Source organism: Drosophila montana, unplaced genomic scaffold (assembly GCF_035044405.1).
Source record: "Drosophila montana isolate Dmon_TW-CO22-7 unplaced genomic scaffold, ASM3504440v1 contig_1455_1, whole genome shotgun sequence".
Taxonomy (NCBI): Eukaryota; Metazoa; Arthropoda; class Insecta; order Diptera; family Drosophilidae; genus Drosophila; species Drosophila montana.
Window position 1 is genome coordinate 783,986 of NW_026996406.1, and position 281,628 is coordinate 1,065,613.

General features: G+C 42.0%; 42 protein-coding genes, 1 long non-coding RNA gene and 1 other non-coding gene across 47 annotated transcripts in view; 26 read left to right on the top strand and 18 right to left on the bottom strand.

The window, feature by feature from the left end:
* Window positions 1-2,214: 2,214 nt before the first annotated feature.
* On the bottom strand, window positions 2,215-2,781 carry LOC135432017 (uncharacterized protein DDB_G0272718). The gene is made up of 2 exons (XM_064687462.1): window positions 2,733-2,781; window positions 2,215-2,676 (listed from the first exon to the last, which is right to left on the bottom strand). Exons 1-2 carry the CDS (start codon window positions 2,742-2,744, stop codon window positions 2,320-2,322), a joined length of 369 nt encoding a protein of 122 aa, XP_064543532.1. The 5' UTR covers window positions 2,745-2,781; the 3' UTR covers window positions 2,215-2,319.
* Window positions 2,782-10,654: 7,873 nt separating this feature from the next.
* LOC135431933 (neuropeptide-like 3) lies at window positions 10,655-11,315 on the top strand. The gene is made up of 2 exons (XM_064687361.1): window positions 10,655-10,747; window positions 10,820-11,315. The coding sequence occupies exons 1-2, from the start codon at window positions 10,736-10,738 to the stop codon at window positions 11,147-11,149; spliced, it is 342 nt and encodes a 113-aa protein (XP_064543431.1). The 5' UTR covers window positions 10,655-10,735; the 3' UTR covers window positions 11,150-11,315.
* A 1,945-nt stretch (window positions 11,316-13,260) lies between these two features.
* Window positions 13,261-13,923, top strand: LOC135431919 (pupal cuticle protein G1A). The gene has a single exon (XM_064687335.1). The coding sequence runs from the start codon at window positions 13,325-13,327 to the stop codon at window positions 13,772-13,774; it is 450 nt and encodes a 149-aa protein (XP_064543405.1). The 5' UTR covers window positions 13,261-13,324; the 3' UTR covers window positions 13,775-13,923.
* A 2,146-nt stretch (window positions 13,924-16,069) lies between these two features.
* Window positions 16,070-16,817, top strand: LOC135431926 (larval/pupal cuticle protein H1C). The gene is made up of 2 exons (XM_064687349.1): window positions 16,070-16,222; window positions 16,302-16,817. Exons 1-2 carry the CDS (start codon window positions 16,211-16,213, stop codon window positions 16,722-16,724), a joined length of 435 nt encoding a protein of 144 aa, XP_064543419.1. The 5' UTR covers window positions 16,070-16,210; the 3' UTR covers window positions 16,725-16,817.
* A 47-nt stretch (window positions 16,818-16,864) lies between these two features.
* Window positions 16,865-17,713, bottom strand: LOC135432343 (uncharacterized). The gene is made up of 2 exons (XM_064688005.1): window positions 17,606-17,713; window positions 16,865-17,189 (listed from the first exon to the last, which is right to left on the bottom strand). Exons 1-2 carry the CDS (start codon window positions 17,711-17,713, stop codon window positions 16,866-16,868), a joined length of 432 nt encoding a protein of 143 aa, XP_064544075.1. The 3' UTR covers window position 16,865.
* A 13,710-nt stretch (window positions 17,714-31,423) lies between these two features.
* LOC135431410 (cuticle protein 64) lies at window positions 31,424-32,322 on the top strand. The gene is made up of 2 exons (XM_064686549.1): window positions 31,424-31,490; window positions 31,550-32,322. The coding sequence occupies exons 1-2, from the start codon at window positions 31,479-31,481 to the stop codon at window positions 31,949-31,951; spliced, it is 414 nt and encodes a 137-aa protein (XP_064542619.1). The 5' UTR covers window positions 31,424-31,478; the 3' UTR covers window positions 31,952-32,322.
* On the top strand, window positions 31,974-37,526 carry LOC135432352 (uncharacterized). The gene is made up of 2 exons (XM_064688017.1): window positions 31,974-32,069; window positions 36,996-37,526. Exons 1-2 carry the CDS (start codon window positions 31,974-31,976, stop codon window positions 37,524-37,526), a joined length of 627 nt encoding a protein of 208 aa, XP_064544087.1.
* Window positions 37,527-39,959: 2,433 nt separating this feature from the next.
* LOC135431339 (uncharacterized) lies at window positions 39,960-41,169 on the top strand. Its single transcript, XM_064686434.1, has 2 exons — window positions 39,960-40,362; window positions 40,429-41,169. The coding sequence occupies exons 1-2, from the start codon at window positions 40,351-40,353 to the stop codon at window positions 40,918-40,920; spliced, it is 504 nt and encodes a 167-aa protein (XP_064542504.1). The 5' UTR covers window positions 39,960-40,350; the 3' UTR covers window positions 40,921-41,169.
* A 2,327-nt stretch (window positions 41,170-43,496) lies between these two features.
* LOC135431333 (cyclin-dependent kinase inhibitor 1C) lies at window positions 43,497-44,128 on the top strand. The gene is made up of 2 exons (XM_064686420.1): window positions 43,497-43,613; window positions 43,685-44,128. The coding sequence occupies exons 1-2, from the start codon at window positions 43,506-43,508 to the stop codon at window positions 44,126-44,128; spliced, it is 552 nt and encodes a 183-aa protein (XP_064542490.1). The 5' UTR covers window positions 43,497-43,505.
* Window positions 44,129-44,976: 848 nt separating this feature from the next.
* Window positions 44,977-45,818, top strand: LOC135432360 (uncharacterized). Its single transcript, XM_064688030.1, has 3 exons — window positions 44,977-44,994; window positions 45,060-45,503; window positions 45,603-45,818. The coding sequence occupies exons 1-3, from the start codon at window positions 44,977-44,979 to the stop codon at window positions 45,816-45,818; spliced, it is 678 nt and encodes a 225-aa protein (XP_064544100.1).
* Window positions 45,819-46,854: 1,036 nt separating this feature from the next.
* LOC135430681 (cyclin-dependent kinase inhibitor 1C) lies at window positions 46,855-47,398 on the top strand. Its single transcript, XM_064685449.1, has 2 exons — window positions 46,855-46,872; window positions 46,940-47,398. Exons 1-2 carry the CDS (start codon window positions 46,855-46,857, stop codon window positions 47,396-47,398), a joined length of 477 nt encoding a protein of 158 aa, XP_064541519.1.
* A 140-nt stretch (window positions 47,399-47,538) lies between these two features.
* On the bottom strand, window positions 47,539-48,033 carry LOC135432367 (uncharacterized). The gene has a single exon (XM_064688039.1). The coding sequence runs from the start codon at window positions 47,818-47,820 to the stop codon at window positions 47,539-47,541; it is 282 nt and encodes a 93-aa protein (XP_064544109.1). The 5' UTR covers window positions 47,821-48,033.
* Window positions 48,034-49,538: 1,505 nt separating this feature from the next.
* On the top strand, window positions 49,539-50,036 carry LOC135432378 (keratin-associated protein 19-2). The gene is made up of 2 exons (XM_064688049.1): window positions 49,539-49,550; window positions 49,608-50,036. The coding sequence occupies exons 1-2, from the start codon at window positions 49,539-49,541 to the stop codon at window positions 50,034-50,036; spliced, it is 441 nt and encodes a 146-aa protein (XP_064544119.1).
* Window positions 50,037-50,313: 277 nt separating this feature from the next.
* On the bottom strand, window positions 50,314-50,803 carry LOC135430304 (cuticle protein 16.5). The gene is made up of 2 exons (XM_064684917.1): window positions 50,792-50,803; window positions 50,314-50,724 (listed from the first exon to the last, which is right to left on the bottom strand). The coding sequence occupies exons 1-2, from the start codon at window positions 50,801-50,803 to the stop codon at window positions 50,314-50,316; spliced, it is 423 nt and encodes a 140-aa protein (XP_064540987.1).
* A 4,432-nt stretch (window positions 50,804-55,235) lies between these two features.
* Window positions 55,236-58,016, bottom strand: LOC135431846 (vitelline membrane protein Vm26Ab-like). Of its 2 annotated transcripts, XM_064687195.1 has the most exons (3): window positions 57,991-58,016; window positions 57,705-57,927; window positions 55,236-55,525 (listed from the first exon to the last, which is right to left on the bottom strand). In XM_064687195.1, exons 1-3 carry the CDS (start codon window positions 58,000-58,002, stop codon window positions 55,407-55,409), a joined length of 354 nt encoding a protein of 117 aa, XP_064543265.1. In that variant the 5' UTR covers window positions 58,003-58,016; the 3' UTR covers window positions 55,236-55,406. The 2 variants fall into 2 exon arrangements, with proteins under 2 accessions (XP_064543265.1, XP_064543258.1); XM_064687188.1 differs by lacking the exons at window positions 57,705-57,927; window positions 57,991-58,016 and adding an exon at window positions 55,680-55,755 and having other exon boundaries at window positions 55,243-55,619.
* Window positions 58,017-59,425: 1,409 nt separating this feature from the next.
* LOC135431820 (leucine-rich repeat-containing protein let-4) lies at window positions 59,426-61,259 on the top strand. The gene has a single exon (XM_064687152.1). It carries the CDS (start codon window positions 59,448-59,450, stop codon window positions 61,152-61,154), a length of 1,707 nt encoding a protein of 568 aa, XP_064543222.1. The 5' UTR covers window positions 59,426-59,447; the 3' UTR covers window positions 61,155-61,259.
* A 204-nt stretch (window positions 61,260-61,463) lies between these two features.
* LOC135431839 (uncharacterized) lies at window positions 61,464-62,273 on the bottom strand. Its single transcript, XM_064687177.1, has one exon. The coding sequence runs from the start codon at window positions 61,779-61,781 to the stop codon at window positions 61,533-61,535; it is 249 nt and encodes an 82-aa protein (XP_064543247.1). The 5' UTR covers window positions 61,782-62,273; the 3' UTR covers window positions 61,464-61,532.
* LOC135431830 (cuticle protein 16.5-like) lies at window positions 62,099-62,467 on the top strand. Its single transcript, XM_064687164.1, has one exon. It carries the CDS (start codon window positions 62,117-62,119, stop codon window positions 62,465-62,467), a length of 351 nt encoding a protein of 116 aa, XP_064543234.1. The 5' UTR covers window positions 62,099-62,116.
* A 795-nt stretch (window positions 62,468-63,262) lies between these two features.
* Window positions 63,263-63,551, bottom strand: LOC135431859 (uncharacterized). The gene is made up of 2 exons (XM_064687207.1): window positions 63,528-63,551; window positions 63,263-63,472 (listed from the first exon to the last, which is right to left on the bottom strand). The coding sequence occupies exons 1-2, from the start codon at window positions 63,537-63,539 to the stop codon at window positions 63,263-63,265; spliced, it is 222 nt and encodes a 73-aa protein (XP_064543277.1). The 5' UTR covers window positions 63,540-63,551.
* Window positions 63,552-65,932: 2,381 nt separating this feature from the next.
* LOC135432385 (uncharacterized) lies at window positions 65,933-66,266 on the top strand. The gene is made up of 2 exons (XM_064688064.1): window positions 65,933-65,941; window positions 66,012-66,266. Exons 1-2 carry the CDS (start codon window positions 65,933-65,935, stop codon window positions 66,264-66,266), a joined length of 264 nt encoding a protein of 87 aa, XP_064544134.1.
* A 1,704-nt stretch (window positions 66,267-67,970) lies between these two features.
* On the top strand, window positions 67,971-68,404 carry LOC135432388 (uncharacterized). Its single transcript, XM_064688080.1, has 2 exons — window positions 67,971-67,988; window positions 68,050-68,404. The coding sequence occupies exons 1-2, from the start codon at window positions 67,971-67,973 to the stop codon at window positions 68,341-68,343; spliced, it is 312 nt and encodes a 103-aa protein (XP_064544150.1). The 3' UTR covers window positions 68,344-68,404.
* Window positions 68,405-71,311: 2,907 nt separating this feature from the next.
* On the top strand, window positions 71,312-72,615 carry LOC135431910 (Krueppel-like factor luna). The gene is made up of 2 exons (XM_064687323.1): window positions 71,312-72,054; window positions 72,151-72,615. Exons 1-2 carry the CDS (start codon window positions 71,312-71,314, stop codon window positions 72,347-72,349), a joined length of 942 nt encoding a protein of 313 aa, XP_064543393.1. The 3' UTR covers window positions 72,350-72,615.
* A 3,386-nt stretch (window positions 72,616-76,001) lies between these two features.
* On the top strand, window positions 76,002-77,239 carry LOC135431882 (protein P54). The gene has a single exon (XM_064687247.1). It carries the CDS (start codon window positions 76,274-76,276, stop codon window positions 77,192-77,194), a length of 921 nt encoding a protein of 306 aa, XP_064543317.1. The 5' UTR covers window positions 76,002-76,273; the 3' UTR covers window positions 77,195-77,239.
* A 13,443-nt stretch (window positions 77,240-90,682) lies between these two features.
* l(3)72Dr (lethal (3) 72Dr) lies at window positions 90,683-93,786 on the bottom strand. 2 transcript variants are annotated; one of them, XM_064685908.1, is made up of 3 exons: window positions 93,644-93,786; window positions 93,517-93,579; window positions 90,683-91,721 (listed from the first exon to the last, which is right to left on the bottom strand). In XM_064685908.1, exons 1-3 carry the CDS (start codon window positions 93,769-93,771, stop codon window positions 90,890-90,892), a joined length of 1,023 nt encoding a protein of 340 aa, XP_064541978.1. In that variant the 5' UTR covers window positions 93,772-93,786; the 3' UTR covers window positions 90,683-90,889. The 2 variants fall into 2 exon arrangements, with proteins under 2 accessions (XP_064541978.1, XP_064541968.1); XM_064685898.1 differs by lacking the exons at window positions 93,517-93,579; window positions 93,644-93,786 and adding an exon at window positions 92,693-93,059.
* A 2,511-nt stretch (window positions 93,787-96,297) lies between these two features.
* On the bottom strand, window positions 96,298-98,254 carry l(3)72Dp (lethal (3) 72Dp). The gene is made up of 4 exons (XM_064686914.1): window positions 97,679-98,254; window positions 97,491-97,541; window positions 97,196-97,425; window positions 96,298-97,055 (listed from the first exon to the last, which is right to left on the bottom strand). The coding sequence occupies exons 1-4, from the start codon at window positions 97,906-97,908 to the stop codon at window positions 96,442-96,444; spliced, it is 1,125 nt and encodes a 374-aa protein (XP_064542984.1). The 5' UTR covers window positions 97,909-98,254; the 3' UTR covers window positions 96,298-96,441.
* Window positions 98,255-98,414: 160 nt separating this feature from the next.
* On the bottom strand, window positions 98,415-99,567 carry Hsc20 (iron-sulfur cluster co-chaperone protein HscB-like protein, mitochondrial). The gene is made up of 3 exons (XM_064686925.1): window positions 99,300-99,567; window positions 99,119-99,231; window positions 98,415-99,053 (listed from the first exon to the last, which is right to left on the bottom strand). The coding sequence occupies exons 1-3, from the start codon at window positions 99,495-99,497 to the stop codon at window positions 98,666-98,668; spliced, it is 699 nt and encodes a 232-aa protein (XP_064542995.1). The 5' UTR covers window positions 99,498-99,567; the 3' UTR covers window positions 98,415-98,665.
* A 196-nt stretch (window positions 99,568-99,763) lies between these two features.
* TRNAI-UAU (transfer RNA isoleucine (anticodon UAU)) lies at window positions 99,764-99,858 on the bottom strand. The gene is made up of 2 exons: window positions 99,821-99,858; window positions 99,764-99,799 (listed from the first exon to the last, which is right to left on the bottom strand). It is a non-coding gene; the product is annotated as a tRNA-Ile (tRNA).
* Window positions 99,859-100,040: 182 nt separating this feature from the next.
* MED10 (mediator complex subunit 10) lies at window positions 100,041-100,704 on the bottom strand. The gene is made up of 2 exons (XM_064685603.1): window positions 100,482-100,704; window positions 100,041-100,415 (listed from the first exon to the last, which is right to left on the bottom strand). Exons 1-2 carry the CDS (start codon window positions 100,601-100,603, stop codon window positions 100,136-100,138), a joined length of 402 nt encoding a protein of 133 aa, XP_064541673.1. The 5' UTR covers window positions 100,604-100,704; the 3' UTR covers window positions 100,041-100,135.
* A 112-nt stretch (window positions 100,705-100,816) lies between these two features.
* On the top strand, window positions 100,817-101,802 carry PDCD-5 (programmed cell death 5). Its single transcript, XM_064685615.1, has 3 exons — window positions 100,817-100,976; window positions 101,250-101,370; window positions 101,431-101,802. Exons 1-3 carry the CDS (start codon window positions 100,926-100,928, stop codon window positions 101,652-101,654), a joined length of 396 nt encoding a protein of 131 aa, XP_064541685.1. The 5' UTR covers window positions 100,817-100,925; the 3' UTR covers window positions 101,655-101,802.
* A 604-nt stretch (window positions 101,803-102,406) lies between these two features.
* Window positions 102,407-104,066, bottom strand: Tmx3 (Thioredoxin-related transmembrane protein 3). The gene is made up of 2 exons (XM_064685592.1): window positions 102,975-104,066; window positions 102,407-102,907 (listed from the first exon to the last, which is right to left on the bottom strand). The coding sequence occupies exons 1-2, from the start codon at window positions 103,872-103,874 to the stop codon at window positions 102,518-102,520; spliced, it is 1,290 nt and encodes a 429-aa protein (XP_064541662.1). The 5' UTR covers window positions 103,875-104,066; the 3' UTR covers window positions 102,407-102,517.
* A 155-nt stretch (window positions 104,067-104,221) lies between these two features.
* Window positions 104,222-106,764, top strand: l(3)72Dn (UTP4 small subunit processome component l(3)72Dn). Its single transcript, XM_064685579.1, has 3 exons — window positions 104,222-104,578; window positions 104,644-106,477; window positions 106,544-106,764. Exons 1-3 carry the CDS (start codon window positions 104,448-104,450, stop codon window positions 106,661-106,663), a joined length of 2,085 nt encoding a protein of 694 aa, XP_064541649.1. The 5' UTR covers window positions 104,222-104,447; the 3' UTR covers window positions 106,664-106,764.
* Window positions 106,765-114,455: 7,691 nt separating this feature from the next.
* Window positions 114,456-115,451, bottom strand: LOC135431039 (uncharacterized oxidoreductase TM_0325-like). The gene has a single exon (XM_064685947.1). It carries the CDS (start codon window positions 115,300-115,302, stop codon window positions 114,535-114,537), a length of 768 nt encoding a protein of 255 aa, XP_064542017.1. The 5' UTR covers window positions 115,303-115,451; the 3' UTR covers window positions 114,456-114,534.
* Window positions 115,452-121,974: 6,523 nt separating this feature from the next.
* On the top strand, window positions 121,975-198,974 carry LOC135432396 (AF4/FMR2 family member lilli-like). Its single transcript, XM_064688091.1, has 7 exons — window positions 121,975-122,009; window positions 124,775-125,128; window positions 125,214-125,884; window positions 191,076-191,506; window positions 196,685-196,773; window positions 196,957-197,509; window positions 197,587-198,974. Exons 1-7 carry the CDS (start codon window positions 121,975-121,977, stop codon window positions 198,199-198,201), a joined length of 2,748 nt encoding a protein of 915 aa, XP_064544161.1. The 3' UTR covers window positions 198,202-198,974.
* Window positions 130,834-134,248, bottom strand: Dic3 (Dicarboxylate carrier 3). The gene is made up of 4 exons (XM_064687394.1): window positions 133,937-134,248; window positions 133,632-133,869; window positions 131,735-132,326; window positions 130,834-131,085 (listed from the first exon to the last, which is right to left on the bottom strand). The coding sequence occupies exons 1-3, from the start codon at window positions 134,103-134,105 to the stop codon at window positions 131,873-131,875; spliced, it is 861 nt and encodes a 286-aa protein (XP_064543464.1). The 5' UTR covers window positions 134,106-134,248; the 3' UTR covers window positions 130,834-131,085; window positions 131,735-131,872.
* LOC135432312 (uncharacterized) lies at window positions 137,966-144,548 on the bottom strand. Its single transcript, XM_064687957.1, has 4 exons — window positions 144,446-144,548; window positions 138,419-138,630; window positions 138,189-138,353; window positions 137,966-138,124 (listed from the first exon to the last, which is right to left on the bottom strand). Exons 1-4 carry the CDS (start codon window positions 144,546-144,548, stop codon window positions 137,966-137,968), a joined length of 639 nt encoding a protein of 212 aa, XP_064544027.1.
* On the top strand, window positions 195,033-197,009 carry LOC135431495 (protein arginine N-methyltransferase 1). The gene is made up of 3 exons (XM_064686666.1): window positions 195,033-196,606; window positions 196,685-196,773; window positions 196,957-197,009. The coding sequence occupies exon 1, from the start codon at window positions 195,069-195,071 to the stop codon at window positions 196,578-196,580; it is 1,512 nt and encodes a 503-aa protein (XP_064542736.1). The 5' UTR covers window positions 195,033-195,068; the 3' UTR covers window positions 196,581-196,606; window positions 196,685-196,773; window positions 196,957-197,009.
* A 4,765-nt stretch (window positions 198,975-203,739) lies between the features above and the next one.
* LOC135430763 (cytochrome b5 type B) lies at window positions 203,740-204,816 on the top strand. Its single transcript, XM_064685556.1, has one exon. It carries the CDS (start codon window positions 204,213-204,215, stop codon window positions 204,558-204,560), a length of 348 nt encoding a protein of 115 aa, XP_064541626.1. The 5' UTR covers window positions 203,740-204,212; the 3' UTR covers window positions 204,561-204,816.
* A 57-nt stretch (window positions 204,817-204,873) lies between these two features.
* Window positions 204,874-209,548, bottom strand: elg1 (enhanced level of genomic instability 1). The gene is made up of 3 exons (XM_064685567.1): window positions 208,433-209,548; window positions 205,905-208,373; window positions 204,874-205,138 (listed from the first exon to the last, which is right to left on the bottom strand). Exons 1-3 carry the CDS (start codon window positions 209,113-209,115, stop codon window positions 204,883-204,885), a joined length of 3,408 nt encoding a protein of 1,135 aa, XP_064541637.1. The 5' UTR covers window positions 209,116-209,548; the 3' UTR covers window positions 204,874-204,882.
* A 372-nt stretch (window positions 209,549-209,920) lies between these two features.
* On the top strand, window positions 209,921-216,031 carry Dis3l2 (Dis3 like 3'-5' exoribonuclease 2). The gene is made up of 4 exons (XM_064687438.1): window positions 209,921-211,736; window positions 212,479-213,889; window positions 214,303-214,422; window positions 214,491-216,031. The coding sequence occupies exons 1-4, from the start codon at window positions 210,068-210,070 to the stop codon at window positions 215,179-215,181; spliced, it is 3,891 nt and encodes a 1,296-aa protein (XP_064543508.1). The 5' UTR covers window positions 209,921-210,067; the 3' UTR covers window positions 215,182-216,031.
* Window positions 216,032-216,080: 49 nt separating this feature from the next.
* dikar lies at window positions 216,081-232,987 on the top strand. The gene is made up of 11 exons (XM_064687427.1): window positions 216,081-216,175; window positions 217,216-217,370; window positions 217,430-217,518; window positions 217,579-218,270; window positions 218,674-218,865; window positions 218,971-219,018; window positions 219,992-221,299; window positions 223,065-223,202; window positions 223,856-223,980; window positions 224,052-228,500; window positions 228,690-232,987. The coding sequence occupies exons 2-11, from the start codon at window positions 217,343-217,345 to the stop codon at window positions 231,437-231,439; spliced, it is 9,819 nt and encodes a 3,272-aa protein (XP_064543497.1). The 5' UTR covers window positions 216,081-216,175; window positions 217,216-217,342; the 3' UTR covers window positions 231,440-232,987.
* A 1,981-nt stretch (window positions 232,988-234,968) lies between these two features.
* LOC135431427 (uncharacterized) lies at window positions 234,969-236,051 on the top strand. 2 transcript variants are annotated; one of them, XR_010436791.1, is made up of 4 exons: window positions 234,969-235,462; window positions 235,531-235,628; window positions 235,696-235,775; window positions 235,834-236,051. It is a non-coding gene; the product is annotated as an uncharacterized LOC135431427 (long non-coding RNA). The 2 variants fall into 2 exon arrangements; XR_010436790.1 differs by having other exon boundaries at window positions 235,696-235,771.
* Window positions 236,052-256,151: 20,100 nt separating this feature from the next.
* ple (tyrosine hydroxylase ple) lies at window positions 256,152-261,502 on the top strand. The gene is made up of 7 exons (XM_064686408.1): window positions 256,152-256,652; window positions 257,580-257,691; window positions 258,215-258,337; window positions 258,445-258,525; window positions 258,961-259,771; window positions 260,049-260,175; window positions 260,391-261,502. Exons 1-7 carry the CDS (start codon window positions 256,584-256,586, stop codon window positions 260,787-260,789), a joined length of 1,722 nt encoding a protein of 573 aa, XP_064542478.1. The 5' UTR covers window positions 256,152-256,583; the 3' UTR covers window positions 260,790-261,502.
* A 7,853-nt stretch (window positions 261,503-269,355) lies between these two features.
* On the bottom strand, window positions 269,356-273,695 carry LOC135431030 (ras-related and estrogen-regulated growth inhibitor). The gene is made up of 3 exons (XM_064685920.1): window positions 273,384-273,695; window positions 269,898-270,028; window positions 269,356-269,809 (listed from the first exon to the last, which is right to left on the bottom strand). Exons 1-3 carry the CDS (start codon window positions 273,469-273,471, stop codon window positions 269,405-269,407), a joined length of 624 nt encoding a protein of 207 aa, XP_064541990.1. The 5' UTR covers window positions 273,472-273,695; the 3' UTR covers window positions 269,356-269,404.
* Window positions 273,696-278,546: 4,851 nt separating this feature from the next.
* Window positions 278,547-281,628, top strand: part of SP1173 — a 20,580-nt gene continuing 17,498 nt past the window's right edge. Inside the window, exon 1 of the mRNA XM_064686766.1 lies at window positions 278,547-278,687. The gene's annotated coding sequence lies outside the window, so the exon portion shown is untranslated. The remainder of the gene's footprint in view (window positions 278,688-281,628) is intronic.

Consider the following 281,628-nt stretch of genomic DNA (forward strand, 5'->3'; position numbering starts at 1 on the left):
ACCCCGCCTTTCCACCTCTTGTTTTGTTCGCCCTGAAATATGCGTTGTGGTCAAAGCACAGTTCAGGGTTAAGGCCTGCGAAAAACAACCGCATTGCTTTGATTTGATTTTAATTGATTGAGCTGAGCTAGGAAATGATAAGCTCATCGGCGCTTAAGTCTTTAGCAGCCCCTTTTTAATTTACTTGAGCTGTCGTCACAGACTCGATTGAACTAATTAGCGCAAATTAACTAAACGCCGATGATTTGCTTAGACTTATGGGGCGGACAGGTTGCCATTTGAATGAATGCGGCATTTGATTCATGAGTGTTCTGTCCGCAATTGGTTTGATTTAATTGGCATGCGATTTGCATGTGCTTTGCAGCTTATGCAAACAGTTGTGTAAATTTCAAAGGAGACGAGCACATAAATATGAACTTGAAACTGTGCATAAGAGAGCTCAGCGTTTCATAAGAGCATAAGAGCTGTCAAGTATGCTCCTCTATAAACTACTCCTACCATATCTATATATGTATCTATCTTTAGCACCATTTGTGGCACTCTGCACTCGTTTTGCTAATGCACTCATTTGCATAACACAGAAACAGCATTTGTGTTGCCACACACACACTCGCGCACACTCGCACACACGTGCTGTTGGCCAAGTGTTTGTCATAAGCTTGGGAACCAGCCCAGCAACCAACCCAACAACCATTCACGTTGTCTGCCACTGGTGTCGTATGATAACTCCCTGATTACATGCTAATTATGTCACCAAGTCGCTTAGGTTAGCTTAGCCTATTATTCACAGCCCACCAAGGGCTGGAGATGAGCACGTGTCAAGTCAAGCTTGCACAATTGGTCTGCTTTGGTTTTCTTTTATATGAGAGACCAATTTCTTTCGATTTTCTCATGAGTGTGTAACTACAATGCGTTTCACACTTATTAGTTTCAAGTGGATCGTTGGGTAAACAAAAAAGTCGTTTTCCGCCAATTTTTCACAGCTTCGGGTGGAATTTTTAAATTCACACGCATTCGTTAAGTTATTGTGTGGAGACTTGATAAGGAGTTTTTAATTTATAGATGTATAATTATGTCCCTTGGAATACTCTCTTAAGGTTGAAAAATGAAAATATTTAATGGCATATTTCACATTTATTTGCATCGTTTAGCTCTAACTTTTAACAGAGCTTCGAGTGGAATATTTAAATTCACACGTATTCGTTAAGTTATTGTGTGTATAATTGATAAGGAGTTTTTATTTCTGGATGAATGATTATGTCTCTTGGAATGCTCTATTAAGGCTCAGAAATAAAAGTATTTAATGGCATATTTCACATATTCTTGTATCGCTTAGCTCTAATTTTTACCAGGCTGTGATTCGTGTTCGTATCGTGATGTAAAAATTTGATACTCTGCCATCTCTACTTCGCAAAAGTCACTTGCCCTGCATTGTGTGTTATGTGGTCGAGGCAGGCCAAGAGAGATGTGCTATAGGCTTACTTTCCGGCTAAAACAAAAACCAGTTCAATTGTTTATGCTGGCCAAGGCATTGTTTAAAGAGCTGAGGGTGGAAAGGGTATCGGGCTGTGCATAGGTAATCAGTTATTTGTTATGTTGTTTGCTTTCTCGACGTCAGCATCGCCAGTCTGGCATTTATGAGGGGGCTATCAATTACCCGCAATCAAATGCAAGACAAGCCACAAATATAGACCACATTTCTTTGTTAACAACAAATAACACGCAAAAATCAATATACATAAAAGCTGACAATATTAATATAAAGACTGACGAACTGATTTGCGATCAACGCGCAGCCCAAACTTCGTCTGAAACAGATAAAAATAACGATTCCATTTAAGTGTGCATTGCACCAATAAGCACCAATGAGCATCGGACCAATAAGCGAGAAGTTGCTGGCTCAAATCTTGCATTTATCAGAGCCAGGGCGACGTCTATTAAGTTTCCCTAGTAAACTGATAAAAATAATGTTAACTTCGTATGAAAACGATTAAAATAGCGATTCCATTTAAGTGTGCATTGCAAAGACGTCATTAGTCTGCGCGTCGGACCAATAAGCGAGAGGTTGCTGGCTCAAATCTTGCATTTATCAGAGCCAGGGCGACGTCTGCAAAGTTTCTCCAGTTCTTACTGATAAAAATGACTAACCACAGAACTTATTTAGTTTCAAATTTTTATTTAAATTTCTTAATACATTTATCGAGTTGCTGGACAACAATTTGCACACACATTCATACACATTCAGGCAGCAGGCAAGATCGAGTGGTAAAAGCGGCTGGGTGGGTGGTTTATAGAGTAAAAGAGCGCCCAGGTGGTTGCCTAGTGCAGGTGATAATCATGGAAATCGTGATGATGATGGAAGTGGAAGGGATCGTAGGGATAGGCCTTGATGATGGGCGCCGGATGGTAGGTCTTTATGATGGGTGGATGCACCAAAGTCTTCACCACAGTGGGCAGCACCACCGGCTTGATAATATGATGCGGTACGCTGTGCACCACCGTCGAGCTCTGATGCGATACGGCAGCGGGCACATGCACAATCTTGGCCACATGCAGCGGCTCGATGTGGTGATGATGGGCGGCCAGGAGCGGATACTCCGGATAGTGGTGGTGGTGGCCATGCAGATATCCAGGGCGTGCCTGGGCCAAGGCGCACAGCAAGAGCAGCGACAGCAACTGAAAAAGATGGCATTATTTGAGGCAACTCCTTCGGTGGTTATCCTTTTGCTTACCAATTTCAGCATGTTGTGTGTGTGTGTGTAATCCTTGTGTGTGGGTGTGTGTGTGGGGTGCTCGATGACTTGCAGCGTGCAACTGATGCCACCATGACACCACGCGGTGGCTTTTATACACTTGCCGTCTTGCATCAGTTGCCATTGGCTGCAGCAGCAGCAGCAGCAGCTGCCAACGCTCGACAGTTCCAACAGCTGCAGATGCTCTCATTGTTTGTCGCGATTTCAATGCAACGTTTTGTGTTTACAACACCCCCCTCCATCCCCCCACCCACTCATCGACTTTGCCGCTTTGCCATATCCGCGCTGCCGGCATTAACAACGTTGCCACTTGCATCCGCAGTGGCTGTTGCAGTTGCAGTTGCCGTTGCCGTTGCCGAGGTTGCCGCCGTTGCAGCAGACGCTGTAATTGCCTCGATTTTGATTATCGCTTCGCTTACACTGGCCTACAAGCAGCATGATTTGAGCTGGGAATGGAAGGCAGCTGATAGTAATAACGATATTTGTGATATATTATCAACAATGAAATTTTTTTTATTTTTATAAATATCAATATATTTTGATACCCTGTTTACAATTTAAAGTCGAGCTTGTCCGTTTAGTATCTTTTAAATAATTTAACATTCGACTTCAGGAACTTGCAATAGATAAATAATTGCTATAAATATGCATACGAAGCTTAAGAGCTAGAGTAAACAATTTTTTTAGTTAAATTCCGGATGATCTCATCTTATTTCCCGTCTACCACAAATGAAAGAAGTCTATGTATTCTCCAGCTAAATGAGTTACACTCTCTAAGTAACAGCTTTGTAAGCCATAGATCTCCATTAATTTACATGAAAATTTATTAACCACCTTTAAGTTAAGTATGATTATTTTTGGTGGGTTTCCTCCGTTGGTTCGGAGTTCTTTCATTATAGGGAATTTGCGCATTACGCCCATTGTAACAAAGTTTAGCCCTTTGTACTTAAGCAATAGAATGGCATGATCTGTTATTCTATGAATAAAAGTATTAGTCAACTATCGGAAGACTCTTCATATGCTCCCGTTCTGACCTACTGACAGGAGCTTGAAGAGCGTCTTCCCAGATCATCTTCTGGTTCGTAATTCGTTAGAAATTCAATTATGTGCAGATATCAATTGACAACAGTTTTTATAATTTCTCTATTAAAGCTCTTTTATCTTTGAACTTGAATATATTTTTATGTTGATACCCACAAAGATTACCATAATTTGTTTTATTAGCCAATTTTTTCCGTATATTGACATATTTTCAAATTTATAGTTTATTGTAATATCTGTAATTTTTGATCGAAAAACCTTTTATAGGAATTTTCAAATATTGCTTAAATTAATTTATAATGATATTAGATTTCATATCTCTTATTTATTAATTTTGTTTTTGCTGCTCAGTGTTCTTTTCGCTTTTGTATTTCTTATTTGGCTTTGAGCCAATAATTCTGCCATTCAATTCTCAGAGTTCAACTTTCTGATCAAAGACCCTGTGGTCGGATCTATCCCAACTCACGTTTATCCTTAGCTATTTATTTGGTATCTTCAATCAGTGTTAACCATGCCCAACACTACGGGAATTTCTCAATCAAGCGTGTCGAAGATTTTGGCAGCGATTGTTTTTGTTGTTGTTGTCGTCTGGGCTGAAATGTTGCCATTGGTAATTGCCAAAGCGTTTGCCTTTGCCTTTGCCTCTGCTTATGTCGCCGCAATTTGTGCCTTTAGTTCATCGTATACCGTTACTAATGGCAGCAACTGTTTGCCGTTGTAATTGTTGTTGTTGTTGTTGTTGTCGAATTGGCTTGCAACACATGGTGGCAACTGCTGCTGCCGCGGCAAGCATAATTTATGCCAGTGTTACATTTGCCTGCAACGACCTTGACCAGCTAGCCAAATTGTTGTTGTTGTCTTTTTTAAATTGTTTTTTTTTTTAATTTTCATTTATTTTTTTTTGGCTTTTAGCGGTTGCAGCGGAAATTCACACTCGCCAATTGAATTGTGCATTATTTTCCATCCGATTTGCTGGCGTGGAAATTAGTTGCAATTCTTGTTATCTTTATATTTAGGCTGAGAATATTTCAATAAGCTGCAAAAACTAGCTGAACTTTGTCTAACAAGAAGCAGTTCTTAACGGGTAGTCGAAGATTAGATACCCTGGCAGACATATAACATGTGTGAGAACCTATAAGAAGTAATATAGAGTATATAAGATCGTGGTCTGATAAGAATTGAAATTGAGAAGAATATTCTTATTTGTTAAGATAATAATTTCAGAATATCTTGCAAGTAAAAGAGTTTATCCCTGGGAAACTAATTGATTATGATATAGTAGACGGATGTTGATAAAACTTGGTTCATATATTAGGAAAAGTAGTAGTTTGTTTAAAATATATATGTATATGATATAAGAATTCAATCCAGTTGATTTATGCTAGAAGAACTTTGAAGCACATAACTGCTTAGTTTGGTTAAGATAGATGATATAAGTTCTCAATCCAGCTAAAATTGAGACACTCGAAACTCACATACTAATCAAAAATATATATATAATTTATGGAGTTGAAGATGTCTTCTTCAATGCATTGCCCATATTTCGTCACAATTATAAAACTCGCTTCTGGAGTATAAAAATGTGGAAGCAAGTGGCACTCGCAGCCTGTAGCCTCAACGTCATGTGTCGTGGTTAGGATTGAAGATCTATGCCTGCATTTGGCTATGATATTTAAGTCTAGAAACTGGAGCTACACAAGCACAAACAAAAAGTTCACGAACGCGACATTCAAGGTGCTCAACTGGCGCGGGGGTGGAGGGGGAGGGGAAGCTCATTAGAATGTCGCGCTGCAATTGACAGGCGACAAGTGCAGTTGGAGTGCGGCAACTCGACGCCAAATGTCAAATGGAGGCACTCGGTTGTCGGCTGTCTTTTGGCTTAGATTAATCAGGCGGCGAGCAATTGAATATGAAAATATTTGCTTAACAATTTGCTGTGGCTTGGCCAGCTCAAGTCTGGTCTGGTCAATTGTCTTGACCCACAGAGCGAACACGCCCGAAACTTAACAAATGCAACGAATTCGTCTTATCTGCACCAGGAAATGTTGCACACTCTCTAAAACGAAAACTGGCTTTATTGCAGGCCACTTGCGGCTTTATGTGGCAAGACATTCGCTTTAGTTTAGTGGGTTAGTCTCGGCACCTGCTCTAACGTTGCGCATACGCCGTGTTGGCCCAAAAGTAATTTCAATGTTATTGCTATGGAAATAACTTTGCACACACATCCGCTGGCCAGCTAAAAATGTCATTGTTGATGGACACTCAACTGACCTTAGCAGAAATAACAGCAACAACACGATTTGCCACATTTTGGCCACCTGCTGCTGCTGCTGCTTTTTTATTAAGCATACGCCGCGTTGTCCCACTAAGCGCTGCGTGTTAATGCAATTACGTATCGAAATGCTTGAACGAGCCACTCGAATCGCATACGTTTTCCAATGCGCTTTTCATATTATCTCTAAGCGAACAACCCACTAAAAATGCGCAGCTGCAGGCCCAAAAATTATATCTATTTAACTGAAAACATTTCTCACTGATTTTTTTTTTCTTTGCTTTTTTGTTTTGCGCAATCTGCCAAACTCTTTGCTAGACTTTGGCCAACTCGTGCCTGGCGCCGGCTGCCTGAGTGCCCAAATAACTAACTAACCGACTTTGCGACCGACTGACTGACTGACCGACCGACTGACTGACTGACACCTGAGTGAACTGTGGCAGGACAGGCTCCCATTTGTATTGTTGCTGTGGGGCGGCGGCGGTTTTCATGTTCGGACAAAGCATGAATAAAGCTAAAAATTTAGTCAATTTACATGCACCCAAAATCTGGACCAACATTTGTACATACACATGTAGTATATGACACTAAGATTGATAGATAGTTAAGTAGATATGTGTATTCATTATTTTCTGCCTGCAAATGCAATAAGTGTCTTTTTTTTAAGATTGTGCTTTTAGCAGTTATGCCAAAGCTTATTGCAGTACCTCAAACTGAATACCCTTTACAACATGAGTAATGGTTGTCATCAAGTTACACGAATGGGAGACGCCCTACCCACATACCCTAGAAAGTCAGATTTTGAACATTGAATCTATCGTGAATAACATAAAAAATGTTGTAATAATATATGAAAAAGTGGTTTTGAACCAAACTAATTTTTTTTTTTGGATAAATGCCCAACAACAAAACGATTTAAAGTTCGATTCATGTTGAGTAAAAAATGGGATTCCGAATTGTAAAGTCGGCTGCAGCTTTGAACCGAGAACCTGTTCGTCCATGCATTCTTATGTTTATAAATATTAGATAGATTTATAAAAAAGGTTTAATAATACCTTGTACAATTCAAATGGTAAAAAGCGTGTATATTGTTGTTATGTTTATGTTATTAAAAAGCAGAAGGAGACTTCTATGATTACAATAACTATATAAGTATATTTTTCAGCTTTAACAGATCAAATCGATGTAGACCATGTCCACCCGTCTGTATATATATATTACTTCGATTTAAAAGGGGCCCCATTGTATTTTTCTTAAGCATCTCACATTTCATACACAGTTCATGAGTGTTTCACTTATGGAATACCTTACCTCCATTATAACTATCTTAATTATTTTATTATAATTCCCAAGAAAAAGTTTCTATATGCGACACACAACTGTATTTAGCGCAATATCTAACTATTCTGAAAGTTATATAAGGATCGATACTATGACTAAAGTTATAAAAATAGATTTCTTTAGAACTGGCTACACAGTATGCCCAAGTCGAGCATACTTAGATAAGGCCTTCTCTTTCATTTCGTAATCATTTCTATAAAACTCCAATTAAATACCAGTTAGATGCTCTAAGATAATGTTTACAAACAGGATGGCTTCCACGTGTATCGATTAATTTGTTATCTTTAACCGATTTCCGTATTTTGTCGGTCTTGAACGAAAAGTTGATTCTCGCAGAAACTTAGCGACCTTCGAGCCAATTGACTCTAAAGAAATGACAAACAAAAAACTGAGTAAAAAGTTGACCATGCCGAGCTCGAGTTAATTTGAAAATGATCAAAGCTGACGTCGACCCAGCACTGAGCGCTGGTTAAGTACTGTAATTGCTCCACTTGGCTTTAATTAAAAGCAAAATTAAGTTGGTTAACACGGGGGGGGATGGGAGTTGGCTAAAAAGCAGCTAAACAACCAACCAGGTTGCACAGAGCACAGATTAAACGATCTATAGATATTGTCATTGTTATGCAAGCCAGGTGAGCCGCGCTAACCAGAACTGTCACAAGACCCTGTCCCGTCCAGCCCGAGCCCGGTCCCCAGAGAGTCGCAAGTGGAGTGTGTGTGTGTGTGTGTGGGTTGGCCATAAGGCGTACATTACCCTCTGGTGCGGGCATAGCCCGGATATCGGGCCAAAGGAATTTCGTTGAGAAACCAGACAACAATTGTCGTGAGTCTGGCTCCAAAATAGAAATCGAAAATCTATTAAAAAGCACTTTGGCAGGCCAAAAGAATATTTTTTGTAAACAAATATGAGAGAGAGAGACTTGAGACCTGAGCAAAAGGGGGGCGGGGCAGCTGCCTGAATTATGTGTCGCCAGTTTGCAGTATTCATTAATCACGCTAAACAGAAGAAAAAAAAAATAGCTGACAAATGGTCATAACGGCGCAAGCTCGCAGTTTGTAGAATGGCAACTGAGGCAACAACTATTACAAAAGCGGAACTCGCTCGAGAGAGAGAAAGAGAGGGATAACTAGAGACAGAGAGAGAGAGAGAGAGAGAAGCAAGAGCGGATTCTATGTGGGCAGAGGCATTGTCTTGTTGTGGCGCTGATTAGCATAACAGGAAATTACAATATGCTTACAGTAATGTTCACTTTTTTAATGCAAAAAGGAATGTAATCAGTTTTTTTCTTTCTTAAATACCCTAGGGCATATTGTATGCCCAGCGGGTGTTATGGTGTCTTACTTGACCACAATGCATAAAATGCTTGATAAGTTTAACATGCCGAGTCGCTGTAGGCATATTCTAACTGATTGTTCTATGTGAACTTATCGACTTTGTATGGTATCTTTATAAAATTAATCACATATGCTGCTTTTTGCTTTAGCTAATATATATACTAGTATTGGCTAAACTAAATCAACTACTTATTGAAAAGTCGGCTAAAATATATTGTATAGTTTTTTTAATCCTTATTACTAATTAGTTCCGGGTATATCATATGTATTTAAGCAACATCTTAAAACTTATCATACTTAAAGCTTATCTCTTGACCAAGATCATATTTTATGTCTGATATATCTTAGACCTAAAGGGCATCAGATATTCGTTGCGCCCAAGACAACTTTGCCTACTTGCTTTTTCACTCCCTCAGCCTGAAGAGTTCTGCGCGTTCTACGTGACCCGCAAGTTGAACCAGCAAATTGTCCAGCACACGCCTTTCTTTATGGTTAATAAACTTTATTTACAATTCTGCTGCCACTTCTTCGCCTGGGATAAACAACAAACCAAAAAAAAAGAAAACTAGTCATAACAACAAGCACAACAACTTTGCCAGCTTTGGCAATTTGACAGTGACCATCGCCACGCACTGAACTTGAGCCACTTTTTGCCACTTCTTGTGGCTGGTTGCGTGGCTGCGACAATTGCGTAGTGGTTGCCGGCGGTGCGTGCCGCCAGAGACTGACAAACACAAACACGGACAACTCAACGTGTTGCAGTCGGCTGTGAACGACTGCGCAATACTCGTTCACAGGCCCAAGAAGAGCTTGAAATAGGCGAGGAGGCAAATTGAGTTATAAAATTTTTGGGCTTGATCTAAAGAGAAGGTAATTAGTGGGCCACCTGGTAACTCCGGCTATAACTGGGCGTGGCAATTACATTTTATCGGTGTATATCTCTATATATAAAACTGTAGACGAGGGTTTCGGGAAATTCCACCCGCGAGCGTGGAAAAAGCGCGAAAAACGTTTACATGAAACTTTTTTGTTTACCATCCGATCGGCCTCAAACTCATTTCCAAACATCTTTGTTCAAATTCCTTTAAGATTTTCCTTACCTTTCGAAAAATGCATTCCTCCTTGGTGGAAATGGGGGTCCGAGATTTGGTGGGTGACTTTTCGTGTTCAAATTCGCTTCCAAAGATCTATACGAAAAATCATTTGTATCCAAGCTTCCTCTGTGGCACAAAACGGGCAAGGCCGGGCAATACCCGCTAGCACGAGTATATACACCCAGCTAATATGCTCTCACTGTGAACCAATACGCTTCATCTTCACGTTTTGGGCGAGTATATAACAATTTTCACGGTCAACTTTGGGCTGTGGAAAAATGACAGCAAAGCAGACACGAAAATGTTGCGCCTCTTTTTGTTGTTGTTGCTGCTGTTGTTGCTGTTGTTGCTGTTGTTGCTGGGTGTGTTGCAAGTGGCAGACGCTGGCCAACTGGCGACCAAGTGGCCAAGTGCCCAACTGGCCGACTGCGCGCTCTGATGGGGGCAATCCGATGTCTGGCAGCTTTTGACTGGTTTTTTTTCTTCTCGTAGTTAGTGGGCTGGGCGGAAAAACTGTAAACGAAAGCATTGTTAATGTTGTTGTTGCTGTTGTTGTTGTTGCTGTTGAATCAGCTGCAGCAGCCGATCGCCCGTCCGCCCGGACATTCGGGTGGGTCGCCTTCGTCGTTTTTTTTTTCAGGCTTTTCTTAACGATGTCTGTGCAAAAATTATTATTATTGTATTTACTGCACTTTTGGCGCAGTTTTTGGATTTTGAATTTGGATCGCTCGTGTGTGTGTGTGTGTGTGTGCGTGTGTGTGTGTGTCTGGGCAGCTTTTGTGTATAAAAGCTGTCGCGGATTTGCAGCTAGCAACAGTCAACGGCGACGCGTCAACACAGACCTACAGTTCATTTCTATAGCAAATAGCTAGCGCCAACTAACGCAAGGATTAGCAAAAATGTTCAAATTGGTAAGTCCAAGCAACTACCCTGGCCACGCCACGCCTCCTCCATTAACAATTCTCCAATTCTTCCGCCCACAGGTGGTGTTGTCTGCTCTGCTCGCTGTGGTTGCTGCCCGTCCCGGCTATCTGGAGGCAGGTCCTCTGCTGCATACCAGCTATGCCGCACCAGCGATTATCCATGAGCCCGCGCTGGCCAGTGTGGGACACATTGTGAAGAGCATACCGACGTCGGTGTCGCATCAGAGCATCAGCCAGGTGCATAGCTCGGCGCACATTGTCCAGCCGATTTTGGCGCCCGTTGTGAAGACCTATGCAGCGCCCATCTACAAGACCTATGCCGCTCCAGCTCTGCACACCAGCATCCTGTCGCCTTCGTGGGCCTCTCACGGCTGGGCGTCCTCCTGGTAGGAGCACTTTCAACTCTGAACGGAAGCGGAAGCGGAAGCGTTGCTTCGGTGTATTCGCTTCTGGACTGGAACTGCTCGAGATTTTTCCATACCCTTTCTGCATTTTGTTCTCTTTTCTTGACCCTTTTGACTGATGTAAATAAATGTCCATAATTTCATAAACATAATTCTGCGTAATACTTGCATTGAAGTGGGCGTCGATTAGGTGGGAGGGAGGCTAGAGATTACTTTTAATCCAAGTACTCAGAACCTAACGATAAGAAGTAGATGGAATCATTATTATATTTTAAGTATTATCCTAACCTAACGATAAGGAGTAGATGGAATAATAATAATTATCTTTTAGTTAATATTTATTTTATTTAATATTTAGTCGACAACACGAGTTTCGACCTAAGTATTTGATATATAGGAATAGAAAAATTGAAAACTATGCCCTACTCAAAGCTGGGCGTATAAAAAATGGACTTAGCTTTACCCAAACAACTCTGTATTTAGTTCAAAATTTGGATGTCAAAGGAAAACGTTTATTATTCCATATCTTCCACACTAAGTGGGAAACTCAGATAACTTGCTTTGAAATCATATGCGATTTTAATGCAGAAGCTTTCAAAGTCAAATCAGCCAGATAAAAATTAAATCTAGGCGTATCAAATTTGTTATATATCATTCTAAAATAATCTTTATAAAATGTTTATATTCCATAGAATATGCGTCCTTTAATAAATTCAAATATGTTTTAAAATGTAATTTTTAAGGACTCTTTGGTATAATCAACATTTGTACAAATGAGTAATTCTCCCCTTTATTCCAGGAATGGAATGGGATCCATTTGATCCCATTTTAAAAATGACGGAACTCTGCTGTATATACACCATTCCCATTGCTAGAACGAAATGTGAAAAATGATTATTTAACTAATCGTAAGCTGTATTTAAATTAAGCTAAACTTTACCAGCTGTAACAATCTTTGAAGCACCAACCTGACGACCATGAACCAGCATAAGAGAGAGACAGATAATTCTCGACTCACAGTGAGAGTATAAGGATATACTATAAGGATTTAATCACAGCGAGCGAAGCGCGTTATCAGAACTCTGCGATATATGTATAAAGTTCGTGTGATTGGGATTCGGGAAGCAGTTGCAGCTTTTCGAGTCCCAAAAAGAACTCTCCATCCAAATTGCCAAATCCTTGGTTAGAGGTCTGACATCCTAACCCCTCGGGACAACCATAGCAATGATTAGTCGAAAGGTAAGTTCTTCAATAAACAACTTTTTTTTCTACCAAAATATCTTGACCAAACTTGGCATTTACTAGTTAAACTTTGCTGGCTATCTTTGATCCAAATCTTCTGTAGATCGCACAGTCATATTTTTCTATGTATACGAAGTCTATCTTGACTACTCTCTAAACCTCTAAAAAACGTAAGGGTATTAAATCTGTGGCGTGCCGAAAATAGCTAGTCCTACTTTCTAGTTATACAGTAGAATCCACATACAGAATTTAATGTCTAGGTGTAGAAAAATTCATCTGGCAACGTATTCCGGAGTAGGAAATCGTTATTCTCAGCTGAAGGTCGAAGCAATTTGATTGTAACTAGACTGTAACTGGACTTGTAACTTATTGTAATAATACAAATTATGGCATACCCTTCTTTTCACATTCTCGAAGCCTACAGAGTGAAGCTGCTTGAACTGAACGTCTTGTGGCGCACGTAGCTGAGGTTCAAATGGGAAACTGAAATGGAAATTGAAATTCCAAACGTGCTGACCCTGAAAGAACTAAGCTCGAGACGCACTTAAAGTGCAAGTAATGCAGCTGAGGGCAGCGGCTAATAAAGGGCCAGAGCCAAATTAAACTGGTTGCCAGCAACTCTTGGTTTTGGTTTTGTTTGTCAACCAACAATTGCCGGAGCTGAGCTCAGTTGAGTTGAGTGGAGCTGAGCTGCCCACCGACGCTAATTGCTTATTGAATGTGTGTGAGAATTGAATCTGATATGGTTTTTATTTCGTTGTTGTGCGTAGTGAAGGTCGCTGGCATTATGCCAGCTGCTATATAAACACCGCCTGCAGTTGGCATACCACAAGCAGTTCTCGCTAGAAACTCAAGCCCACAACAACACGCATTCAGTCAATACAGACCAAACTTTTAACTCAAAAAAAAAACTCGCAACATGTTCAAGTTGGTGGTATTGTCTGCTCTGCTCGCCGTAGCTGCTGCCCGTCCCGGTCATCTGTACGAATCGCCTGTGGTATATGCCGCCTCCGCTCCGGCCGCCACAATTGTCCAGGAGCACGCTCTGGCCAAGGTTGGCGCCATCGTGAAGAGTGTGCCCACATCTGTCTCCCATCAGAGCCATTCGGTGGTGCACAGCTCCGCTCATGTTGTCGAGGATGTGGTTGCGCCCGTGGTCAAATCGACGCCCGTCGTTAGCTATTCGGCTGCTGCGCCAGTGTTGCACAGCACCTATGCTGCTGCCGCGCCAGTGTTGCACAGCACCTATGCTGCTGCCGCGCCAGTGTTGCACAGCACCTATGCTGCTGCTGCGCCAGTGTTGCACAGCAGCTATGCTCAAATTGCCGCTGCCTCGCCGCTGACCTACACCGCGACAGGAGTGTGGTAAAGGAAACCATCCGCAGGACTCAACCGATGCGCAGTGGGACGTGCATTTCGTTGGACGGCTTTGTGATACGAATTTGAATAAATAAATACATTTTGCTTCGAATATCGATCGAGTATTAACTCATTTTTTTCGCTTGCCCGTGTCCTTGTTTGTTTTAGCTGCAGTTCCTCGACCTTAAGGTCTTTACACTGTCAGGCTCTTCCCCCCCGCCAGCTATGCATGGCCTCTAACTGCGCTGTAAACAAGTGGGGGCTATGTTTTGGATTATCCAACTATAGCAACATACCCGTTCCAGGCTTCCTCCGAAAAGGTTACTTAGTTTCATGGAATGTGCTTGGATTTAAATTCTTAAAAGTTGGCATTGATTTGAAACCAATTTTATATTATTCGACAACAGTTCAGGATATTCCATTGTCTAGAAATTAAGTTGAATAGTTGCTTTTCCTATTCGTAGCGCTTAAAATTGAACTCAACAAAGTCTGGGCCTGCTTTAGATATAATCTCTTCACATATATTTCACAACAATCCGCTGTTAAATTTCATCAGGCAATCTTTAAACTAAAAGCATGGATCTCCAAAAATATGGTGTAATCCAAGTATATACCTATATATAATCCAGCGAATATCTGGAATCGATTCCCAAGCTAGTCTATGGATGTGGTTCTTTGCCGAAGGCTTGAGCCAGTGATATTTAAATATAGTTTGATTGTTTTGTTTTCATACTCATTTTTTTATTTTATTTTATTAATTTATTAAAATAATAAGAAGAAGCTGGTACTCCTCAAAACGTGATTTCTTAAATTACTTACACTCCAATATTCTTAAGAGTATTTTACAATCTCCAGCTGTTAAGCGTCATTCAGGTGGAAAATCTAGATTTCCAGTTGTGTTATTATTAGCCATAATAAGAGACTATGCCGGGTATATATGAATAGTGATAGTTGTGCCTTGGTCCCAGCAAAGGTTCAAGGCCAATGGCGCCACGCGTTGTTGACGGTGGCCAATGAACCTGCAACGCGAGCAGGAAAAAAATAAAACAAAAACAGAAAGTTCATCGAATGTTGCAGCTGCAAGGGCTTTATTTAACGTCCAAAGTGACAAGCGGCTATATAAAAAATACACTGTAAAAACTATTGACTATGTTTACATATTCTTCAAAACAAGCTTCTTGTTTTCAACACAAAGTACTTATTTAACATTTTGATTAATTTTAACTATTAGTTATAACCAAAAAGGACTTAAAATAAAAAGTCCGCTCTCTCAATTTTTAAGCTCTATCCATTTATTTGACAAACAAAGTTTCCGGCAAGTAAGAATGCCAGTTCGAATCCGGATTGAAAGTATTTTTTTTTTAACTAAATCAAATTAAATTTAATGTAGAATATTTAAAGGCTACAAAAGCTTAATTAGGGCTACATTTTTGGTTCAATATTCGTTAAGTTCAAAAAGAGTTTCTTGTTAAACAAAATTTTTTGTTTGTTTTACACCAAAATGTGTTTACACGCAAAAAGAGTTACTTTTGTGTTGGTAATATTTTCAATTGGATTTATTCTTGTCATCGCCCAGTTTGATTTTGCCAAAGCTCAAGAACTCGACGGGTTTTCTGATATATTCGGCATTTGTATCGAAAACCGACCTGAGCGTATCGGGTATGCCCTGTATCATTTGCGCGAGGTCGCGCCGAAGGATTGCATGTCCGACCGTGGAATCCTCCTGCTGGGCACCGCTGGGTGGCAACAGCAGCACCATCTGCACGAGCTGAATAATGTGGAGAATTCCTCATTAATTGGTGGTGCGGGGTAGTTTTCAAATCCTTACCAGACTGGCAATGACAATCTTCATGCTTGTGGTGCTTGGACTCGGGGCTGAAATTAAACTGTAGTCGAACGAAAGCTTTTCACTTGCTTTTATAGAAGCACATGCCGCATATGGATGTCCAGTCGAGTTAGCGAAAATTTCTATTGCAATGCGAATTTTCCGGAAGTCTTGAGTTCTGTTTACAAAGTAATCAAATGCTGTCAATGTACGCACATTCCAAAACTCGTGCCGGGGCCAAATAGTTAAGCCCGGGCCTGGGTTGACGTGCGACTAATGAGCCGCGCTTTGTAAATGAAAATAAGAGTGGGTTGGGTCGCGGTTTGTGGCTTGTGGTTTAAGCTACGAAAATAGCCAACAAAGTGGTGCGGTGCGGTGCGGTGCGTAACAGAAATTGGCCGCGAATAATAATCTGGTTTGTGCGAGACAAGAATCCGTTCAGGCACGTACGAATGCGAGTGCGAGTGCGAGTGTGAGTACTCATTGTATTCACTGTGAGTATGTGAGTGTGTGCGTGCGCCTTGAAAGTGAAGTTCAAGTATAAAAGCCAGCGACAATTTAACAACTGGCACAGTCTACCCTTCGACACAAGTCAAAGATCCCACACAACAGCTCTACAAAATGTTCAAATTGGTAAGAGCAACAGCTGGCGCCTCTTCCAGCGGTTCCAGTGATTCAAGTGGTTCCCTAACCCTTTGTCCACTCCCAACAGTTCGTTCTCGCCGCTCTGGTCGCCGTGGCCGCCGCTCGTCCCGGCCATTTGGCTGCCGCACCGCTGGTCTATAGCGCCGCACCCACAACCTATGTGCAGGAGCACGCTCTGGCCAAGATTGGCGCCGTCGTGAAGAGTGTGCCCACCGCTGTCTCACACCAGAGCGTCACCCAGGTGCATAGCACGCCCTACGTTGAGGATGTGGTTGCGCCCGTTGTGAAGACCACGGTGCATGCCGCGCCCGCCGTTGCCACATACTCGGCGGTTGCTCCGGTGGCCACCTACTCGGCCCTGCCGGCCACATATGCCGCCCATGTGCCCTATGTGAGGAGCGTGTCGCCACTGGCCTACTCCGCACCGCTGGCCTACTCCGCACCCCTGCTGCACCACGCACCGCTGACATACGCAGCCAGCGCCTGGTAAGAGCGAGAGAACGAAAGAGTTTGATATATCCAACACTACGATGTTGACTTGTGTCCCACGAAAATAAAATCCAAAAAACCAATCGAATTTGAATCCGCCAAACCAGCTTATTTATTGAGGAACGTCGTATCGCCAGAGACTTCACTTGAGGTAGATGCTGGGATAGCTGAACGCAGCTGAATTCCAGCCGGGCTCGTACCAGTCGCTGCCGTAGCTCAGAGACGGGCTGCTGGCATAGGTGTATGTCGTCGGATGATGGTACGTCTTGAGCGGATGCTCGTAGATGGGACGCAAATAGGGACGCTTCTCGTGCACCACCGTCGAGCTCTGATGGGAGACGGCGGCGGGCAGAGCCAAGTGCTCGTAGCCCAGCACAGTGGGCGCATACTCAATTGTCTCGTAGCTGGGCAAGTAGCTGGGCCGAGCCTGGCTGAGGGCCAAGCACGCCGCGCACAACACGAATAGCTGCAAGAGAATACACTGGTTAGTTATCCAAACAACGGGCGTATATTCATAGTTTTTGAGCTTCTCACAATTTTGAACATCTTCTTTCTTGGTGAACACTGAAGAGCGATAATTTTGGTACTGTGCCTCCAACTAAAGAAGCGCCACAATTTTATAGTCCAAGCTGCGCTGGTTTCTTTACGTTAGAATTGGCACAGACAATCGAGCCATCAAGTCTTTTTCCCAAGCTCGACGCCTCATTAGTGACCCATTTGGGCGGAACTGAGCGACTAAGTGGTTTAGTCAAGGCAGCTCTTGACTCGAATTCGCCAGTCAAAACATGGCCAAGATCTTTAGTCTCTTTTTCTTGCTGCTGCTGCTGCCTGAAGTTGTGCTGGTTCCTGTCTCCAGCCAGACCCACCCACACCCACACCCACCTGGCCTAAGCTATGGCCCAATTCCAGCCATAAGTCTTGGCTTGGCCCGTCGCGACTCGACTTGCCAATTGTGCTGCCCGCCTCTTGACTCGGCCTCCCAATTACCATGGCCCGGTGCCATACAAGGAGCCGCAGTTGCACCACGCTCCAGTTGCCAGTTAACCAGAAGCTGAACGTTCCACAATGAAGTCAGACGAAAATATCGCATTAGCATATAATGCCGACAAAATGTGTAGTCGTATTTCCCGCTTCTAATATTCCACGGCACAATGACTTTTTCCTGGCTGCTATTTTTGGCTACCACCAACGCAATTCTACGCAGCTCTGTGCTTTACTTTATGCTAGAGCTGCGCTCGTGTCGTGCAAAACGATATTGCACGAAAATTAATATTTAATAAAACGCACGATTACAAATTTTAGAGATAGTGTCAAAAATAGTAGCTGGTTCGAATTTTGGAAACAGGCTCATGGGCTTTGCTTTGAACCTTCATTCATTGCAGTTCACCCAATCATAAATAAAACGGTCTCAGATTTCGGTTCGAGCTTAATAACATTTTTTAGCTTTAATTGTATATTTATTAATTTATTAATCAATCATATTAATATATATATATGTATATACTAATATATTTTAGCATCTTGTCAAGTATTGTGAACTAATGTTAGCACAAATGAATTTCTATTTGTTAGCACCTCGTGTCACGCTGGAAAACAAGTAACACGCTGCCAGCTCTAGTTGTTACCACATATGTCGCCTAAAGTAGCCGGTTTATTTTTCTTTTTTTCGGGCAGCTCAACTCCCAGCCCATTTGGCCTGACCTTTGGGTCTAATTCAATTAGATACACGCAAATGCTGAAATCAAGACATAGCCACAACTCGCTGACAGCCACTCAACTTTTTAATTAGTGCAGCAGTTGTGGCCAGTTCTTGTTGTATTCGTATTCGTATTCGTATTCGTATTCGTATTCGTTTCGTTGGCCCACTTAGTCACTTGGCCAACGAGCCAAACAATGCCAAGAAAACATCTTTAATTGCCCTAAGCGGACTGGGCAGCATATCTTTTGACTTGGCCGAAGCTGTGTGGGTGCACTTATTAGGGTGTCATTTAATTGGGCATTACAGGTATATTTCTACTTGACCCACTTGCATTTTGTGGTGCTTTTTTACGCATTCGATTTTGACGGTTTTACTTATGCACCTTTTTCAACTGCAGCATAAGATGTGGCCTACTTTGGGGCATGTTCGTATATTAAGCTTGCTTTAAAGCTTTGTGAATCTTAGCTTACGTTTTGTTTTGGGCTTTAACCCTTCAGAGACCATGTGGCTAAAATGTGCGCTTTGCTCTTGCTCGCTTCTTTTAATTAAATTTAACAGATAAACAAGGGGTCGCCGACATCAAAACTTTTAACATAAACCAATTCGTTTGTAATGTCAAATAATGTCCGATTTGGGAATATTTTACCATATTGGACTCGTAAGGATCAGTACTATCGATTGGCATCAAAATAATGAAAATCTAAATTTTGACCAAAATCAACAAAATGGCAAGGGGTTACATCACGTTTTTTCTCAAATTCGGGATCGGTTCGAAAATCGAAACTTTTTTGATGATTTTTATTGAATATCTCGGTTAAATACTGTCACATTTTGAAATGTTATGCCTTTTTGAATTCGTAGGGATCCCTACTGTAAATTGGCATTCAAACATTTTAAAAATCGATGGGATAAAAAAAGGGGTCGACCAAAAACCGATTCGTTTGGAAAGTCAACCTTTTTTGATGATTTTTGGGAATATCTCGGCCAAATAATGTTCGATTTTTGAATTATATACCATTTTGCACTCGTAAGGATCAGTACTATCGATTGGCATTAAACAATTAAAAATCGAAATTTTGACCCTGATAAGTCCTGTGTCAGACACCTCGTATGGCCAAGGACTATAATCTGCCCAAAGGACATCAAAATCGTCCTTACGGTTTCAGAGATATTGCTATTGTCTTTTTAAAGGACATTAAATTGGCCACCTTAAGGACCTTTCTGATGTCCTTTGGACAACATGTAGTCCTTGTCCTGCCAATTCAGAATATGTAATAAAAAAGACGAAAATCCTTCAAGCAGCTGAGCAAAGGATATTTATGTCTGTAGAGTTAAAAGGCTGTAGATCGGCCGTATCTTTGCTGACCATGATGTCCATTTGCCAACCGTTAGTCCTTATTTTACCAATTCAGAATATATAATAAAAAGGACGAAAGTCCTTCAGACAGCCTAGACATGAGTAAAATTCTTTCGTAAATGAACATAGCCACAACTCGGCCGTATCCTTGCGGATCCTGACAAGTCCGGTGTCAAACAAATCGTATGAACAAGGACCATAAACTGTCCAAAGGACAATAAAATCGTCATTGCCGTTTCCTTAATATGGCCAATTTTCTAAAAAGGACATTTTTTAATTAGCCATAGCTCGGCCAAATCCTGAAGGATATCCGAAGGATATGCCTTTTTGAACTCGTGGGAAGCAGGACTATCGATTGGCATTCAAAAATTTCCAGAATTCGACAACAAATTTCATCGAAATTTATCCCAGGGGGTTAGTCGCAAAATTGGCCAAAATCGAAAATATCCGGGCTAACTCGGCCATTTGAAGGACTATCGGGATGTCCTTTGGCCAGTATATAGTCCTCGCCCCCTCATTGAAGAATTTACAACCCAAAGGACGAAAGTCCTTCAGACAAAAATGTTTTTAGGACGATTTTGTTTGAAGAAAATAGGCTATAACTCGGCTGTATCCTTGCGTATCCTTGCGAGTCATGTGTCAAAAAAATTGTATTAACCAGGACTACCAACTGGCCAAATTTCATTAAGATCGTCCCTGTGGTTTAGGAGCTATTTAAGGATTTGTGTTTTCGGGGCATTTCCGTACGCGTCGCGACTGAAATTTTACAAGTCAAAATACAAGTCCTGGGATTCTTAGATGACCCCATATTTTTATGATGCATATCGATGCAGAAGGTATATACGATCCTAACGCACCATGTCCTTTGAAAATCTGCAAGGACATGCCCGAGTTATAGCCTTTTTTCCATACATAAAATGCTTTTATATATTTATTTACTTGTTTAATTTAAATGTGTTTTTATCTTTTCAGACTAACAAATTAAGGACTACAATGATCTCTAAGGACCTCCACGACTGATAAAGCAAATTTTTCCAGGATCGGACTTTAATTAAGCCGAATATAGCTATTTTAAGCAAAAATTATGATTTATGCTCGTTTTGTATAATTTTAAGAGAAATAATTAAGAAAATTAGCTTAAAAAACAACAATTTTGTAAGTTGAAACATAAATAAATCAATTATTTAAAATAAAACAAAGAAATTCCTGTTTTTTTATTTAAAAATTCAAAAATCAACGGTCTTTAGATACCTATTGCATATTCGTGACGTCAGTTTGTTGCCAACCGGTGGCTGCCGAGATTTTTCTTAAAATCTGCAAAAATACCAGGCTAACAGAAACGCCCAGAAGGTCGACAAAAAATATTTTTTAGCTGCCGAAAAAATTTCGTTGCATACCCAAAAGGGGCGCCCTCGTCGCCGGCTGGGTCCCAAATTTTAGCTAAAATTTCCCAAAAGTACCAGGCGAACAGAAATGCCGAGGAGGTCGACAAATAATATTTTTGCGGCCGAAAAGTGACGTAGTAAAAAGGGGCACTCTCACCGCCGGTCCCAAATTTGCCTAAAATTCCGCTCAAGTACCAGGCGAACATAAATGCCCAGAAGGTCGACGAGTGGTTTTAATAAAAATTTCATTGCATAGCATTACGGGGCAAAAATGTAACTCAATTAAAATGAGTACTGTTAAGTAGCAGTTTATGTAAAATGAGCGCTGTAAGCCGGCTGTTAAACAACAGCTGCAGCTGCAGCTAATGTAAAAGGGCTCCTGAAAGAAAAAGCATACATGTTTTTGGACCATTTCAATGCACATTTTGCAGGGATCTGATCCTTTAGGTTTGCAAGGACTATATCGATGGTATGGTATAACCAAGGATATGTTAGTCAACTAGAAACCATCGAGGGGGCGGGACTGTTGCTGGGGACGGCTGTTAAATAAAAGCATACATATTTTTGAACCATGTTCTTGCGCATTTTGCAAGAACTTGGTCCTTTAGGTTCGCTAGGACTATATCCATGATATGTAATAACCAAGGATATATCGGTCAACTAGGTACCATGAATAGCGATCATTTGCTGATTAAATATTGTCCATGTTCATCCGCAGGTGGAGTTATGTTGCCTTAAATGCTCCTTGCCCTTAAACCACAGCACCGCGTAGCTGTTCGGCCGAGTATCATTAGCCAGAAGGTGTCGATAATGGCGCCGCTGGCAAAGATTAGCTAACCCACCAGCAATATGAGCATATGGATAATCGTGTCCAGACGTATGCCGAACAGGCAATCGATCAGAAAGCCGCCAAGACACTACAGTAGATGAGCGTAGGCTGATTCCGCCGATCTAAAAGCGACATCATTATTTGCTGATTAGATGTTGTCCATGGACGTTGGCAGATTAGGCTGAAAAATACACAATAAAAAATATATTAGTTTTTGTAAACGTCCGACTTTGGAAAGACATACCTTTAACGTTCGTGAGTCGACAGATTTCCACAAAATGTTGATTTGAGAATCGACGCAGATTGGTAACAAATTTGATATAACCATTGCCTTTTTGGTCAAAATTTGAAAACGATTTTGTTTAAGGTATATCCGTGGCATGGAATAACCAAGGTCATTCGGGTAGCAACGTTATTGAATGTTTTCCTGTCAATGGCAAATAAAGCTGCAAAATTAAAAAAAAAAAACAATCAATTATTATTTTGTAAGCTTTAAATATCGATTAAATTAGGTCTGACTTCGGAAGGTTCTACCTTTTGGGCTTCGTGAAAGACTTCAAAATTCAGAGCCGACAAGAATTTAGTAACAACATTTATGTTACCAAACCTCAGAAAGCGATTTTTGTAAATGTCAATTGATATTCACGATACGTTAGAGTCGGATTCGGACGATATTAACACGAGAATGTTCCCTTATAATATTTTTAAAGAGCTTTACTTGACTACACGCTAAAGTCGGCGCACAGCAAACTTAGCAAGCAATCCACAAACTGGAGTAATCACCGTTCGAAGGTAGATAACGCACAAGCAAGTATAAATATATATCAATTGCGAGAACACACACCCAAACATATGTATGCAGAGAGAATCGTTAAATATGTACATGCATATGTATGTATGTGTATATGATTGCTTGTGCATTATCTTCTTATTCATCGCGCTTTCACGAAGTTTTTGCGAAGTGAGGAGAAAACCACAATAAAAAAAAACGCTTTAACATTCGTGAAAGTCTATAAAATCCATTTCGATTCCAGCTTTGTCAAACTTTAGAATATGATTTTTTTCATGGCTATTAATACTTCCGACCCGTACAAGTCCGAACACGTATACCATTAGAGTATATGGATGGCATTTACTTGAGAATTTTTGTTAATTTTAAATTTTTAAAACAACTTTACACGACTGCTGTCGTTTAACTAAAACGACTTTATGTTGCGCGGACGCAAGGTGGACAAAAGTCGGCGAAGATAAAGCAGAAGCATAGACAAGCATAAGTAGATATGAATTGCGAAAACACACAACCAAACATATGTAGGCAGAGAGAATCGCTAAATATGTACATACATATGTATGCGTATATTTGCATTATCTTCTTATCTTCTTGTTCATCGCGCTCTCACGAATTTTTTGAAGAAGAAGAAAATTATTTTTTGGTAAACTTTGACTGACATTTTATCGCTTTCGGATAAACACTTTAAAATTGGGGAAAGTCTATAAAATCGATGGACTTCTTCAAATTTTGATTACATTTTTGTCAAACTTTAGAACACGATTTTTTTTATGGCTATTAATACTTCCGACCCGTACAATTTCGAAAACGTATACCATTAGAGATACGGATGGCAATTATTTGAGAATATTCACTTGTAATTTCTTGAAATCAGCTTTACTCGACTGCTGCCTTTTAACTAAAACAAAATCATGTTGCGCGAGTGGAAAGAAGCTGGCGCATAAAGGTAGATAACGCATAGGCAAGCATACACAAGCATAAGTGTATATCAAAGTGCGAAAACACACACCCAAACATTTGTGTGCAGAGAGAATCGCCAAATACATACATACATATGCATGTGTATATGATTGCTTGTGCATTATCTTCTTATTCATCGCGCTCACACGAATTTTTTGCAAGCAATGAGGCATGTCAATGAAATAACTTCTTTAAAATTTTGATTTCATTTTTGTCACACTTTAGAATATGATATTTTGTATGGCTATTATTACTTTCGACCCGTACAAGTCCGAAAACGTATACCAATAGAGATACTGATGGCATTTACTTGAGAGTGTTCACATATGACTTTTTTAAAACAACTTTACTCGACTGCTGCCGACAAAGGTCGGCACACTGCAACTCGAGTAACAAGCATAAGTATATATCAATTGCAAAAAACACTTACCTAACATATGCATGTATGCGGAAAGAATTGCCAAATATGCACGGACGTGTGTGTGTGTTTGTGTGCTAGGGCCTTATCTACTTATGCATCTCATCCACAAAATAATAACAGGCTTAATAGACCTGCGCTCGCAGAACAACATGCCCTGTTGACTAATAGGGCCACACTGACTCAGAACAAAGTTGAGCAGATCCATAAAAGCGGCGCTCAAAAAGAAGAGCACTCAGAGAACATCGCTGCCAGCAGTTATTAATTGGACCAATCAGCGATCAGCACCAAGAAGAATCGTGAGCGCGTGAGCGTAAGTCGAAAAATGACAGCGAACACACACACGAACAGCTGACTGCTTATCTCTGGCTTTGGCTCATCTCTGCGCATCCACGAGTTTGTGTGGGTGTGCATGCTTGGCAATGCGACGCATCTGGTTCTCACTCGAATTTTGATCGCTTGCTTATTTTCTGTGCGCCGGTCCGCTTAAGTCACTCACAATTTAACACTCTGTTAGTTTAACCTCCGCATTCTATATGAACATGCTTTTATTAGGAGCTGCTGACCCGGGGGAGCCTGAAAGGGCGTTAAGCATATTTTATTAAGCTTATTTAATAGCTGCTTTCTAAATAATTGCATTAAACAAAAAAAGCGAAGTTAACTCCCAATTATCAGATGCTAAATTCCAGCAACTATTAATGGCTTTTTATTTTCATAACTAATGTATGTATGAATGCTCAATGGAACCAAATAATGTCCGATTTGGGAATTTTATACCATTTTGGACTCGTAAGGATCAGTACTATCGATTGGCAATAATGAAAATCTAAATTTTGACCAAAATCAACAAAATGGCAAGGGGTTACATCACGTTTTTTCTCAAATTCGGGGTCGGTGCGAAAATCGAAACTTTTCTGATGATTTTTACTGAATATCTCGGGTAAATACTGTCAGATTTTGAAATGTTATACCTTTTTGAACTCGTAGGGATCCCTACTATAAATTGGCACTTAAACATTTTAAAAATCGATGGGTTCAAAAAAGTGTTCGACCAAAAACCGATTCGTTTGTAAAGTCAACCTTTTTTGATGATCTTTGGGAATATTTCGGCCAAATAATGTCCGATTTTGGAATTTTATACCATTTTGGACTCGTAAGGATCAGCACTATCGATTGGCATCAAAATAATGAAAATCTAAAATTTTCACCAAAATCAACAAAATGGCAAGGGGTTACGTCACGTTTTTTCTCAAATTCGGGGTCGGTTCGAAAATCGAAACTTTTTTATTGATTCTTATTGAATATCTTGGGTATATACTGTCAGATTTTGAAATGTTATACCTTTTTGAATTCGTAGGGATCCCTACTATCAATTTGCAATTGTGGATTCTGAAATCAAAAATTATTCACCTGAAAATTACTTATTAAACTCGAGGAAGTAATATATTAGATTTCATTTAGCCTTGGCATAAAAACAATATATTCGTGTACTACTATCTAAGAGATCTTTTTGAGGCATAGCCGTACATAGTGACATTCATAGCTAAGACACAGATATTCTCTGTAATTAAATTACCTGCTAAACTCAGCTGCGCTGACATAATCAAAATACTGATGGATGGACAGGTGAAGTGCTCGGATACTAAATGGTTTAATTAATAGAAATTGACAACAAACAGCTGCCCGCTGGGAATTGCAAGCAGCAGCAGCAGCAGCAGCAGCAGCAGCTAGGTAGGGATGGATGGATGGAGGGGCAGTTGTGGGCAATGCAACATGCGGCTTAATTAGCGTTGGAAATAGCCAAGTTTTGGGCCGCGGCCAATTGCGTTGTTGGCTGTGTCGTGCTGAGCCGTTGTTGGCAGTTAGATACGCTGGAAAATGCGATTACATTTGGCGGACATGTCTATCTATTAGCCGGTCTTAGCCATATCAGCTGGCATTAAAAATCACTCATACGCCGCGTAATAAGGTCTAGGCGTTTATTTAATAACCACCTGCGATTTTAATGGAATTGGTCTTCTGGTCAATTCTGGAACTGCGCGCTTCGATGGGCGTCACGTCGATTGTCTTATTAATTTTAATGGCCAAATTACACAAAACGCGACGCAAACGTCGACTTTTTGCCGTCGCTTGCCAAACAAACTGTTGCCGGCCAGCTTTTTTACTTGGCAACTTCCTTGATTACAGAAGTTTTAAGTCCCCAAGTCCGCGCTTGCAAACCGGATCCGGCGATTTCTGTGGCTTGACTCAATCAGCGTACTACACGAATTTAATGTGTAGTTTAGCCGCAGCTATCATTAAGTCTAATTGACTTTTTATAGCCGTTTGTGTTCTTATTTCATTTTTTTTGTCTGTGTCTGTCTTTGCATTTGTTTGCTCTGCTGCTATTACAAATGCTACACTGAGCGAAACAAATGGCTGCTTTAAATTGAGGCAAATATCTTATTTATTGTTATTCTATTGTTATTGGTTTATCATGGATACGGAATATCTATAAAATGTTTTTTTAATTGAAATTGTGTTTCGTTTAAAGCCATGTAGCCCGCTTTTTCGCTCAGTGTGTGCACACACTATTCGTAGAAGTAATTGTCGGGGCTGGAGCAGAGGAAATCAACTTTGCCACATCATATTATGGTCTGCTTCGGGCACCTTCCACAGGTGTGCGCTTTATATTATAATGAGCATGTTTCAGCGCAACAAAACGTAACTTCAAGTTCAGGGTGAGTAATCCCGAGTCAATGATTCGCTCGATATTCACACGTATCACTCAATCGCAATTAGAAGACAGCAACAACAACAACAACAAAAGTGAAAGTCGCGCTAGTTGAATGGGACACAAAGGGATGGAGGGGGGAGGGGGGGGGGGGGCGTAGGGCGGTGTGGCAGCCACTCGTCAAGCAAATTCAATTAAAAGGCAAATAATCGGCGACTAGACTAAGGACGTGTGCGACTTGTAGAGCACATAAATCACATGACGATGTGTGCATGAAAAATGCGTTCAAAACAATTTGCATACATTTCGGTGACAGACAACAACAACAACAACAATAACAACAACAACAATCAGCGAAATGCCGCTGGGGTGTTTGCGAATTTAATTTACGAGCATAAACAAGGGGCGTGGCAGCTGTTGTTGTTGCTGTTGCTGCACAAATTGGTCTTGTGCGTGTGTTGAGATTTTCAGGCGGCCGGCAAAACTACTTAATTATGAAGCCAATTCTGCAATTTGCATTGAAACGGCAAACGGAGCTCACTGAAGCTGTCAAATAATCGCAGACTTTAAATTTAGCATGCATGGCCAACAACAACAACAAGCACAGTAGCAGCAACAACAACAGCAACAACTACTTTATTTACGTGCTTTGTTTTTGCGTCAATTGCGCAACAAGTTGGCCAAAAAGAACTTCAATTGGTCAACAAGGCAAAAGGCGTTGTATCAGGCCAATTGCCACAGCTTGGGCTAAACGATGCGGCACTTAACTCGTGGCCAAGTCGAAGGTGACTCCAAAGCGGACAGCGGACAGCTGGTAACAGCAGCCAAACGGGGGTCGCTCTTAAATTCATTAATGAAAAGACAAAGTTTGGTATGCATGCCCTAGCAGAGAGGGTATACGGATATTGCCGATACATTTGCGACCATACAGACTTATGGGAGATAGTTATAAACAGTATGGCGTTTGGCCAAGAAATTATTCCCATCATATACTTGCCTGGGCTTTGAGTCCAGTTGATGACTGAGTAACTCATCTAGGCCTGGCGGGCTTAATTGAACTGAATCGGCTCGAGTCCGGAAGTACATTGTTTTATTTAAACATGAACCGCATCTGCAACCAAATCAGTTGCTCAATAAACTTCAGAGCTTAAACTTTTGTTATAGCTTGCTTTTGCTGTTTCTCGATGTTTTGACGCGTTGAAATTCGCAACAAGCTTAAGCTGCGAACGAGTGACAAGGTTTCGGCAAATCTGAAGTTAATAAAAAATGCTGCTAATGAGAGAAACGAAAGGTTCTTAAAAAATATCTATACAGTCAATCTGATACGATATTTGTATTTATTCTAGAGGTTACTTAAACATATATAGCACAGTCTGCTCAACAGAAGGAATATGTCAAAAGACAAATAATATTGAAGTACTCTGCCAGTTAGAGTATTCAATTACTTGGGATAGAAGAAAGCATCTGAGCATAGAGTTTACCTCTTCAGCTCAGATCAGATCAGATCTCGGTCACAGTCTCAGTCTCTCTCATCTCCCTTCACTTTTGTGAGACTCACTTTATATTTTTATTAGAGTATTCAAGTTTCGTCATAGTTAACACACATGTTTTTGTTTTCTTGTTTTATAATGGCCATAATATGTGCTCGTCGCAATTGCTGCTGCTGCTGTTGCTGCCGCCGTTTCGGGCTTTGCCAGGGCTGTGAATTGAAGGTATTCTAGCAAAAATTTTGTTACTAGCTTTTTCAATTGTCTTGCCATTGTTACACTTTTCAGTTGCTGTTATTATTATTAGTTTTTGTTGTAGTTGTCGCTGTAACGTGCACGACATTGCGGCAGCTGTAGCAGCGCGACCTTGACCGCGTCCACCGTGTGGTATACTTAATTGGTGGACACGTTGGCCGCGTCACCGTTGCGCACCATATAATTATGCAAAATACGTAGCTAATTAAATAATAACTAAAGTCAATTGCATGCTAATTAAACAGTGCACATCCAGTTCCAGTTGCTGACTTGTGAAATTTTCGGATTTCGCTGATTTCTTGTCCCTGTTGCATTTCCATCGAAAAGACATCAATCATAGGCCAGATATTAGAGAAAAAAATTGACGGCTTTTAATTTGAAGTCTGATTTCGTGATTTGTGTTGCAGTCAGAGCTTGCAGCTTGGCAGCTTGGCAGCTTGTGGCATGCCACCGCAACTCGATGTGGTTGCCCAATGCGAACAATGCGAACAACCGCAAAAGCCATTAAAATGCAATTACAGGCGCAACCACAAGAGGGCCACACTCAAGTGGGTGGTTGGGTGGTTGGGTGGTTCGATACGACACACGCAACTCGTATCCTGTTTTATGCCAATCCAGTTGATCGTTCGATTTGCTGGACATTTGCATATCGATAAAGCTGCGACACATGCAAATCGCTGCCTCGAGGTGTCCGGTGAAGGGTTGAGCTGCCGTCAATATGCAGATTTTGGGCACCGCCAAACCAAAAGAATTGTCCACCGCTTTTTGTTTCTTTTTTTTGTCGATTGATTTATGCGCCATAAACTTTAAGCGCGCTTTGTGCGCAGAATCAAGACTCTCAGCAGCTGCCACTCAAGGCCCCGCCGGGGCCTCAAGCCAAGAGGCCTACGCCCGATTGTATAATCGCTTTTTATCGCAACAACCAAAACAACTAACAAATCGAGAAACATACAAAGTCTCTGCATTTGCATTGATTATGCTGCGCAGTCGGCTACCCGACTTTGCAGATTGTTGCCAGATAAAATGATGAGGCGTGCCCCGGAAAGAGTATGGCAGCGGGGTGGGAGGGGGAGGGAGGGGAGGGGGAGGGGGGTCAGTGTTGGCAGGATTGCAAGATATTAAGAATGGCTATTAAGAAATCTGGCAGGCCATTAAAAAGCGAGTGCTCAAATATGATTCGAGCATGGAGTGCATTTTATTTATCATATACCCTGTAACATAGAAATGCACGCACAGGGTATACTAAAGTTGAGGTAGTTTAGGTAACAAGCATTAAGAGATGCTAGTCACATTTCTATGTTAATAACACAATAACCTGAAGGAACTCAGAGATTTCGAGAGCTAGATATGTGAGTTATGTGTATGCAATCAATGAAAATAAATACAATTATTTTGTTTTTCAATTGAATTGGTTCAAGATAAAGAAAAATACTTTGCTTGGCAAAGGCGGGTAATACATGCTACTGAGCAGTAAAGTGTAGCTAGAGAGAATATTAAGTATACGCAGTTTTTTTTCATTTAGAAACTTCCCTTAATATTAAGCAGAGTGGAAAGCTTACATACAGGGCATTTCCTAGCTGGGAACTCTCTCCCCAAAAAAAAAACTTAGTTTATTTTTGTAATTTATTTGCATTTGCGATGCGAATTGATTTGGCGGCTAGTCGCGAGTTACGCATACGCAGCGTACGCCGTGCCGACGATAAGAAATCAGTTAAAGAAAAAATTAATGCACAAATGTCCAGCAACAAAGTGGCAGGCCAGGCTCTGTTGGCCATTCGCAATTTGTTGCCAGCTATTAAGCAGTGCGATTTTTCAAGCCGTATTTGTGCGTATTTGGACGGGAATATCGCTGTGTAAATGGAGCTGAATCTGAAGCTGCAGCTGAACGGGGCCACATTTAGTCAATGCGCTGTCTGTCTGTCTGTCCATTTGCATGGGGGACAGCTGTGAATGGTTTTGCCTACACCTACGGCGAGATCGTCGACTGTCAATCAGTTAACACAAAAAAGAAAAAAGAAAAAACATGCTGATTGATAATCATGTGCGTGCGCAGATTTAGAAAGGAATCTTAACTGTGGGAGCTGAGCTGGAAGTACGCACCATTGCACAATGAACATTTGTCAGATATGTGGCCGCTCGTTAATTGCTTGTTAAGTAAACCGCAAATTACAATAAAATAACAAAAAAAAAAAACCAAACAATTACGAGAAACAAAGCACGCCAAGAAAAGCCACAAGAAAAACCACAACAAGAACAACAATGGCTGGAAAACGCGCTTTTCACACTCTGCACTAGTCGCTGGTTGCCCCTTCAGAATTTCCGGCTGTACTCTATTCAAAAACGCTGACAACTTATTTCAACTCGTAGTAACAGTAACTAGTAACTAGTAATTGATTTAGTTTATTTTATGCATTTGCCATGCACCACAGAGTTTTCTAGTCTGTGTCTGTGTCTCTCTGTCTGGCTAAATCGCGGCAACAAGGTGGCGCGTGACTGATTTCTGTGGCGCACTGCATCACAGCTCGAATCGAGATCGAGATAGAGATCGTATCTCACACTCATAAGCCTCTGCAGCATGCCTCTGTGCTATTCTCAAAGCCCCCGACTCGATAGCCGAAGCTGTACGAAGTTGTGGACAGGGCAGGGCGTTCACGCTTTTGATTCGCAGTTCGCTCGCAAATTCATGTTGTCGTTGTTGTTGCTGTCGTTGTTGTTGTTGCTGTCGCATTGTCTATGTGGTTTTCAGAATATTTCTCAAGTTTTGATTCGGTATAAATATGCCAAGCCGCGCTGCTGTTTAAGCATAACACACTCAGCTCTTCAGTCAAGTAGCAGCCAAATCTACAAACACCAAGCAACAACATGTTCAAGCTGGTAAGGATACGCGCCGCAGCCAGGTCTCAGGCAGCACTTAACTCTTTTGCATCCTCCAGATCGCCGTCCTGTCCGCCCTGTGCGCCGTTGCCAATGCTGGCCTCATTTCGCCCTACAGCCATGGCTATGGCCTGGGCTATGGCGCCGCCCTGGCGCCCGCCTATGCGCCCACCGTCATCTCGCATGCGCCGATCATCAAGAGCTATGCCGCGCCCATTGTGCATGCGCCCATTGTGAAGAGCATCCCGTTGGCCACTTCCTATGCCAACACCTATAAGGTTGCCACCAAGGCCTATCCCGTGGTGCATGCCGCGCCCGTCTATCATGCGCCCGCAGTTATTGCCGCTCCAGCTCTGCACACCACCTCCACCTACCATGGACACGGCGGATATGGCAGCTATGGCGGCTATGGCAGCTACGGCCTGGGCTATGCTGGCTATGGACACGGCTATCTGCACTAAGCACTGCTCCGGCTCAATCCCCATGACGACCCACAGGACCAGCAACGATCAGGACAACAACAACAACGAGAACAACATCTGCATCTACATTACCAATCGGATAATACCGAGAGATTGTGTGAGATTCTTCAGTACAATGTTCGCACGCTTTGCCGCTGTCAAAGTGTAGAACACAAAATAAACCCATTTTAACATTAAAGTGAGAGACAGAGACGGAGATAGACAGAGACACAGCCTGAGAGTGACAGAGAGAGCGAGAGATAGAGAGAGAGCTAGCAGGAGAGATCAAGTTAATGCTGTATATATGATTGTTTTTTTGTTATTGTGCAATGCTCGTGGTTTCGACTTAAGTAAATAAAAACAATTCAAAACTCGAAAACAATAGATCACTTTTTATTACTGCTTACACTGGGCAAAAACGGGGCCAATTTTTATATATTTAAATGGAAACATATTTAACTGCAAGATAAATTAACAAAGCTGAGAAAAGTATCAGAGTCAAGAACATTCTGATTATCTGAATTTGCTAACTGTTAAATACACTGCGAAAAGTAAAGTATCTAAACTAAATTTCATTTTAGTATACATTGAGTACCACTTAAAGAAGAGTACATAAAAATGGGAGAAGCCTTCGAAGCAGGTGATAAATTTAACAGATTTTACAAGCAAAGAAAAATAAAACCATAAAGAATTTTGACAATCTGAAATTCTGATTACCCAAGTTGAAAAAATTATACAATATGCAAAAGATGTAAAATATGAAAATAAAAAGTAATGATATTTTTGAAAACAATTCTAAGTTCTGTTTCGAATTCTATATATGCGAGTTTTTCCATGATTTTTTCTATATATATAAACTGAAAGCTAAAATTGAACCGGCGACCTGCCACTTGTCAGTCCGACGATCACAAAATGATTTGTTTAATTGAAGCTTCTATCAAAAATTTGTTTGACAATAAAAGAGCTCAATTTCCTTGGATATTATGGTTTGAACATTTGGTTTGCTGTTTCGCTCAGTGTAGCCTGCAAAGTGTTGTAATTTCCTTGAAAAACTAAATGCATTACAAATGCCAACGCCTGGCAATTATGCGACTGCCTGTTGAAAAGTAGCGAGGGGGGAGGTTGCGGGGGGGCCAAGTGGCTGGAAATGAAAGTGCGTCGAGTGGAGCAATTGAAATAATTATTTATTAAAGCCTGCCTGTCCAACGTCATGTGCGTCGTTCGAGCTAATTTCGCAATTGAGCTAAAAATTGGAGCAAATCAAAAAGTGGGCCAAACGCACAAAATATGTCACTTAAATCGTATTGGCCAAGTTAGTTGGCTTTCATCAAATGTTTATAGAGCAGCCCGCCAACAAGTTGAGCCAAAACGAACGATCTGTGCTTAGTATTAATAATATTGTTATAAATAATATTGTTATTGTCCGCGGCGGCAACAACGCATTGCATTGTGGTGCTGCTGGCCTTAGCCAGTACAATAATTGTGGGCAAGATACCAAATATCAGATACAATGCGCATTATCGACATAAATTATGCCCAACGATCGTTGACTATAATTTTATTGGTGAAACATAACATTGACACCCGGCCGGCGACTGTCCTCAGCTCAGATGGCCGGATTAGATGGCCAGTCAAGCGGATCAGAGCCAGCAAAGGCCGCACCACAATTTGGCAACGACCTTCAGCGAAGCTGCATAGAGAACTGTGAGGTGAGGCGGGGCGGGGCCCATTCACAGATTGTGGGCCGCTTCCTACTTGCAATTTGCGCATTGAATATTCAACCAAGCGCAGCATTGTCTCTGCCACAGTGCACTCAAAAAATGGGGGCAAAGTGTGGGGCAGAGTGTGGGGCGTGGTGGGGCACACAGTGGTGCTCTCATGGCACAGTTACCTGCCGTCGATTTCCCACACCGTGAGGCCACGAGCTGCAATTGTCGCAATCGAAACACCTGTTCGTAGCTTGAGCTTGAGCTCAGTCGATTTGAGTGCTTTTTGGGGGGGGAGGTCTTGAGTTAAGTTGGCCCAGCTTAAAAGTATTCCATGCAATTTGGCTATTTGTGTTGTGTTGGCCAGGAACGTGCTGTCTATTGCGTAAGCATTGCACAGGGCCAAAAAGTGCAAGGACCTTTCGCCCACAACAAGCAAAACAAACATCAACACACATCAAGGACTTTGCCGTTGATTGCAGCGAGCGTCACGCATGCAATTAAAAGGGCATTCAATTGGTTGCACAAATAACGCAACAAGCAACAAGAGCTGCACTTGGATGGCATAACAACATTTCCAGCTTAATTACTGCGGTCGGTCACTCAACCAGCTGTCCAAGCTGATCCTGGCCGCAGGAAATGCAACCAACACATGCGTCATCCACGCGCTTAACAATTCCCTTTCGAGTGACCTTCCAGCGAGAGCGTTGACTCGGCTGGTTATACCCTGTGGATGGGCAGGCACAATGGGCATTTAAAATCTCTAAGCAGGCCCGAAGACTGTTAGGAAATACATGAAGCAGAAATATTCATTTGATTTACAAGCTGAAACCGAAGCTGGAACTGAATCAGTTGCTAAGACTTAATTGGAGCCTAAGCCCCTAAAATTGTGAAAAATATAATGAACCAACAGATCGAACCTAAAGGTGACATATTGGTTCAAACCTTTTATATTCTTTCAGAATTGAACTTTTTGTGTATTAGTTTTTTGTTTTATGTGTAAGAACCTCCAAAACGCGACCCAAGCTGAACATTTTCCTTGAGGTCCTCAAGTGATTTTCCTATCATAAAAACAAATGTTCTTATTCCAAACTGTGCACATACTTTATCTCAGCCTAGTTTAAAGTTAGTTTTATATTTGTTTAAGTGATTTGAACTAAATCAAAGCACAAGTTGTTGACTTTCACTTTATGGAAGTGCATGATAAACTACTCTTGAGTGCAGCGAGGTTGGCAATTCACTTAGTTGACGCCTGGGACTTGTGCACGTTAAGCTGCAACACGCGGTGCTGTTCATGTTGCAAGTGCGGGGGTTCAATGCCAGCCGGGGCAAACGCGGCGTATAAGCAACATATATTACTGCCACACACAAACAGAGATATGTGTGGAGGGAGAGCAAGGAATTGCCAAACTTCAAAAGCAACAATGCGTGCTTCAATTTGGCGCTGCGTGAGCACAACGCGTGCCACAAGTGGGCGCTGCAGGTGCCACAAGCAAACAAACAAAAAAAAAGAGAGAAGCAGGTAAGTCGTAAGGGAAAAGCGGGTTGAGGTGACGTGCCGTGCCGTGCCGAGAGCACGTGGCCCCAATTTAAGGCGCTTTATGCGCGGCAACAAGTCTGCGCGGCAAAATCCTGAGCAGCTGTTGCCAGCGGCACTTGAACGGTTGCTGCTGCCCCTTGCCCCATGTTGCTGCCCCCGTGCCCCTTGAGGCGCGAGGCTCGAGTGCTGCACGAGCGAGGGAATTTAAATCTGGCACATTCTCGGCTTACAATACCCTAAACATATTGATTTCTGGCGAGGAATACTTCGTTATGCTAATTTTTTGCGCCTGATATATTCTGGGGCGGGGCTGGCGTGCCACGTGTTGCGCATTTGCGAGCCATTTAATTGGCCCAATAAGCTTTTTTTTTTTCGTCGTACTGGTACTTCTGCTGCTCCACCAGCTGCTCCACCGCTCCGTTTGGGTAGGCAATGAAATTTTTGATTTTTGTTCGTCTGCCTGTTTTTTTTTCACAATTTTTTGGGATTTCCAAGCAATTCGATTCCAGAGATCGGTACGAGTTCAAAAAGGTATAACTTTCCAAAATCAGACCATTTTTAGCCGAGAATTATCGGAAGAAAACGAAAAATCTTCAAAATTATAACGGCATTTTTTCGCGTTTTTTAAATCGCAGTATCTCGGCCAAATATGCCCCGATCTTGGAAAGATTGGTCTCGCTCGACTCGTGGTCACAGCAATTTTCAGCCAAAAAACATAGTATTGGGCCATTTCTTAAAATTCCGATTTTTTGGTGTCAATCGATAGTCGGGATCCATGCGAGAAGAAAGAGGTATATGATTCCGAAATCGGACATCGGAAAGCATCGAAAATTCAAAGAGTTTACGGCTTGTTGTACACAATGCATACTTTCGCGTGCCGCGCGTTATTCATTTGTGCTGGCAAAAAGCTTAGTCTGCTTCGAGGTGTAGGCTTTAAAGGCACACACCCGCCGGGTGGGCGGTTTTTTATTGTGAGATTTATTTTTGCTGTTGGCTTTCAGCAGCAGGCAGCCGTTGCCATCAATCAAAGTCTCGAAGTCATGAGGCGTGAAACGTGCTCGCAATTCCGCTTTGCAACTGGAACCAGCTGCAGCTGCTGCGACTTCCACCTAGCCATGGCAACTTCTGGACACATTTCTCGCCCTCTCGCTTGCTCTGCGTGTGTGTAGGTGTAGGGTCTAGGGACCGCCTCTTGGGGGACTGCAGCTTGGAAGATTGCGAAACGTGTCGCGTGCAGTTGGCCGCACGATTCGCTTGTCGATGGGACGTGGCCTTTGGCTGCGTGAAATGCTCCCGTAATGGAGTTTGTTTGTTTTTTTAAACATTTCACATAATGCGTAATCAGATGAGCGGAGTATAAAAACCAGCGTCGTTTAACCAAATCAATTCATTTTATGTGAAAGTCTTTGAAAGTCCAAACGTACGAAATAAAATCGACAATTGCCGCAAACAAACATGTGCAGGATTGTAAGTATTTTGGGCGTATTCATTAGAGGTATCAATTGACACTATTAAGCCAAAAAAGGAATCGATTTCATAGAGTTCACAAATTATCGATCAGAGCAAAGCAGAGCCCTATTTAAGTGTCTAAGTGTTTTCTGTGTGAGCTCTTCTTTTAGCCTGAAAGCTTTCTGGATAAAACTTTCAGATTCAGGTTCCGTTCAAGATATAACTTCAACATCGGACTACTATATCACATAGCTCCTGTAGAAAGTAGAATCAAGGATAATTGAAATTCATCCTTCTTCTCTCTGTATTACACTGCTCCTCTCACTCTCACTCATCTCTCCCCTTTCAGCTCGCTCTGCTCTTCTTCTGCCTTTATGCGCCCTCGCACGCCAGCTTTTACCATGGTCCACCATCTGCTCCGGCTCCTGTGGCAGTGTCCGCTGTTTATAGCGCACCACCTGCGCTGACCTATGCCGCTGTACCGCCCACGCTCACCTATGCTGCACCACATGCGGTGCATGCACCGCCGCCAGCTTTCTTTAAATACGCTGCACCACACCACATCAGCACGTACGCGGCGCCCGTTGCTCCCGTCGTCAAGTATTCGCTGGGCGCACCTGTAACCACCACAACCACCACGTATACGGGCTTCGCTGCACCAGCTCCACCACCACCACCGCCACCGCCAGTTGTACACTATGCTGCACCACCACCACCACCAGCAACGTTTGTGGCCCGCTATGCTCCGCCACAACACGCTTACGCCTACCACGCGCAGCCTTCGTATGCCCGGGTTCATGTTCATGCCGCGCCCCCCGCTGTTGCCTATGCGGCGCCGGCTCCGATTCCGGCTGAGCTACCCTGTGATACCGCCTGGTGAGGCATATCACACACACACACACATACATATATCTAGTTATAATCATGTTAATTTCAATGCTAATCGACAATCGCGCCGTCGCGTATATTAGCTATTAATTAAGAGAGAATTTATAAGTGTGTGATTTAAATTGTTGATAATAAAACATCTTGCGCGGAATTTATGCGCCATCGTAAAGAACGCCAGCGCGTGTTAATCATATACAGCGGATGGGGCTTGCTTGAGCCACCGTAAAGTCAATAGAAATGATTAAAGCCGAAGCTAACTGTCGAGTTGGATCGATCGATCCATCGAATGACCCACCTCAATGCGAAATCCATTGAAGCTGTCAGCAGCGTTAGGCAAATCCGAATCCATCAAATGGGTCAACTCTTCTTCTTCTTCTCGATGACTGCTTTTATTAGCACAAATTATAACTGAATACATTTCGCAGGAGGTCAGCCACTCGACGAATCTCTATTGGGCATTCGGTTTGGGTTTTGGGTCCGAGTTTGGGGCTCGGCGTTTGGCACTTGGCGCTTGGCGTGCTGCCGACAATTTGTTGTTCAAACCGCAGTCGGGGTTGCCGTCTCAATTAAGTTCCTAAACAACATTAACTAAAGACTTATTAGCCAGTCATTGAGCTATCCGCAGTTGCTCAACATGCTCAACATGCTTGCAAGGTGTCGACATTGTTGTAGTTGTTTTTTTTTATTTTATTTGATTTTTTTGGCAGTCAGCTCTAAGCAGGTGCGCGACTTGGGAGGGGGCGCTTAACGCCCTCGTTCAAATTAACCTTTGAATATCTTAGGCAACAATTTAAGCTAATAAATTATTCTAATTTACTTAAAAATTACAAAATATGTTCTATATTTTTTAAATGTAGCTAATTGAATATTTGTGCAAAGTGCTTACTTCTTTTAAATCCTTAAACCAAATTTTATGCCTTTTATTAGAGCTAATGAAAGCTCAAGCACAAAAAAATTCTTGCTGTCAGCAATTTAAATTAAAGCATAATCCTTGCCTTCACTGTATATTCGTCTAAAAGAAAATAAAGGACGCAGCTTCAAGTTTCTGAAAAAAAAGATAAGAGAATAAAGAATTTATTAATGAATAATATATGTACATAAAATATTCATGTATGAATTAAACTTAGCTCAGCTCTCGATTATAATTTATAATTATTTGTAATGTTTAGCAAGTTTATAAAATGAAGATGTTTTTATTAAGTATAAATACAAAAAAAATTTTAATTAATGTGACAAACAATCAAAATTCCTAATATTCATAGCAATCACATCCCAACACATTTTCCGTAGCTATGAATAAAGCTAATTGCTGTGAGCTCCGGCTGAATATTAAGCAATCGATTAACAGCTATTTGACATTAGTAGATGAGCAAAAGTGGGGGCAACTAATCAGCTAGCTAATAACCCCCTTGGCGACGACCCTGACTGAGTGACTGACTGACTGGCGGCTTGCTGCATAGTTTGGATGCCAATCGAAGTGACCAACATTGATTTATATGCAAGGCAAACTAAATATTATCAATAGGCGCTGCTCAACAGCTGAGGCGGCAGCAAAGCAGCTCATAAAAAAAGCCAACAACTTAGCACAGATAAATAAACAGAGTCACAAGATAACAACAACAAAAACAAATGCCAGAGCTGCAGTCGACGTTGGCATCGAATTAAAGCGAAATAAAAAACCCGACAGCGACAGATAGAGAGAGAGAGAGAGAGAGAGAGGGAGAGAGGGGGACAACAACAACAAGAAACTGTTAAATAGAAGCAGAATGAATAAGTTAGCGCATATGGCCAAAAGCCAAGAGCCATGTCGTCAGGGGGACAGCCAACAACTGAGCTGAAAGCCAAAATATTTTGTCGACGCCAGCAGCGACGCTGGCAGAGGCAGCAGCGTCGTGTCGGCAGAAGCACAAACGCATTTTGATTTTTGTTTTTATACCCTGTAACCAAACAAATGGTGTAAAGGGGTATACAAATTTGTAGAACAGCCAGAAAAATAATATATTTAATTTACTTATAAGCTGTATCTCTTTTTTTATACATACATAAGAATTAATATTTATGCGTTCCATTCCAAAGTTCCCCGACAGTTGCTTTTTATGTATGCAACTGTGTTGATCTGGTTCGATAACATTCGATTCGATAATGTTCGATTGTAATGTCGAGATCGAGTGAAGCCAACTTCGCTCGATTCAAATGAATAGCCCGTAAGAAAAGAACGTAAATTTATAAAAATATTTGATATTTAACCGCGTTGTTCAACAAATGTTAAATTTTAGACAAATAAACCAATACAATTTGACATAAGTGTATATATTAAAATAAATAAATAAAAATATTTAAAAAATACTGTAACAATCGTTCTTTGATTATAGGGTATTTACTCACCACGCTTACCTACATTAAGCGTAAGAGTTTCCGAAGTGCTTTCGACCTCTTTCTCCGAATAAACAGGGTATCTTCTAGTCAAGACTCGGCACTCTCGTCTCTCTCACTCGCTTTGCTTTGCGTTGGGTCTTGGACTGGTCGAGTCGTCGCTGCGACTGTTTGACTGGTCGAGTGCCTCACCTGCTGCTCGTCTGTCCGTCCGCGGGCAGAACTCAGCTGAAGCTCAGCTGTGGCTCTGCGCTTTGTTTTTTGTTTTTTGTATCTGGGGTATAAAAAGCATCTTCAGCTGGCGCACAAATTTTAATCAGCCCGAAAAGCTGCGTCCGTCCACAACAGAAACGAATCGCAAACGAATCCCAATCGAGACTCAATCGAATACGCGAGTGAATAGTGTTGTAAAGTGAATCAATCCAAAGAATCTAACGGCAAAAATGTCTCACAAAGTGAGTGTGTGTGCATATGTGTGTGTGTGTGTGTGTGTACGTCTAATCTGTAACGGTTTCTTTCAGAAATCTGTGGCCAATCTTCTGCTGATGGGACTGGCGCTGCAGCTGACCTCGGCGGTGCTGGCGGACGTCTCGCACTTGGAGTACTCCATTTCGCCCAGCTCCCAGCTGGGCGCCTATCATTATCCCGCGCCGCGTGCCCCGCTGCGTCAGCTGTCGCACCAGCAGGTGGCGCGACAATTTGTGGAGCCAGCCCTGGAGCATGCGGCCTTTACCCAGGTGCTAACCAGCAGTGGCTACGTGTTCGGTGGCAATACTGTCGCTGCCGCCTCCGCCGCCTCGGCACCGCTGACCGCCGCGGCGACGGGTCGTTCCATTGGCTCGGCGACGGCGCATGCGGATGCCAATTCGCTGAATCTGAAGCTGCCCGTGCCCTTTGGCCTGATGCCATTGAATGTGGCGAATTTGCCGCTGCAGGCGGGCGCCTCATATGCCACAGTGCCGCGCACCACCGGGCTGACCTCCTACGGCACGGCGCAAATACAAAGGCGCTGAGCCAGCTGCACCACCAGCTGCACCACATATCTGTATAGATTTCCATAGGCATCGATTTTAGTTGATATTAAGTTGAACGCAAGCCACAGAGACAACCGACTGTTTTTATTACCTCTGTGAGTGAGTGTGTGTGTGTGTGTGTGTGTGTGCGCGTGCGTGTGTGTGAATCATCTTAGTGAATATACTCGAAATATACTCGAAATATATTCGAAATATGCTCGTAAATAAAGTAAAAGCTACTTGCCATTTAAAGCTCTCGCCACAACTAAACACAAAGATCGCCCTTAAATCGATCGCTTTTTTATGGGTGGGTTCATTACCAATCAAACCATCTCCATCCATCCAGCGGATCATTGCCACTGCAAACTCTTGTCTCTGGTTTGTCTGTGCTGCATTTGCATATATCGAGTGGAGTGGAGTGGAGAGTCGAAGGTCACAGCACCATCGCCAGCAAAGAGACGTCTTCATCAGACGATCGCACCTTTCACTCGATCGAGCTGCTACTTATCAAAGATCAATATTTGTTTATGCTCACACACTGTGGTTCGGCGGTGCAGGCTGCGGGGGTTACGGCGCTTATTAAACAACAAAAAATGAGATGAACATCTAATTTGCATACAAGTGTTTCGAGAGCTGTTTCAGCGCTCGAGGAGCTGATCGTAAGGCCTTAAACTTGGCATTGATTTACTAGCCGTAACCCGCCAATCTCCCCTCCCCCCCTAATTAGATGCCCCCTGGCCTATCGGTTAACCGGACACAATTGATTGCCGCAAATCCCATTAAACGGATGTGCGATTTATCAGCAAACGGAACTCTGATCTGCATCCAGCTTTTGAGAAACCACTTTTTATAACTGGATTAACAGCAACCAAACTCAGAAAACAATAACCAAAACGAACGGTACTGTCCGACAAATAAAAATAAAAACATTCCTAAATATGCATATTTTTATTATTATTAACTGATGCCTACGTAGGGGCAGGTCTGGCCCGGAGCAAGAGAGGGCGTCGAGGAAGTGAGCGGCATATCTCAAATTTCCGTATAACCATCAACTGACTGACTAACCTGATGGAAGAACTCATAATCAGAGCTCAGTCAAGAATCGCTTACACGCCACCGAAGTGAGAGGTCGTTGCGTTGATCAAGATTTTGATAGGCCACAAGAAAGAGCAATGCCGAATAGTAAATACCCTAGGAAATATTAGTTGAAATAAAATTGAAATGCAGGATTGTTCACTTAAGCCTATCTATATCTATCGATCATTCCTATCGGTGCATTATCATATTGTTATCCCATTCTTCGTATTTGATATATATCCTAACTGAAGCAAAAATAGGTAGATGTAACAAATTTGATCGATGTAGCTTCACTGAAAGACGAGTTCACAAAGGATACTAAGGCAAATAAGTGTATATAGGGAAAAAAATTGATTAATTATGCTGATCAAGCTTATATATACTTCATTCGCTCACAGATGTCTCTGTACAAAGTTTCATCAAGTTAGCTTCAAGAAAAGTCGAGTTCGTTTGGGGTATATAGAATCATGGGTAGATGGTTACAGATATTAAAAGTAGTTCATGCTCAGCAAAAAAATGTACACCTTATAGACTCCAAGACGTATCTATATTAAGTTTTGGTAAGCTAGATCCAATAAAAGTCGAGTTAACATAAGATATAATGACGGAAAGATATATGGGAACATTAAGAAAACTGTTCTAAATATGCTTAACAAGATAATATCCCCTTTATAGGCTATAGAGCTATGGCTAGATATCGATAAATAAAAGTTAAAACCCATCAGAGTCTCGAAATTGCCTTCTACCTGCTGTTACAAACGCTTGCACAACGTTATTTTTACCCGTTTTGTACACATTTACAGGGTATAAATATGCGGATACAGTTACGCATGCGCATACCCCACGTAGCACCAAGCTCTGCTCACTGGTCACTTGAGCAGATCATCTTGCAAGGCCTTGAGTTCATCTTGGAAAAAACAATGCGAAACGCCGACTGCGACGGGGCAGCGGAGGCTGCCGATGACGACGACGGCGACGACGACGGCGACGACGACGTCGACGTCGCCAGCACGTGACCGACGATTGCTCATTAAAAGTCCGCGAGCCGGTTTGAGAGCTGGCCAATCTGTGCGGGCCAATAAGACGAGCTGAATAATGGCTAAAACAGATGCCGATTTCGAGCGGAGCACATCCTGTCCGGGAATTGCCCTGGGGGTTAGCTCAAGGTCGACGCAGGATGCGCAGCAATGCGAGGCAATTGAAATTCTTTTTATGGCCGCCCCATTAAATGCGCACTAATGCGACACTTGCGAGGCGACACGCATTTTATAGCCGCAGGTCTAGCTTGAAATTGAGGCTAAAACCACCGCCAATTGGCAACCACAATTGACCCACACGATGATGGCGGTGGTGTCTGCATACAAATGCGAGCACTTTGCGAAATTTGACAACTCGTCGATTGCGACCGCGATTTGGATTTGGACTTCCTAGCCACTATCAAAGGCTGAACACGTCCGGCTCGCACAAAGAAGCGACCAAAAAATATATGCACGACAAAGTCGAGCAGAATGTTGGCCCAGCGGTGCAGTGGCTATATAAAGCGCAACTGTGGCCCAAAACAGACATTATCAGTCCAGACTCATCCACTAGACAACCACAGCAACATGTTCAAATTCGTAAGTCTCCTGCCACGACCTGAAAACCACTTCAAATATTTGACTGGATGCACTTTGCCTCATTCCCACAGCTCATCATTGCCGCTCTCGTTGCCTGCGCCGTGGCCAAGCCGGGCGTCGTTGCACCACTCGCCGCACCACTGGCCTACGCGAATGCACCACTTTATGCTGCGGGCGGCAGCAGCCAGGTGGATATCCGCAACAACTATGATGGCACCCAATCCTCCTACACCACGGCACCCTTCGAGCTGACACCACCCTACTCCAGCCGCTATGTCTCCGGTATTCCAGCTGCCTATGCCGCCGCCGCCCCATACGCCGCTCCGTACGCCGCTGCTCCTCTGGCCTCGCCATATGCCGCTCCTCTGGTTGCACCATACGCTTCACCCTACACCCTTGGCTCACCCTTTGCCGCTCCCTATGCCGCTCCTTATGCCGCTCCTTATGCCGCACCCTATGCCGCTCCTTATGCCGCGCCCTACAGCTTCCCCGCCCCTGCTCCAGTTGTGGTCTAGACATGTCTTCAAAAAATTGTTTCCCTAGCGAATTTTTTATTAATAAAATCGTGATTTTAAACTAAAAACAATTTGAAAACTTTTTTATCAAATGCTTCTGACTGCAATATATACTCTTCTCTTCAGGTGAAAAAAAAAATGGTTTTGAATGTGGGGAAAAAATCTTCCCAATCCAAAAAAGGTTTCCTATATAGATAGTGGGAGAAATGGGCGTGGAACAGTGAATCAATTTATGAAACGGGTTTATACAAAAATCAATATACAATTTTAAAAATATATACAACTTTGACAAGCAGCCGCATATACCCCCTATATACCCTCTACTTGAAAAGAGCACTCTTTACGTTCAATTTATGTTGTCTGGCCGTCTATCATGTTTTGGCAATATTTTATTAAAATGTCATAATCGTTTTCCATTTTGGCCTCCACACACACACAACTATCGATTATATAAAATCGAGCGGTGCAAGAAGTTATTGGCCCCCTCAAGGCGCCATAAAAGCAAACGCGCCTTCTAAACAAATGCGACGACAACAAAGTCACGATTTGGGCCATGTTGCCTCAAGTCAGCAGTTACCTCATCCGCTGACCAAAAAGCCGTCAAGGGGCCACAAAGAGGTGTGGTGCAGTTGGGTGGCTCAACCGAAAGCAACCGAAAGTGAAGAAGTGCACGTGCAATTTGGCCAGTGGCCAATTAAGCCAGGCTTAAACAAACACTTGCACTATAAATTAATGGCTCCCGGCCAGTGTCAAACATTGTTAGCCGCGTCTTCGACCCGAGCAGTCGCCAGCAACTGAGCACAAGGACAGCACCACCCCCCAACCGCACACAAAAAACCACCAGCAAGATGTGGCAGCTGAAATTGGTAGGACTTTTTTGGCCAAGTGGCTCAAGGCAACAACTTAATAGTTATTAACTCTTTCTCAACAGTCTTTCGTTTTGGCTTTGGCTTTGAGCTGCGCGGAGGCCAAGCCCTCGCACCACTTTGATCATTTCGATCAGCACCTCAATCACTTTGATCAGCACTTGAACCACTTTGATCAGCACTTGAACCACTTTGATCACTTTGAGCCAGTGCATCAGGCGCTGCCGGATCACGTGGACTATGCAGCTCCTCTCCAGCTGCAGGAAACTCTGCTTCCGGCTCCGCTGCCGGCACCAGCCTGGCCCGAACCAGCTCACCTAGCTCCAGCGCCAGCTTGGCCCGAACCAGCTCACCTGGCTCCAGCGCCAGCTTGGCCCGCGCCAGCTCCGTTGGCACCAGCACCACTCTGGTCAGCACCACTCGCACCCGCACCAGCCCCTGTTTGGCCAGCACCAGCACCTGTTTGGCCCGCTCCTGCGGCACTCGCTCCTGCACCACTGCTGCCAGCTGTTCACGCTCATCTGCTGCCAGCGCCAGCACCACTGCTGCCGGCGCCTGCACCAGCCTGCCTGCCGCCGGCTCACGCTCATCTGCTGCCAACCACTGAGTGGCATTTGCCGACAGTGACAAAGGTGCTGCCGCCAGTGCTCGAGGCGGTGCCCTTTGCGCCCAGCTATCGTGCGACACTCGGACCAAAGCGCACCACACACCGCGTATCCATTGGCTACGCTTTTCCCAAGCTGCTGGCTGCACCACACGCCCATTTGCGCGCACTGCCACTGAAGCTAGCGCACCACCATAAACACCATCATTCGCTTTTCTAGGCTCTGTTCGAGTTGGAATTGGAATTGGACTCTGTTATTCATAATACTTTCATACATTGAACCACACCAAAGATGATTTGAGTCGTGTAGCAAATTATAAAATAATGTAAATTATGTATTTAAAGATAAATATAAAAAATGAAAACTTAACAGAAATTCTAATGTTGAGGGTAAATGAAGAGGGCAAAATGGGAAAGAGTACTGAAGAATTTCCATATTTTATAAAGACCTTCTTTCCTGCTCAACTAACTATCTTTAATTCTTTAATTCTATCTAAATATTTATTATACTGCATATATATTTAATTAATAAAACTGGCTATAATAATTCCAAATAATTTTCTTGCTGGCGTGTGTAAAATGCAGACAACACTTGCAAGCGACCAAATCAGGAATTCCAAACACAGAAAGTGACAGTTAACAAAGGGGGGCAGGGGGGGGGCAGGGTAAGAAGTGGGCCAAGGGGAGAGGGCGACAGTTGTACACGCGACAATTGCAGTGAAGAAATTGAATATTAATTATACAGGGAGAGAGGGAGAGAGAGAGAGAGAGAGAGAGAGAGAGAGAGGGAGAGGTGGGAGGAAGAGCCACCACACAGTGTGTCACGTCTGATAAATGTGGCTCATTAGTAGGTGAATATCGATGCCACCAAAGTAATATTAAAAACAAAAAAACGAAAACTTGCCCAACGGCCCGACCGAATGTCGGCCACTAGGCTGTGGTTTATATGTGTGCGTGTGTGTGGTGCGGTGGTGCGGGTGGTGTCGATTTTTTGGCGTGCAATTATGAAAGTGGGCGTCGCTAATACGTAACAGACGGCCAATTGATTATTAAGTACATTAAATGCCCTTCGCAGCAGAGCCTTATGTAGAAAGTCTTGCATGGATTTTTTCGATTGCTTTGGTATGCCCCACCACAACCACCGAAAACAGCCGCAACTCAGTCTGGCAGAATTATAAAAACGCCAGCAATTCGACAATTGGACATCAAAGCTTAGTTAGCACTCAAAGAAACCAACCAAATCAAATCCAAGCAAAATGTTCGCCAAAATTATGGTAAGTCGTCAGCTCCTTTCGCCCAGGATTTGGGTTTTAAAAGTGTGCTCCCTTTGCTCCCTTGCAGCTCGTTGTTGCTCTGTGCGTGGCTGGCGCCCAGGCGGGTCTTCTGCCCTTAGCCGCTGCACCACCAGCTGTTCCGCTGGCCGCCGCCAGCTTTGTGGCGCCCTATGCCTCCAGCTTCAATGCCCATCGGATTAACCATGCTGTGGCCTATCCGGTAGCACCACCTGTTGCTTTGGCTGCTCCAGTGCCACCGGCGCCAGTTGCGTTTGCTGCACCGCACAAGGTCGCCTTTGCTGCTCCTGCCTTGGCACCAGCTCCTGCTTTTGCTCCGGTGGCGGCTCCTCTGGCTGCACCTCTGCCCGCACCACTGGCCACGCCCTTCGGATTTGCTGCGCCCGCGCCTTTGGCCTTTGCCGCGCCCACCAGTTTTGGTCTGCCAGCTGGTGCACCTTTCGCTGCCCCCGTGCCCGCTCCTCTGGCAGTGGCGCCCAGGTACGCGCCCGCGCCCTACTTCTTCTAGATGTGATCCCGAAAATATCCTAGACTAAGCCCAACACACACACACACACTTAGGCCAAACTACAGACTAGAGAGCAAAATGCTTGGCGAATAAATTGTAAATTCACTTTATTTCAATGCTAATCCTAATCCTCGCCAGCGCTAGATCCGCACGCTCTTCACGTGCCCAATGCGCTGGAAGAGCGGCACATGCTCGAAGGGTGTGTGAGAAATGGGCACCGAATCGTAGGTAACATGCGCGATCTTCGTCAGCGGCGCCACAATGGTATAGCCAGGATGTTGTTGCTCCTCCCCCGTGGCGGGCGAATGATGATAAACCACCGCCGTGGGCTGGTGGTACACCAGCGTGGCAGCTTGTGCCTGATGCAGGGCCAACAGCAGCACGAGGATCGAGTGCCTCAGCCAAGAGATTGATGTACGCATTCTGAGAGAGCTGGGATGAACCGTTCCAGTTTCTGACTGCACTTCGACTAAGCGGAGGCTCGAGCGGCGGCTTCTTGAGGCCTGCTCATGTACAGTTAGAAGCTGCTGTCAGTGGGGCTGGTGGCATCTTGAACCGGTTGACGGCATTAACTGGCTGCATTTTTGTTGTCAGATCGGGAACCAGTTGCAACACCGCACACCCAGTGTTCCGCAGTTCACAATCTCCGATACTCCACTCACACGAATTCCCAAAACTCGTTTTCAAGTTCAAGTTTAAACAAGACGCGGATCGCCTGTTGTTGTTGTCATTGTTGTTGTTGTCGTTGTGTTTTTTCCAAGTGTCAGTGACTCTTTTGTCGAGCTTATGAATGTAATTTTAGTTTTTTTATTATACCCTGTACACATTAAAAAACTAGCTTAAATGTGAGTATCATAATCGTAAAGATGATCGCACGAATATAAAAGCGTAGAAAATTATTTTGTTGAACCCATAAAGTTTATCTCTGTGCACACTGACACACAAAACCAATTACTAATTACAGATAAAACCATCTCTATGTGCGGAAAATGAGTGGAAGTACGATTAGTTTAAATTTGAAGAACATCATTTGGTCTGGAAAGAACCTGATAAATATATATACAAATGTATATTGTTGAGTACGATCAAAAAAAATAAATATTTGCGTATGATCAAGATTTATAATTTTCCCATGTTCCGTTCCCTTGTAAGAAACCCTTAAGCTCTGGGCTTCTTAATGCTGAGAGATCAGAATATTTTATAAAATTGAATCGGTCTCATTTAATTTTGCCCAACTAGGTTTTAGCCTAGGTTTTCTTGAATATCCATTCACAAGTTTGTTAGCTATTCAATAATCGGATTCATACAATGCAATAGAAAGAAACAACTTTTACAGGGCATCTCCTAGTCGCGCACTCTTACATCTAGCAACGCGAGCTTCTTCTTGCTAACGCTTATAGTTAGTTAGTGACTGAGCTATTTTAGTAGGTTTTTAGTTGCCATTGTTTATTGGGGTTTATTGTCTTAAAAGACTCGCTGGTTGCCCAATCTCTTTACGATCGACAGTTCGGGCATAGAGAATTGATTGCAGATCTCTTTGTTGGATCTGCTCTTTATACATAAATTATTGCGTCACATGACTCGAATGCCCGGTGTGGCATAAATTGAGAGCTCATTGACCTTATTTTTAAGCATGAATTTAATTTAATTTGATTTTCTTTTTGTTTAAGTTGCGGTCAATCGATTCTAGCTGCAAAAGAAAAACGATTTTGTTTAGGCAGCGCCAAAAGTGGCCGCAGCCACGCCCAAAGCTGTACACTTAATGGGCGACATGTTGCCGCGTGGCGTGCGACTTGTCGCATGTTGCAAATTCAACACTTGCCCAATTTACGCATGCGTGCCGGTCCACATTGCGTATGAGCAATGCCTGATTGCTGCGATCGCACGCGAACCGGGTGAAAAGTCTTTGACCAAAAAACACACAAAGTAGATTAACAGAAGCAGCCACAAATGGTGTCCAAATGAGGCGCCCATTAGATCATCGACAGGCAGGCCCAATTTTGGGTGGCAGCTCAGCTGGTTCCTAGTTGCAGGCGTAGTATAAAAGACGCCAGCTTCGAGCAACTGCAGCAGCACAAGCCCAACAGAGCTTCTGGAGTAAATCACGTGGCTGGCAGACGCACAAGCTAACAGCAACAAAATGCACAAGGGAGTAAGTAGCCGCAGCAAGTCGATGCCATATAGCTAACCCATTCCTAATCCTGGCCAGCTTTTACTGCTGGTTGCAGTTGGATTAACCTGCTGTCTGGCAGCACCGGCGCCAGAGCCCGCACCGGCTCCCGCTCCCGCTCCCGCTCCCGCGCCGGCACCAGAGCCCAGTTTTGGACATGACTATCATCTCGGCTATGGCGGTCTGGGCCTGGGCCTGGGCCACTACGGTGGACACTACGGCGGACACTACGGCGGACACTATGGCGGCTATGGACTCGGCCTGGGCCTAGGCCTGGGCTATCATGCGCCCATCATCAAGACCATTGGCCCGCCCATCATTTCGAAGACCATCATTGGCAAGAGCTATCTGGGCGGCTACGGCTATGGCTTGGGACACGGCTATCTGGGCGGCTACGGACACGGCCTGTATGGGCATGGCCTGGGCCTGGGCTTGGGCCTGGGCTATGGCCATGGCTATGGCTGGTAAACGCAGCTTTAAATTGCCTGGGAACGTGTGAGAGTTGAAATCGAGTCAGTTTCGTCAGCTTTAGGTCTAAGCAATTAATCCAGCGATCAGTCAAACAAACGTATCAAATAAATTTCTAGCTCGCTCGCGAAGATTAATCCGAGTTTTTTGATCAAATACGAAATATAATTAATATTCAAATTCACTTTCTCTCAGAGGTTGACAATTTTTGACGGGCAAGTTTGCTGCCAACGAAACGAAAAGCAATAAAAGCAAACGATTTTTGGGCTGAGCCTCCCTACCAGCCATGGCCCAGGCTCAGGGCAGGAGCAGCATACGATCTATAGCCCAGACCCAGAGGAGCAGCGAGTGGTCCATGTGCCAGGCCGAGTGGTGCATGTGCCAGGCCGAGTGGTCCATGTGCCAGGCCGAGTGGTGCATGTGCCAGAGCTGGCGAAGCATAGCTAATCCTGGGTCCAAGACCATAGGCAGAGTAGGCGGGTGCAGCCAGTGGAGCGTGAGCCAGAGCTGGCGCGGCATAGCTATACCTGGGACCCAAGCCATACGAACCAAGCGAGGGCGCGCCCAAGGCGTGGCCATAGGAGATGGCCGGTGCGGCGGCCAAAGGCAAACCCGGACCCGCGGCCAAGCCACCCAAATAGCCAGGAGCAGCAGCAGCGCTGGCCAAGCAGCAGAAGGCGACAACGAACTGTGGGACGAGTTTGAGCCTAGCATTATTATTATTTGTGGAGGCAACTCCAGGTGGCACGACTTACGTATTTGAACATGTTGTTGTTGGAGAGTTGTTTGGCTGATTTACTCGTGGCGAGAACACAAAGTTTAATAATGCCTGCCAACTGGGCTCAAATGCTTTTATAGCCAAATCGAGTCAGGCCCAAAAGCCCCACGAGAACGGCCCAAACTGCACTTTTACTTTTGTTGGAGGCTGCGAAACCTCGTGTTGCACATGCAAAGTGCAACTCGTGGATGCAGTTGGCATCGGGTCTGTGTGTGTGTGTGTGTGTGTGTGTGCGTGTGTGTGTGTGTGTGTGTGTCGGGTCAGGCCCAGTTTATGCTGCTGCGTTGGAGACCCGCCCAAAAGTTGCCAACACGGCCAATGCGGATGTTTGGAATCATTTCTGCGACTCTGTTTATATGCCAGCTAAACATATATACAGATATATAAACAGATATATATCATAAAAATCTGTGTGTGAAAAAATAAATAAAACTAAATTGCATTTGAACGAGTTTCCGAAAACATTTAAGAACTGGTCGCTGGTGCGTGTTGCGCCCGAGATATTGTCTGATATTTATCTTCCAAGCGAACGGTTCGAGCAATGCGTAAATTGGCCATTTAGCAGGATTTTTTCAAGATTAAGTCTTAATTACAGCGTTTGCTTATAGGAAAATTGCTTTGTCGCTGCGACTCAGCTCTATGCACACAAAAGAATTTAAGAATTTTGAAAAAACTGAAAAAATCGCATGGGAAACTCACAGAACTTTTCTGATATTTAGTACAGATAGGCTAGCTAAGGACTTCTGAAGTAAACCTTTGACAAGTTCTCTGCATAAGCTGAAATCGGAGCTGATTTAAGGAAATTAGATGCAATATTGTATTTTAGCTGAGATGAAACTGTGGAATATTTAAAAATATTTCATCAGTATAGACATTAATTGGGATACATAAAAAAATATATATATCAGTTTGATCTAGAATTTAAAGAACATATTCTTGGTTTAAGGAAGCTCAACAAATAATATGAAAAGCTGAGAATATCTTATGATATTATATGCCTCTCTCTATAAAAACATAAATAATACCTTATATTATCAATGAGTGGAGGGTATATATATCTGAGACATTCCGATAACTCTTCCATAGCTCAGCTCTGATCAATTTTAAGGGTAAATCTTTTGCTTACCGAAAACATATCAACAAATTATGTTAACTCGATACTCCTCGAAATTTCGTTCTCCAAAAATATCTTAAATATATATCTTATATAAAAATAGCTTCAATTCTTCGAAGCTCTATCAACACCATGAAGTTCCCTATTTTTCGCTCAGTGTACTTGTCATAATGCGAGTCGTTGTGTTGATTGCTCGGGCCGGACTTCTAGATAAATTTTATCTAGGGCAGCCAGTTGTCGATAACCGATGTTTGTCTCGAGCCTAGCGGCTGGTGCAGCCGCCAGAGGCGTCGCAAGGTCAGCGTGAAAGAGGGGCATACGCCAGCTGCCCCTGCCCCTTTGTGGTGCGCCGCTGGGCAAGCACTTTAAATGTAATCATAAATTCAGAGCTATCAAATGCGAGCACAATGCAAATTGTTGCTGTAATAATTCTAATACACAAAGTTGTTGCTGTTGTTGTTGTTGTTGTTGTGGCTGACAGTTAATTGCCAGATACCCCTCCGCAGCAGCCCGCCCCACGCCCCACGCATAAATCAGACTAAAGTTTACGTAAACTTAAAAGCCCAAGATTTTAAAGTGCCCGCCGGCTACCTGCACCACTGCACCACATGCACCACCTGCCCGCTTGGCCACTCGCTACGCCCTGCGGAGCAACTCGAAATTGACTGCGTAAATCTTAGCTGCCTTCCCCCTCCACAACTCCTCCCGCTTGCAAATGGAAAGGCGCCCGGGTGACAATGGAGGTGGCCAACGCCAGACTCTGGGTAATTGCAGCGGGCTGTGATTATGCGTAACTTACGCCCAGGCAAAATATTTGCATACAAATGCGCCCGGCAAGTGGGCGAATATTTTGTATCATTTTTTTTGGCTACTTTGCGGGCACTGTAGCCGGTTTGTTTACAGTGACTGGGTACAGTGAGCGCCAAAAAATTAAATTCAATTAAAATTTTGTCACTTGTGCAACGCGTCGATTAAAATCGACCTTTATTGATGTCTGCACAAATTGAACAAGTCAGAACGGTTGGGCAGTTGCCTAATTGTTGTCACTGTGTTCGTTAACTAAACGGCAGCACTGTAGCCATTTAAAAAATAAATAGCTAGCAGCAGGAGGGAAGCTGATTAAAACGTGCGATCGCAGAGAAAACGAGTTGCCTGGGAAACATAGTCGCATTAAGCTATACCAATTATAAAGGCGTTGCTGTGGGCGTGGTCGATTCGCCCTGCAAGCAAATGAGCCGAGGCAAAATTTAATACCAATTTGTAGGCGTCAAAAATCATGCAAAGCGCACTCGAGAACTCGCCGAAAAACGGCATTTGATTTAATTTGCAATCAGCTAGACATTTAAACATTTAATGAAATGCATTTTCTGATGGCCAATTGGCGGTACCACGCGGCGTATGATTAATGCACTTGCCGCAAGGAGTGGCAAGGCCCATTCAATATTGATCGCTGAGATTTGTTCGCAAGTGGCGCCTTTTAATTAAATGCACCACAAGACAACAACAAGAACTACAAGCTAGAAGCGGCATGCTCTGCAAAGTTGTGGCAAGCTAGCAGCTGTTGCTGCCACACGCAACAAACGCGCCACGTTTCAATTAAAATCAAGCTAGCAATCAATGTCTTTGCATTGCCGCAGACGAAATACCCTAGACTTATTAATATTAATATTATTGTTATTATTATTACTATTACTATTATTTCTATTATTATAATTATTATTATTATTGCTGTAACTACATTATCATTATATTAACTGTCAGTATATAATATAGCTATATTCTTTTAAATAGAATAAATATTTCGTGCATACATAAGAAATTTGAACTCTGATTCTCCTTACACATCATGTTCAACAGACAATTCATTAGCTGAGGGCTGATAACTTCTAAAAAGTTCTAATAAAAAAAAACACGAATACAGATGATAAAAAGCAAATTTGTCAACAATAAAAATTTATTAATCTAAACAAGCTTTAAGACAAATGAGTAGGATCGAGTTTCAGAGAAGACTAAAATCAGAATCATTTTTCATAATGTATTTGTTATATCATAATTAAACGTATTTTTCATTAATAATGTGCCCTTATGTGAAGCCTTTCGTTTACACAATACTTAGTGTTCTTCATGCTTGAGGAACTAAATATACTAAAAGCACAATAAACAGAAATAAAAAACTACATTAAAAAGTATATTTTGTTAATCGAGCTTAAGGCTCATTCCATTAGAGCGTAGGCTTATAATCAGCTAATGCATTACAATGATAACAATGATAATTAAATCTAAGATATATTCTATTCCGATATCGCCGCTCTGTACACCCCTTGGACCCATTTTGATATGTGCAGGGTGTATTTAGAACAAATAGAAAACAGCGGAGAAAATAACAACATGACGAGTGCCAAAGGATTATGCAATGCTTCAATGTCATCGGCGATGCCAATGAACTGTAGAGGGACCAGCACGCAGTTGCATGTATCCGGGCTCCACAGTGCAGAATGTTGTTTGTTTGGCTTTGTGGCACGTGTGGCATGCAATATTGTGCTTCTTCGCACTGATTGGGGATTGCATTTTTAATAGCCTCATGACTCGACTTATTAACACGGCTCAAAGCAACGGCCTACCAATGTCTGCTGAGCTGTACCTGCACTGAATAATTCAAATATTGCCAATGCGCACGCACAAAAACCAGGGCCAAACACTTTATGCTGCTTTACTGCCAGTGCTTAAAACGATCGCAAACAAGGCCAACAAATCCTAACCAAAATAAAGCAAATCATTTGATATACTACACGATTATCCACATTCCTAACTCAAGAGCTTAGTCACTTCCGCCTTGGGCAAGCCGGAGCTGAAGCCAGGGGGGGAGGGGGGGATCAAAGCTGGCGTCAGCAGCTGCCTTCTGTGGATGCGATTATCATAATTTAACGCTTACCAATCCTCAGATCGGCCACAAACTGTTGGCTACTGTTTACGTGCCCGTCATTTTAACTTAACCCAGTTACAAGTACATATACTCAATGGGAGGCGGCTTCCAGCTGTGCATTTTAATTGTGTTGCACATTAAAAATAGACACCAAATGGGTGAGTAGGGGGGGAAGGGGGGAGTACTCGATGCGAAGGCGACAATTGGAAAAACACAAGCGAACGTCCTTGTTGAGGTCAAGTGAGTCCAAGGAAAAACGGCACAGATAATTAAGTAAACACTTGAATTACTTAATTAATTACTAAAATAAAAATCAATCGAAATATATTACGTTTTACGCAAAATGCATTTATTCAAACAATAATATTCCCTCTCTATCTAGAAAATCAAAATCAATAAAAACCAAAAAGATGAAACAAAAACCGAGTAAAGGAACAGGCTAAGCAAATGATAATTGCCCGAGAGGAAATTAAAATTGCGTGTAGTTAAATAGAATCAGGATCCAAATAGAAAATCCGGTCGTGGTTGACGTGGTTCAGTGGTTGAGTGGTGCGCTTAACGGTAGTAGGCGGCATAGGGATAGGCGGAGTATGCGGCGGCATAGGGATAAGCGGAGTACGGATAGGCGGCAGCGGCGGTGTAGGCGGCGGTGTAGGGCGCACTGTAGGCGAGTGGTGCAGCGGTGTAGGCGCTGTAGGCCAGTGGGGCAGCCACCACAGCGGGCTTGGCGGCGACGCAGGCCACAATGGCGAACAGGCACAGAGCGAACTACGATCAGAATTTGTTTATATAGAAAACACAATTAGACAATTCTAACTTCAGACTTACGAATTTGAACATTTTGAAGTGGTTTTTGGTGGTTGCGATTTGTCGAGCTGGCTGGCGAGCTGTTTGTTCTGAAGAACTTGACTGATGCCCACAGCTACAAATGCACGCACTTATATACCAAACGAACGGAGCCCTAAATGCACAAAGTTGAAGCCAAAAAAAACAGAATACTAATAATAATATTAATTATTATGCACGGCCAGGCGCAGCTCAGATGGATGCTCTTGCCTGCCAATTGAGCCGTCGTATAAACTGACGCCAAGGAGAATCTCAGCTACGAATTTGCACTTTACTTTTAGTTTCATTAGCGGAGCGGGAGGCGGGAGGAGGGGCAGGTCGCTGCCCAGCCAAACGCAATGAGTATTTTTAAAAGCGTGACGCAAAATGACAACAACAATAAAAACGATCAGCAAATCGAACGTCGCACGTGCTTTGCATACCACATGCGAGCTTGTTTGGGTTTCTGACCCACTCCCACTCCACAATTCCAATCCGACACGGACACCCAACACTGCCGCATCGAGTGAATTTATAAAGCTAAGCGACTGCGCTGCAGGCTGTTTCATTCGATCAGTGGAAAGCGCTTAGAACACACAAAAAAATGTATAAGAAATTGCTAAGTTTCAAGCGCAGCTCAACGGATAAGACGCACATGCTCCACGCCGAGCCGGAGCCCAGTTGCCGGACTACGACAGGTATTGAACGCCGCGTTGTGCTGCCCGCTGAGCCGAGTTGCTGTGCCACTTGCTGCCGCCGCTCGGATACTCCTGCCCAGTGCTGTCCAGAGGATTGCTCCACCTGTTGCCAGCTCTGCACCGCCGCCCTCGTGCTGCCCAGCTGCGTGGGCGCCATTCGAGCGCTGCAGTGCAACATTTTGCGGCAAGCGGCAGCAGCAGCTGGAGGAGAACCCCACAGACAACAACAAATGGCCAAACACAGCTGCTGTCAGGCGGGAAGCAGCTGGATTCCAGCCTCGGAATCCTTGACAAGACACAAATTGCAGATCGTTGCCAATACGCGTTGTTGTTGTTAAGTTTAAAATATACAAATGTTACTTTAGGGATATGTGTCCAAATATAACTATTAAATACTACTAAATAAATAAAATGAATATTGTGATAAAAGTTGAATTAAAATTACGACTGAAAAGTGGAAATGACAATATATTCGGGATCACCCATTTCCGATTATATGTAGAAAAAGATACAAACAGAACAAGAAGGTATCTACAAGGTTTCTCTTTATAATCAATTCATATCCTTATATTAGGAATGGCATTGTTGCAGGTAACAGGTTCTAACCCTCCCTTCTCTACGAAGCAATATTTCAACATTTTTTTACAAGTATCAATCAATTTTAATACTTTGGCACCTTCAAGGCCATCCCACAAATAGGTAGAAGCCAAGTCAAATGAACTTTTTGAACTCTTATGTATGCCTTAAGAAAAAGTATAATTCACCTTATGAAGGCAATATTTATTGAAGTCACAACCTTTTGTTCGTAAAATACTACAATCTAAATATTTTTAGAACGATATATTTTGTATGCAAGATTTTTCCGCTTTGAACAATAAACTCTAAATTAGAATTTGCATCTCGTGGCAGTCCGAGGGTTCTAACGCTTGTCGGAGGCTCGAACCAGAAACATAGAAGTTACCTGTCTAACAAATAATCAATCAAGAAGGAATCTAAAACAAAAGAAGTAAGATTCATTTGAAGAAGTCAACTTATGTGAAAGTTAAGCACAAATCCTGAATCTTTTTTCTTCCAGCGCAATCTTTAACCAAAAAACGTTTCTCTACAAACAAAAATCAAATCAAAGACACAAATCCTGAATCTTTTTTCTTCCAGCGCAATCTTTAACCAAAAAACGTTTCTCTACAAACAGAAATCAAAATCTTCCTTTGAGCAATTGTTTTTATTTAAAAAAAAAAAGTAAATGTCGACGAATCAAGCCGTTTGAATCAGATCAGAATCATTTATAGATATGTGTAGGCAGCGGAGGTGTAGGGGTAGCTATAGGGATAGGCTACGGGGGCGGTGTAGGCAGCGGCAACGGGGGCGGTGTAGGCGGCGGCAACGGGGGCAGCGGCTACAATGGGCGCAGCAGCGATGCCATTGTAATTGCGTGCCACATACTGCGAGCTGGTGGCAGTTACCACCGCAGGAGCGGCATCCACGAGAACCTGAGGCTTGGCCTCAGCCATGCTGCAGGCGAGCACGGCGCCGAGCACAACGATGACAGCAGACTGCAACAAATTAGGATTAACCAAACGAATAGAATAGGATTTCAGAGAAAAAACAAAACGCACCAGTTTGAACATGTTGAAATGTTTGTGGGCAGAGCTAACAAACTAGACTATGCGCTGGACAAAGGCGCCTGCATTTTTATAGCCCGAATGCGACAGTTTTTTTTTTCGCTTTGTTTTGATGTGTTCTACAGTCGCCAAATATTGAGAAGCAAGAAAATAAAAACCAAAAAAAAAATATAGACAAGGCGAGTGCCAATTGGACACCTCTGGCTACGTGCCCAGCAGATGAGCAACAGCTGGAACTGTCGCAGAGGTCTTTTATCTTCGGTATGTCGAGCACGTCCCCAAAATGTGAGTCCATAAAAAGTGTTGCGGTCCGTTTTGAAGGCAACCGCCCAAAAAATATATATGTATATACAAAACAGTAGCTGTTCCGATTAAATTTATGCGGTCAGTTAACTGACCTGCCCTTGTGGCCAGGCTAAACCCAACGCGAATGACTTTTAAATACTGGACATTGGGCATGTGGCATGTGGCATGTGGCAGGCGGGCGTTGCACGCACGCCTAATCGGATTGCATATATTGCATGTTTCAAGGTCGCAACATGACGCTGCAATTTACTTATGCAATCTTTTTTGGCCAGCCAATAGGCCACAGCGGCTGCCTGTGGCAATATGCTCTAATCTATGTTGCAGCATTGTTGGCCAAAAAAACGTTACATGAACGCGATTGCAGTAGAAACAACAACAAGTTGTCAATTTATCGTGGGATTGGAGCCCATTAAAGCTATCAAATCTGTCCAGCTTAAAGCGAAATATCTTTAATCATCCTTTTTAATATGTTTTATTTTGCCTTCTGATCTCTACCCAGCGAATAAATAAGGGAAGTAGCATGTAACTTATATGATCTTTAATAATCGAAGACGCAACAAAGCAAAAAAAAGAAAAGAAAAGAAAAACAATGCACAGGCCGACAATTTCTTATCGCCAGAGCTTATTAAATGGACTGAGAAGTATCTGAAATACATAAATGTGTTCTAGATTGAAAGTGCTCGACTTAAAGTTGACCTGCACAAAGAATCTCAATATTCCTAAAAGACATATTCCTCTTATTTCTTCCTCTAAGCTCACATAGAGCAAAGATTCTCAAACTTATATAATTATCTTTACTTAAGACCACAATTTCAATCATTGCTTTAATAATTATTCAAATTATAAGTTTAGCTTTACTACAGATTATCATATAAAGGTTTTTTTGCTTCCCTGCCCTCAAGTAATAACAAGAAAAAGGAAATTATCACTCCCAAAGATAAACTTCTCTGTCAGTTGCATACATGCGCACAATTTGAGCATACCCTCCTTAGTTATTTTCCAGGGCATTAAAAGGAACGACAATCTTAAAATATATACACTCTATATATGTATGCCATTCCTTGCTTTACATGATTGCATTTCTGTAATAGCTGACAAAAATGCTTTTGCAGTTTGCGAAAAGTTGTCGCTTCGCGCGGTTCACAATGCGTATACGTAATGTTTGGCTCCTGCTGGTCGTGCTGTTCGTGCTGTCGTCCCTGCACAACGATCGTGCACTGGCTGGGGATGTCTATCTGAACTGCGACGAGTTCGAGCAGCACATGTACATGGATCCCAGCGAGGCCTTCTGCACGGTGACCGGCTTCATAGTGACCCACAGCCAGAATGTGGTGGTGAAGAGCTTTCAGCCCGGCAATATGGTCAAGTTCATGAAGTTCTACGATTCGACGCTGCTCTATGTGCCCTTCCATCTGTTCGAGACGTTCACCCATCTGAAGACCCTGGATGTGTCCTATACGAGCATTCTGGAGCTGACGCGCAATACCTTCAGCGCGGCGAGCAACCTGACCTACTTGAACTTGAGCTACAACAATTTGACCTCGGTGCAGACGTCCGTGTTTATCGGAGCTAATGCTCTAATGCGTCTGGATTTGTCGTACAACAGGATATCGCAGCTAAGTGAGAATGCATTTTGTGGATTGCACATACTGAATAAGCTGCAGCTGACGGGCAATCGTCTCAGCGAGCTGCACAAGGACATCTTCAAGGACAACGAGTTGCTGGAGTCGGTGTCGCTGGAGAGCAACGCCCTCACCTATGTCCAGCCGGAGGTCTTCAGTCGCATGCGTCGCATCAAGGAGGTCAATCTGTCCAATAACAAGCTAATCCACGTTCATCCGGACACATTCACGGAGGCCGCCAGCCTGGAGAGCCTGCTGCTGGCCACTAACTCGCTGAACACCTTCCAGCTGACCAACAAGAGCATCGTCCACCAACTTCATTTGGACTACAACCACTTGACCAATCTCACCGTGAATGCCACCCGCTTTGTGCGCGCCAATTACAACAACATCAGCTCCATACAGATGCACCAGGCACTGCAGCTGGAGACACTGGAGCTGCGCGGCAATCGGCTGGCCAGCATTGCGAATATAACCAATCTGACAGCCCTGCTGCATCTGGATCTCTCCTACAATCCCATTGGACCTCTGAGTGTCAGCACTTTTGATCAGCTGAAGCGGCTGCGCAATCTTTACCTGCGCTCGACCGGAGTCCGCGAGCTGCAGTTCGGCATGTTCTCCAAGCAGAAGTATCTGGAGATACTCGACCTGTCGTTCAACAACCTGACCAGCCTCAATCTGGATCTCTTCGTGCCCTACCTGGCCAACCTCAAGCAGTTCTTTGTGGACGGCAATGCGCTGAGCGAGGTGCAGGGCAATCGCAGCTTCGCACAGGCCTTTCCGGTGCTCCAGAAACTGGGCATCTCTCGCAATCGCTTCAACTGCTCCTATCTGCACCATCTGCTCATACCGCCCTACCTCACCGACACGGTGACCCTGCACATTGAGCCCGACGACAGCACGGACGAGACGCCGCACATACGGGACGTCTCCTGCATCAGTCTCTCGGCCAGCCAACAGGCCGCGCAACCTGCCGCATCGGTCGCCCTCGAGGAACCCGTGCTGGCGCTGCACAAGCAGCTGGAGCTGTTGCGCGCCCACTCGCAGAACCTGGAGCTGCACTTGCTCTTCATGAAGCTCTTCTTCTATGCCATTGGGGTTTCGATCCTGGTAGCTGCGGTGGCTCTGGTCACGCTGCGCGTCCGCAAGGTGCGACGCTCGGGTCGATATAATCGCAGCAGCATTGTCTTCCAGTCGACCGCCACAATGGACGCGAACCTGAATCTGTGAGTGGCCTAGCCTAATATTTAGCATAAGCCAAAAACAGAGCCCTAAACTTAAGATATAAGAATTGCGATTTAAAAATAAACGTATGAAAAGACTTCAACCCGGAAATCTTTAGAGCTTTGACTTCAAAAAGGGCAAAACAACCAAATGGCGACAGATAAAAGACGCAAAGACCTCGACACAAACTTCCTGCTGGCGGCTGAGATAAGCGCCAGGCAAAGACCTTGAACTGAGCCCGACAGCTCCGGCTATATGGAAAAGATAAAAGTGCAGAGCAAACAATTCGATTCCGAGTTTCAGTTTTTCATTTATTTATATTCAGTTTTCGCAGACAGAGAGAGAGACGCAGAGATATATTTGATATTTGCCGGCGGGATTTATCTACTTCCGGAGCAGCAGAGGAGCTGCACTGTAGGCGGCAGCATAGGGCGAGGCGATGTACGGTGATGCCACATAAGGTGAGGCAACATATGGCGATGCCACATAGGGCGACGATACGTACGAGGAGGCCACATATGGAGATGCCACATACGGCGATGCCACATAGGGCGACGAGTAGGCCAGAATTCCGGGTTTGGCAGCGACGCAGGCAACCAGAGCGAGCACGGCGAGGACAACAAACTTGAACATCTTGATGGATTTGGTTGTAGGGCTTGAGCTGCTTGTAGAAGTAACTAAACTGAACTGATGATTAAAGCTGTTCGCGTTGGGGCTTTTATACAGCTAGACAGGCAGCTAGCCAGGCAGCTGGCTAATACTAGGTAGAGCCTTGGCGCAGAATGCGTGCCAGCCCAGCTAATGAGCCAAACGGAGCTGAAGACACACAGCTCGAAAAGACTCGACCACATAGTATTGTTAAAGCCACTTACGCATATAACTGCCAATTGGGCTGGCTACGTGCGCTGCCTGACAATTGGCCAAGAGAATACGTCGCGCAAGGTCTTACCAATTTGCGTATATAAGCTATGGCTCGGCACTCGGTTGAGCATCAGTTACAATTCGTTTCAACGACAAGTCAACCAACAAATAAAACAAATATGTTCAAGTTCTTCGCTGCCGTCCTCCTCGCTGTGGTTGCCTGCGCTGCCGCCAAGCCGGGAATTGTTGCACCACTCGCCTACTCCGCCCCGCTGGTGGCTGCAGCGCCTGCTGCTGCTGTCTACAGCACCGAATATCATGGCAACTTTGCGGCACCCTATGTGGCATCGCCGTATGTGGCCTCACCCTATGTGGCATCACCGTATGTGGCCTCGCCCTATCTGGCATCACCCTATGCTGCCGCCTACAGCGCAGCTCCTCTGCTGCTGAAGAAGTAGACAACCCTCTCGAATTATCTGGAACTGCGAATCACATCTTATGACAAAATAAAAAAAAAAATCGAAAAAAATTGTATTTAAATGTCTTTTACAACTGCAGCCTAAAAGTTTGCTAGACTTTTTCTGCTCCCCTTAACCCTTAGGTCAGCCATTGAAGGTGTTGGTCGACATAAAGTTGAAAGTAAAGGCTAGGTTAAGGGTTAAATTGCCAAAGCCCAAACGATCCACAACCTTGTGATTGTGATTGAATGGCCAATTTGGCTTCTTCTGTTTCTTGGACGTGTTGACGAACTGCGGACTGGTCGTCTGCACCAGGTGAAAGAAGGTGTACATCAGACGCTGTACGTCGCGAAAGAAATCCTTGGGCTCATACAGCTTGCTCTGCGCATCCTCCAGCTGCACCCCGCCGGCGTCCTTAGACATTGGCAACGTGTCCAGGGCAGCTCCGAGGCGGGGCGTCAGCACATACAAATGAAGGGTCCAGGCGCATCTGAGCTGCAGCAGCGCCACGCCGATCCACAGACAGGGCCAGAGCCAGAACTGTGCCGCAAAAGATGAAGCTCTACAGAGATGTGTGTGTGTGAGGCAAGAGGACGCCAACTTACTGGCCACATGATGTTCGCCTGGAAGGCTATGGAATAACTGCAGCAGCTAGAGATAAAGCCTGCCACTTTTATAGCCAGACCCGCCCAAAAGAAAAGATATATATGCCGGCTATTTTCCAATCAAGCTCAAACTATTTTATTTCAGGCATGCAGATGGACACATCTAAGGCTGCCGCCGCCAGCTGTAGGCCTAAAGCCAGCCATGACCATGACCATATGCGCCGCCATGAATGATGGGCCGCACAATGTGGTGCGTTGGCCAAATTGGACGCACCACATGAACCGACTGCTGCTGATGCGGCAAGATGTGGTACGACGTGGCGCTGCCCAGGATAGGCGTTGCATGCAGCAGGCCAGGCGCCGCACAGGCGATGGCCACGCACAGTGACAGCAAAATAAACTGCCAAAAGGATTTGGTGGTATTAAAGCGCAAATTATGACAGGCTCAAACCTACCAGCTTGTACATGTTGGGGGCGTTTGTACTATTAACTCCGACTCGTAGATGCGTAGAAGCTGCCAGAAGACTTGTTGATTCGATGCGCTGTCTGCGGCATTTATATAACGAGTGGCAGCTGGCAAGTGGCAAGTGGCATGCAACCCAGCAGACGACCTTCGCGCCAATATGTTGGGCGGCTTTGTTTGGCTTTTGGCCAGCTCGAATTTCGCAAGTGAATGACTGAGTTTTCGGCTTGAATTACCTCTAACTCTTTAACCGCCAGCCAAACTTGCCACTGGGTCGCTGCGCTTCTCGAGCTGCGGCTTTAAAAAACGCGTACGCGCAAGTGCACTCGAAAAAAAAGGGGGCCCGAATTGTGCAATTGTGCGTATTCATTTTAATATTCACAAATTTTATAATTTTCATTTTGAGAGCATAAATTAAAGAAACTGAATTATGCAATCAAAAAAAGGGTGGTGAAAACAGGACATTTTCCCTGTGGGAAAAATATCTGCTTTTCCCATATGAATTATTAATTTAAATACAGAATTAATAAACATATTTAAATGCAATCACAGAGGTACGCAACTGCCTTTTGCACACCCTTTTCTTCTACCCTTTCGCCCCTCAAAATTTAAGGGAAATGCATTATTGATTAACTTCGCCGATCATAGTCCAAATTTAATAACAATTTTCACAATTTAAATATGACACACAAAAGCATGTACCAGAGCGCAAAGTTGAGATCTTTAAGAAGAAGATTTATTCCAATTTTTTGGTAAGAAGAGTGAGAGGTCTTCTTAATCTGTGCATTGTTTAAGAGAGCCTGACACACCGAATTTGATGTATTGAGTTCTTTTATATATAGATAGATAAATATTTAACAATATTACGAAATGACGAAATGAATTTAGTTCATAAACATATATAACACAGATAGATAGATATATTACAATATTACGAAATGAGATATGAGAGTATGTATTTCCGATTTCAATTTGAATACCAGCAAAGAAATTGAATAGCACATAATACAACTTCCAATAGGAATTGCGATTTTATACTCTGATCCGATTTAGACCACAAAACTGAAACAGAGCAGCTACGCAATTGATTTCCATCAATCAGAACAAAAACAACAACAAGAAGTGCTGACCGGAACTGGACAAAATAGGAAATACGTCGCAGATATATTGAATAATAAGTATTATATACAATGGGCATTTAGCATTAATTGCTGTTTGCGTAGGAGTTTGTTTTTGGGCCTACCTACGGCTAATGCCGAAAGGACCAAAAATGCAAAACAAAGCGCTGCGCACTTGGGAAACTTCGCACTTCGCACAAATTGCGTCCAAATTCAAGGGCAGAAGTGTAAATATACGCCCACGGCGCAAAGATTGGGCTGACCTTGAAATCTATCAAAGCGAAATACCGGAAGTGCTGACAGCCTTCCATCCCCCATCCCCCGCCTTTCACTTAATTGTTTATTTTGGCCAACGACAACTGCAAAACAAAGTGCAAATGGCCCAAAGATGTAAACAGCAAATGGCAAAAGGAAAAATATTTACCATTCACCATGTGAAGAACTCTAGAACGAGAGATTGGAGGAGCTGGCGAGCCACCTTCGAGTGCTGAGCAGGAGGAGGAGGAGGAGGAGGAGGAGGAGCAGCCTATGTTGCATGTTGCCTCTATTTATGTGGCAGCTCGTTTGGGCTTATCTTGTCAGACGCGCACGACGATCAGCGCTCAATCTGGATCTGGAGACGGGCAAACAGCTCGTTATGCTCTATAGCCAGCAGAGAACATTGAGGGTATATGCGACTTGAGCAAATTATGCTAGCAATATCTATAAAGTGCGCATATACCAAGCCCAATAAATAAAATCTTTGCCGAAGGTTCGAACCCATTCTTTGTGAACCCGACTTTCCACATTCGTAATCGCAGCTTCTGGTTCACAAATATTGTTAGAATTTTAAAGAAATAATTCCATTTTTGGCTTGTTTCGGTTTTCAAGCCCCCAGAAGTGTATAAATCTGTCGCAATCTCAAAGCAAGGAAACGTTGCGTATAATAGGAACTTAAAGAAGGGATATAAACTTAATAGCAGAGTATTGTGCAGTGCCAGGCACTGCCTGCGCCTGTCACATTCGGACTTGTTGTGCTTTCTGGAGCCTGGATTCTTTGGGATTGTATTCTTTGGACTGTAGTCAATCGATCTGTGAAGTGCAATTGCAATTGCAGCTGCACTCAAGGGGCTTCTTTCAAATTGCCGCTGCAAATGCCTTTGACCTTGGCCAGCAGCAGCAGCAGCAGCTAGGAGATCGGACAATGGGAACACACAGCACAGGAGGCTCGACACAGCACAGCCTATAAAAGGCCGCCCCGGGCTGCAAATGGTATTCAGTTTGTGCTCACTGGAAGACCATGAAGCTGGTAAGTGTTGGCGCTGTGACAGCCAGAAGAAGGTTCTCCGAGATACTCTAACACAACTATTTGCTTGCAGCTCATCATCTTTGCCTGCCTGCTGGGCCTTGTGCTATGCCACGAGATACTCTATACGCCCGGCTATACCAGCTACTACACCTCGCCCGGCTTAGCCTATGCACGCCACACTGGCGCCGTCCTGCCTCTGGCCTACACCCGGCTGATCCAACCGGCCAGCCAGTCGCATGTGTACCACAGCGTGGAGACGCCCAACTCCTATCAGCAGCAGTATCGCAGCGACTACAAGCCCCTGACCTATGAGTATCTGTTCTAGGGGGAAATAATTAAGCCTGAAATTTGAATAAAGTTTGTCAGCCTCACAATTCGCAATTGTTTGAAAGCGTTAACCTGGCCATTGTCCAAAGTGATCCAAGGGCGTCACAACAATTTCCCTACCACCAAGAGTGTCTTCACTCTGGTCTATTGAACTGCGTCCAGCTATTGGCCCCGCCGCAAGCGTAAACAATTCAAGACGAGAGATCATCCACAATGGCACGCAGTTTTAGCCATATCGGATGACCTAACCGCTCGGACGTGGCACCTTGAACCCAAAGTCCAGAGCAGCGTTTAAAATAAATCTGGCAGCATTGAAACCCTTTCGTGGGCGCTTGGCAAAACCTGCCAAATTGGGGCGTGGCACACGTCAGAGCCCAAACGGGCTCTGCACATGGAAGCCGTAGCAATGGCAACAACTGTTGCCGGTCTCCAACAAATCCGGCGGAAAGCTACAGACGCTGCTGTCACAACTTTTTATTTTCTATTTTTTTCTTTTCATTTTTTGCAATGGAAACTTTTGCGTTTGAGCACGTTGAAAAACGTGACCCGACGCTGGTCACATGGATTCGTGGGTGTCCAGCTGAACGAACTTGGACACAAATGCGTACGCAAATTGTACACGGAAACCAGACAACCAACCGAATCGACTGGCAAAATAATCGCATCAATTAATTAATGTTTGATTGGTTTCTATACACTGCCACAAGTAATTAGCAGCAGTAAAAGGATCTAGCTATATTTGAAGGCACTTTGAGGCTCTTTTTGAGGAGAACGGAACGCAATTATCCATATAGTTCCCTACTAATTGACGAGGGGGAAATATTTTTGGTGCTCGTTTTGCTGACCTTTGCATTTTTAATTATTTTAAACTGGATTATTTCAACTTTATTTTAATAAACCCGGAGCCAGCCAGTGAAATAATTAAATATTTTTGCTTAAAGACTAATAAATGTGGATTAATTTATAACAATTGATTTTCGCTTTAGTTTCTGATCCAGATTTGTTTCTACGCTACGAAAAATTCAAATATTTAAAAATCATTTCCATTGTCGTCAAAATTTAAATCCGAATTACCTAACAAACTTTTCACCGAGAATTCTTTTCTTTTTTGCCTTAGTATTCTTATAAGGAATGATGTAATGCACTTTAATAAGTCTAAAAAATATATTGATTAATCAAACCCTTTTAAATATTCTTTAAAGTGAATGTTAAAAGATGGCAGAGCATTTACCTGTCGTCTATTTCTACATACCTAGACATGACACTTGCTTATGAAACATGAGTCGAGTCCAGACAAACCCTATGCAAAGCATTAAGAAATTGTTAATTTCAGTTATTAGCAGATAGAACAAGTTCGCGGTATCAGTATCACATAGCTAAACGAGTTTAACTTTACGCTTGGGCGTGGCTGCCACAACAAGCTGATGAAGATGAAGAAGAACAGAACGTGCAGAAAGTTCCCGATGGACGACAACAACAACAACAAACTAAGTCAATTAAGAGCATGCACAAATGTACAATCAAGTTTCAGAGAGAGCTGCAAACCAGAAACGGCCCACAGCCCAACCAGGTATAAGCCAGGTATAAAAGGAGCACAGGAGTGCAGCTGCCACAGCAAAGCAAACAAGACGCGGGCAGCGAGTGGACACGAACTGTCAGCTAGAATTTCCATAGGAAAGCCATAAGGAAACAAGTGCAGAAAATGCGCAATTGCGTTTGGGTAGGCAAATCCGCAGCTCAGTTTGAATTGGATTTCTAACACTTTCAATCAACATTTGCAGTTGCTGCTGCTGCTGCTAATCTTGGCCAGCGCCAAGGCCAAGCCGCTCGTCTCCTTCGGCCTGGGCGTGCAGGCGCAGAGACCGTATACAAGTACCTATCTGCCGGGAGAGACGTACTACAACAACTACTATGGCATAGCTGGACCAGTTCACCATGATGGCGCCTACAGCAGATACCCCACGGGCTATCCGTACGCCCAGCCCTATCCGGCCACGTACTCGCCCGGTCAGCGCTTCGGTGCGGCACTCGACATTGGCATTGGGGCCTTGTCGCTAACCCCGTTTCTGCTTTGATGCCGCACGCACAGCGGTTGGCAAATCCATCCGTCGACTGCAGCAGCAGCTACTGTGAAATTGGCCAATCTAATAAACACAAAACAAATAGGTTCGTAATGCCTTGTACTTCAATTTGCCATTGGCCAAACGCAATGGGGCGCCTGGCGCTTACCTCCTTGCCGAAAGCCAGCCAATGTTGAGCTCCACACGGAGCGGCATTCCTGGTAGCTCTAAGGAGCAACAGGTGACCCAATCGCTGCTACGTGACATGGCCACACATTTTCCGCCGGATTCGTATAACCTTGGCTTTGCGTCACTAGCAAGATACTCTATATATGCTTTCAGTGGGTATTACAGACTTCAAACGAAAGGGGTAAAGCATAAAAGGAGAAGTCTTGTGGCCCATAAAGTATATATATTCTTGATCAATATCCATGCGTCTCTTAGAAGCAATGCTATCGTCCAGCTTTCTGTGATAGTCCAAATTAGCCGGATCGGAACACTATATCAAAAAGCTGTCATCGTTCGGAAGCTATGTTCTTGTCCCAACTTGTCATTTAGAAGTTGCACTGTGCTCCTTATATAAAAAAAAAAATCATAACATCAGATTACAATATCGTTTAGATTTTTAAAAAGAATCGCTCGAAAAGTCGGGTTTGTATGGAAAAAGTTTCTATTTTTCAAGATATCCCCTTCAAAATTTTGCAGTTCCGAGCTTTACTTTTTGTATCAAGTCGGACTAGAATAGTATATGGTTCTTATAGAATATAGAATCGATCGCCAGTTCTTTCTTGTTATAAACACACTGTTCTCTAGAAAAGAGCACAGTGTAAGAGCTTGATAACTTGCCTACCTATAAACCTTTCTACTATTTATTTTTGCCACACCCACTTCTGCTGTCGTAGTCCAAAAGGCTTTTCCAGCAGTCGCACTCTTAACAGAGTATGCCGCAGTCGTGTGCTGCCCTCTGCCTAGCTCTAAGCTCTTAGCAATGCTGCAAAACAGGACCTAAGGACAAAATGAGAACTTAGCTAAGGTATGCCTCACTGGGCTAAGTTGCAAGACGACTACGTCAATTGAAACTATTTATGGGTACTCGAACTGGACTGCCGCTGTCCATGCCCATCAGCAACAGAAACAGCATCATCAGCAGCATCATCAGCAGCATCATCAGCAGCATCATCAGCAGCAACAGCAGCATCATCAGCAGCAGCATCATCAGCAACATCATCAGCAGCAGCAGCATATGCTGCAGCCAAGGTGAGTGCGACGTGTGCCTGCAACGTGCTGAATGCAACTGGAGCTAAGCGAAACAAAACGTGTTTTAGAAGGAAGTTACAAAAATCTGCTGGCCATTAGCCAAAAAGACTCGAAATGAGTTTATACGCATTGAAAATTTGTTATGTAGGTCTCGTATAGTACACATATTAATATTTGACTTTTAAATATTTCCCGAATGTTCCTTAAAATTAAAAAAAATATAGTAGTAGGGTAGATTACATAATTTCAAGGTAGAGCTTTGCGTATTAGTATATACACATTTGTGTGCCATATTTAAGCCCTAAAACTTTCGTTAGTATCATATTACAAACAACGAAATTATACAGAAATCTATTTCCCCAGATGTGAGCCTCAGGTACAGGCAAGAAGTGAATGCGTACTTTAATGTATTTATGTGTATGTAGCTGTATCGTGCAGGATTTCCTTGAATTATTACACATATTTTATTTTTATATTTTTGACAAAGTACAAAATGGATAAGCAGAGATGTAAAAATACCTTTCGCAATTATATGTCTTTCACAACTGTCACGCATTCGGATCTTTGTAATTTACCCACAAAAAATATTTAAACTTTGTCTATTTCCAATTTATATACAAAGGAATCCCAATTATCCTTACACTCTTCTCACTAGTTCGAACATAAAAACTGCCAATATAAACATTTTAAAGCTTCTTTATATTGCTCAGAAAATAATTCTAATTTTGTGAACTTTTTTAAAAGTTTGCAAAATAACTAAAATTTCAATTATTTGATTATTTTCAAATCATTTGTATTTAACATATTTTTTAATTTAAACTAAAAATTCAAGTTCAATACGAAAGTTATGCGGCTGCATAAAAAAATACTCTCATATCAGAATCATAATTTATCGAGAAGAGCCCCAGTCAAAGATAGTCGAAATGGCAGATGAATCAATTGGGGATGGATCCTAGATAAACCCCAATTTGGGTCATGCAAGCGCCATGCCACAGCGACAATCGGTGCAGCCGCAGCTAACAGGTTTCGGTGGCAACTATGTGGTGCGGCGTGTTTCACGTGAGCCACGGCAGCTGCCGCCTCATTGCCAGGTGAATGGCGAAGGCAGGCGGATGACGTGCAAAAGTCACGTTCTCAGTCACACAGGCAACCAAAGGGTGAAAGCTCAAAATTGCAACGTCGTTTGATTTTCTTTAGCCAACAAAAAAAAACGGGGCAGGGGCAGCAATCACGTTGACGAATGAGGCAGGCATTCGAAACATCCAGCAGGCAGCAGGCAACAGGTTGTGCGGAGTTTACGTAAATATTGTCGAGAGCCAAGGCAAAGTGGAAACTGGGATAAGAGATGCTGCCGCCGCTCACGTTGTGGCTGCCACGACAGCTGCACGGGCACTGCTGCTGCTGCTGCTGCTCGAGCTGTGGCAGGCGCAGCGCACGAAGTGTCCTCGTCCTCGTCGTGGTGGCGCAGCAGGGTGTGGCCGGGCGGGCGGGCAGCAGCGAGCTGTACGAAGGTTAAACGCGAAGCTTACGAGCATCAGTCGACATTGACTGCAGCTATAAAAGCGGCAGCAACAACGCCTGCCCCAGCAGTTAATGCCAGGACACGTCGCGACACGCAGCATTGCAACTAAAACCCAACAAGCGGACTTGAAGTGAAATTCAAAAGAATTTAATTGAAAAAGACTTTAAGAAAACAGTTGAAATTCATATAAGTGAGAGAAACGTGATGGATACGCTATCACCGAACAATTGCTCCAAGTCGAGCTCCAACTCCAATTCGAGCGGCAACAGCGCAACCAGCTCATCCATGGATCTGGGCGATAAGCAGGCCAAGCAGCCGAAACGTGGCTCGCGCGGCCAGAAGCTGTCCAGATCGCGCAGTCTGCTGCAGTTGCTCAGCAGGCATCTGGGCCGTCATTTCCAGCATCATCATCACCAGAACGACACCGTCTACAGCAGCCAGGATGATATACGCAGCTCGGCGACGGATCTGTTCAGTCTCAGCAATTCGCGCAATGATTGCCTGCAGGTGCTCAATGGCGGCTCCAGTCTTGATCTGGAGCACACCTCACGCACATCCTCGGAATCGAGTTCCCCGGGTCTGGAGTTTTACGATAACAATGCCGAACACATCTACGTGGAAACTGTTTATCGACCCGGCAGCGCCATGGATCAGCTGCATCCAAATCATTATGACGACAGCGGCAGCAGCGTTGACGAGGATGAGAATGACAATGAGAATGAGAACGAGAATCTGGAGCACCTCAAGCCACAGCCGGAGCCGCGTTCTGCCTCGGCCGCATCGGCTGGCGTCAGCAACAAGACTTCTGGCCTGCATCTGAGTCGCATCTCCATCTCCTCCTCAGTTAGCCGCATGCTGCAGCATTTCTCCACATCGGCGGCCACAACGGCAACGGCATCGCTGCGCTCCTTGTCCTGCAGCAGCACGCCGCGGCGACAGCGCAAAGTGTCCGCGCTGATGAGGGGCAAAAAGTTACTGATGCCGCACAACAGCAACAGAAGCAACAACAGCAACAGCAGCTGCAGCAGCAGCAACAGCAGCAGCAGCAACAGCAGCAGCAACAGCAGCAACAGCAGCAGCAGCAGCAGCTCATCAAAGTCATCCAAAAAGGACAAGAAGCAGCAGAGCATACTGCGACCTCCAGTGCAGTATGTTTACATGAAGGGCATGTCCGGGCTATACTCGCGGGTGCCCAGCTACGCGGTCTGCTGCCCCTACACGCTGCAGCACAGCATGTATTAGGCGAACGGACGGGCGGACAGACGGGCGGACGTCATCGCGGCGAGGACATTGGCCAAGACAATGGAGCAGACGGCGATTGCGGGTGAAGGCCAACGTGGCCAAAGGTGTTAATGGCCTTAAAGTCTGGTTATGGGTGGGTGGGTAGATTATAGTGAAAAGTGATGTAGTGCCTAAAAAAACAAGCCGACAGCAGCTGGAAACGGCTAGATAGAGCGTGCGGAAATGCAGCAGCAAAGCATATTTTATAAATGTGTGTTAGCCAAAAAAAAAAAACAAAAAATAAGAACTTAAAATTGTACAACAAATTCGATGTATTCCAAATATATAGATATAGGGACTTTCAGTTTACACAGTAGCTAAAGCTTAGTTTTATTTAGTATTAAACCCCAGATCCACACACACACATATCTTCCCCCAAGTAGTTTTTAAACTTTGACTCAACTTATGGAGCTAGGCTCGAACAAAAAACAAAGAAGAAAAAATCTCGAGAAGTTTGTTATTTCAATATACTTTGCACTTATTTCAACGGGCACTTGACTAGACAAAATTACGAATTTATTAAAAAAAAACAATGAAAACTCTTAAGAAAAAAATATTAAATTTAAAATCCAAATTGTACAAAAAAAAACAAAACACTTGAGTCGCCAAAAATGTTTAATTATTTCCAATTCTAACAAAATATTTCCAAACACACACAAAGAGAAAAACACGCAGCGCATAGCAAATTGTTTAGCAACTAAGTAAATACCCTATATTTTTAGAGCATATAACCTTAAGCATAAGACTAGCTGTCAATAAATAAAGCAAAAATCAATCTAAACAAAACTCAGCCGAATTCTTATTTCCAAATTCGCAATTAACGGCCTTTTTTTGGAGCTTTGCGGACAAAAAGTTGCGAGGCCAAAGCTCTTCGAGCCGAAGGTGGGGCCAGTCGTGCGCCTGCGTCTTGAATCGTGCCACACGTTGCACAGTGTCAACTGTGCCCTGGGAACAGTTGCGTCTGTGTCGCCTTGTGCGCCGCTTGCTGATGTAGGTAAGGTCCCCAATTTTTCCAACTAGCTGAAGGACTCGACCTTATTGTTTTGACATACGATATCATGTCTGCATAACGACTACAACGATGACGTTAATCGCCAGACACAGATGCTGCTGTTGCATGCAGCATGTTGCAAGTTGCGCTTGATGCAAATGCGAGCAATTCAAATTTTGATGAAGCACAACTAATCCCAGTGGCCTCTCGACTGTTTGTGAAACAAGCCTTGGAGCTGCTTAAGTTGGTTGTTGATATGACAATATGCGCATTTCTGTATATAATTGATAAGATAGGGACCCGGCCTTGCCCGGCTCACGTTTTTTGCCCCAAATTTTAGACATCAATTTTTCACCCAACCGTACTAGCTTGACATGGACATTTAAAACTAAATTTAAACTCCATTGAATTGGGAATCAAGGTAAATTTTAGAGAAGACTAAAATTAAAACTTGGTTCCGCTTTTCTTTTTTCATTCAATTTGGGAAAAGTGTGAAACACATATCAAATGAATCCAATGATCTTTAACAATTGATAATTATCAAGAAATAAGCTAGCCGATAAACAAAAGTAATTGGCATACAACCAATTTATCACAGTTGCGAGTGGAATTTCCAATTTCATATTGATTAAGTTCTTATGTAGGTCTTTGAAAACAAGTTTAAAAATAATCGACCGACAATTAGAACTGCCCTCTAAAATTTGTGAGGTCTATATTGCACCAGATGGAGTGGATTTTGCGAAAATTTGCCTGGCTCTGCCTGCTTAGCCAGATCTGGCCCTGGCATTTGAAATTCTTAGAATGAATCATACGCTGCTCTAAAATGCTGTCCCTCGGCCGTTTGGGTATGTTCTCTTAACACTAGGCTGCGTGCTTAGTTGAGCGCATAGTTAACCCCTTTAGTTCGCCGTAATTTGGCATCCTGTCTAATGAAGACAAGACTGCATTCCACCACGTCGTTCCTTACGTCTGTTGCCAGCTCCCCTTACATCAGTCCATTAATGATGAGTAGCACCGTGAGGCCATAAAGGAATTTTTCCAACTTCTCCCATCTTCTCCCACTGGTCGTTGGGCATCATGTATTTCTTGCACTGAACGTTTTTGACCGCCAGTTCCGAAGTATGCAATACTCTCTGGAAGCAGATTGCTTTGTGGGTGATTGTCTCTGCTAAGCTATCTTGCAGCTGGTCGTCTAGTGCCGATCAGCTGGTTGTTAACTTTGCTAGCCAACTATAAACTGTTGGAGGGAATGCGACCAACAACACAAATAGCTACAGGAGACAATTATTCCACTCTAATTATTGTACAAATATTTGGTTCAGGGTATCTTCTAGTCGGGCATTTCCAAAATAAGCCACTCTTGTTTTAATCTCAGACACTCAGAAAACTGTCAGAATTCAAAAAGAATAACGTTAAATATTTGTATCGAGTATCAAGTTATAAATAACAATATTTTCTATAGAGATTTAAAAACACATTGTCAAATTTTAAGGCATATGAAATGTTGTGAAAGTGAAATAGATGATTTGCATATTATTTTTGAAATTTCACTTACCAAATATATATTCCACTTTCATGTGACTGGGCTCAACTTAATATAGACGACCTGCAAAGAGTCCAAAGCGTAGAAAATGTTGTTAGTAAAAGCCGTTTGGCGTAGGTGCTAATGGCCTATATATAGCTAAAATTATAGTTTGTAAATATTGTCAACTGCAGGGGCGTCAATTGTGTTTATAGCTTTGGTTGCTTAATTGACAAATCTGTTAACGGACTGACGTCAGGGCAAAAATTACGCCTTTTAATTAGAGGATAAACAAGACGACAACACGACAGAAACAATTATCGCCCGCGTCTGCAGTCCTCCCCCCCCCCCCCCACCTCCCACACACTAGTCGGAGCCATTAAAACAACGGACTTCATTAAATCCCCATAGACAGAGCATTAAAAAGCCTCAATCCCCCCCCCATTCCCCGGCCCCGCAACGAGGCGTAAAATTGGCAGTCAGTTTTATTTATAGCGCATTAAAATCAATTTTGTGCGTAATTAAATAATCAAAACAACAACAACATCAACAACAAAACGACAATAGCTGAAATCTATTTTTGACGGCCTTAATTGCGGCTTATGAATTTTCCTGGCGACATCTCTGGAAGGCGGAAAAGCAGGAGCCACACCTGCAACAAAGAAACACCCGCCCACCTACGAAAGGATATCTCTGCAGCAATTAAAAGTTTAGAAATAAACTCGAGCGCTTTATTTTTAGCAAAAGAAAATGGGAAATTGAGACAAATCGACGAATAAACAATTTGCGCGTGCAATTGCGCTGCGAAAGCAATTAAATTGCAGCACAGGACGTGGGTAAATATTGAAAGTGCCACCACCTGGCGGCGGGTAGTGTAAACATAGCGGCAAACAACAAAATTGCGAAATACGCACGGGAAGCGGGTAAACAAATGCCACAATTCAAATGTTGTTACCATTATTAGGCAACAGCGCCAAAATAATGCACAACGTAGTAAAGCTGCAAAGGAGGGCAGAGCAAGAGAGAGGGGGAACAGCGAGAGAGAGAGAGAGAGAGAGAGAGGCGCTCTCTGGCCGCTTAGCAGCGACCGCAGTCTGCAAACCGGGCGAGTCTATAAAAGGAAGCGGCATTCAAATTGCCGACTCAAACGCGAAAGGACAACACGCCAGTGTGTACACACAAAGAGCTCGACAAAAGCCGACAACCAAAACAATTCAAAGTAACTATCTGTGTGTGTATGTGTGTGTGTGTGTGAGTTAGTTGCAAGACAAAGACCGGCAACAACAAAGACAGAGCGAGAAAGAGCGAGAGCGAGTCAAAGCGGAAGTGCAGCCAATATTATATTGTCTTAGTACAGTTAACACCCCTAGCCATGGGCACGCCACATGTCTGCTTTGCGGACGAACTGCAGCAGGAGCACCACAACAACAACAACAACAATTCGGCAGGCAGCACTAATAAATGGCTGCTGGAGCTGGAGCCCGGCGCCGCAGAGCGCTCGACGAGCATTTCGCCAACGCCTCGCTACGAGCGCAACATGGGCTTCTTTCAGCTGCTGAGCCGTCGGTTTGGCCTGAGGTCAAGCGATGACCTAGTTCATGGTGCATGCAGCGGCAGCAGCAGCAGCGGCGATGACGCAGCTGCCGGCACAACAGCAGCAGCAGCAGCGGCAGCGGCAGCTGCACAGGAAGAGGATGCGCACAGTTCATCGACCGACTCGTATTCATCGTCCCTGACGGCCAGCCGCGGGTTGGCCGCTGCGCGTCTGGAGCTGATGTCGTGCGCCTCCAGCGAGACCAGCAGCACCATCGACATCGAGGAGCAGCAGCAGCAGCAGCAGCAACAAAATATGGGCAAGCGCAAATCGTTGAGCCGCACAAGCTTCTCACGACTGCAACGCCGGTCGACATCGTCGCTGCGGCGCGCCTTTGAGAGCCTCGCGCTAACATCACGTTCGCTGTCGTGCAGCGGCCCCTCCCCTCCGCCGCCGCCGCCGCCGACTGCGCCACCAGCGCCGCAGCCATTGAAGTCGGCTCTGAAATCGGCATCGACCGTTGAGCTGCACCAGCGACAGCAGCAGCTGCATCACAGGGTGGCCTCCAAATCAGTTAGTAGCTCGAGCGCCTGCTCGACATCGTCGGCGTCCTCCGCATCGTCGAAGAGCAAGGTGAAGCCGCCGCCGCAGCGCATACTGCGTCAGCCCGTATCCTATACATATCTAAAGGGCATGTCCGGTCTGCCGACGCAGCGGGTGCCGCGCAGCTCGGTCTGCTGCCAGTACGCCAGACGCTAGAGAAGCCTCTGGCGAATCTCGAAATACGATTCCAGAACAATCCACAATCCAGTTAAAATATAGTTAAAAAAAAGTAGCTCCAATTCATAGTGCCAAAATCCATGCCCATTCATTTCGAGATCTGTGATACAATAATCTTTTCATATCCACACGAAAGTTCACAAAGCTCATTTCATAAAATGGAAAACCAAAGAAGAACAAAAAGAAAACCAAATTTTTGCAAACAATTTCCAAGACTTAAGCACGCGAAAAAAAGCAAGAAATACTAGAAACTAGATTTTAGATTTTTCCACACACACGGCTTTTGATTAAACATCCATAACAAAAGACTGTCGAGGGGAGAGTTTTGAAATAATAACTAAAAGATTTTGTATGAATTGGTAATTGTTCAGAAAAGAAAGTTTCTCTTAATTGAAGTACTTTAGAGTACAATTTGATTATAATATTATTGTACATTCGTGCCTTTATCCCATGTGTAGATCAAAATTGAAAACAACAACAAAAAAGTAAATTTAAATCTAAAATATTATTAATCAAATAACGACACTTTCGTCTTATATACGTACACACATTTAGTTGGGATCAAAATTTTGTCAGGCAGTTAAATGTAATATTTAAGTACTCAACTATGTTTATACTTAATTGAATTATTTCTTTCGATAGCTAAGATATTTGCTCGTAATTTTAGAGAACAGACAAAATTAATTCGTAACGCACTCCAGTCGTAGGGCTTCACATAGTTATATATATATATATAGACCGATGATATATGCGATAAACTAACCAAGCAGACATTGAAATTCAAAACTGATTATATTATATGATATATATATATATATAAATGAATTCTATAGCAGGCATATACCGTATACACATACATTTACCGCATTGTACTTATAAAGAACAAACAATCCAAGAACTCAACTATATATATAAATATATATATATAGTTAATTATACATATATCGTGCATACAATACATAGAAGGCAAGGCAAGGCAAGGCAAGGCATAAGCAATACAGTTATATACATATACAGCCGATTATAATGAGATATATACCATATACACACATTTACTTAATCATAAGTTAACTATTTACCAAATAGAAGCAGCTAAACTGAATATTTAATTCACACAGCATGTTCAATAAATGAAATAATTTACACCAAACCGAAACTCTTTCTTCTCTTTCTCAACTTTCCGCATAAATATCTATATTTATTTGGCAACTTTCATAATGATGACTGACCCACTTCTCGCAATGGTCGAGTTGGCAAAGTTACCAAAAATAGCTGTTACAATGAATCAAGGCTAATTACAGCCATGGCTAAGGACCAGAAGCCCTTTCATAGCGCCTATATTGCGTATACGCCGCGTATGACAAACTCAATCGATGCCTGATTACATTTTTTTTTTGTTACTTGTTGTTGTCAGCAACAGGGCGGGGCATAGCGTGGGGCGGGCTGGGGCGGGCTGAGGCGGGCTTGCCATCAAAAAGTAGGTCAGCGATTGAAGGAACCATCAATATTTTTCATACATTGCCGATCGAAAATCGTTGCCAGGCAAACACCATAAAATGTTTATGGAAATTTATGTGCGAAATGCGATTCCCTTGTTGAATTTACAACAAGCCAAGCCAAGTTGGCCAAGACAAGCCAAGCCAAGACGTAGACGTAGACACAGTCTGGTCTGGCCCGGCCCGGCCTGGCCTGAACCGTTCGTTCGTGCCGCATTTGATTAACATTATTCCAACTGAATTGGCAGACGAACTGGTATGGAAATAATTACCTAATAAATATGACAAATCAGTCAATTTTGCGCACAGCTTTAAGCTTTCTATGATTTATGCTGCCTTCAAATTTTCCAATCAAAATTTAAACCAAAAATAATAAGTGTGCTCAACTAGGAGATACTCTGTACACACTGCAAGATGATTACAAAGCTTTAGCTTTAGGCTTTTTATTATATTTTGCGGTAAGGAAGGCATCCAAAAACTATAATATTCTGGAGCCCGAAAAACTAATGGGCTGCCTCTATAATTCTCGAGCTATACCTAAAAACCTTGCTTCGAAATCAATTCAACGATCTTATGAAAAGAAGCGTAAGTAATAAAAAATAATTGAGAGCAAATATATGTATTAAATGTTTCCCTATATTTTCTCTAATTGACACGCTCGCATGCGAACAGACAAGCGGACGGATAGAGAGACGGATAGACAGACGGATAGACAGACGGATAGACAGACGGATAGACAGACGGATCGACAGTCGAATATGAATCGAAAGATTCGTCTTGACGAGATAAAGATTATCACACATATATATATTCATTCCGTCTGTTGCATTCGTGTGCTCAAAACTATTATACTCTTTTATTTTATTCATTTTCAATATACCCTGTAATAATGTGTGATCAATCATGTTATACGATAGCTGCTGCTTTTTTGTTTGGCTATTAAATATAATACTATACATTATTTATGTAGAATTTACTTTTTACATTTTATGAAGTTATGCTAGGCAAGCAATAATCACTGCGTTCGGCAGATAAAATCATGGATGAGGTCTCAGGTATACTGGATTCCATCCAATCTTCTCTAATTACCCCCCTCTCTTGAGATATTAATAACAAAATTTAATGCTCTAGTTTAAACATTGCAATCGTCTCACAGATAACGTAACGTATACGCCGCCTGATCCAGCCAATTGATGGAATTCGTTGCAATGCTCTCAAGGCGACAAATTAGCGAGTCAGACAGGCAATCAAAACAGTTTTTGGCCATCAAGTCACGTACAGTTGCCTGGAGAACAACAAATCTGTTGATGTCTGTGGCCAAAAAAAAAATAAGAAAACAAAGTTGATGAAATGCGTCAAAGGCGCTGGCAGACATCAAGTGTTTGCCTGTGGGCGTGTCATTTTGATAATGGAATTGCCTAAAAATACGTATTCAGTGACCTAATTCCCGTTGACAGACGACAAATGTTGGCATACGAATGGATATGTTTTCTCATCCGGCCAACTAGTCGTATGTGTGTGATTTTTATGGACCGCCCGTCCGCCCGCTGTTGCGCATACGACCCATTGGCTCAGTGAAATAGAAAATAACAATTGCGACCGCAGTCACGTAGTCACGCCCCAAAGGCAGGAGCAGCCACCAGGGGAGAAGGGGGGGGGGGGGGGGGGTGAGCTCCTTTGGATCCCGCTGTTGCCTTTTAAGTCGTGTTTATTTTTGGTAGCAGCGACTGCCAATATTTAATTAAGTTTGCGTTTTCTATTTCCTTACTTTTTCGCAGCTATTTTTATCAGTTCGCCGTTTATATTTACCCTTCATTGTCGCCATATAATGCCGCTCTAACTGCGGCCTATTTCACAATATTTTCGCCAACTTGCGGAGCTGGAATTCGAGAACTGCCGACGGCCGCAGCAAAAGCCATATTTTTGTGATGTGGGGCCGCGTAAATTTGTTCCAAAATGTGGTGTGTGGCATGGTACCCAAACAATACAGCAGCATAATTAATCTTCTCTGGCTCATAACAAGGGCCCAAACACAAGGGCCCAAACACAAGAGCCAAAAGGCAAACAGACCGAAAAAAAACAATTAGCAGAAGCCAATTTCCGCATGCCGAATTAATAATACCTTTGCGAACGCGTTTCTGCTGCTTTGGCAACTTAGTAAAGAGCACAAAATAATAAAAATAAAATAAAATAAAATAACAATAAAAATCATAATTAAATCCTTTTTCTTTTAACAAAAACGTGTTAATTTCTTCTACAAAAGTTTAATAATATTGTATTGTTATATTCCTTGCATTAATTAATTCTTAGAGAAGAGATAAGAATTCGGCCTATTCCAATTGGAACTTTACAAATCTCGAGTCCGATAATCCGAATTTAGTTAGTCTGAACTGTATTTTGAATTAAATCATTTACCCAAAAGTCACAGAACCTGAACATGAATAGAAATATAGTTTCTTATGTTAAAAAATCTAGTTCACGAACTGAACCAAAAGCCAAGCTATAGGTTCGAAACGGTTTCTGAAACATTACATGAGAAAATTTTCAATCCTAAAGCGATTCTTAAGCCGAATCAATTACAGTATTAAAAAATCTAGTTCACGAACTGAACCAAAAAGCAAGCAAGAGATTCGAATCGTGAACTGAACCGTGTTCACAACTGGAACGTCTGGCATAACCTTACCTATATTAACCTAAACCCTGAACCGAAACAATTGATCAAAAAAGACGCAGAACCTAAACCGAACTGAAAATAAATATATTTCTATATATATATTAACTTGCATTTCTTAAAGCTGGTTCACGAACTGAACCGATAGGGAAGACCAGAAGCGTGAGCTGAACTAGGGAATACATTTTTTTGCAAGACAAAATTTCTGCTAAATATTGTCTCTTATAAAGTGACAGATTTAAAGTACCCACCCACGTAAGGGTATTTAAAACACGCGTGAAAAATTCCTGTTGCGCTCTCGGCTGACTTCTTACTCGGCATATTTCCGTTTTCAACTGATATATTTGCGCATTTGCCAACACATGTCTTTATATGTTTGCCGTTGCCGCCCGCTCAAGCATCTCGACCCGCTTTATTTCAATATTTACCTTAATGTTGTTTACCTTTATCTTCTTGGGCGGGCGGGCGCTGCTTCTGTTTTTACTTTTTCTGTTTTACTTTCATTTTTCTTTTTGGGTGAAGCACATTTTTGATGATGTCTTCTCATACTTGTTATCTTTACGGCAGTTTCCGTTGCTTTTAATGGCACTCGGCTGTAATTTAATTTTGAATTTCACAATTTCTGATGCACACTCTGCGGGCGTCTTGCCAAAATAAGGCAGCACAACAGAACATTTAATGAATATTTCAAGTGCTGTTGTTGTTGTTGTTGTTTTCGTCGAACCTTTTGCTATTTTTAGCTGCCACGCGAGCATCAAATCTTCGCTTATTGCCCCAAAATTGAAGCCACTTCACGCCAACACGACAGCCCAAAGGACACACGACAAACGACAAAGGACATCCATAGATATTTAGGCAAGACGCATAAGTTACGTATACGCCCAGATGGGCGAAGGAAAGCAACAACCTGCATGCTAATTCGCACTTTGACCCAAATACCAGACAAAAGCCCGTAAATATGTCCGCGCTGTCCGACCACAGGCTGAGCAGGGCGAGCCCTCCATGGACCTCAGTCAAGATTGACATGAACTAAGCAAATAATAAATTATTTCGAGCTATCCTGCATGGGCAACGCTTTGCCGCATCTCATTAAATATGCACGATGTGTTGGTAATTGAAGTCAATGCGTAAACAAAATGTCTACATTTTGGCCAATATATCGTCGCACTTGCCCAAAATACAGCTCAGCCAAAGCTAAGCAAATATGCACCCAAATGGCCTATGCCCAAGGGATTGGGCTGAAGAGTGAAGTCGATTGTCTTCGATGTTTTAATCAGGCATCTTTCCAATTAAATTTTGATTATGGCGCAATCTCTGGTGAATTTCCCTTTCGAATTGCCCTTCAAATTTCCTTTCGAACAGAATAAGTGTAATAATAATATAAGAATTATAATATAAGCGCGGTAAATTCACATTTGTGAAAGCTTTTAAACAATTATCTGATCGCAGCTTGCAAAAGTAGCTCCGCAATGCAATCTTTGAGAATCAGGTGTGAAAATGTTAGGAAAAGTTAGAGCTGACTGACAACTGTAAGGAAAATTTAAATTCTCCTCTTGTTCAATGTCAAAGGGGGCCTTGGGGAATAGAAAATTTGGCGGCGTAAGGAGCGCAAAGTATAAGAGTTCTTCTTCAAATTTATATTTAATATATAAAAATATACTCTTAATCAGAGCGAATCTTAAAGAAAGCATGATCTACATATATTTCCGACTGAACAGAGGGTATCTTGTAGTCGAGCAACAGTCTTACTTCGTATACCCTTGAGGAGGGCATTGCAATTGTATCATGAAATGTGAAGAGTATAGAAGAAGACAGATCAACAGATCGATTTAGCCCTGTTGCGGACAGTAAATACGTCTGAACCGGGCGAATCGGAATATTATGTCATATATGAACTAAAAATTAAATCGTTTTCTGGAAAGCAAGAGCGCGTCACTCTGGAACAAGCGTCGTCGCTTGATTCTTGGTATTTGGCTGGAGCTTGATAAGCGTGGGATATGTCTGGGCCTTTGTGGCTGATAAGGCATTTATTTAATTATTACACAATAACAGTTGACAGAGATTATTCGCTCTGAAATCAGGAAAGGGAAAGTCTTATCTACGAGAATTATTTCTAGTAAAATTATACTTATTTTTATATAAACTTATATACTTCTATATACCTCTGCCGCTTAATATATCTACTGATATGTATACAACTAATAAATGAGAGTATTCAATCTTCGGCTAGTCCAAAAGTGACTGTTTCGCACTTGTTTCTTATTTCAAAGGCATGACTTGGCATTATTTAGCAACTCGTACGGCTCAGAATTGTGCGCACTGCGAACACATTAGCTGACATTGCGTTCAATGAGCTGCACAGCTACGTGACTTGTCCGGGTCGAGGGGCGAAAGGGGGGGGAATGGAGGAGCGGGGGTTGTGCTTACAGCATTCGGTCCCAAAGTGGGCTATAAAAAGCCAAGTGACACGTACACCATATCAGCCACAATTACACGATTAGGCTCTAAGCAGGGTCGCCTTTAATTAATAATATCCGTTTGAGCAGCATTTGGCGGCGGCAGCGGGGAGGGGGGGAGGGAATCAGATGCGGGCCACCCCGCACCCCGCAACAAGCCTTTCATTCAGAAATGTAGCCCACAGCTGGGCGAAGGTTAACGCTTGCTCTGGAGGACAATGCAGCGCCTTGTCTCTCGATGACGTACCCAGCGCATCCTTGATCGGGTCATACGTCAGACAGGCGCGCGCGCACAGCATTGTTTGGCCTTCACCGGACGCCGAATGCCGAATGCCGGACGTCGAGCTATACCATGGATAATTGTGCCGCGACTGCAGTCTGTCCTTAAAGTATTTCATTCATAATTGGCCCGGAAGCCCAGCCATGGCGACCTCGACCCCGTTCCGGCTCCAGCTGTAGCTTTCCCGCGGGAGTCTCTCTAGGCAACCAGAGCAGCTCCAGCTCCTCCCCCTCCTCCTTCTCCTTCTCCAAGGCCAGCACAGCATGCCGACAACTGGTCACCAGGGTACTGGACTAGGTCAGACCTAGTCAAGGCCCGCTGCCGACGGCGAGTGACGTTCGGCCCGGCTCTAAGAACTCATCCCAAAATTTTCAAATAGTGCTTGCTTTGATGAGGCCTGATTATAAGTGCCATAAATGGGCGTGGCTGGAGTAATACAAGACGCACAGCTGGGCGTGCCCGTAACATGTTTAGATTTCCAGGAAGACGCAAGTAGTTATCAAATTTACAAACTTGAGCTGTCATTTTTTGGGCCCCTTTGCGGCGGGCAGCAAAAATGTGGCATGGCAACAGCAAATTTTAAGGGAACGTTGAATTGGCTCAGAAGGCACGCAGACTTATAGCAAAAGAGGGTAGATTCCATGTGTGCGAATGTAGAGGACAGACAAAGTAAGGGAAGCATAAATATATATATAGTACGAAGATATACATATATAAATTTATAGATATATAGCTTAAGCTGGAATGTGTTAAGGTGAGAACTCGATACGAATGCATATAGCTATACTTATGTAACAGCTGCACGCAGGGTATCATCTAGTCGGGCAACTTTGCCACTCCACGCCAGCTACTCCCGTCCCAAATACAAGTCCGTTTGCTTTTACAGCAGGTGCTTGCCCGACTGAACTTCCTTAAAGTGCCTCGGGCAGAGCACAAGTGCCGGCTTTGCGCACCTCGCCAGCTCTCTCCCCTGCACTTATTCCGCCGAGGTCATTGAACTCTGACCCTGTAGCAAATGCCGCGCTGACGCACGCTTTCAATTAGGTAAAGTGCAAGGATACGCGTCCGGGTTGAGCATGCCAAATGGGCTGCTGCAGTAAATGCTGAGCACAAATTGATTTGCCCGATAGCTCGATAATATGTTTATTGCGTATAAGCGCTGTGCACAGTGCGTGCAACATGCCCCAGAATATATGTTGCAAGTTACGATCCGAGCAGCTGTGCGGCTGTGCTGGGCGACATTTTAATCAAAATTATATTGGGCCGATTTGCCAAGCTCGTATACAGGTTGACCACACTGGGCGAAGGTTTCCTACAGACGTGACGTCGTTAAAGGCACATGTGTGCGTGTGTGTGTGTACGGGTGTGTGTGTGTGTGCCGCGACGGAAAGAGGCGAAAGCCAACTAACTGGGTCAGGGCTGCCCGCTGCGTCGTCGTCATCGTCATCGTCGGTTCCATTGACGTTTCCCAACTGCAATGCTGCACCACCCATTGCTGCACCACCAGCACCACACACCACAAAACCGCAGCCGCTCCTCGTTTCATTCTAGAAACACTTGCGGTGCATCTCAAACACACGCACACACAACAAATTGAAATAATGCTTAAAATACATTACGTATACGTCACGTACGACGCATACGTAATTGAATAAACATATAAATGTGTGCATGGGACGCCGCCGACGCCGCCGCAGCTTTGTCAATGGTTTATGGTTTATTTATACATGCATTAGTTGCACATGCCCTGCCACATGCCCTGCCACATGCCCTGCCACATGCCCTGCCACATGCCGCAGAGCACTTTATTAATAAACACCGAAACAAAAGGTGCCCGAATGAATTTTGCAAAACGAACGCGTGGCTTGCATAATCTAGCTATTGGCCAGCTCGAGTCGAATGCAATTTACGGCCCTTTGCACACGCTTATGAACGTGGCGCCTCGGCTTATAAATAGTGCCAGCGACTAATTTGAATGCACAGCAGAATCGCAAGAGGCTGCGCCGTGGCAACCTTGTCCCAGCTGAACGCGAACAATTGCAACAAAAGTGAGGCCAAAGGATGCGACACGGCCGGCAGCGGCAGCAACTATGCCAAAGGTCAAAACGGCAGCTCAAGCCACAACACACTTGACCCAAAACAAACTAACACTCGGCGCGCTGATTAATTTGCCCCTTTACCAGTAGGCTGCGACGGGGGGTGGGGGTGGGGGCGAGTCACATTAGGGGCGCCGAACCGCAGAACCTAAGCCAGCAGAGATTTCCGCTCGAGAGTTGGGCTTAACCTAAATATGGTGGCTGCAAATCACGCTGCTTTTGTACTGTGTCGTACGTATTGACCTTCTAACGGTCTATGTGTGTGTGTGTGACGTCACACGCACACACACTCACACAACTAAATGTCAGGCTAATTTTAACCCCGCGAACTGGCTTGTCACCAAAACGTAAAATAACAATAAACAGCAAGGGATTTAAGTGAAAAACTGCGAGCCCTTAAAAGTAGGCAACGGAATTTTGTGGCGGAATTGAAGCAAAGAGCGGAGTAAAAAAAGGGCAAATGATATATAGACGAGGAAACGGGTTCGAATCTTTGGCTCATGTATGGATATTGAATTGGATTTAGTTTAATAACTAATTATAATTATTAAAATAAAATTAATAATAATAGTTATCATAATGATAAGAAATTATATTCATTATCATAATGATATTTATATATTTTTTTTTTTTTGAGCTTAGGCTCCTTCCCCTCCCTTCTTCCCCTCAGGCCAATCTCAACTTGAGGCTTTCGCATAACTTGAATTACAATAATAATAAGTCCAAGCTCATTAATGAGCTGCAATCCTCCATTCGTTCGTATCTTGAGATATATCTTGCAACCTCTCAACCTGACCAGCCTCAATGTGAATCTGCTTGTGCCCTACCTGACCAACCTCAAGAAGTGTTTATTTTTTTTTTTTAATGGCAACGCAATCAACGAGCTGCAGAGCAATTGCAGCATCTCTCTCTCAACCGCAAATGCTCACAGAGACCGGCGCAGTGCACCCGCCACCTGCACACATTGCTGACGTGTCGTGAAGCACTCACAGGTTAATTACAATTATTCCGATTAATGAATATTAAGTACATACTTTAAACAGCCGGTTGCAATGTTCCTAGTGAAGAGCCGACATATTTACTCGTTTTTATGGGGAAGGGGGGCATGTGGTACAAATTGAATCTGTGTATGCAAACAAATACTTATACTATAATTCTTTAAGTGTACCTAGCTATTACGGCGTGCTTAAAAGCCGGGGCTGAATGTTTGTATATATAATCTTCTGTCTGTTGAGGTAAAGAGAAGAGAAGCACATATCTGGATCTAGGCTCGATTACAAATACATTTTGATTAAGTATGTGCATAAGTTACAGGCTCAGAGCTGCCTCCTGCAAAACATGCTTCAAGGCGTTCCATATATTATTAAGCCAGGAAATTTCTCGGCTCTAAGGAACTTTCGAGATCAACTTTGGGGTTGAAGAGTTTCGATTTACAATTGGCTTCCGCTTTGAAGCAGCCTTGGGAAAGAGGCGTAACTGCAGAGGCGCAGGCACTGGGAGTCAGCACGTACTTTGTGCATCCTTCAACTGCAGTTAAATGCCAAATGCGACAATGTGAAGCAGATGCACACATTGGGCCACATCTTTGGGGCGGGTGTGGAAGCAGGAAGGGGGGTGTGTGTGGTAAAAAGGCTGCAGCAAATTTATTATTGTCGCATAACCGGGCTAAAGTGTTAAGCAAGTGTGTGCCGGCGGAAGTGTGTGTGTGTGTCTCTGTCTGTATGTGTGTGTGTGTGTGTGTGTGTGTGTGTGTGTGTGTGTGTGTGTGTGTGACTGCGACTGCAATAACCTTGCAGCAGGCAGGTCATTGCCCGTTGCAGCTGCAGTCTGCAAATGCGGCAGAGAGCGCAGCCGCTGCGCAAAAGTGTGTGTGAGAGAGCGAGTGCGAGTGAGAGAGAGGGAGAGAGAGAGGGAGAGAGAAACTCAGTTCAATGCACGCCAACTAGGTTTAAAGGGCAGCTAGCGTGCTGAGCGGGAGGCAGAGGGGGCAGCCTGTGCTCAAATTTTTGCAGCTAGCGCCTATGACGTCATTAAAAACGGAGGTTTGGCCTTTTGCAGGCTAGCTGTGTGCGTGTGTGTGTGTGAGTATGTGTGTGTATTTGTGGAGGCTTACTTTGAGTGTATTTAAAAGTATATATAAATGTATGCCAGCAGTTACTTTCTTACTTGTGTGTGTGCTCAGAATGGGCACAAGGGCATTTAAGCCGGCCGTTGGGCTGCCTATAAGTAGATGGGTTAAATGAGCAGTGCCTAATACACACACACACACACACACACACACACACACGCACACAAGCTGACCGCAACAAATGAAGCTTCAAATGCCACATCCAAAAAAAAATATATGTATTTTTTTTGGGGCGGGGGGTCACGCGACGCCTGAGTGATTTCTCGTGTCCGGCTTGCCAGACTTGGCCGGTAGATGGCGTTATCGGCACCGTGTGGAGACAGAGCACTTAGGAGCAGGAATATAAAAAGCGCAACATACGTGTCCGACAACGGACAATGGCGTCTCGTTCACGTCCTCATCCTCGTCCACGGCCGGACAGCCAGAACAATGGGTCGCAGCAATAACACAATAACACGTTGCCACAGACGGGCGACAATTATTTTATTCTGCCCGTCAATTTGAACCTTAACCCCACCAGGTGTTACGGGCGGTGCGGCCAGCTGAAGGCTGGCCAACAACACGTGCCAGACAAATGCGCATAAGACGCAAGCAACGCAAAAGTCCAGGAACGAACCAGAAACGGGCTAATTAGAAACACAACTACACAGGGCCATTCCGGGGGGAGGTTGAGCAAGAGACAAGCCTCCCAGCCACGCCCTGAGCACAATAGAGCCAAGTGGAAAAGTACACGAAACTAACATGTGAGAAGCGAAAAAGTAATCGAAAAAATCTCTTCATACATAAAACTGATTTTACTAGATTTGCCACATAGTAAAGTAATCTCATAAGCTGGCATATAGTTAGCTGATCATAACCAAAATCAAATGGCAAATCTGCAAGACATTTTATATACACAGTTTTGTGTTAGATATCTAAGAGTAAAATGAGTTTCGTTGATTTTGCAATGTCCGTCTTGCTGTTCCCTGGTCTTGGTACAAAATGTTAAGTTTATAAGGCAAAATATAGATATCTGAAATGAAGATGAATATTTTAACATATTATTTTCACATGAATCTCGACCAAAAATTATGTCAAATTTAGATGCCAGATTGATATAGATGCCAAACCATGAACAAAAAGCCAAACTTTATGAAAATCGGTTGAGTTTTGACCGAGTTATGGGGGTGGGAAATTTCGACCTATGTCCATTAAGGATATTTGAGGGTACCATTTCAACATGAATTTCGACCAATAATTATGTTGTCAGATTTAGATGCCACATTTATTAAGAGGCTTAACCATTAACAAAAAGCCAAACTTTTTGAAAGTCGGTTGAGTTATGGCCGAGTTGTGCGGGTGGGAAATTTTGACCTATGTCTATATAGGATATTTAAGGGTAGCATTTCAACATGAATCTCGACCAAAAATGATGTTGTCAAATTTAGATGCCAGATTGATATAGATGCCAAACCATGAACAAAAAGCCAAACTTTATGAAAATCGTTTGAGTTTTGACCGAGTTATGGGGGTGGGAAATTTCGACCTATGTCCATATAGGATATTTGAGGGTAGCATTTTGACATGAATTCCGACTAAAAAATTATGTTGTCAGATTTAGATGCCACATTTATTAAGAGGCTTAACCATTAACAAAAAGCCAAACTTTTTGAAAATCGGATAAGATTTGACCAAGTTATGGGGGAGGGAAATTTCGACCTATGTCTATATAAGATATTTGAGGGTACCATTTCAACATGAATTTTGACCAAAAACAATGTTGCGAGATTTAGATGCCACATTTATTTAGAGGCTTAACCATTAACAAAAAGCCAAACTTTTTGAAAATCTGATGAGATTTGACCGAGTTATGGGGGTGGGAAATTTTGACCTATGTCTATATGGCATATTGAGGGTACCATTTTCACATGAATTCCGACTAAAAAATTATGTTGTCAGATTTAGACGCCAGATTGATCTAGATGCCAAACCATTAACAAAAAGCCAAACTTTATGAAAATCGGATAAGATTTGACCAAGTTATGGGGGAGGGAAATTTTGACATATTTCTATATAGGATATTTGAGAGTACCACTTTCACATGAATTTCGACCAGGAATAATGCTGTCAGATTGAGATGAAAAACTGATCTAGAGGCCAAGCCATGAGCAAAGAGCGAAACCTCATGAAATTCTGATGAAATTTGACGAAGTTATGGGGGTGGGAAATTTTGACCTATATCTAAATACGACACCAGAATACGAGTATGATACCAATAAAAAAAAAAAAAACATTTTCAAAGAATTACATTTTAGTCTTATCTTTTCCATGGCAAATAAGTATGATAATAGATATATAATGTAAGATATAATATAAGTAAGATATAATGAGATATAGTGAGATATATAGTAAGATATATAGTGAAATATATAATGAGATATATAGAATATAAGTAGATTGTATATTGTGTATATATTATAAATAGAAATATCAGAAGAGTCTTATCGGGTTTGTCGTTCGTGTTCATGTTTCCGGAAAGAATCATCAATCATCATCAATTGCCATAGCTCAATTATCAACTGGTTGCACATAGTCCACATCCTTGGGAAAGAGATAGACCTCCCGCCAATTGGAATTCTTATACTGACCACTAAATACGGGCTGCCAGTTTTGGATCAAGTGACGCGACAGCTGCTCCACGCTGGCGAATCTGTTCGGATTGCGGCGACAGGCATCGACGAAGACTTCGGCAAAGTACTGGGCCAGCTGGATGCCCGCCCTGGTGTGGGCATCGCGGCAGGCATCGTTGCGGGCAAAGAGCTGCTCGAAGGCGGCACGCTCCGGATGAAATTGACAGCCAAAGAAGGGATGAACACGATGCTCGATGAGCGTTATGAAGCGCATGCCCGCTTCCGAGGTGCGCGTGGCCAGCACATGCCAATCGGTGTCCATCTTGCTGCTCGCCAGACTCTCCTCCGTGATGCAGAACTTATGCTGATGACAGGCAAATGGCACGCTCTCCATCTGCTTGGCCTGCTCCGGCGATAGCTGGCCAAATATCCGGGATGTCGCATAGCCCGGCTCCAGTTGCAATGGCTTTGCATCGAATATATCGCCGCACTTGTCGCGCATAATTGGCGCACCAGCCGCACGTGCCGCACTTTTCAGTAGCAGCTGAAAGCCGAGACAAGTGCCCCATAGGGGAAAGTAGCTGCCCGCCAAGTTACGCTCCAGCGCTAGCTCATAAATATACTGAATGGACTGCACACACAAGTTTGTCAATTTTGAATCCTTTTTTACGTGCTTGTCCTCATCATCCAGATAGACAGCGCCACCGGGCAGCAGCACACCATTAACCAGTTTCATTATTTGCGCATAATAAGCACGATCACGGCCAATCCTACACAGAAATCAATTGTGCATCGAAAAACGCCAGACAATAAACATGCAAATATTATGAAACAATTAAGAGGGCTCTAGGCGGGCGTGCACGACTAGAAAATACCCTGAATCGTTCTCTACCAACACCAAATGCAGCTCACGCCTCGCGCTCCTTAGCCAAAGCACTAATAATAAAAAAATTAATAAAAAAAAAAACAAAAAAAATTGATCGCCTTTTTGCGGTTTCGAACTCGAAACTAACTTCAACTAACCGAACTAATTGCCACCGCCTCATACCCATGCTCCAGAGAAGCGAGACTCAACGAAAGACGACTGAATTAACACAATTATTACTGTGTGTATGCATGTGTGTGTATGTGTGCACATATATACAGAAATTATTACTCTTTGCACTAGCTGCCCCAAACACGTGGCCTGCCAACATACTTTTTCTTTAACAACTTCTGTGTTTCTTCACCGATCCTGATGAAATTTTCAGCAATAGATCGTATTATGCTACAGAATATTCGTATAATCTCACAAAGATATCGGCATTTAAATTGTGGCTTTAATTGCTCTATTTTAAATTGCTTTATCGATTGCTTGGAAACTTGGCAAGTTATCGATTATCGGAAAAACAGACAGACGGACAGACGGTCAGACGGACGGATTGACAGATATACATTACTATTGACTCAGCTATTGATGCTGATCAGGAATGTATATATACTTTAAGAGATAGGAGACCCTTTCGTCTATCTATTACATACAGTTGATCAAAAACATTATACCCTTTCTACCCATTTCAATGGGTATAAAAACAATTTCGCAGATGCAATTGGGTTCGCATAGAAAGTGATGGGCATTTTGCCAGCTGCATTGCAAATCTGAACAATCCCGTACCCCCATGCTCCATCCCACTAACATTCGTGCCATACAGTTCAAGGTAACATAAACATTGTTGCCTGTTAATTTTTTGCGTGCACTCACCAAATAGGTATGACCAATGCGCCCGATGCCTCCAGATGCCTGATATAGGAGGCCGGCAAATAACTCTGCCAATGGCCAGGGTCATAATGTGCGTTCAGCGATTGAGCCAAATCCATACACATGACGCCGATAATGGGCGAATGCTCTTCCAACTGCCCCAACCGATCGCCCTGCCCCAGCCCCTCTTCCTGCCTTTGCCCCAGCCCCAGCCCCAGCACATTTAGCTGCCGCTGCGGCTCTTTGCTCGGCTTATCATTTTCATGCATTTCCATTTTTGCAATAGAATAAAATCGATTTTAAAATGCGGGTACGTGATATTTTATAATAATAATTTGCCGTATAATAACGTGCGTGTTTTGTTTTCAAATCTTTTATCGAATGTGACAGTGATACAAAAATGATTCATAAAGCCAGGTTTATTAAAACGATTCCCTTCTAAGATTTTTATATACTAACGTTTAAGGTCACAAGACCTCATCTAAGAACGTTTAAAAACGCAAGCTTATACCCTGTTTTTAACTCACATTTTCAACACTTCACTGAAAGATACCCTGTTTAAAGCTCTTAAGTTTCGCTATTTGATTTGACAGACATTTGTTCGGCAGACAGTTATGTTCGGCACGGCGCAAAAATGCATTTTTACCACTGATTCTTGGGCATTGATCTGATCTGGGCACAAATACAATACTGAGTCATCATGTTCGTCTGTCTGTCCGGGCTCAGCGGCTCCAAAGGTTGGTGAAAACTACACAACAGGAAGTCGGTGCGCGAGATATACAGATATGTATACATATTCTAATATATATTCGAAGTCGTTAACTCACCAAATGGGAACGACCGACGCTCCCGCCGCCTCCACACATTTGGGATAGGAGGCTGCCAGATAACTGCAATAATATAAAACGACACAGATATATAGAATAACATTCGCAATCGTATATATCAAATAACCTTGTTTCCTTATCGGAGCCTGTGTGCAGGCCACAAAGAAAGGACAAAGATTGTGCCATATCCATGCACATCACCCCCACGCAGGGTTGGCCCCTGTTCGATCTGAGCTCGTCCGCACTGGCTGACATGCTGCCAAAAACTAAACTGCGCTGCTGCAGTCTCAAGCATTCTACTCTCATTCTACAAATACATACACACACACACACACACACACAACGGCACACACGCACACAAACACACGCACTAAGAAAAGAAGAGGTGTCCAAAGAGTTTTCGATCCGAGAATCTACATCATAATTGTGATATTCCTAGCTTTTATAAGGTCCGAAATTGGCTTATAAATCGCGATTTCGAAATCGATATTTACCGAGTTTTTTAATATTATTAATTTTTATTGGGAACGATGCAAGTTATTGATAGACCTAAAGTTAACGCTAGACCTAAAACCAGATGTTTTCACAAGCCCATCATACCCTTTTTACCTCAATAAGTTCAGGTATATATTTTTTTGCCGAGAGAAATTCAAAAATGTAGAGCATATTTTTAGGGGGGTCTTTTAAAGAATAAAGCTGTATATAATAGAGAATTTTAAAATATTGTACTGTGGATTCCTTAAAAGAAAGAAACCTTATTGGGTTCAACTTATATCTTATAAAGGAAGACTTTAAAGTTGAATATTCAGGGAATATAATTGCAATATTTCAGATTAAATATGACAGAGAAAAAAAGAGCGATTTGTGGGCCAACGAGTCACGAATAAAATGGGCTTAAAACTGATCGATCGAAAAATAAAAAACCTTTTTGCTAGCTTTTTTTCACAAGAAGAAGAGGGGAGAATTTTCGCTGATTTTGGTAGAGATAAGTTAATGATAATAACAATTAATTAACCAAAATAAATGCATTAAAAAAATCAATTTTCAACTGATTGTTCATATAGTACTTATATATAGTAGATATTTATATGATACTAGCGGGTATAACCCGGCCTTACCCGTGGCACGTATGTTATAAAATCAAAAAAGCTTTGAAAATGATTTTAAAACTGATCGGTCGGGATTCAAACAACTTTTATGCAAATCGGAAAACTCTTAAAATTCACCAAAAAAATCTTTGAAATGCATTTTCCACCGAAGGAGCTTAGATTTTGCGAGAAATGTGAAACACGTCTCTAATGATCTTTCTTATAGATATTTGGAAATAAATTTGAACACAAAACGTCATCCACCAAATCTTCGACCCCCATTTGCACCAAGGAGGGATGGATTTTTCAAAAAGTATGAGACAACCCTCAAATGAATTTGAATATAGATCTTTGAAAATGAGTTTGGGGCCGATCGGATGGTAAACAAAAAACTTTCATACAACCGTTTTCCGCCAATTTACCACTGTTGCGGGTGGAATTTTCCAAATCGTCGAAATACGTATTCATTAAGTTCTTATGTAGAGCTTTGAAAATAAGTTTGAAGCAAATCGGAAACAACTTAAAACTTCGCACAAAAAATCTTTAAATCGCATTCCCCACGAAGAAGTTTGAATTCTGCGAAAAGTGTGAAACACGTCTCAAATGATTTTTCTAATAGATCTCAGGAAATGAATTTGAGTGCGAAACGTCACCCACCAAATCTTTGACCTCCATTTCCACCAAGGAGGAATGGATTTTTCAAAAAGTGTGAAACACCCCTTAAATGAATTTAAACATAGATATTTAAACATGAATTTGGGGCCGATCGGATGGTAAACAAAAAACTTTCATACAACCTTTTTCCGCCAATTTACCACTGTTGCGGGTGGAATTTCCAAAATCGCTGAAATACGTATTCATTAAGTTCTTATGTAGAGCTTTGAGAATAAGTTTGAACCCAATCGGACACAACTTAAAACGCCGCCCAAAAAATCTTTAAATCGCATTCCCCGCGAAGAAGTTTGAATTCTGCGAAAAGTGAGAAACACGTCTCAAATGATTTTTCATATAGCTCACTGTAAATGAATTTGAGCGCGAAACGTCACCCACCAAATCTTTGACCTCCATTTCCACCAAGGAGGAATGGGTTTTCCGAAAAGTGCGAAACACCCCTCAAATGAATTTGAACAAAGATCTTTGAAAATAAGTTTGGGGCCGATCGGATGGTAAACAAAAAAGTTACATACAAACGTTTTTCGCGATTTTTCCACACTTGCGAGAGGAATTTCCCGAAACCCCGTCTTAACGTGCACCTACATTACATAAGGTAATAACAGTGAAAATTTCAGCTTCCTAGCTCTTACGGTTTGGGCTGTGCGTTGATCACCAATCAGTCAGTCAGTCAGTCAGTCAGTCAGTCAGTCAGTCAGTCAGGACAAACAGTTTTATATATAGAGATTTATGTATTTAGAGTCTGGAAATATTTAGTAAGATAATAACTTAAAAACTGGAAGATCAGTTTACCACATCCGACAATTATTAGTCTCAAATCGTATGAACATCTTTTTGCTATATCATAAACCTCTATAAGAATCGGCCAAAAAATGAGTGAGAAACATTTCTATTTTTAGCGCTTCTTTCACCAAACCCGTTTTCCAATTCGATTCACATGTTTGCAAGCCCCTAAGCCTCAAGGCTATTTTATCTTGTGGCGCCGAATGTCAGTTAATGACTGATAAACAAGTTAAAAATAAATTTGAAAAAAAAAGCTATTGTTTATTTTTGACTGATAAACAAGAAGTTAAAAATAAATTTGAAAAAAAAGCTATTCTTCATTTATATATACATTTTATGCATACACATGTATACCACAAATAAGAACTAGAAACTTTTAATCTTAACTAAGCGCCATTATCACAAAGAACACTCTGAAAGCTAATGCGACACCAAGGCCAAATCCAAGAGACCACGATGCGACACCGTTGTCGCCATTGTCATTGGGATAGACGGGATAAGGGCCATCATCATCATCGTCGTCACCGGCTATATCCGGATCCTCAAACAGATATTGCTGCACATAGCCGGAGCCCAGCACTGAAGTATATTCAGGCTTATAGTTATAGATGAGGGAAAGCGCCTGATCTGTGGCATTGTCATAGCTATGCGGATTCCGACGCGCCTCGTTGATGAAAAAGTCGGCAAAATACTGTGCACTCTGCACGGCCGATGAGGAGTGCGGCACATCCTTGCTGACAAACTCATAGAGCGCTTTCTCCGGATGAAACTGTACGCCATAGAATGGATAGCTCAAGTGCTCAATGGTGGACACAAACTCAATGCCATTCACGTCATGATTTAGGGACATAATGCGCCAAGAGTTAACCAGAGCTGGCACCGAAAAGCTCAGCTCCGTGTAGCAATAGCGATGATAGTTATAGGTAACATTCTCCTGAGACAGCTTCGAAATGATCTCCTCGCTGGCCCCGCCAAACAGGCGACTCTCATTGTAGTCTATTAAAGAGTTGAAATACGAAATACATTAACATCCAAGGCGCTCTTTCGTTACGGAAATGGGATATACGATGTAAATGAGCGATATATGCTCTACTTCCATATAGCCTATTTCCTTTATCAGGCTAGCTCCTCCTTACCCTGCTTCATCTCCAAGGGCAGGGCCATGTTAATGGCCTGACAATCGCTGCGCGTCTCCGTGCCATTGGCCATTTTAAGCACCAGCAGTTCCATTCCCAGACATGTGCCCCAAACGGGAAAGTAGGTGCCATTATCGTTGAGCTCCCTGGCAATCGCTATCAAATGCTCGCCGGCATCTCCATAGCCATTCGTCTCATTAAAAAAGGTTGCGCCGCCGGGCAGCAGTAGACTACATGAGGAAATGCACGTATAATTAACAGAGTTAACAAACGCAGCTCGCCCGCAACAACATACCCGTTGATCTTCTGCAGCAGCTCCTCGTAGTAGCTGCGATTGTGTCCGATTCTATTTGTGAACAGGTGCAACAAATTATTCAAAGCCAAAACTGCTGGTCATTGTGAAGAACGCTTGAGACAAGCGCAATCTCGCTTTATCAAACACTGGATTTAGTGCACCTGTCTCCGCTGATAAGCATAACTCACCCGATGGGCACCACCCGACCGCCGGCGCCCTCCACGAACTTGACATACGAGGCGGCAATGTAGCTGGTCGCATTGAAATGCTTGGATATTAAACCATCCTGGTAGATCTCTTGGGCCAGCACGCCAATGATGGGCGATATCGTGCCGTTGACATCGGCCAGAGCAGGTGCCACCAGCGGCAGCAGCAGCAGGCACAGGCGCAGGCAGAGCGTGTGCATCCTCTTGAACATTTGATCAGTTTGTTGTTATTACTTGGACTAGTTCGCGGTTGTGCGCGCGGCTCAGTCGATGAACTAAGTAGCACTGACATTGCGAAACAAGAAGCGTTTTCAATTTAAATTCAATTTGCACTAGAAATATTTGCCAAATGACTCGCGCGAGTGTGTGTGTCTAAGTGTGTGTGTGTGTGTGTGTAGCGACAGGTGTAAGTGAAAATTACGAGAGTGTGTGCGGGTGTGAACTCGTTGGAGGGCGCACAGTTAGCTGATTATAATATTATCACCAAGCGCAACGATTTGTCACTGCCCACGGTACAGGGTGCACGATACGGGGAATTTTATCTGTTTTTTTGGCCAATGAGTTAAGTTCCTCTCGCTCACCGCCCCCCCCCCTTTCCCCCCTCGTGTGCTTAAAGTCCCCTGACCGAACAGGCTGGCCAGCAAAAACTAGTTGGGGCGCTTTTTCAGATAACCGCCCATAACCACCTTACAACTGCGAGTCATTACTTCAACAATAATTAAGCAGCAAGCGTATCGGCAGGTGCAATCACATGCCAACTTTAATCACATTACATTTTTTCGCTTGAATCGATCGTTGTTTTAAAGCAGGCAAATATGAAGGTCTTTGCCGGTGATGCCAGCCGTTTCAGTTTTGGGGCCCGCCGTGGCCAGTGGCCACCTTTGCTTTGCTTTGCTTTGCTTTGCTCTGCTTCTTGCTGTTGGTTGCCTATCGATTGAACGATCGACTAATCGATTTGCATAATTATGCTCAGCTGGACATCAGCTGTTGTTGTTTCTTTTTAATGCTGCTTTGTATGCTCTGCAAATATTTCATTTCCACAAGCGTTTGCTTAACTGCCGCCAAATCGTTTGCCTCGAATTGTGCCGTTAGTTTTTGTGCCTTTGCCTCCTGCTCCTGGCTTAACTGCGCACTTAGCTTGTCCAACGCGTCGCTGTCTGCCGCCTCCTCCACCTCCTCGTTGCGCTCCATCATGGCCATCAGAAAGGTCGCGTTAAGCGCGCTATTGTCCTGCGGCATCTGCTCGCCCTCAAGCTGCAGCATATACTGGCCGCGCTCCAATGGCACCGACAGCGTTTTGTATGCCTTGTTGACCAGCGAACTCCAGTCCGCGGAGTTGGTTTGCTCACGGGTAGTCCTACGGGTTAGGTGGCCCATTAATGGCAATTAGGGCGTCAACAATATACGAATCCGGTTACTCACTTGTTGCTGTATTTATCGGGATGCACTTGCGCCTGCAGCTGCCGGAAGCGCTGCGTCAGCTCCGGGGTTTGCAGCGAAAACTTGACGGGAAAATTCAGCAGCTTGAAGTAGTTCTAATGGGTTGGCGTTGGGAGTTGGTACAATTAAATATGCATGCCCGTGAGTTGGCGCAATTACTTGCCGTGCTATTATCCACATCCTGAAGGCAGCCACATTCCGCGCATATCATGTGCTCGCCCAGCTTTTGGCAATTCCAGCAGGCCGATGACGCATGTCGCGCACATGTCGGCAGACTATAAGTTCCAGCATGCGTTTTGAACGTTTTTGCATAACTTAATCCACTAAAACCAGTTCGGCAAATGGCAAACGTGCGCCGCATTTTGCGATAAATAATAAAATGCAAAGCTCTTATCAATTACACAAGCGCACAAAAACAATAAACAGCTGGCCTGCTGTGCACGACGATCTGGCAACGCTGCGACCCAGTTAACAGTTTTTACCCATATTCAATTCAACAATCAAAATAAACTTTGGTATTTAATACAAGCGCGAAAAAGCAATTGTCAACGATTTTTTATATATTCACATATATATATAAATATTTGTAAATAAAAAAAAAATACGCAACACTCAAATTGTGCTTGCTGCTCCAGGTGAGGCTCGAACTCACAACCCCGGCATTGCTCATACACAGTTACTGATTATAAGTACCGTGCGCTAACCAATTGCGCCACTGGAGCCTTCGGAAAAAAATTTGCTAAATGCCCGTTTTGAATTTAGAACACAGTTCCTGTCCTTCCCGCAACCCCTTTCGATTTAAGTCGAACTCAATTTCTAGATTAAACAAAAAATATATATTATTTAATCGGCTAGGACTAGACGAAATGTTTGTTCTAAATAAACCCAGGACACAAAACGCATATTTCTAAGTACATACATGAGTAGCAATTATATTTTATTATTATTTTTTTTATGTGTATAGTACTTTAAGGCTTACAAAACTAAAATTTGCAGTTCTTAGATCGAGTCTTTTCTGTAGGCTCTGTAGTTGTTCATCTCGGTGGGAAATGTCTTGTACAATTCCAGCAGCAGATTCGCTTTGAACTTTTTCAAGCTCTCGATTTTGCCCTTCACCTCCTCATTCTTGGCCAGCGCCTTTTCCACACAGTCCTTTGTGTACAGCTGGGGGTTTTTGTCCTGGTCAATGTAGTCGAAGAACACCTCAAAGGGCACATATACATCCTGCACCTGTGGCCGCAATTTGTCAATTTCCTGCAGGCCGGTGACCAAGCTGTTGCTGTATTTTACCAAATTCAAAAAGGTATTAAAAGCAACATCTAGGCAAATCGCGAAATTTCCTTACATTTTCTGATTCAGTACGTTTTGACCCTGTGGCTGAAAATCGCTCACAATTATGCGTATTTGCCGCACGTTCTCGATGAACATTTCCAGTTGCGTTTCCAAATTTTCCAGTGGCGAAGTCATTTCGCATCAATATTTAAACAATTTATAAAAACTTATACGCAATTTATTAAATTTTTCTTGCACGAATTAAATTTTTGGTCTGCACAGCTGTTTGTTTATATCTGTGTCTGCTTCTTCTTTTAAGTGCACCATTCACCGTGTTCAATGCAATATATCGATATTTGCCGCAGCGCTACTATCGATATATTAGTTAGTCTTGTCAAAGTGAGACGATTGTATCGATACACTGCCTACCGGAGAACAGCGAAGTTTGTGGTTATTTATTTTTTTATAATAAATAACTTTTTATATATATAAATTTAAATACATTAAATTTAAAAATATGTCGGATGGAGATTTGGATGAATTGCGCGCAAAGCGTATGGCACAATTTGTAAGTAGAAAACAATGTGCTAAGCAAACGCCGCTCGCTGCCGAATGCCAAAAATAGACACAAAAAATTTAAATAAAATAAAATAAAAATAAATGATGAGCTTGTGATGCTGCATAAAGCGTAAACCATAAGACACAATGCTATGCAAACAGCTTTTGCTGGCTTTTAGCAATGCATGACTCATTATTGTTGTTATTGTGGCGGCATACCCACGGCACACCTGTGAGGGAAAGGGTATGCGCTAATCGATATACCCTATAATTGTTCATGCAGGGCGGCGGCGGCGGCAGCGATGCCGAAAAACAACAGGCCCAACAGGAGCAGATGCGCGCTCAGGAGGAAATGAAGCACTCAATTCTCTCCCAAGTGCTCGACCAACAGGCACGTGCACGCCGTAAGTAAACCGACGGCAGCCACTGTACAGTCAAGCCACACTAACGTCAACCTCTTGCAGTCAACACACTGAAAGTGAGCAAACCGGACAAGGCGCAAATGTTTGAGAACATGGTCATACGCATGGCCCAAATGGGCCAGGTGCGCGGCAAACTGGACGACGCCCAATTCGTGAGCATCCTGGAGAGCGTCAACGCACAAATGCCACAGAGTAAATCCACCGTCAAGTACGATCGTCGCCGTGCGGCCATAGACAGCGATGACGACGAGGACTATGGCTGCTGATTTATCTGGCTGGGATCTACAATCAACTAAAACCTAACTTAAGTTTTCCGTGTACACAACCGAATAGAAGTCGAAACAAACGTGCTTTACAGATTCTACTAAATTATCAACTAATGTTTATTAAACAATATATCGACTTGTCTCAGGATGTGGGATGTCTATAGGTTTCTATCAGAGAGATATTGGATGCAGTTGAACTGATGAGTTTGGTAAGGAAGTCTTGGAAATCGAAGAGTTATTCATAAAAGCAGAAAACTATTCAATCATTAGCTTCTAATAGAGTTATATACTATAGAAATTCGACTTCAAATTAGTTACTCCTCATAATAAAACATCTAGTTACTAAGCTTTACAAAATGTCTTGAAATTCTAAAGAGCTTTACATGTAATTTTGCCAATTGTCTTCCGATATTGATCAAATTTCGCTCAGACATATGTTAGAAAAGCGAAGCTCGTTATTCTAAAATCAAAAAGTTTCTCAATTATCCATAACAGCTGTGTGATATAATGGCTCGATCCGGCTGACAAAAAGACAATACTTTGAAATGTTTTATAAAGATAAATATGAGACAGACAAGACTTATCTAGAATAATATACTTCTTGACAAAGTTATAATACTTTCAGCAAGTGTATAAAGCTACTACAAAATCTCTAAAAAATCGCGAAGTATAGGCGACATGAATACATACAAATCAAAAAAACAGACAGATGAAGAATTCGAATCGACAACGAAATCACGAATCGGAATATCTAAAAGCAAAATGTAGTTTATGTCGTTTAAATTAAGACTAGATTTTGGCTATATGCAAAAGTACATTACGAAAAGTACATTGTGAGAATCGCGCGAGAGTGAAATGAATTTCTACTCCTTCTTCTCGTGATCCTCGTCCTGCTCCTCCTCGGTGACCAGACAGTCGCCACAGAAAATGGAGTACATGATCAGCGATAGAAAGCCCAGCGGCAGGCCAAAGATGACGGTCATTAGCACGGGATTGCCGCGCCACATCTCGCGCAGGGAGCGCTTCAGCTCGAAGAGCGCCCGATTGCAGCGCACAAAATAGGTGTCGCCGCCGTAGACTGTGGCGCTCTCATTGCTGATGGACTCGAGGAACAGGTGCAGAGCCTGCGGCGTCATCTGCAGCGGATCGTCCTCGGGTATATAATGATGCTGCGTCGTCGAGTTCAACGCTATCAAATGGGGCGTGGGCAATTGGTCCAAGATAATCGAATGTGCTATCGACGGTTCGCCAATCTGAGTGGAGATATTTAAAGCAGTTGAAAACGAATTGTGTTACGGATTGTGTTAGGGATGTGCTCACCCAGCCGAACTGGAATTTATCATGATAGCGCGGACGATGCTTGCGTATGACGCCCTCAACCATGTCACGGAACTCCAGCTCATGTGTGGCTATCTGGCTGAGTTTGTCCTCCGTGACGACGGCGAGCACCAAGAACTTTTTGGTCTTGAGCAGCTGATGGATATTGAAACGCGTCACCTTCGGAAAGAGCGTAAATCGCTCCACATTGACCCACTGGAAAATGGTTTCATTGACATCGTTCGGATCCATTTCGTGCGCCACATGACCGTGCGGATAGAAATGATGCTGTTCCTCCTTGTAGACAATCACCGCGGGCAATTGCTCAAAGTCGAAATGCTGTGCGGCAATATCCTCGCTGGTCGCATAGAAGAAACCGTGCTCCTGATAGCCCTCGGCGGCGGCATAGTATGTGTCCCACACAATGCCCTGCTGCGGCCCGACAAACATAAAGAAGATCGTGTGCGAACCCTTCAGCATATCGACGCTATCCGTGCGCGTGACCAGCTGCACGGGCGGCCCGGACATGCGCAGCGCATAGTCGACCAGCTCGTCCTTGCTGCGATCCCCATTGTAAACGAACTCCATGTTGCCCTTGATGAACATGATGGTCGGATAGCCGCGCACCTTGAATTCTCTGGCTGCCGCCGGATATTTGGTGCAATCCAGCCTGCCCACACGCACGTTGGTCGCGTGCAGAGCCTGCGCGATGAGCGCAAAGATCGGCTCCGTTTTCTTGCAATAGCCGCACCAAGGGGCATAGAACATGACTAGCCATTGGCCCTCGTGGCGTACATCGATGAAGCGATCGCTCAGCTCCAGGACACGCGAGGATATGGCCGGTGTGCCGAGCACCAGCAGAAACAACAATGCCAGACACAAGCTCCAGAATGATGCGGACATTTTGCTGCTGCTGCTGTTGTTGTTGATGTTGTTGCTGCTGTTACTGCTGTGCAATTAGTGTTATTGCATAATTTCGTACGTTTATTTACACTTGGCACATTGTCATCAATATAATTAAATTAGCAAATCGTAAATTTTTTCTAAAAACCACAAAAAGCCACCCCCATATTCTATTGTTTAGTTCAATTGTGAGCTAGTTTAATTGTGAATTGCTGCAAATATCGATTGCAATTGATATTGTGAATGGTCCAGCACTGGTTTAAGAATAATTAACAACTTCGCTCGTGCTATATTCATTTAAATATGGCAAAGTGTCATAATTGTATTTTAAAACACAAAAATTTAAATCATCGCACAATTAGTCAGTTAAATGTGAACTAGTTTAACTGCATTGTGACCCACTGTGCATATCGATAGCAATAACTATCGTTTGCCCGCGCTGTGAACGGCATTGTTTACATCGTGATTGACGCAGTCTGGCAACGCCAATAGCAGCAAGTACCACAACGCGCTCGACGCACGTGCGAATGTGTATTTTTTTAAAGTAAAACTAAAATATCAACGAGTTTTACAATGAAAGCAGACGTGCCCGATAAATCCGGGGGCACCGCCCAAGTGCACAATGTACGCTTCTATACAATCAAGCCACGCGGCATTGTCTGTTTGGCGTACAGCAAAGTGCTCAAATGCCTCGCGCTCAGCCGGTTAGTGAAAATTTAATTTACTTATGAAATAATAATAATTAGTATTATTTGCACTTGATTCACAGCGAGGATGGCTCCATTGAGCTGTGGAACATGCACTACGCGCCATTTCTGGAACGCGTTATACAACTAACCCCCGAATCGCAGGTGGAGAGCCTGGCCTGGGCGAGCAAGCGCCTCTTCTCGGTGGATCTGACGGGCAAACTGATCGAATGGGACTTGAATACGCTGCAACCACGTCGCGAACAGTCGCCCACGGGCAATGCGCTGTGGTGCCTGGACGTGAACAGCGCCGAAACGGAGCTAGCTGTCGGTTCCGAGGAGGGACACATTAACATCATGAGTATTGAACAGGACGAGATCAACTACAAGCTGTTGTTCAGCAAGCAGGATGGACGTGTGCTCTGCTGCAAGTTCGACAAGCCGGGCAAGCGCCTGGTCACCGGCACAATGGGTGCCGTGCGCATCTGGAGCGTGGCCAAGGGCCATACACTGCACACGATGACACTGTCCGACAGGCATGTGATTGTCTATTCGCTGCAGGTGCTCAGCGACAATACGATCATTGCTGGCGATTCCGCTGGCTATGTGACCGTGTGGAATGGCGCAAATGCGACGCAGCTGGAGTCGTGCAAAGTGCTCGATCGCAATGTGTTCGCCTTGGCGGTCAACGAGGAGGAGGATCGTCTGGTGTGCAGCGGCATGAAACCACCCCTGATACGTGTCCTGAGCAAAACGCAAATCAAGCGCGAAGATTCCGTTTGCGAGCGCTGGATCAAGTTTCTGCAGCGCGAGGTGCACAGCCATTATGTCAAGGCGCTGCTGGTGATAGGCGATCGCATTGTGTCTGGCGGCCAGGATGGCCTGTTGTGCATCTCGTCCAGCACCAAGACGCGCGCCTATGTGGCCAAATATGCGCCCTATCTGCAGGGTAAATCCGCCAGCCTGGCGCCCAGCGGCAATTTACTGCTGCTGCGCTATCCGCAGAGCTTGGATCTGTGGCGCTTGGGCGTGCCACGGCCCGGCGAGCGTCAACAACTCGGCTTGGGCAGCTCGGAGCAGCTGCAGCTGGAGCATACGCCCGAGAAGCTGCTGCAGCTAAACGTTGCCGCCCACAAGTTTATACAGGCTGCGGCCATTTCGCCGGACGGCAACTGGATATGCTATTCCACGGCCCAGGAGCTGCGTCTAAGTCGAGTGCAGCGAGAGCCGCTTGGCCTGCAGCGCCTGACAACGGATTTGCCCGCCGAACTGGAGCCAGCCAGCTTTATTGGCTTCTTCAAGACACAGCCGCAGCAGCTGTGGCTCATACACGCGCCGAGTCGACAATTGCGCTGTTTTAGTCTGCAGGAGGAGGAGGAGCAGGTGAATTTCCTATACAGCCACGATTTGAGCCCTGAGATTAAGACGCCAATTAGCCTGGTGGAGGTGTCGCCGTGTGGCAAATATCTGGTGGTGGCTGCCACAAATCATTTAATTGCCGTCTGGCAGCTGCGTGGCAAAAAGGCCAAGCATCTACTCAATTTGCCGCGCTATAAGGCTGGAACCACGGCGCTGGCCATGCACGAGAGCAGTTCGCGTCTGGTCGTTGCCTATGCGGATGGACGTATTGTGGACTATGATCTCCAGGAGCGTCGCTTTGTCTGCGAGACCGCAGAGCATTTTGTGCCCAATGCGCATTTGCATAGCATTCGCGGCCTAATGCTCGATGCACAGAATCCAAACATAGTCATGGTCTATGATGAGGTGCATCTGTATGTGCTGGAGAGCCATCAGCCGGAGGACCACACGCTCCACGCGCCCCAGACAAAGGCCAAGCGGCTGAGCAAGTCCGGCAGCGATGCGCACGAGACAGCCAAACTGAAGAGCTATCGCTTGAAGGTGCGCTTCAATCGTCAGGTAAACTAAACATTGCACAAATCTAACTGAGCTCTATTAAACCCTTCCCCTTTGCTTTTCTTGCAGCATCTGTTGCAGGTGTGCCGGCTCGGCGCCAAGGAGCTGGTCACCGTAGGCGTGCAGACCAAGAATCTGCTGGCACCGCTGCCGCCGCCCTATCAGCGCAAGAAGTTCGGCGCCGCGTAAAACGACAGCCCTACAGTAGTCTCTAGTTAAGTTGTAAATGCGAAAAGATATAGAAAAACTGTTGTTCTTCATGTTAATAAACTGAGTTTTTAAGCACACGACTTGTACCATGTTGCCTATTCAGCTATTTTCTAGCTAAATTTAGCAGCTGAAACTTAGCTCGTTTTTGACATGCCCATCTCTATATATAAAACTGTTTGTCCTGACTGACTGACTGACTGACTGATTGGTGATCAACGCACAGCCAAAACCGAAAGAGATAGGAAGCTGAAATTTTCACTGTAGCTACCTTATGTGATGTAGGTGCACGTTAAGACGGGGTTTCGGGAAATTCCACCCGCAAGTGTGGAAAAATCACGAAAAACGTTCGTATGTAACTTTTTTATTTACCATCCGATCGGCCTCAAACTTATTTTCAAAGATCTTTGTTCAAATTCATTTGAGGGGTGTTTCACACTTTTAGGAAAAATCCGCTCCTCCTTGGTGGAAATGGAGGTCAAAGATTTGGTGGGTGACGTTTCGCGCTTAAATTCGTTTCCAAAGATCCATAAGAAAAATCATTTGAGACGTGTTTTACACTTTTCGCAGAATCCAAACTTTTTCGGGTGGAATGCGAAGCAAAGATTTGTTGTGCGAAGTTTTAAGTTGTGTCCGATTTGCTCCAAACTGATTTTCAAAGCTCTACATAAGAATATAATGAATACGTGTTTCAGTGATTTGGGAAATTCCACTCGCAACATTGGTTAATTGGCGGAAAACATTTGTATGTTTGTTTACCGTCCGATAAGTTTCAAAATCATTTTCAAGGCTTTTTGAGAACGTTGATTTTTAACATACTCGCCACGGGCAAGGCCGGGTTATGCCTGCTAGTAAGATATATATAAATATATACTTGATCAACAACTTAGTCTATAGCTTTGTCCGTCTGTCTGAATCATGCAAAGTTGTCTCTCAGCTGAAAAGCTATTGTCATGATACTTCTACTATCCATCTACTGTTGCAGGCAGTACAAATATCAGATTCAGCCGGATCGGACTACTAATATATATATAGCAGCCATAGGAACAATCGGTTTCAAATGAGGTTCTTGTATGGCAAACTTTTTTGTTTATTAAGATAACTTGCTTGAACTCAGCTCAAACTCAAACGGACTTATACATATGTTAACCATATATTCTCTATAGGAAAAATCGGTCGATAAATGTGTTTTGGTATGGAAAATTGTTCTGTTCCTTAAGATGTCTTCACCATTTATTAGCTTCCCTAATCTTCCTATATATTATCAACATTGAAATGCCATATCATAAATCCCTACAGGAAACATCGATCGAAAAAAATGGACAATTTTTCTGTTCTCATGTCTGTCTTCTTCAAACTCTGATCCTTGAACTCAACAGTTATGAGCTTCATCATTCTCTTCACATATCTGCAAGCCCATTATCCATATCTCTAGAAGGGAATTCAATAGCCGTTCTTTCTTGAATTCAGCTAGTTTTTAAATGTTGTCAGCACTGGCTTTGTGTGCAAAATTTGTCCAAAAATTTGTCGCTGTCCAGGTCCACAGTGGATACGGATACGGGCACGGGTCGGGTACGGATCGGGGTCGGGCGCGGGTACGGTGCACACTCGCTATATGGCAAATGTGCTGCAATTCGTTTCGTTTTGTCGCTGGCATTTTTGCTGTAATTGTTGTTGGCTTGTATTTCTGTTATTTTTATTTTTTTGTTTTTTTTTTTGGTTTTACACTGTCTAGCCAACGTCTAGACAAGTGCATACCACACAGACAGTCGAAAGCGAACACACGCAGCGAGTGGGAGAGAGCGAGAGAGATGGAGGGAGGGAGGGAGAGAGAGGGAGAGAGAGAGAGAGAGAGCGAGCGAGAGTCTGTTTGTTGCACAATTCAACTTTTAGCTCAAAAACTCATTGCCCAGCTCGGCCGATGAGGTGCCCCAGCAACCGCCCCCCCCCCCCTCCCCCCTGTTCGCTCTCCTCCCCCCTCTGACTGTGTGGGTGTCCGTGTCTGTGGCTAAAAGTATCCTGCAGCCATATTCCAATGCAGTTTTTTTTTCTTTGCCTCCTGTGGGTTTCTCTTGTATTTGCATAAAAAAAAAAGTTGTTTTTTTTTTTTTGGCATCCGTTTTCCTGCTGCGGTTGTGGGCGTGCCTTTTGGGCATTTGTCGGCCGCATTTGCATAGAAAATGTGCACAGTGCCAAATGGACATAAATAATGTGACTGATGGAAATTGTTTAGCTTTTAAAATCGACGTCAAATATTGAAGCTTGTGCTGCAATGACATTAGCCTAAAGTGGCTTTTAATTGAAGCTATGAAAAGAAACGAAAAGCTTAGGTCAGCTAGTTTTAAGTTAAAAGCCTTCATGTGCTTTACAAATATTAAATGATGGAAGCTTTAGGAGTTAATATTTAGGCTTAAAGCTCTGACAGTCAATCAACTTTGTAAGATTTTACTCAGATGCCTTTCCATATTTCAAGAGCTTTCGATTCTACTCTCTTATAGCTAAAAGCTTTCGCGTGCTTTTAAAAGCTTTACTAATAAGTCCACACAAGTGATAAAAGCTTGACCCTTTCGGACTAAAGCTTCAGCACTGAATAAATTTGAAAGCTTTAACAATTATTGTAAAAGCTTCTAAAATCTTGCGTTAAGCAGTTTTTAGTGAAGGTATTTGACAATGCTTTCACGTCTCTTCAATGAAAAGGGCTTAAAGAAGGACACAACTCTTGAAAGAGTTAAGCTTTAAACTTAACTGAATTGAAAGCTTTCATATGATCACAAATTCGTTTTAAAATCTGGTTCAAAACAGGCTTATGTAAAAAAACGATTAAATATTGCTACAGGAATTAATATCAAGTGCACTCTAAAAGTTCTTAAATCAAAGCTTTTCATTCAACTTAAAGTAGTTTAAAAGCTTCTGAGACAGTGTTAGAAATTGCTAAGCATATGGACGCTGGGTAACAAAAAGAGAGAGTTCGGCAGTCAGTCAAGTTGAAAGCTTTAAGCAGTTAGTGCAGCAAATACTATGTGGAGACTTCACTGTACTTCTGCTTGGCTTTGTCGAGCAAATGTTACGCATACGCCACGTGCGATACATTGGCAAAGAGCTCGCGCCCACAACATGCAGACTGTCTACTGGAATTCAATCACGCCCTTTGGCCACGTTGGGGCATTAAAATGCACTTAAGCATCGCGGCTCAAACCACGATCGAGACGGCGGGTCGGAGGGGGAGGGGGCTGGGTGAGCGGTGCGGATAGGCGGCTGAAACTTATGCAAACTACGCGACCAAATACAACTAAAGTCGCAGTCGCAGTCGAAGTCGAAGTCTACAAAGGAGTCGACTGGAGTCGCGTCTAGACAGCCAGTGAAAACTTTGACGCTGGGCAAAACTTTGGCGCTGCCAGCAAAAAACAAGTGTGAGCACTCCAGGCGAGCGTCACGACTAGTAGATACCCTGTCTGTCCTACTTTTTGTGTATATATAAGCTCCACATTTTGAAAAAAGAATTCTTGAAAAACTTCTTTATGTGTACTGTGATCCTCGTGATTTTTTAAGCAATACCATAAATCAAGGTTACAGCTTAAGAAAACTGCAATTTTTAATAATCGATATTTATCGATTTCGGAAAAAAGTGAGGTACTTTATGGCAAGTATGATCACGTTAAGGATCTGTGCTTTCTAGGCACGGAGGCAAATTCCTCTGCTGGTCACAAACATTTGCGCAACTGCAATATATCCTAACTGAAAATCGATATATATCGATATCAGAAAAAGGGCAGAACCTTATTGCAAAGACGATCACGATTATATATTTTATAGGCGTGTTGATGCACTCTTGTGCCTGTTACAAGTATCTGCACAACTGCAATATAGCCTACCTGAAGATCGATATTTATCGATTTTGGAAAAAGTGCAGTACTTTATGGCAAGTATGATTACGTTTATGATCTGTGCTTAGTAAACTTTCTAGGCACGAAGATAAACTCCTCTGCTTGTCACAAACATTTGCACAACTGCAATATACCCTGTTTTATAGCCTCGATTACAGGGTATACGGACAACAATGCAGCTGAAGCGGCGACAATAGATTTTGTGCCTTTGCTTGCGAGTTGCGAGTCGCACTTTTGAGGCGCGCGTCTCTGGGTCTGGGGCGAAAAGTTTTACGCGCTGACACGGCAGACATTGTGACGACGCGGCGAATGGGAACAATGCCTCAAATTGACATTTAATTGGTTTGCAAATTAGCCGTTGCCAGGAAGTGAAAACACGCCTCCAGCTGGAGACGGAGTAGAAGTAGGAGCTGGAGCAGGAGCAGGAGCAGCCGCATTGGAATGCAGCCACAAATGATGCAGTGCGTCTGGCTGCTTGGCTAATTGCAGCGGGCTAATCAAGCCAAGGCTTAAAGGCGGCAGCTGGGCGTGGCAAATCTAAATGCCGCCCAAATAAACAAGGACGCGCAAATTGGCCGCTAATGAACGAAATGAGATAAAGCTTAATTTGCATTTAATAATATTAACGCGTCGCTTGTGGCACATAAAAGTGGCAACAATTGGCGAGAGAAGGGGAAGAGGGGTTAGACAGAGAGGGGCAACAGCATAAATCGCATGCGGTTGCCATGACTGCAGCGACCCCTGCAGCGGTCTAGACAGGCGAGACAAGGTCTGCTGCTGCTGCTCCTGCTCCTGCTGCTGCCAGAGGACAATCTAAGGACAAACGTGGCTGTCTGCGCCAGTGCCGGCTGCCAGAGGGAGGGGGGGGAGCAGTGGCAAGGGGGAGGTGTGCGACAGCTCGTAACTTTTGAATGCAGCTCAAGCTGATTGAATTTTATGCTCAAACCCAAAAAAAGCAAATCAACTTAAATGGCAACGTGATAGCAACAGTCCCTGCCGCCGCAACACCCCCTCCACCCTTTTTCCACCCCCTGTTCCCCTTCGAGCTCTCCTGCATTGTGGCTTCCCCCCTTTGTCCACAAATTAAGCGGGAGTTGCAGCTGCTGCAACGGGCATTGTAAGGTCAAAGGGGAAGCTGCAGCTCCTATCACTGGCAGCTGCAAGGGGGGAGGAGAGGGGGCTGGGGTATTACCTCAATTCTAGTTGGCTTTTCTGGGTTTTAACTGTGCTTCGCGTCAGCAACTTTGCGCACTATTTGTACCCCATTGAATTGTGTCCTTCCAAAGGACAAATGAACAATAAAACGCGTCGCTCACGCATCGACACAGCAGAGCGGGAGGTGGGCAGAGGTGTGGAGGGGGTGGGGTTGGGTAGCTGCTGCGGGGCGGAAAGCATCCTAATGCACACTTGTGTCATATGCTGCAGTTTCCTGAAAGCGCAGTCGACACGTTCAAAGTTGCAGTTTTTATGCGAAAAAGTTGTGTTTGAATGCGAGCAATTGAGAAAGACTTAAATAAAATATTAAAAGCAGCTGCTAAAATCTTAAGATTAAACAAATAAAGTAACTAAAGCTAGATACAGAGGGAAATATAAATATTTAAATAATTTATGAGCATCAGATAAGAAAAATGAATTGAAAAAAGGCTAAAATCAGCTGGAAATATTATTTTAAGTATTTTTCTGTTCTAGATTTAAGTACAATCGAATTATGTATTGCTTAAAAGCCTTGAAAATTTTAGGAATTTAATAAACCAGAGCTTAGGGCTTTTTAGCCCTTTTTAGTAGAACAAACAAAAAGCGAAAATTGAATTTGACTTAAGTTATTTCTCGCTTAATTTCATGTTTTGATGGAAAATTTTAAACATAGTTTGGCATAAAAAGAGTTTGGAATTCACTTACCCGAGTTTTGAACAATTTTTCACAATATATTCACGTGATATTGTAAACTGAAAAAGTAGAAAAATATATTAAAATCGAAGTATAAAGTAATAAAGAAATAAAACTTAATATAATATATTAAAACAAGTAAGACGCTTTAGTCGGGGGTGCAGGACTAGGGGACGGCTCACGCTAGGGAGGGATAGGGGCGTTTATAAAGGGAAAGATACTTGATCTGTTTATGCCATCCTAGACGCTAAATCTGAAATTTGATAACTCTAGCTCCTAAAACGTAAGAGATTTGCTCAAGAAACAATATTTCGATATCAATTTTTATCGATTGCTTGGTAACGTGGCAAGTTATCGATTATCGAAAAGAAACTCGTACTGCGCGGGCACTAGGAGGACCTAAGTTCATAATTTAAAGACTCTAGCTCTTCTAGGTTCTGAGATTGACGCGTTCGTACATACGAAGCGACGCACAGACAGACGGACGGACGGTCAGACTCAGCTATTGATGCTGATCAAGAATATATATATACTTAATGGGATAGGAGATGCTTAATTCTGCCTGTTACACTCACTTTCAATGGGTTCAGGGTATAAAAAGTAGAAGATTCTTGTTTAAGCTTTAAATGAAGTTAACTTAACTTAACTTAAGCTTATAATGTCAATAGCAGAGTATTGTTAAGCTTTATTTGCTTTCACTCTAAAAAAACTCCCCCCACCACATTATTGATGCTTTGAACCCAAAACTTCTTGCCCCTCCCCACTAAAGTGCACTTCCAGATGCGGCTGTCAATTTAAATTTGGTTCTTTGGAACTCTGCTAAATGCGAGTTGACAAATGATTTTTAGGAGTTAAGTAGGGGTATTCCCGCAGTTAGTTGAGCTGCCAATTTATTTAGTGGTGCGTGCAAAATTGCGGTTATAATTTTAATGTTAATGTTGTTAGCCACGCACTTTTTAACCACTTTTTACCACCCCGCACCCCGCCCCTAACAGTAAAAGCCCAACCACAACGACAACAACAAAGACAACAAGAATGTTGGAGAGAAGCGAAACGGAACGTGCAACAGTGTCTGTTGCATTGTTGCAACGGGCTGTGTGTGATTTTGTGTACGCGCTTCGTTTGCAAGTGGCAACCACAATTTAATTAAGCCAACAAAACCAACAAAGAGGCAGGTGAGGGGGGGAGGGGGAGCAACAGCAGGGGGGGGGGGGAACCCAGGCACCATCATTATGAGGCAGGGCCAAAGGCACCGCAACACGCGGATAGACACATGCGTTGCGCTTGTTGCGAGCTGTTGCAAGCGGGGGCGGGGCGGGGGGCGTGGCTTTGCATCAGCTGCAACTGCAACTGACCGCAAAAGTGCACTGAGCGAAAAACTGTATACGAAATTGTTATATAAATCTAGGTTGAATATTAAATGCATTTACTTCCGAGTTCAAAAGTTTAATATTATTTGTTATTTTATATAAATATTATAGATTGCACTTAAAACTTTTGAAACTTGTTGACCCATGTCTATATACGAATTGTCAGGGTAAGATTTTGACATGAATTTCGACTACAAAATATGTATTCAGATTTAAATGCCAGATTATTTTAGAGGGAAAACCATTAAGAAAAATCGAAGACTCATGAAAATCGGTTGAGTTTTGACCGAGTTATGCGAATGGGAAGTTTTGACCCATGTCTATATACGAATCTTAAGGGTAAGATTTTGACATGAATTTCAACTAAAAAATATGAAGTCAGATTTAAATGTCAGATTATTTCAGAGGGAAAACCATGAAGAAAAAGCCCAGCCTCATGAAAATCGGTTGAGTTTTGACCGAGTTATGTGCATGGGAAATTTTGACCCATGTCTATATACGAATCTTTTGTTTTCTTCTGATAAGATAAGAGCCTCTTACAGTTGTATCAGGGCCTAATTTCTTTATCTGTAAACCGCAGCTAATCCAGCTTATTTGTGAGTTGTTAAGGTTTTAAAACTGGCTAGGAAAGCATTTCCTCTAAAAGACATCTTTATTTCAAAGGGCACAAAATAAATGCATTTAATTATCTTTGGTCAGGCTTGGGTTGTGGTTAACGCGGGCACATGGCATGGCGGCCGCCGTCCACGGAGAGGCTGAGGCCCGTGGTGAAGCTGGCCAAATCGCTGGCCAGAAACGCAATGGCATTGGCCACCTCCTCCGAGGTGCCGGATCGACCCAGGGCGTGCGTGGTCTTCGAGCGCTCCAGGAACTTCTGATATTCAGCCTCGTCCATGCCGCCGCGCTTGTGCAGATTCGTGACTATGACGCCGGGATTAACACAATTGGCACGCACACCCTTCGGGCCCAGGTCGAGGGCGACGCTGCGCGTGAACTGATCGACGCCCGCTTTCGAGATGTTGTAGGCCAGCAGGCCGGGAAAGGAGCGTATGCCGTTCACGCTGGACACATTGACAATGTTGCCCTTGGTCTTGACCAGCTCCGGAGTGGCCAGCATGGTCAGCTGATAGATGGCACGCAGATTGGTGTTCAGCACGCGATCGTACTGCTCCAGGCAGGTGTTCTCAATGCCGCCCGTCTCCATGATGCCCGCATTGTTCACCAGCACATCCAGTTTGCCGTATTGCTCCATTGTCTCGCTCCACACACGCGCCGTCTCCGCCTCCTTGCTGATGTCGCCCACAACCACAGCTGGTGCGGCACCAGCTGCTTTGCACTGCTCGGCCACCTGCTTCAGATTCTCCACATTGCGTCCGTTCAGCGCCAGGCAAGCGCCGCATTTGGCGAATTTAACGGCTGTGGCGGCGCCTATCCCGGAACTGGCGCCTGTTATTAGCACAACTTTGCCGGCGAAATTCATGTTTAGATTATGCACAAAATTAGCTTGGCTTTAAAATGCGCTTCTGCCGCAGCTTTTATTTTGTGTTGTCTTATTGCTTGATGAGTTATGTGTGTTATGTGTATGGGAAATTTTGACCCATGTCTATATACGAAAATACTAAATAAGATTTTGACATGAATTTCGACTAAAAAACATGTAGTCAGATTTAAATGCCAGATTATTTTAGAGGGAAAACCATGAAGAAAAAATCAAACCTCATGAAAATCGGTTGAGTTTTGACCGAGTTATGCGAATGGGAAATTTCGACCCATGTCTGTATAGGATATTTGCCAGTTTTAGATGCCAAATTGATTGATTTGAGGGTCAGTCAGTCAGTCAGGATAAACAGTTTTACATATATAGATATATGATAAATTAGCTCATATGTTATCTTTTATTCAGTAAAAATAATTCTCTAAAAAATAGAAAATTCTCAATTTTAAGCTCAAATTTTGATCTAGACAAATCTACACAAACTCTTGTAAATTTCTCTGAGTGTAGGCATTGTGAAAAAATGACTTGTTGTCGTCAGCATTAATGTGTCATTGTTGCAGTTGTTGTTGCAGTTGTTATTGTTGTTATTGTTGCAGTTGTTGCTGTTGTTGTTGTTGTTGTTGTTGTTGTCCATCTAACGGGCTTCACTTTAGTGCTTGGCCTCAGCTCAGCCCCACTGCTGGCCCCCCTTTTAGGCAGATGCTACAACAATGTTGTGGCAATAATTTAATTAAATTGAACGCTTTAAGTGATTTGCATTTTAAATTTCAATCAATATGTGGCAAGGCTTGCAGCACCTGCCGCCACAAGGAAGTCGTCTGGCGCCAAGCTGCACTCTCTGTGTGAGTGCCCCTCCTCCTCCCCTCTCTTGGTTGCTTCCCTTGTGTGCCCCACGTCATCTAATCATGTAGAAACCATCCATGTCTGGGCGCCGAACCGACCATCGAGACTGTCAGCTGGGCGACTCGGAAAATTGCTCACTTTGCTGGCGGAAACCATAAGCCGTTGCAAGTGGTCAACTGCAGTCCCTGCCCCTGCTGCTCTCTCCTCCCCCCTCCTCTTGTGCCCTGTTAAAGTTGGCGGAAGGATGTGTTGAGGGCCAACGCCCACTGTTCCAATTGCATTAAGTGCTGAATAACTTTGTCGCCTCGATTTGCACTCGGCTTTACGAATTCCCCAATTGGCAAATGGTGCGAATTTAATTGCACCGACAGCCCGGGCCTGGGCCAAGCTCCTAAGTGTATTTAAATTATCCGCCCGGACTGTCCACGTTGATAACTTTGTAAAACCCGAACTTATTTCTGTGCAGCATGCACTGGAAATCTTGGTCTTTGACTCTTAAAATCTCCTTATATATGTATATATTTCAATTTTCCTAAAATTTCTTTCTTTCTTCTTCTATTTTGCTATCGTTCTATCTTGCTATCTTTCTACCTATCTATCTATCTATCTATTTATCTATCTATCTTTCTGCATTTAGTTTTATTATATAAAAATAAAATATTATATTAAGTTAGAGCTCTTCCTAGACTTTATTTGGATTCTTTGTCCATAGTCGAGCAAAGACTTTATTAAGACTTGAAACTTCTTCTATAAAACTCTGTAAAAACTAAACCGATTTAACTATTTGATGCCATTTTCTTTTTTTTTTCTCAAGATTTTTTCATTTTAAATTATTGCCAAAATATTGAGTGATGACATATTAAATGAATAGCCCAATCTCTGTCCAGACGTGGAACTTCCATTAAACCGATTTCTTAGATTACCTCAGCTGCTAAGTCTAATTCTCTCCCAAAGCAGGGTATTTAACCGTCGTATACCCTTTACCTTATAATGTTTGTGTTTCGGTACTGCTGATTGCATTTCTTGTTTTTTGTTGCTGCTGTTGCATAAAGTGCAGCTTTTCTTGTAATTATTGCACACCATCTCCATCATCAGCACCATCATCATCATCATCATCATCATCATCATCATCATTACCATCATCATCATCATCATCTCGACGTGGGCATTGTTCTTGGCCAACCATTGCCAACATCATGCTCCGCCTCCTTTTCCTTCGCCTCCTCCTCCTCTCCCTTCTCCTGCTCCTTCTCCTGCTCCTTCTCCTGCTCCGTCTCCTGCTCCGTCGCCGTGTGGCGCGTCTCTGACTCCTTCCGGCGTCAGTTTTGCCGTGGCAACTTCCTGATTTTGGTTTAGGCGCCGCCAGGCTGCAGCGTCGCCCAAAAAGGCGCAAGTCTAAGGACTTTTGTCTGAGTGGATTTCGTCCTGCAGTTGTTTTCCTCAGCTTAATTCATGCACAATTCACATGCACAACAATTTTCACGTGACTTCATTTTCAAATTTTCGCATTTTGCAGACTTTTGCCTGACTGTGCGCTACGAAAATAGCCTGGAATCCAACAAGAGTCATAAGCGACTCCCTTCCCACCCTCCCTGCCTCTCCATATATATATATATATATATATATATATATATATATATATATATGCGATGTTTATCTCGGCAGATCTGCGGCTAGAACACAAAAATGATGTTCTGTTGTCTTTTGGGTCTGCGTTTTGTATTTTTGGATTGCTGCTGTCTCCGAGAGAGCGACAGAGAGAGAGAGGGAGGGAGAGGGGGAGAGAGAGGGAGGGGGAGAGGTATTACAACAAAACTTTGATAGCCATAATGAACGGGCCCCCCACCCGAGAAACATGCGAGGGGAAGAGAGGCGGCGAGTGGGTTAGAGTAGAAGCCCTTAGGAGCCGTAGATTTGTCGAGACCGGGACGGATGGGCGGCGTCTGGTAGGCGGGGCTGTAGCACGCTTCACGCTTGATTTTCATGTGGCTGTTGTTGTTTGACGGGCCAAGAAATACACACAGAGAGAGAGAGCGAGAGAGCGAGAGAGCGAGCGAGAGAGAGAGAGGGAAAAACAGATGAGGAAAATGCTTTTCAATTTATTTTTAAGTACGAAAATAATTTTTGTTCACGCAAAATAAAAGCAAGGCACGACACACGCCCGTCGCAGTCGTTGTCGTCGGCACCCCTCCCTCAACCCCTCCGGATCGTGTTCTAGGTATATATATGTATATATATATATATACGCATATGTCTATATGCTGCTGCCGTCGTGTGAAATATTGGAGACAAGCGGGCACTTTTTATGTTAGCTGCAAAAGTTGTGTTCAGTACGGCGCAGGTTTGCGTAAAGATCGCAGCGCAGCGAAGTGCAGACTGCAATTGGGCTGAATAACGGTAGACGAAACAAAACAAAACAAAACGAAACGAAACGAAGCGCGTGCCCCACGCCCAACGCCCACTCGCACACCCACATATACCTAAAATACATATATATATATATACAGCTATATATATAAATTTCTCATTCATAATCAGTTCTTTTCAATATTTATTTTTGTGCGCTGGCGAAAAGAAAAAAACGAAAAACAACACGCAAACTAACTGTTGCAGCGTGTCGGTGTGCGTGTGCGTGTGTGTGTGCGTGTCTTGAGTGGATTTCAGTGCGCGTGTGTGTGTTCGTGTGCGTGTGTGTGCAGTTCCAGTTGAATTTGAAAATTCCAATTGGCATCCAACTAGACGCCTCATCGGAGCCGCCGCCCGGCGCATTCTTCGCTGTCATGTGTGAAATTCTTCCTCGTCTCCGGCGGCGCTCTCTCCCAACGGCTTGATTAGCGCTCTCGACTGGTCCCCGGGGGACTGGTTCGGTTCGGCTCGTTTCGGTTCGGTTCGGCACGGTTCGGTACGGTCTTGGGTTTTCTTTCGTTTCGTTTCGTTACGTTTCTGTTCTTTTCTTTTTGTTTCTGTTTTTTTTCTTTTTTTGCTTTATTTTGCTTTTGGGTTCGGTCCTTTTTGTCGCATGCGCCTGTGGCGGGCCTTTGCGGTCTCGTGGTCTTCCATCGATTTACGCAGGAATTCACTGAATTTACGTTTGCTCAATGTCAAATTGGCGTTCGACTTTGGTATGCGTACACAACTACAAATACAACTAGAGTGTAAGACTAGCTACGGCAAGCCGAAGTGTTAATGCTCTAACAAACTTTAAAACTCGCTTTTAATATAACTAAACTAGTGCTATTTGAGGTTATGTTTTGTAAGAAACAACTACAAATACAATTAGAGAGAACGAATAGCTACGGCAAGCCGAAGTGTTAATACTCTTACAAACTACAATGCTCGCTTTTACAGTAACAAGACAAAATCTATTTTAGCTTATGTTTTGTGAGAGTTTTAGGTAAAATGTTATAGGATAAAAAAATGTGTATGCTTGAAACTTTTATTATTTTAAGAATTTCCCTTATTTTATATATCAAAGAAAATTAATTAAATTATAGAAAATTTATAGAAAAATTGTTTTGAAATAAAAGAATATGAAAACCATTTCTCCTAGACAGAAAGTAGCTAAGATACTCTCACATACTATCCAAACTATCTCTACAGCAGCTTGAGCAAAAATTAAATTTTTGACATACATAGGTATACACTATGTTATACTTAATCTATGTAGTTTGTAGTAAATATGATTTATCAAGTTGGAGTAAAACAACAAGAGGAATATTGATACTCTATTTCAACGGCATATCTTTAAGCTTGTAAGTCTGTGCATCATAAGATCTCCTAAAAAGCTCCAAAATGCTTTTATATGCACACTTGACAAACAAATGAATATGCCCAAAGTTAGGGTATTCGAACAAAACACAACTTGTATTATCAGGTATCTATATTCAACTAACAAATGCCACGCTGTTATCGATAACATTTTGTTATCGCCGCAGCACGTTGCACATTTCTTACTTCATTTTTTTCTTGTTGTTTTTTTGGCTACCCTTTATTGTCGCCCCTCTCCCTTGCACTCATGCAAATTCCTGTGTTAGCGTCCGTTTCATTTTTGTTACCGAAATAAATTAAAGAATTTAGCGACTTGTTTAAAAATAAACTGGAATGTTTTTTCTGAATTGGCTAAAACGCCTATGGCCAAATGTTTTTGTTGTTGTGCGAGGCTTTTTTTTCTTGTTTTTCTTTTATAACGGGAAAAAATATGGTATTTCCGGTCAAGTTGGATTAGATTAAATCATAAAGGTAGTCGAAACAAAATCTTCTGAATGCAAATTGCTTGCGGCACACTGTGCGGCCAAAAGTTTTGGAGTTCGTAGCACTTGTCAGCACTTTATGGCTTGGCTTTATTTATCTTTCTCTTTTTTTTTGGGGGGGGTACTCTTATTAATTATGGGTCTGAGCGAGTTTTTATGATCGCACATAAATTGCAACTTAACGTTGATCCCAGATCCCAGAAGCAGGAGCCCGTGACGTGATAAAAAAAAAAAGAAGAGAGATACCCACATAATGGCAGACAGACAGAAGCTGGCGGGGAGGAGAAGGGGGGGCAAATGAAGAGGCAATCAAATAAATTGCAAAAACAAAAAAACACAACAACAACAACAACAGACGGCAGAAACAGCAAACACAGAAAGCCAAACAACAACAACAACAACAAACGAAAAGGAGATCAACAACGAAACGAAACGAAACAGTAGCCGCACTCAGCGCTGCCTAATTGTGAGGGAAGAAGGGGGAGGAGGAGGAAGAGGAGGAAACGGTTGGGTTGGGGGGCGCAGGAGACAATAACATTTGCCAGTGTAAATGATGATTATAATGAAGATGAAGATGATGATGATGATGATGATGACGAGGCTGACTGCTGCTGTTTCATACGCCAGGAATTTCAATAAGAAAACAAAAACAAGAAAGAGCAGCTATTTGCGGCACGCCGAAGATTGAATACCCTTGTGGCTTACGGCTTTGCAGATATGTGAGGAGAATTTGATTCTACAAAAACGAGATTTTTAAACATTTCTCCCATTTTAACCATACGAAAAAGTAGACCAATTTTTTTTATAAGATTTGGGCTCATATGTGAGAAGCAAGGCAATAATAATTAATAATTTTTTGAATTGGTTAAAAAAACTGGAAAAAAAATGTTGATTTTTGTAATACGCAAGCAGAGCAGACTAAGTATACCCGAAAATTAAATAGGTTGCAGATAGAGTTTCAGAATTGAGAGACAAGTTTGTAGAGGAAGAGACTCACAATTAAGCATGGCTATATCTAGTCAACAGCTACTGATCAGGCATATATATGCATATAGATTTAATGGAATGAAAACTCTATATACGATTCATGACAAAACTGTAATACTGTTTGGCAGTGTATATAAAGCGAACTTTAAGATAAAACTGCGAAGTTTTGAGCTAAAAAGATGGAGCTGAAGTTGGGATTGGAAGCTGCCGCGACTTGGGCCTTGATTGTGCTGCATATTTAAATGCCGATCAACTTAACATTTTATTAAAATTGCATGTTGACGTGGCCCCCGCTCACTCCCCACCCTGCCTCCCTCCCTCCCCGCTGACTCAGCCCAGCTTGGCTGTGCAACAATCTGTCTCTGACACGTTTTGGGGCGCAACAAAGCGAAATGCCAGCGAAGATCATGCCACATATTAAACGCGGCAGTCAACTAGTCAAACTGTCCATCCGACTGACTGTCAGACTGACTGTCAGACTGGCTGTCAGTTTGACTGTCTGTCTGTCTGTCAGCTGCTCTTTGGGGGCGACTCCAAAGACAATTAGTGAGCCGAACAGAAGCTCAGGTTTCTCGAGATGTTTAAGGGTCTGCGAGAGGGCCTGGCGCTGGGGTTGGGTCTGGGACTGGGACTGGGTCTGGCGGGGCCTAGACTGAGTTCTTGTCTATATCTAAATCGTGCATCATGAATACAAAATGCCAGGCAAAAGTCATTCCACCTTTGTCTGGCTCTGTCTGGCTGCTCTCTGCCGGCTGAGCGGGGCGGTGCGGGGCGGGGGGCAAAAGAGGCAAAAGGGGCACAAACACAGCAAGTATGCCATTAATTTAGCTACTTTAATTTTAGCCCATTTTTGTTGTCGCTTGTAATCTTTCGTCATACAGCGGCAGGCAGCAACAACAACAACAACAGCAACAACAGCAACAATAACAAATGTGCGGCAGAGGCAATGCAACAGGCGTGGCAGGGCAGAGACAAGACACACAAGCATAAAAGCCAAAGGAGGCGCGCTGTGCGTTGTTATACCCTTCTAGAGTGCAGTTTAGCTATGTCATTAAATATGTAACGCATAGAAGCAACGATCTCCGAGCCTATAAAGCATATATATTATTGAAATCTAGCAATAGAAGTTTCTTTATGCTCGTCTCTTGATCTTCGACTGTATTTTTCTCTCCATATCAATCTTTCAGTTTTAAAGCCAACAAATTTGTCTTCTTGCTGTATATATATGTCAATCACAGCTGAATCGGGCGACTATATCATATTCCTGATCAATAAACAATTCCTTATGCTCGTCTCTTTCTCTCCGACTATCTCTTTCTCTGCAAACTAATCTCGCTTTTGTCTTCTGCTGCAGACAATGTATATGTCAATTGTCAGCTGGATCGGGCAACTATATCATAAAGCTTATAGCATATATTAGCATATAGCTGCCAAAGGAATTATCCGTCTCAATTTATGATCCGGATCCAAGCTCTGCATTTAAGAGTTCCAATATGCTATTTTTATATAACAGCCGTATCTTATGGACATCGGTTTACTATATATCTATATAGTTCCCTTTAGAGAATAGTTCGCAAAATAATTTTTTTGTTTGATAAAGCATTCTCTTTTTCCAAGACATCTTTATCAGAGTTCAGCTTCGCAATGCTCCTCACATACCCACAAGGGTATTTAATCTTCGGTTTCAGTCTTTCCTTTCTTCTTGTTATTCTTATGTTTATATGTATATTTAGAAAAAGAAGGAAAGAAAATTGTTTCGCAACGACAACGTGGATGATAATAAAACTGAAGTCGCGCGAAGTGCAACATAAATTTGCTCAAAATATTGCACATACGCACCGTGCGCCGTGGACTCTATTTGCCTTTGTCTCTGGCGGCAATTGGCAAAGAGTGCCGGCACACACACACACACTCTCATGTTGTGTTATTTATGCCCGCGTCTGTTGCTGATCTACGCCCAGCGTTTCCGCCCGCCTCCCGCCCCCTAAGTGCTGCACATTAGGAGGTGCTCTGGGCGGCAGTGGGAAATTATGTTGCGACAGAAACATTGAAACAAGGACAGACGACAGAAACAAAAACAACAACAAAATGCAGAGGGAAAAAAAAATATACACAAAAAAAATAGACTCAAAAGTGGGCGACCACACAACAGAGTGCACTGAGAGAAAAGGCAGAGTGTGTTTAGTCAGTTTTTGGGTATATTATGTATACGCCGGGTAGATTTGAAATGCTGTTAAATGTGTGAAATGGCAACTGATCATAACATAAAAAAAAGCCTTTATCTACACTTTAAAAGAAGTTAAACAGTCACTTTTTATGGCACGGTTTTAATCATACAGTTTGAGAGTCACAGCGAAATATGCATATAACGAATATTTCGGGTGGATTTGAAAATGCTGTTAAATGTGTTTAAAAGGCAATCGGTTATAACACAATAAAGGCTTTATCTACACTTTAAAAGAATTGAAAGAGTAATTTTAAAAAAAATCTTCAAGTCTCTCATTTAAAAGTCACAGTTTGAGAGTCACAGCTTAATATTCATATTACGTATTAAAAATCTCCATTAAAAACTCTCCATTTTGTTTATTAGTTAACTAAAAATGAACTTTGAACTTCAATTTTGGCAATACATATTAAGAGCCAGCAGTTTAGTTACTGCCCTAAATTTACAGTTACAGTTTGAGAGTCACAGCGAAATATGCACATAACGTATACGCCGGGTGGCTTTTTAAGAGCTAATGCTCTTTAGAAGTCGCAGCTTAAAAGTTGCTCTGCTTAAGTCACAGTTTGAAATTCGCAGTTAAAGAGTCATTGCCTTGGAGTCAAACTTTAAAGGAACGGTTCTAGAGTTTCTAGCTTATACTTCACAGTTTTTCAGTTCACAATTTAGGAATAAGATTAAGTTTGACAGACTTTGTATAAGAAAATGTTCAGTTCATATACAGTGAAAACTCTTTTGAGCGACCGTCGCACTGGTTTTATCCGCTCAAGAGGAGTGTCTGTAAAAAGAGTTTTCACTATGTACACTATATATAACTATATACTGTAAAGCTGCCAGTGGAAACACGGTATTTATCCAGTTAGAAAATACAACGTTCTTACTTCTTTTTGTATTAGATAGATATATAATGGAACTAATTCTCTTCGTTTGAATTGCCTTTCAAATGATTTTTAAGCATTACTCAACTCTTTAGTACTTTTCAACTATCTTTAACCCCTTTAATATCTGTTTGTTTTCTTCTACTTAATTTTGCAGCAGCTGCTGAGCGTTGGGTCAGTTTTGTTGGGGCTTCAATTGATGTTCCACTGTGGTCGTTGTCGAGTGCAGTGAACTATCAATTCGCATACAGCTGACGCTGTGGCCCCCACGCATTCAGCCAGTGGCGCCGCGGGGGCCCGCTGTACAGCAAGCACATTGGTCGCGTTCAATCTGACGCTTCTGGCAACAATCATATTGTGGTCGGCACAAGCCCTCGCGGTGCCCATGCACAGCAGACAAGGCCAGAGTATTGCATACTTTTGGGCGCCCAGCAGGGAACGGGAACAGCAGGAGCCAAAGCCGAGCAACAGCAGCAGCAGCAGCAGCAGCAGCAACCAAAACAACATACTTCAGAAAATCTGTCGGACATGCCAGAACGGCAGCAGCATCCAGAGAACGGAAGCATATCGCAAACATATTGGAAGCGCCGCAAGTGGAAACACAGCCAGTGGAAACGCGTCAAGTGTATATAGTGCGTACGATGCGACGCTTCGCGTTTCGCGCAGTGTAAATAGTGCAAATAATAAGTTAGATTTAATTATAAAACGCATCGGCAGCAGCCAGAGCAAAGTGTTGCCCAAACATAATTCGCTGCCAGCCGCAAATTTGCCTAATAAATTACCAACAACAACAACCGGGACACAAACAGAAACACGCGTCTATCCCGCGCCCGCGCCCGCTCCACCTCCTCCGCCTCCTCCTGGTCGTCGTCGTCGTCGTCAACATCGTCGCGCCGCGTCGCACTCGACTGACGTTGGCGTCGCCGCCGTTGCCCCTGCCACGGCATTCGGCTCGCCCGCGTCCATGTTTCTGCCATATCAAATTAATCAACGTGCTACATTGTTGCAGGCAACTAAAACAGCAACGGCAACGGCAACAATTGCAACGCCTCATGTGCCAAGAGCAACAACAGCAACAACAGCAACAACAGCAACAGCAACAACAGCAACAACACGCAACACTCTGCATGCTGCGCATCGAATTTTTAATCGTGATATAGTCCGAACAGCGACCACCGCATCACCTTTGACATCACAACAACAACAACAACATAAACAACAACAACAACCAGCAACATCGACAACATCAACATCGACAACAACAACAACAGCACGAGTCGAATTCATACTCTATACGGAGATATACGAAGAGAATTCACATTTCGATACGAATTTCGTTACGGATTTAGCGGAAAAAACGCCCAGCAAAAGCTTTTGGCAGAAATACGGTGAGTAGGTAATATATTGAAAAAGAGAAAATAAACATATCCTATATTGTCTATAAGGCTGCCAGTTATAGCCAGAATTAAATTAAATAAATAACAAACACATGTTTCAACGAGGGCTGCAAAAAAGGTTATTGGTTCGGTTCACATTTGGAACTAAGGCAGACAGGCTCAGTTCATATTTTCACAGACAGATTAAATCCGAGCTGTCGGACCCCAAAAAATGGACTCTGTTTCAGTTCAAGCGCCAGAACCAATATTATATTAAAGTTGGGATCTTGTATGAAATAATTATGTTCTCAACGTATTCAGAAATTTAAGATGGAAATCTTAACTTTACTGTCGGGCTAGCTGGGAATCTGGGAGTTATTATGATATAGCCATACAGCAAAGTTAAGATTCCGATCTTAAATTTATGATACAGTTCAACAATTGAATTCATCTGCAATTCGATAGGTTGATAGCAGACAAACAATGGTTAGTCAGACGATGGGAAATTCAAAATATATACAGTGGAAATTTTCGCTCAAAAAAATTGGATCATATCTATTCCCCCTCTATAAGGCGGACACTCCTCTAGAGCGGACAAAATATACACGATATTTCACTGTATATTTATTCATTAAAATATCATTTCTTTTAGTGATCTGTTTAGTATTAACTTAGTTTTTATCTGGCCGGCTTTTGGTTGCTTTGCGTCTGTTCGTTGCTAATAATTCTCAAGGGGTTATAGCTTCGGACTGAAGACAAGGCCTGGCAAATCTAGAGGCGATAGCAAAGTCTGCTATGATAACAGAATCGGGCGGATCTTGAAGTAGCTATGCAGACAGTCTGCTCAGACTTGGAGCTTATAGATTGTTGTTGTTGATCATTGTTTTATATTTATGTTGCCTTCTTTTTAAAATTTGCATATTTTTTACTTTATAGTTCCACTTTTGTGGCTCAAATCATTGTGAATCAGCCCATACCCCATTTCCCCTCTATAAGAGGAAGTCTCACACGACAATCGCTGTCCGCCCGAGAGAATCATTCAATATAAGGAATATAAATCCACTTTCAAGACTTAACCCTTAATAAGTTAAGCCACACCCATTCCCCCTCTATAAGGCGGAAACCTCTCTTGAGCGGAGTTTTTACTGTAAATGATACCCATTAAATTCCTTCAAAATGTTCCATACTTTCAAAATTTTTAAATTTTCAAAATTTCCATATGATTCATGAAACCTTTTCTTCCATTTCTGTTTGGGCGACTCCCCAGCTCTGTGGCCCAACTTGTCGGGCTTAAAAGACTGCAACAGCTATGAAGATGTAGATGTGGGTTTTTTTTTTATTATTTATTCACTTTTTTTTTCGAACACAGCTGCCGCTGGTTAACATAATTTTCGTGGGCATTTTTGCAACTCATTTTTGACTGCATAAATACAACGCCAGCTAAAAGAATAACAACAACAAGAAGAAGGAAGCGAAAAAAAAAACAACAGACGGCCAAAAAAAAAATACATATATATGAAATAAAATAAAAAGAGAGCGAAACAAAAGCAGAAAAGGCAAAGCTAAAAAAAAAAAATTGAAATCAACTTTTTCCAACGAATAAATTTCGAGTTTTCGATAGTCTCGGTCTGCCACAGACTGTGTCGTCGTTGTCGTTGTCGACGTTGTTGCTGTCCTCCAGACAGACGGAGACCTGGCCAGCAACAACAACAGCAACAACAACTAATACAACAACAACAACAAGTCGCAGTCTGAGTGGCTGCGCTCTACGTGGGCTCCAACAGCGTCAGACTGTCTGGTATGCCACGCTCTCACTCTGGCCGCAGAGATGCAGAGGTATATGTGTGTGTGTGTGTGTGTGTGTGTTAGTGTGTGCGTGTGTGTAACGGCACTAAGTTTCGTGATTGCCACATGTGGCTCCTTCTGACGCTGGCGGTTGCCCACTCTGTGTCTGTGTTCGAGTGTGTGTGTGTGTGCAGTTGTTGCTTTTTCAGTTGTCGCTGCGTTGTCTGACTGTGTCTGGCCTCCGTCTGTGCGCCCCGCCCCCCCTCCCGCTCTCTAAACCCCTCTCGATCTGTTCATTCATTCGTCTGTCTGTCTCTCTGCCTCGTCTGACTGTGTAGGCGTCAGCCCCTCGTCATCATCGTCGTCGTCATCATCATCGTCATCATCATCAACACGCGGCTGGCGCTCGCATTGGCCAATGCATAAAATTATACAGAGACATGACATGGTTTTGAATAATTAAGCGGAACGCCAAATGGCCTCCGCAGCCTAACCCCCCCCCCCCCCTTCCCTTTGCCTATCCACTGCGCTGCCCACTTAGGGCTTGCGACTTTTTAAGACCCAAACATGTGCATTGGATTGCAGAGCTTGCTGCCCCGCCCTCTCTCTCTCTCTCTTCAACCTCCCCTTCACTTATGACCAACAAAGTTGTCATTTTACAACTCAATTTCGAAAGGATTAGGACTTTTGCCGGCTGGGCGAAGGATTTAACTTTTGGGAGTTGAAATGCATGCTGGCAACATTTTTTGGGCATAGCTCAATGGCTTGCAAGGGCAGCCGAAGCCGTTAGGGCCTAAGGCCCAGTTAGGAGTCCAATATGGCCGTTATTAGAGATGGTTTTATATCTAATCGATATATATCGCATAAAATATATACTCTATACATTTCAAGCGAATACATTTCAAGAAATATCCAGCAAGTAGACTCAACATTCTTTAATGCATTTGACCTTTTTTAATACCTTTGACATACAAACTCTATAAATATATAATACATTAGAGAATATGGCACCATATTATAAGGATCGATATGAATACTTAATTATTAGATGTAGAGCGATGTATATATCGATATAGAAATAAGCTATGTATTTATCAATATGAATAGGCGAGTTGTATCGATGTTGGAAATTTACAAAAATAAAACATCGATACCTGAAGCTTCCTTATTCTTGAGTGGTTGAACAGAGTGAAATGAAGATAAAGAAAGAAACAGACAAATCCGCCCTTATTCCGCCAAAATTGGAAATTTACTAATTCTTGCACTTTGGCATATGCACACATTTGTTAGCCATGTTTGAGCCCTGAAAACATCACAAAGTTGGGACTATACACAGCAGAGTTAAGCTAGAATGCATTTCGGATAGTATAGGGATAAGTGCAAGAGCACGCACGATTTTCGATAGTAAAACACGAACACATCGTATAAGATCGTGCGTGCTTGGGTCGTGTGTGTCAGGCAAACACGACACGCGGCCAGCACTAACATTTAGAAAGGTTGAACAACAACAGCAATGACAGACATTATTGACAGCTGAGAATTGTTGGCTCATTTGAGACACGCTGGACACAGGTACAATTGTTGTAGTTGTTGTTGTTGCTGCTGCTGTTGTTGTTGTTGTTGTTGTTGCCACTGTTGCAGTTGCTTAGCTCTGCTCTGCTTCGAGCTGTCACAGTTGTCTGCTGTCTGCTGTTTCCTGTTGCTGCGGCTGCCACGACAGACAACGTCTGTAGTCTAGACATAAGAGCACGATAAGGGCGGGCAACGGGGTGCATAGCCTGGCGTGGAGGATGAGGGAGGAGGTGGGGAGGGGGTAGGGGGCTGTGACAGCTGCCCAAGCTCAGGTGAAACACCGGGCGCGCACATCAACCGTCTGTTTTGTCGTCTGTAAAGTTATGGCCTAAAGAGTTGTCGTTGTTGCCGCCGTTGCCCGCTTTGGCGGTTCGCTGCGCCCCGGCGGTGCGGTGCGGGGCGGGTCGGTGCGGTGCGGTGCGGCAGTTGACAGCCTTAGATCAGAAGTGCAGTTGGCAGTTGATTTATGGCGGCGTTGAGTGCCTTTATGCGCACCTCAAATATGACAGAAGGCGTTGCAAGAGCGGGCACACAAAAAAAAAAAAAAAATAAAAAATACATAAAACCTGCCACAGAGCCTGCCCCTGCCAGTGCGCCTGCCCCTGCTCCTGCCGCTGCCCCTGGGGCAAACATTGACGGAAGTTGTCGTCCTTTTGCGCCCTTTCCTTTTGCGGCCGCTGCTGCTGCTGCTTGTTCTGTCCATTCACGCAACGAGCAAATTGTGGCAATTACCTGGCCTGCCTGTGCCACTGCCACAGCCACTGCCACTGGCAGTGCCACTTGCCACTTGCCCTGTCCGCGTCTGTGTTGCATATTTCCTTGCTCCACATTGCTGTCGTTCTTGTCGCACCATTGCCGCTGTCAAAGTTGCCGGCGTGTTGCATGCTCAGCGATGCGTGTCGACAGCATATCAAACATATCCACATCCATCCGCCTGTCCCCCCCCCCTCTCTTCCTCTTCCCCTTCCCCCTCTATCTGTGTGTGTGTGCGACCAGCCAAGCGCCTAACTGGCCTGCGTCCATTATTGAGCTGTCCCTTCCCTAACCCCACTTAACGCTTTTGTTTTGCAATAATTATAATTGCGTTTGTATTCAAAACCCCATTTAATTACGTTTGCCGAAATTTTAATACCCTTTGACAAATTTATAATCCGTAGAATAATTTCCATAAATATGAATTTGGGATCTGACTCATCGATGACGTCATCGCTGACATGTCATGAGAAAGCCTTAAAGAAAATCGCTCGAAGACAACGCTGCTGACGATGTCATGCAGGGTGTCTTCCCAGTTGTCTAGCAAAACAGGTTATCGAGTATCATATGAGACTAAATTAGGTCTAAATTAAACCTTAAAGAAAATCGCTCGAAGACAACGCTGCTGACATGTCATGCAGAGTGTCCTCCCGATTAAACACAACGTCGCAGAGTGTCTTGCCAGTAGTCTAGCAAGACAGGTCATCGAGAGTGTCATGTAAGACTAAAATTGGTCTAAAGTAAACCTTAACCGCTCGAAGACAAATCTGCTGACATGTCATGCAAAGTGTCTTGTCTGCATGATTCCTTCCGCTGCCTCTTTTCGCATTTAAAAAAATTAATTACATGACTTTATGGCACTTGTAACATTGATATATTCCACATGACGTGCTACACATATTCAAACAAAATCACAATAAAATTAAACCCTGAAGACGCGAGTCAGCGTTTGAGTCCTGCCGGTTAGCGCCCCAATGAATTTGATAGCCAGCCGAATATGAAGGCAGAAACCTTTTGAGGAGCATTACAATTTCAAATAGTTCACAATCAAATGCAATAGGCTGCAACGCTCGGATTCTGTCGGGCACATTCGAGCACGTAACCTGAGGAAAAACAGAAATCGAGTCGAATGCAAGTGAGAGCGATAAAAACTGCAATCGTAATGCGAAGCAGATGAAACCGAATGATGCGAATGACGCGAATGACGTGCAACGCTTGCCTCGAGCCGAGCCAGCCGCCGATTGGGGGCTGGCGGAGCAGGAGAGCCGACCGACCGACCGACCGACGGACGGACGGACCGACCGGCCGGCGAGGCACAGGCACACAGAAATTGCAACCGATAATAATTATTTTTATGGAGTCTAGTCTGTGTCTAGACGATTTTTTTTTGTTTTTGGTCTTTTTTTTTTTTGCAGTTACTTCACTTGCCATTTGGCGAGCAGGTCGGATTCAGCCACCACTTTTGGTGTCTCGAGAGGGGAGGGTCTGCTGCTGCTGCCGCCGCTGCTGTGTGTCATTGTTTTCGCTTTGATTCCGATTTAACTGGTAAACTGGCATTTAACTGTTTCTCTTTGACAAACAAGACAGACGGGCGAGCGGCTGGGCGGCGTGCGGAACAGGCCCAGACAGACAACTGCACCAAATACAGCTGGGAGATAACTAGCGAGCCCGACTGACGAGACAGTCGGTCGGTCGGACGGGTGGACGGACGGACAATCGGGCAGACAGTCCAAACATGCGGAAAAGTCAAACCTCGCTCTCTCGTTCGTTCGGTCTGCAGCTTCTGCGTCCAGCTTCAGCTAATGCTGCCCCTTTGGTCCAGTTGGTCATCGAGAAAAATGGCACCTCAAGCCGCAGACGCAGCTGCCGTTTGTTGTTTGCCACCTGGCTCTATTTGCCATTCGGCGGCAGGTAACCGAAACGCAAGCGGGCCTGCTCGTACAGCATAAAGGTGATAATCGTATTGGGACTGACGCGCATCAGCGCCGGCACAAAACCCTTGTAGAACGCCAATGGACCCTGTTTCGCTGTGGCAATGGCAACCGCTGCCAGTCCGTTGAATTCGCCGGGCGGGGCATTCATATACGTGGTCTTCATCACATCGATCGGCTGCGTCATGACCGTGCCTATGATGCCGGCTACGGTTGAGGTTAGAAAATGCAGCGGCAGTCCCTCCTTCAGTTCAAATTTTCCCTGCAGCACTTGCTTGACCTGATCGTAAGCCGCGTTTGTGCCAATTGTCAGCAGCACGGCTCGGGTCAAAGCTGGCACCGTGCCACGGAATAGACTACGGACACCCTCCTCCTTAGAGATGCGATAGAGACCGTCGAAAACGTGCTTGTAGCTGGGGTAGAGCGGGCATTTAGTTTACAGAAAAGAGACAAATATGAGTGTTCTAGTCGGGTGTGTTCGACGGGCAGATACCCTAAATCTAGAGGCAAGCTGCATTTACAAACATTCTATCTTTCTGTCTATACTAAATCACAAGGCTCTATCTTTATAAATGAAGGTTTCTTTAGTTTAAAGGGGAACGGTGGGAGGTATCCAAGAAAGGAATTATTTTTAAACTGTGTATTCTATAAGAAACCTACATATCAATTTTGCTGTATCTAGCTCTTATAATCCTCGAGTTATGCCGCGATTCTTCCAAATTTTCTTCCGTCAATCTCTCACTATCTATGGGAAATGGATGCTTAATTGACTGGGACGTTTATTGCCCGATCCCTTAGTAATTTGTGGGGCATAAATATTACTTTTAAATATGTGTATGTACCATATTTCAATATCTTTACTCAAAAAACATATGGATAACTTTGGAGAAACTGGAGGGAAGTATAGAAAGCAAATACTTAGGCTCTACAAGCAGCTATATACGCAATTTGATGGGTCTAGCTCTTATAATCTCGGAAATATGCTCAAAAAACAGTCGATATTTTTCAATTTCAGGGAAGTCGGATAAACTGTTGGCATGGTCTGGTATATAAGAACATAAATAGTTTCCCGCGATCGTCCTGTTTATAGAGAGGGACAGACAAACTAGACAGACTGGACTAGATAACCTCAGCTGTTAAAGCAGATCAATCTCAAGTCTTATTATGGTTATATTCTATATCGTATGCTTATCTCGGCCGCAATTAGTACAGGGTATAACTAATTTGGAGCATAACAAATTATAGAGACAAACCAGATGGACTAAATAATAGACTCAGCAGTTGAAGCTGCTCAATCTCAAGTCTGAATATAGCCTGTTTAACTCGTCCTCAATGAGTACAGGGTATTACTACTTTGAAGCATAAAAAGGTGTAACTAATTTGGAGCATAAATAGTCTCCCGAGATCGTCCTGGTAATATATACAGGCACAAACTATGGAGACAAACTAGATACTCTGCTGTTAAAGCGGCTCAATCTCAAGTCTGATAACGATTATATCCTATTTAACTCGACCTCAATGTGTACAGGGTATAACTACTTTGGAGCACAAATAGATACAACTACTCCTGGTAATTTAGAGAGACAAACTATAGAGACAAACTAGATACTTTAGACTAGATAGCCTCAGCTGTTGAAGCTGCTCAATTTCAAGGTCTGACTATATCCTATTTAACTCGACCTTAATGTGTACAGGGTATAACTACTTTGGCTGCTCACTTGCGTCGCTTTTCTACCGGCAACTTGCTATCGTTCTGCAACCGCACTGTGACCACATCGCCCGGCACGCCCACAATGCCACCAAAGATGCCCGCAAATGTGGCCAGCTGCACCTTGGCGCTCATATTGTTTGCATCCACAAATTGCTTGCCATATTCGTAGAGCGCAAAGCGTGCTGTTGTGTAGGTGAGCTGCCGGAACCAGGCGGCCGAAATGCCACTGTAAAATCCCACAATGCCTAAATCAGGCGTTATTTGGCGTTATGTTTTCGCAAAAAATATGATGTTGCTTTCTTTGCCACTCACCTGAATTTTTGTATATATTGGCAATCAGCTGCGAGACGGGCACCTTTGTTGTCTGCGTTTGCAGTTGGACTTTTATTAAATCAAGTGGATGCGTTGTTGTCACCGCAATTGCGGAACAAACACCGCCCGACCACCAACGCGGCAGACGCCGCGAGTTATTATCACCCATTTATGAGAAAAAATATATATATATATATATAATATATATATATTGAAATTAATTGGGCAGCAACAACAAACCGTCGAACCCAAACGCAAAAATCATTTCAATGCTAAATTTTGATTTTAAAAATATCGAAAATTTAAAGTACGTTGCTTGACAACACACAAATTTATGATACTAGATACAACTACCTGATACACAACTAAACACAAATATTTTTTCTTTAAATTTCAAAAAAATATATATATTTTCACCCATTTTTCGCGTGTGTGTGTGGATCTGACAATATCGCTGCAACTTTTACTACCCATTTTCCACTCAAAGGCGTGGATTTTCCCCAAATCGCCAAAATATGTGTAAAATTTATTTTCATCCAGTTTCGTAAAACTGTTCCACACTTGTGAATGGAAATATTTTAAAAAATTTTCCCTATACAAAGTTCATTAATTGGTTTTCACTCGGCGGAGTGGATTTAGCCAAAATCGCTTAAAAGTATCTCATTATCATTTTCTTAGTTTTTCCCTTCAAACAAACTTTAATACCCATATTTCACCTAGCGTGGATTTGACAAAATCGCTTCAAATGTTTTTTTACATTTGATTAAAGAGCTTTTCATCCATTTCCATACTTGTGAGTAAAATATAATTCTCCCTCATACAAACTTCATTAACTTTTTATGCTTAAGCAGGCATCTAATAACTTTTAACCTATTTTCACTTAAGAGTTTTTCGCCCATTTTCCACACTTGTAGGTGGAATTTATTTAAAACTTCTAAAATCGACTTTTCAACAAATGTTTTCTAAGATCTGGCATATTATAATAAAGTAAAATATTCTAAGACTTATTTTGGCTATAGTTGAAATGGAATCAAGTGCCCTGCATTTTCATTGAGTGTATTGCGACTTGCCGCAGTTGCCGGTTGCCAGTTGAGTTGTTGGCGGCATTTGCCATGACAATAAACGACACCTTTTGCACTCTGGTCTCTGGTATTCCGCATCGGTGCTCAGCTGCCTCGGCGGCAACAACTGCTCCGATATTATGTTATTATGGCAATTATAGTTACGACACGATTCGCTGTCTTTCATGACAGAGGCGGCATCTATGGTATTTTTGAGAATGTGCACAGATTTGCTCGCTGCGATAAGTATGGAGGCGAACTGATGCCGCAGTCGCAGTTGCAATTACAAACATTTTAATGCAATTAACACACACACACCTGTGCAAGGTAAGGGAGACGGTTCGCTGCTCATTTGCCTGGCCGAATGCAATTCGAAACGCGGCGGCATCGCCAAAAGCCAAGCTCAAACTTCACAAAAAACAACAACAACAGCAACGAAAAATCTTCAAAGCGTTTGCGACATCTGTGCGTGTGTCAGTGTCGATTTCAACCCACAATGCACCACCACCACCACCACCACCAACAGCACCAGCACCACCGGCACCACCAGCCAAGAGACTAAGGCAAGGTTTGCGCCTCTGTGAGGTTTGCCGCCCCGGACTGCTATCAGTGTACCAGATACGTCCTCCTCGATGTCGTCGTCTGCGTTCTTGTCTTCTTTGTAGTTGCCGCCTGCACTTCTTGCCAGCGCGTGTGTCTGTGTGTCTGTGTCTGTGTGTGTGTGTGTGTGTGTGTGTCGGGGCCAAGTCTAACGAGCCAGTTGGCCAGTTGATAATAAGGGCCAGTTGAACATGCCACCGGCCGCAATATGGTTACAACATGTCATCCACGTCCTTTTAGCCAATGACCGGCGAATGCAATCAGTTTGCGCTTCATTTCACCCAAAGGGCTCTTCACTTGGCGTATTGTCTTAATTATTGCAAGCGTGTGTGCACAGAAGGGTCAATGGGTTAAAGGGCGTTGCAGAAGCGAAGAAGAGAATTTGCTCAATTGATACGTTAGAGAATTGATTAGCTAAACTCCTTTTAAGTGTTGAAGGGACTGAGACTGAAAACATATTTATTATTTCAATAACGATATTTTCCATATAAGGGAGCCCGAATTCAAGAGTTCTATAAAATATGTAAGCCTTATTTTTATTGCGATTTATCTATATATCATATATATACAAGAATATTCAAGCTTCTAAAGTTTTACTCAACATTGCGATAGCTTTTGGATTGCTTCAAGCATGAAAATACTTTTTATAATATTTTCAGCCTCATGTCAGCTTTATTTTTCCTATTTCTGTAATATTTCTGCAATTATATTGAGATCAATTATGATTTTTACTGAATTCAAGAATGTTACCGTTTGCTGCGGGATTTGAACCAGCAACCTGTCGCTTGTTAACCCTTTGCACAGACACTAGAGTCGCACAGTCTCATGACGTCACGTTTGCAAAGCAATGTTGAATGCTTTTTAAACAAACTTTGAAATCCTTTTTGCCCTAATTTGTTAATTTTCCATCTTAGTACTTATTTTGGCATCAAAAAGAAGCTTATGTAAATACTTTAAGTATCATTTATGCTTAATTCAAGAATGTTCTAGTTGAGTTCTAGTCAGAATACTAATAATAAAAATAATAATAACATTATAATAGCAGCACCAATAACAATATTAACCTTTCCCAAAGTAATAAAGACCAGAATAAAGCCAGAAACCCGAAGAGAGCTCTCAATCTCTTTAATCTTTATTTTACCTGTACAACTGACACCTGGCCGTACAGAGTATCTCAATTAATGAAAGTATAGGTTGGCAGAAGCTTTAATGAAATTATACGCTTTTTGGCTCTGTGCACTCAAAGCAAGATTAAGGAGCAGAACTTTGGGTAAACATAAATAGATGCCCCATGGAGAAGTGGCTAACTAACCGACGCTCTGATTGCCGCAGCTGGCCATATCCATTATAATCCGACAGGCTAAACAGTAAAAGCCACAAAGCTCGCTTGCTGCTTACGCAATACACGTGCCAGACAGGAAGAGAGGAGGAGAGAGAGTGGGAGAGAGAGAGAGAGAGAGGCAGATGGCAGCCAGGTAGCTATGCTCATCAGCTGGCGTCCAGGGTAAACTATTTACCCAAGCGATTAGCTGCCGTTTCACTTGGCAGACGACTAAATGACTCGACAACCTTGGCAGCATGCTCCAGGGAAATGCCTAAGTAGAGTGAGAGAGACAGAGAGAGAGAGAGAGAGAGAGAGAGAGAGAGAGAGAGTAGGGGAGGGCGGGGCAGTTGGCTTTGGGGACACAACCAATTTTCATATTCTAGGTCATTAGAGAAAAACAAAATAGACGAAAAACAAAATATGCTTTAATTATTAATGATGTGCTAAACAAACACAGGCGGCGCTTGTCCTAAAGCATCTTGCTCTCGGCTTTTCATTAAATTTTCAAAACAGTTTTCCTGCCATTTTCCGAGCTAGAATTCGGTTTATTCTAAATCTGTAAAAGATGAATCCACTAATTTTGTATGCACAGCTTTGAGAAGAAGTTTTAAGTCAATTAAAAGAAATTAATTTCACTTCCGCCCAGTGGGGTGGATTTTACGAAAGGTGTTATGGCTTTCACGCTTTTTCCTAACTCGGTTCGGGTTTATCAAAAATCGGTAAAAATACATCAATTTTTCATGCACAGCTTTGTTACATTGAAAGTCAATCAGAATAAATAAATTTCATTTCCATCCATTGGGGTGGATTTTACGAAAGTTGTGAATAATGGCTTTCATGCATTTACTCAAAAAAACTTATACAACACAGTAATTTAAACTTTAAGGCGCATTGTACACAAAACAAAAACACTTCACACATGCGGTTTCCGCCAATTTTCCACTGTTTCTAGTGGAATTTTTTTACAGTGTATGGAATGTCAAAATAAAAGCAGTCAGTGAGAACGTACAAAAACGAGTAACTGCACCTGGAATTCGATTTTATTTAATTGGTTATCCTTAGGTAAAGATTAACGGTGCACGCCTCCACATTGTAGACATAGAAGATGACAAAGATGGCATAATCTCCCATGGGTACGGGCAAATATCGTGTAAATTCCAACTCATGATCGCCAGTATATAGCTTGTCTACTATAATGTCATGCTAATTGAGAAGGATAAATGAATAAGACCTATATATGGATAGCCATAATTCAAGAGCTACTCACATTGTAGGGACACGTGTGATTCATGTTGGAGCGATCTTTCAAGGTGTTATAAAATAGTATTAAAATGGGATGTCTCGGCTTTTTTAGAAACTTGCACGCATCGAAGGTGACATCAAAGAAAAAAGGCTTATAGCCAGAGTTATAGCGCATGGACCGAATGTTGATCTATTGACAAGCTTTGAATGTTTAGCAGACAAGTACTTATACTTGTAACTGGGCGTGGCACTCACCGACACATTGTTCAAGGGCTTCGTATAGATGTTCGCATATACGCTAATATACTTGTGGGTACGATTCACAGCCTTGATGTGACAATGCTGAAAATTGCCAATCTTTCTATCCGTAAAGTTGCACTTTAGATTCGTGAATGTCACATGTGCCACAATACACTGCAAACGATAAAATGCTGAGCCCGAGTGCAGGGAAAATAGATTTTCCTTTGCTTACCGTCAGAAAACCCATGCAGCAGCAAACAAATAACTTTCTCAGCATGTTGATGAAACAAATATGAAACAAAGCATTAAACATTGCTTTTCTAAAAGCTTTTTTGATTTCATTCACGGGTGCAATTAATACAACTTTCAGAGAACCAATCGCAATTATACGGTATTTAAACGCAATAATATTATTATTATCACAAATAATATTATAATTATCAAAATGGATGCACACTTTAGGGGCTTTTAGTCAATTTACGTTTTAACATTTCATTAAATATTTACTTAGCATGCAAAACCGCAAATTCTGTTTTGTGGCATATTCGTAAACGATTTGCTGGAAGAGAAGTAGAGTTAGAGAGAGAGAGAGAGGGGGATAGAGAGAGGGAGAGAGAAAGAGACCGAAAAAGAGAGAGAGCGGTACAATTTCAAATTGCTTTGTTCTTACATTTGTAAACATTTTGTTGTTCTCTTTTGTTTTCTGTTTCGTATTCTTAAACGTTTTGCTGGCAACATTAAATAAAGCGCATTCACTTTCTTCTTTCCTTTCTGTCTCACCTTCTTAAACGTTTTGCTGGCAACATTAACTTAAAAAGAAGCCGCTTGCTTTTTCCAGTTCCTGTTTTTTATCATATTCTTATGGAAGAGATCGAATGAACACCTGAATACTTTCTTTGTTGTATTCTTAAACGTTGTACCCTAAGGTTTACTTGGGATATACATTTCATAAGAGAGAGAAAATATATAGAATAATATATTCCTATATCTATTTCCGAATAGAACACATATTTTCAATTAAATACTTTAAGTTTTGACTGGTTCTCAACTCAAGCGTATGCAATGAATATACACAAAGTTTTTAATATAGAGAAGAGGACGTTGGGGGAAGTGTACAAAGGTAAAGCTGACCAGGCAATAGGGGGAACGCGAAACGAGTCCAGACAAAAAGAATTTTATTGGCCTTCACTTAACGCTCATAAATTTGTCTGCCGCGAAAGCTGGAACAACAAGAAGAACAAGAGGAAGCAAAGGCAAGATGAAGACAAAATAAGGTTGATATGCGAGGCTTCCGCTGCCGCGAACTGGTTCCAAAATGGACTCCAGAGACAACGCCAGACGTGCGTGTGCGTCCGTGTGTGTGTGTGTGTGGGTGTGCGTAAAAAAGTGCTATTAAATTGGCATGTTACACGGGTTAGCGAGCCACCTGCACCACACCCAGGTGCAGTCCACCCTTTTCTTGTTTTGGCCACAATTCACATTCAGCGCTGACCTCGGGTTAAACTTGGCTGAAAAAAGTCGCGACGGCTGCCACTTCACGCATAAATCTGATCGAAAAGTCGTCGCTGCAGCATTTTGAGGCCAACTTGGCAACTTTGTCTGGGCCAATTTCAGTTTGAGCTGCAGTCAGCGGCTGCAGCAGCTGGTCTAAAAATAGCCATGGCCTCATGTTGGTCAAGTTTGCTGCCCCGAATGCCTGCCAGCCCGCCTCCTCACCCCCCCTTTAACATTGTGCCCCTGCCTTTGAAACGTTAGTCTGGCTTTCAGCTCTGATCGCGTTTCGTGCGTCATTGCATGCGCACACACACACACACACACACACAGAGACACACACACACAACTCGATTCGTCCCGAGTCGCGTCTCGCAAGGCGTTGCACCTTTGGGCGAAGGTGCATTGATCGCTGCGTCTGCTGCAGCGCCAGATCCGAGACCGCAGCTCGGTCATTGCCTCAGCGCAAACTCAAAATTATTGTTGTATTTAAGGTATTTATGTGCATATCTCTGAGCCAGTCACAAAAAAAAAATACCAATAAAAATCGCAGAGAAAAGTGTCAAGAAATATCTCGGAATTGCCGAAGAAAATATACACTTGCAGATATAGATATAGATATAGATATATATCTATATCTATATCTATATCTATATCTATATCTATATCTATATCTATATCTATATCTATATCTATATCTATATCTATATCTATATCTATATCTATATCTATATCTATATCTATATCTATATCTATATCTATATCTATATCTATATCTATATCTATATCTATATCTATATCTATATCTATATCTATATCTATATCTATATCTATATCTATATCTATATCTATATCTATATCTATATCTATATCTATATCTATATCTATATCTATATCTATATCTATATCTATATCTATATCTATATCTATATCTATATCTATATCTATATCTATATCTATATCTATATCTATATCTATATCTATATCTATATCTATATCTATATCTATATCTATATCTATATCTATATCTATATCTATATCTATATCTATATCTATATCTATATCTATATCTATATCTATATCTATATCTATATCTATATCTATATCTATATCTATATCTATATCTATATCTATATCTATATCTATATCTATATCTATATCTATATCTATATCTATATCTATATCTATATCTATATCTATATCTATATCTATATCTACATCTACATCTATATCTGGGCTGATCCAATTATATATCCCCTTTATGAAGTGTCTGCTCAATGCGTTACAGATTTCATTACAAAATGTGAATACCCCACCAGGCAAAGGGTACAACAACAGTCAACAAATTGAAACTGAAAAATGCGTTCAATGAACGCGCATCGAAAACGCAGCGCGCGTGCGTTTTGGGGCAACGATCGATGATCGATAAGAGAAGGCGACGCGCCACATGAACAGACGACGCCATTTGGTTTTGACTGAACAAATTATGTGCCAAGTGCAGTTTGCAGTTTGCAGTTGACTTTGGACTGAGCGCCGAGCCATTCAAATGGTCCAACACACGCGTCACACCCAGTGTTGACAACTGTCGCTCTAAAAAAAGTTGCAAAATTGAACAAGAGTACCTATATAGTATAATACCTGAATTGAGTTAGCAGGTCAACTCGTACGATTAAGACCACTTCGACTAAAAAATATGTAGTCAGATTTAAATGCGAGATTAATCTAGAGGGAAAACCATGAAGGAAAAGCCAAGCCTCATAAAAATCGGTTGAGTTTTGACCGAGTTATGCGAATGGGAAATTTCGACCCATGCCTATATAAAATGGCTAAATAACATGTAGTCAGATTTAAATACCAGATTAATAGCCAACATTTCATAGAACTGCATGTTTCTGGTTAATTTAGCCTTATTTTGTTCGAATAGATTTAAAATTTAGCTATACAAGAGCCGGAATAGCAGAAAGCTACACATTTGAACAGTCGCCTGCTGACAACATCTGGAAATAGCTCAATTTAGCTAGATAGTAGACAGAGTTACAGGCAGTTGCAAATTTCAACAGTTTTCTACTGACGACTTTTGTATATAGCCAAATATAGCTTTTAAAACAGCTAGTTTTAAAGGTAGCTTCGAGTTTCAACAGTTCCCTGATAGTTAATCATTTAAATTTATCTATAAAATAGCCAGCGTTACAGACACCTGTAAACTTCAAGTTGAATATTGCCTAATTTAGCTATAAACTAGCCAGAACTGACAACACTGATCACACTACGCTCCCCGCCCATTTATGGAACCCCACCCACTGCCTCATCCAGCTGCTCGCTTGATGAATGGGACACGTGCGCATTAGCTGGCCGGCGCTGGCCAGGCCCGAGCAGAGCAAGCCATGCCCGACGAGCAAACAAATACACACACAGTCACACACACACACACACACAGTCGCACAACAGCAATCAGAAATCCATTGGGGCCGGCGCAGTTCATCGGCCAGCGAATCGATTGAGTAACTGACTGACTGACTGCATAACTGAGCGTGCAACTGACTCAACTGGCGCAATAAAATATAAAACACACACTCGCACACACACACACACACTCGTTGATTAGCCAGAGCTAATTGCAGCCGAGAGTGTCATGTGTGTGTGTGTGCATGCGCCATTCACTGATTGCTTAAGGCTCAAGCATGTCGCGACAGTTGATTTAACTCACTTTCAATAGAGCCAGACGACCTATCGTAAAGACCGCGCGCCGAGCCAATCCAACTGCCGGCCATTGATAATGCATAATAAACCAATAAAATACAAATACTAATTGCAATTATTATAGACCTGACCCTGACTGTCTGCTAGCCAGCCTGTCTGTCTGTCCGTCTGTCTATCAGTCCAACTGTCTGATTGTTTATCTAACAGTTGCGCCTGTCTGCGGTTCATTTATTTGGCCAACATTAATATAATACAAATAATATGGTTTATGAGTCCTTTATAAATAAAACATACACAAATTCACAGACCAACTCAATTATCTCATGACGTCACGATTGCAAAATAAACTTATAATGCTGCGTTTTGATACCCTGAACTCTTACATTGTATATAACAGACAGAAGGAAGCAACTCCGATCCGTTAAAGTATATATATTCTTGATCAGCATCAATAGCTGAGTCGATATTGATGTGTCTTTAATTGCTAGCTGTGGAATTGATGTTCCAAGGGGTCGCTGATTGACGCTCATATTTATTCCTATAATAGGAATCAAGTTGAGCCCATTGACTTTAATGCCCTTCCGTCCGTCTGTCTGTATGAACGCGTCGATCTCAGAGCCTAAAAGAGCTAGAGTCTTAAAAAAATGAGCGTAGGTCCTCCCAGCACCCGCGCAGTGAGAGTTTGTTTTCGATAATCGATAACTTTTCCCGGTGTGAAGTAATCGATAACAATCTATATCGACATTCTGTTTTTAGAGCTAATCTCTTAGATTTTACGAACTAGAGTCACCAAATTTGTAGAATAGTATACAGAGATCAAGTATCTTTCACTTTATAGCAAACAGCCGCGAGCTGCATTTGATAGAAGACGGTTCAGGGTATACCCCAGTCGGGCATTCCCGACTAGAGCACTCCTACTTGATCTTAATATTCTTTCTCTGACAATCATTTTTCCTCACTTGCGGTTCCTAATTTCCAAAACCACATCTAGATGCTCAATTACGAACCAAAAAACTATTTTAGACATTTGAGCAGCCCAAGAGCTTAGCTTACATCATTCAGTCAGTCAATCAGCACAAACTGATGTAAATACACAAATGATCATAGAATTTTACTAGCCCTTGGCTAAGTCATATCCCAAACTGTTCTTCCTTCTTGGGCTGAAATACTGCGTCTCTTTGAAAGCCTTATCAAACCTTGGTAAAAGTTCAATTTGGGCAAAAGTTTAAGCAAACAAAAAAAACGTGTGCAAACATGCAAGACACAACGCTTAAATCAAAATATTATCCAATTATATTTGAAGCATTTAAAGTACACTTAAAACTCGACGAAACTCAGACGCGAGGCCCTCATCTGCAAATGTTTATGTTGGCCATGCCTTAAAAATGAAATCGCACAATCTTCAATCAGCTTAACTGCGCATAAATATCTAAGATGTCGTCACATACATTTACTGTCATATTTGGTGTATTAAATAAATAAAAGTTCCCACACACACACACATAGGCACACACCCACGCATACACTCGACACGTATTTTCGAGGTGCGCACAAATGTTGTCTCACTTCCTTTCGGTTGCCTACTTCCGATGCCAAACGCGACGTCATCGCAGGCTGCCAACGCGGCGTATGCCTTATATTGCCGGCATTGCGTATACGCCGCATGGCACACAGAACCTACTGTAAATATGCGTGGGCAGCACATTCTTATTCCTCTCCTTTTTTTCCTTTATTTTTTTTTTTGTTTTGTTTGATATGCCTGCGTGTCCTTGAGCTCGCATTACGTCGCTTATTTTATGTGCATGTTTGCCTGCGCGCATATAATGTAGCCCACAGGACACGCCCCGCTACCCGATACCCTTGCACAGAGCTTGGCTGCCCCAGAAGCCTCTTCCGTTTTGCGTGCCTGCGTCGCAATGTGCTGCTCCAGCTTTATCTGCTGCTGTTCCTCCATTTTTTTTACATTTTTTTTGCTATACCCTGTATCCATTGAAGTGGCTTAAAAGGGTTTCAGGCTGACCCTAAAGAAGCTCTCTATCTGGACTCTATTCATGAGAGCTACTAAAAACGATTTTGCTTTAAATCAAAAGTGCTTCAAGTGCTTCGCTTTAGGGAAATTCTCAAATTTTTATATAGTTTAATCAAGGCTGGGCTGCAAAACGTTTTAAAATTGAACCAAATCCGAAACGAACTATTTTTTTGGGATTATTTGTTAATATTATTGGAGAATTTGTTACTTTTTTGGCTCTCAATGTTCTATATACGACATATGAACAAGTTCTTTGTGAACACAAAAATGTATGTTGAAAACATTTAATCTCTGTTTAAGTTAATAGAAATATGTAAAGCATATTAAATACCAAGGCTCTCACTTAAACCCACATTCTTGGATGTGAAAAAGCAAATCCACTGAGGTTCGGTTCACAAGATTTGGTTCGTAAGAATCACGAGGTTGGGTTTTTGTGGTTCGGTTCATAAGGCTTGGTTCACGAGGCTTTGTTCACGTGGTTCGGTTCACGAGGTTCAGTTCAGGAGTTTCTCGTGGTTTGGTTTGTAAGATTCGCGAGGTTCGATTCTTGGGGATAACGAGGTTTGGTTTGTAAGATTCATGAGGTTTGGTTTATAAGGGTTGGTTTATGAGATTCGGTTCATAAGGCTCGGACCTTGAGTTTCACGAGATGTGGCTCGTAAACCTAGTTGTCCACATACATGTGTGAACCTTAGGATGTTTTTAAGTCTTAGTTCTTACATGCCTTGCGATAAATGAAGAATTGTGTGTGTTTGAAATTGTGTTTTTTGCTGTAATCTGACTTCCCTTTCGAAGTTCTCACTTGCGTCATTCTTTTAACACATGATTTTGCCTATTTATTTTTAAACACAGGGTATCTTGTAGTCATGCCCATTTGTAATCCTTGCTCACTGAATGCTAATCCCTCTCAAGCTAACAGCCAGACGGCTCCTGCAACGCACATCCTGCGTTGTCGCTTATGCGTAGTTAGTTGTCTGCTGTTTTGTGGCCTGAGCTTTTATTTGTGGGCCCCTCCACTTAAACCACCCCCCCCCCCCTCCAACCCCTTACCCCTTGCGTCTGCGCCGCCCAATGTCGCAACGTCGTGTCGGCCTAAATGCCGCTTTGCCAGCCACACAGACACAGACACGTAACGTAATTTCGTGGCAGTACCGTGGCAAATGAGGCAGACAACACTGCGCTACCGGGTTGGGCATTGTGGCTGGCAGCGGCGCCCAGCACACTGCACTGTGTGCTGTGTAGGGTATGCGGGAGAAGTCGTGCATGCTCCGCCGGGCAAATATGTTTGCTGCTCGGCTTGCCGTTGGCATATTTAGTCTGCGGATCTTGAAGGTTAAATATATGTAAACACACCTTGAAGGCCAGCCTGTGCGGCACCCCACAGCCCAGACCAGCCACCCAGCCCTCCCACCCTCCCCCCTACCGTGTGTCTCGGCTGCTGGCAGCTTGTCTGGCAGTTTTTGACTCGTTTGCCAAATGGCATACAAGATATTTATGCATATTAAAACAATTTACTTATTATGCCTGAATAATTGAGTGAGCGGCGGGAATAAATGCCAAGTCTCAAATCTCGCCCTCTCACTCGCCCTCTCCCTCCCTCTCGCTCCCTCTGTTGTCTCCGAGTTTTGAGAATTCACAGCAGCGGGTCTTTGCATATTGCATTTGTAAGGCAAACGCTGCGGCTACGTAATATTTATACGTACCCGGGCACAATTGACAAAAGTCGAGTGTGGAGACAACCTAGCATGTCGGCCATGTCGGGCGACAACGCAGCGCAAACTTCAACAAAGCGTTAATTAATACTCGCAAATGTTTGCGCTCCGTCTGGCAATGAAAAAGTTAAGCGAGACACCAACAACTCCAGCAACAACTACAACAACGATTGAAGCAACCAACCAGCCAACCAACCAACAGTGGAAATAAAAAAAAAGCTCTCGTCATAAGTCAAATAAAAAGCGCAGTGCAATGTCGAACAAAAAAATTCCAGTGAATAGGCTCTCTCGTTTTCCCATGGCAAATAATTGTGGGCCAGATAAGCAACCAGCCAGACAGTCAGCCAACGAGCATATTCGCCAAACACTCAGATACTTTTTGAGGCACAAAAGCAGCAAAAGATACTCCAAAAAAAAGGTAGTAGAAAAAATACGATAGTTACAAGACTTGTTTAAGTCATAAACCTAAAGCTCTTAAAGAGTCTGTTGTACTTATTAAAATTCACGCTGGTAATTAAAGCCGTCCGCCAGGGTGCTATAAATATCTTTACAAAACATATTCTTAGTACAAGCAGCCTTCCACACGGCAAGGAAGTCCGAAAATTTGGGAAAAGTATATTTGCTTAGTTTAAACTTTTCTTAGTGCAGGCTAAGTGCCGAAAAGAAACTCATATAAATGCCTAGAAAGTTAGAGAAGTTGAGAAAAGAATATTTACTTGTTGGAAACACTTTAAGCTTACGCGAATAAGCTGGACATTTATAAGACACCTAGTTACAAAAGCAAATCATTCGATTGAATTATAAGCCCAAAGTCACAATGTATATTTAGGCTGATGACTAACGAAGTCTCGCAGAAAGCGATATCTAACTTTTCTTAGTAGTGCCAAAAGCCCCGAAAGTCTGGAAATCTAAAAACTAAATAATATTTACTTATGGCAAACACTTTTAGCTTAAGCAAAGAAGCTGAAATTTATACGCTAGTGACATAGGCAAATCTTTCGATTGAATTAGAAGTCCAAAAGTCACAAAAAATACAAATAATTGTTAAAAAATTATATTTCATACTCTAACTTTATAGAAGTATTCGCTTCTGATAAAATCTGCCTTTTAAACGACTAGAAAAAATGGATAAAATAATATTAAGTTACTTTAACTTTTTCTTGTAACTCTCAGTAAATATAACTATGGAGTTAGGCAGATTATCAGACAAACTAACCAGGAATAAGGCAGATTTTGTCAGTCAAACTATTCATAGAGTTAGACAGATTGGATTAGACATAAACTATTAATGGATTTTAGGTAAAATAACAGACAATAGTTAATAGTTTTTATATTTTTCTTCGTAAAAGCTACAAAAACTAATCTCACATCAACTTGGAATAAAAAGTAGCCTAACTTTTTAAAGATACACCAAGCTAAAGCTGAAGGTTAATAAATTACAACAGTTGGAATAAGGTAAAGCGATTCTTTTAGCAACTTCTTTGGCTTGGCTAAGTGCATATTGAAAAACACAAAAAGCCCAAAAAGTGTTAGACATTGACGGCGAGTGCTTTGGAACTCTTGGGCATTCAGATGAGACTGGACTGGAAAGGCATACAAAATCGAAAGCGTACAATTCGCAGCTAATTTTATTGGCGGCATCAATCAGTCTGGAGCTTGGAGCTTCGTTGTCGTCTGTTGTCGCTGATTGCAGCCCGAAACCGACCCCAAAGTGCATGGCGAGCAGACGCAGTCATTTTTAATGTCCATGGCCATCAGCAGCAGCAAGTGGAGCGTTGGGGAGGGGACCGGAGCGGGAATCCCGCCATCAGATGATGCACAGACGTCGGCGTCGGCGGCGGCGGCAACGGCGGCGGCAATCATCAATTTCTCAGTGTCGCATTAGTTTTCATTAATTTGAGCGGCGGCGACGACGACCAAATGAAGCGGCACAGATGGACCCCAAGCCAGACAATTGCAGCTACAACAACAGCAAGAGCAACAACAACAACTACAACAAGAAGAAGAAGAAGAAGAAGCAGAAGTTGATGCGCTGCAGCATTATTGATGCATTCGCCAGGCATCGGCGACAGCCAGACACAGCTCTGACGCGGGCCTCCGGACCTGAGCCGGAGCGTGTGCACATAAATGTTGCCAATTCGGCTATTTTCTGGCTGAATTTGGCCATTTTCGGAGGATGTCAGCAAAAAACTGTTGTAATTTTGCAGCTGGATGAAACTTGGAATATTTTCGAGATAAATTTGGCTGTTTTCTGAGGGCGTCAGCAGAAAACTGTTAAAATTAGCAGCTGCCTGAAAATTGTGAATTTTTCTAGCTAAAATTGGCTTTTTTCTGAGGTCGTCAACAGAAAACGGTTTAAGCTGCCAGGTGCGTGTAACTCTGGCTATTTTCTAGCTAAATGGCGAATGGCGAATAAACTGATGAAATTTGCAGCCGCCTGCACTTTGGAATATTTTACAGCTAAATTAGGCTATTTTGAGACTTTGTTAGCTCGATATGTCTGAAACTTGTAGCTGCCTGCAAATCTGGCTATTTTCTAGTTATATTTGGCTATGTTTAAAAGTCGCCAGCTGTTGATTATTGAAATTTGCAGACGCTCGCTTTTAAATTAATTTAGCTACATTTTTTAGCCCATTCTCAAAATATTTTGGTTATCCAATACAATGGAATCTATTGCAGAACGTATTTAATAGATCATATTCAGTGTTTTTTTTTTTTTATTACGTGACAACCCTGTTTGTTGTCTATCGATAACGAAATATTAGATGTTTTGCTGCAATGTAACATGTTAAATATTTCTTAAAAGAATTTAACTAGAACTTGTGAGTTTTTTGAAAATTTAATCCAGACTTTAAGAGCTGCCTTGGAAAAAGACTAACAGTAGAGTAAAAGTACAAAATGATGGGACTTGGAAAACCTTTCCAGCTGTTTCAGCTTCTTGGCCTTTTTGTGCACTTAGTTCTACGAATCAACCTGCTAATTTAATTTAGCTATTTTTAGCTACTTTTGAGCATTACAGTTAGCTAAATTCTTATAAAAGCGACAGCTGGCAACACTGGCGAACATAGAAGCAAACTGAAAGCTCATTCAGAGACGTTTGCGAGTGTCTTGAGTCTGCGGGCAGACAGAAAGATGAAGAGACGGAAAGACGAAGAGACAGACAGAGAGACAGAGAGACAGACAGAGAGACAGACGGAGAGACAAGACGAAACTCATAAATAAACCGCGCGCTGGGCACCTTTTACACAAGTTGACTCTGTTCCAGTCAACCTTTCACATTTCCGCACCAGCTGTCTAGCCCACAACCCCCCCCCCCCCCCCATCCCCTCCTCGCACCGTCCACCCTCCTTTGACAGCGCCTATGCTTGGCGCGCTTTCAAGGACAACAAAAAGTGTTTGTAATTCATTTTAACTTGGACTAAAGCCCGCCAGCCCGCCAGTCTTCTATAATAATAATGTGGGCAACCCTTTCTGCGAGCCCCGCGTCTGCCAGACAACTCTCTTTAGGGCCTACGGCGGCTTGGGCGCGGGGGTGGGTGGCTGGTTTCCTGGGGTGGGGGCACTTATGCAAAAGCCCCACCGAAAATGTTATTCAATTCAAGCGCCTCGCTGGTTTTTGGGCTGCTGCTACTGCTGCTGCTTCTTCTTCTGTGGCCTTCTTCAAAATGTTAGTCCACAACAAGAAAAGGACAAAAAAAAAAACAAGCGAAAAATAACTACTAGTCGGGTATAACTGACTGTGCAATGCTCTGTTTACAGCAGCTTAGCTGTTGACTTCTAGAGGGAAGATTTTCAAAAGAAATAAATATTCGTATTAGTCTAGCCCCTAGTGGGCGTGGTCAAATACTATTCACACTACACCCAAATATATAAATGCAAATATTATAAAAGTGACGTAATCAAACAAATTAATATGCTTCCATTCACATCGCGTACAGAGCATCAAAAAGCAGTCGGCGAATATTTCGTAAAATTCATTTTACGACGAGGACGAAAATCATTGCCGGCTTCGCCGCTGCCGCTGTTGACGTCGACGTCGCCGTCGCCGCCAGTCAACTGTCAGTCGGGCGAGCTATCGGCTGGCGGAGGGTGGGGCACAGGGTGGAGTGCCGACTGCGATTGCGACTGGACTTGTTCGTTTTTCAAGGTTAAGCAGCACAAGCACACAAACACACTTACACACAGCCACACACACACACACATACAGACACGCATGCGGCAAGTGCCAGACATTGAGCCAGACGGAGTGCGTCGGGCGCAGGGCGGGCAGACGAAGACATTTGGTGCGACGGGCTGACGAGTGGGAGTGCATTTCAGCTTACGCTTCACTTAATTTTCGTGCTATAAATGTGTAAGTGCGTGTGTGTGTTAGTGTATTTCTCTGTCTGTGTGTGCATTTGCTCGAGGGTGCAATATTTGGACTGGATGAGGATGAATGACGCGCTAAAGTTTCGCAACGCCTTTTGGCTTTGTTTGTCGTCTCGTGTCGTGTATTTAGAGTGCCCGCCGGCGGCAAAGGCCCAATCGGTGTGTTCTCGTGTGTGTGTGTGTGTGTAAGTGTTTGCTCATGTCGCCGCTAGAGTGCGCCAGAGTGCGGGGTCTTCTTTTTTTTACGTTTTATTTACAGTTAAAGAAGGAGTTAGACCAAAAAATAGGCTCAAAAACTAGTTACAATTAAGCGAGCTGTTCTCTCGCTCTTAGTTCATTTAACATTTGTTGGAGTTAGCAAATAGTTCAAGTGAACAAACTCGTTTTAGTAGTTCATTTTGGTAGACAAAAGAGAACCAGGAACGAGTAAGCATAGAAGTAAAAGTCAAAGCGTAAAGAACTAGTTAGAATGAAGCCGGGTGCAACTACTTGTTCATTTGATTAAATGTTAAAGCTGCCAAATGGTTCAAGTGAACAGACTCCATTGCAATTTGGTAGCTAATCCCTTTGGTTGGAGATAAGAGAACCAGGAACTAGTAAGAATGAATGTAACAGTCAAAGGGAACTAGTGAAAATGGAGCCGGGTGCAACTACATATTGGTTAATTTAGAAATATAAAAGCTGTCAAATAGTTCATGTGAACAAACTCCATTGCTGTATAGTAGTCAGTTCATTTGGCTAGACAAAAGAGAGCCAGGAAGTACTTGAACTACAGTAAGCATAGAAGAGGCAAAAATATATGAAAATGTCGTTCATTTGAGTCGACTGCAGAGCCAAGAACTAGTTCAGGTAAAAATTATAATTGGCTATTTAAAAATGAAATCATAAAGTATATAAAACAGAATCACTACCCAGTCGAATACAGTTAGCAAGTAGTTCAATTGAGTAAAGAATCGGAAGAGCTACTCTAAAGCCATTGCTTTTTAGTAGTTAGTTCATTTTGGAACTAGATCTTAGTCTGATTTCTATAAGCTGTATATTGCTTTTATCAAGCGAATGCTATAGAACTGACTCGACCGATAAGGCATTTGTTACACAAACACCATTCAAGTCGATTAAAGTGAATGGATCTCTTGCTTATTTAAATAAAGACAAGAACCAGTTACTAGTTAGTTGCTTTAGCTGAATGATAAATATTGCCAAGCAACTGCGACTGAATGTGATGAACAGTATGAATATTCATTTCATTTCATTTTGATTAATAGTTAAAATACACCTGAAGAGGTGCTTAAACATAAATATAAATTTGCATATCTGTACTCAAGTACATGGTAATTTGTAGCACACGTGTAAATGATGACTGTGAAAATGCCATCATTCAAAACGACTTGAATGATGGGCAGTGGAATTCATTCACCAAGCTGTGCATGCAAAAAGTTTCATTTTATGAGCCAAGTGGAAGCTAAAAAACAGAATATATGTTAACTTCCTCAAAAAATTAAAGTTCTAAGAGATTAAACTTATCCAATAATAGGTGCGAACTAGTTCTGTGAACAAGTGAAAACTTACAAGAATGTACATAAGAACGACATGGTAAAATATCATAAGTCAAGCTAAAGCGCTTGTCTGCTTTGGCCTCACTGTGTTAAGCTTCGTTGACAAATAACAATTCAAATGAACTAGTTCGTGAACTAAAAACTTACAAAATACAACAAACAATTATGTACACTTACACAATTCCTTTTATCAAGCTCTAGAACTGTTCCACTTTCGAGTCCTTTGCCACACTGTGCGCAATAACAATGCAAATGAACTAGTTCCATGAACAAGTGGAAACTAACTAGACATTTCTAACAAGTTGGCACTATGCAAGAAGAATTCCATTCAAGTTCCATGGCTTGCCCACTTTTGAGTGATTTGACCCACTGTGCGCAGCCTCAAGTGCCAGCAACAATGCAAAATCGACAATAATAGACGCCGCCAACGTCGTCGCCGGTGCAGACAGCCGCCGCAGCAGCAACGGCAGCGGCGGCGGCGTCGCCGTCGGCAGTCAAAGTCATAAACTTTATTTTCTGTTGCCTGCACAAAGGAGCACGCTGTGAGCGCAGACAGCGGCAGAAGAGAGCGAAAGGGAGAGAGAGAGAGAGAGAGAGAGATTGAGACTTCTCACACTCCTTTGTCTGATGCACATGCGACCCCCCGCCCCTTTTCACGTGTGTCTGCGACCCTTGAGTGGGCGAACATTTCATGCGTTTTCGTCGAGACACAATCACAAACAGTTTCGCCTGCAATTCGGGTCGACGGGTGGGCGGCCGTTAAGGGGGGGCGGCGGGGCAATTGGGAGGGGAGCAACGGGTTTTTGAAGTTTTTGTCTGGCTGTGTCTGCAATTTCTTTTTTGTATTATTGCATAATCAACACAGCATTGATTGTGTGCGTGTGTGCGTGTGTGTCTGTAACATGTGTGTGTGTGTGTGTGTGTAAGGCGTTAACTGGCAACCAATCAGTGGAAGCAGACGACGAGCTGCCTTTGATGCAGAATTGGTTAAAAGTTCAGCTCCAGGAACCAGCTAATGAACAGATCCCAAACAGCCAGCCCTCTCTCTCCATCTCTCTCTCTCTCTCATCGTCTCTCTCACTCTCTGTCGCACATTCTCAACAGGTTGCCAGCCCAACTGTAAGCGCGTGAAATTAATTCAAATTCCATGCGTCAAACTTATTCAATAATTCATAACTCAATTTTGACCTTGGCCAAAAAACCCTTTTCCAGACAGACAGTCAGACAGACAGACAGACGGACAGAGGGAAAGTTGGCCGCCTCATTGGGTTGCAGGGTTGTTAATATCTTGATTAATTTCTGCCCGTCGAGCTGTCAGAGCGGGGAGTGAGCAAAAGAAATAAGGGCAAAAAGAAAAGCCCAGACGACAGACAGTTACAGACCCACACACATTTTCCAAATCAAATTTTCAAAGCCAAAAATGGCACAACTTTCAGGCGGCTGCGGCAAGTGCGGGGGAAAATGGGGCAGGCAAGAATATGCTGACCAGTGACGTAGTTGTTGGAATACCCTGTAAAGTATGTGCATCTTTTTTTTGGATCAACAGCTGAATCACTTTAGCCAAATGTTCGCGTCACTAAATGCCTCCATTCCAAATCAAATTTAATATCTCGCATTTTCAAGCTTCACAAACTTATTTACATTTATCGATAACTTTAACTTTTCTTTTATAAATGTATAAATATCGATTTCAGGCTTAAATTTTTGAGCGCATCTCGAAATTAAAACTAGGAATAAAAAACTGGTCATAATTAATTTTTACTTTCTACGCAACACAAGTGTATATCATTTTGCATTTTTATTCAACCAAATCGATAACTATCGATATCAGGATTCAGTTTTTGTGTTCATCTTGGTAAAATTTCAAATATGGTTTACTATATACTTTAAAATCAGCATTTGACTATATTATTGCAAACTTCGAATATGGTTAACTTGATGTTTTAAAAGCAGCACATAATTATATCACATTGCATTATAGCCTAACCAAATCGATAAATATCGATTGTGCACCTGAGCATATCTCAAAGATTATAAGAGCTGGGCTGCCCAAATTTAAAATGTAGGTTCTCGATATGAAACACAGATCATATTTGTTTCACTTTTATAATACCTCGCGTCAATCCACAGTTTTAGAGGTACAGCATTAAAGGTACAGGGCATTACCCAGTCGGGTAGTCTCTGGACAGGGGCTAAATGTTGTGCTTGGACCAAAAGTTTGCCAATGAAATTTGTGTGTGCCTTTGGCGTGCCCAAGCATGGTCAGGCTGATGCTCAGCCAGGCGAAGGACACCGGACTTGGGCGACGCGTCAGCAAAGTGCATAAATAAAGGCACTCAGCGGACTGTGTGTGTGCGTGTGTGTGTCGCATTGGGCTGCCTACTTTTTGGCGCCACGCTGAAACTAGCTGCCAACAATGTCCTTAATGGGTCCTAGAAAGTGTCGCACACTCAGCCACTTGTCTGCCAAGTTCTGGCCATGAGTTGGCACAAAAGTTTGCGCTGCCTTTTCCACACGTCAACTTTGGCAGCAACTTTTGGCCAAGTGGCTGGCCAAAAAAAAAACACACACACATATATAAAATACTTAATTATGTGAACAGTGCAAAGAGGGGGGAGGGGGGCCTGAGGAAAGGCTGCTGCAGTTGCAAACCCTTCGTTTGGAGCTGTCACTGCGAATGGCAAATAAAAAGCGAACGCTGGGATGAAGAGGCAGCGGTCCAGACAGACCAACTGACAGGCAACCAGCAGCAGGCTGCGGCTCTGGCTCAGACTCTTGGTGTACTGCTACCTGCAACACCCCGCAATCCCCCCCCCCCCCCACCCTCTCCGCACAGACTCAAACGACTGCAGCATGCTGACGCTCAGACAGGCGCAGCCAAATCAAAACGCCGGTGCCCCAACAATCGAACGACGGCATTCAACTCGAATTAAATTGAATGAAATGTTGCAAAATCCCTGAATGCGATGCAGCTCAGACACAGCTCACCAGTGCCGAGATGGCAGTGTTGTGAATACCGCCAAATCTGGCTTCTATTTCTAGCTTTTTTGGTTGTCTTTAAATTTACAATAATTGTTTGCATCAAGATTCGAGGCACAGCCTAAATTAATCATTTGCTTGTTAACTCCCAATACTTATCTAAGAATATTAGTGCGTTTTCCAACACTTTCATTTAATTTCTTAGTGAATTCGTTAAACTTAATGGAAGAAACATAAATCACACCCACTTGTTAATAAAAAAAAATACATTTGGTGTGGTTGGCATACCTAAATTGTTAGCTTATGCTTCGTTTACCAACATTGTCATTTAACTTCTTAGCGAACTCTCGCAGGCACACCTTATATTGGGCATCCTTTTGTTAATTATAAAAATTGTAAATCTGCTGCATTTACCAACACCATAATTAAATTTTTTTTGCATATTTGTGCATCATTGTTGACGGCACAACTTCAATTTGACATATATTTGTTTATAAACAATACATAAAATTTTGCCGTGTTTAATAACACTTTCAATCAACTTCTAAGCGAATTCTTTCAATACAATTGTAGGCGCAATTTAAATTTGACATGTATTTTTAAATTACCCATACTTATCTATCAATGGACTTGCAATGCCAAATTGTAAAACTTTGCTGTACTTTCCAACACTACAATACAACTTTTTAGCGAATCTTTCGAGCATGTGCCATATTAAAGTATACGTTTTAAATGGATATAACAGAAGCTGGTAAGCTTATTTACCCGCTTTCAAACACTGTTTTACCGCTAAAAGTAGCCTTTTTTGCTTTCCAAACTTTGCCAACACTGGAGAGCAGCTACAGAGTCCGAGTTGGACGGTCAAGCTATGGGCCAAGTCGGACTGCGAATGTGATTACATTAAAATTTATGTGCATTTGTAAAACGAAGCAGCGCAGAGAGACAGCTAGAGAGGAGAAAGAGAGAGAGAGAGAGGGAGGGAGAGAGAGAAGCCAGACACGGACGTGCAACATGTGGAGCAAACAGTGACGCCCCAACTGGTACGCAGACAGACAGTCAGACAGACGCCATTGCCAATGCAATTTCAGCGACAGCAGCCGCAGCAGAAGCAGCAAAAGTTATGGACAGGATGTTGCATCTGTCTCGGAGCGAAGACATGGTCTGTCGGCGGGGTAGCCAGGGTAGTGGGGCAGTGCACACACCCAGGGCCTTGCCTTGGTCAAAGAATCTCTCAATATCCTGTCGCTATAAATCTTGCATTTTGTCTCACACAATGGCTTATCAAGCGGCTGGCAATCGCAAAATGCTAATTATAAACAAGCAGCCGCGCAGTAGCCGACGCGATGTCTTTAACCCGATTCCCTACCGATCCAATCCGATTCGATGCGATTCGATTCGATCCGTTGCCCCGTTGCCCCGTTGCTGGCTACTGGGCATGCGCGGCATGTCTGCCATCCATATTTAGATGAGAAGTCATTACAAGGACTCCGAAAATAAAAATAAAACTAAAAACAGGTTGTGCGGCATTCAATTCATAATTTTCCCCCCTTGAGGTCTCCCTTTGAGGTCCCTCGTTGAGGTCCCCGGCTGTTTTCTTAATGGTCGCCAATTAGAATAAGTGCAGCTTAAGACGGAGCTGCCTGGTTGCCATAACTAATGACTACCTTTTGGCATTTATTAAACGTAATTATTGCATATCAGGCATATCGAGCTAAGAAGAGGCCCATCGCAATTGAAATTGATTGCAATTACCAGATACATTTCCAAGTATATTGTTATTAATCGATATTTGAAGCGAGCACTACAGTGGATATCGATAACTGCCTCAATTGCCATCAATATTAGTCGATAAACATCACAACTTGAGCGGAACCTTTGAAACCTCATCGCGAGTTCCCCTCACTTCGTTTGTCTGGCCCTTCTCTGTTGCACTTCATTTCATTTAACATTCCCGATTTTAATTGCGTTTGTCTGCTAGTTAAATACTCTTTGCTTTAATGCACATTGAAACCAAAAAAGCAACCCACAACATTCTGATTCGCATCTTCATTATACCCTGTGGCTATTACAAATGCATAAAAGGGGGCATAGGAAAGATTTACAACTCTTCATAACAGTCGAGGGGCAATAAAAACGATCCTATAAGGTTTTCCTTCTAAAGGGATATATTTTAAGTCATTCTAGCTATGTGTTAACTCAAAATGTATATTCAAATTGCGCTTTTCTTTGCAATTCTCATGATTTTAAGGTAAGGCCAATAAATGACGTTTTCTTTCTTCTATGCTCTGTCTCTTAATCCTCAACTCGCTCTGTTGCTGCCCCCCTCTTTCTCCCTCACTCATTCTCCCGCCTATTTACTCTTAATTCTCTTTCTCTTTCCTGCTTCCTCTTGCTTGACTTTTGGTATATTTTAGTGCTCTTAAATTTATTGTTACATGAATACAACCTGATTACAGAGTATCTCCCAGGCTGTGCACCCTCGACTGAAGCTTACTCCGTACTTGTTTTCATCTCTTTTATTTTGCATGTCTGGACTGCGCTGCCCCGCCATAGTCCCTAGGCGTCTGACGTCAAAATGCAGCCAACTCACACTCACACACACACACACACATTCTGAGTCGAGTCGTGAGAGGCGGACGGCTCGCAGTCGACGTCAAAGTCGCATTTGCCTTTACAATTTTTGTGGCGCGTTCAATAAAAAAAAAAGCCAACTTCAAACATACGAAAAAAAGTTAAAACGCAGCAACAAAAACAACAACAACAACAACAACAACAACAATAAAAAGCAGCAACACAAATTGTGCGCAGACAACAAGGAAAATGCAGACGGCAACAACAACAAAATCAACGACGACGTCGACGGCGACGACAAACACCAGACAGCAGCAGCCGCAGCCGCAAAAGCTACACAAACAACCACCGACGCAGACCGGCAAAAACAACAACAACAGCAACCAAGGAATACTTTTCAAGGTCACGCATAGAATTTCGGTATTTTGTTTCATTGCGTCTGCTGCACACAGCACACACACACATACATACACGCTCTCACAAACGAACAAGGGTGTGGAAGCGGGAGAGGAAGAGCACAGTCGTCTGCCTTGACATTGGCTATCCCTTTTTGCGGCAGCGCTTAGGCAGAGAGCTTTATATGCCCATGCATTTAAGCTGCAGCGGCAAAGAGAGAGCGGCAATGAGAGAGAGAGAGCGGCCAAAGTCTATGTGTGCGTGTGTGTGTGTGACCATTTGAATCAGTTTGTTTGTGTGAGTGTGTGTCTGTGTCTGACATTGAGCCACTTTGCCTGACGCTGTCTGAGCCGGAGACGCTGTAATGATGGGCGATATGCCGCGCTGGGGACATTCAGGCGCGTGGTTCCAGGAAGAGGAGGGATGGGGCGGAATGAGGGCAGCCACATCAAATTGCCTTAATAGCGCATTTTTGTTGATTTTTTGGCACTCTTTGTTGGAGTTGTAGTTGTTGTTGTTGTTGTTCCCGTTGTTGTTGTTGTTGTTGTTCTCTTTTCGTAGTTGTCCTTGAAGTCGCTCATGTTTCGGCTCTCGTCTTCGTTTTGTGTTTTGTGCCTCCTGTTTCTTGTGTCGACTGACTTTAAGGACTTGTCTTTATTTCTTTTAATGAGACACTTGTGTATCCTTTGGCCCAGGTATAAGAGTGCTCGTCCTTAAGCTTTATTTCGGCTGTCTCTCCCTTTTTGCGCCTGGACGCACATTTTGTTCGCCAGCTTATTTAATAGGATAATAAGTAAATAGGCTTCGCTACATAGTAAAGCTCAGTTGACAACAGGATGCGTCCTTCACTCTTCCACTACTGTCGAACTTGATCTATGTTTGGCCTGAACATTTAAGACAATTGTTGAGTATATTAAGGAGAGCATTTTTGGCAATGGCAAGTGTAAGGGTCCTACATTTATACATCCTTCAGTTCCATATTTCGATCCTTTCCTTGCCTAATTTGTCCATCTCCCAAGATAAAAAGCAAACACTTAAAAGACAAATATAAAGTATATAACATACACTTTATAGGGTATACAAAGTGCCTGCTACTTGATAGCTTACTAGCATTGTTGAATATTTATTCTAAAAGCAACAACAAACTAAATTGTAAAGCAGTCTTCGGTTAATGAGCTCTCCACGTGACCCACTCATTTAGGCAAATTTACAACGAAGATTCTGGTTCGAGTCCCAGGCTTATGTATGGATGTAGTATTGTCTAAGGCAGAGGCCATAATAATAATAGTAATAAATATATAAATAATAATAATAATAATAATAATAATAATAACAATAATAATAATAATAATAATAATAATAATAATAATAATAATAATAATAATAATAACAATAACAATAATAATAATAATAATAATAATAATAATAATAATAATAATAATGATAATAATAATAATAATAATAATAATAATAATATTAATAATAATAATAATAATAATAATAATATTAATAATAATAATAATTATAATAATAATAATAATAGTAATAATAAAAAAACCATAATAATTTTTTGGTTCTGGTCTCTGCTAGATTTTTCTTTTCGTGCATCTAGTTTGGTTTAAGGTTCGGTTCGCTTCGTGGTTGCGGGTTCAAATCATCGTTGGGCTCAAGCCAAATTTGCAGCCTTGCTTTGGAAATCCTTTTTAAATTTTCATGGATTCCTCAAGCCAATCCTCGTACTAGACACAGAACTATCTGCGAGTGGTATTTCCCTTGTCTCTTAGTTCCACCTGGACAATTGTGGACGCCCCACTGAAAGCGTGGATTGCCATGTCAAGCCCAGCAGGCTGCAGGCTGCAGGCTGCAGGGTAACAGAGAGACGCCCAAAAAGCGCGCGCAACATGTTGATGTGAGGAGATGCCCAGATGCCCAGATGCCTTAGCTGCCCCAGCTGCTGCTAGCTGCAGTCCAAGAGGGCAGCTAAATGATGCCAGCGAGCTCCACAACTTCACTCCAGATGCAAGTGGTTTTTCGACAGGGCTGGTGCCGTCTCCGTCCCCGTCCCTGCCCCGGCACACTTGAGTCTCAAGTTGATTGATGTGGTCGTTGGTCTGATGGGCCCGAGCCGAAGCTGCAGCCGGAGACGGAGCTGGAGCTTGAGCTTGAGCTGGAGCCACAGTCAGTTAGTCAGTCAGTTAGCCATATGGCGCACATGTTGCCGCCATTTTTGTGGCTGGATCCTTGATTAAATCACTTTTCAGGCACTGACAGTTAATCAAGGCGCAAGGCGAAAAACTTTCAAGGTGCTTCTCTGCCCAGACGCAGTCGTGACTGGGCACTTGATGGGTACGCCGAAGGGGGTAGGGGGACAGGTGGAGGGAAATGCACCAAGCGACTCTGGCACTCCTCTGGCGGTTGCCCGGGACAACCGTCGCGTCGGCTGCACTCAGACTTGCCCCTGCACCTCCCCCTTCCACTGTTGTGCTGTCCCGCCCCGTCGCCGCCGTCATCCAACTTCCGCCTGCTCCAATTGTTTGCGCATACAAAGAACGCGTCGCGTCGCGTCGCGTCCGTGTCGCAGCGCGGCGCAGCTCCGATATAATCCAAACAAACATATTGTTTTGTCTGTGCCACGGTCTGGCCTGCATATATCCCTCCCCTCCACACCTTCTACCCCTCCCTCGCCCAACCACCACACACAACTGCAGCAGTCACCCCTGGCTCACTCTCTGTCTGTCTGTCTGCGTGTGTCGATTGTTGGCCGCCGCCGTTGACGGCGCTCTTGGCTGCAACAAAGCAGCGTCTGAAGTGCAGCAGCCGCAGCCGAAGCAGCAGCCGGAGCAGCAGCAGCAGGGCAAAAACTGGAAACCAGCAGTAAGAGGTGCGGGGTACGGGGCAGGGGGAGAGGAAGAAGGGCTAAACGAGCGCAGCATGCATTTTTGCCTGTATGCAATCGCTTGGGCTTGGCATTTATTTTGTTCTTAATACCCTGTAAAGATTGAGTGCGACTAAAAGAGGGTCCCATGAAGTTGCAGTCTCTCTATATACACAAAGGAACCTTTCCTGATAGATGAGGAACGCACAGCCCAAGCCCCACACAGAACTACGCAAGTAAAAATTTTTACTAAAGCTTTTATTTGGGTCGTTTTGGGCAATTTGACCTCCAAGCGGAGGTCAAAGTTTGTATAAAAGAAACAACAACAACAAAGCGAGAAGTCGCTGGCTCAAATTTAGCAGCTACTTTAAAAGCTGTCGCATTTTTTGACCCCAGCGACGGATAATTCCTTCTAGTAAAGTAGAAAGTTATTCCCTACCAGCATCAACAGCCGAGTCGAAAGGTGGACCTATATTTCGGGTGAGACAAAAGGCCTATAATTGGCAATAAGACTCTCATATAGCATAGTAGATCTAGTTTATTTCATATTATCGACAAACTATACAAAGTTAGCCAAAACATGTTATCGCAGCACATATTGATGATCAGAAGAAGAATATTACACATACGCAGATCTAGGTTTATCTATAGTTATATCTATATACATATATCTATATATCTATATATTATCGATAAACCATACCATGTTGTCGAAACACCTATCGATATACAGAAGCAGAGTATTTCACATAAAAGATCTAGTTTATATCATATTATCGATAAACCATGCGACATTATCGACACATATATCGATATTCAGAAGCAGAATATTTCAGAGAAGAGAAATATTTCCTTATAAGTCAAAATGCCTCACTTCTCTCCAAGTTTTGATACAATTGTGGGCTCAAGAAGAAGCACAACCGCTGCCTAAACTGCTCTGAGGTGGGCGTGGACTGTGGCAGCTGTTTGGAGGGTATCTCTTAGTCGTGCAGCCTCGCTCGCCGCTGCAGTCGCTTGAGCTTGCGCATACATTTTGTTGTTTTTCTTTCTTGTCTCCTTTTATTTATTTTTTTTTGGTTTTTTGTTGTTTTTTTGGGCTACAGACTTTGACATGCTCTGCCAGGGGCCGAGCTTATGGGACATCGGGCTGTGCCTACGATTCGGGTGTCGCAGCATTTAGCTTTGTGTCACGAGCGTCTGGGCCCGAGTCTGTGTCCTGCCCTGAAGTGCATTTCACAGGACATTGAATGGATGGATAATTCGATGAGTTGCGTCCACACACACAGCTGCTCCCCTTGTGCGCTCTTTCGCTCACAAATCTCCCCCTCTCTCTCTCGCTCTCTTTTGCTCTTGCTAGCCGCTTCTGTGTGCTCTCTCCTCTGGCTTCTTCATTAAACCTTGCAACAAAAGCACTTTTGTGTCAGTCAGCAATTCGTCTACGTCTGGGTTTCCTCCGCCCCGCTCCGCTCCGTGCTCTCCTGCAGTCTACAACCTACTTACTCCCCAGCACAAAACAGTTTCCAGCTCCATTTTGAAGTTGTCTGCGTCTCAGACACCGGCGACAACAAGCAACAACAACGACAACAAGCAACAACAACGACAACAACTTTACCCAGGCGGCCTTTTAGTTTAAGTTATAGTCAACGTCTGGTCGGGTCGGGTCTGGGTCTGAGTCTGGGTCTGGTCTGTGCCGGGTCTGGTCTGTGCCTGGTCTTGGCTTAAGTAGGTTGGCTGCCTGACTGCCTAGTCTGAGCACTGAGCACCCTTTGCCCTCCCCCCAATCCACCCCCTAACCTTTCCAGCGACCGCCCTGTTCTATGCCTGCTTTGTTATTCATATTATCCGGCAAATATTTGTCGTTGTCATACGAAAAATGTCTACTGCAACAAAAGGGTTGATACGTCACAGTTCCCTCTCTGTAAACCCCCTTGCCCCTGCTCACAGCACGCCTCTGCACTAATGGCCGCAATTGTGGCTCTGCAGTCTCTCCTCTCTCTCTCTTTCTCTTTCTCTCTTCTACCCCTCTCTGTCTGCTGCCCCGACCCAAATTGACGTCTGCAACAATTGCACGGCTTTTCGTCGCACTGATTACACTTCTTGCCCCAACCCTAAACCCCTTTCCCCCCTCCCAACTTGCCACCGCATGCAGTTTCATTCCTTAGCCCTCGGTCTCCGACTGATAATATCTTAATAGATTCTTTTTAGCTTTCAGCTTCATTTGAATTTGAATTCAGGTTGTTTTGTCCGTTTGTGTCCGTTGTCCAATTGTGTCGAGTGTTTTCTCTTAAGAATTCTGTCATTCCGTCAACGCTTCATTCACCGAGTCAACATCATCCCGACCAGACCAGACCAGACGAGACCGAGACCAGACTGAGACCAGTCCAGACCAGACCGAGACCTTCTTTAGCTAAGGGTTTCAGGCCCTACAGTTGCTTCATCTTGGGTTGGTGCAATTTGTATAATGAGCACGTTGTCTATTATGGTTAGCACAAGTCTTTGACTTTCAGCACCTTATTTGTGCGCCCCTCCCAGTTTTTCGATTTGTCTGACTCGTCCTGGGTATCCTTTACCTTGTTGGCTTCCTGCCTTTGCCTGGCTGATGTCTTTGCCTGGCTGCTGCCGTTGTCCTTTCCCTCCTTATTCATTTGTCATCATATTAAATGTAATCAGCTTTATATTGCTTGCTCTTCGACTAGTTATGCTACAATGACATTTGCTTTAAATGAATCAAGCTTTTTGTTAATCACGAAATATCAGAAAATGTCATTGTTAGCGTGTGTTCTCTGTAAGAAGTCAATTTCATTGATTAAGCAAAAGCTTTCAAAAGCACATTAAAGTTTTATTGACATTTCGTTTAAATCAAGCAAGCAATTGATCACGGAATGTCATTGTTACTTGAACTTCCCGGAAAGAACTCTGGAAAACAAGATAGAAAAGCTTTCAAAAGCTCACGAAAGCTTTACTGACTTAAAATAATGTTGCTTAAATATAAAAGGAAATCTTTAAGATTCGAAATCTTTTAAGCTTTGCAGGCCAAAGCTTGCTTAAGTGGCAAATAGCTTTCAGAGATGATAAAGACATTAGACATTTAAATATCACTTTATGTTTTGATTAATCACAGACATAAAATTTACTGTGCGGGTCAGTCTTAAACAAAAACGTAGAAGAACCTAATTTCATTAGAAAAGAAGACAAACAATTTAAAGAATGCTTTCAAAAGCTCACGACACTTGATATTAGGTAATCAGAGAAATAAAATCATCTTATACGATAAATCTTAATATATTAATTCTACATTTACTTTGATAACAACACCTTAATCCATGAAAGGAGCTTTTTAAGCACATGGAAGCCTTTTTGCATTGTTAGTTCTTAAAGCTGACTCACTTTGTTAGTTATCCAACACTGACCAAATGAACGAAACAACAAACTGTAAAGTGCAGGCAAGCATTTGAGCGTTTCATATTTTCCCATTTACGAGCTAGCTACAGCAGATGCCCCGCGTCTGGACCACACAGATGGACATAGACATAAACGAGACAAAAGCCATTGGCGTTGGGTGTCTAATATTCCCGGCATATACGATGAGCAGCACTTGGTAATAGACCTGTCCTGTGCTGTGCTGTGCTGTACTGTGCTGTGCTGGACAAAGGAGGAGCAACGTCTAAACATATGTTTCGACATTTATGTCTTGCCTTTCGACACCCACCAATATGGGCCCCACGGCGACGACTATTATTACCACATTTACGACTCTGCCGGCTGCTGACAGCACTTGGCGTCGCTTCTAATGTGCTTAAGGCGTCATCACGCTCGGAGCATGACGACTATAGAGGGACTGGGATCGGGTTGGAATCAGTTAGCTGGCGCTGATTGACATTTTTTATGTTGTGGCTGACGGTGGCCGTTGCCCGCTGCCCGTTGCAATTGTCGGCTGCCGGCAAAAGTTCAATGAGTTATGACTCAGAGCTGCAGCCGGGTTGCCGTTTGGCTGGGCTGGCCATTGTTGGCTTTCATCGGGCCTTTAATGAGCTCCATTGAGCTTCGCATTGAAAATTCATTAGCAGCCGCTGCCCATTGTGCCCATTGTACAATGGATAAATGGCATAATTAAATGCTTCCTTTAACGAAATTTTGCATCGAAAGATCAAAGTAAATCGATTTAACCAAGGCATGAGTAAGAAAATGTGTCCAAGAGAAAGTAATTAATGACGTACAAGCTTAAAGGTTACAGTTGAAGGCGACATTGCCTCGGTTTGAGTGTTGGTAAATTAACGTACACTTTGTTAAGGTGTTGGTAAATTAACTACAGGTGCTCAGCGTATAAGCTGGGATAGTAAATGTGCATGAGCGAGCAATTAATATAAATACAAATAAGTTTAATATAATTTATTGCTCAGGTGACAACACTAGAAGCGCGTACGAGTGTTGGTAAATAAATTAAGAATCGCTTGTTTTTTGGGTCGGTGTTGTTAAATTAAAAATAAAGGTGTTTATATGTATATGTGACTCCAAATAGAAATAGAAAATAATTGAAATATTGTCAATACAACAACTCTGACAGCGAATGCAAGTGTTAGTTAACGAACTTAGTATATTGTTGGTGTTGGCAACTAAAATTTAAAGGTCACACAAATGAACCAGTAATTACAATAGAAATATAAGACGCACAGGATATTGCACAAATTACAAAGCTGTCAATTTACCATATGTAAGTGTTGGTAAATGCCCGAAGAATACTTTTGGTGTTATTAAATGAGCTATGCAGAAAATATAAATCTTGTAGGATATTGCATAAATTACAACGTAAGCAACAGCTGTAAGTGTTGATGAATTAATTAAGAATAATTTTGGTGTTGGAAAATGAAGAAATGAGTGAAGATTTATAAATGGATAAGATAAGATACACTATAAATATTTTTAACGTCTGACTTACCCCACAATATTATAAATTATTTCGACGAAATCCATCACAAGTGCTGAAAAATGAAAATAAATTACTATATTATTTATTTTAATTATTCTCCAAACAGTTAGCTATAGAAAAACGGTACATTTTGTGTTGTAAGATTCTTAAATTTCAGCTAAAATTACATTATATATTCCATAGTATCTAAAGGGGAAAACCTGTTGCAGTTGCTATCAGCCAGACAATGGCTGTCTTAACGCTTATGATTGATGGCTAAAGTCATGCGCTCTCTTTTTACTGACCATACCCGTCTCGCTCTGTCTCTCTCTCTTGCATTCTATTGTTTGTTCATTTAGAGTGATTTTTTTTTTTGGCTGCTCAGCATTACAAATGGAGCCCTAATCAATGCATTCAGCGATTGCTCAATGCAACAGCAAAAGTCATTCATCATGTGATTCATGTGAGCGCGTTAGACAGAGAGAGTGAGAGAGAGAGGGAGAGAGACAGCTGCCTTATCGAGTGCATCAACTGATTGACTGACTGACTGAATGACTAGACGCATTGTCTGGGCCGTTGCCGACAAAATGCAATTGCGATTGCGATTGCGAATGCAATTGTGGCATTTGGCTACTCTTTCCTTTTTTTTGCAGGCAGTTGCAGCTGCCTCAAGTAGCTGACGGTAGGCTAAAAATATCAGAGCAACAACAATGGGGCACATGCAAATCAGTCTGTGTGTGTGTGTGTGTTTGGGTGTGTTTCGTTGTGTGTGTGTGTGTGTGTGTGCGTGTGTGGGGACATACTTTGTATATTTGTGCGCAAGTGGCAATCGTCTGCGTCTTTTGTTGTCTCGACACAGTCTGCTTATCAACAACAACAAAAACGACAACAACAACAACAACAACAAATAATGACTAACAGCAAAAGTGTCAACAACAACGTTGACTGCGGTTGAATTTCTTTTTTATTTCATTTCATTTCTTTTTTTTTTTTTTTGTAGGAGCTTTGGCCCGAGGATCGTTGCCGTGGGTCTGCGCTGTTGTTGGGGTTCATTTTCGGCGGGGAAGGGGGGACTGAAATTACGTATACGACATGCGCGAATTTAATTACAACGATCGCCCGACAATGTATGCATATCTATTTAATTATTTATTTTCCACACAGCGAATTTATTTATAAATGCAGACAACGACAGCAACAAACGCGACCTTGGCATGCCGCGCAAGTGCTCACAAATTAACGTGCAGCAGCAACCACAGCTCGCAATCGCTCATTGGCAAAAGTTGCAGGCGGCGGGCATTGCGCATACGTCACGTGTGACGCCCGCAACAACAACTGGCTCATCTGTGGCTCTGTGCCCCCCGTTGCCCCTTTCACGTGCTCCCCTTGCCACACATTTGCCTCCAGCGGTGCTCTTATTAAATTATCAACATAAACAAATGTCTCGCCGTTTGTGGCCGCGTTTCAAAATGTATATATTTGAGTACACTGGCAGAAAAATTGGGTGCCAAAAAAGAACACTTATTGGAGAGAGTGAATGTGCGCTTTAAGTTGGACTTGCAAGCTTTTTTTATACCTAATATTTACCTGAGGGGCATTTATATTAATCTAAGCTTAAACTTTGATTTAAAAAGATCCTAAAGCTATATTGAATATTGAAACCTCTATGCTTTTCAAAGCTTCTAGCTGAGCTTTAAGATTATTGCAAGATGCTCAAAGTTGAGCTTTAAGCAACAACTCGTCGCAGACTTTAAAGCTAAGGTTCAGATGAAAAGCTCCATAAAATCCTAAATATTAAATGTGACTTTAAAGCGCTTTTAGGGAACCTGAAGGCCCTTTAAACCCAATAAGCCGAAAATTAACTTGAAGCTTTAAAATCGAATGCGATATAAAAGCTATTAAAGGGAACTTAAAGGTCCATGAAAGCTTATTAAGTCGAAAAGTAACTTAAAGCTCTCTTATAAAATGCAATTTAGAAGCTCTTGAAGGGAACTTTAAAGCATATGAAAGCCTAATAAGTAGAAAAGTAACTTTATTACTGTGCTAAGCTTGCGTTGACTGATTTTTACAAGATTGATTTGAAGATTAATCCTAATTTTTTTTACTTTAATAAAACAAGGATAAAGTGACCTTTTTTTAATTTAATTGTTATAAATATATGAAACTTTAGTGATATTTTTACCTTGAGTCTTGAGGAGGTATAAACTCCCAGTTTAAAGTAAGACTTCAAGAAATGTACCCTTCAGTAGGATTAATCCAAAGATCTTTTTAATCTTTATAGTCAAATTAACAAATATATTCCTGACACCATAGTTATATCAGCCAAAAGATTTTTATATCTCCGCCAATTGCGCAGAATTGATCCCAAATTTTCACCATTTAGCTCAATCTTATTACAATTTTAAAAACATTTGCGCCTGCGTCTAGTATTTTGCTCAGTGTCTGTACTTGTCGTGTATTTTTATTTTTTTTGGCATGTACATTTTTTGTTGTATTTTGTATTTTTTTTTTTTTTGGCTCGTTCGCATTGTGCGCCAAAGCAAACACAGACGTCGTCGCTACCAAGTGCCAGTTTTGGGTGAGTTGCGGTTGTTTTTTTTTTTTTGGTATTTCGACTGTCGACTGACGGCAGCGTTTCGCCTGTGTGCCAGTGGGTGGGGGGATGGATGGGGGTGGGGGGATGGATGGGGGTGGGGGGGTGGATGGGGCCAGCAGGTTGAGCTTAGTAACCGCAGGTAGGTCGCCAGACAGGTACTGCATATGGCGAGACCAGACCAGACCAGACAATGTTAATTAGCACTTCATGATAAGTTGTCTCAATTGTTGTTGTCGTCGTCACGGAGCAACAGTAAGCAGAAAAAATAAATAAAATAAAATAAAATAATACAAAACAAGCCGAAACTGTGACAATTTCGAGGTTTAGGGGCTGGGCCAGCCAGGCGAGGGGCGTTTTTTGAAGAACAGTTCTCAGAAATCGGCAAAGTGAGACAACTTACTATGAAACCGCAAATAAAGGGATATATATAAAGGTGTAAAACAACGAAAAGAAGAGATTAGGCTGAAAGACTTAAGATGACAACACTTGACTTAAGTAAGCCCTATGTTAAGCACTTCAAAAGCATTAAGTTTCGGGTTCTAGTTCATCTTAAAAACTGAAGGTGTGTGTCTAAAGAGTAGATTATCATTGAAACTATTATAACCAATCTTCAAATAGACCTTCATCTAACTCAAAAATTTTCATAATTTTGCTATTTTTTTTGAGTGTTTAAATAATTAATATATATATTAATATATATAAGTATTATATACATTTATATGTAAATTATTTATACTTAAAAGAAGAGCTTCAAAAATCCTAAATAACTGTGTTATTCTGCAACTGTAACCTTAGGTGTCCGCTCAAGAGAGCTTTCACTGTGCTACATAGAAGTCGCCCATTTCACTGTTGACTATTCAGCTATTTTCTAGCTAAATGTGACTATTTTCACAGACCGTCAGCCGAAAACAGTTGAACTTTAAAGGAAATCAAGGTACTATAAAAAACTATAAGCACTCTCTAAAGTCAATTTGTGTTAAAAAAGAAGATGCTAATATAGCCGCATAGAAAGCGGATCAGTTTCAGTGTTGTCAGCTATTCAGTTATTTTCTAGCTATATGTGACTCTTTTCAGAGAACGTCAGACAGAAAGAGCAGTACTAGGAACCATATAAATACTGGGAAAACCAATTTATAGCTATTATTGTTTATAAAGCTAGTTAAGCTGCTTTCAACACTACATTCGACCACTTTCTTTCGACAGTTAACAACACTGTTCAGTTTTAACAGCGGGATTTGGTTTCCAGCGTGCGAATTCACTTGAGCTACATAGATAGTATCTATGAGATACTTTTCAAAGCTATCAGACACACCTCTTGCCCCGCTAGACTACCCTTTTTGGACACTCAAAGGTAGCTGGGTATAAAAACCAAAACGTTAAAAACAATTTATAGACGCGCTAATATATTTTAGTAGCTGCCTGAGGCTATTTTTAAACCAAAACAACAACAACAACAACAAAGCGCAGACAGAGAAAACAAAAGGCCGCCAAGAAAAAAAAATACAAAAAAAAAAACTTGGGGAGCGACCGGACCTGGTACCGATCGGCAGACACTTCGACCCACTGTCATCTGGCGGTGGGGCGGGTTTTTTTTTTCCTACTTTTTTGCATTGGGACAATAATCAAATGAGAATGTCACATGTGATTCATATCATTAAAAATATAAATAAAGCAAAAACAAAAAAAAAGGCAGCGGCAACAACAAAAAAGTTGCTGCATAAATAAACTTAATTAACGTGCGGTTTGCCCAGCCCGCCCCCGCACAGCCGCACAGCCCTTCGCCCGTCTACAGCTGGCTGCGGCTGTCTGACACTTTAATTTCTCGGACTTTGCACGGCGGCTCAAGACAGCAGCAGCAGCGGCGGCGGCGGCGGCGGCAGAGGCAGCGGCGGCGATGGCAACAGCAACGGCAGCGCGACTGACAGTGAAACTCATTTTGCTAGAAGCAGCGGCAACAAAAACAATAACAACAACAGCGACAACAACAACAGTGACACCTGCATGCATTAATTGTATTTAGACAAGCGTCTGGGCGAAACAAATAATCATGCACACACACACACACACACACACACAGGCACATACAAGCTGAACTGCATATATAGACAACAGTTAGGAGATGAATTAAGTAAATACATATGTTTGTTTGTTTGTCCGCTTTAGAATAATGTCACAGCAGACGCAATTGGAATGGAACGGCAACAACTGTTAAAGCCCATAGCCACTTGCTGCTGTTAAACAGCAGCAGCTGCAGCGCTGTTAATGTAAGCTCCGCTGTTAATTGTGAAACGGCGCGAGAGAGAGAGACTGGACTCGGTAAAGCGCGAGAGCGCCCGCGTTTCGTCCGTTCACTATGTTTCGTTTTTAACAGAAGAGTAGTTTTGTCTCATTTTCAGGCGAAAAGAGAGATCGCAAGAGGAAAAAAAAAACAACACAGAGCCAAACGCAAGCAGATTTAGTTAATGCTTAAACCTAGTCGTGAGCGTGTTTGACCAGCGCTCGGAAACAATGGGATAAAGAATTAAACTAACAGCGCTCACATAATAGTAGGGCATGTAACCCACCCCCTTCCACTTCTATTTTAACATAATGTTTATATTTTAAGTGTAAGTTTAGGCATATTTCCTCACCAAACCACTGCATTTGCCTTTTTATTGAAACTACAAGCAAAAACCGGCTGCACGTTGTTGTTGTTATTGCAGATGCTGTTGTTGTTGTTGTTGCTTTTGGCTGTCGCATGCTTGAGCGTTAATGGTGTGCGTGCTTATGTGTGAGAGAGCGTGAGAGAGAGTGAGAGAGCGCGCGCGCGCATTGAAACGCTTTGGCAATGGAACGGCTAAATGTGAAGCTTTCGGTTAGCGACGGCGGCTGCGCTGTTGTTTTGTCTGTCGCTCGTCTGCGTTTTATTTTAATAATTATTGTGTTTGCTGTTGTTGTTGTTGTTCTTGCTGCTGTCGCCATCGCAGTTGTTGTTGTGGCGAAAAGCGCAAAACAATTGTTGTCTGATTTACAGCGCGCGCACACAGACAGCGAGTGAGACAGCGCGCGAGCGAGCGAGCTAGCGAGAGAGAGAGAGGGAGAGAGAGAGAGAGAGAGAGCGCGCGAACGACACACAGATACAACACACACACACACGCACGCAAGCAACCACAGCGTCGTCGAATGTTCAAGCATTGCCATACCTTTCATATGGAACATTCAAGTCGGCCGCAGTGTAACTTTGCGTGCGTCTCAGTTCGTTTCGTTGTCGCCGTTGTCCGCGCGCAAAATCGTCGCATTACAAAATACAACAACAAAACGCAAAAATCTACTACAAATCTATCTAACACATATGTAGAACGAAATGCATATGTATATATATTTTTAAATTCAAATCCGACCAAGTTAACTATTGTAAGCAAAAAGCAGACGCCGCAAGCAACAATAGAAACAACAAACAAGCCAACAAAAATAAAGAAGAAAAAACAGCCTAAGCAAATAAATAACTTAACACAACATATAAACAGTTATACACATGCATACACACAAGCGTATGTAGCTAGCGTTCCTGTACTCAAATCATTCCTACAATGTAAAAACAAAATATTTTCAATAACAACAACAGCAGCAGCAGCAACATTGCAAATTACAAGCAAAACCTCAACCACAACGTCAGCAGCAGCAGAAGCAGCAGGCAAAGCAGCAGCAACAACAGCAACAATAACAGCCCTGTTAATGTACATACATCACATACACATACATAACATAGCATGTAAAGTGTGTGGTTAGATAAATTCGCATAATATCAAAAGAAATCAAATAAATGTGTGTGCGTGTGTGTGTTTAAATGTGTCAAATGTAGCAAAAAGTCAATAAATCAATAATTAAAATACGTAATTAATAAATAACTAACGCAATTCCTAAACAAATTCTAACTACAAAATCTATGTATATAAACATAAATTAGACAAATCAAAAAGAAAACAAAAGCAAATTCGAGCAGCAGCAGCAACAATTAACTAAAAAGGTGAGCACATCGATTGTTTATTTGTTGTTTGTTATTTGTTTTTTTTTTTTTTTTTGGTTTTTGTTCCTTGCTCTGCAGACTGTGACGCATTTAAGGCCATGTGCATTATATTTGCCGGCAGTGTAGCGAGCAACAAAAAATAAATAAAACAAAAATTGGCATTTAATGGGCAAAAAATAGAAGGCAACTACCTAATTATACTTATGATATGAGTCGACTATTCGCATTCGCATTCGCATTCGCATTCTCTTGAACGAAACGCATTCCGGCGACTTCCTGTCAACACAAACACACACACACACCCAACACACACACACACACACAAACGTCGACGACAGCAGCAACAAATTAAAAAAGATCCAGTCAAAATATAAAAAATTATAGAAAATGTCCACTGGTCACATAAATGCAATAAATTTTGAAATCAACGCCGCATTTTCGACAAACCCCCAATAGATAAATACAAATACTTAAATACAGTAGTCACTCGCTAAGTGCAACTCTCCTTCTCTCTATTAAATACCCTGCAATCCATCTAACAGCAGTTGTATTTGTTTGCCACACAAATTGTGCTCTTTGAAAAATGCGTCGCACATTTGCCAGTGATCACTGTACAACATATTTTGCACACACACACGTATATTTTAGATAGATTTCATATGTGGCAAGCAATTTTTGAATGCTCTTTAAAACCCTTCAGTTATTTTTGTGGCTGTCATAAAAAATGTAGCAATAAATAACGAAAACAAAAAATATTTGGAATCTGACTTGAGGTTAGTTTTTATCTTTCCTTTTTTTGTTTTTTTGCTTGTTTGGCTAATTTGGGCTTGCGGGGGCGTTGTGTTCGAAAAATATGACAACAATGAAATATAGAGCATAAATATATATAGACTATACGAATCTATCTATATGGTTGGAATATGGGGCTATATTTGCCGTGGATGGGCGACAGCCACTTGTTGTTGTTGTCTCAGGTTTGCGTGCACTGGGAGAAATGGGAAATCATAATTGAAGTAGTCACAAGTTGGGCAAGACTTTCAGAATGTTTATCTAGTTGTAGTTCTCTTTAACTAGTTCCCGTTCTTGTTATCTAATTCTTGCTCTTTTTGCCTGATAGAAGCAGTTTTTGTTGCTAGTTCTTTTGAGCTTTCCAGATTTAGTCCATTTCACCCATATCCCAGTTCTTGGCAATTGCTAGTTTTTTTTAGTTATCTTGAGCTAGTTCCCTTTTCCCAGTTCATAGCTCTTTTTCTATTGCCAGTTCTTTCCAGTCTTCTAGTTCTAGTTCTCTTTAACCAGCTCCCGTTCTCCTTAGTTATCTAGTTCTAGTTTTTTTTTTTGCTATTTTCTAATGCTAGTTCTTTTGAATCAAATATTTCTATTTCTTTTTAACCAGTTCCCTTTCTTTTCAGTTATCCAGTTGTAGTCCTTTTTGCCTATTACCTAGCTCTTTCCTCTTGATAGTGCTTTTGAGGCTTCTAGTTCTAATTCTTTTTAACCAGCTCCCCTTCTTTTTACCTAGTTGTAACTCTTTTGAGTTTTCTAGGCTTGGTTCTATTTAACCAGCTGCCCGTTTTCCGCCATAGCTAGTTCTTTTTAGTTATCTAGTTTTAGTTCTCTTTACCCATTACCTAGCTCTTTTCTATTGCTAGTTCTTTTGAGTCTTCTAGTCCTAGTTCTTTTCACCCAGTTCCCAGTTCTTTGGCATTGCTAGTTCTTTTGAGCGGACACAAAAACAATGCCACATTTTAAATTTCCGCACATAAATCAAAGAACAGCAACTAGTTAGAGTGAAAGAGAACGAGCTAGAGCAAAACCCCAAGTCGCAGCTCACACACTCTTTCTCTCTCTCACAGTGCTTCTCACACACCTCATCGCGCTCCCTCTCTCCCTCGCTCTTTCTCTAGGCAAATCACTTCCGTGCAATGAACCCATGCGTAAGCCAGAGCTGAGGAAGTGGCTCTGCTTCTGCCTCTGCCTCTGCCTCGGCTTCTGTCTCTGGCCTGCCAGAGCTTTGCCTATGGGCTATGAGCATATTATATGCTTCTACGTCTTGACTGTCGCTCATATACATGTATGTATATACTCTCGCACGGCACACACGTGCACACACAGATAGACAGAGGGGACCCTCAACTAGCTGGAGGTGTCGTCAGCCTTGTGCGTAGGGTGTCGCAAGACCAGGCCAGACACAGCTGGCTCTCAGCTCTAGCCTATGCTTTTTAGCTCAGCCAAAGCCGAGCAACTAGTTCACAGAAAATGTTCTCAGTTAGGTTAACAAATCAAAATTAATAGAAATATAATTATTTTTCATTTTTAAAAGAAAGATACTTTTTAATGCTGCTGCTTTATCGAGCTATCGTTACAACTTATTAATTATAACTGAACTTTGGCCTGAGATTCGAACCCGGATTCTTCATTAATTAAATTGTCTGACTCAGACGACTTAGATTTAGCAGCTGATATTCTGATTCTAGCTTGATAATGATTCTATAAATGACTTAGAGAGTCTCTATTACTAATCGTTATATTAATTTTAGCGAGAGAAGCCTCACTAATTAGATTATAAAGACTTTGATAGGTAGTTAACTTCAATAGATACTAAACTTCGTAGGGAAAAAAAATAAATACATCATTTGAAAGGAATTGATTTGCTTCGGTTCCTAACAAGTTTCTAGTATTCTGAAAGTCCTATTTTTAATTTAATTATATCTTCAGTAAAATTGTATATCGTTGAAAACTGTATCAAAAGTTTTTCTACAAATAAATAAATAATAGTCGTAGTCGTATCCATGCCAAAAACTGCAAACTTGGCTGTGCTGCTTCTTTGCTTTCTCAAATAACTTCGGTGTTTATAGTCCGATCATTATGAATTTTTCAGAGCTTAAATATGACATGCCTACACCAAAACGTATACCAAAGCGCAAGGAGAGAACCTTAAGATTTTATAGATTTTTTATAAAGCGAAATATTTATAATTTATATATATTATACGAAAACCTTAGTAACAAGTTTGATATATCTAACTCCCATAATTTTCATCCATTCTGAATACATTTTATGAAAAAGCTAAAAAGTTAATGAAAAAGAATTTCAAAATTGAAATTTAAGATTCCAGCTGGAGCATAGTAAATGCCGATTCTTTTTTATGGATAGCCCATTTTGGAACGTCCACGCCATGGAAATATATGAGAGCATGTTTTGGTATTTGGTCTAAGAATTACGGAAATAGTTTTGCTTGAGTGCCTGCTTTGGCTTTTTAATACTCTGTTTAATTTGGTGTGAAATATAAAGTTTTGATGCTGTGGAATTTGTGGCATGCAAAGGATAAACAAGCACTGAAACATAGGAAAAGGGCAAAGAAAATGTTTTTGCACAGCAAACGAAAAAAGGGCAAAGAAAAGGGACAAAAAATAAATTTCAAATCAAAAGCAAATTAAGTAAAACAACAGGCAGCAACAGGCCTGAGGCAATAAGTTAAATTAACAGCAATTGCAACAATAAATTAATCGAAAGCTAATTAAACAGCTGACGCGACGAAGTTGAAGCAGGCGACAACAACAACAACAACAAATAGCCAAGGTCTTATTGTTGTTGTTGTTGTTGCTGTTGTTGTTGTTGTTGCTGTTGCTGTCATGGTGCGTTCTCTTTAATTTTGTTGCGCTTATCAAGCGTCTGGCCGCTGCCGCTGGCTGCTTCTGACCGGGCTTATCAATGGGTGCGGAATGGAATTGAGTTCAAACTGAGGCATACACACACGCGCGCACACACACACAGCCATACACACAGCCACACACATGCGCATTTATATATATATGTATATATGTATATAGATACTTGTAGAGCAGATATCACGAGCAGCACCTGAATCAGACGCCCACATGACTAGCCGCCAAGTCAGATAAGCAGCAGCAGCAGCAGATGCGCGATTAGAGAGAGCCTTGAAATTGTTTCGGATCTGTCAGCTTTATATGGCATATCTTCGTCTAGGATTGTCGCAGATAATCGTTGCTAACCCAACTAACTTCAAGAATAAAAAGCCATTCAGTGTGGTCGAGGAGTGCTCGACCAGGAGATACCCAGCAAAATTTCCTTCTATACAGGTGCACGCCGCTTGCAGCGCAGTTTATGCAGCGACTGTGCTTCTTCTTACCTCTATCCTACTATATTCATGAGAAATGCAGTCTTAAGTAACTTCAATATTTACAGCGCGATCTTAATGAATTTTTCAGGGATTGATTATGGCAATCAAATAGGCGTGCATACCAAGGCGCAAAGCTCTAGCTTTTAAAATGAGATCTCTTTCAATTTTTTACGGAAAAGAGGCAGGTATCCAAAAAGTGATATATTAAGTGTGTACTCAAGAAGCATCTGCCAAATTTGGTGTCTCTAACTTTTATAATTCTCGAGCTATGCCTTAATAACCATGTCTAGAAAACGACTTTTACCAATATTATTCAAGGGCAGGAGATATTGACAAAGAGAATTTTAAACTCACTCCGCATACGATAATAGGAGAGTATATATTTCGTAGATATTTATAATCAATATCAAAATCCGTTAGCTAATGCTGATCAAGCATATATATACTTGACGGGATCGAAGTTTGCTATTAGACAAAATCTTTAACCATTTTCGTTAAACATTTCAATAAAACAAAACAAATCAAAACGCAATAGAAACCCGAACACCAAGACAGCCACAATGAATATCACACTAATACACACACACACACACACACGAACAAACACACACACACACCCACTCGCTCGCTGGCACGATAATCTCGGCCTCATGTCTGGGTCAAAGTCTAAAATTGGTTTGATTCCGTTTCGTTTTGTTGCGGTTTTTGTTATTTCTTTTGAGCTCTCAGCCAATTTCCAATTCCCAATTCCCGATTGCCAATTGCCAATTGCCACTGGCATTGGCCATTGTTTGCAGACGTCGATAATGCCGTTTGTGGCAGCAGCTGTTGCCAATATTGCGTATACGCACTACCAAAAGAAACAAACACACACACACACACACAAACAGACGCTAATTTGTCGAATGCCAAAGTTTTGAAATTGTAATTTGTGCAAGCTCATTTCGGAAAAAGACGCGAAAGAATGCGTGCAGAACAGGTTCCTTTGGCAAGACATGCACTTAAAATTGCTTATTTGAAGGCAAAACACTGTGAAATGATTTGTTTAAGCTAAAACCTAACAAAAAGCATGAATTAATGCATGCTGAACAGGTTCTAAAAGCATGTAAATACTTTTTAAAAGAGCAGAAATAATTTGTGATTTATTTGTGAGCACAACATGAAATAATGCATGAATAATACGTTACTTTAGCATGCCCTTCAGTCTTAAATTTGTTTTGTGCCAGCGAATTTCTAGAAAGGCATGCTGAAATGCATGCAAAATCAGTGTTTTTAGCATGCCATGCACTAAAAAGAATCCTTTTCTAATAAAGCACATATAATTTGTGATATAATAAACAGAATTTGTAAGAGCAACATGAAATAATGCGTGAATAATACGTTACTTTAGCATGCCCTGCAGTCTTCAGTTTGTTTTGTGCCCGTCAATTTCTAGAAAGGCATTACAAAATGCATGCAAAATCAGTGCCTTTAGCATGCCATGCAGCTAAAAATGCCAAAATTCTCAATACGTCTAAGAAAAAGCCTTTAAAGCAAGCAACTTTTTGCTATAAATGCAGCTTGAACTTATGTTAAACCTGGTTCCGACTGGGATTTCCAGCTTTGTTTTTAATAATGCCGTCTGTCTGACATGCGGCCTTTGTGTGATTCGCAGTGTGTCGTGTGACGTCCTCAGAGCTCAGAGCAGATACAAGCACAAAAAATATGCTGCGAGAGAGATCAGACGAGGCATTAGTCAGCCGCCCGCTGACCTAAGACCGTATTTTATAATGCAAAAGTAAAATGTGATGTAGCCAAAAAATCAAAAAAAAAACACCAGCACACATCAAAGCCAGACGAAAATGTGTACAGCTGTCCGAGAGGGGGTGGAGAGGGGGGGGGGGCGGCGTATGTGAATGTTCATTGATAAAATTATAGAAAACTGAATGCTAGACGCCAATAAAAATAACAACAACATAAAGTCTGCTGTTGATTATGTAATAAAAAGTAAGGCCGCGCGCTCGTCGCCAGCGCATGTAAATCAAAATCGCATGAGAATATATACTATATGTGCGTATATATGTATGCGTGTGCCAGACAAGCTGTGCGTGTGTGTGTGCGAGTGTGTGTGTGTGTGTGGGCGTCACAATGATTAGCAAATCATCCAGCGCGCGAAAGAGGACGGACATGGGTTTTTTTTTTGTTTTTTTTTTCTTTTTGGTCATGCTTTTTGACTTGCCCCCGCGGCGGAGACACACAAGTTGATAAAGACTGTACTTACGACTAAGTATATTATGTATTTAGCTAGCTCTCTCGGTCTCTTGCCTCTCTCTCTCTCTCTCTCTCTGTCTCTTATGTATCTCTAAGCTCTCCGGTCCGAGCGCTCAGCTGTGCTCAGCCCTGCTGAGCTGCAGCTTTGGCAATTAATGACCAAAGCCCAAAGTCGTCACCGGAGGCAAAGACAAATGTCGACGTCACTCAACCGCGTCTCGTCTGCCGCTGGCAACGTGTGTGGGCCGCGCGGTTCGCGCCGTGCAGTGCTCACTGTGCTCGAGAGTGCAGTCTGTGCACTGTGTGATAAGGCAGCACACAGCGCTGGGCGCTGGCAAACGGAAACGAGTTATCGCTTGATAATGGTCCAGGGACCGGGGACCAGAGACCAGAGACTAAAGCGGCGCATAAATCACACAGCAAACAGCAAAGACAGACAGACAGCTACACTCAGCGAAATTGTGTGTCTAACGCAAATTGTGTGCTTTAAGGCAAGAAGAAAGGCGTGAAAGAATGCGTGCAGAATACGTGCCTTTAGCATGACATGCACTTGAAATTGTTTGAAATGGAAATATTGTGAAATTATTTGTTTTAACCAAATCCTAACAAAAAGCATTGAAATAATGCATGCCGAACAGGTTCTAAAAGCATGCCATGCACTTCAGGATGTGTTTTCTTGAGAACAATTCAAATAATTAGATATTGAAAAATTCTTCTATAAGTGCAATAAGTCGATACTTCAAACAAAGAAGAATATTTTACAAATATATAATATATTATATACATACAAATATAAATAAAAATAATAGATTTTAGATATAAAAATATAAATATATATAATATATTTTAGATATATACTATAAACTATATATTTTTATATTATATATTTAAATAACATTATATTATAAATGAATTTCTGATATGCCACAGATATAATACAGTAAAAGCTTCTCTAAACGTACACTCGCCTTCGTTTGTGTTAGCTGTCCGCGTATGGCAGCGTTCACTGTATTTACATCGTCTAGAACTGAGAAAAACTCTTCGGTGTAGCTGCACGAAGAATGTTTCGTTTTTTTTTTATATATTCTGTTTTTTTTTTTTTTGCATATTCCTTGCTCTTGCTATTGCACAATGCTTCTGCTCGGTCTTCTCGGAAATTTGTCTCGACTGTCAGCAGACTTTGGCCGATTGGCAACAAGCTAAGCTGCCAACTGGGAGACGCGCCTGTGGCCTACATTTGCCAGGCGCACACACACGCACACACCAAGGCACACACACACACACACACATAGTCGCAGCGGCTCGTTTATTATGGATATGCCTTCGTATCGCTCTTGGCTCAGGCGTCGGGACTGCCTCATCAATGATTTATTCGCGTTTCGCGTGTTCCGCACACATAAGCATGTGCACATGTGTGTGTGTGTGTGTCTGTGTGTGTGCCTGTGCGCTTGTGTGTGCGTCCTTTTGCCGCTTGGGCTTCGGCTTGGCACACAAAATGCGCAACTTCCTGCTTTAATGGCTTTGCCAGCTTTGCCTTCTGGCTTTTGCCTGTGCTTCCTTCTTGCCTGTCTGCCAAATATACATATATTTATATATACGTATGTGTGTGTGTGAGTGTGTGTGTGTATGTGTGCAGACATCCTTGATTGCCAAAAACGAAATGTAGGTCAATAGAATTGCCTGATTGCGTAACTTTTTTTGCTCGTATATTTTTCTTCAGGCAATATTCGGACTTGTAATAAAAATGGCTGCCGCAGCGCGTGGCTAATGCGATTGATTGATCAGCTTTTGGAGAGGGTTGCAGCTAAAGGTTAAAAGGGGGGGGGGGGGTGGAAGGGGGACGCCAGACAGTGCCAGACAGTTTCGATTACATCAGGAAAAAAACATCGACCAACTAGCTGGGTGACTGGCTAATGACATGAGATATCATTAAGTCAGCCAGACTGGAAATCCCAGCGAATCGTCGTGCTGCGCCCCGCAAGACAGACAAGGCCAAGAGTCATATCGTAACGGTTCGTGCGGCACCTTTCAGCGATATCTATAAAATCGAAATAATCACTCGATGTCGAATACGATGTCGATGTCGTCTGCAACTATATAGTATACGCGTGTCTGGAACACTGCGTCTCGGCGTTTTTGCTGATTAAAAGTCGTCGAAGCGGCTTCTTGACAACAGCACGGGGAAAAAAATGAAATAATTTCGGCATGTGCCGGGCTAGGGGTAATGGCAAGGGTAAAGGGGGGCATTGAATGGAGAGGTTTTTTTTTTTGTTGCGTTTGCTGAAAATGAGCTCGCATTAATTTTGTTGACGGTCATTGGCCAAACCTACCAAATACAAAAAAAGAGGAAGAAAACAAGATAGAAATTTAAAATTCAAATTGTCTACGACTGAAACTAATAAAACAGAACACGCACACACACACACACACACACACACACACACAAACACACATGCATGTATGTAAATATCAAAATAAAATTCCTGAACACTGAATGTCTGCCAAGCGTGCGAGCGAGAGAGCGCGAGCGAGAGAGAGAGGAAGGGAGAGCAGAAACAGGCAGAGATAGTCGCTGGGTAGGCGGGTTGGGGATCACGCATAGGCCTCGAAAAACAAAACGAAAGACGAAAAAAAAAAAAAAAGAAACACACATTTTTATGCTGTATGACGGGACGGTATGGCATGGCATGGGACGAAACGGAACGAGTAAATTTTAATGGCCAAAGTGATGGGGGGGAGGGGGTGGGCATGAGCGGGCTGGCAATAGTTAAAAATAGATAGACAAATTGTCGCGTCATGCAAAAAGCGGCGAGAAACAAGTGGAAAAAAAAACGAGCGAAACGAACTAAAACTAAAACAAAAACAACAATTGTTGTGATTTGGTGCAGTGCACAATGCAAAGGAAAAGGGAGAGAAAGAGGGAGAGGGAGAGAGAGAGAGAGAGCGAGAGAGGAAGCATAACAAAAATGGTAAAAACTGCAAAGTCGGCGTCTGGCTAAAAGTTTTTTTTTTTTTTTGGCTTTTTGTCTTGCGTTTACTTAGTCTGCGCTTTAATCGGCATTTATTTTAACGCCAGTCACTGCAGAGAGAGAGAGAGAGAGAGGGAGAGGAAGGGCGAGAGAGAGAGAGAGAGCGGGAGAGCGACAGTGTTGCAAATTGCAATCAAAATTTATTGTCTTCCCCCGATAAATGTCTGGCAAATCAAATGAAACTGTCTAAACTGTCTGCCATGTGCCTTGCGACATATACACAAGCTCGGTATTTATATGGCACGGCCGTGCACCCTGACGCTCGGACACATCAATTTTAGTCGAGTGCCGACGATCCCCAGCACTACACTACAAACTCAATACAGTGAAGAACAGAGCTATCAATAGGTGCAAAAAAAGTGTAAGCAGTGTTGGTAAAATGTTAAACTGAAAACAAGTTGTTGACTTCCAGTGTGCACAAGCTGTAAAATTGTTTTTGATAAGAATCGCATCAACAAACACTTTATTCTAGTGTTGTACAGTGATTTAGAAGTTATATTATTTCTATACAAAAAATTTAGAAATAAAAAGATCTAAAAATCTCTTTTAAGTAATTGTATCTTATAAAATCTAAATAATTCTAATATGGGGGCCGTATAGGGGCATAAACAAACACTATATTCTAGTGTTGTACAGTGATTTATAAGTTTTATTCTTTCTCTACAAAAGATGTTGAAAATAAGTAAAGTAAAGCAGAAAATCTCTTAAAAATAACTCTAGCTTATGATATCTTAGCAATTCTAACATGGGGTCCGTTCTTTCTTTCGAGTGTTCACTGTAGCTAAGTGTGAATCTCACCGCGTGCAGTGCTATCTCTTTGCCCTTTATCGATTGATCGATTGGTATTCCCGACTGCCCTCTGACTAGGTCAGAGCGTAATTTAGTTGAGATTTTCAATTGAGGCATTTATTTGCCCGTTTGTCTCGAGTGAACTTATTTTTAGACCCTGTGAATATATCGAATGTACATATTCGTAACTGCAATAGCCGCAGCCAACGTCTGAAGTCGAACATAATCAATTAATATATATTAATTAAGCCATTAATAGCTTTTCACTAATCATTTTGTTTGGCCACAAAAAAATGCCAACGGGCAGAACCGAAACTAAACTTGGACCCGGCTCTTGATGCCACGACAACAAATTAGCTACACGCGCTGCCACCTCCACCGCAACCCCCTCAACCCCCTAGCCATGCTCTCTCTCTCTCGCTCTTGAAGAGACAGATAGCTAGACAGACAGCTGAAATGCGCTTGGGTGCAAAGAAAGTGCGAATTGCGAAATTCGAAATATGATTTTTTAAGCACTACATGAAAATACAAATAGATAAATATATATTCATATATGGGTTTTTGCCGCTCTAGGCTTGCCATAAATTCAGCTCAGCTGGCGCTTATCATTTTAGTTATTTATTTATTATTATTTTGGAGGCCTCGACGATACGGAAAGAGGCAACAGAATTCATTGATAACTGAAGGCGGCCCCGTTGAAAGTGCAATCCGAATAGAAGTGGAAATTAAAACGCAATTTCGCATTGTTGTCTGCGTATGAGTAATATATTACGTATACGCAGCGCAATTCCAGCAGAAACGAACACGACGGACGACGCTGGCCGTCAGCCGTTGAGCACGGGCCAAGCCAAAAGCTGAGCACGCGCTAAAAGCGGGCCAACAAAAAACAACTAAAACAATTTCGAGACATGGTTGACATGGTTTTTTTTTTTTAGCCAGACGCCATTTCCTATGCTAAGGATATGCAGGCAGTCGCAGGCATTGTTGCGCCGCGCTCTATTAAACTAGTTTACCCCGCGCTGACCCACATATGAGGGAAGGCTGCCACGCCAAGCATAGATGCGGGCGCCTGGCAGGGACGGAGGGGACAACAACGAGGTCAATGAGTCATTGGCCGTTGCAGCTTACAAAACGTAGCCCCAACCACAGCTAACAGACCCTTCGCGACATCCATAGATACACACGAAAAAAAAAAAAAAACGAAAAGGAAAACAACACTCTACAATGGCAAATAGCCGAGGCAATTTTTCGTAATATTTCGAAGCCTCTGTCAATATTTGCATGCAGCTACGTTGAGGCAAGCTCCAAGCAAACAAAACAGCAAAATCAACCCCCAACCGTCGCCAGCTGCTTGGCTAAAAGTCGGGGCCAGTCGGGCCACGGCAAGTCCAAGAGTAAAACAGAAGCGCCAAACAAACAACGAGCGCAAAATCAACAAAGTATGACACAATGTTGCATTGCTCGGAGCGGGAGAGGGGGGGAGGGGGGTCTGTTAGCATAGAACGAGGGGAGGGGGGTGGCGAGACTCTGGCAAATGCCAATGCGAGAATACGAATGCGAATGCGGATGCGAAAGCTTTGCCATAGAGCCGCAACTTAACGTTGATGGGTTTCCATCATCATCATCATCATCGTCGTCATCGCCGTCATCAACATCCCCGACATTTGCCGGCTGGGTTGGGTTTGGGTTTGGACTGCAGCAAATTCGTGTCTAGACTTGCAGACCCTGTGAACTTAATTATGACAACAAAAACGAGCGCAGTTGTAACTGTGTGTGTCTTTCTCTATAAAAATTGTGTAACAAAAAAATGCAAAGAAAAGGCGGAAAAAACACGACTGTCTATGCATTATGCAGAAGGTAATATACCCTAGCAAATGCTACATATATATTTGCCACTTATATAATAATCGAACTTATTTGTGCTATATGATATAGAGATTATCTTGGCAGCTTTTTGACATAGTGGTCCGATTCAAGATTATGTAATGCCTGCAATGGAAATTCAGTTTATATTCCCTCGATGATCACGACTATATGTGCATATATTTCATGAGCTTAGAGCTATCTGCGTCAAGGCGTAACACATTTCCTTCGAAAAATGATTATGTGCCAGAAAAGCGTGTACATGTCGTATACGCAATGTCACCAGCCAGTTTATGCGCCGCATTGCGCATACGCCGCGTGCGCGCAAAGTTTTCCACAACATTTTGCATTAATCAATTCATTCGCCTCGGCGTGCTCGATGACGTTGCAGGCGATTATAAAAATACAAAAATCGCAACACTGCCTTTTTTTTAATATAGTTTTTTCTTCATTTTTGTTTCGTGTTTTTATATTTTTTTGTTGCGTTCGTGCTCGTTTGAATGCACATGCACTCGCTAAAGGTCAAATGGCAGGCAAAAAAAAATTTAAAAAAACGAGCTCATCATAGCAGACACGCTGCCTGAGACTGAGACTGGGCGAGGTCTGCCTCTGGCTCTGCCTCTAAATATGCCTCCATACATTCCTCCTTCACTCGCTCTCTCTCTCTCTCACTCTTGCTCTGTCCCTCTCTATCTATCTGTGCCGTTGTCGCCCGTCTGTGGTTTGACTTCGCTTTGCTTTGCTTGATTTTACTTGGTTTTTTTTTCATACGCCTTTTACATTTATGCCCCATTCATTTGCATGTTTGCCAGCAAACGCTTTGCTCTGTCTGCGGCTCGACCTGCGTCTGCGATTGCATCTAAAGGGTTGGCTCTCGTGTGTCTCCCTCTCTACATGTAAATAAATACATACATCTTCTCTCTTCCTCTCTCTCTGCCAGTCCTGGGCGGAAACGGAAGCGGCGTCAGCAGCGAGACAACTTTGACGCTTGCATTTCTTTTTATTCTGTTTTTCTTTGAACGTCTGTTGATATTGAAAATTTTCTTGTTTTTAATGTTGAATTTGGCAAATTTGTGTGTTTGCCAAATGCGAGACCCCGAACCAAAAGCACACATCGTATGCCCAGCAATTAGGGCAAAATATAATCCAAGACGATTTAAAGCAAATGCTAGGTGATATCTCAGCTGTTAGTAAGGCGAAATGGCATGCCCTGAAAAGTTTGCTTCTATTTTCACGCATTTTTCATAGATTTAACAGCTTTAAGTTCCATTATATCACGTCTTGTAATGTTCAATACGTTTTAAAAGCTCGAAGTTCGTGTGATGCGTGAATTATCAGCAGTTGGTATGTTGAAAGAGCATGCCATGATGAGTCTCCTTCTGTTTTCAGGCCTTTGCAGGCAAAGGCAAATTTTGCAAATTTTAAAGCTCTCATTTTTCTTTCCTGTGCGTTTTTCTATTCATTTCAGTCAAAAGTTTAACTGGGTGGCACAATTGCAATCGCTTTCCGCCCGTTTATGGCAAATTGAAGATCTATGCGAATATTTGCGCTGTTTATTCACATTTTATATAGACATTTGAACGATTCTGCATCGCCGTCTGCTGTCTGGCACTCGACTGACGTCAGTAGCTGAAATTTTTTTCTCAGCATTTCAGTATTTATTTTTGCTGAATGTTTATCAGACGCCCGACGTCCGATGAAAATGTGCATAGATACGAGTATGAGTACGAGTACGTGACGCGATACAGCTGCTCGGCCTTAGACAAGCGGCCCTCTCGCCTCACCCCCCCCCCCCCCCCCTCTTTTGTTCAGCCCTGATTTGTAGCTACAATTTAATTGGCAGTGGTTACGAGTGGTTACAAAGTATTCGAACGCAAATTGCATCACATTTAGCTAGTCGAATGAATACATCAAATCAACTCATAACAGAATGAAAAAAAAAAATTGTGTCTCACTACAAAACGGTGCGCAAAATTCCTTCAAGTTCAATGTCATCTAACGAGCTATATATGCTTATGCATATATGTATATATATTTGTATTATCATACTTAAACGGCGATTTGAGTTGAGTTGATTTGAGTTCAGTTTAGTTCCAGGCGCGACATTTGCCTCATTCAGCGACACACAAGGTTAGACCTTGACATCAATTAAGGTGTCAATGCTCCAGCTGACCAAATATCATACAATATCATCGTCATATCGGCCAGGGTTGTGGGGGGGGTGGGGGGTGGTGGAGGTGCCGGAGCGGTTTGTGTACAACAAATGCACTTGACTGTCATTAGCGCTGCCATCATAATCATTAAATTAATAACTTGAAGAATTCACCGAGCTCAAAAGATACAGTATCTGGCAGATACGTACATGCATAGTAGAAGATAATAGCCCGGCGTCGCTCGGGTGAAATATATGCTGTTGAAAATGTCAATGGTTACAATTTTCTGCTGGATTTGAGCCGGCGACTTTCCGCTTCTCAGTCCGACCTCTCAGACACCTGCGACGCAGGCTTATGGGGTCACATTGTCAAATTTCACTTCTTAAATTTGTGTTACTGTTTTTCGTACAAATTTTCCATTTTCCGCCACGTAGAAATGTTTCAGGCCGTAGTTAAAGCCTCACATCAGTATATTTCGTACAAACTCTTTTATATATCGCATATAGTATATATGGTATATTAGATAAACCCAACTCGGGGGCAGCTCCTTTCACTTAATCAATTGGATTGTCAGCCTCCAAATTGCCCGATTATCATTTGCACAGTCCAGTCATTGTGTGTGCGCAGTTCAAGGAACCGGCCAAGTCAAGTTTTTGGATATTTCCATGTCTCGTATACCCACCCCACTGCACCTGCCCATGGCCCCTGGCTGGAGAGGGAGATTGCGTTTTGTGCATTGGCGTTGCAAACAAGTTTACGCGCTGCCCACTGTGAGCACCGGGTGTGCCTGCCCACTCGGAGATCAGCGCGTCAACTAAAAATAGCCATAAAATCCATTTAAGTCGCGGCCAACCGAAGGCAGACCACAAGCTGATTGCCTGCTAAGTCCGTTGAGAGGAGGGGTGGAGGGGGTTGTCTCTAAGAACCAAACAGCTGTCCACATATTGAACAAATATTAATTCTAAGACTCGTAATGACATTAGCTTAATATGTCACTTTAATTTATTGCGTGTTAAAAGCTTAAACGAGCTACATCGAATTCTTTGAAAGAAATTATTCTCGACTAAGAACTTGATTTGAATTCGTTGTTGATACTTTAAAATCTCCGTTTAAGCACACATCCATTTGTTTTATAACTTACAGAACACTAGATAATTGTTATTTTCCCTTACACAACACTATTTCCAATTGTCTATCAGTTTACGCTATACAACACGTGTGTGTGTGTGTTATGCTTTTGAAGCACTTTTAAAAAAGGAGTTGCCTTTCTTTTAGGTTTTTTCAGTATTGCGATTATTTTTTTTATAATGTTTAGGTGTATACTCGAATTTTATATCATACAATACTATTTTTACTAGTTTCTTAACACTGGAAAACATAAATATGCTTCAATAGCTCTTGAGTCCGTAACCAAAAAACTGCTTTTGGTTTTTATCAACACTTTATTTCTCATTTCTACTATTATGTTCCCTTTAAACACCTTGCATTTGTTGCTTTAATTCTTCATAACTCTATTTTCACTTGTTTTGCAACACTACCAGCCTTCAAATTCAATCAAACAATTGCAATTGGGTTAACTAATCGGGTTACACCTTAGAATGCGTCAGCTGCACTTTGCCCGGCGCAAATGAGTTGCTCAAAGCATGTGACCCGCCTGAGTAAGGCACATTAATGTGCACGTGTTTGTTTTATTTTTTTTAGTTTTTTTTCTTTTAGATATGACTGTGGCGCAGACGCGCTCAATCAGTCACCTGCGATAAAAATTACAGCAACAATGCGTCGTGCAATTAAAAAAAAATAAAACGTAAAGTATAAAATGGAAAAGAAAAAAAAACTACGTTGAGCCGGTTGAGTCACCTGTCGGCTGTCGGCAGCGAAGTCAGTGGAGACGCTGGCAGCGACAGCGGCTGGGAATGCGCAAAAGTCTAAAGTGCCACTTGTTGTTGTTGTAGTGTTGTAAAGTTGAAGCCAGACAGCATAAACACACACGCGCACGCACACCAGCTCACTTTTTCACACACACACACACACACACACACATTGTTGACATAGTCGTTGTACATTTTAATTTTAGTTGATTAACTTTTTTTTGCATTTTAATCATTTTTGTTGTTTTTATATTTTTGCAATTTTTGTCTGACGTTTTGGTATTTGATATAATCGCAAACATTGCGCTGTTTTCTTTTTTCAATGACTTGCTTAGCCATTGATCAAAAGCTCACCTGACCGATCCCAGACAGGCAAAACCCCCTCATAGCCCCCCCCCCCCCCTAAATCATATTACTTTTAGCCAGACATTGTCTGCGTCATGCGAGCCATTTTCTCATCTGTTTGTTTGTTTGGCCTCGGTCTGCTGTCGGTTTTTATTGTAACTGTAGATCAAACAGCCGCGCGACAGACCTTACACAAATATTTACAATGCCTGGTATGCTGACCGAGCAAAATTGCGTGCAAAGGCGGCAGAAAATATATGAGGAAATGGCTCAAAGCTTTCAGCTTGACGCTAGATTAATTGATGGAAATTTATATAATTCAAATGTATATAAACTAGTATTTTTAATTACCAAATTGTATTATTTAAATACCAAAAGTAACCTTAAATACTAAGTAACAACATTTTTGACCTATGCTAATACTGTCAGCTGTGAACACAATTTTTAGCTAAATAAGCTCCTATTAGTGTGTTCTAAATACTGTAGGACCCAACCAGGCTTGGTGTTTAAAAAATACTAAAAGACACAATATGTTTTTATATATACCTCTTCTTACCAATTCTGGCAATTGTTATAAGAACATGTGGTGAAAAGTCTTCAATTTATATATATAAAACATTAAATTTCACTATAAAAGCGCATTTCTCTTTTTCAGTGTGACCATCGTATTGCATTTAAAATACTAGAATTTACCTCAGACACCGCATACTTTGTTTATATTTTTTTAAAATATGGTGTGTTGCGCAAGCGAACGCACATAGAACATGCCTATAGATATGGGTTCTACTACCGGGTCTCACTTTCTGTCTGCACAAACATACATACATATGTATGTGTATGGCCAGCATAAGTATAACATGTCTGACTGTTGGGCTGGTTAGTTGGTTCGACGGTTTGTTTATCGGTCTCTGTCCGTCCGCCCACACACACACACACATACAAACACACACACCCACACCCACACACAGGCACACACACAAACACACATCCAACATGAATATCTACGAATGCCAGACGCTTGCGCATGTGTGCTTCATATCGCTTAAGTCGTCTGCTATCTAGTCTAGACGCATACGCACTTATGTACATAATTACCCATACATATGTACATATATATGTGTATACATATGTATGTGTGTGTGTATGTATGTTTGTACTCTATATCTAGACATTTATGTCTGTATTTTTAGCTGATACAATGGAAAGCATTGCGTTTGCTATTGTTGCTCTTTCATTGTTTCATTTAGTGCCGCATCAGTATTTGGCGAGTATTTTTGCAGTATTTTTAGCATTTATTTATAATTTTCAAAACATTTCGTAACGGTCTGTTTGTTTATATTCTGCATGAGTGTCGATGTGTGTGTGTGGGCGTATCTGCCTAGTTTTTAGCTTAGAAATTCAAAATTTGCTGTGACTTATGACTCTTTGTGGTGAGAATGCACCTGAACTAAAGTGGAGTCAAAATTTTGGGCGTATACACACAATTAAATACTATCTGAACCGCCTGAGCAAAGACAGAGTCTAGTGCATGGCTTGGATGTGTAAACGTCGAACTGGCAAGCAGGTGGTCGCCGGCTCAAACTCAACAATAATTTTCAAGTTTGTTATAAATGAATGGTACTTTACAATAATTATCAAGTTATTGTGAGTGCATGGCTTAGATGTGAAAACGTCGAACTGGCAAGCAGGTAGTCGCCGGTTCAAACCCCGCAATCATTTTCACTTTTCTTATGAATTATTGGTATTTTAGAATAATTATAAAGTCACTGTTACAATTATGAAGTTATTGGCCTAGATCTGAAAGTCGAACTGGCAAGCAGGTGGCAAGCCAGTTCAAACCCGACAATTATTTTCAATTTTTTAATGCCCAAATGGTAGTTTAGAATAATTATGCCTTTGATTTGCTTATTTTAAAAACTACAATGCTGTCCAAGGTAGTTTGAAGGGTTCGAACTCCCAAAAGAAAGAATAACTAATAAAGAAATACATGTTTTTTGATATTATTTCATAATACTTACCACTTTTGTTGCTTTTATTTAATTTCAGGCAACGTTCTGTTGATCGCCATTGGTGTAGCCGTGTGTTTAGTGTGTGGCAGCGTGCTGGTCACTGTGATTACACTGCGACGCAGCAGCAGCTCCACGGCAGCGGCGTCAGCAGCGGCAACAACAACGCACCGTATACGGCACAAACAACGCGCGTCGCAGCGACGGCGCAGCAACAGCAACAGCAGCAGCAGCAACAACGGCGGCTGTGGTCGTAATATTGGGCATAAAAGTGCGACGGGCAACGAGACTGCCTTTGCTCTGGCCCTTCCACTGACGCAGACAGCAGCAGCAGCAGCAGCAGCACAAGCGAATTCAGCGGCAGCAGCAACAACAACACCAGCACCAACAGCAGCAGAAGCAGCAGCGCCAGCAGCAGCAACAACAACAACAGCAACACTTTTGTCAACCGAGCCGGAACATTCTGTACCCGTAAGTAGAGTACCAAAATGTGGGTGGCATATTCCAATCAAAAGCGAAAAGAAGAGCGAGAGGGAGAGCGAGTGGGGAGTGGCATGCAACACGCAAGAGGCAAAAGACAAAACGAAGAAGAAGCCGCCGACGACACGTGTCAAAAGTTTTGCTCGCTTTCGCTTTGCGCCGTTCTTCCTTCTGCATTTTGCCTTTTGCACAAAAAGTAAAAGAAAACTGCGAAAACCCGCAGCACAGACAGACGACTATTCATAGTAGCCGCTGGTTGGGCGTCTTGGGGTGGCAAAGTCCTTGAAGCAACAGCTCCGAGTCGTGCGTCGTGCGACGTGCGACGTGCCTCGTCCGTCGGGCTTATATAACAACTGTAGGAAATTTGGTTTGCCTGCTGCTGCTATTGGCTTTTGCCTTTTGCGTTCTTCACGTTGCTTTTTATATCCTATACCCATCAGAAATGTATAGTGAGGGGTATAACAGTTGTGCAATCGAAATGTGCCTTTCTATGAGGCATAAAAACTCTCTGGTTTCGTGAAGTAAGGCATATGGAAATAAAATTGAAAAATATTTGTCTGATTTATCTAACCGTCGGAAGGAATATATCTTCTCTTCCATTTATGCTGACTCTCTCTCATAACCTGCTATCAGGCTTTTTCTCTCCTTCTTACTCTCTCTCTTTCTCCTTTTTACTCAATCCCTATCGACCTCTTTTCATTCTCTAACGAAGAACCTCTCTCTTTCTCCTTTGCCTCAATCCTTCGCACTCTCTTTCTCCCACTCCCCCAAATATTGGCTTTCTCTGCGATTTTCATAAATGGAAGCTAAGCTCAAAGTTTAAAGTTCGCGTGTGCGTGTATATTTCGATATGCGTCTAAGAAACTCAATACAGGGTATCAGAGTATCTTCTACTCTGTCCTAGAGCACTTTCGTACTTGTTATCCATGTTATGCAATGTCGAGACAACATGGAACGTGCCCGTGTCTGGCCCATTATTGTGCAAAGTATTTGCCGGATGCATGGCACATCTGGAGGGAAGACTTCTTCATTTTTGCCTATATTATTGCCTTCAATTTGTTTGATCATTGGCCAAATTCGTTTCGCCATTTGCGTTATGTCTTTATTATGATGAAAGTAAATTGAATTTATTTGAAAATATCTATATTTTAAATTGAATACGAAAGCCTGACAACTGCACCTACTTTAAGCTTGGCCAAGTTGAATGCCAGCCAGCTTCGACTTTAAGACTTTACATATGGTTAAACCTTGCCAACAGTCGCCCCCACATCTTGGGCTACATCATTACCGCAAAGACCAAAGCAATGCCGCCGGCCAAGCCACCAAGCAGCGGTAATACAATTAAACAGAAGTTGCAATGGGCTGCAATCGACTGCGTGATACCCTGTGTGAAGTGTAAAACAGTGAAGACCAGTGATTCTTCAACTGTGAATCCCAAAACAGTGACAACTACATTAGCTGTAACTGTAAACTGTGATTCTAATGATTCTTAAACTGTGACTCCCAAAACAGTGACACCTTCAAATGTGTGGATGGGAGTTCATATTGTGGAGTAAATGACTCTCAAACTGTAACTCTTAGACAGTGGCAATATGTCTAAAACTGTAATTCTAGATTCTTAAACTGTGACTCCAAAAACAGTGACAATTATATAAGTTGTAACCGTAATCTTTGATTCTACCTGATTTATAAATTGTGACTCCTAAAACAGTGACAGCTGCAAGTGTGTGGCAGGGTCTTCTTAATGTACCCTTAATATACCCTTCTCTTCACATTTACAACACAGTAGAAACAAAGAACGAAGATGGCGAAGAGTTTTGACAAATTGTTGCTCGCTGCGTTGACAACTCGAAACATGCTTCATTATTTATTACAAGCCCACATACATATTGCATGTGTGTGTGTGTGTGTGTGAATTCGCATTGTCGTTGACAAACAGCATGGGAAAGCATACACATACACACACACACGTGCATATGCCCTATTGTGAATTTGCTTTGTTTTAGCAGCGCCTTCATCACAATTTCTGCCTATCTTCTAAGCATCAGCAGACGTACACATACTCACACACTACTGACACTCACACGCACACACACATGTGCATGCGTGACTTGGCATTTAGAACAGAGACGAAGACGAAAGCGTTGCGTGGGCGTCGTAACTGGCGCTGCCGGCGCAGCCAACGCAATAAGAAACACAATTGCCGCTAATAACCCAAGGCGGCGTTTGTTGCTGCCGTTGCTGTTGCCGTCGACGTCGACGCGTAACTCGCATTTTAATCGAATTTTATTTGCCGCCGTTAGCCAATGAATAATTCAATTTGGTTATTAAATATGTGCGTTTCGACAGACGACGCGGCGCAGATTTCATTATTACCGTTATATGTTGCACGCATACACACGCACACTTTCACACGCGGCGACGAATAGAATAATTAGATTTTAAAACACACGCGCACAAAATTACATTTTTTCTTTAATTTTTTCGTATATCACTTTTTGCAGCCATTCGTAAGATTTACCGTTTGATCGTTTGCCTAAAGAACGAATACAAGTAGTTCGCAGCGAATGTTTATTGCCATTCACACACAATTTAGATCAAGACAATGTAACACCAATTACCTACACACATACATAAATACATATGTATGAATGTTCATTCATGGCTGTGCATTTATAACAATTCGCAAATTTGCCAGCATATTTTGTTTAATTTAAATGGGAGGGTTGGAAAGCAACAACGTCTGGCGGCCAAAAACACAAAAAAAAATTATTTGCTAGATTTGTCATTTGTCACGCTCACTTGAACACATCAATCGCCAGGTGCACACGGGGGCGGGGCAGCAGCCCCACAAAATAATGTGGGACACACGGAATTATGTCAGCGGCAACGACACGTTCAATATGCAATCTTCATAAATTTACATACATACACACGCGTTTATGGATGTATGTATGCTTGTATATATTGGATGCTTGATCAGTACCGTTACTCGGCCAAATTTCATTCTTTTTGCACAAAACTCACAAAGGCGCAAGCTACTGGTTTGATTTTGCGAACTATGTGCGTAGGGCACGTGCCACACATAGATATAAACACACAAAACGTTAGATACACAAAATAAACCGCCTTATATTTAATTAACAAACTTTGTTAATTTTGTAACAAGCACGCACAACTCCGATACTTCTTAAGCTGGTTCGATTAATTTGTCTAGCCAATAAGAGCGATGGCGTTGCCACCACGTTTTTTACGTGTGTACCAAAATGGTACAAGGTTGCTACGAAATTGGTACAATTTGTACCCCTATGTGTTGTGTGCCTTTAAAGACGTTCCCTTTGGGATATATGGTACTGTTCTTAAGGTACTTAATATCTGTTGCAAAATAGTGGCAACCTTGCTTATATCGATTATATTGAAGACCATTCACATTCTTGGCGCCAAGAGAGCAGCTCTGAGCTCGCGATCTGCCGTCTCTCACTGTTGCGCGTCTCTAATAAGTAATTGTTGGGTCTGTTTAAACTTAAAAGTATTATACGCATGCATAAAAACAATGTCCCATCATGTAAAAAATAGCCCAGCACGTGCCAGCAACGATGACAGCCGTCGCAAAAAGCAGAAAACATTTACCCTAAGCGACTTTCACACTTTTCTCGAGCGAGAGCAGGCCAAAGTGCGTGAGAGCAAGGCCAAAGCGCCAACGCCAGCTCCAGCTCCAGCTCCAGCTCCTATTCCAGTTGCAGCGCCAGCTATAGTTAATGCCTCGAACAAAGGCAGCGACGGTGCGCCAGAGAAAATTCCTGGTTTGGTCAATGGCTCAGCCAAATCGCCTGCGGAACGCGTCGTCACATTTGCTGCCACGCCCCAAATACAAATTTTGAGCCGCCCAACAACGCCGACAGCTGACACCAACTTCGACAGTCGGCGCGGACGTGGCCGTGGTTCCGGTCGCGTCCGTTCCTGTCCGCGCATACCGACGCCTCCGCGCTGTGTGCCGCATGAGCTGGAAACGGTGGACCGCATGACATCCGCCGATTTTCGACACGATTTTGCCGCGCATCTGGAGAATATGCGCAGCCGGCAGAAGGAGCAACAGCACATGCATTTCTTTCAATTGGCCATCGAGGAGAATCGCCATCTGTTCGAAGGACGCACAATACTGGTCCTGAGCTGCGGCACGGGCACGCTGGCGCTGATGGCAGCTCGGGCGGGCGCCGCACGTGTTTACGCGCTGGATCACTCCCAGGTGACGGACTATGCGCGGCTGGTGGTGCGTGCCAATAAGTGGGAGCACATTATAACCGTGCTGCACGGACGCGTGGCCAATGTGGAGCTGCCGCAGCGCGTCGATGGCATCATGTGCAACTGGATGGGCCAGTGCCTGCTCTACGAATCGGAGCTGTTGGAGCTGCTCGAGGCGCGCGATCGCTGGCTCAAGCCGAACGGCTTCATCCTGCCCGATCTGGCGGCCCTTTATCTGCTGGGCGGTGCGGAGCAGCGGCTCAAGAACGAGCGCTGCAATTGGTGGCTCGACGTTTATGGCTTCAATATGAATGCGATGCGACGTTATGCGCTGGCCGAGCCGCGCTTTGTCCGGACCAAAGGCGAACGGCTGCTGACGCTGGCGCATCAGGTGCTCAGCTTGGATTTGCGCACAGCCCGTGTAGAGGATTTGCGCATAGATCGGGACATACAATTGCGGGTGCAGCAGGAAGGGTATTTCGAGTGCTTTGTGCTCTACTTTGATGTGGCCTTCAGTCGCGCCCATCAGCCCCACAAGCTGAGCTGCAATCCTTGCCTCAACTCGCCCCTCAAATCCTTGTGGCATCAAACCCTGCTCTTTGTGGAGCAGCCCTTTATCATGCGCCAGAAATTCAATTATACGGGTCACCTAGTTTTCAAGCCCAAGCCAAACTTTCATCAAATGCGCATCGATATTGAGTTCTTTAAGAGCACACCGGATGGCGTACAGAGCAATCCTCTGGTGCTCAAGAGCTGGCTGCTAACGCCGCGCTTTCAAACCGTCGACGAGGTGGCGCAGTGCCAGGACAGGCAGTACTACTAGATCCCCCGACAGAAGCCTCAATTAAAGTTAGAATACTATAAAACACATTGTAAATATGGAGAAAGCCTTGTGCTAATGTCAATTTCTATATTCTTTGCTTGCAGATGCTATCGGTACAGACGGCCGGCTGCGCGGGAATGGAGCGGCTTGGCGTTCCGACCCGCACATCATTGAGCACACCACCCGATGACAGGTAAGCAGCTAACCAAGACCTGTCCTAAATATGTAAAAGAATGTATAGAGGACAGTCGCCGGCTCAAAGCCAGCAGCAATTGCATTTATAGTTCTTTTATGTATGCAGAAAACGAATATGTGCCGGGCAATGCCTGGTAATACTTAATAGTAGTCTAATAAAGTTGTCTATTCTTTTAAACAGGGATCAATTTAGATGTAGAATGCGCGTTGATGCGCTCCAAGCACGTGAGCTGCTGGCCGTGCATGGCGAAACTGTGATTCGTAACAACAGCAGCAACAATCAGCAGCAGCAGCAGCAGCAGCAACAACATCACAACAATAAGCAACAACATTCCCACCATCAACTACAACAACAACAACAGCAACAACATTATCTGTACCAACAGCAGCAGCAACAACAACGCATGACAACTCCGCCCAGCGGCAGCGGCAACAATAATAACAACAACAACAACACGCATAGTATTAACAATTTTGTGGCACGCGGTGGCATTGAGGCAACCACGTTGAAGTACGGCAACACGGGCAGCGGGAGCTTTAAGAGCGATCTGAGCAGCACATCGTGCACATCGACATCCTCGTGCAGCTCGCTGAACAGCCACAGTGCCGATCATCATCAACATTACCAATATCAGCTGCAGCAGCAGAGGACGCCGCGCTGCCCACATCATGTACCACTGCCGGACAGCGAGTACGGACAGGATCGTCATCTGCAAATACGCAGCAGCTACCAGGTGAGATCTCTACTCTCCCTCCCACCCAGACACGCTCAATATCTTATGCCAATCTCTCTCTCTCTCTCTTCATACAGCAATCGGAAATCACACGCTCCTATACAAAGCCGCCGCCCAACAAAACCGTACGCGATGTGCCCGAACAGATATGCGCCGCCAACGCCAGTTATCGCCTGGCAGCAGCTAATAGCTGCGCTGCTGCCGCCGCCGCCGCTGCTGCTGCTGCCTCCAATTCAGCCACCTCACCTGCCGCTTATGCGCTGGCAGCAGCTGCCGCAACAAAATCAAAACCGAATGCCATCACAAAGTTCTTCTCACGCATCAGTTCGCCCAAGTCGCCCACGTCGCTGGCGACGGGCTCGGGTGCAGCAGCAGCAGCAGCATCAGGGGCTGGGGCAACGGCAGTTATTGTTGCCACGCCCACAACAATGGGCAGCTCATCGTTAGCGTCATCAGCGTCCATGTCATCGTCGGCCTCATCGCTGGCCTCGTCCGCGGGCATGCCCGCCTGTGTCTCACCATCCTCATCGGCCTCATCGCTGGCAGCGGCACCGTTGACCGCCCTGCCCATTGCCAATGCGGCGACACTTAAGAGCACCGCCTGCAGCTTTGGCAGCACAGCGGCGGCGGCGCCGGCGACGGCGACGGGGAGCCTTGCCGAGCAGGAGCAGCAGGATGAGACGACGCAATAATTCCATGTTGGAGCCGTAACAGATTCGTACACGATCTGTCCAAGAACTTCGCGCTGGCACGAAAAGACTGTTTATTAGTCAGAATTTAATTTGTAAACGATGAGAGGAGACACACACACTACACACACACACACACACCCCACACACACCCCACACACACACACACACACACGCAGAGACACAGACACAATTTAGTTTTGTACTAAGGACTCGGTTGGAGAGATCATTTCCATTGTCGCATGCTAAAATATTTATACATAAAAAAAAGAAAGAAAAACAAAAAATTGAGACAGATAATACACATATATAGAGAACATAACGGTACATATTGTATTTTGTTTTAGTTTGAATATATAACTATATAGTTTTTAACACACACACAGAGAAAGAAAGCAAACAAATTCTATCTATACTCTATCTACCCACCACCAAATCAATCAGCCAACCTATGATTATATAAACACACTTCTATATAGACATATATATATAGTTATATATTGTATTTGTATGATGGCCCCAATGTGCTGGAACACACGCAACTTTTTTTTAGTTCAATTCAAATTGATATATATCTATTAAAATATATATATATATATATGCATATATATCTAATATTTGTATTAACCAGTTAAATTTGTATATAGTTAAAAGCGAGGTGTATGGAAAAATGGAAAATTGAACGAAATGGAAAATCTTAGCGAAATTTGAATTATTGTTTGAAAATTGAATTAAATTGAATTCCCCTTGCCGTATTATGTGTTCAAGCACCGTAAGCCCTTCGATTTTTTTGTAGAGAAGCACAGTTCCCCCTCCCCCCGTATATAGAATGCATGTTAGAGGGGGGGGGGGGGGCGTGGCAGTGGAAAGTTGGGGATTCTTTTTGGGGTTAGGTCGTCAGCAAGTGCAGGTGTATATTTTTTATTTAGTTTAGCCAAATAGCGCAAATAAATCGATAATAAAATTAACGCTATAAGTTAAAATGTAATAATAATAATAATTATGAGATATATATATATAACTGATATATATATATATATAATATATATGTATGTACATAATACGTTTGTACACAGCAATGTAAATTCTAAGCACAAATCTCAAAATTGCAAACAATTGCAGAAATATAAAAGACCGTTTGAAAAGCAAAAAAAAAAAAAAAACTATAAAAAACTTAAATTTTTTATTATTATTAGAATATTATATAGAGTTTTCTAGCATGCATATTTTCGGCGTCGTTACTTCATATATTCGGGAAAAAATATGATATTCCAAAATAAATAAATAACGTACTGAGCAAAGAGCTGGGAGCTCAAGGAAACTGACAGAAAAAAACAAAAAAAAAGATGTAACCACACATTGTATATATAAGTATATATATATATATATATATGTATATGTATATTTTTTTGCCTTTGGTCCTAGACGAACAATATGTGGGTATGTATAGGGAGAGAGAGAAAGAGAGAGGGAGAGGGAGAGAGAGCGAAAGCTGTATGTAAGTACGTATGTATGAGCAAACGGGCCTGTTCTCGATAACGATCAATTATTCGATATACATTTCGATAGCGATCAAATTTTAAAGTGTTCGAAAGTGTTGAAGCTGACAATTGGTATTGAGTAGCAATAAAAACACTTCGAATTCGATTCGATACCGAACACGCCTCGAAATGTACTCGAAATTGAGTTTTCAAATGGAATCGATATCTAGAACAGGCCCGAGAACATAATTAATCAATCTAGATGCAGTACCAGCAATTCCAATCAAAGCACTCAAACTAGCGGCATTATCTATATAAAAAAAAAAAAAAAAACAAAAATAATTATAGTATATACATAAGTAAAGTATATATTATATATACAAAATGCAATATACACATAACATAGTTTTGATGTCAACTTCCAAATGATAAGCAAATGTGCGAAATGATACGAATAGAGCCCGAATTACTCGTTACTCGTATAAACATTGAATGGTTTCAATACTTACGATCCATTAAAGCATAGCACATAATAGCGGCATAATTAACTAGATAATTATGTTTATATAAATGATACTAACTAAGCAGTTAGGCAAGTCCTACGAGCCATTTAAGTAGCACTCGATGCCATTGACTGATATTTCTATAATGTAAATAAATAACATTTAGCTGGGTTTGGGAATGGGCGCAAAATTTAAATTTAATTTAACTTAAGCAAATCAAAACTCTTTAAAACAAAAAAAAAAAACAAACAACAATAAGAACGGGCCCCAAAATCACAGTTGAAATTTGATTTCAGTTCAAATTTATTTCTTTCATCTTTTTCATGTGATGAAACCCGAAAAATATTTAAAGAAAACAAAAACAGGAGCCGAAAAAAAAAAAGAAATACTCGTAACATTGCAAAGCGAAAGAGTTCAACTAAATACTAGCGAAATTTTTAAAAAACAAACGGGCATTAAAATAAAAGCAAAAGCAAGCAGAAAAATGCATACATAGCATATAAAAAGCGAAATACATAATACTATATTAAAATTATTACTCATTATTGTTGTTGTCTCATGAATATATATAACATTGAAATCTAACAAAAGAACAAATCCACGAGTCGTATCTAAACTTTCGTTTTCAAGCGCAGCGGGCGGCACAGTGCTGGGCACTTGACTAGCGACACTTGAGAAGTTTTGAGTTTTATAGCACTTCAAGCAGTTTAACATAATAGCGAGCAGTTAAGGCTGAGAAGAATTCCGTGAGAAGCAGTTCAAGCTGTCGGCAATTACTATAAAATCGATGTAAGCAGTTCGAACAGCTTATGCAGCTTTGTCTGGAAAGAACTGCATGATAAGCAGTTTAAGCCACCCAACAATTAGCTATAAAATCGAAGTAAGCAGTTCATGCAGCTTACAATAACAAGCAGTATGGCTATAACGAAGCAGTTCAATAAATCAAAAATTTGCTATAAAATCAGGTAAGCGGTCCTAGCATCTTACCATAATAACAAGCAGTGGTCGGTGGAAAAAGCTGCATGAGAAGCAGTTCCAGAAATTTGAACAAAATCAAAGCAAGCAGTACCAGAATCTTACCGTAATAAGCAGCTACGGCTTGAAAGAGCCGTATAAAAATTAGCCGCCATAAAAACGATTTTCAATATTATATATAATTGGATTATTTTATAGCAACTGCCAATCACTCATATAATGAAAGTAAGATTGTAATGCAGTGTTAATAGCAAAAGCAAGAGCAGCTAAGTAGATAACGTAGATAAAGTAGTGGTAACCGCTATAAGAACGATCTTAAGATTTAGATGCCAAATTGATCTAGAGGCCAATCCAAAATCGGATGATTTTTCACCGAGTTATGCGAATGGGAAATTTTGACCCATGTCTAAACACGAATCTTAAAGGTAAGATTATGACATGAATTTCGACTCAAAAAAATGTAACAAGATTTAAATGCCAGATTATTTAATAGGGAAAACTATAAAGAAAAAGCCCAGAGTCAAGAAAATCGGTTGAGTTTTGATCGAGTTATGTGAATGGGAAATTTTGACTCATGTCTATATACGAATCTCAAGGGTCAGATTATGACATGAATTTCGACTAAAAAATATGAAGTCAGATTTAAATGCCAGATTATTTTAGAGGGAAAATCATGAAGAAAAAGCCCAGCCTCATAAAAATCGGTTGAGTTTTGACCGAGTTATGGGGTTGGGAAATTTTGAACCCATGTCTATATACGAATCTTAAGAGTAAGATTTTATCATGAATTTCGACTAAAAAATATGTAACCAAATTTAAATGCCAGATTATTTTAGAGGGAAAACTATGGAGAAAAAGCTCAGCCTCATGAAAATCGGTTGAGTTTTGACCGAGTTGGGGTTTTGACCCATGTCTATATACGAATCTTAAGAGTAAGATTTTGACATGAATTTCGACTAAAAAATATGTAACCAAATTTAAATGCCAGATTATTTTAGAGGGAAAACCATTGAGAAAAAGCCCAGGCTCATGAAAATTGGTTGAGTTTTGACCGAGTTATGGGGTTGGGAAATTGTGACCAATGTCTAAACCCGAATCTTCAGGGTAAGATTTTGACATGAATTTCGACTAAAAAATATGAAGTCAGATTTAAATGCCAGATTATTTAAGAGGGAAAATCATGAAGAAAAAGCCCAGCCTCATAAAAATCGGTTGAGTTTTGACCGAGTTATGGGGTTGGGAAATTGTGACCAATGTCTAAACCCGAATCTTCAGGGTAAGATTTTGACATGAATTTCGACTAAAAAATATGAAGTCAGATTTAAATGCTAGATTATTTTAGAGGGAAAATCATGAAGAAAAAGCCCAGCCTCATGAAAATCGGTTGAGTTTTGACCGAGTTATGGGGTTGGGAAATTTTGAACCCATGTCTATATACGAATCTTAAGAGTAAGATTTTGACATGAATTTCGACTAAAAAATATGTAACCAAATTTAAATGCCAGATTATTTTAGAGGGAAAACCATGGAGAAAAAGCCCAGCCTCATGAAAATCGGTTGAGTTTTGACCGAGTTATGGGGTTGGGAAATTTTGATCCATGTCTAAACCCGAATCTTCAGGGTAAGATTTTGACATGAATTTCGACTAAAAAATATGAAGTCAGATTTAAATGTCAGATTATTTTAGAGGGAAAACCATGGAGAAAAATCCCAGCCTCATGAAAATCGGTTGGCAGTGCAGACAGCGATGATCGTAAGAATAAGCAGTGCACGCAGTAGTATAGCCATAAAAACAAGAGTCCACAGTTCAAAATTTGATTTTGTTAATAAATAAATATTATTTTGTTTTATAAGTATTATAGACAATCAGCTATAAAGACTACATTTAGACTATGACAGCTACTCAAGCAGTTAACAACGTTTTTACGATCTCCAAAATTTCTTGATATGCGAACTTTGTTTCTTCGGTCGTTGAGCTATAAAACGTTTTCTAATTCTGTAACTACTTACAAAAATCTCGAAAAACTGCAGAATAAGCAAGCAGTTAACTTAATCTTCAGAACAAGCCGTAAGCAGCGCACATTGTGAGCACAAGCAGTTGCAGATGATAAACCATTTAAGATGTCTGTGATTGAATATTTAAAACCTATTGACAAGAAACTTGTTAACAAATCAATATGATATTGTATACAGCTTGTTAATATTAATAAATAATATCAATAAACCACAAGAACAATAACTTATAATCCGCAGACAATTGCTTTTGTTATGCTTGTAATTCTCAAGCAGTTTAAGCAACGATTGCTTTATAGATCTCTCAGTTTAAGCTATATTTGCTGAGCAAATGCAACATTGTAAGACATTTTCTTAAATTAAACAAAGCGCCAAGCAGTAACCTGATTTGTTTGTAATTCTCAAGCACTTTAAGCAAAAGATAAGATAGACAAACATACAAAAATGATCGAAAATTTGGCATTAATCTATTTTGTTTAAATCTTATCAAATGCGTACAAAATTTAACCAGTCATCATCGTCATCTAATCTGCTCAGCATTTGCCAAGCAGTGAAAGCATATATACCATATATATATATAGATAGATATGAGCGATCGCTGGGATCTAAGACTGTTAAACATGCTCGCTTTATACTATTTCCGTTTGCTTAGAATCGTATTAATGAATTGTGGCAACTCATAAAGCACTCGATATTGCTCAAGTTGTGACACGCAAAATTGGTATTAGGTCTGGCCGACATGAAATACTCACGTATTTCTTATCGTTTCGCACGGGGCTACTCCCGCCATAAACGTTTGCCCCTTCGGGCTCATAAATACATTCATAAATATAATAAATACACTAAGCGATACTCATTTGTCTGAGCGAAGTACATGGAGTAACACATCGAGGACTAGTTCACCCCCGGCTTTTTCGGCAGTTTGTCATCATCGAACATAAATAACCCATTTGGCAATTAAAAACAGACAAACGCTTATCGCAACACAAAAAAATATAGATAGTACTCCAGTCGTACGAAGCATCCATAAATCGAAGCGAACATGTCACAGATCTATCAGAAATCGGAGGTTGCGGAACGCAATGGCAAAAACGGCCAGCCCGTTTGGATGATCTACAAAGGCAACGTGTACGATGTGACCAAATTTACTAAGGATCATCCCGGCGGCCCGGAGCTCATACTGGAGGTGGCCGGCAAGGATGCGACCAAGGCGTTCAACAATGCCGGACACTCGCCGGACGCGGTCCAGCAGCTGAAACAGTACAAAATCGGCGAAGTTGCCATCGATGCACAGCCAAAGCCGCAGACGGCCAACAAATCCGCAGAGCTGGGACAGACAAAGCAGCCGCAGCAGGCGGAGAAATCGAGCGGTTTCCTGTGCTGCTGCTGAGCGCAGTTTCCAAGGGCATCCGTTTTCCTTCCTATTGTGTTAATTTGTTGTTGTTTTCGTTTTGTTTATTAACATAGCTCAGGTCGTTTAGTGTATAATTATTGTAGTTGTCTAGAACTGAAGCAAAGGCGCAGCCACTTTTCGCGGCGCCCATATAGTCATTAACTAATATCGTCTAGAATAAGAAGAAGATCAACGTTTTGTTGCGTAACGCAATGTGAATAAATTTTCCATTTTGCCACTTTTTGCTGTGGGGGGCGGGCGCAGGGGCGTGTCACCGAATGAACTCCAATTCTCGCCTCCCATTATAGAATTTGCACTATTATTCGACTACATCTTGGGGCGGCTGCTCCTCCTCCTGCAGCACCTGGCAGGCGGCCTCATATAGATCCGTCGAAAAGCTGGTCACACCGTTCACCGCATGATTCCGCAAATAGTGATAGAAACGACTCGATCGACGCTCCAATCCGGCGCGCTGCTTCTCGCTGCGACAAATCGCCCGCATGGCCGGCTCATAGTCCAGGGCGCGGGCACAGCTGCTCCGACAACTGCTCCCCAATTGATCCACCAGATTAAGACTGAAAAGGCATGAGAATTTATTTAAATAAAATGATCGAAATGCGTTCAGACTGCAACCTTACTTTGTTTTGGGTAGATTTTGGGGCCTCCAAAAGTAGAAAATAATATAAAAAAAAAAATATGTCACATACACTTTTCACTTTTGAATTGTGGTTGAAGAGGGGCATGGGAAATTTTTTTAGTAACAAAAATGTTAACTTTTTAGCAAATTAATAAAAAAAAAAGATTAGCTGCCTCTTCCTTATTCCAACACTCGCGCGTTGTAAATTCGGCGTTTACAGTCCGATCTTTATCAGATCTTCAGGGCTTTTATAAGGCATATAAAAGTTTTTATATACCAAAGCCCAAGGTTCTAGCTTTAAAAATGTTTTGTTAAAACAATTATGAGTGGAACGGGCGAGGTATCCAAGAAGTGAATTATTTTTAATTGATATATACTTTGCGAGCAGCTAAAAACCAAGCTTGGTAGGTCTTGGACTCATAAAGTTTTGATTAAGGCATAAAAAAGTTTATTATCTATATTCTCTCTAGCTCTTGTAGATCGACGCATTTAAGCAGACGGACATGATTAGATCGAGCATGCTCAAGAATATATATGTACTATATGGGTTCGGCGAAGGTATAAGAGAGTATATATATAATTATATACTTTAAATCAAGATCAGGTCGGAGCTGCCTCCTTCAGCCTGCTTACATACATTCGCAGCAAGCAATTTTATCCCAGCTGTGTAGCATAGTGTAATTAGGGATTTGCTCGGTACTCACCGCTGCTTCGGCTTGTCAAACAGATTGTAGGCATAGTTTTTGGATGCCAGACACGTGCTGACCGCACACTCGACCAACGTGTGCGCCAGCTGCTCCGCCACGTGTGGCTGCAGTCGATCATTGGCCTGCTCCAGGCCCGCGGCATCGAGCAGAGAGGCCGTCGACAGATGCTCATAGAAGGTGGCCAGCGTTTGCAGCGGTTCGCTCTTTGTGTGCGTGGCTGTGCTGAGCCACGCCTTCTTTGGTGAACACGACTTGCGTTTCGCGCTGCGCCTGGACACGGACGCACCCGGCGACTGCGACTGCAGCAGCGTCGAATGGCGCAGCAGCTCGTTCAGATTGAGGCGCAGCAGGCGAAAATCAACGGGAAACGGCACAAAATGACGCACATTCTGTGCCGTTGTATAGAACTCGAAGAGCTGCTGATGTATGTGGACGCCAGCCAGCGTGGACAGGCGCGGCGACCTGCTGGGCGAGGTGGTGCTTGCAGCTGGGGGCTGGGAGCTGCTGCTGCGGCTACGCTGTCCATCGCCGCCGCTCTGTATGAAGAACTGCAGCTCCATGAGGGTCTTGCGCAGATTCTGATGATTGTACAGATAGAGGGATATCAGTTCGTCCAGCTCAATGGGACAGTTCTCCATGAGCGACAGCACGGCCAGAAAACGTGAGATATTCAGTGCATTCGGCGCCTGAAATTTAATCGTATTCTGTTGCATTAAACGCTGCAAATGCGCGCAGTTGGGATCGGTGGCGACAATGATGACGGGTCGCTTGGAGCTGGCGGCAAGCGTGTAGATGGCGTCCGTGAAGCCAGCATCGATATTATCGAAAACAATGTCCGCATCCTCGATCAATATGAGAGATTTGCGCACATCGTCGTCGCCCTGGCTGCGCTTCGCTTTCAGGCCGTTCATTTGCAGCTTTTGGAGCAGCTGTCCGCCCGCCTTGGCCTCCTTGCGTATCTGATGCGACTGCGTGGCCTCCTGCAGCTCCTGTATCAACTTTTTGCCCGTCCGTCGCATGCCCGCATTTATCTCCAGCACATTGAAGTTCATGTCGTTGGCCAACGCGAAGACGGCATTCGTTTTGCCGCTGGAACAGGGACCCAGGAGCACCATCGTATTGCAGCTGGCGCCCATTGAGCTGGAATCGTTGCCAAAGTCCATGGAGGAGCTGTCGTCGAGCGTTTGCGAGTTGCGCTGGCCAGCGCCTGCACCATGCCAATTGGCCAGAAAGTCGCGCAGCTCTTGCACGGGCGTCAGATTGACCAGCACCTGCTCGAACAGCAGCGGCTTGTACTTCTCCGTGAAGAGCAGCTCGCCATTCGGCGCCAATGCCGGTGGCCGGAAGTGCTCCTCGGCCTGCTCACGCTGCTGCTCCTGCTGCTGTTCGAGCGAGCGTCGTGTGCGCCGTGTCATCACAAAAGATTCACCCATGGGCTGTGTGTCCTGCGCCGCGTCTATGGCGCTGAAATGTCTGTACTTTTCCCGCATTTGATTGTAGCACTTGAAGGTGGGAAACCGTTCGAAGGTGCTCTTCCAGTTCTTGACCAGCGTGCGCTTATTGTCCAGCTGCGGCAGCGGCGTCCAACTAGACACGCTCTTCTTCGTCTTGTTCGGCACAAAATCCGCTGCAGTGCAGCTGGTTATGCTGCCCGTGCTGGTTTTACGTACTATTGCCGCTTGCCGCTGCTGCTGCTTCTCCTCCCGCAGCTGCAGAGGCGCGCTGAGGCTCGCCTCCAGACGCGTGCCGCCCACGTGTGCTATGCGCGGAAACAGCTCGTAGCTCTCCTCATAGTATTGCTCATAGCAACGCTGGCGCTGCTGCTCCTGCTTGAGCTTCTCTGGTACGCCGGAGTGCAGGAATTCCTGGCGTGCACGCAACACTGTCGGATCTGGACTGGGCTTGGGCAGTTGCCGCACGAACAGAGGCGCCAGCTTCTTGGGCGTTGCCGCCGGATTGCTCGTGTCCAAATCAATTATCTCTATGGATTCATCAGCTGCAGCCGTCGCTTGCTTCGCCTTGGTGGGACTCGGCTCCAGGTCATAGTCGTAGCGCGCTTTTGTCGCACACGAGCGTCGCGGTCGACCCGAAGGAGTTGTTGACATCGTTTCTGCTACGTTTGCTGGCGTATTGGACATGGATTTCTTGGCACGCGGCCGCCGCTTGGGCGTCTCCAGCGTTTCCACTTCCTGCTTTGCGGCTTCGGCTGCATTTTGTGGCGACTCCAGCTTGGCAAAATAGCCCAGCAGACTGTCGCGCTTCTTGGTGGGCGAGCAGAGCTTGGCCAGCAGCTGCACAGTCTCCGTATCGACGCTGGGAGGACTAACCGGCAGCTGCGCAACCACATCCGCACTGGGTCGCCGCGTGCGTGGACGTCCACGCAACCGTTTGACAGGCTGCGCTTCCTGGCCATTCGACTCCTTCGGCTCAGTCGGTGCCGCCGGCTGCGTCAGCATTTTCTTTAAGCTGTAATTGAGACAAGGGCTAAACGATGGATTCAAGCTAAAGACCTAAGGATAGCTTACCGCTTGGCGCGCTGCTCCATTTGATGCTCAATGTACTCTTCACGTGCCTCCTCGGCCAGGCGACGCTTGGCGCCGCCCTTGCGTTCATTCCACTCCTGCAGCAGCTGCTTGCGTTTGCTCTGAGGCGGCGTGGTTGTGTCCTCCGCTTCGGTAGGCTCCCCTGCTGCCTGGCCATTGGCATTGGTGCCCATGGAACGATTGCGCGCATTCATCATTAGCTCGAACACATTGGTGGCTGATTTTGCTGGCGCTGCAGCCTTGGCAAAGTGCTTCATAATGGATGACTGCTGCTCTGTGGCGTGGGGAGTGCTGCTCTTTAGGGGACTTGCATGGGATTTGCGCTTGGTGTGGCCAATGCCATTCTCCCGCGACGTTTTCTCGCGCAGCACGTGGCGGCCGTTGGTTGTTGTTGTTGTTTGTTCCGTATCCGCTTCCGCCAGCATTGCAGCGCGTCGTTTCTCCTCGCGCTTTCGCTTGTGCTTCTCGCGATGCTTTTGCTTTACCGTATTTAGCACTTCCTCCATGTTCTGTAAAATTAATTTGGATTTGGCGCTGGGCGGTGCTCTTAGTATAAACGGCGATGTGGGCGATTGGTCCAGCACATTTTTTGTGGGCGTGGTTAAAGTTGCTATTGCTGTTGTTGTTGTTGTATGCTCACTTGTAAAACAATTTACATCAGTCATTTTTGTGGCGCTTCTCTTTTTTTACATTCGTACATAGTTTAAGGTCTGTATGTGTGTCAGTGTGGTGTGTGTATGTGTGTGTAGATGGTACTCTGTGTGTGTTCGTGTACAATTAGCAAGCAATTCAAATACAAAGCCAAACTTATAAAATTGCAACAAACTGGGCGAAGCAAGCTACATACATAAATAAACAATAAATTGTGTACCTTGGTTGGACTTTTCTTATACTTGCACACGCACACACATACATATGCAGCACACACACAAAACAAGAGCACGCGCTCACGCAAGCATTCTGCCACGCTTTACCACTGTTTGTTTATTTCTCCGTTCGTTAAAGATTAAAAAACCATTTCGAAAACAAAGAAATTAACAAATTTCTACGGAAAACGCAAGAGGTGAAAGATACGAGAAAAATGGCGCGAAGGTTTTACAACACTACTGACACATGATTGCCTTGCGATGACGCATATCGATAAGTCCAGCGCATGTGCTTAGTTATTCGATAAGCATCGCAATATTTAGTGCGATTGTCTGTTTTCGCACACTTAACGCCCGATCTGAGAGTTAACTCGTGACGTCATAAATGCAATAAAATATTTTGTACTTATTGTCAATGTTAAACAATAATAAAGAATATAACATGTTGCATCATATTTTGTCCGAAATTTTCATTACTTGTTCCAAACCATGCTAAACCTCAATTAACACTCATTTGGAATTTACTGTCAGTTATTGTTTGCTTAGAAGCTTATTTCCATATACAGTTGTAGATTTGTGACGTTTTGTGCAAAGTGAGCAAAGCACGTGCGCCACCCTATGCGGTGGGCGGGCCACTTTACTCAATCGAATGTGTTTGTTGTCATAGCATATGAAATACGCTGCAAGATAAACAAAAACAAGTATTTTTTAACAAAACCGTTTTGGTGCAGCAACAATAACTGTTTTAAACATGTCAAAAACGTCGAGCGTAGGGAGCTTAGAAAGTGCTGTAACGGGTCCACCGCTGCAACCATCGATACGCAAAATGCCACATGATACTGAAACGGATTATCCCAATGCCATTGAGCTATTGCGCCAACGTTCGCAGCGTCTGGCGACGCGCCTGCAGCAAACGCAAAAGGAGATGTCGGGCAAATTGCCGTCAACCACGGACTATCCCATCATCGAGCAGAAGGCCAATCAATTTATGCGCAACTATGTCTCGCAGTCGCAGTTGCAGTTGCAGTCGCTGCCGCAGCAGCGTTCAATGCCAGTGCTAAATGCTGCTGCCACAGCATCTGCCACCGCCACTGCCACGGTCAGCGCCACTGTCCAACATCGTCAGCAGCAACATCAGCAGCAGCAGCAGCACCATTTGCCTGCCGCCGCTTTATCCATGCCGATGCCCATGGCATCATATCCATACCCCATGCAATCTTTTATGCCGGTTCACATGCAGCTGCAGTTTGCCGCCCAGCTGAATGCAACAACAGCTGCCGCGGCGCCGCCTCAACAGCAGCAGCCGCATCTGCAGCAGCAGCAGCATCTGCAGCAACAGCAGCATATGCAACAACAGCAGCTGCAACAGCAGCAGCATCTGCAGCAACAGCAGCTGCAACAACAACAGCAGCAGCAGCAACAGCAGCAGCCGCCGCAGCAGGAGCTGAAGAAGAAACGGAAGTCACGGCAAACCCTTAACGGCGAGGTGGATGCCCTCAAGGATCTGGTCTATAAGCTGATAACTGTCAACCCGGATGTGCGAGCCTATGCCCAGCAGCTCATCAAGCAGAGCGAGGTGCTTGGCCAGTTGGAGTGGCTGAATCTGGCCAATGTCTGCAGGCCGCCAAGACCTTATGTAAATCCTGCACTGCGAGCGCTTACCACCGCGTCCGGCATGCCGCCGGTGCCGCAGCACGGCCGCATTGATGGCGGCATGGATCCGTCGGGTCACCCGCAGCAGCAGCAGCAGCTGCCGCCTACACTCTCCGGCATAATGCGCGCTCCCAGACAGGCCCAGCCACAACAGCCGCCGGCTCAGGGCCAGCCCATGACGCAAAAGCGTGTCGGCGAGATTCTGCGCACACGCCGCGACTCCGATCTGTCCAGCACCAGCACCAGCAGCAGCAGTGCAGCCACAGCAACCACACTGCAGCAGCAGCAGCAGGAGAGCTCTGGCGGGCAATCGCCGCGCAGGCGTAATCGCAACCGCAAGAAGCGCAACGACAAGAACACGCCCCGTTCCCTGAAGACCGAGCTGGAGGCAATGCGTCAATATATCAACAAGATTGTCCAGCAGCATGTAGGCGCCGAGCAACTGGTGCCAGCGGATCTGAACTTCAAGGGCGATTTTGGGGACTTGGAGTCGCACGCCAGGCGCCTGGTACAGGCTGGTTACGGACGCATTGTCGAGGAGGAGATACGCGTGAATCGCAAGAACAATCGCCAGGCCTTTATCACCATGTCCGCGGATCGCGAGGCACTGGAGCGAGATGGCATCGTTCTGTTGCCAGTGGCACGACGTTACGCTTTCGAGGGCGACACCGTGCGCGCCTTTGTCTTGAATGTGGGCGCCGTCGTTACCAAGGCAATGGATTCCGCAGCCGGCGGCATTATTGGCGGCAAGGCCTCACTCTCTCTGGGTAAGTCAAGGGATCTGGCACGTTTTAACCGTCTTTGCCCGGCCAATGTGTTTCTCAATCAATCTTACAATTAGATTTCATCCCACTTTTTGAACTTGGGTTAAAATACTACAATTCGAGAGCGTAGTGAAGTGTCTCAAGTGAATTTTTAGAAAGGTCGTTTTCGAAAAATATGCATTAATCAGTCAGTCAATCAGATCTTGGCTCGTATATTTCATTCCTAACAGCAGTCAGTCAATCACCAAGCCATCCAGTCATTCAATCAATCAGTCAGTCAGTCAATAAGCCATCCAGTCATTCAATCAGTCGAGCAGTAAGCCAATCAGTCAATCAATTTATCAATCAGTCGGGAGTCAGTCACTCACTCAATCAATAAGCCATCCAGGCAGCTGTCAGTCAGTCAATCAATAAACCATCCAGGCAGTCAATCACGTCATTTAATCAGTTAACCAATCAATCAGTCAGTCAGTAACCATTCACTTTCAGTCAGACAATCAGTCTTTCAATCATATATTTCATTCCAATCATCAGTTAGCTATGAGTCAGTAAATTAATATGCCATCTAGTGATTCAATCAGTCATCAGTCAGTCAAACCGTCAGTCAATCAGTAAGTCTATCCCTCAATCATCCCTTATCAATCAGTCAATCAGATAACCAATCAATCAGATAACCAATCAGTCAACCATCAGCTAGGAAAAAACATCTCATCTTAGATAGCTGCTAATACTATTCCCGTTACAGGTGAGGATGAGGAGCTCTCGGAGGAGACAGAATCGCAGGACTCGGATGATGACAATGTGGCCGTGATAGCCTCGGACAACTGCCCCAAAGCGTTTGTCATTGCCATTGTGAAGCAAACGGAACTGCGACAAATTGTGGGCAACATATCATTTACGAATCCCACCAAGCTCTGCGACGAGGAGCTCTTTTACAAATTTCGACCATTCGATTTACGCATGCCCATGGTGTACATACCGCAGTCCAGCTGCGCGGTACACATCGGCAACAAGCAGCCGGACGAGGTGTGCGGTCTGCTCTATCTGGCGCACATACTCGAAACGGATTGCAATGGCCATTGCATTGCGGAGCTGGTGCAGCCCGTTGGCCGTGTGGGCAATCTGGATGATGAACTGAAGGCCATACTCTTCCATAACAGTCTGCGGGATGTGGTGCCCTTCGAGGAGCGCTTCAACGAGATGTACGCACAATCAGCGCCGCCTGTAACTGCCAAGGATCTGGTGAATCGTCGGGATATGCGCAAGAGCTGTATCTTCACGATTGATCCCCTGACGGCGCGCGATCTGGACGATGCGCTCTCCATTGAGCAGCTGGGCGAGAATGTGTTCGAGGTCGGTGTGCACATCTCGGATGTGTCGCACTATTTGCTGGAGAACAGCGAGCTGGACAACATTGTTAAGGAGCGCTCGACATCAATTTATTTGGCCAACGAAGTGATTCACATGCTGCCGCAGACGCTCTGCTTCCGGTGCTCACTGCTGCCGGGAGAGGATAAGTTTTCGTTCTCCGTTTTCTGGCGTATGGACGGCGATGGCAATCAGCTGGACAAGCCCCAATTTACGCGCTCCATCATGAATTCGTGCACACAGTTTGCCTACGAGCATGCCCAGAAGATAATTGACAATCCGCGCGAGCGTTTTACCGACGTCGACTTTCCCAACATCCTGAACGGATTCACGGTCAACGATATCACGAAGCGTGTCAACTGGCTGCATGGCATTGCGTGCAACATGCGCGGCAAACGTTTCGACAATGGCGCCCTGACCATTAACAATGCCAAGGTGCGCTTCAGCCTCGATCCGCTGACCGGCGAGCCAATGGGCTTTGAGGTGGAGAAGCAACGCGAGGCGAATCACATGATTGAGGAGTTCATGCTGCTGGCCAATCAAGCGGTGGCAAAGTTCATACACGATGCCTTTCCCAAAATTGCTGTGCTGCGCAATCATCCGCCGCCGCTGACCAAATCCCTGAAATCGTTGCGTGAGAAGCTGCTCTCCCAGGGCTTCGACCTGGACTATAGCTCCTCGAAGGCCCTGCAGGCCAGCATGCAGCGGTTGTGCAGCGAGGCCGCCGATCCCATTGCCATGTCCGCCTGCCTGAGTCAGCTGCTGATGAAGCCCATGGCGCGCGCCACGTATGTTGTTGAATACCTAAATTTGTTATACCCTGTACTCTCTGAAAATTGGTCACAAGAAGGGGTTGTATGGTTATATGGGGACAGTAGGAGACTTATCCGAATCCATACTTTATATATTTTTTTTCTGAGTTTGAAACGTAGTTAATCCCATTGCACCAAGTTTAGTTTACTTTAAATGATCGATAAACCATGTTATTTCGAAATCGATAAATATAGATTTTCGGTTTTTGAGAGCATCTCCCATGTGGTAAATTATAACCTTAGCTTAAGGCATATACATACACTTCGGGCATCCATATCCATTATATTATAAGACAAATCTTGACAGTTGGGAGATGAGTACAGGGTATCTGTTGGTCGTGCTCTCTGACTTGTTAATTATATTTATCCTACTCTCTCTTTGCTTACAGTTACTTCTGCAGCGATGGCAAGACGGAACCGTCGGATCTCTGGCATTACGCCCTATCCATACCCATCTATACGCACTTCACCAGTCCCATTCGACGTTATCCGGATGTTATGGTGCATCGGTATGAATTACTCCAATATATACATACATATCTATTCCAACTCACACTTGCTGCCTTTCCTTTTGCAGTCTGCTCGCCGCCGGCTTGAACTACTGCGCCGCACCGGAGCGCAGTCCGGATGAACTGCATCATCTGACCAAAGTGGCCAACGAGCGTAAATATAATGCCAAACAGGCGGGCGATGATTCCAGCAATTTGTTCTTCAAGCGATATGTGAGCAATCGGCAGGTGATTTACATGCGAGCCGTTGTCATGGAGATCTTCCAGCACATGATGAATGTGGTTACCCTGGAGTCGGGTCATGTCATTGCCATTAACTATAAGATGCAACGTGTCCTCATCGATACGCACAATGCACCCAATTTTATACTGGTCGCCGAGCGCAACATGAAGCAGACGCCATATAAGCTGCAGTTGCTGTCCGTGGTGCCCATACGGCTGATTATATGGGATGGCAAGTTAACGGGATTTTTGCTGACTGCGGATCAGCGCCAGAAGGGGCCCAGCATGGAGCATCCGGGCGTAGTGGTGCGAAAGGACAACAAAAAACAGCAGCAGCAACAACAACAGCAGCAGCTGCAGCAGACGACAGCAAAAACTAAATCGCCCAAAAATGTACACTTAAAAAATGCTCAACAACAGCAGCAGCCACTGGATCAACAGCAGCGCCTGCGTCGACAGCAGCAGCATCAGCTACAACAACAGCAACAACAACAGCAGCAGCAGCGTATGTTTGCCTTGCGCAAGAGCAGTTCGTAAGCTCAATGAGAACAAAACAAAAAATCAAAAATATAAAACAGCAACTACACCCGATTATGAACAGCAGGCGGGCAGGAGCCCACAAAAGACCGCATTTACACGTGCAGGCATTTTCTATTTTCTTTTTTTTACGTTGCTGCGCGTTTTCAGCTCAATTTCAAACACAACGAATCGAGTATAAATTGCCCGCAACTTGTGCACTAAATGAATTATCGATAATTGACCAAGTTGCAACTTTGATGTCGATTTGATATCGAAAAAAAAAAAAAGCGAAAAATCGAAAAAAAAAAAAAAAAAATTAGCAACTTCTTTGGTCCATATATTTAAATTTTGAAAATATATTTATATTTGAGTCTAAATTTACAGTTGACAAAAACAAACTACCAACAAAGCACAAAAAATCCGACCTTGCATTTTAAGAAAGCAAAAAGAAACGCCATTTAATATACCCCATCTTGAACCGGACCGGGCTGTTAATGGAGTATGTTAACTAACACTTTTTGTTGCACTTTTAACGAAAAGTTACTTGTTGTTGTTATTCGTTGCACAGTGTTGCATGTTATTTGCAGCACAACAGCTAGATGATATTATGAATATTGTGGCGACACCTTGCGAAAATTGAAAGAACTTAGTGATGCTCGCAAATAAAAGGAATTCAAATTTATTTAACAGCAAATTCCTTCAGCTAACAGTGAATGCAGGCCGTTTGCGTATAATAGTAGACTTGATTGAATACGAATTAATTATGCAAGCCAAAGAAAACTCGTTCAAAATTACCACTGTAAGAAAGTTTTTCATTAAATTTTTATATTATAAAAATTAAAATAAAATATCACGCTCGAAACGATAAGTCGATGCGAAATCACATCACTAATATCGATACCATGTAACAGCCCTATGGAGAGCATAACAGTGCCACAGTTTGGGGAATATTGGCTCTTCTATTGTAACATTGTTCACAGTTTGAGCCGCATTGCTTAAATTCTGTCGTTCGGTAAGGTTGATTCCTCCATTAATTATATTTATATGTGGAAAAGAAGGCAAATTAAGTAAAAACCGAAACGTTAGCGCACACTAGTTAAGCCCCTTAAGTGTATGCAACTGCTGAAAAATGTAACTCAATATTAATTTCAAAGCAGTTGTCATCAACCAATTGCGTGCTTCACTGTTACGGCAAAAGGAAAGCGCAAATGAAAAAATATATACACACAGCCAGAGGCAGCAACGGAGCATCGCAACAAGACACTGTCGCAGGCGGCGCATGCTCGAAGGGCGCTGCTGTGGCATCAGATACACCAAAATCGCGCCTAATTTGTTGAAACATTTATCAAATGTGCTGCCTGTGTGTGCGTGTGTGTTCGTAGAAATGGCATATTAATTATAAAAAGAAAAAAAGTGCAGACATCAGGCCAAATAACGGCGCAGCGGTGGCGGGGGTACGAAATCATCGACCAGCCAAGAAATCAACAGTGCTGTGGAAAAAAGTGAATAGCACAACTAGCGCTACGCAACACTGGCTGCATATAGCCGTCCCACTCCCGCCCATGCGGGAGGCAACGCGTTTGTTTGTGGGCTAGTTTATTGGCCATCTGTTTTGATTTTCTCTTCTTAAAATTAAGCGCGCGAAAGGGGTGCGCGTGTACTTTCTTACTCTCGCCAAAGGCAACAGTGTGGGTGTGCTCTGTAAATGTATGTGTGCGTGCGTGTATTGCAATTTACTTCGCGCGCGCTTTTGATAATTGATAAGCTCGTGTTTGTTTGTGTATCTCAAACAATTCGACAATAACAACACACTCGGAAACACTCACACACACATATGTTGCACACACGTTTACATTTTTGCCGCCATTGAGATAGCGTACATGAGTTTTGTTGTTCTTATACCCCTGCAGAGGGTTTGGATGACCGAACGCATAAAGTACATATATATTTGACATCTCAGAATCAATAGTGTCTTATTGCTGCCGGTCACAGATTGTGCTCTCCTGTTAACTATTTTAGACTAATTTTTGTCTTTTACATCTTGTTGCACAGAGTTTGTCAAGCGAATGTATACAAGCAACAACTGGGAACGACCAGAAAGCAACAAGCAACACGCCCAGGAATTGTTTTAATTTATTCTTGCAGAGAGCCAAGTTTCTAATACACAAAGCATACATAAATGGTTTCTACTTTCATTGGCCTATTGGGTAAGCAGTTGTCCAAAATATATATCGAATTTATTAATAAATCAGATTTTCTTCTTCAGACATACAATCATGGTGGGAGATACCGTGTATTTCGCATTTCTGTTCATTGTTTAGTTCCGCCTTCGATTTGCCCGACATTGATATAGAGGTCTGTTCTTTATAATCACGTTCCATTGATTTGTATTATATGCAGTCTGTGTTTTTGCAGGATCTCGAATCGGCGCTGCTCTCCGATGGTACCAGCGATGAGGATCAAGTTGCCTTAGTGCCCGAATTAATTGTACGCCTGCTGACCGGCTGCGATGCGCTACAGTCGGTAGCCAATGAGATAACACACAGCAATTATCAGATGTTTTTGCGCCGTTTCCTGCGCCAACAGTGTCGCCTGCATCAGACAGAGAATCACTTTGATACGGACATTGACTTTCAATCGCTGCCGGTGCGCAAGCGTCTACAAATTCTGCACGATCTGTGCCATTTTCGCCTGGACTCTGTCGATGTGCAGGTCATACTAAGCAACTTAGAGGCGGACAGTTTACGCGTTGAGCCGCTCGGCTACGACGCCAAAAATTCAGGATATTGGTATTTCTACGGTACGCGACTCTATCGCGAGGATAAGGCGACAACAACGGCCACTGCTTCCGGTTCGGGCAAGTCAGCTGCTGCTGCTGCGGCGCTCTCCAGTAGCGGCGCCGGCTCTGGTGGCAACACGATCCTAGGCGGCAACAGCACCGTCTGGCAGGTCATTTGCTTCACCGAGGAGGATTGGCAGAATTTGGCAGCCAAATTCAAGACCTCAACGAATGGTAAAGAGCGTGAACTCTTCCAAATACTGGATGAGAACTTTCTGCCCAAGCTGCCGCAGCTGTTTCGCGAGCGTGAACGTCTGAGACGCAGAAAGTAAGTGATTATAGCTGCAACTAACAGTTGTCCATGTAGATCTTGACTTTATTTTTAAGCTTGTGCCTTAAGATAAAGTTCTTTATGTAAGGAAACTAAATGGCTTTGCTGTATTCAGTTAGCTGCCCAATATCCAATTGGGATATCGAAGAAAATTCGAATACTTCTACTAAACCTTTAAGCAGTAGGTTAAAATTTTGTTGCGCATCATGTAACACATTTTTGAAGACTTCTCCAACATCATAGAGTATAAAGATGCTTGTGTAATATCAATAGTCGAGTCGGTTTAGTTATGTCCGCCTTTTTGTCTATTTCTTTTTAATGAATCCCTTTGCTTCATGCTTATCATGTACAGCAATTATATACCCCATCTAATGATTCCATTTTTGTATTTATTACACAGATTGCTGCAAGTGCGCAACTCCAGTCGCATACGTAATCTCGCCGAGCTCAAGGCGCGCCAGGAGGAGGAGCGCGTGAAGCGCGAACGTGAACGTGAACGCGAACGCGAACGGGAACGCGAACGTGAACGTCGTGAGCGTCAATTTTCAGCTCATTTGGCGCCGCCGGCGGTACAGCAGCGCTCACGCAGACGGTTAGCACGTCCAGTATTATAAACAGAGAGCCAGAGAGAGAGCGGACAGCATTTCACAATCATTTATCACACATTGAGAACGACAACAACAACAACAACACACAGACAACAACATCAACAACAGAAACAAGAACAACAAACAGAACAATTCAAGCACACGCACATCTATCTAAAGCATATTTTGTTTAAAAAAAAAAAGTCGCTGTTTAATTTGATTTACAAATTGATTTGTTTTTCTACTCTTTTAATTTTCAATTGTTTTCACTTAAACGAAATTTGCTTGCAATTTGTGTTTGAAGAATTGTTATTAAAACAGAAAGAAAAGAAATACAAAGAAAAAAAAAATATCACATTCTCATCGACGCTTAACACAGGCTGCCAGCGAGAGACTGAAAGAGAAACTGGACCAAATATTGAAGGAGACGAAACAGCACTTAATTTGAGTTTTGCCCATAATTTAATTTTGTGTGCGACAAACAATTGGTTGGATTTCGTTTTCAAAAAATAAAAAAAATATAACACACAATATGAACAATTATGTAAGCATGCTTTTTAAATACTCCTATATTTGATATATTGCCAATTTATTATATTTTTTGTTTTTGGTGTATTATTATTGTAATTTAACATTTGTTGTGGCACCTCATTCATTCAGTTTTCATCAAACAGTAAGCTAGATATCATATACGAAAACAATTTAACGCAGACTTTCAATATAATAACGCAGTAAAAATCGTTTAGCAATCATATAAAATACAGTGATCGCTCGAAGACTAGAACTTCATTACTTGAATCTAACATTTTTATTTGATATCTTTATTAGTTACTGTTCCCTAACCAAAACAGATAATGTTTTTTTTTTTATTATTTTAACTGATAATTAAAAGAAACCCATGAAATTCGTCTAAAAAAAATTAATTTGAAATAATATACAACATTATTTTCTTGAGACTTCACATTCCATATAAACATTTCATTTGCGCGTTAGTCTTAAGCGATTTCTACTGTACGTGTGACATTAATTAAGCTTGTCGTAACATTTCCTGTGTTTTGTCAGCAATACTTAACTATTTTCTGCTTTTGCTCTTTTCTCTCTCTCCCTCTCTTTTACTACCTCTCTCTGCAGTTCTCAATCGACTTCAACGGCTAGCGGTATTTCAACTTACGCAAGCTCCCTCAGACGTACAACAACAACTAATTCGAGCGAATTTCTGTGCCACAGGGAAACCTTTTGTCTTTCGCCAGAAGACGATGACCAAAACGACGACGAGGAGCCGAACCAAGAGCAACAGCAACAGCAACAACAGCAGCAGCAACAATTAGCACAGCAACAAGAACAAGAGCAACAACAACAAAAGCAACAAGAAGAAGAGGAACACGAGCAGCAACAGCAGCATTTAAACGCTGTCACAGCAGCTGGCGATAAATTCCGTTCACCGCCGCCGCCGCCCAGAGAAAAATCACAAACGCCAGCGAAATTCAAGAGCAAGAGCCACCATCATCATCATCATCATCATCATCACCACAAGAAGAAAAAGTCTGGCAAGAAGCAAAAGAAACGCTCACGCGAGCGTCGCGATCGAGATAGAGATCGGGAACGGGAACGGGATCGAGATCAACATCATTATCATCACCATCGGCGGCGTCATAAGCATGCGTCTGAGACAGACGAGCACTGCGAGGACACCAACAACAATAACAACAACAACAACAACGAGCAAAGCAACAACAGCAGCAGCAGCACAACAGGCGCTCGCAGCCACAAGCGACGCCACAGTCGCCAGCAGCAGCAGCAGCCGCAGCAGCAGCAACAGCTGCCGCCGAGCCCAGAGACGTCCGAGCCGCAGCTGCTGCACGCCGCGTCGCTGAGTCCCGAGGATAAGGAGAACTTTTGCCGACAGCTGCAATTGCTGGATTCGAATTCGGCGGCCATTGCGGTCGCCACAAGCATTGCGAACCTGAGCCTGCCCTCGCCTGTGGCGCATGACAGCGAGGAGCAACTGCAGCCAGCAGCAGAGCCAACCACAGCACAGCCAGTGGCTGCCAAGCGCGAGGAGCAGATGGCGCCAGCGGCCAATGTGAAGCTGCCCGGCCGGCAAACCAACAATTCACTCAGCTCCCTAACGGGCAACATTTTCATACCAACGGGCGGCAACGCAGCCGCCAACCAGCAACAGCAGCAGCAACAACAACATAGCAACAGCAACACCAACTCCGCAGCCGAGACGACGGCACGGTCCAAGAAACAAAAGGCCAGTGTGAGCACCAGCTCCGGCAGCAAAGCGGAACGCAGTGCCAGCAAATCGGAGGCACAGGCGAAAAGCAAAAAATCATTGGCGGCTGCAGCAGCTCCCTCCTCGGCCGCCTCCAGTGCCTCCTCGTCCAGCAAGGCGGAACGCTACAGCAGCGCCTACTCCGACAAAAGCGCCGATGAGTAAGTCCCACTAACTAACTAACTAACCGATTAGACAAAACATAGCACAGCACACACTCTTTATATTAAATACTAACGCAAGTATCTCCAGATCTCCTGAAACTCTTTTCATATTCGTAAACACGCTGTAGAAACTGTCTTTAACCCGACATATCATACATTATGTATAGTCAAGTAAATATATGTGGCAAGTAGTGCAGTGGAAACAAATTCGAACTTTTTAGAGCTCTTGGCTATTCGTATAACCTGTCTGTTCTATAAGAATTCGACTCTCTGTAAAACATAGACTAGGAAAATTTGGTACAGGCATTACTTAAGTATAATCCGATTACCAAGTTCTATAGTTGACATAGGAAAGTTTGTTCGAAAACTTAAATTGGATAAATTGGATTAAATAAAAAGTGCACTTCACGGTTCGAACCAATGCCTCGGTTCGATTCGTAAACCCTGCCACATATGTTAACCCAAATTTTGCTTCAAATCTTTACTCTCACATTTTATACAATTTTCCATAGAACAATCGAATATTTTATAAATTTAATTTTATATTTTAAAATTTTTCTTATCGAAATTCCTCCTTTTTTTTTCATTTTCAAAATACTGAAAAAATGTTTAGAAATGTCATAAACTAACGAATATTGGACTAATTTATTCTAAAATATTAATATAAAAAAAATGGTTTTTGAGCTAAGCCCAATTAAGTTCGACAGATTTAAGTTCGACTGCATTTCAGTCCAGAAACCTGGTTTAATATTCGGTTCAAGCAGGGTTCAAAATTGTTCATTCCAGCATTAATTTTGTATAAACAATTTGTAAAATATATTAACCAAACTTACCAGTCATATAATCGATCCACATCAAAATAATATATTATATATTGCATACATTTTCCAAAGAAACCAAAAGCTAAAAGGAATAAAAAAGAACCAGAACTTTATTGAATGGAAAATTGTAGAACTATATCGAAAAATATGCAAGGGTACTTAAGCTTCGGTAAACCGAAGTTAACTGTTTTATATTGTGTTGTAATATCTTTTAGAGTTTATCAAAGTACTCTTCATTTAACTCGTAGTTGTAGTTTCTTTTGTGTTTCGTTATTGTCGGCATGTCTATAGAACCTAATCCTTCTACCTTTGCACTCTTCTTGACTAACCGACACATCATATTTCATCAAATTGTATATAATATATCAATTGATTAACATTTTATTACCCATTGTTATTGTAAACTTTTGTACCTACCAAACGAACAACCAACCAACCAAACAACCAACCAACAACATATTGACTGTTCATCATAACCGTAAAAAAAAAAACACCATACCAACAAAATGTAGCCATGTAAATAGTAACAACCGTAGCAACAGCAGCTTTAACAACAACAACAACCACCACCACCACCATAAGCACGCGTCGCACCACAATCACAACAACAACAACAACAACAATAATCACAACCACTCAACGCCGGAAGCAACAACAACCGCAACAACAACGCCGCACGGAGCCCACACACCTTCATCACACTCACACTCACACACACACAACACATATCACACGCACAACAACAACACCCACCTTCATAGTCATATTAACAGTAATAAACATAAATCTCACTCCTCGACAACAACAACAACAACAACAACAAACCTAACCAGACCCATAACACAAAACCCAACAACAATCACAACAACAACAACAACAACAACAGCGAAAGCAAACAACAATTCAACGTTCAACTCCTCAAATCATGCGAATATTCTTAGCTTTACCGAAACGGAGGAGGTACTACAAATCGGAATGCACAAGGTGCTCGTCTATGTCAAAAATCATCGGGATGCATGGCCCTTCATGGATCCCGTTGAGGAGGATATTGCGCCGCGCTATTACTCAATCATTAGAAGGTAAACTATATATATAAACTAATGTGTCCTAATAAACATGCGGCAAAAAAAAATAGAGCTACGAAGTGGATCATTTATTTAGTAGGGCAAAATGTTGATCAAAGTCTTTTGTGACAACATGAAGCCGCTTGGCTGGCTGTCTGATTGTTAGACTAGCAAACGAGAGGTCGCCGGTTCAAATTTAAATTGTTAGTTGTTTAGAATTGATACTAATAGCATTTTCAACATTATTCATTTAATCGGGACATTTTCAAGAATAATATATGACTCCGAAATAGTAAATAATCTTTTTGTTGGATTCTTAAACCCAGTCATGAACTAAGGTTTTCTTTGGAACCTTGGTTCTTCACATCTTTTCTAATTTTTGGCACATTAAAAATTATACAAAAATCTTTACTCACATCCAAATAGGAAGCACTTTTTTTTAGCTCTAATGCATTTCTTGCAAATATTGTTTCATTCACATTCAACTGAATTCAATTGATGGCCAAACCATTTTATCCATATAGCTCGAACCGAAGGCTAGTTGGGTTCAGGGTTTAGTTCATTATAAAAAATATTCAAACCTGCTCGGTTCAAACCCTGCTTTGAACCGTGATATACAAGTTTATACACAACTCAATTACATATCAAATATTTCTCTCCTTATCTAGGCCCATGGACCTGCTCAAGATGGAGGACAAACTGGACAGTGGAGAGTATCACAAGTTCAGCGAATTTCGCAATGATTTTCGCCTGATTGTCAACAATTGCAGACTGTACAATGGCCACAACAACGGTATTGATTATCTCGTAACATAATATCTATATAAATATTTGTCATTGACATTATTCTCAACCCACCAACAGAGTACACGGAAATGGTCAACAATCTGCAGGAAGCCTTCGATAAGGCAACTAAAAAATATTTCGATAACCTCTCCGAGGACGACGATGATGATCCGAATTTAAGTTATCCCGCCGCTGATTCCAAGATGAATGTATTTCGCGAGAAGTACTTTAGCAAGAAGGCAAAAGGTGAGGAGGAGAAGGAATCCTCGGCGAACTCTGCGTCCAGCAAGCGTCTGCAGGACAGCAGCGTCGAGGAGGGGCACCAAAGCGACACAGAGGAGCCCGCGGAGGCGACAGCAACACACGCGCAGAAGCGCAAGCGCAAGGAGAAGGATAAACGGCGTAAAAAGAAAACCAAAAACAAAGCGGAAAGAAGCAGTCACAACGATGACATGGACACGGATGAGGAGGAGTTGGAGCCAGAGCCACCGCCACCACCGCCGCCGCCGCCGCAAGCAATGAAAAAGAGCAAAAGCAACAAAGTACTTAAGGAAAAAGACAAGGACAGGGACAAGGACAAAGAGCTAGCTGGTGGATCCTCAGGCAAACGTGGACGCAAGGCCAAAGGCAGCAAGTCCTCTCAGGGCCAGGCAAGCAGTTCCTCAAAGCCCAGCACCAAAACACAAAAGACCAAAAAAGCGGGCAAAAAGTCAACGCCCGAAACGGAGCCCGAGTCGGAGCTAAGCGAGCCGCCGCCAAGTGAGCCCGAGTCCAGCGACGATGAGGAACTGGCTTTGGCCAAAGTCAAGTCCCTGGTGAAGCCGACGGCGCGCACAATCGCGGCGCAGAAGAAGAAAATGGTGCCCGCCGAGTCCAAGGTGAAGACCCCAACGCCCGTCAAGCGTCAGCCAAAGAGCAAGAGAGTTGGACGCGGTCGCGCCAAAGCCGATCGGGAGCTGGCCGACCTGGACGATGACGATGATAGTCTATTGTACGACATCAATGCAAAGAAACAGCTGCCGCCAACAGCTGCTGCGGCGCTGGCTGAATCCGCGGCAGAGCTGGAGGAAGATGACGAGGATAATGACGATGCGGATGACGATGATGATGCGTCCAGATCGCGCAGCATGTCACCCTTCAAGGTGGATCTGCACAAGAAATACTCAAAGAGCGCACTCAACGATGATCTCTCCGAGCTGCTGACAACCGTCAAGAAGGTGACCAGCGCCGAGACCTCCAAGCTGAGCGCACGCCACGAGGGCGACAAGTCCGACCAGGACTCGGAGTCCGACTTTATGCTGCTGGGCGCGAGCTGCCACGGCAGCTCCGATGAGCGGCGACGTCGTCCCCCCTCGCCGGTGGCCGTCAAGCGAGGCAAGAAAATCGAGGCGCCGCCAGTGAAAAAGGAAAAGGAGCGCGAAAAGAAAAGCCGACAAGACAAAGATAAAGACAAAGAAAAGGAGAAGGAGAAGGACAAAGATAGGGATAGGGACAAAGATAAGGAAAAGGATAAGGAAAAATCGCGCAGTACCAAGCACAAGAAGAGCTCAGCGGAATCGGCGGCTGCTGCAGCCGCTGCCGCCGAGCAAGCGGAACTGGAGATGCTGCTGCCATTTATGGACAAATACGACGTTATCAAATATCGACGCAGTCGCGCCGCACAAAGCGGCTCCACCAGTGCAACCACTTCGCTGGCACCCTCCGAGGACTCGAAATCGACGAGTGTCAAGAGCGTGTCCGCAACCAAAAAGAAGCGTGAAAATACCACAGAGCCAGCTGCGGAACACAAACGTGGACGTAAAAGCAAAGAGCAGAAGCATCCAAAGGAATCTAATCCAAGCGACAAATCGTCTGCCAAGCAGGAGAAGAGCGAGAAGGCGGAGGAGAAACCTGTGGAGAAGCCCAAAAAAGCAGAGACGCCAAAAAACGCTGAGAAGCCGCCGCGGGAATTGACGCCACCGCCGCCGCCAAAGTCCTCAACAATGCCGCCAGAGCCAGTTGCTCGGGCAGAGCTGGCCAGCAGCAAGGATGCGGCCAAGTGCAGCGGAAGCGCCGGCAGCCACAGCGCCAGCAACAATGCCAAGCCGAAGGAGACCAGCGTCAAGGCGAGCAGCAAGAAGCAGCGAGCCGATAAGCAAATGCCGCCGCCGCCTAAGCCCGCCGAGAAGTCAACGGCGGAGAAGGGCGCCGGTCACAAGAAGCTGACCGGCAAAAAGGCGGCGGCGGCGGCAGCGGCAGCGGCAGCTGCACAGAAAGCGGCGCCCAGCAGCAATACGAATCTGGAAGCGCTGGATGTGGAAACGGAGCAAACGCTGAAGGATATCAATCGCTGGCTGGAGCATACGCCGCGCTTCTCCGAGTTCAGCTCCGCCAGCAATTCGCCCTCGCGCTACAATCTGCTGGATGACTTTGACTCGACCATTGGCAGCAAACTGGACGCGGCCGACTTTAGGCGACCCGTCGCACTGGCTGCGCCCAAGGCGGAGCTGGTGCCCACCAAGCTCGCGGAGGCGCTCAACGAGCTGGTCAGCGAAACGGCCACGCCCAAGCCCGGCGGCAGCAGCAAACTAGACTCGGAAACTTTGCCCACGGCGAGCAGCGTGAGCAGCAGCTGCGGCACGCCGCCGCATTCGATGCACTCGGGCAACTCAATAGGCAGCACCTCGGCCACGGCGGCCAGCTCGAGCTCTGCCTGCTCCAACAACTCCACGTTATCCGCGCAGCAGCCAGCAGCAGCGCCGCCCGTCGCCGCAGCTCTGCCCACAGCAGCAGCAGCAGCAGCAACAGTTGCGACGGTAACAACGCCGCCCGTCAAGCACAAGGAGCCGGGCAGCACACAGCTGTTGCTGAATCCGCCGCCGCCGCCGCACATCAAGCAGCAGATGGTCAAGGAGGCGAAGCGCAAGTCGCTCAAGGAGAAGCTGGCGGCCAATGCACAGGCACAGCAGGCCAAGGCCAAGGCGAACGTGATGCGCACCATCGAGCGACTGCAGCCGGGCAAGACCAAGGGCAATCTGATACAGAATGTGGTGGCCAAGACGGACGAGCTCGAAACGTTGCTCTGTCCGGTGGTCAGCAAGTCCAAGTCGGATACCAAAAATGCGCTCATCACGGAGTGCAGCGACACGGCACCAAAGCTCAGCCTCGGCACGGTCATCAAAACGCAGGACTTTGCGCTGGGCAAGACGCTCGAGGAGCTGGCAAACAAGCAGCAGGATCACGATCAGGAGTCGAAAGAGCACAGCAGCGCGGAGGAGTCAGCAACGGCCACAACGCCCACCAAGGAGTCAATGCCGAAGCCATTCGAGGCGCTGCTCGAGCTGAGCAAAGCCAGCGAAATGGCTGCAAAGGCAGCCGAGGCCGCCAAGGATAAGGATAAGGAGAAGCCGAATCTGAGTGCCTGGCTGAAGGCATTCGGCGGCCCAAAGGTCAACAACAAGAAATCCACCAGCGAGGAGGAGAAACAGCCAACAACGACACAGTCCCAGCTGCTGGCACAGGATGACGCCCGGGTGGCGCCACCCGCCCATTCGCCCGCTGCCGGCGATACGAACTTTTCGCTGCCGGTGGTCATGCGCCAGCGCAAGCCGAGCACGGGCAGTACGAACTCGGAGCGCAGCTCATTCAGTCAGGATCCGGACTCGCCGCGCATAGCCATCGATGAGCGTTACGGTTCCTATGCGGCTGGCTCGTATACATCGCCCATCTGCGCCTCGCCCATCGGCGCCTCGCCCATTATGGTGTCGCCCAAGCCGAACGATGACATGGGCAAGCCGGCGTCGCCGTATACCCTGAATGGCGCCATCAAGGTGGGCTTCTATCAGGACACCACGACCAAGAGCAGCCCGGACAAGAGCTGCAGTCCGCGCGAAATGAACTCACCGTATCCGCAATATTCTCAGCACATTTACTCGTCGGCATCATCGCCAAATGTGTCCACGCCCGAGCTGAGTGGCACATCGCCTTATGGTGGCGGCAATAGCTATAATCCGTCTGGTTCGGAGGCGTCCAAGACGCCAGCCTATTCCTCCACCTCGCCACTGCCCATCTACGATCAGTACAAACAGCCGCGCTCACAGGAATCCGATTACAACTCTTCGATGAGTCCCAGCACGCCCAATCCGCATTCACCCTATCAACAGCCGCAGAGTTCGCCCTACACCACGCCCCACTCTACGCAGCCTTCGCCCTATCACGCCCAGTCGCCCTACCATCAGACAGCGCAGTCGCAGCCGCAGTCTCAACAACAGCAGCAGCAGCAGCCCTCGCACAGCCCCAATGCTCAACAACAGCAGCAGCAACAGGCGCTCAGCCCGATGCCCAGCAGCGTCGATTCGCCTGCCTCCTCGGCGGCCACACAGCCGCCCACCCCGCTGGCACAGTCGCCGGCCGAGCAGCAACATTCGCCGTACCAGCAGCCTGTGCTGTCGCCATATCAGCAGCAAGTCGTGGTGGTGCCACCGCCTGTGGTGCCTGCCCCTGTGGCAACGAGCCAACCAGCCGCAGCACCTCTGGTGCCTTTAACAGGTGAGTTTCCGCTTAGCAAATTGTCGCTGGTTCGATTTACAGTCTGAAGCAAAGGCTCTGCCAATATGCAATACATTTTTAAAAGTTCCACGCATTTTCCGCACATGATTGTGAATTGTCTTAGAACTTTTTTAATTGAAACCCGATTTCGTATTGATAGAAACATGTCTAATCCATGTCTCCTTGCAGCAACAATGGGCAATAATGGCTATGCGCCAACGCATGACAGCTACCAACAACAGGTCACAGCGCAGCAACAGCAGCAGCAGCAACACTCTTTGTATAATCCGGCAACGCTGATCAATCCGCTGCCACCTGCTGCTCCCGTCGCGGTGTCCACAGCGACGCCTGTGGCCAAGCCGAATAACAATGATTGGAGTCTGGGACACAGCCTGCTGCCGCCTAACCTAGCCACAAATCAGGTCACACAACAGCAGCAACATCAGAATCAACAGCAGCAACAGCAACAACAGCAGCAGCAACAGCAGCAGCAACAGCAGCAGCAGCAGCAACAGCATCAGGCGCTCGCTCATCAGCAGCAGCTGCATGGCATGAAGCCCAAGTATCCAACCTATGCGCAATATCAGTCCACAAATGCGGCGGCCAATGCAGCAGCAGCCGCAGATGCTGTGGACAGTCAACAGCAACAGCAGCAGCAACAACAGCAGCAGAAAATTGTGCCGCCCAGCTATGGCAGCGATATGGCAACTTTTATGCAGCATCAAATGCAGCAGCCCGCCAAAACGGATACGCTAATTAATCCGCTGAAACGCGCCAACGAGGATTACAGCGATGTTGCCGCCAGCAAGCTGACCAAGCTGGATGAGAATCATGTGCAGCAGCAGCAGCAATTGCACACAGCAACACAGCAGCAGCAACAACAACAACAACAACAGCAGCAGCAGCAGCAGCAACAACAACAACAACAACAGCAGCAGCAGCAGCAACAACCGCAAACGCTGCTCAATAAGCAACAACAAATGTTCAATAGCTTTCTGGGCTCGATGGCCTTTAACAAGCAGCTGGGCACCATAGCGCCAGATAAGGCATTCGAAATGTATAATCGTGCGGCGGCCATGGGTTTTCCCAAGGACTTTGCCAAGGACAACAGTGCCTGCAACATGCAGCAGCAGCAGCAACAGGCGGCGGTCAACAAGCAGCAGAGCAGTCAGCAGCAACAGCAACAGCCGCAAACGCAGCCGCATTTGACACAGCTGCAGCCGCCGCATAATTTGAACTATCAGCAACAGCAGCAGCAGCAAAAGTTGCCGCTGCAACAACAGCAGCAGCAGCAACAGGCGCCGCACAAGCCGCTCAACTATGGCAACAGCAGCAACAACCTGCAGCAGCAGTCACAGCCCGCACAGCAGCAACAACAACAACAGGAGATACAGCAACAACAGCAACAGCAGCAGCAGCAGCAACATGCACAACAGCAACAGCCACACAATGCCTACCAGCAACAGGCGCAGCTGAATCACAACTATCCACCAGCAGCAGCTGCTGTTGCTGCCGTGCAACAGGCGACATCTGGCAAGCCGGCAGCAACACAGGCCGCTGTGGCGTCCAACAGCGACAACGGCAACATGTTGCACTTGCCGGCGCATCAGCATCATCTCAGCCAGACTCATCATCTGGCTGCCTACAACAAGCCGACGCCGCCACCGCCGCAAACCTACAACAATCCGTTGATGCACACTTTGACCGAGTCCATGTTGGCCTATCCGGTCAACTACTTTGACAAGAATATGCCGCCCGCGGCTCATATGTACAGTGCGTCCAGTGCGGCCACAGCGTACGGTAATCCCGCCCAGCAGCTGCCCGGCAACTATGTGCCCGGCAGCAACAATGGCGCGCAGCCCTCACCACAGCAACAACAACAACAGCAACAACAGCAGCAGCAGCAGCAACAACAACAACAGCAACAACAGCAACAACAACTTCAACAGGCTGCAGTGAGCGCAGCGCCAGCTGTTGAGGTCAAGGCGCCTGCCAAGCGTGGACGCAAGAAGAAGGCAAGCACAGTTGCAGCCGAGGCAAATGTTAAGCAGCAGCAACAGCAGCAACAACAACAACAACAAGTCACAGCACAACAGCAGCAGCAGCAACAACAACAGCAACAACAGCAGCAGCAACATAGCCAGCAGCAGGCCATGCCGCAGTACAACATGCCACAGATGCCCACAGCTGCTGCGGCGGCCAACTCGGCCGCACATCAGCTGCAGGCACACGCACAGGTGCTGCATCAAGGCTTTCAGCTGTATGCGGGTCTCAAGTCCGGCGGCGTGGCATCGCCAGCCACGGGGACAGCAGCAGCAGCAGCCGCCGCTGCGGCAGCAGCAGCCGCTTCGGCTGGCAGCGCGCCGAGCAATCAAACGGCAGCGGATGCGGCTGCCATCTCGCTGAAGACGTCCGCTGGCGGCATGGTGCCGGGCAGCGCCTTCAACTTCGCGCCCACGCCCAGTGCGCTCGGCTTGTATGGCGATCAGACGGCGGCTGCGGCGGCCAGCAGCTACTTGGATCAGTTCCGTGATGCGCCCAATCCCTACTATATGCCACCGGCGCCGGCGCACAGTGGAGCCGCCGGGGCAAATGCGGCTGGCAATGCGTCGGACAAGACACAGAATCCATTGAATACGGCCGCCGGCTCCTATCCGTTTTTGGCTGCAGCGCATCCATCGACACGGGCGGCTGCTGCTGCGGCGGCATATCCCTTTGCTGCCACCCAACTGGACCCCAATTCGCAGCTGTACCAGCAATATCTGCGCCGCGATGACTTCCATGCGCGCATGATCTTCAACCAGAGCCTGTTGGGCGGCCCAGCTGCTGCTGCCGCCGCGGCGGGCTATGGCCAGCCGCCGCCGCCGCCTGCCGCCTATCGACCCTCGGCTCTGGGCATGACCAAGCCGTATGATATTAATAGGCAATCATGGTTTTAGCAGTACGCCAGTGCCGCCAATGTGGACCTGCAGGGCGACGACCTGAATGCGTCGTCTACGGCGACAGCAACGGCGGCGGCAGCGGCAGCGGGGGCGGCGACGGCAGTAACAGCTGGGGGCGTGGCTGCAACAGCAGCAGCAGCTGCTGCAGCAGCGACAGCGCCTGCAACTGTTGCAAATACACAGCATTAAGTGCGATTGGTTTCAACAAGAGTTTTCAACGTGTGCTAAAACCGAACTGGGAGCGTTTTATAATTTGTCCTGATATTAGCTATACATACATTATATATATATATATATGTATATCTGTGGCTATATATGCTGACTCGAATTCTAGTCGAATAGAATCGCGATGACTGTTTCGATTGTGTGTGTATGTGCGTGTGCCTCAGCGTGTGTGTGTGTATGTGTCTGCTTGTGGATTTCCCCCTAACTCTCCCTACTTTCTCTCACTTCACTTCGTTTTTCCTGCCTTTTTCACCATTTTGTGCAATGTTCTAAACTTTCGGACAGCGCCCAGGTTTAGCACAACGTTCGCAACTAAAGTTATAGATGCATAGTTTTTTTGGATAATCTTAGGTTCAAGTTTTCTGTTAATGACAAATCTATATATATGTAATTGTTTATATAAAGTTAATGGTAGTTAAAAGAATATCTAAGCGGAAACAAAATGTGGAAATCGATGAACACGAATAATTCTAAGAATTGTTTCAATTGCTTCCGAATATTGTAAGCCTTTAGTTTGCAGAATTTAACTAAGCGTATAAATTGTAAATTAGCTATTATTATTATTATACTATATTATATTATATTATTACTATATAACGACTATTTACTATATTATTAGTTTTTATATGAACGTGCAGCGGGTAATTTGTTGATATATTTATTAATATAATCCAAGAAAAGCGAAAAGCGGCAAACATTTTCTTTAGTTTATAATAAGCCAAGCGCGAGTTGTATAAACTTTTTGTTAAATATGCTAAGTAAACAGTACGGTCTAAACTTAAATCCAAAAATAAATATATACAACACACACACACCCATACACATACACATTATATATATATTTATATATATATATATATATCAGTATATATATATATATATAAAGCATACTCATTGCATGTGCAACATTCCGCCATGATTCAAAGTCCCTTTCCGTTTCCCTCAACCCATTTTCGCTGTACATACACAAAAAAAACAAAACCAACTAAGAAAAGTTAAAACTGTTACGTTTTTCACATAAACATCTCAAATTGTAGCTTTAAATGCTGTAAAAACAAAAAACAAAAAACAAAAAAAAAAACAAAAACTAAATTCTATGTAATTTCAATGCAAATGCAAATGCAAATTTATGAAAGGTAAATGAAAAAAGTGTCTTAGTCGCTATTAAAATAAAACGAAACAAAAACAAAAACAAGCAGAAACGCATCAAAAGGAGTAAAAACAAAAAAGAATATGTAAAATACAATTTAAAGAGAAGAGCCCTTCAAAAAAAAAACACAAATACAATAAATCTAATTAATTAATTAAGTTGTTAACGCTTATGTTTTGCAAAGGTAAATTTTTAAATTTTACAAACATAATGATAAAAATAGTTGATAAACATTAAAAAGAGAAAGAGAAAACAAAATGGGTACCTAGAGCATAAAGAGCAGCAACAAATAACATATTTAAAAACAAAAACAAGCTAAATATAATTATATTAATAACAATTATATATATATATATATATATATATGTGTGTATGTACAGTAGACATACACGCTAACAGACATACATATATTAGAAGCTACAGCGTGCCGCATGCACAGTAAATACATAATTATATATACAAATATATATATGTATATATATATATATATATATATATAGTATATATGCATACATATGTAGCTATATGAAAACAAATTAAATAACAATAAAGAATTATATTGCATATTGTACAAAATAGTTTCTGTTCATTTACGAGCACAATCCCGAGCCTCACACAACTGAGCCTCTCCAATTATTATACAATTTTCAGCGCACGCGTTCATTTGCATACAATTGCAGCGCATGTTTCCACCTTGATCGGATTGCTTACACTACCTTTGCACCCTACACCCCTGCGACCCCTCACCACCTCCCCTCCGCCACTCTCGACCATCTCTTACAATAACAGCTGCCAGATGTATCTTGTGGTCTCTACACGCCTTACAGCATGGCCATTTGCCATTTGGTTGTGAGGTTTTAAACAGTTTTAATTATCATTGCAGATACACGTACTAACTATATACATATATAGTATGCATACTAATCAAGTGAGAATAGTCGCTGCTGATGCTCGATACGAAAGACTTTGGCAACGAACTTGCTTGAGTCGATTAACTCTTTAAGTATGCGGAGTGGAATCTATGGAAAGTGTTTTAGCATTCCACACTGAAAATTATAGAAAAGGGGGTTACGAGAGTTTAAGTCCATTAAATGTAAAATGTTAGATTAATTAAAACTGAAAATTACTTGGAAAATTAATGGATGATACGGAATGCTAAGCTTAGAAATGTGCATTTATGGGGTATATGCCAGTCAATTTCCGACTACTAAAACTAAGAAAATACTATAGATCATTCTCTAAACTAAAGGGTAAAGGGTATTCAAATATTGTCGAGAAATGTGTAAGGCGACTTGATCATCCATCCAAATGTCCGTCTTTCTTTCTTTTTCTATGCGAACTAGTCCTTACATAGGTCCGTCTTTCTGTTGCAGCTAGAACATATATCTGTACCGGCCGTATCGGGCCAATATATCATATAGCTAACATGGGAACCATCAGTCGATAAGTAGTTTCTTGTATGGCAAAATATTTTATTTTCCAGGACATTTTCTTTCCACATAACTGTAAAACCGTAGGGCAAATGTCAACAAGGGTATTAAATCTTTAGCGTGACGCAGATCTCGTTACTTTCTCGTTTATTTATTAAGTAGGCACAGCCCGAAAGCTTCACAGTTTTTCAGTAAGCATTTACTTTGAGACTTGTATCAGTTTTATCATAACACTACTTGACTACAAACATTACGAACTCAAAGATAAGGCCTGGCAAAGTAGTCATAGCATATCATGGGAAGCTAAAGTATCATGAAGCGGGTTTCAATAAAAGGTAGGTAATTGAATAAGCGCAACGCCAGCTGAAAGGAGAAATCAATCGGATTTCCCTTATTATTTTCCAAGCATTGTGCTTTGTGTTTTTTGCTTCCTTCAAATACATTTTTAAATAAGGAGTTTATTTCTTGATCACAGATGTGAGCTATCCGCAAAATGATAGTCCATCAGATGAGGAACTAGAGTGGTATATTGCATACTTAATTATTTTGATATTGACGTGCTTACAAATTGTAGGCGCTATATTTCATACAATCGGGTTTCGCTGTGTAAGTTTGTGGCAAGCTTTCACTCGTATACCCTAGATCAAACCCTACAGACTTTCTCACAAATATGTCAAATTTGTACATATTTTAGAATTCGAATCATTCGAGTTGTTTTCTGATTTTCGCATAAATTGTAGTACAATTTGTCAAATTTTGCCATATTTGAGAATTACCAGTGAAATTTCCAATGAAAACATTTCGCATAGAAAAGCCTGTTCTTGGAAAGGATATGGCACATTGGATCCGGGGAAACTATGAAAAGCCTTAGCGAATTTGTCTCTAATTGGGTTTCCGTCAATATTATAATCCTACAAGAGATGAAGAATATTTTGTAAAGTAGGCGAAGGTTTTAGACTTCACCATTTTTCAATAGGCACGCAAATGCTTAGCATTTGGGCATTGTAGGAAAAATAGCCGACCCCAAACTCAGCAATACCCCGGATTCAAGCATAGAGATCAAAATTTTTGCGTTTAAAATGTGCCAATGCAAAGCGTGTGAATATTTGGATACGTGCTGTTGTTCGACATTGAAATCAAAACAAATTATTTTTATCATCTGGACATTTGCACATTCCCTATTCTCATTCTTCCTAGCACATTTGATAGCCTGTGGTAAGATATTTGATTGAAGAGCGCAACGATTTGTAAAATTGCCGGCTAAATAATCGCACTTTCCGCAGGGTTCCTTAAAGAGACGCGTATGGTAATCTGCGCATATTTTGTAGTATCCAGCGTACATTTACTAGGCGGAGTCCTGCTTGCAATAGGCTATCATTTTGTAGGTGCTTCTACTTCTAGTACTTACAAGATATTATGTTTAATTTAATTTCCTTCCGTTTATCTAGAAGTTAGCCCACACGTATCTAGCTGGCATAGTTATAAGTTCGATAGGACCCTTCAGTCTACTGGGTTATTTATCAGGTTGGTAAGAATTCAAGAAAACAACAACAACAAACATTTTTGTGTTCACTTTGTTTTTACAGTTAGCCAAGTTTTTTTTATTATTATCGCCTGTCGATATCATACCTTAGAGCTACAAAAATAGGATTCGCAACCATTAAATTCCATAATGAACCCGCTTAAAGCAAATGGAGCACTTATTCATTATTCGAAGTTGCCTGTGTGATCTCTAGACATCATTTACAATCTGTTATCAAATTATCGGTCAAAAAAAAATAAAATCAAATCAAATCAAAATACATTTCCAATCGTCGATAATATTCCCCTATTCCTCGAATAGGAATCAGATTCTGATTAGAGCTTTTTTTTGCATATTTCTAGGAGCTCGTCAGAGCTAGAGACGATATGGATGAGGATATTAATAATAATAAAAATGCTAAGCCTTGCACTTTGTTTTTTGCACATTTTGTTGCCATATTTAAGCCCCATAATTTGTACAAAGACCGGAGAATTAATTTCGAAGTTATTAGGGAATGCATTTCCCCTTAGTATACTACCTCTAGACCGATATGCCACATCTGTGATCAAGAAATAAACTCCTTATTTAAAAATGTATTTGAAGGAAGCAAAAAACACAAAGCACAATGCTTGGAAAATAAAAAGGGAAATCCGATTGATTTCTCCTTTCAGCTGGCGTTGCGCTTATTCAATTACCTACCTTTTATTGTAACCCCTGCTTAAATGAGACTAAAGATAGCAAGTACCCAGGACATGACGATGACAACAATTTGTCCAAAAGGCACAATTTTCTTTTAGTTTTTAATGTTTGTAGTCAAGTAGTGTTATAATAAAACTGATTCAAATCTCAAACAAAGTAAATGCTTACTGAAAAACTGTGAAGCTTACGAGCTGGGCCTACTTAATAAATAAACGAGAAAGTAACGAGATCTGCGTCACGCTAAAGATTTAATACCCTTGTCGACATTTGCCCTACGGTTTTACAGTTATGTGGAAATAATCTAGCTTGTAAATGCTGAGTTTTAATTATTTATTTTATATATTTTTCCATACTACTTATTGACCGATCGTTCATATGGTAGCTATGTGATAAAGCGGTCCGACGTTGATAAGATTTGAATATATACGAAGAGCGTAGTCAAAAAAATCCCTTGAATATATAATTTTGTTTCAACAAGAATTGGCCAACAATTTTGCGTATGCAATGGCAGCCTATGCTTCGTTAAAGGAAATTACCCGTCGTCGCCGGGCTCAAATGAGTAATGCTGAGAATGCAAAACTTTTCCATGCTTACCCCGTTGCGGTTTGGAAACTTTATTAATTATTATATTACTGCCTTCGTTTCGCATATTCGATTCATTTAACAAAAAAATAAAACTAAACTTTTCCGTTTGAGTTAATTTGTATCAGGATGAAATATTCAGTTCTTCGTCAACCTTGTGCTCAGCCATCGAGTGTACTCAATCGAAAAATTTAATTGACATCAAAATCAAAACAAACTCAATTTTTATTTACATATTTTTTAAAATGTTAATTTGACGATATTTTCTGCGTAAATTATTACAAATTTAAAAAAAATATGCATAAAAAATGAATTTGCTGCTGCATTCGAACCAGCGACTGCTCGCTAATTAGTTCGATGCGCAGACATTTAGGTCAGGCTCATGACGCAACGTTTGACACAAACTTTGACACCATTAAAGGGTCGAATTTTTGCAAGAAGCCGCCTTGGTGGTCTTTTATAAACCAAAAGGAAGCTCAGGTCAAAATTTTTTAGCGGTTTTGGCCTTTGGTCAACGTTCACTCGGTCAACCAGGACAAACTCTTTAATAACTCTCTCTCTCTCACTCTCTCACTCTCTCACTCTCTCTCTCTCTCTCTCACTCTCTCTCTCTCTCTCTCTCTCTTTCTCTCTTTCTCTCTTTCTCTCTTTCTCTCTTTCTCTCTTTCTCTCTTTCTCTCTTTCTCTCTTTCTCTCTTTCTCTCTTTCTCTCACTCTCACACTCTCACACTCTCACCTCTACTCTCTTACTCTCTTACTCTCTTACTCTCTTACTCTCTTACTCTCTTACTCTCTTACTCTCTTACTCTCTTACTCTCTTACTCTCTTACTCTCTTACTCTCTTACTCTCTTACTCTCTTACTCTCTTACTCTCTTACTCTCTTACTCTCTTACTCTCTTACTCTCTTACTCTTTTACTCTCTTACTCTCTTACTCTCTTACTCTCTTACTCTCACACTCTCACACTCTCACACTCTCTTACTCTCTTACTCTCTTACTCTCACACTCTCTTACTCTCACACTATCTTTCTCTCACACTCTCTTTCTCTAACAGCCTCTTCTCTACAAATATGTAGATTTAATAAATCCAATTACTTTCTAGAGTGCACACAAATGTCCCTTACCTTAAAACTAGTGTCCGTAAAACTTTGTTCCTTTACGGGCTAAGGTAAAAGCAGTTAAACGATGCTAATTGCATGTGATTTTAATTAAAAATATAATTAAAATATGGAATACACGCATTTGCTATGCTTTTCAAGCGAAATTCATCAAGAAATTGGCTATGCTTCGCATAGTTGGCGATTATTTGTAATCCACTTATATCTTAATTCTCCAGATACGTAGATTGACGCATTGCACTGAGAGTACCATTGATTAATGATCTAGTTGGGCAGTCAAGCTGCGAGCGGAGCTGTTAAATATAATTGTTTGCGAATCGATTTTCATCCGGTTAAAAGGTTGCACGGGCACGCATTAATAAAAAAAAAAAAAAACAATATCAATTATTGTGCATGTTAATTAGTTTATTCACCGCCAATTTGTTGGCATCAAATCATGAATACGAAAATATACACAACAAAAAGGCCGTTTTGCACAAAAATCTGTCAACAAAAATGCAGCCAAACGAGCTGCAAAATCAAATTTATAAATGAAAACCAAAAAACGAAAAACACAACAAAACAAATGTAAATAAAACATTTTGCATATATTTTTGAACTTAAATGCCGGCAATTACGTAACACGAACAATTCGCTTGATCAGAGAATTTCAAAAATGCTAATTGACGCTAACAAACATGGTTTAGGTTAAGATATATTTTACCCTGAAGCTGGGTGGCATTGTAGGGGGAGGGGTGTGTGTGGAGGGAGGGGGGGGGGGGGGGGGCATGGAGTGGACGCACGACAGTCACGCAGCAAATTTTCACGTGCAGCGTGATGAAAAAAAAGACCTGTGGCAGCATTCTAAAATAGCCTTCCGCCTCGTTGCAAATATCGCACAATTATAAAAGCTCAATTATACAATTGTTTATAAATATATCCACATATACATACATATATGTGTGTATGTGTATGTATGCATAAGTATGTGCAATGCTGATAGAATTATTGTGCGTGACCAAAAAGGTCAGACAATTTATATAAATATAGTTACACATATCTATATCTATATCTATATCTATATCTATATCTATATCTATATCTATATCTATATCTATATCTATATCTATATCTATATCTATATCTATATCTATATCTATATCTATATCTATATCTATATCTATATCTATATCTATATCTATATCTATATCTATATCTATATCTATATCTATATCTATATCTATATCTATATCTATATCTATATCTATATCTATATCTATATCTATATCTATATCTATATCTATATCTATATCTATATCTATATCTATATCTATATCTATATCTATATCTATATCTATATCTATATCTATATCTATATCTATATCTATATCTATATCTATATCTATATCTATATCTATATCTATATCTATATCTATATCTATATCTATATCTATATCTATATCTATATCTATATCTATATCTATATCTATATCTATATCTATATCTATATCTATATCTATATCTATATCTATATCTATATCTATATCTATATCTATATCTATATCTATATCTATATCTATATCTATATCTATATCTATATCTATATCTATATCTATATCTATATCTATATCTATATCTATATCTATATCTATATCTATATCTATATCTATATCTATATCTATATCTATATCTATATCTATATCTATATCTATATCTATATCTATATCTATATCTATATCTATATCTATATCTATATCTATATCTATATCTATATCTATATCTATATCTATATCTATATCTATATCTATATCTATATCTATATCTATATCTATATCTATATCTATATCTATATCTATATCTATATCTATATCTATATCTTTATCTTTATCTTTATCTATATCTATATCTATATCTATATCTATATCTATATCTATATCTATATCTATATCTATATCTATATCTATATCTATATCTATATCTATATCTATATCTATATCTATATCTATATCTATATCTATATCTATATCTATATCTATATCTATATCCATTTCTCTATATATCTATATATATGTTAGTACTAAGTTTGTTGAGTTCAAGAGACTTGTATTTGAAATATATTTATGGCATTGGTGCTGCTTAAGAGTTCAGTATGGTTTTTTTAAGCCAGGTTGCAAGACTGGCTTTGCACCGAACAGGTTCGACCCAAGAAATTTATTCTGTTTTGAACAATAAACCAAATCTTGAACGAACACACAAGATCAAAAAACCATATCAATTTTTTCAAACGAAAGTGTTTTATTGAAAAGGTTAATTCCAATGTTTGACCCCAAAGGCAAAGTTTATGAGAATTTGCTAGACGATATCTTATTATATGATATCCTGTAGAAGATATTGTAATTTTGTAGAGAAATAACGCATAGACGGAAAGGTCTGCGACCCTATAAAGTATATATATTCTAGATCAGCATAAACAGCAGAATTGATATAGCCATATATAAAATGCTGTTATTTAATGTTATGCTAAAAGCTATCGATGCTCGTTTTAAAATTGATGTGAAACTTTTAGAACCCAATGGGAAGCTAATGGAATGAAATGCTATAAGTCAATTGCTAAATGCAATAATCCTCTATATGGCTACATATCTTGTTATATGATCACCTTTTCAGCTTGTGTATTATATAGTCAGATACCTGTCTGAATAGTTTCTCATATTTGCAAAGCATGTTTCTCGACATTAGAGCATCATCCCGCATTAAGCTTCATTCTAATGATGACTTAATTAATGTATTAGATTTGTGTAATGGGCACATTAGGTTTGACTTTTATAAATTCGTGTGCAGTTAGTTACGGCATAAGTCGTGAGAATTATGGCGCATGATATGGCGAGATTTTTTTTCCATTTTTTATACCCATTAAAAGTGGGTAAAAGGGGTATTATGTATTTGTGCAAATGTATGTAACAGGCAGAAGGAAGCATCTCCGACCCCATAAAGTATATACACATATATTCTTGATCAGCATCAACAGCCGAGTCGATCTAGCCATGTCCGTCTGCTTGTCTGTCTGTCTGCCCGTCTGTCCGTCTGTCCGTCTGTCTGTCTGCCCGTCTGCCCGTCTGTCAGTCTGTCCGTCCGTCCGTCCGTCTGTCCGTATGTATGAACGCAAAGATCTCAGAACCTATGAGAGCTAGAGACTTGAAATATTAGCTGTAGGTCCTCCTAGTGCCCGCGCAGTTCGAGTTTCTTTCCGACATTCGATAACTTGCCCCGTTTCCAAGTAATCGATTAAAATCGATATCGAAATCCTGTTTTTTTTTAGCAATTTCGGCAAATAATATGAGCTAGAGTCACCAAACTTGACATGCAGCTTCTAGAATAGTATACATATATCAAGTATCATTTTATTCATTTTATACCTATCGCCTGTTCGAGGAAGATGGTTCAGGGTATCCCCTAGTCGGGAGCTCCCGACTAGAACCTCTTACTTGTTTTTTTTTTTCAGTTTGTTTGTATTTGTTGGGTGGCATTATTGCAGTTGTTGTTGTTGTTGTTGTTGCTGCTGTTGTTGTTATGGCACAGCACCTGATCGAGAACGAACTGGCATGCTTTTACTTTCTAAATTTGTATTACCCGTTTTACATACAGATTATGTATGTGGCGAGGCTGAGACTTACAGAAGAATTGGTTTAGTCACAACGCATGAATGTTTATTGTGACTTCCGTTTGTGATTCAGATATCGGGGAGTTATGTATATCAACCAATTAATGCATATAAATTAAATTAAAACGCGCTTAAAAATAGCTGGCGTTCTCTCTCTTTTTTTGATTTTTGTTGCAGCTGTTTCGTCGCCCTTAGGCCCCGGCCCAGGGCTTTGAACTCTGTGCGAAACACCTTTTTTTTTTGTTGCTGCTGTCTGAACACGCGGCCTTAGCGGTTGCGAATTGCGGTTTGTGCGGGTGTGGTTGAACTTGGCTTGTATCGATTGATTGAGCATTAGATTATTTCATCTATTGTTTGCCCAGTTGGTGCCGTAACATTAAATGCTGCCAGCGTCGCTGACATCTGCCAGCTTATAAATTATAATCGAAAACATCTAAAAAATGTCTATAGAAATCTTTAAAGTAGTTTCATGCGCTAACATCTTTAGCGCACATGATTAATGTAATGCCAGCTGCTAGAAAGCCACGTGTCACTTAGCCCAGTCAACAAATCCGTTTACACGGATAATACGAAACAACAGGTGGGAGTACTTTTAACGGAAGTGCCCGACCAGAAGATACCCTGAACCTAGCGTCAATCTCTGTTCCTAAATATATACATAATTGAAATCTATACATATGTATGATGTATAAAAAATGCATGCTTCATAAGGTTCCGTGTTTATGTTTCGATCATTATGAAATTTCGATTTCAGGGCTAAGACATGGCAAACAAAAGTGTATGTCTATATCGAATTGTATAGGAGAATATAGAAAAGATAGATATAAAGATAGATATATAGATATATGGGTATGTGTATATAAGGATATATAGATATATAGATGTATTGATATATAGACATATAGATATATAGATATATTTATATATAGATACATAGATATAGATATATAGATATATGGATATATAGATATATTGATGTATAGATATATAGATATATAGATATATGGATATATAGATATATTGATGTATAGATATATAGATATATTGATATATAGATACATAGATATAGATATATAGATATATAGATATATGGATATATAGATATATAGATATATAGATATATAGATATATAGATATATGGATATATAGATATATAGATATATGGATATATAGATATATAGATATATAGATATATGGATATATAGATATATGGATATATAGATATATAGATATAAGGATATAAGGATATATGGATATATAGATATATAGATATATAGATATATAGATATATAGATATATAGATAAATAGATATATAGATATATAGATATATAGATATATAGATATATATGGATATATATATAGATATATAGATATATGGATATATAGATATATAGATATATAGATATATGGATATATAGATATATAGATATATAGATATATAGATATATAGATATATAGATATATGGATATATAGATATATAGATATATAGATATATAGATATATAGATATATAGATAAATAGATATATAGATATATAGATATATAGATATATAGATATATATGGATATATAGATATATAGATATATGGATATATAGATATATAGATATATAGATATATGGATATATAGATATATAGATATATGGATATATAGATATATAGATATATAGATATATGGATATATAGATATATGGATATATAGATATATAGATATAAGGATATAAGGATATATGGATATATAGATATATGGATATATAGATATATAGATATAAGGATATAAGGATATATGGATATATAGATATATAGATATATAGATATATAGATATATAGATAAATAGATATATAGATATATAGATATATAGATATATAGATATATATGGATATATAGATATATAGATATATGGATATATAGATATATAGATATATAGATATATGGATATATAGATATATAGATATATAGATATATAGATATATAGATATATAGATAAATAGATATATGGATATATAGATATACAGATATATAGATATATAGATACATAGATATAGATATATAGACACAGATATATAGATATATATATGTATGTATTGATATATAGATATATGGATATAGAGATATATAGATATATGGATAAATAGATATATAGATGTATAGATATAGACACATAGATTTATAGATATATATACATATAGCAAAAGATAAAGAAATAGATACAGATACAGATATAGGTACAGATATAAGTATACATAATGATATAGATATAGACACAAAAACATTACACTCGTTTATACCCTACAAATTTTCAACGCGTTTCGCGCATAAAAAGAAAGACTTAGGCGACAAACTTGATGTTGTGTTAAAGGCAATAAACGCAGTTGATGTTAATTTGATGTTTATGTGTTTATGGAATGCACTAAATAACATTTAAATACATAACAACAATAACAACAAAAACAAAAACAACAACAAAGATAAGATCAATAATAAACAACAAAAAACGACACACGTCGTCTAATTAGCTACAATATTTCAGCCTAGTTAGTATGTTGGCAGCTGTTGGCACTATCTAATGAAATTGTTAGTTCACTTTATGAGCCAGCTGTGCCATAAAATTGTAATTTATTTTAATTTGCACAGTAGCAACTGCCTATATATATATATATATATAATATACTAATATACTAAGTATGTACTAAGCATATTTAACTGTTTAGCCGTCCGGCTCTTAGAAAGTGCAAATGCTTTTGACCTTCGCTCGCATTCACCGCACTTGCCGCACCGTAATTGGAGGAGGTCTTGTAACTAAGGCTTTTCGGTCACGCAATATTAAATTATTCTCGATATATATACATATATATACATATATACGATATATTACAGAATCTATCGATTCTCACACGTTCGATTGGTTTTTCGGGTTTGGATTTTCGATTTGGGTTTTTTTTTTTTAAAGTCAATGCGCAAGTCGCCATTGGCGATCGCCTTGACAGCGGCTAAGACAACAAGAAGTTGACAGTTGAACAATTTACATAATATTATTTACCCGAGGCTTATCAAACAAATCACACACACAAAAACTAGGCGTTAAGTGGAGTGTGCTAAATACGCTAGAACTAGATAAACTATGCAAAATCGGTTTTGGAATCTGTGAAAACCTGTTTGGCTGCTACAAAAAGAAAACGAAAAAATACAACAAAAAAAAAAGAACAGCATAAAAGAACAAACTCAAGCCCCAATAAAGATATATATATATTAAGTTAATATACGGCGACTGTACATAAATGTATCTCTTCCATTGGGGTTTAAGCGCATTGTACTGTACGTTTCCTAGGAAATATTTGGCACAGGCTTATGCAAATCTGAATGAAAATACCCATAAAGCAGCAGCTGACATCCAATCACAAATGGAACGCTGCTCTTTAATGCTCTGCTGGAGGGTATTACAGCTTTATCATGCAGTGTGTAACGCGTAGAAAGAGTTCTTTCTGAGCCCATATGGCTTATATATACTCTTTAATCAGTATTAAGAGACGAGTCGTTGTAGCCATGCTCATCTGTCTGTTTCTAATTAAATCGGATCGGATCACTATAACATGTAGCTGGAGGAAGGGAAGAATTGGTCGGAAAATGAATTGTTGTAAGCTTTTCTGTTTTTATACCCTTTGTTTAACGCATGGAAGGAACCGCATATAATATTGAATATACATACTCGTTAATTAGTGTAAACAGATTAAAATCGAGCGGATCGGTTCGCTATAACATGTAGCTGGAGGGAGGAAAGAGGGGTATCCTGGCTCATAATTAATATATTCTCTTTAATAAGTATTAACTGACAAGCTGGTATTCGTCATGATTCATTGCTTATTCCTTCTCTCATTAGCGTAGAAAAAGACATCTGTGACCACATAAAGTATATATATTCTAGATCAGCATCAGCAGCCGAGTTGATATAGCCATGTCCGTCTGTCCATCTGTCCGTCTGTCTGTTTCTATGCAAACTAGTCTCTCAGTTTTAAAGCTATCGTCTTGAAACTTTGTATAGTTCCGTCTTTCTGCTCCGGGCAGTACTTATTTCGGAACCTGATCGGAAAACTACATCGTATAGCTGCCATAGGATTGAACGCTCGACAATTAAGTTCTTGTATAAAAACCCTTTTTGTTTCACAAGTTATCTTAACCAAGCTTGGCATTTACTTTCCGCTTAAACATGACTAAACTAGGTATAAATAGGTATCTGACTTTTATAATCTTTATCTATCTATGGAATGAACCGGTTAAATATCTGTGTCTGTTAAACTTTGCTCTTTCTTACACTATTTTGACCAAGCTCTGCAATTACAAGCTTTACCCTTTTCCCTCACATATCTTCCTACCCATCGCCCATATCTGCAAGTGTATTTAATGTTCGTTGTGCCGCAAATAGACGTTCTTATTTTATCTCAGCTCATTCAACCGCAGCATTTCCGATTCAGCAGCAAAAAATTAACACTCAGAATTAAGAGGCGATCAACATTTAGAACGTTCAACACAAAAATCCCCATGTAAGTGGGAAAAATGTATTTCGAAAGTAACTCAACAACTGGCCATGACTCAGTTGGCTGCAACCTGACGCTGCCGCTGCCGCAGCTGCCGCTGCTGCTGCTGCTGCTGCTGCTGCTGCTTCTGCTGCTGCTGCTCTTGCTGCTGACGTCTACGCGTCTTGGGGAAGACCAGAGACCAGTCCACGCACTTGTGGCAGCAACAAATGAATAGAGTTCGCGGCAAGCAACGTCAGCCAATTGCGGGGATTTTGGCCTAAAGACAGGAATTTGGATTTCTGTTTAATTTGTCGATTGCCATTAAAGCGTAACTCTGACTCAAAACGTGTCGTTCGCAGTTGACCACACTTGAAAAATCCAGTGCACAGTGGTTGCTTTTTGGGCTGCCGACAAAGTGGTTGTTGTCGTGTTGTTGTTGTTGTTGTTGTTGTTGTTGTTGTGGGGCTCGGTTGTCGAAAGGGCAGCTGTCAGCTGCAGCAACGCATCGATTTGTCGCCACAAGGACAAATGCCACCTGTTTGATGGCTAATCGGGTCAGGTGGGAAAAACGTTTTTCAAGAGTGCCACCTCATGGGCATGTCAAAAGCAAAAACAATTTGATGCCTGCTCCCACTTAATAGCGCTCATAAATGCCGCAAATTGTGCACATGACATTAAAGTTTATAGCAAGTACATTTAAAAGAAATTCAAAAACAAAACAACAGAAAAATATAAACATTTAACAGACTTTAATTTTAACTTTCTTTGTGTAGTTGGTCAGCCAGAAACGGGTTTGGTCTTATTTGTGTGTGTGTGTTTGTTTAATCAAAGTTCGCATTTTAACGATTAAATAATATTCATAAAATTATTGGTGCACATGTTTTTTTGGGGGCTCGTTCATTCGAACTTGGCGTCTCTGATTAAGCCAACTTTAATATATTCAACGCGCTGCCGGCCACACCCTGCAAATGTCGGCTGCACTTAAGTAAGGCAAAGCCATTAACAAAAAAACCAGAGTTTTAATTTAAGACAGCCCCTGGTTATCAGCCGGTTCGTTGACAGACCAATAACGCCACTGCACAGAAAAGTCCCATATCTAATTATGGAATATATTCATCCTTTGTCGGAAAGGCATGCGTATGACTTTTATATATGCAGAAAAGCACACGAAATGCGCTTTTCATAAGCAGACTATTTTTTAGAATAAATTATCTCTTTTTAAATTGGGTAAACAAGGGACTTGTGCAAATGTATGTAACAGAAAGAAGGCAGCCTTTCCGATCCCATTAATTATAAATATTCTTTGTCAGCAGATAGAAGGTTTAGGGTATCCTCTAGCCGAGCACTGCCGACTTGAGAACTCTTGCTTTTATTTGTTTCTTCGAGTTTTAGCTATATTTGCTGTGAGTCTTGAGAAAGGCAAATCCATATGAGCTTGGCTTTGGCAATATATATATAATATATAATATCATTTGGACTCTGTTGCCAAATATCAAGCGAAGTTTTTAAAAAATCAGACTTTTTACTTGTCGAAGCTATATTCAGGCTGAATATAGATTTTTAAGAGATTTTGTATAAGTTTTTAGTTTCTTCGTTTACTTATTGGCGAAGTTTGTTGTGGGAAAGAAACTTTTATAAAATGGAAAGTAAATAGAATTTAAAAATTGAAAAAGTTTATAAATAAATAATAAATTTTTAAAATTGAATATATCTGTAAAGGAATGAAAAATCAATGTGATTTGTAAATTAAATAAATATATAAGTAAACAATATGATTTATAAATTGAAAATATGTACAAATAAATGAAAATTCAATTTGATATATAAATTGAATAAATTTGTTTACAGCTTACCCTTTTACATATTCCATGCTGGAGAGATTTGTATTTTTTTTGTGGTTCCTCAATGAAAAATTGGTCGAATTTATTCCAAATCACAATTGTTCAATTATGTTAGCTTGAATATATATATATATTTTGTATTTAATGCTGGTTTTGGCGACCTTTCCATTTTTAAATATTCAATTACGGACCTCGAGCCAGCTAATTAAATATTTATATTTTATATTATTATATACATATAAATATATGCATTATATGTTTATAATGCCAATGAAGGTTGAACGGAGAGGTCGCGCCTTTTATGGTTTGGCAACAACGCACGATAAGGAAGATGTTTTTTAGCCTTTTTGGTTATCCTTTCCAATTGCATTTAAATGAGTTATTTTAATAACAGGAGCGATGTACTGAGTCCCCTTAATGAAAAGGTTTCGAACTGTCGTAAGGTTCCCTACGAGAATTCTCATGTGTTATTCAAGTTTTTGTGCAATCTTTTTAAATGCCTTTGAGCTATGACGTCTCAAATAGTAGACATCAAAAATGGCCCAGTCATGCTCATAGGAGTATTTTTGTAAACTGAACACGATTTCGATGAATGGCGAAATAGGCAGAATAACATTTTTCTTATTGCGCCCCGTCAAGGGAGAACAATCTATAGATGGATCTTAAGCAAGAGCATCGCGTCCAGATTTAGCTCCAAATATTTGTGTCCACAAAGTACACAGGGACTTACTTCTCTACTCTTTGGGACAGTTTTTTCGATTGGTTTTCTGGCGAATAATTCTGTAGTTATTATTTGGAACACATCCTTGTGAAACCTCCAGCCTAGCTGCATGTGCTGAAGTCATATTCGGCCTGAAAATATATATATAAAAAAATAAATAAGTAAAAAATATATAATAAATATATTTAAGAGCTATTTTATTAAAAGTTGTCATTTAGAAATGTTGTTGAATATAAAAACAATATATATTTGTTATATATTAATTAAAATATTTTATATTTGCAGCCTAACTTATTGATTTCATCACATGGAGGCAGCTTCTATTCATTCGAAAATATATAAAAATCAAAAGTATTTATAAATCTAGTAATAGATGCTACGTAAGACGAACAATAATAAGTACTAATATGATACGAATTAACTGTTTATTTATAATAGGTTTATTTGTTGATATTTTCACGACACGTACAAATTATATTAAATATACTTGGTCTGTTTTCCCGCCACTTGGGGTGAGATCATCTTTCGATTCGAGTGGAAAATATATTGTAATAAATAATATGCAATCTATTTAAACAGTCATACATATTCCAATTTCTAGGGTTTGTACATTTCTATGGCTTGCGATTAATTTAACTATTCGCATTTGACTTTAGCCAAGTTTAGTTTTTTGCACAAAGAAGAAAGCAAATTTTTGCAATTTGCAGTTAGCTCACACGGCACAGCAGCTAATTTATGTTAATGCCAACCATTTGGAAACCCCTTTTTCGAAAACAAAATGCACAAGATCCACAAGTGGACGCATCATTGATGGGATCTACGAGTCAGTAATTCCCCTGCAAGTGGGCCGAAAAGTGTTTACCTTCTTTTTTATTGTTTGTTACTCTTTTTCGCAGTCGGCTGCGATGACTGTTTGCTGGGCGTGTGTGTTTTGGATCTCGTGATTGGCGCACGTGACGTAAAACCAAAACAAAAATCACAAAGCCCAAAAGACAAATCAGAAATAAAATAAGAAAAAATGAAAACAAAGGTGAGCGCGTTCGCGCGGGGCTATTTTGCATATTCAAATGAAATCAATTGACGGCTAAATGCGAGACAAAACAAAGCTAAACGGCGTCATCTTTGGGCCAGTGAATCAGCAGAAGCAAATCCAGTTCGATATGCTCTAATTGGTTTCGGAGAGCGGAGCATGGGATTGATATATCAAATTCCCCCCATTCTTATTGACGGACTCTGACAGCGCACAGCTGAAACTGGCGGCGATTTGGGAAAGCAAAACTTCGATATTATACAATAATTAGCAACAAAAATGATTGCCATTTGTAATTAATGCACATAATTGTGAGCCAGATCGATTAGAAATAGTATTCGTAGCAGTAGTAGTAGTAGCAGCAGCTGTAATGGGAAAAAATTTTATAAAAAATGTTTTTCAAATGGATTTTTAATTGTATTATTAATTGCACCTTATTCAATTATGAATAATATTTGATTCATACAAAAGCATTGCCACGGCCCTTGCAGCTCAGCATATTAAAGACTACGCGCAAAAAAAAAACCGAATGGAACAGATTATTCTAGGAAGTTGCCAGAACAAGGGCAAAACTATGATGTACTTGAGCGACCAGAGCGAGAGACAGAGAGAGAGAGATAGAGAGGCAGCCATCAGCTGACAGATTTGCGCTAGGAAATCCTTGAATAGTATTCTTAGTATTCATTAGCTATACAATATCTCTCAAGATCTAAAGCTCCATAGCCTAGATATAGGAACATTTTATGATAATCTGTGGTAAATATAAAAGAAGGGCAACATTATGAACTTGAGAAACCAGAGAGAGAGAGAGAGAGAGAGAGAGAGAGAGAGAGAGAGAGACAGAGAGAGAGAGAGAGGCAGCCATAAGCTGACAGATTTGCGTTCAAAGGAAATCCCTGAATAGTATACATTAGCTATACAATATCTCTCAAGATCTAAAGCTCTATAGCCTAGAGATAGGAAAATTTTATGATAATCTATACCAAATATAGAACAAGGACATCATTGTACTTGAGAAACCCGAGAAAAAGAGAGAGAGAGAGAGAGAGAGCCAGCCATAAAGCTGACAGATTAACGTTCAATCCCTGAATAGTCTACATAAGCTGTATATTCCATATATCTCAGGAACTAAAGCTCAATAGACTATAGGAACATTTATTCGACATCTATAAACAAATAAAGTCCTGGCCAATGGCTTAGGCTAATCTTAACTCAAAGGAAACTGTTTGAAAATAATGCCATGTTAATCGGTTACGAAGCACCCAAGTTGCCTAAGACTCTCAACAAGAACAAGCCAACATAATTGGCTTAAAAGATTTGTACAGATCGACCTTTTCTTCACATGCATATAGAATCCATAGCCTGCACCTTTCTAGGGCGGCCATATCGCTTGGGTTAAAAGATTGATACAGATCGTTTTTTTTTTAAATTCGCAAATTTCTAAGTCGAAGTCTTTTTAAGTTAACATCGCTTTCTCAATGCCAATATTTGGCCAAACGGAACTACTTTCATTATAAGACCTGGCAACCATGATTGATGGTCTTGTATACTACATTTATATTTATTTTATTTTGAAAAAAACCGTAACTTTTTGTTAACATGTCAAACAGAAAAGAGCAAAAAAAAAAAAAATGTGGACTACGTGACTTAAACATTTGTGTATATTTTATTGTGCCTTTTGATTAGAACAAAAACAAAAAATAGCGAGTGAAAAAAAACCCACAGACAAATTTAAATATGTAGTTTTCAACTTTTGCCGCCTGACCGAAAATTGTTAATTATAGAACCTAAATTGCTTGAAAACTTTTTTTTATCTTGATGATTGATCATTAACAAATAAAAACCCGAAAGAGCCAAAAAAAAATCTGTCTTATGTAACAAACGAAAAAAATTGCAAAGCCGAGCTGCGGCATCAACCTTCAATTCTCAAAGGAGCAATTTCAATGTTTCAATTTATTTGTAGAAAACAATTAAACAAAAAAAAATAAATACTAATAAGAGCTGGAGAGTTAGAGAGCGGGCGTGAGGGGGCGTGAGGGGGGGGGGGAGGGCTGTGCGTAGTTGTACTTCAGTTGTTTGGGTTTTGATCATGAAACTTCAATAAAACAAACAAACAAACTGGTTGATCTGCTTGCAAGGCGGGGCAACCGGGGCGGGAAGGGGGCTGAACCCGGCTCGGTCCGTGCCGTGTCGTGCCGGACTGGGGCGTGTTAGAAGCTGCGGCCAGGCCAGTCAGCCGTTAAAGGGTCATGGCCAAGGACAAGGAAATCCCAGTGAATGGCTCTGCCTACGGGCCGTGAGTCACAATCGACGACTCCGTCTCCGGCTCCGGCTCCGTTTCTAGCTCCGCCTTCGGTCGCCAAAGCCAGTTGTTGTTCTTGTTGTTGTTGTTGTTATTGTTGTTGTGCGCTCAACAGTTTTGTTACTTTTAAAACCTTGAGCAATTGTTTGTTATTGTTGTTATTGCTGTTCTCTTCTACCATATATTTAATAACTTTAGAATGAGCTTAACAAATGCCGTGCACAATTATAAATTTAAATATTAAATAAAAGTCAAATTAAACAGCGAACTTTTAAATGTTGTGCCTTAATTATGCAGTCGCACACAATAAACAAAGCACCATATAAAAAGTCGGAAGAAAAGTTTGCCAAAAAGCCGAGAACTAGACCCCGAACTGCCTAGAGTATGATGAATGTGCAAATGTTAAATATGTACAAATGTTTATTGCAATTAATTGCACATAAATTGCAAAATATTTCGAATATTCCTAATATCTTGCGAATTATAGAATGCAATTTTTCGTATGCCCTAACCGAGGGTTGTTTACTTTTCTGACACACTATAAATTGGTTAAAAAGGGTTTTGTTCAAATGTGTGTAACAGGCAGAAGGAAGGTCGGAGATGACCTAAAAAAGTATATATATTCCTGATTAGCATCACAAGCCGAATCGATCTAGCCATGTCTGTCTGTCCATCCGTCCGTCTGGCCGTCTTTATGAACGCAAGGATCTCAAGGTCTATTAGAGCTAGAGCCTGAAATTTTGATAGTAGATCGTCTTAGTGCCCGCGCAGCAAGAGTTTATTTCCGATAATCGATAACTTGCCCACGCAATCGATATAAATCGCTATCGATCTACTGTTTTTGAGCAAACCTCTTAAGCTTTAAAAGCTAGAGTCAACAAGTTTGACATCTAGCTTCAAGAATAGTATATAGTATGATACACGGAATAGTATAGTATACGGCAGAGGGAACTTAATTTTTGATTTAATTAAGTTTTATTGATGTATTTATTGTTGGTAGAATAAGGTTCAGGGTATGCCCTAGTCGTGCACTCCCGAGTAGAGCACTCTTACTTTATTTGTACACAATCTATATAAAAAGTGTTCAACACATAAAGCTATAGCAAAAAACCCATGTTAGCCTATCCATCTCATGGAATGATCTATGTGAACTCGGCTCTCCTTAAAGCTATGCTGCTGAAATTTGAAGCATATGCTTCTTCTTGCTTCAGAAGGTATATATACCAGATCTGACTAGATCGGTGCACTTTATTATGTAGCTGTCATAGAAATGAATGATAAGTAATAAAGATGTCATATGAAAAACAGAATTGAATAAATATAATTTTCTAAAAGCGCATTTAAACTTCGACTGTCGTCTTTTCTATATATTTTTTCAGAAGCTTGCTTTTGGCTATATAATTCTTGGCAATTTATTAATTAGTATTTCAATTGAATAACGTGTTGATTATCTCATTGCTAGTTAGCTATAATCATTGTTAATTAGCTTATGCAACTTGAATTCGAAATTGTTGTCAGTGTATTTTTTGTTAAAATATTTAACGAGTGCACCCTTTTGATAAATTTTTTCTATGTATGCCAGTTAGTCAGCCCATCATTAAGAGAAAAAAAAAAATTGGTATGCAATTAGCTCTTCCAATTCGCAGCTCAATTTGTCTGTCTGGATTTTAATAACTTCATATGAAGCCCTGTTTTTTATTTTTGTCGTGAGTAAGCGGCAGCTCATTAGCTCATATTTATCGGTAGGTTAAATGTAATCTATAGCTTCGATCGGCACGCTGCAAGGATGACGGCATTTGCCGCTGCAACAACAACAACAACGACAACAACAACAACAACAGAGGCAACAACAAGTGCAACAATTCGCTCGACACCGAATGTAGATCAATGGCAAAGCGAGCGGCTAACTCTGAATTTGGTTAAATGCGAGTCTCAAACTTCAACTAAATGTCATTCAAATGATCTAAGACCAGCATCCAATTAGGCGCCAGCCTCGGCTACAACTACATCAACACTTCACCTCTGTATATATACACACATCAATCTATCTATTTATGTATATTTGTGTGTGTGTGTGTGTGTGTTATCAGCTTACAGGAATTAGCTAGTTAGTCGCGAATTGTCAGCTGCATGTGCAAATGCAAATGCCTAAACAATTTGCCAGATGTTTTGACGCCATTTGTTTATGCCCAGTTAAGATTAGTTTAATGTGTTACATTTACGCATGCAAATTAGCCTTAATGCGCTTTCATAATTATTATACGCTATTCGAATAGTTGCTTGACTAGCTTACGGATCGAACTCCCAAGGGAAAAAAAGATCTATGAAGAGTCGCTAGGATAGAATTTATTTTGGGTTTGTTCAAAAGCATGTCTGTTGAATGCATATTCCTCTAGAAGCTGACGATGTTTTGAGTAGTTAACATTTTTGTTGCCACGCCTCTTTTTAAATGAGAATATGTAATATACCTCGATTAAACTAATGTACGTTAATTAAAAGATGACAAGAGATTGGCGAACTTGAATATTTAAAGTAAATATAGAGTATCTTGGTTCGAGCATCTAGAGTAGATTATAGAAGATTATCTACAGTAAATAACGTAAGCTAAAGAATAAAGAGTTGATTATCTATAGAAAATTATTTAAGCTAGATTATATGAAATTAAGTATCTAAAGTTTAAAGTTAAGTATCTAACGTAGTTTGGGCTATCCATAACAGAGTATCTATATATATATGCATTATCTATATTGTTATCTAGCTTAGGATAAAGTAAGGTATCTTACGTAGAGTATCTATATATCTGAATATATTTTCTATATTATTATCTAAACTACATTATGTAAAGGTAATTATCTAAAGAAGCATAAACAGCATAGGGTATCTAGCATGGAGTATCTATGTGTCATACTTTAAATTCAAATTTCAACATTCCCCGCTTAAATATAAGAAAAAATCACCTTAAAACATAATGCAAATAAAAAATGTTTACATTTATTACTGCCATCAAGTCTAAAATAGAGATATTTTTCGGCTAAAAGTTAAATTTCTTTAGAGCAAAACTTCCTGCTGAGGCTAAAAAATGTCCAGCTCGGACTTAAACAAGGTTTACAAAATGCCAGCTAATTTCGCTCAGTAAACATTAGAGTATCTCATGCAGGGTATCTATAAGTCAATCGACAGCACTTGCATATACTTAAAATGTAGGCTGACCACCTTCTAATGGCACGGCGAGTTCCTGCTCTGCTTTCCAATTAGTTCTTGTGCATATTGAAAATAATATCCGCCTGTAAACATATCTATTACAAATAACATATTTATGTGTGCCTGCGTGTGCATATACTATATGTGTATATAGATTGGGGGTTGTCACACGCGGCGTATGCGCAATGTTGATTATGCTAGCTGCTGCGGCTGCTGGGATTTTGTTGTGTATAATTTTTATGACTTGTTTAGGCTTTTTTAATGACGCGCTGAGACCGCGACAATTCCAAATATTTTATTATAGTTTTTTCGTTCGCAGTCGCCGCGCACGCGCTTGTGTCTAAACCCAAGCAACAACAGCAGCAACAACAACAGCAGCAGCAGCAGCAGCAATGCCAAGCGCCGTTCTAGCTGCCGCACTTGAACTTGGTCGAGTCAGCCCGCCGTCGACCCACTGCCAAGTTGTGCTTTGGTGAGAGGAAACCCCACGGCAGCAGCAACAACAGCAGCAACAACAAGAGCAGCAGCTGTGCTCAGCCCCGCCGACTACGTCACAGCCGCGTCATGCGAAAACCTGTCGCTGTCGTCGTCGTCGTCGTCGTCGTCGTTGTCGTTTGGGTCTCGGTCTCGGTCGTCGCCGGCGTCGCAGCTGGCGTCGCGAGCGCTTCGGCTTTGTGAGCTGTGGGGTATTTAAGCGCTGGCAACTGAACCTGGGGCATGCATTGATTCGCTAACATTCGCTCTAAAGACTTGCCAGCCCTCTGTGTGGTCAAGTAGTTTGCTGCTCTGTTTGTTGTAATAAAATCTTAGCTAAACAGTAAATCCAATCACAAAAAAGGATTTCAATTCCCGCAACTCGAAAAGTTTCCACAAAGTTTCGAGTTGAACGCGTTGAACAAAAAAAACCAAAAAAATCCAAACGTGCTGTGTGAATTGAAGAAGTTCTTCGGTTTAGCTAAATTCTAGACGCAAACAGTTTCAGTTCCAGGAGCGTTTCGCCAGGCAATTAAGCAGTGAAAGTGTCCAAAATTTCGAGTGCTTATTGCAACATATATAAAAAAAAAAAACATAACTATCAACTAGTATCCAAAGTGCAATACTTTGTATAAATTTTTGAAAGAAATTTTCTAATTGAAAACAAACAAAACACAAAACACATAAGCAAAATGATGGCCGTTGCAGCAGCTCAAAAGAATCGCGAAATGTTCGCCATTAAGAAATCCTACAGTATTGAGGTAAGTGTCAATGATCATATGCATTAAGAGCTACGCCAGAGACAGGTGGGGAGAGGGGAGAGGGGGTTGTTTGGTCTACGTGACTGCCCAAAGGTTTTCAATTTGTCATATTTCAACTCGATTAACTCGTAAGAGCCGAGTCTTTGTATTCAATTCGACTGCGATTGACCTACTGCTATCCTGTTGTTGGTTATAAGTTTTTATTTTTCTCAAAAAGAACAACAACAACAACAACAACAAACATAGTTCGGACAGTTGACAAAGTTATTATTTAACAAATTTAAACAGTCTTGTCTGTGTGTGAAGAGGGACAGTGAAAGTGGCTGCCCGCCACACATTTGCCCTGCACTTACACACAGTCGCGTCTCATTGTTGATCTCCAGACGCTGTTTATGTTGCCTGTTGTTGTTGCCTGTTGTTGTTGCTGTTGTTGTTTATGTTGATGCTGTTGTGCCGTCGCCAAGGTATACAAAAAACAAAATATGAAATCAATAAAGATGATTCAATGGCTCGCATCTCTTTCATCAGCAAGAGAAACTGTGAAAACCCAAAATAAAAACAAAAACCCAAAAAAAAAAAACTGCAACTGCTTGAGGCCCCACATATCATATCATAATTTGTATTGTACGTGGAGCGCTGTTGCAGCTCGGATAGAATGGCCGCCATTCATAAGCCTGTCAAACTCTAAATGTGCCGATCCGCAGCTTTGTCTGTCACTTTCACACACACACGCACACGCACATTTTATAAGCTCGCCAGAGTTTTCTTATATAAGCGCCTCTTGCGCAATCCCTACGCCCATCAAATTCATGGGCATGGCTGAGTGCTTTTGCTTTTCGCACAGAAAATAGCTAATTTCCGGCGCATATCCTGCGGTAGAGAGTTGTCATCAAACACGCCTCACAACTTTCCTTTTTGCATTCGCAGAATGGGTATCCATCCCGTCGCCGCAGTCTCGTGGATGATGCACGCTTCGAGACCCTGGTGGTCAAGCAGAACAAACAAACCGTGCTCGAGGAGGCGCGCAGCAAGGCAAATGGTGAGTACCAAAACAAATATATATAAAACTATTTAAGCTAGAACTAGTTGAAGTTAGAAAAAGTTCGAAAAACTTCTTCAAATTTACAAATTATTCCTTTTTTTTATAAATTTCTTAAAATTATCTATATTACTTTCAAAACTAATTGAAGTTAGAAAATGTTCTTTAATTAAATTGACATTAGAAAAAGTTGTTCAATTCTTGAAATGATTTTTCTTATAATTTTTTAAAAATCTTGTTAAAAAAGCTCTTCAAATTTCAAAAATATATTTCTCAGTTTTTAATATTTTTTAATGATTTTTCTTGCTCAAACAGAGTCAGATAAACTTTAATTTAAAGTGTTTGCCAATTTTCAATATATTCATATTTAAATATTTAGTCAAATTCTGTTTTATTTCGTTTCCCATTTCCATAAAGTTTCCTTTGCACTATCAGACTTAGTTTGCTTTTGAGCTCCACTTGTTTTAAGTTTATTTCTCCCATTTTAATTTATTTTTGTTATATTTTCTTTTATGTTTTAAAGACGCCTCGCTTGAGGAGTGCATTCAGCAGGCAAAGGGCGAGCATGTGCCCGCCGAGCAAAATGTCGAGCTGCAGGACGCGCAGCCCAGCTTGGAGCTGCCCGCGGAAGATGAATATGTTTCAGGTGCTTATCCAACCCATATGATGATTTTATTATTATTATTATTATTATTATTGCACGCAATTTTTATTTATTTTTTTTTATTATTATTTCCTTTTGTTGCGTTGTAGTTGAGAGTTTTGAAACTGAGGCAACAATTGAAAGCCGCGCTGAGCAGCCGCCAGCCGATGATGAAGTGCCCACAAAGAACGGTAAGTGGGCGTGGCACACATCTATATATGTATATATAAGTACAGTAAAAGCTGGTTGACATGAACTTAAGTGCTTAATATGATAAAGTGCCAGCACTCAGCGAATATGGGTGAGAACTGGATGCTGATTGTAAATGTGTCTATGTGTGGGTGTGTGTGTGTGTGTGGTGTGTGGGTGTTGCCTTTTAGGCGCACACACACACACACACGGACACTCTCACATAGAGCTGCCGGATTCAACAGGGTAAATGGCGCATTTCCCTTTTTCATTTTTTACGCTCGACTTAAGCGCCATGGCAACCAGCGCCAGAGCCAGAGCCAGGACCAGAGGGGGGAGTAGTTGAGTGGGGTGGTGCGACACGTAGCTCGGTTATTCGCTTACGTGACTGCAAAGCCGCTTGCCTTTGCTGATTGCCATTTTCCTTGCAATTGCAGATTATGGCCTCACCGAGGACGAGATTGTCCTGGCTAATGCCGCATCGGAGTCAACCGAGGCCGTCCAGGGTGCCGCATTGGTGGTGCGCCTCAAGGAGGGCATCTCCTCGCTGGGCCGCATACTCAAGGCCATCGAGACGTTCCACGGCACCGTCCAGCATGTGGAGTCGCGCCAATCGCGCGTCGAGGGCGTCGATCATGATGTCCTCATCAAGCTGGAGATGACGCGCGGCAATCTGCTGCAGCTGATCCGTTCGCTGCGCCAATCGGGCTCGTTTAGCAGCATGAATCTGCTGGCCGAGAACAATATTAGCGTTAAGGCGCCCTGGTTCCCCAAGCACGCCTCCGAGCTGGACAATTGCAATCATCTGATGACCAAATACGAGCCCGATCTGGACATGAATCATCCCGGTTTCGCCGACAAGGTTTACCGCCAGCGCCGCAAGGAAATTGCCGAAATTGCGTTCGCCTTCAAATATGGCGATCCAATTCCCCACATCAACTACACCGAGGTGGAGGTGAAGACCTGGCGTTCGGTGTTCCGCACCGTACAGGATCTGGCACCGAAACACGCTTGCGCCGAATATCGTGCCGCCTTCCAGATGCTGCAGGATGAGCAAATCTTTGTCGAGCATCGCCTGCCCCAGCTGCAGGAGATGTCCGATTTTCTGCGCAAAAACACGGGCTTCTCGCTGCGCCCAGCCGCCGGCCTGTTGACCGCACGCGACTTCCTCGCCTCGCTGGCCTTCCGCATCTTCCAGAGCACACAGTATGTGCGTCACGTCAACTCGCCGTACCACACGCCCGAGCCGTAAGTATATACCATATATACTATATATATCTGTGTGGAGCACATTTAAACTTCAAACGCAAAGCTTTTTGTGCGCCCTCTAATTGCATTTGCCTGCCATTTTGGTGCGGCTCCAACAGTTTCCGCTTCCGTTCTCTCTCTCTTTGTGCTTCCGCCTGCCAGTGGCAACTTTTATTGTGCGCCAAATTAGTTTAACAAAGCAGCAGCACTTTTACCACCCAGCTATTATTTAACGCCTAATTGTTTTCCCTCTCTCTCTCTCTTGCTCTCCTTGCAGCGATACCATCCACGAGCTGTTGGGTCATATGCCTTTGTTGGCCGATCCAAGCTTTGCCCAGTTCTCCCAGGAGATTGGACTGGCCTCGCTGGGCGCCTCCGATGAAGAAATCGAAAAGCTCTCCACGGTAAGCAATCCAACCCCCGATTCGCCCCCCGTCCGTGCCACAACTTAACTCAATTGCTATACTCATTTGGCTGGCACTTAATGGCTTCCGTTGACCTCCACGTGCAGCCAAGTGCAGCATGAGTTTGCCATTTTCTGTGCCGGGCCCAGACAGGTGTCTACGAGCTGCATTCGCTAATCACGAAATATTTTTGTTTGGGTTTCTTTGGCGCGCAGGTCTACTGGTTCACTGTTGAGTTCGGTCTCTGCAAGGAACACGGTCAGGTCAAGGCCTACGGAGCTGGTCTGTTGAGCGCCTATGGCGAGCTGTTGCATGCGATTAGCGACAAGTGCGAACATCGCGCCTTTGAGCCGGCCGCCACCGCGGTGCAGCCGTATCAGGATCAGGAATATCAGCCCATCTACTATGTGGCCGAGAGCTTTGAGGATGCCAAGGACAAGTTCCGCCGCTGGGTGAGCACCATGTCGCGTCCGTTCGAGGTGCGCTTCAATCCCCATACCGAGCGTGTCGAGATCTTGGATTCGGTCGACAAGCTGGACACATTGGTGCATCAAATGAACACGGAGATTCTGCATTTGACCAATGCCATTCAAAAGCTGCGGCGTCCATTCTAGAGTAAACGCTAAGTAAATACTCTGCCCATTAAACACCACCACCTACCCCAACCCCAACCCCTCCACAAACCCTAAGCATACAGGTGCAACGGTCTCATTTTATACAAATTAATTTTAAATTGACATACCACACACACACATACCCTGGAATTTAATTGAAGCACCGCAATTTTGAAACTATTTTTAGACAAATTTTTTCTTTTCGTTTCACTTTGGCTACATTTACCAACCCTCTTTTTTTGTTTTTGTTTTATCATCACGCCCCGCCCCCCCCGACTTTCACTTTGTGCATGGCATATTTATTAACCCCAACTAAATATTATTGGACCAAAAAATCGTTAGACTTGTAAGTGATTGTGAGAAACCAAGAAACCATTCCACACACAGTTTAGTAGAAAGAGCACAATACAACCGCTGCTATACTCAGCGCACATATTTTTTTTTTTGTATTATTTTGTTCGTATAATTATTTACTTGAAAAAAATGCAAATATGTGAACGCGTTTAAATATATATCCATATCCGGTAGCTAAAAACAGTTGGCCCCCTCCCCCCCCCCCCCCCCTCTCTCTCTCTCTCACTATATAAATATACACAATATATATCCTGTATTTGTATTCTTGTAGAGCGTTTTCTTGGCAATATCAATAGCAAAACGAAAAAAAAAAGCAAAGAAAAAAATTCCAAAAAAAGAAAAGAAAGTACTAGACGAAATGTTAGATGAGGAAATATATAGCTGAAGATTTTTCTTACATTGTACAATAACTGGAAACGACAATATTACAATTGTGTACTATTATTATTATCTATTATTATTATTTGTATGACTATTATGTATTGTATTGTAGGTATGTAGAGTTTATTATTTTACTTATCCATAAGTTTTGTGTATTAATAAAGTTTAAACATATAATTGAAAAATAATTTCAACTGTTTTTTGTTTCTTATTATTATTATTATTATTATTATTATTTCAAGCTTTCTTTTTTCAGCTTTCAATCTAAAGTCTGAATCTGATTAGGGAACATTTGTGAGATGATATCATTATTATTTTGGAATTTGAAGAGATTGCGATTAACGTGAACGATTTAGGGAAAAAAAAAATGAATTTACGAATTTCAATAAATATATAAAAAAAATATATTAAAAATTACAAAAAAAAGTTTAAGCTTGTTGCGACTTTAAATAATAATTGTTAAAGCAACACAAGGCAGCAATAAATATGCAAATAATTAATATCAAAAGCAACAATAATTGTTACTGTCGTTGCGAAATATATTTATGCTTCTAACTGAACTAGAATTTTGGGAACAAATAATTCAATACGCATCTTATTCAATATATATTATACAATTACCAGAGCATCAATTTAATAGCTTATTCTTGTTGCATTCTATTGACAAATATTGAGAACAAGTGTTAACGTTCAATTACGTATCAATGTTGAATTTAAATATTATAGCCAAGATATCTATATTTAAAATTGGCAGTTACTAAGTATAAAAGAATATTAAAATATCTATATATATATATATAAATATACGTATATTCAGAGGCAGCGGGTTGGTCCCCATGCTTGTCTAGCAGGCTGCAAATATAATTATATTCAGATAAATTAAATAACCAAAGAAAGTTATATTAATACATATTTACATTACTATTTATCCATATACTACATATATATTATACAAGCAAAATATGCTATAATAAAGCTGACTTTATTCGCAAGCTTAAAAAAAACGGAGTACTTAAAATTAAATTAATTTTTTTTTTATTTTTTAATGGAAGTAGCTGTGGAATTATATTCATACTTGTAGATACGATCTACATTGATTTTAGAAGGATATACGATTCTTTCCTTAGAATATATACAAGATATCTATATTATTAATCCAAGTATATAGTCTTATATTCGCATAGAAGTTAGAAGAAGAACAAGAGAAGATATCTATATCATAGATCTATGTATATAGTCTCAGATTCTCATATATAAGTTAGAGGAAGAACAAGAGAGTTTAAGCAACGAGAATCCGGATTCGGATTCGGATCCGGGTTCAAGTCTCAAGCTCTCGTATATAGAATGTAGTGCGGTCTTATTTGAAGGCCTTAGTGGACCAGGGCTATTAAAAAGTTAGTCTGATAGTTTATAACTATACTTAACTAATATGCAGCGCACAAAAGTTAGAGAATCTTTAAAAGTGTCTCAAGAAATAAATCACATTCTATTTAAAAGTATTTTTTTTTTGCTCTTTATCAATAGGCAATCATAAAGATATATTGTTGAACTTCTTTGAAAATGCCAGCTGATTGTTAACATGACCTACCTCAGCGTGTGTCACAGATTTATCGCATTGGCAATTACAACAGAAACTCAAGCGTTATGATAATTGACTGAGTTGAATAGAAATTGAATGTGTTAATTGCTGGCAGCGGCAGTAGAAGCCGATCGGATGTGGGCGATAAAGCCAATAAAACCGGGTCCGGGTATTACTATAGAAACGTGCCAGCTGCCGTTCTAATACTTAAAATAGAATCCAGCATAAAAGCGAGCAATACAAAAGCACAACTTTGAGAGCTGAGGGAGACGCAAAAGATACCCTGGCATTAAGATTTTAACGGGAATTGAAAGAAGGGAATGATGTAACCCAAGAAAAGAGGGTCGCCTTCTGCTAACTGCTTCAAAAGACAGGCTCAACCTTGTCTTAAACCTTTTCTTTAACTTTAACCCAAGGTTACAGGGTATATTAATATTTTATAATATTTTATATACAATTGTTATTCTTATTAAAAAGCTCAGCTGAAATTTAAATTAAATTAAATTCGCTAAGTCTTAAATTCATATATATTTTTTTTTATACTTTCCCAAGATTTGATTTTAAATTTATATATAAATTCTTAAGGCTACAGGGTATACAGATATACTAGTAAATTCTGAGAGTTTAGTTTTTAAAATATTTTTTTAAGTATTTCCAAGATTTGATTTCAAGTTAAATTAGCTTTCAGGGTTACGGGATATATATATAATTTAATAAAAATTGTTATTCTTTTTAATATTTTATGTATAAATTAACTAAATTCTGGAGTTTGATGTTTAATAATATTTGATAAATATTTTAAAATATTTCTTTAACATCCTCAAGATTTGATTTTAATTTTAAATAAATTCTCAAGGTTACAGGGTGTACAAGGCATAAGTATTTGGTGGCCCGCCCAATTATATATATACATATACTAGTAAATTCTGAGAGTTTAGTTCTAAAATAAATGATAAAATTTTTTATAATATAATATAAGTATTCCCAAGATTTGATTTCAAGTTAAATAAGCTTTCAGGGTTACGGGATATATATATAATTTAATAAAAATTGTTATTCTTTTTAATATTTTATGTATAAATTAACTAAATTCTGGAGATTGATGTTTTATAATATTTAATAAATATTTTAAAATATTTCTTTAATATCCTCAAGATTTTATTTTAATTTTAAATAAATTCTCAAGGTTACAGGGTGTACAAGGCATAAGTATTTGGTGGCCCGCCCAATTATTGTCAGACTCCATTTTGATCTACAGGGTATACAGTTATTTCATTACAATTAATGAAATTATATATTTTAAAATAAAAAAAGATTTAATATTAATTTAAACGAGTTCTCAAGGTAACAGGGTATATGAAAAATGAAATCAATTTTGTAAAAATTCTCAAGATTTAATTTTGATAAATATAACAATGTTGTCGAATTGCAGACGTGGGAATTATGACTGAAACGACAAGTAATAAGCTCTTAAAGCGTGCATTTAGTAGCCAATTTTAATTACGGGCTTTTATTTCTATTTTAAAAAAAAAAAAAAAACCTACAGCTAAGGTTAGACATTTATCGGGCATTTAATGTTGAGCTCAGTTGAAGTTCTATTTGCATTTGATGGTTATAAAAGGTATATATAGTATATAGATATATGAATTGAGGTGGAAAATGGCATACGTGCCGATGGTCAGTTGCGTTTTTTTAGAACTTGGCTCTTTGGTCAAAGTCAGTGAATATTTGGGTTAGGGCTGCAGGAAACTCTCTGGGACAGCGCAGTTTGTTGAACCGCTGCGCGAATTGCCTATGCGTAATTGCCGGAAGTCGAATGCACTTTGCAATTAAAAAGCACACACACACACACACACACACACACAGAGACAGACACGAATTTGTATTAATTGTTTAACTTAAACTTCAACTTAACACACAGAGAGCTGTAAAAGACGTTGGAACACGTTCCGTTTGGCCGTGCAAATCCATTTCGAATTTTAAATTCAAATTTCAATTTTCAAATTTGGCTAATTAAAGGCGCATAAACTGCCAAGGTTGGGCCGAGCCGGGCCCGACTTGGACGCACGGCTTTGACAGTAGCCAGCAACAGAATTAACTAGAACATTTTGTTTGGCATTTTGGTATTTGGCTAATTGAATATCAAAGTCAATGACTTACACATTGCGCTTAGCCAATTCGCTTGGCATTGTGGCCGCCATTTCGGGCCAATTATTCGCGAGGTTTTTCGGTTTTTCGGTTTTTTTTTTTTCTCTCTTAAGTTATTTAATCTTGGACTTGTCTTGAACTTTTCAAAAATATACTTACTGCTAGCTGTTAAATATATATGTATATACCATATTTATATATATTTGTATATATATGAATCGGGGCGTTGCGGCCAAACCGTTAGGCAGCCATTTGTAGACTGCGCAGCCGCCATCGCCGTCGCCGTTGCGTCGCCTACGAGGCGCACCTGTTGCAAATTCTAATTTAAATGATCAGCAAATATAATTGCCAATTGGCTTCTGAGTCTAATTAGAACACAAACTGGTTACACTGGGCCGGGTCTGTGTTGGGGTTTCACTGTGTGGAGGCTGGACAGCTTGCCATATATCAATTTAAATGCTTGACCACCAAAATGTTACGGGGAATCATCAAAAGAATTAACGGCTGCCTTTCTAAGGTTTCAAGATTAAGTACTCTATAAAATTTGAATACCCTAGATTACCTGTCATAGGTAAAACGATTGAGAGAATGCGCTGAGCGTGTCAAGATAAGGCATAAGTCATAAGGCAGGGGTATATTCATTTCGATGAGAGAGCATGATATGCCAGTTAAGCTTTCCAGTTGGCATTATCGATACTTACTAAAATATTATCGAAAGTACTCATAAGACAAAGAAGAGGGTATATTCGTTTCGATAGACCGCATGATATGCCCGTTAAAGCTCCCATCTCTGCAGGCTCATCTCTACAGTTGACATTATCGATATTTATTAAATCATCGATATTACTCATAAGACAATGGAAAGGGTATATTCGTTTCGATAGAGAGCATGCCAGTTAAGCTTCCCATCTCTACAGACAAAGAAGTGGGTATATTCTGGCATGATATGCCAGTAAAGCTTCTCAGTTGGCATTATCGATACTGAAATGTTATCGAAAGTACTCATAAGACATAGAAGAGGGCATGATAGAGAGCATGCCAGCTAAGCTTCCCATCTCTACAGGCTCATCTCTACAGTTTCCATTATCGATACTTATTAAAATGTTATCGATAGTACTCATAAGACAAATAAGAGGTTATATTCGTTTCGATAGGGAGCATGCCAGCTAAGCTTCCCATCTCTACAGTCTCATCTCTACAGAAAAATAAGAGGTTTTCTCGTTTCGGTAGAGAGCATGATATGCCAGTTAAGCTTTCCAGTTGCCATTATCGATTCCTACTGAAATGTTATGGATAGCGCACATAAGACAAAGAAGAGGGTATATTCATTTCGATAGACCGCATGATATGCTCGTTAAAGCTCCCATCTCTGCAGGCTCATCTCTACAGTTGGCACTATCGATACTTATTAAATCATCGATATTACTCATAAGACAAAGGAAAGGCTATATTCGCTTCGAAAAAGAACATTCAGAACGTAGATAAACAATAAGATAGGGTTTCGTGCTGGAAAATGTGTAGGAAAAAATTCAAAAGTTCATCTGATTGATACCTCAAACTTATCTTCAAAGATAAGTGCAAAGATTCGCGCCTTTCGGAAAATTCACCTATTCCTTGAGCGAAAAACAGGTGCTAAGTTTGTGCAGGCAAAAGTTCTATTAACGTTCAATTCGGGCTTCTCAAAGCTACACAGAACAATTTTCGCTCAAAGCAGATTAAGTTTTCTTTTTCATGATTAATTTGCAGCACTTTGGCCAGGGTATCTTTGCGTTGAGTGTGCCCAACTGCAATGCCTTGGCATGTCTTGAATTATTGCTGATTTTAGTTTCTTTGAGATAGTGCAGCATTTAAGTAAAAACTAAGCCTTCATAGTTAGCTCCTCCAGCTGACCTTCAGGCGCTTTCGAGGTACGGCTTGCATGCAAAGTGAGTTTCCAGAACATTATTATGCCGATTGGTCCATAATTAAAAGTTATTACAGCACACCGATTGGCCATACAATCGGCCAGTTAATTGCATAAAAAGCAATGAGAGCCAGGTGCTCTCGGGCCGGCTAATCAGTTCAACAGCTTGAACCATAAGCGACACCTGGCCCAGACTCTGACTTGGACTTAGATAGAAGGGCTGCTGTTGGCTGTTGGCTGTTGGCATAACCTGGGCCGAGCTGAGCAGCACAACGACCACTTTCAATCATAAATTAACATTAGAATTTTAAATGTGCGACTAATTAAAAAAAATAGTTGGGCGAAAAAAAACCTGTGAGATTTCATGCCCCAAGCTGTTGCCGCTGCACTCGCTCGAACAATTACAAGAAAATTGTGGATTTAATTTCCATTTGATAGTCGGTTGCCAAGTGCTATTCAATTCAACCCGCCCCGCCCCGCCCCACCCCGCCCGGCTGGCCAGCGCCCACAGTCCAGGCCAACCAACAGGTGGCCCACAAAGTCTGCCAGGCGCAGCTGGCCAACGGGTCGTATGAGCATTGCGATATGGGCCCCAGAGCGGAGCTGTGGGTGGGCCGGGTTTACTCATGATTGAATTTGCAGCTCTTTAGCGCGCTTTCATTGTCTATTTTAAGCAAAGTCAATATTTTGGTTTTAGTTAAGCAAATAAGACAATTGGATACAATCACAGCCAAAGTCTGGAGGAAGAGCTGATGAAATGTCCACACAATAATTGAGAGCTGCGAGCTGAGAGCTGAACTGTTCCGGATGTTGTCAGAAAGTTGAAGTTAAGTATATAGAACGGCAAGTCGACAGTTTTTTTTTAAGTAGATTTACGGACTTACACGCTTCAATGGGGCTGTTGACTTTGGTTAATTAAAAGTCGAGCGCACGTGTGCAAATGTCTCGCTAAAGGGGCCACATCACAGTCCAGAGGTTGTCAAAGGTCGCGTCATTACAAATCAATCTTATAATTTAGCTTATTTATTAATATCATCTAAGATAATTGACAATGTAGTATAGAAGTCAATTTTGGTCAATCTATTATACACCTAACCTAGACTGAGAGAGCCAAACAGCTGTAACCCAGACTGACTAAACTATAAACAAATATATATTAAATTAAACTGAGATTTAAATTGTACTTAACAGCCAACCAGTCACAATATTACAGAACCCCTTTTGGCCATAACGACACGACGCCCCTGCTCATACTTTTCCCTCATGTGCAAAAAAGTGTTGCATACTTTGAGGTTGTGTATAAATAATATATATTAAAGGGGAAAATATAAATAGAGATAGGGCATATATTGTCGGTCTTGTGTTTAAGTATTTCAAGTTTTATAAAATTCAAAGTGCCAAAGAAATGTAAATTGCATTTTGTGACTCACTGTGTTTAGCTCGTCGATTCCATCTATGTTTCCATCCATTTACTCCATTCCATCTATTGTTCACGGTTGGAAGCAACAAGAGGAAAAAGCTTTCGAAAGCTCGAGCATAAGCTGCTTGCTATGAAACGAAGTGAGCGCAAAAATTTTTAGCATAGGCCTGTAATTAGAATAAAAGAATAAGAGTACTACAAATTAGTTAACTTATTCGCAGAATACTTTAAAGGCATACAATTGTTCTATTCTTTTAACTATGCTAACTATATACTGCTTATAGCTAGGAACTTGATAAGCATTTTAAACAAAAAGCTTCTAAAAGCCCAACAAAAGCTGCTTGTTATAAAATATAGAACAAATTTAAACAGTGACCGTTAAAAGTATGCAGCTAAAGTAACATTATTCACTCGAGCTTTATTTTGAATCATAAATTAAAAAAGTTTTGTTGATGTTCCAAGTCATTTTGGTTGAGATTAAAGTTTAGGGTTCGAGCACCCGAGAGGACAAAATATTCTTCTTTTATTTCTGAGTAAATTCAAATTTCGTATACCCTCTTAAAAAAGTAATACAATTTGGACATGAAATATGTACTATATTCAGGAAATCTTGGCCAAAATCAGCAAATACTATTTCCCTCGCACATAGGCAAGCTATTAGACCACATATCTACAAGGGTATTCCAACTTCGGCGTGCCATAGAATATCGAAATTTTCTATATAAATAAATTACCCATTTAAACAAACACATTCAGGCTGTAAATGAAAGAAACAAACATATTTAACTTTTAATAAAAATGAGTATATTTTATTTAAACAAATGTTGATATCAGTCTTTTGGCAAATTGCTATCGCTCTTTCCTCTGCTGTAGGGTCGGGTGCCGCCGAGCATGCGCTCCAGTAGGCTCTGCTTGGACTTGCGCTTGCAGGCGAGCACCTCCTTGCAGAGGTCATTGAATACCTCGGCGACCTGGTCGACATGATCCGCGGCGGAGACCTCACTGAATTTGCACTCAAAGTCTTTGGCCAGTATTTCGCCCTCGTCGCGGCTAACCTGTCGCAGATGCACCATGTCCACCTTGTTGGCGCACAGCTGAACGGGCGTATCCGATTGCAGATCGGATTTGGCACGGCGTATATAGTTGAAACTCTTGCGATCGGTTATGGAATAGACGAGCAGCAGGCCATCGGCCCACTGTATCAGCTCGGCAGCATTGGGATATTCATCTTCGGCCTGGTTTGTTTATAGATTGAGTTTTTTTTTGTTTGCATTTTTTTTGTGTTTGGTGTTTGGGGTAAATAAGTGTTATCCGTATAGCTACCTTGGGACATGTGTCGAGTATTTCGAAGAGCACCGGCTCGCCATCCACCATGGACTCGTGCTTGTAGCGATTCTCAGTCTGATGATCGTATTCGCCTATATAACGCTTTGTTAGGAAACGCACAATTAAGGCTGCAATTAAATTAAATAACAGAATTTAATTTGGGGCCGGCTATCACAGCGATCAGGTGTAAACCGAGGCAACGCCCCTGGAAAACAAACCCCTGCAAAAAAATACTACTGGGTCAGCACTTAAGCGAGCGTGAACGGGGAAAACTCATACGACAGTTGAAAATTCAAATGTGGCCAGGGAAAAGCCGCCTCGGGGCAGGTGGCCAAAGGAAAACTATGTATGTATGTGTAAGCCTTGAGGGGTTAATAAACCCAACTAACAACAACAGCAGCACATTTGAGCCTTAGCGTGTTGCGTGTTGCAAGCAAACAAAACAACGCGAGGGGGTGGAGAGGGGGGGGGGCTAGCTGAAAGGGTGTGTATTTGTCTCAGCCTGAGCCTCTGGTCATTTGCAATGCAAGTGCTTTGAACTCTGACCAAGTCTCGCAGGCGCTGCTTGCCAAAAGGATATCAAATATATATGTATATGTGCACAGGTACTGCCGGCTTAGTTTGTCTTGGCACGTCAAAAACCTCTGTCCCTCCCCAGGCCCGCCCACTGACCGCCTTTAATGACATTTTCATCATTCATTTTCATAGCAGCCGCACATTTGGCTGGCATTTTAATTTATGCTTTTCTGCAAACGTTTTGTTTCGGTTTTTATTTATTTTTTATATGTGTTTTTACGAGGTCAACGTTTAAATTTTTGTTTAAATTACGACAAAGACTGGCCACACTGTCGCTCATCTGGCCGCTGGGCATTAATCGGATCGGATCGGATCGGATCGGACCATGTCCACGGCCCCTCGCCGGGTGGGCGTCGCTTTAATTGCCAACCACACACACACACACACACACACACGCGCGCGCACACACGCATACCCCTGGCGCTTTAGTGCATTAAATATTTGTGCTATATCTGCGGTTGAATGATATACCCATATATATATATACATATATATATTCAAATATATATAGCTACAAACAGCATATATCATAGATACGATCATGTCTGCTTAAAACGTTTGCTGGCGCCTAAAAAAATTCCATATACTAAGTACTTGTTGCCATTTCTCTTATTTTTCCACAAACTCATATGCAAAACAATTTTTTTCCAAGTAAAAGTAAATAATTAAGCTTACAGTGGGCGAGGTTGTAAAATAATATATATATAACTGAGTTTATGTATTTTAGATAGCATTGCTCTTGATATTCGCTAGATTAGATTGACACAAAAAAAAAAAATTGCACATTAAGGCTGGTATGCAGCACACATTTGAGAGCTGGCAAAACAGCTCAAGAAATTTATTGACTTATCTCAATTATTTTAATTATTTGTGTTGGTTTTTAAATAGTTCCCTAGCATGCACGTTATAACTGAATAAATAGCTTAATTATGAACCGAAATATCATTCAACATCTTTAAATTTATTTTATTGTCATTTTTAAACAATGCTTTTAAAGGCTAGTATGCAGCAAAGATTTATATGCCAACCAAGGAATAACAGATAAAATATACCTATAAGTCGTATGATCGTATAACAGATTTCAAAAAAACAAACTATTTTAACTTAATATTCCAATTTGTTTAAAATTACCTTTTTTTTTCTTGAAGAAATCTTGTAATATTGGCACTATGTGTGCAAAAGGGATCTCCGACCCTATAAAGTAATATACTTTATATATACTATTTACTATACTACATACTATACTATATACTATACTATATACTATACTATAAAATATACTATATACTATACTATATACTATACTATAAAATATACTATATACTATACTATATACTATACTATATACTATACTATATACTATACTATATACTATACTATATACTATACTATATACTATACTATATACTATACTATATACTATACTATATACTATACTATATACTATACTATATACTATACTATATACTATACTATATACTATACTATATACTATACTATATACTATACTATATACTATACTATATACTATACTATATACTATACTATATACTATACTATATACTATACTTTATACTATACTATATACTATACTATACTAATATATACTCCTGATTAGTTTACTAGCCAAGTTGTATAACTATCTGTTTCTATCTAAACTAGTCTTACTTTATGAAACATGGCATTAGTGCTTCATTGTATGGTATACAGTAGATATAAATTGGCCAGATCGGCCGACTATATCATAAAGTTGCTTTAGGAACGATTGATCTAAAATTTAGTTCTAGTATGAAATACTATTTGTTTATCTAGATATATTGAGACTCACGAGTCTCAGTACGCTCCACATCACATATAATATGAAGAATTAGCCGAAAATTGAGTTTCTTTATGGAAAAGGGTTTTCTTTTTGAAGATAACCTGCAAAACTTTAGAAGAGTATTTAATATTCAGCTTATTCTTGTTATCTTCTTATTATTTTCCTTCCTAAAATTTATCTAGCTTGCATGTTATGTCGGACAAATCTAGCTTAGATCGGACTTAGATGAATATTCGTGAAATGCAGGTTCTGCGAGAGCGATTTGAACTTTCCATTTCGAACTCTTTGGCTAGTTCGTCTGTATTTTGGTCTGCCTAGAATTCCCCGATACGTATAAAAGGCGACAATTTACGGGTGCAGCTGTCAGTGCGTATCAATGCCAGACGTCAAGTGTTTTGCGCCAAATGAATATTTATTAGTCGAGCATATATTCTAGTCATATTTCTTCGGTCTAAACACGGATCGGCTTATGCTTTCGGGCCATAAAGTAGCTGGGTGTTACCTGAAGTTGACAGATGCCGCGCCATGCGGAAGCCTACAAACTGTTACAAATTCAAAGTTAACGGGGGCGAGGGTCGTTGTACGTGAGATGACAGAGGCTGACAGAGAACATCAATTTGCAGTTAAGTCGCAATGCAAGCTAGCGCCTATGATCCCACCCAAAGTGTGTGCATGTGTGTGCATGTGTGTGTGTGCCTGTGTGTGTGACACAGTGACCGTCATAAATTGTTGGCTGCGGGGTGCACGCGTGTCAAATCGAACGGTGAAAACGATTACAGGAAAATGCGAGCTACTCAAAGGCACAGATGCAGATGCAGATACAGATACAGCAACAACAACAGATACAGATACAGTTGCAGATACAGATATGTAAGTATATATATTTAGCGGCATGCTCAGAGATACATGCGTGTGCGTGTGTGTGTGTGTGTATGCTGCCACTTTATAAACAAAACAAACAACGGATCTAAATATATACGAACTCGGCGATTGCTCAACTAATTTGCTGTTGCTCGCAGTTCCCTCTAAGACTTTTTTTCTGTTATTATTATTTGTTTTTTTTTTGTCTGGAGAAAACTCTGTCTTACCGCTCTTTCCAACACTGGGCGCGCCAATAACTGCGATTTTCAACTCTGTCAGCGTTGACTTTTTACGCCGTATGCCGCGCGTCGTCATCTCGCAATATGAAAATAGCCCAGTTTACCGTATTCGCTGGGAATATATATAACGGGAATCTGTCTATATACTTTTGGGCGAATGTAGCCTATATATCCGTTTGGCGTTCTTGTCTGTTTCACGTTGAAATTGTGAGCATCAAAACAAAAATGAAAACGCTTCAAAATCGCCTAAAATTACAGCTACAAAAGTCTAGAGTTTCCCTAGCCAGAAAATATTTGATTGATTTTTAATTAGATAGTGTTTTTTTTTTGCTTATATCTTTTATATATTATGTTTTGTTTTTTTTTGAGTATTTTGAATATATGAAATGCACGTTGCACCGTTCCGTGTGTTTATATACAAAAGAAAATTCCTTGATTTATTTATTTATTCAGTTTGGCAATCCGTAATTTTCAGCTGATCTGCTGAAAGTGTCTTTTGGTTTTTCTTTTTCTTTTGCTTTTGCTTTTCCGTTTTTGTTGTTTTTTTTTTTGTTTTGTGGCCTTAAACCGCCCGCAAAGTCATGCGATTTGTACGACTAACGAATTTGTACTAAAATCCAATCTGTGCTACGCCGGAACCGAACAGAACGGATTCCCCCGAACAGATCGGAACAGATCGCTCCCAGAGCGCTTTTCGCGAACGAGCGTCGCGAGCGTTGCGCCCATCCAAAAATAGCTGGCAAATAGAGAAAGCTTCGACATGGCGCACAGCAGGCCGATCAGTGTCCAAAAATCGACCAGATGCCCCAGCAAAGGGTTAAAGTTTGCTCAAAGGCCGCCCCTTCAATCCCGCTGATTGATCAATCTGATGGGCGGCTGCCCATTAGATCAGAGAAGTTGGCTCATTTCGAGATCATCTAAGTACGAGCGGGAGGGAGAGCGGATGTTCTGATTGTGGCTGGGGGCCAGTAAAAGTCATCCTAAATTGAATTTAATTTGTGCATTTCCATCTGGCAAAGCAGCTGTTAGCTGGTCGCAACTGTTTCTGGCCAAAGAAATCAAACAGCCAGACCTTGAAATAGTCTTTTTAAGATAGAGCACAACTATTCTTCAGATAGAATTTTTTCTAGACAGGCTGTTTCTTAATATACTTAGTTCAACTTGCATTTTTACTGTTTAACATAACTTTCTTATAACTTAGTCGGTTATACTATGTCTATATAAGATATTTGAGGATGCCATTTTCACATGAATTTCGACCAAAATTAATGTTGCCAGATTTAGATGCCAAATTCATCGAGAGGCCAAACCATGAAGAAAAAACTAAACCTCGTGAAAATCTGATGAGATTTGACCAAGTTATGAGGGTGGAAAATTTCGGTCTATGTCTATATAGGATATTTGAGGATGCCATTTTCACATGAATTTCGACCAAAATGTATGTTGCCAGATTTAGATGCCAAATTCATGTAGAGGCCAAACCATGAAGAAAATACTAAACCTCGTGAAAATCTGATGAGATTTGACCAAGTTATGAGGGTGGGAAATTTCGACCTGTGTCTATATAGGATATTTGAGTATGCCATTTTCACATGAATTTCGACCAAAATTTATGTTGCCAGATTTAGATGCCAAATTGATCTAGGGGCCAAACCATGAAGAAAAAACTAAACCTCGTGAAAATCTGATGAGATTTGACCAAGTTATGAGGGTGGGAAATTTCGACCTGTGTCTATATAGGATATTTGAGTATGCCATTTTCACATGAATTTCGACCAAAATTTATGTTGCCAGATTTAGATGCCAAATTGATCTAGGGGCCAAACCATGAAGAAAAAATTAAACCTCGCGAAAATCTGATGAGATTTGACCAAGTTATGAGGGTGGGAAATTTCGACCTGTGTCTATATAGGATATTTGAGTATGCCATTTTCACATGAATTTCGACCAAAATTTATGTTGCCAGATTTAGATGCCAAATTCAGCTAGAGGCCAAACCATGAAAAAAAAACTAAACCTCGTGAAAATCTGATGAGATTTGACCAAGTTATGAGGGTGGGAAATTTCGACCTGTGTCTATATAGGATATTTGAGGATGCCATTTTCACATGAATTTCGACCAAAATTTATGTTGCCAGATTTAGATGCCAAATTCATCTAGAGGCCAAACTATGAAGAGAAAACTAAACCTCGTGAAAATCTGATGAGATTTGACCAAGTTATGAGGGTGGGAAATTTCGACCTATGTCTATATAGGATATTTGAGTGTTCCATTTTCACATGAATTTCGACCAAAATTTATGTTGCCATATTTGGATGCCAAATTCATCTAGAGGCCAAAACATGAGGAAAAAACTAAACCTCGTGAAAATCTGATGTGATTTGACCAAGTTATGAGGGTGGGAAATTTCGACCTATGTCTATATAGGATATTTGAGGATGCCATTTTCACATGAATTTCGACCAAAATTTATGTTGCCAGATTTAGATGCCAAATTCATCTAGAGGCCAAAACATGAAGAAAAAACTAAACCTCGTGAAAATCTGATGAGATTTGACCAAGTTATGAGGGTGGGAAATTTCGACCTATGTCTATATAGGATATTTGAGGATGCCATTTTCACATGAATTTCGACCAAAATTTATGTTGCCAGATTTAGATGCCAAATTCATCTAGAGGCCAAAACATGAAGAAAAAACTAAACCTCGTGAAAATCTGATGAGATTTGACCAAGTTATGAGGGTGGGAAATTTCGACCTGTGTCTATATAGGATATTTGAGGATGCCATTTTCACATGAATTTCGACCAAAATTTATGTTGCCAGATTTAGATGCCAAATTCATCTAGAGGCCAAAACATGAAGAAAAAACTAAACCTCGTGAAAATCTGATGAGATTTGGCCAAGTTATGAGGGTGGGAAATTTCGACCTGTGTCTATATAGGATATTTGAGTATGCCATTTTCACATGAATTTCGACCAAAATTTATGTTGCCAGATTTAGATGCCAAATTCAGCTAGAGGCCAAACCATGAAAAAAAAACTACACCTCGTGAAAATCTGATGAGATTTGACCAAGTTATGAGGGTGGGAAATTTCGACCTATGTCTATATAGGATATTTGAGCATGCCATTTTCACATGAATTTCGACCAAAATTGATGTTGCCAGATTTAGATGCCAAATTCATCTAGAGGCCAAACCATGAAGAAAAAATTAAACCTCGTTAAAATCTGATGAGATTTGACCAAGTTATGAGGGTGGGAAATTTCGACCTATGTCTACATAGGATATTCGAGGATGCCCTTTTCACATGAAATTAGACCAAAATTATTGTTGCCAGATTCTATTATGAAAGAATACCCTAAAATAAATATTTTTAGAAAACTTTATGCAAAATTTAAAAAATTTAAATTAAAGGGGATTATTCTTAAATTAAGGAAAAGATATTAAGTTTTCCACATAACAACTTAATAATAAGACCAACCTATTTATAAAGCTGACGATTAATATGGCCTCAAATAATGTCAATAGCTTACGTATATTTAAATATTCTGAACATTTATCAAAATTATTCGAAAACTGTTTGCTCGAAAATCAAATTGGGGTTCAGTTCAAGCGCAAATAGACATTCCCGCCCCTAAATAAATAAACAACGCTTATTGCGAAGCATTTTAAATGTCTTTTAGTTACGTATTCTACTTAATTAGGGAAATGGCGTTTCGGTCCTATCAATCATACTCTATGTACTCAGTGTACACATGTGTATAAAAGCACCCTCGCAGTGCGTACACGTGAATTCCTGTTCACACACATATATATATATATATGTATTTATATGGCAGACGCGCGGCTTTGCGCGGGGTGTGTCTGACTGCTAAGGGTTGCAAATACTAGACAGTCAAATGGTCAACACATTTCGCTTGCCGGAAAATCTTTGCACTTGCTCTGCAGACCCGGACAGCTGAAATTATAAGTGCCCAATGCTATCTCTGGGCACAGCTGTGACAGGAACTGCCTTGTGCCGGGTTCGTGGCATACGTAACTTATTGAATTTCCTTTTAAAGAGATTTTTAAACGCAACCGGCGGATATTAGTAATATGACAATTTCCCTTTTCAATTGTGAGCAATTAAGCATAATAAATTTCCCTATTAGATTAACAATCCGAGGAAATATAGCCAGGTTAAGGCGTCTAATTATCTGCCTGCTCCATGTGAACTCGACTGTCTTAGAGCTCAGGTTCAGCAAATTTGTATACTCTAGGCAAAACATATGTCAAAATTGGCTTTATTGTACCCATATGGTATAGGGCTGCCGTAGGAACTATAAGCTTAAAGTTTAATTTTCGCAGGACAACTTCTCTATTTTTCGTGATATATTTACCAAACTCATGAAATAAGAGCTTAATTGTGCTCCCAACATAAAAGCAAATTCTTTCTAATATAGGACTATATTTTAAAAATTTGTTTCTTATAAGAAATACTTTGTTTTTCTTAAAATCTCAACAAAATTCAACTGCTATATACTATGCTCCTTATATAACTTCACTATGGGCCTGATATCTAATTTTTTGGTCAAAACTCTGCCGCTATATTTAACTATATACGGAACTTTAGCCAGTATAATATAATACAATAATATAAGTCATAATGTTGCAATATAAGCTAAAGATAGCAATATTAGACATTTCGACTATCCGCCTGTTTGCAAGGGTATGTCAACTTCGGCCTACCGAAGATCTCTTAAGATCAGCTTATAAAACAATAATACAATTTAAAATTACGCGCTGCGCAGCTTTCAACAGCCCAAGAGCGTGCTATGCTCTCCTAGTTCTTATACTGCTCTCAACACCGCCGCAAAGTCGGCTACACATTTACAGTTAGCTGTTTTTTCGCTTGCTCTCTTTTTCGTTCTCTCTTATACTTACGCTTATACTTAATACATTGGCGCCCAACCGCATGAGCACAGTAGACCAAAACAGCTGGACGTGCCGCTGCTTGTTCTTGTAGTTGTTGTGGTGATTGCGCCTGTTGTTGTTGTTCTTTAGTTGTTGTTGCTGTGGTTGTTGTTGTTGTTGTTGTTGCTGCTGCTGTGGTTGTGGTGGTGCCAGTGACAATCGCTTGCTTCTGCTTGGCTGCCCGCGCGCTTCGTTTAGTTTTCACTCGAACGGCGAAGCGTTGGGAACGCGCACGCGGAACGCGAACGAAAAAAAAAATTTAGCGAGCATTGGCCACGACGAGGCAGAGTTTTGGCTTCAGCTGCCGCCAAAAACAAAAACACAACCGTAAAATGTACACATAAAAACACAAAAAAAAAACAAAAAAAAAAAATACCCAAAATATATATATATATATAAAATAACCGTTTTTTTGAAAACGCCGCGCGACGCAAGCTTTGCGATGTTTGTTGTTGCTGCTTCGGTTTTTTATAGTTTTGTGATTTCTGTTTTGCCCATTGTTTTGTTTTTGGTTTTTTCGAAATTTATTTTTGTAGTTTTAACGTATATCAATATACAGTGCGGTGTTTTTTGGCTTTGATAGCCGCCATTGTTGTTGTTGTTTTTATAGTTTCACTTCGTCTTCTGCTTCGTGTTGAATTCAAATATTTCAGCTAAAAAAATAAAAATAAAATAAATTAATTTTGAAACAATTTTGAACACGCATTTCTTGCGACATTTGTGCGGATACTGAAACAGTTTTGAAAACTTGTGCGTGCTTTTTTCGCAGTTTGTGCTCTTAAATCAATATCAAATTAAAGAAAAATTGGCTTGTATAAATAGAAATTATAAATAAAATCCATTTTGCAATTTCAATTCAAAGTTTTAATTAGCATATAAATGTTGAAAGTAAACAATTTGACGCTGAATATAATGTGAAGAATTTCTCAAATTGCCGGAAACAATAGAATTTAATTTGAAACGGATATTTGAAAGTTTGATATATATACAAAACGAAATTTTGGAAATATTTTCAGTTCGTGTTTTGAAGATTTTGTAAATTTATTTAAAACGTGTATTAGTTGAGAATGCTGTGCTAGTTGATACCCTGTAATTGATAAATAACTTTTAATTGGGCTTTACTCTATTTTTGAGCCCAATATTGTCGATCTGGCTTGGGTTACGGGCTATAATATCGACAACTCTCTTAAAGCTTGATCTGTTTATGGTATAAGAGAGAGAGAGAGGGAGTGCTCTTGTTCTTATAGTCTATGAGATCACACACCTGGTTCACACCTTTCTGTTTGACTTGAGCGCAGACTAGACTCGAAATAAAGCTCATATATAGATTTTATGATCTTGGACCAGACCACACGGCTGCCTACCTAATCACCAAGCGTGGCCTCTCCCAAAGTCTATTCAAACATATATTGTATCAAAAAATACGCACATTGAGTCACAATCAGAAACCCACTCAAAAATTGTGATGTCATATTCATTTCGAATGTTATTAAAAGCGAAAACTGAAGCTAAAAAGGCACAAGACGGAAAAAAACTCCATACCTAACCCAAACCCGTTTCTGCGGAGGACACGCACACGGCAAGGCACAGGAGCGAGGAGAGTGGGGAGCGGGGAGTGGGGAGTGGGGAGCGGGGAGCGGGGACGGGGGGAGTTCCTATTCGGCTCCATTCGCATGTTGCATTCGCTTCAAGGATATTCAATACAGTCGCCGAGTAAAACCAAATAGTAGAACAAAGCAAAAACTGGCATGTGAAAGACATGGAAATGAAGTCATCAGCTCAATTGAGAGCAACAAACAAAACAAGTCTGAATGTGAGAGTTGAGCAGGCGCGACTACGAGATGCCCTGTAAAGTATATTCAAACTGATTACCTACCTGTGCTCAGACGTGCATATATAAAGGGTTTTTCTGGAAGAAGTTCTATGTCTTTTAGGGGATTACTATACAACTTTCTAAATAATTTTAATTTAGACTTTAAACTTTCGTTCAATCTGAAAGGAATATTGTAAAAATTTTGTAAGGATTTCATAGCTAATAAACCCTTAAGATAAAGCTAAGCTGCCTGTTGCATTCGCCAATTGATCTAAAGTTTTAGATAGATAGTTATTATAGCACCTTGTTTATGTTGAAGATCATAGAAAAAGATATTGCATAGCATATGTATTCTTTGACATACATTTTCTGCACATTATGCTACCCTTTTAACCTCTACTCCCAGCTGCAGGGCATAAAAATCAATGAAAACTATGCATAAACCTATATATACTTCTAGTAAAGTGTTTTTTTTTACAACTCTCCCGGTTTTACGCAATGAAAAGTGCAATTTGTGTGGCGACTGCCTGGCGCCAGAGCCATGGGAAAATTACAAAGTGCACCCTTGCATCCCTACACCCTTCACCCTACACCCTACAATCTACACCCTTCACCCTACAACCGGCAATTGGTAGCACCTCCCTTCCCCCCGCTGTTCACCACAAGCGCACTTTGTCGCTCTTTTTAACATTTTCCACACCATTTGCCCGAGTAATTAAATTAGCCAAGCGCGCCAAAAACGAAACTCAATTGACGCAAGGATAACGCAAGGGTAGAGGGAGGCAGGGGGTAGCTGTAGGGGGTTGTGGGAGTTGGGTAACCTTGGTAACTAATTGCAGAACATTAAACGTGACAGGCACCGGGGCAAACGTCCAGGACAGCGTTACGCAATCCTGCCAAGGACAGCACCAATTCTACTCAAATAATACCGTGTATATATTGTGTACTCGATTTTGGCATGAGGGTGAAAATAGGGTATATTAAAGTTCACCCAAAAACTAAGATTTGATTGCCACTAAAGGATTAAAGTCAATATACTGAGCAGTTTTGCAATCTGTTCTCCACGAAATTTATATGTAAAACCAGTTTTTAGATTTGGCTACAGGGTATTTATATTAGTCGAGCACCTTTAAGTGCAGCATTTATATATGGTTATGTATTTATGTCAATCGAATTTTTAGCCTTGGCTACAGGGTATATACTAGTCAAGCAGCCTCAAGCCTCATCTACCTATTATATATGAAAGTTATATATTTGTAAGCTATTGTTGGTCTTGGCTACAGGGTATATGTTAGTCGAGCAGCATTTTTATATGGTTATCATTGAATTTTATTATATCTATCTATTCTATAGGAAATTTTTATTTTTAACTTGGCTACAGGGTATATACTAGTTGAGCAGCCTCCAGAACAGCATTATTCTTTGGTCTTTATAGAATTTTTACAACCTTTATCTGTTCTAA

What these genes read in the sequence shown, in the direction of transcription:
- LOC135431919 (XM_064687335.1), top strand. Translation starts at nt 13,325, where the DNA reads ATGTTCAAGTTGGTGGTATTGTCTGCTCTGCTCGCCGTAGCTGCTGCC.
- LOC135432343 (XM_064688005.1), bottom strand. Translation starts at nt 17,713, where the DNA reads ATGGTAATTGGGAGGCCGAGTCAAGAGGCGGGCAGCACAATTGGCAAG. An exon ending in TGGGCCATAGCTTAGGCCAG is followed by an intron (nt 17,190 to 17,605) that starts GTGGGTGTGGGT and finishes ATTCTCTTGCAG; the next exon opens with CTATTCGTGTTGTGCGCGGC.
- LOC135432352 (XM_064688017.1), top strand. Translation starts at nt 31,974, where the DNA reads ATGACGACCCACAGGACCAGCAACGATCAGGACAACAACAACAACGAG. An exon ending in GGATAATACCGAGAGATTGT is followed by an intron (nt 32,070 to 36,995) that starts GTGAGATTCTTC and finishes CTCCCCTTTCAG; the next exon opens with CTCGCTCTGCTCTTCTTCTG.
- LOC135431333 (XM_064686420.1), top strand. Translation starts at nt 43,506, where the DNA reads ATGTTGGCCCAGCGGTGCAGTGGCTATATAAAGCGCAACTGTGGCCCA. An exon ending in ACAGCAACATGTTCAAATTC is followed by an intron (nt 43,614 to 43,684) that starts GTAAGTCTCCTG and finishes TCATTCCCACAG; the next exon opens with CTCATCATTGCCGCTCTCGT.
- LOC135432360 (XM_064688030.1), top strand. An exon ending in CTGCACCACTGCTGCCAGCT is followed by an intron (nt 45,504 to 45,602) that starts GTTCACGCTCAT and finishes CCAACCACTGAG; the next exon opens with TGGCATTTGCCGACAGTGAC.
- LOC135432367 (XM_064688039.1), bottom strand. Translation starts at nt 47,820, where the DNA reads ATGCGTACATCAATCTCTTGGCTGAGGCACTCGATCCTCGTGCTGCTG.
- LOC135431846 (XM_064687195.1), bottom strand. An exon ending in CTACACCGCCCCCGTAGCCT is followed by an intron (nt 55,526 to 57,704) that starts ATCCCTATAGCT and finishes ACACCGCTGCAC; the next exon opens with CACTCGCCTACAGTGCGCCC.
- LOC135431820 (XM_064687152.1), top strand. Translation starts at nt 59,448, where the DNA reads ATGCGTATACGTAATGTTTGGCTCCTGCTGGTCGTGCTGTTCGTGCTG.
- LOC135431839 (XM_064687177.1), bottom strand. Translation starts at nt 61,781, where the DNA reads ATGTTCAAGTTTGTTGTCCTCGCCGTGCTCGCTCTGGTTGCCTGCGTC.
- LOC135431830 (XM_064687164.1), top strand. Translation starts at nt 62,117, where the DNA reads ATGGCTCGGCACTCGGTTGAGCATCAGTTACAATTCGTTTCAACGACA.
- LOC135431910 (XM_064687323.1), top strand. Translation starts at nt 71,312, where the DNA reads ATGGATACGCTATCACCGAACAATTGCTCCAAGTCGAGCTCCAACTCC. An exon ending in CCGCGGCGACAGCGCAAAGT is followed by an intron (nt 72,055 to 72,150) that starts GTCCGCGCTGAT and finishes CAACAGCAGCAG; the next exon opens with CAGCAACAGCAGCAGCAACA.
- LOC135431882 (XM_064687247.1), top strand. Translation starts at nt 76,274, where the DNA reads ATGGGCACGCCACATGTCTGCTTTGCGGACGAACTGCAGCAGGAGCAC.
- Hsc20 (XM_064686925.1), bottom strand. Translation starts at nt 99,497, where the DNA reads ATGCGGCGCACGTTTGCCATTTGCCGAACTGGTTTTAGTGGATTAAGT. An exon ending in AGGATGTGGATAATAGCACG is followed by an intron (nt 99,232 to 99,299) that starts GCAAGTAATTGC and finishes CCAACCCATTAG; the next exon opens with AACTACTTCAAGCTGCTGAA. An exon ending in CCCGATAAATACAGCAACAA is followed by an intron (nt 99,054 to 99,118) that starts GTGAGTAACCGG and finishes CCTAACCCGTAG; the next exon opens with GACTACCCGTGAGCAAACCA.
- MED10 (XM_064685603.1), bottom strand. Translation starts at nt 100,603, where the DNA reads ATGACTTCGCCACTGGAAAATTTGGAAACGCAACTGGAAATGTTCATC. An exon ending in AACGTACTGAATCAGAAAAT is followed by an intron (nt 100,416 to 100,481) that starts GTAAGGAAATTT and finishes GGTAAAATACAG; the next exon opens with CAACAGCTTGGTCACCGGCC.
- PDCD-5 (XM_064685615.1), top strand. Translation starts at nt 100,926, where the DNA reads ATGTCGGATGGAGATTTGGATGAATTGCGCGCAAAGCGTATGGCACAA. An exon ending in CAAAGCGTATGGCACAATTT is followed by an intron (nt 100,977 to 101,249) that starts GTAAGTAGAAAA and finishes TTGTTCATGCAG; the next exon opens with GGCGGCGGCGGCGGCAGCGA. An exon ending in CCAACAGGCACGTGCACGCC is followed by an intron (nt 101,371 to 101,430) that starts GTAAGTAAACCG and finishes AACCTCTTGCAG; the next exon opens with TCAACACACTGAAAGTGAGC.
- Tmx3 (XM_064685592.1), bottom strand. Translation starts at nt 103,874, where the DNA reads ATGTCCGCATCATTCTGGAGCTTGTGTCTGGCATTGTTGTTTCTGCTG. An exon ending in ATAAATTCCAGTTCGGCTGG is followed by an intron (nt 102,908 to 102,974) that starts GTGAGCACATCC and finishes ATCTCCACTCAG; the next exon opens with ATTGGCGAACCGTCGATAGC.
- LOC135431039 (XM_064685947.1), bottom strand. Translation starts at nt 115,302, where the DNA reads ATGAATTTCGCCGGCAAAGTTGTGCTAATAACAGGCGCCAGTTCCGGG.
- LOC135432396 (XM_064688091.1), top strand. Translation starts at nt 121,975, where the DNA reads ATGTTTAAGGGTCTGCGAGAGGGCCTGGCGCTGGG. An exon ending in AGCACACCACCCGATGACAG is followed by an intron (nt 196,774 to 196,956) that starts GTAAGCAGCTAA and finishes TCTTTTAAACAG; the next exon opens with GGATCAATTTAGATGTAGAA. An exon ending in AAATACGCAGCAGCTACCAG is followed by an intron (nt 197,510 to 197,586) that starts GTGAGATCTCTA and finishes CTCTTCATACAG; the next exon opens with CAATCGGAAATCACACGCTC.
- Dic3 (XM_064687394.1), bottom strand. Translation starts at nt 134,105, where the DNA reads ATGGGTGATAATAACTCGCGGCGTCTGCCGCGTTGGTGGTCGGGCGGT. An exon ending in CAATATATACAAAAATTCAG is followed by an intron (nt 133,870 to 133,936) that starts GTGAGTGGCAAA and finishes CGCCTGATTTAG; the next exon opens with GCATTGTGGGATTTTACAGT. An exon ending in CCGGTAGAAAAGCGACGCAA is followed by an intron (nt 132,327 to 133,631) that starts GTGAGCAGCCAA and finishes GCTCTACCCCAG; the next exon opens with CTACAAGCACGTTTTCGACG.
- LOC135432312 (XM_064687957.1), bottom strand. Translation starts at nt 144,548, where the DNA reads ATGGAGGAACAGCAGCAGATAAAGCTGGAGCAGCACATTGCGACGCAG. An exon ending in GCTCTGTGCAAGGGTATCGG is followed by an intron (nt 138,631 to 144,445) that starts GTAGCGGGGCGT and finishes TCTGACGGTAAG; the next exon opens with CAAAGGAAAATCTATTTTCC. An exon ending in AGCCCTTGAACAATGTGTCG is followed by an intron (nt 138,354 to 138,418) that starts GTGAGTGCCACG and finishes GCTTGTCAATAG; the next exon opens with ATCAACATTCGGTCCATGCG.
- LOC135431495 (XM_064686666.1), top strand. Translation starts at nt 195,069, where the DNA reads ATGTCCCATCATGTAAAAAATAGCCCAGCACGTGCCAGCAACGATGAC.
- LOC135430763 (XM_064685556.1), top strand. Translation starts at nt 204,213, where the DNA reads ATGTCACAGATCTATCAGAAATCGGAGGTTGCGGAACGCAATGGCAAA.
- elg1 (XM_064685567.1), bottom strand. Translation starts at nt 209,115, where the DNA reads ATGACTGATGTAAATTGTTTTACAAGTGAGCATACAACAACAACAACA. An exon ending in ATGGAGCAGCGCGCCAAGCG is followed by an intron (nt 208,374 to 208,432) that starts GTAAGCTATCCT and finishes TCTCAATTACAG; the next exon opens with CTTAAAGAAAATGCTGACGC. An exon ending in TTTGACAAGCCGAAGCAGCG is followed by an intron (nt 205,139 to 205,904) that starts GTGAGTACCGAG and finishes ATGCCTTTTCAG; the next exon opens with TCTTAATCTGGTGGATCAAT.
- Dis3l2 (XM_064687438.1), top strand. Translation starts at nt 210,068, where the DNA reads ATGTCAAAAACGTCGAGCGTAGGGAGCTTAGAAAGTGCTGTAACGGGT. An exon ending in CAAGGCCTCACTCTCTCTGG is followed by an intron (nt 211,737 to 212,478) that starts GTAAGTCAAGGG and finishes TTCCCGTTACAG; the next exon opens with GTGAGGATGAGGAGCTCTCG. An exon ending in CCGGATGTTATGGTGCATCG is followed by an intron (nt 214,423 to 214,490) that starts GTATGAATTACT and finishes TTCCTTTTGCAG; the next exon opens with TCTGCTCGCCGCCGGCTTGA.
- dikar (XM_064687427.1), top strand. Translation starts at nt 217,343, where the DNA reads ATGGTTTCTACTTTCATTGGCCTATTGG. An exon ending in TGCCCGACATTGATATAGAG is followed by an intron (nt 217,519 to 217,578) that starts GTCTGTTCTTTA and finishes GTGTTTTTGCAG; the next exon opens with GATCTCGAATCGGCGCTGCT. An exon ending in CAACAAACAGAACAATTCAA is followed by an intron (nt 219,019 to 219,991) that starts GCACACGCACAT and finishes CTCTCTCTGCAG; the next exon opens with TTCTCAATCGACTTCAACGG.
- ple (XM_064686408.1), top strand. Translation starts at nt 256,584, where the DNA reads ATGATGGCCGTTGCAGCAGCTCAAAAGAATCGCGAAATGTTCGCCATT. An exon ending in AGAAATCCTACAGTATTGAG is followed by an intron (nt 256,653 to 257,579) that starts GTAAGTGTCAAT and finishes TTGCATTCGCAG; the next exon opens with AATGGGTATCCATCCCGTCG. An exon ending in GGCGCGCAGCAAGGCAAATG is followed by an intron (nt 257,692 to 258,214) that starts GTGAGTACCAAA and finishes TATGTTTTAAAG; the next exon opens with ACGCCTCGCTTGAGGAGTGC.
- LOC135431030 (XM_064685920.1), bottom strand. Translation starts at nt 273,471, where the DNA reads ATGACGACGCGCGGCATACGGCGTAAAAAGTCAACGCTGACAGAGTTG. An exon ending in GCCCAGTGTTGGAAAGAGCG is followed by an intron (nt 270,029 to 273,383) that starts GTAAGACAGAGT and finishes ATTTAATTGCAG; the next exon opens with CCTTAATTGTGCGTTTCCTA. An exon ending in TACTCGACACATGTCCCAAG is followed by an intron (nt 269,810 to 269,897) that starts GTAGCTATACGG and finishes TAAACAAACCAG; the next exon opens with GCCGAAGATGAATATCCCAA.